Below are 274,706 nucleotides of genomic sequence, written 5' to 3'. Positions count from 1 at the left end.
GTCATCTCTGATCTTCCACATGGATGTAATCTCTCTTCCTCCAAACTCTCCCATAGTACTTTGTTCATACTCACTCATAGTATGTTATTTTTTGTTTTATACAAAGTGTACACTGTCTCCTGTACAAGAAAATTCATAAATTCCTTGAGGGCAGAAACTACTTATAATTAACTTTTGTATTCTTCATAGAGTATAACATACATGGCACATGAAGAATTAATATTTTAAAACTAATGTCAACTTTAATTTGAAGGAAACAACTGACTTTAATTTCCAGTCTATTGCCTAACGCTCCACTAGACCATACTCTATTGGTGTTGTTTCAAAATCTTTCAGTGATGTGTAAGAACATAATTTATCTTAATTCTCATCTAGGAAAATACAATGAAATGTTATACTTTAATTCACATATGTTACTATTTATAGTTCTACTCTATTTTTATTTCATGGAACCAAAGCTATTTAATGAATAATCAAGGCATAAAATTATGTTCCAGTGAAATATTCCCACAGGAAATGACTGATGGTAAAGCTGCCAGTGATGTCTATAAACACAGTTTGATCCCTATCTCAAAAATTGTTTGCATTCCAACTCTTGGTTGCAAAATCTTTTTATTTTTTGTAGTTAACAAAGTTGTTAAGAATAAGTTTCAAGCCTGTATTGAAATGAATAGAAAAATATAACCTGAAAGGTCTTGGTTGAACTTCAATTTTAATCCAATTTGTCAGCTTGTTATATTCAAGAATTATAAAGCATTGGCTAGTATAAAATGTTGTGCAATGTTCTAAGCATTACTCAGAACTAAGTCTGATGCTGGATGGTGTAAGTAAACTTGAGAGTGTTCTATCACTTAAGTTCACAATTTTTAAGAAGTATTTTGGGTCACAACAGAAATGAAGGCAGTCACAGCTATGTGACTCTAGTGACTCAGAAATGCAAATCCCACTTTTCTATATGTACGTTAACACTTCAGTAGAAAGTTTATAAAAATGTAATTCCAAAAAAATAGCACCCACAAAACTTACATTATATATAATTGATAGTGACAAGATATGACCATCAGCTATATTGTGTAAAATCTTTTTGTGTTTTAACAATTTCTACCCCATTCCCCCAGTTAGCTCAATTTTCATGTGTTTCTAATAAACATATTCTTATGAAAAGGAGGTGGGAATATGTTTTCTAGTGTTTGTACTTGTTTCTCACTGACTTCGAAATTATTTTGATGCCCCATGAATTAGCAACTATGTGTCAGCTCGATCACAAAAGATAAAAAATAACTAGGATCACAGGGCTCTAGCAAGGCAGGGAGGCAAACTAGAGATGGGGTCATACCAACTCAGTCTAGGAAAAGGTGGGGGGAGCAGGGCAGGTTGAGGCAGAGGGCTAAGTTTAACATTGGTAGAAGGGAAATATCTAGGTATCTTATGGTTATTAACAGGCAATTTAGGGTGTGTTTCTGTCCCTTTGCTCCTCTATCTTCCATTCTTGGAACCAAAGGCAAGTGTTTTTGTTTTTGTTTTTGTTTTTAATGTTTATTTATTTGGCTCTGCTGGGTCTTAGTTGTGGCACATGGGATCTGCAGTCTTCCTCGCAGCATGCAGGATCTTCAGTTGTGGTCTGCAAACTTAGTTACAGAATGTGGGATGGCATGTGGGATCTAGTTCCCTGACCAGGGATTGAACCTGGGCCCTCTGAATTGGGAGTGCGGAGCCTTAGCCCCTGGACCACCAGGGAAGTCCCCAAAGGCAAGTTTAATTTGTCATTTGCCCAGATCCCTCTCTCTAAACTGCCTTATGGAGATCCTCTGGTCTGCCATGCAGTTCCATAAATAATTGAGTAAAAAGTACTTCAGCCTAAAGCTGACCACATCATCATTGCCCTGGGAATCAAAGGTGGCATGTCATCAATAGAACAATTTTTATGTTAATGTTTTCATAACTAGCCATATCCGGCAATTGGCAATATTCCTTACCTTATCCCCTACCCCCAACCAAAGTAATTAAAAAGAGGCCTTTGCTAAGTACATATGTATTTTCTAGTATTTAGTTTATAATGTTTTAGAATATTCACTATTTCAGATTCTCTTATTATGGGATATGTAGAATAACTTGCTCAAGGTCACCATAATAAGTGAAGGAATTCAGACTCCATCTATCTGGTTCCAAAATCTCTGCACCCCTGGGATATTTCCTTGTGTAGAGAAAGAGAGTAGACATTTTCTACTTGAACTGACTTGAAACATTGTTTTCATAAATTATTTAGTTAGTCACCTTTCCGAAAAGTTTTTAATATTTTATGAGCTTTTCTGAAATTCAGCTGAACATTGAAAAACTGCTTGTTGAACAGTTGAAATACTTCTATATGCAGTCCTCTTCAAGGGTGTTAGAACCAAATCCTGTAATATATTCCCATTTAACTGTAAGTTTTAAGCCAGAGTGTAAAACTGTATCCTGTAAATGTAGTCTAATTTTAAAAGTAGGACAAGCTACAATTAAATACTTTAAAGACAAAATATATGCATCCTTAAAACCACAAGAGCTCTCAGATAAGCCCCTTGAAAAAGTCAACCGGTATAGCCTGTCTTTCCTAGCTGATTTGTGCCTCAGGGTAACCCATAGTTGAAGGAAGTTTGCTTTTTTTTTTTTTTGCAGAGTTGTCAACCTAGTAACAAGATTTGATACAATATCAACATTTTTACCTTAAAGGAATAATGGATCTACTTACTAATGGACCTATGGATGGAGGTTCATAACACTGTACAGCAGATAGTGATCAAAACCATCCCCAAGAAAAAGAAATGGAAAAAAGCAAAATGATCATCTGAGGAGACCTTACAAATAGCTAAGAGAAGCAAAAAGCAAAGGAGAAAAGGAAAGATATACCCATCTGAATGCAGAGTTCCAGAGAATAGCAAGGAGAGATAAGAAGGCCTTCCTCAGTGATCAATGCAAAGAAATATAGGAAAACAACAGAATGGGAAAGACTAGAGATCTCTTCAAGAAAATTAGAGATACCAAAGTAACATTTCATGCAACGATGGCACAATAAAGGACAGAAACTGTATGGACCTAACAGAAGCAGAAGATATTAAGAAGAGGTGTCAAGAATATATGGAATAACTACACATAAAAACGTCTTAATGACCTGGATAAACCACAATGGTGTGATCACTCACCTAGAGCCAGACATTCTGGAGTGCAAAGTCAAATGGGCCTTAGGAGGCATAACTACGAACAAAGCTAGTGGAGGTGAAGGAATTCCAGCTGAGCTATTTCAAATCCTAACGGATGATGCTATTAAAGTGCTGCACTCAGTATGGCAGCAAATTTGGAAAACTCAGCAGTGGCCATAGGACTGGAAAAGATCAGTTGTTATTCCAATCCCAAAGAAGGGCAATGCCAAAGAATGTTCAAACTCCTGCACAATTGCAGTCATTTCACATACTAGCAAGGTAATGTTCAAGATCCTGCAAGCTAGGCTTCAAAAGTATGTGAAACCAAGAACTTCCAGATGTTGAAACTGGATTTAGAAAAGGCAGAGGAACCAGAGATGAAATTGCCAACATCCGTTGGATCATGGAAAATGCAAGAGAATTCCAGAAAAACACCTACTACTGCTTCATTGACTATGCCAAAGCATTTGACTGTGTGGATCACAACAAACTATGGAAAATTCTTAAAGATATGTGAATATCAGACCACCTTGCCTACTTCCCGTGAAACCTGTATGCAGATCAAGAAGCAACAGTCAGAACCAGACATGGAACAATGCACTGGTTTCATATTGGGAAAGGAGTTCGTCAATGCAGAATACATCATGTGAAATGCCCGGCTGGATGAAGCACACACTGGAATCAAGATTGCCGGGAGAAATACCAATAACCTCAGATATGCAGATGACACCACCCTTATGGCGGAAAGTGAAGAGGAACTAAAGAGCCTCTTGATGAAGGTGAAAGAGGAGAGTGAAAAAGCTGGCTTAAAACTCAACGTTCAAAAAACGATCATGGCATCCAGTCCTATCAATTTATGGCAAATTAATGGAGAAGCAATGGAAACAGTGAAAGACTTTATTTTCTTGGTGACTGCAGCCATGAAATTAAAAGATGGAAGAAAAGATGGAAGCTCCTTGGAAGAAAAGCTATGACAAACTTAGTGTATTAAAAAGCAAGGACATTACTTTGCTGACAAAGGTCCATATAGTCAAAGCTATGGTTTTTCCAGTAGTCATGCATGAATGTGAGAGCTGGACAATAAAAAAGACAGAGCGCTGAAGAATTGATGCCTTTGAACTGTGGTGCTGGAGAAGACTCTTGAGAGTCCCTTGGACTGCAAGGAGATCCAACCAGTCGATCCTAAAGGAAATCAGTCCTGAATATTCATTGGAAGGACTGATGGTGAAGCGGAAACTCCAATGCTTTGGCCACCTGTAGCAAAGAGCTGACTTATTAGAAAAGACCCTGATGCTGGGAAAGACTGAGGTTGGGAGGAGAAGGGATGACAGAGGATGAGATGGTTGGATGGTATCACCAACTCAATGCACATGAGTTAGAGCAAACTCCAGGAAATAGTGAAGGACAGGGAAGCCTGGCATGCTGCAGTCCATGGGGGTTGCAAAAAGTCGGACACCCTGAGCGACTGGACAACAACTAATTGAGAGGGAGAAAGAGACAACCTGACATTACATGGCCTCTGATCAAGTACACAACACCACCTGTAATGCATTCTTATCAAAAGTGAAATTGAGGCTGATCAACCTCAAGATCTGATTACTAATTTCCAGGAATTACAGAGGACTGAGGAATATGTAGATATTAATAACACCATGGGAATGCAATCACAAAATCCAGACTATGGAAAACTATAGGTCAAAGGATCCAGCTTTCTCACCATACTAGCCAATTGAACATGCATGAACTTCCAAAATTTTAATTGGAATCCAACTTTTCAAATAAATCCTGGCAACTGTTTAAAGCAATACAACTTTGAGACCAGCCAAATAGTTTACACTACAGGGGTAGCAAGAGAATGTTGATATTTAGGTTCAAAAACTGTAATTCCAAACCCTGAGGTGGTATAATGGAAATGATCTGAAATCAGATAGAACTACTTCAAAGCGTAACTTGATCAATCAGATACCCCAAAACCACTGATCATGGTGAACTTTTGCTTATTTTTGCCATTCTAGATCAGTATTTCCCCATCGTTTTAATATTTCACATCTCTTTTGAAATACCACCTGTTGCCTGTGCTTTCGCAGTTATCTATCAGCTTGCCCTTTGTTCATGCTAACATCTACTATTTCTTTGTTTCTATATAATTTTATTTATTTATTTTGGCTATGCTGAGTCTTTGCTGCACAGGCTTTTCTCTAGTTGCAGCAAGTGGGGTTTATTGCCTAGTTGAGGTGCACAGGTTTCTCATTGTACTGACTTCTCTTGTAGCAGGGGCCTTTAGGGTACAGGCTTCAGTCGTTGCAGCTCCCAGGCTCTAGAGCGCAGGCTCAATAGTTGTGGCTCACAGGCTTAGTTGCTCTGCAGCATGTGGGAGCTTCCCAGATTAGGGATCGAACCCCTGCCTCCTGTGTTGGCCAGTGGATTCTTTACCACTGAGCCACCAGGGAAGCCCTACCTCACTATTTCTTTCTCTGCACTATTTTTCTTGTCATCATTCTTGGTAATTTCAATATTCACAAAAAGGACCCACCTAATACCCTGTCCTGTTGTTTTTGTGAACTTCTCCAGTAATCTTGCCCTCCACCCATCTCAGCCCCCCAGTCCCACAGTCATACATTAGACTTTGTCATAACCATTAACTGCAAACTCTGTAGATACCACTTCCTGTTTTCCACCTCACTCCCTCCAGCACTGCCTGGAACAACACTTCGATCCCATTGTCCCTCCAGTCTGTCGCTCCCCTTCATGCTTTCCCAGTCTTTGTATACATCCCTTGCATACATCCTCAACGTTTTTGTCCCTCTTTCTCATTGTCCTACACATCTGACAAAACCTCAACTCTGGTTAAAACTAACATCCCCACATATTTTGTGTTGACACTTGAATGGCTTAAGGTCCCTGGAGAAAAACACATGAACTTCAAGTGGTTTCTGGATGCTGCCAGAAAGCTACTAAATAGCCCAGTCTTTTCATTCTCTTCTTGTTAAATTAATTTTGACATCAACCACCCACCTCCTCACTCTCAATTATTACCTTTCTTCTTTGTTACAACTAAGATAATGGAAATATCCAGGAGAACCACCTAATTTTCCACCACCAAATCTACCAGCTGGCATTACCTGCCACTCCACTGCTCCTAATCCCTTATATTAGATGGGCTGCCCTGCACGTACCTGAGGCTAGCTGTCTGACTTCTTCCACCTCACTCCTCTCCTTGCCCTCCACCCACACTGACTTCCTTGCACCTCCTACACCCCAAGCACACTCTTGCCTTTGCATTTGTTTTTCCCTCTGTCTGAAATGATTTCAGTGTGACTTAGTCCCTCCTTCCATTGAGGTCTCACCTTAGATGTAACATCTCCTTGGAGAGCCCTTCCTTCACCACTTTGCCTAAAATAACACCCCTGACACTTCCTATCCATTCATTTGCTTTATTTATCTTCCTTGTAGTTATTACTATTTAATATTACATTAGATGTCGGTTTGTTTATGTGACACCAGCAACATACCTAAATGCCATAATCTCATCAGGTAAAATTGTGCTCCATACATATTTGTTTAATGAATATGTGATTTTCACGCCCAAGAGCAAGTTAATATATGTTTCCATTTCCTCTGTGGTAAAATAAGTTGGCTACTATTTAACAGGGTATGCTGCTGCTGCTGCTAAGTCGCTTCAGTTGTGTCCAACTCTGTGCGACCCCATAGACGGCAGCCCACCAGGCTCCCCCGTCCCTGGGATACTCCAGGCAAGAATACTGGAGTGAGTTGCCATTTCCTTCTCCAATGCCTGAAAGTAAAAGTGAAAGTGAAGTTGCTCAGTCATGTCCGACTCTTTGCGACCCCATGGACTGCAGCCTACCAGGCTCCTCTCCCCATGTAGCTGAACCTTAAAAAACATTATGCTTGGGAGTTCCCTGGCAGTCCAGTGGTTGGGACTCAGGCTTTCACTAGAAGGGTTCCAGGGAGTTCAATCCGTTTTTAGGAAACTAATAAGATCCTACAAGCTGCATGGTACAGCCAGAAAACAAACAGACAAACAAAACAAAACCCATTATGGTGAGTGAAAGAAAGTGAAAGTCGCTTAGTCAGGTCCAATTCTTTGTGACCCCATGGAATTCTCCAGGCCAGAATACTGGAATGGGTAGCCTTTCCCTTCTCCAGGGGATCTTCCCAACCCAGGGATCAAACCCAGGTCTTCCACATTGCAGGCACATTCTTTATCAGCTGAGCCACAAGGGAAGCCCAAGTCAGACACAAACAGTCACATATTTTATTACTTCATTTATGTGAACTATCTAAAATAAGCAAATCCACAGAGACAGAAAATACATTAGTAATGCCAGCAACTGGGGGAAGGGAGGAAAGAGGATTGATTGCCAAAGAGCATGGGATATCTTTTTACAATGATGAGAATATTCTAGAGTTAGATTGTGGTGATGATTGCACAACCTTGTAAATATACTAGAAATCACTGAATTGTACACTTTAAAATGGTGAATTTTATGGCAAACAAATTGCATCTTATTTTTTAAAAGAAGTTCTGTTTTCCTGTCCCTTTATCTTTATACTCCCAGCTAATATTCATGGAAAATCTCAATGAAAGAAAATGTTTTAAAGAAACCTTTAAGGGAAGATTGGAGATGCAAATAAGAAGAGTCTGAACTATGTTTCATTGGGGAAAAGCTGTCAGAAATGCTTTCACATGCTAAATCCTAGGTTTTCAATAGAGTTTGTACATATTCAACAAATAAGTACCAATGGCTTCTTACTTACAGTTTACTTTTCTCTATCAGTTACCGACTGAATTCAAATCTAGACATATAAAATTAAACAGTAAGACTTTTCTGACCCCCTCAAACTCTCCCTACCACGAAAACAAAAACATTTAGAAATAACCTCCTTTCACTTCTTACTTGGAAATTCATGGTTCTTTCATGTAAACACAACCAAAGAATATTACTAACACTTATAAGCAAGAAACAACTGAAAAAAGCCATAATTACACTGAGAGGTAAGAAAGTAAACACATTTTTAGCCTTTTGTGTTCTTCTACTGGAGGATTTTCTCTAAAGCACAGAATAAGGAATTATTTATTTTTGGAATAGCAGGGAACCAGTTGAGGGGAAAAACAAGCCAAAAACTGCCTGATAACTTTTCTTGATTAAAATCATCTTCTGATTATTCAATTATATGTAAAGAGGGAACTTTGGATAAGCACTAACTTATTAACTATTTCAGGTAATCCAGAAAGAATGCTAGGCTTTTCTTTACTATATAAAACCTGTTATTTTCTTCTCAGTCTCATTTTTGTAAAAGCACTTATAACTTATTAATGCCCCCATGGTTTGAGTTTAGCAAAAACTCAATTTATTTCAGGTGCTATTTTAAATTGTGTTACATGCACCAGTTATAACACATACCAGAAAGGGGAATATAACATATGCAAGGGAGGAAATGTCTAGTCAATATGGAAGTGGTAGATTTCAAGAAACACATTTCAAGTGGTGCTATGGGCTGAATATTTCTGTCTTCCCACATTTCATATGTTGAAGCCCCGGGGTAATAATATCTGGAGATGGCACCTTTGGGAAGTAATTAGGTCAGGAGAGTGGGGCTCTAGTTTAATAGGAATTACTGTCCTTGTAAGAAGAGACACCAGACAGCTTTTTTCTTTTTCTCCAAATACAAAGAAAAGTTCCTGTGAGCTTGTCTTATATCCATTTGGGCTGCTATCACAAAAATACCAAAGAGTGGGTGGTTTATCAACATCAAACATTGATTTCTCACTGAACTGTAGATAGAGATGTCCAAGATCAAGGCAGCAACAGATTCCGTATCTGGTGAGAACCCCCTTCCTGGTTCATATAGAGCCTTTTTTTTTTTTCTCTGTGTTCTCACGTAAAATGGGCAAGGGAGCTCTTTGGAATCTCTCTTTACAAGGACATTAAACACATTCATCTTGGTTCTACATTCATGACCTAATCACCTTCCAAAGACCTCAGTTCCAAATACCATCTAATCACACTGGGCATTAAGATTCAAAATATGAGTTGGGGGCACACGAACATTGAATATATAGCATGAGCTCCTTCCACAATCCAAAGAGAGAAACCCTCACCAGAAACCAGCCATGTTAGCACCCTGATGTTGGACTTCCAGCCTCCAGAACTGTAAGAAAATTTCTATTGTTTGAGCCAGTCTATTGTATTTTGTTACAGCAGCCTGAACAGGCTGAGACAAGAGTGTTCTTTTAAATAAGAGAGCTTTTAAATTAACATGTTTTAGATAAGCAAACTGAAGTGGTGAAAGATTTAAATTTATGCATATTTCTGATAATAATACTGATGAACACATCAGAAAGTTATGACAATTTCTTTGCTCTGAAAAATTCTGCCTTCAGTTATTAATTACAATAAGATAGTAATTGCCAAAGAGATTCTTTCTTGCATTATACTTTGCTTGATGGATAGGATCATGTGTTATTATTCTTTGAGTCCACAGGATCCAATGTTGCATACTACCCATTTTTTGAAATCTGGACACTAGTCTCATGTCATGAGACTGTTCACAAAACACTTATCATTATTACTAAACATCTCATGCAAGAGTTAATGAAGTTCTTTCGCACACTAATAATGAATTCAAGATGGAGAATAGGGCCATCTGTTTTGTCATCAGAGTAAACAAAGTTACCATCTCTATTGACTCATTCAAGATGAAGCATGATGACAGTTTTCCTAGATGCTCCTAGAGATGCAAATAATCAGCTTGAAAGCATGTTCCTTTGAGCAATCACTCTCAGAAAGGCCTTCACACACGGTATCCTAGTTTTTCAATAGAGCCCTCAACTCTTCACATTCAACTAATACATATAAGTGACTTCTTCACTACACCTTCCCTGGTGGCTTAGATGGTAAAGTGTCTGCCTACAATGCGGGAGACCCGGGTTGGATCCCTGGGTCAGGAAGATCCCCTGGAGAAGGAAATGGCACCCCACTCCAGTATTCTTGCCTGGAAAATTCCATGGACAGAGGAGCCTGGTAGGCTACAGTCCATAGGGTTGCAAAGAGTCGGACACAACTGAGCAACTTCACTTTCACTTTCTTCACTAAGAGATTAGAGCCTACAAAGTCATCAGCAGTGTAATGGTCAACAGAGGTACCAGCACCCTATGAAAACTTGGTAATTATGCTGAAAAACACTACAGGTGAGTTTCATGCAAAGATATGAACTTGATCTCAAACATCTACAACAGGGTCCAAGTTCAGTGCCCACTAGCATCTGGTAGGTCCTGCCAATGAGTGTATAGTCCAGGGATAGAACCAGAGGGCCATGCTTGCCTGTTGGAAGGAACAACTGCTTTTCCAGCTCAAGGAATGAAGAATTTTATGACTAGTGTTTTTACTTTCACCTTTCACCTCTTAGTCTGATTCTCACCAAAAGTCTTTGGGAGTAGATAGAACAGAAACTGTCGTAACCACATTCAGACCAAACAGCTGACACCAGAAGGAAGACATTTAATGATAGATATTTAGGCCTGAGGAGTATCTAAGCCCAGTTTTCTAAACTTCTAACACAAATCCCTTCATTTTTAAAAAGCATATTTTAACTTGATAAAAAACAATTCCTTCTTTAAAATGATAGATAACTTGGAAAACATAGAAAAGATAAAGTGAAAAAAACCCTCATGAAACCACCCCTGCCCCATGCATACACGTGTGTGCCAAGTCACCTCAGTCATGTCCAATTCTTTGTGACTCCATGGACTGTAGTCTGCTGAGCTCCTCTGACCATGGGATTCTTCAGGTAAGAATACTGGAGTGGGTTGCCATGCCTTCCTCCAGAGGATCTTCCTGACCCAAGGAACGAACCTGCATCTCCTGTGGCTCCTGCATTGCAGACAGGTTCTTTACTGCTAAGCCACCAGGGAAGCCCATACACACACGCACAGCTGCTGAAGTGGAATTTAACTTCTCGTGGAGGGTAGTTGCTGTTGGGAAATCATGTTTCTCAATATTTCAACATCAATAGTACTACTGAAATACTATTCTGGTAATACAGAATAATTATCTTGGAGTGTGATGTTTTATTATAAACAGCAACATGGTGTATAGTATACTGATATTTGATCTAATATGTCTGAGGAAAGAAAAGGTAAAAACTTACTTCACAACAAGAATTTCAAGTCCCCCAATAGAGAATATAATTTTTGCCAGGATCTCTGTGAAACTATATTGGAAAAAGTTTTTCTTTAAGGGCAGAAGCTCGCTAACCTGAAAACTTTTTTTAAACTACGTACACCAGTCAGCAACCTCATAATTACATACCCAAAGATTGTTCAAATAAAAAGAGAACAAAGCTCTGAACCAAAGTTCAATGCATAAGTTAAGACTGCCTGGAGGTATGAGAAGTTTTATGTCTCTGTTTACCCTAGGAGCAAATTAAATAAATGCATATTTAATATATGAATCACAGTTATATTTGCTCCACATATTACACATAGGGAGAAAAAAAGAGTTCTTTCTCAGGTAGAATTTATTAACGAAAACTGAATGTATACCCACAGGTCCAGATGGATCCCCCTAGTAGGCAATCATAACAAGTACAATAAAATATCTGTGAAGCAAAAAAGCAAACTAGGGTTTTGGGTAGAATGTACACTCTTTATCTCTTAATTATAAAACAAGGACAAAAAGCATTCAGCACCTGTTTGAAAACTCTGGAGAATAAATGGTAGCGGGCGGATTGGGGAAGACCAGAGTTCAAAGGACACCAAACTGGTGGTGAGTTTATCTTTTTTTTAAATTCCAGAATCCCTTGACCTGAATGCAATGCAACCTCACTCCTGGAAGTGGGCACTGGGGCCCAAAAAGGGAGAGCTCTAGGAGAAGTCCTCTAGTGTTTCTCCTGGAGGTGGAAGGCAACGCCTAAGGCTCAGAACAAGTGCAGAAACCCCTGAGGTTTTCTCTTCTCCCTATTCTCCTGTACTCCAGAAATCAAGCTGTCCCCCATGGTGGTGATGGGGAGGCCACAATGGCAGCTAAAGAAGTCAACGCTGTAAGGAAGGGAAACCTTTCTGAGTGGTGGAGTTGTGATCCCAAGAAGGTGGGACAAACCCCTATTGCCTTTTTCTCTGTCTGCATCCTTCTGCTGCTTGCCCTAGATATCAGGCACAGTCAGAGAAGTAGCAGCAGAGAGAGATAACTAATGCTTCAGCTTGGTGTCCCACAGACCAAAAGGTAGAGCACCAAGGAACTGAGAAAGGTCTGAGAGACTGTGCCAGAGAGTGGATATCTGTGATTCCCCAAAATTCATGTGCTGAAATCTACTGCCCCAAATGATGCTATTAGGAATGAGGCCTCTGGGAGGTGATTAGGCCATGAGGGCAACGCTTTCAAGAAAAGGATTAGTGCTTTTAAAAAAAACAGACTTCAGAGAGCTCCCTCCTCCCTTCCACCATGTAAGACAGCCACCTATGAACCAGCAGTGGGCCCCCATCTAACACGAAATCTATTGGTACCTTAATCTTGGACTTCCCACCCTCTGGAATTGTAATAAAGAAACTATGAAACATAAATGTTTATTGTTTGAGTCACCTAGTCTGGTTATTTTTCTTGTAGCAGCCCTACCGAGGCAGATTATTTTTGAACTCCTGGGTTCACCATGAGCTACACCTGTGTGGATCTGGTCCTAATCAGCATATCAAAGACCTGGAGAATTGAATTAACAGAATACCTCACCACCCATGTCCCAAACTAACTACCAGGTGACCTACACGTGGGACAGAAATAAGCAGTGCCACAAAGTTTTGAAAAACTAACCTTATATTGGAAGCAGAACCTACGGAAAATGGGTTGAAACTTGTAGTCTTAACCTAGCCAGATTGACTGTCTCTTTAAACAAAAAAAATCTCTATAAGATTTTAACAAGATCCAGAGTTTCAGAATATAAAATTTAATATCTCCAGGCTATAAGCCAAAATTGCTCAGGGTACATATAACCAAGAAAATCTTATCTTACATAGGAAAAGACAATTAATAGATAATTCCAACATGACACAGATGTTGGTATTATCTGACAAAGACTTTAAAACGGCTATTATATAACTTCTTCAACAAACAATTGGAAACATTCTTAAATAGAAAAATAGAAAGTTTCAGTGAAAAAGTAGAACATATAAAGAAGAACCAAGCGGAAATTTTAGAACTGAAAAATGCAGTGATCAAAATTTAAAACTTCACTGGACAGGCTCAAAAGTATAGAGATGACAGAGAAAGAATCAATGAACTTAAAGATATTTCAATAAAAAACTTCCCATCTGAACAACAGAGAAGAAAGATTTTTAGAAAAATGAACAGACTCAAAGACCCAGGGGTTAATAGAAAAATATCTAACATCCACATCGTCAGAGCCCCAGAAGGAAAGGAGACCGTGAATCTGAAAAAAATATTTGGGGATGTAATGACCGAAAACTTCACAAGTTTCACAAAAGACATAACATCCCTGTAGCTACCCCTGGCATGTCTTACTGCCTAGGCTTGGAGATGACATGTTATTTCTGCCCACATTCCATTGATCAAAGAAAATCACTAAACCTAGCCCAAGGGTCCACATCTTCAATTTTTCTAATCTCTGTACTTTGAATTTCTAACCGGTTCCTAAGGGCTGTCCTGATTTTGGCCTTCCTCAGACCCTGCTATTACACTTGATACCATCGCGTATTTCATTCCCTGGGATAGCTGCTGACTCACTTCCCTCCATAATCTGCAACTGGCAAATCCTCTCGCCCTTCTTCTATTTGCTTATCTACTTTGTTACCACCTTTGTACACACTGGAACCTCACCTGAGTTTCTATATGCTGGTAGGAATTCTAGATCAATCCCTTGCTTCTCTTCTAATGTACTGACAGAACTTACTGGAGGAAAACTACAATTTACGGAGATCCTACTCTGGCCAAGCACTTAATTATAAATCATCTTATTTATTTCCTTCATGACTCTGAGAAATAGAACTCACCACCCACACTGCACAGACGAGAAGCCTAAATCTCAGGGAGGGAAAGTTACTTGTCCAAGTCACAGAACTGGTAAGTGACTGTTAGAATCCACCTAAAAAAAAAAAAAATTACATCTGATTCCAAAGCCGAAGCTCTTCCTCTATACTCTGCTTCTTTCCCAAACACCTGGCTGTTTTTCTCTGCATTCTAGCCACAGGCTTAACCCTTTGTTTATCAAATTATTTCTTGGGTTCTAACTGTTGTCCTTAGGAAATCTGTCCAGGTCATTGTATTGTAGCCACAGGTTCTGGGAAACAAACTTACTCAGAAGGACAATGCAGGTAGTTCAGTTCAGTCGCTCAGTCGTGTCCGACTGTTTGCGACCCCATGAATTGCAGCACGCCAGGCCTCCCTGTCCATCACCATCTCCCGGAGTTCACTCAAACTCACGTCCATCAAGTCGGTGATGCCATCCAGCCATCTCATCCTCTGTCGTCCCCTTTTCTTCCTGCCCCCAATCCCACCCAGCATCAGAGTCTTTTCCAATGAGTCAACTCTTCTCATGAGGTGGCCAAAGTACTGGAGTTTCAGCTTTAGCATCATTCCTTCCAATGAACACCCAGGACTGATCTGCTTTATTTATTTATTTATTTATTTTACTTTACAATTCTGTATTGGTTTTGCCATACATTGACATGTTGAACTGGTTGATCTCCTTGCAGTCCATGGGACTCTCAAGAGTCTTCTCCAACACCATGGTTCAAAACCATCAATTCTTTGGTGCTCAGCTTTCTTCACAGTCCAACTCTCACATCCATACATGACCACAGGAAAAACCTTAGCCTTGACTAGACGGACCTTTCTTGGCAAAGTAATGTCTCTGCTTTTGAATATGCTATCTAGGTTGGTCATAACTTTTCTTCCAAGGAGTAAGCATCTTTTAATTTCATGGCTGCAATCACCATCTGCAGTGATTTTGGAGCCCCCCAAAATAAAGTCTGACACTGTTTCCACTGTTTCCCCATCTATTTCCCATGAAGTGATGGGACCAGATGCCATGATCTTTGTTTTCTGAATGTTGAGCTTTAAGCCAACTTTTTCACTCTCCTCTTTCACTTTCATCAAGAGGCTTTTGAGTTCCTCTTCATTTTCTGCCATAAGGGTGGTGTCATCTGCATATCTGAGGTGATTGATATTTTTCCTGGCAATCTTGATTCCAGCTTGTGCTTCTTCCAGTCCAGCGTTTCTCATGATGTACCCTGCTTATAAGTTAAATAAGCAGGATGACAATATACAGCCTTGACGTACTCCTTTTCCTCTTTGGAACCAGTCTATTTTCCATATCCAGTTCTAACTGTTGCTTCCAGACCTGCATATAGGTTTCTCAAGAGGCAGGTCAGGTGGTCTGGTATTCCCATCTCTCTCAGAATTTTCCACAGTTTATTGTGATCCACACAGTCAAAGGCTTTGGCATAGTCAATAAAGCAGAAATAGATGTTTTTTTGGAACTCTCTTGCTTTTTCGATGATCCAGTGGATGTTGGTAATTTGATCTCTGGTTTCTCTGCCTTTTCTAAAACCAGCTTGAACATCTGGAAGTTTATGGTTCACGTATTGCTGAAGCCTGGCTTGGAGAATTTTGAGCATTACTTTACTAGCGTGTGAGATGAGTGCAATTGTGTGGTAGTTTGAGCATTCTTTGGCATTGCCTTTCTTTGGGAGTGCAGTTTATACACCGGCGGGCCCAAGGCAGAATCTCCTCTTAGCCAAGGACCTGACCAGTTTTTGTAAAAACCTTATATACCCTAAGTATACGTGCTCAAACCCACCCCCCCACCAAATTCTCTGAAATTAGTCTGAACAAAGGAAAAGAAAGATACAATCAAAGTTAACCCATGATTTGTATGCCTCAAGCCTAGGTAGTTAACAGTGGACAATTATCAATAGGCCTGTGGTCATAAGCATAATAGAATTTATGATTCTATTCAGCTACACAGATAATTAGGGTATTCTTTTAGGCGATGGAGAGTCTAGGTACAAGCCCTGGGCCTCTTCCATGGTGGGGGAAGGCCTGGTTTTCCAGTTGTTATGTCGTTTCCATAGATACTGGGCATATAGCTCAAAGTCCACAGTCCGGCCCAAGATGGAGTTCTGCTTTCAAGATGGAGCCTGTTCTGTCCTGTTTCCTCCTTCAGTTGCATGGTCTTGGGAAAAATGCCCAATTAGAAGTCAAACAAAGACTTCTGATTAAAAGATTCTGAAAAGACTTGGCGAAGGAGGCAGTCACCAAATGTTGGCTGGCTAGAAATGAGTTGGGAGGGCACCCTTGCTAGAACGAGCCCCCCGACCCCCCGCCCTTTTTTTTTTTTTTTTGCTCAGGGAACAGTGTGGGCAAAGGATGGAAAAGTACAGCATTAGCTTGGGAAATGGCACCCCACTCCAGTACTCTTGCCTGGAAAATCCCATGGACAGAGGAGCCTGGTGGGCTGCAGTCCATGGGGTCGATAAGAGTTGGACACGACTGAGCGACTTCACTTTCACTTTTCACTTTCATGCATTGGAGAAGGAAATGGCAACCCACTCCAGTGTTCTTGCCTGGAGAATCCCAGGGACGGGGGAGCCTGGTGGGCTGCCATCTATGGGGTCGCACAGAGTTGGACACGACTGAAGCGACTTAGCAGCAGCAGCAGCAGCTTGGGAAAAGCAGCCAGGGGTCTGCTTCAGCAAGAATGTGTGGTCAGCTGATGGGTAAAAGGAAGAGGGAGAAAAGGGCTATCAGGACAAATGTCTGAGGCAGGGCATTGTCTGTATATGAAAAGAGAAGTGAGTGCTTTTTACCTAGATGAAAATCACAACGAAATAACTAGTAGTTACTGCCAAGTCTTGTCAAGGCTGAAGGGGAGCAAAGATTTCATTCCATAGCATTATGTTAACAAGAGAATGAGCCAATCTATAAATGAATCAAATTCTCTGTGTAAACATTCCAAAACTGCTCTGGGGAAAACAGAGAATGTGGCTTGCTAAAGGACCCAAGAAAATGCATGGATTAGGTCAATTACAGGTTAAGACAGAAAGGTAAAGGGGAATAAGGAGGATGAGTTGGTTCAGGTTGCTACAAAATAAATTGTTTCAAAGTTGTTCACTTAATACTAAAATTGTGGCCACTGTTTAAAAATCTAAAAACCTGACAATACTTGCCTCCTTCCCTCCATCGCAGAGCTAATGATGAGAGCAAATAATTGTAAAGTTCTGACTTAAATACAAACCTCTAAATAATCTCTTCAAAAAGGCTGTTTTTTTAAAAAAAGAAAAGGTAAATAAGTCATTATTTAACACTGAATAGTTAACTATTTTCCACCACAAGGGAGCCAGTTCTATAAAAAGTAGATCTCTTAAGAGGGGGGTGACTTGCCATCTGTATTAAATACTAAATTTTAAAAAATAACTTGTTAATATAACTTCTGTTTCCTTTATAGAGTATTAACATTAATAATCAGTGAAATGCATATTAGAGAAGATAATGTTTTAATAGTTTATTTCATTCATGATAATGAGCTAAGACTTTATATGGCAGAACAGAATGGCCTAGTTACTCTGCCCACTTCAAAAGAAGAAGGCTATTCTGATAAGGGTTTTTGTTATTAGAAAGTGCTAATAGCTGGAGATATTAAAAATATTTATATTATTTGTTGAATGGAAGTCTTAATCTCTCTTCTAATTGCTTTCCCCAAAAATAACCTGCCAGGGGCTTTCATAATAATGGCTAATATTTTCACAAGACTTAATTTGTTACTCAATTTGTCTCCATTTTAGGAATAAAAGAGCAAATCTTAGCTAGGAATTTACTTCCCAACTGTAAATATCAAAGATTACTCCAATTTTAGCGTGTTTTTTCACAAAATTGAAAATAGTTCCTTGAACTATCAAGAAAACATTAAAAAATTAAAATATGTATTAGTGGAAGCATTAAAATCACAAATCAGGGTGGGTAGAGATAAATGTCGTCCCAAATGAATAAAATGCAATCTCCAAAAACAGAACTCTTGAGCTCAGTTTAAAGGGTATCCAAGGAGTGCATGTGTTGGTTTTTGTTTTAGTGCTGCTCTTGAGAGCTGGGGTCATAGGAAGGGATTTATTTTCATTGGATGCTATAAATACATTTGAATCATTATATCATCTCTTAAGAGAGTTTTGTAGAAATACCAGGCATAGTTTCAAGTATAGCAATTTATACAAGTACCTCTCTAAATATATGTCTTGGGATTGTTGCTAAGCCAGGTAATAAGGGGCATTACCACTTCGGCTAAGGCATATTTGTGTGACAGATTAGACCCTGTGTGTAGGCACCTATTTACAGGTCAAAGCCTGCAGGCCTTGAAAGGAGAAAGCTGGGAGCTCACCCAGGCTGGCCTCCAGCTCCAGGCAGCTGTGTAATCCCACTGAACCTGTTTGGCAGCTCCATCAGCTACTGCTGCAGCTTGCAGATAAGACCCTCTTGGAAACCCTGATAGCCTTGTCAATAAGGAAACTGCAGAAAGCGACTGGAAATTTCCAAAGCATCAAAACAGATTCTCCAATTTGAAAAAGCATTGACATCCACTCATTACAGAGAGCCCTTTGAATAAGATTTTTGTTTTGGAAGGATAGATGACAATTCTTTATTTCTTTGGGTCACATGCAAATCTCAAGCTTATCTTGATTGTAAGCAACCATTGTTTTTTTTTTTAACCTGTTGCATCACTGAAGCAAAATGAGTCACAGTAGCCATGGAAACAAGACTAAGGTTGAATTTCCTCAGCTATGCTTCAAAAACATCATTTAAGTTTTACAACTTCCAGATTAGATAAGTATTGCAGATCCCATTTTTTGACATTTTTAAACAGTTTTTTGGCTTCTAGAAAGGTGGAATGAGCCTAGATCAGGGAGTAAAGGAGTGCCCCACCCACAACCCATAAAAAAGTGAGGCTTCCAGCCAGCTACGTGTGGAACTACTTAGCGCTGATCTGATCCATGATTTCATAATAACATGTCCCTCTGCGGACCAGAGAACATTTGAGAAATTCAGCTGGGCTTACATTTTTTGCTTTTCAAAGCAATGGTCACTAAAGAGAGAATACTTTTATTAAAATAATACACCAATTTATTAAAATAAGACACCAATAAGTCTCTTATTGTGAAAGAAAAGTTACTGGGACATAATACTCAAGAAAATCATGATGTTTTAGAAAGAAAGAGACTGAGTGGGTAGACAATGGGGAGAGGGCTGGAATGTAGAAACCCAAGGGAGCCAGAAAAGAGAAAAATGTAGTGTACGTGTCTAGTTAAGCTGTTTGAAACACTGCTTTATCTTGCTCAGTCTAATCGCTTGCTGGGTTATTCTGATAGTGCTTTCATTGCCAACTGTTCTTTCCCTATAATACTATTTTTTTCCTTTAAGAAATGATTTAAGTTTTATTGAAGTATAGTCGATGTACAAAATTATAAAAGTTACTATAATACCACTTTTTAACATAAGGGGTAGAGTTCCTTTCAGGATTATAATTTAGTTTTTCTTTTATAAACAGCTTTTCACCTGTTTAAGAGAAGTGACATGCACTCACAAGATAAGAACTGAAAACACTATAAATCTTTTGTCTTGAGACCATGAAGAGACAAAGTGCGCCAATAACAAGCCTGTTGTGGTCATTTGATTTCTGCAAAATACAAGTGAATTTAAGGAAACAGAGTGAAGGAATAAAACCATTAAATTAGCAGGTGTCCAAAAATGAGGGAAGCCCCAGGATACAAGGAAGTGAGCCATTAAAGAAAGAAAATTAAAGCATTAAATGTGTGAGAAGAAATCTTTTAACAAAAGTTCTTTTGAATCACAGTGAAAAAATTTCGTTCTCAATAACAAAAACTTGGGTCAAATGAAATGAGGTTTTTCCTACATCTTATTATCTAAGGGGGAAAACTAGATCAAAATATTTAAAGCATTATTTTTTTCTTATTTTAATTATTTTTTAGTTTTAAATCAAGTTTAAATAAATTAGGAGATTATTCATTATTATTTAAGGTGTTTCTAGGACAACATTTCAAGTTTCACCCTACATTCATATCTAGAATTCTAACTAGAAATTTGTTGAGAATTTTCATTCCTTTATTTCCCAAATAACGAAAAGAACTGTTTTTCTGTTCTATAAGTAATATATCTTAAAAATCCAAAATCGCTATGCAAACATGTAAGGAAGAATGTAAAAATGACTTGAAATCGCCTGAGATAACCACAGTTAATATTTTTGTTTTCATCTTTTTATGCATCTCACTTATCTACATACAAATTTCTGTAAATAGAATCCCATACATGCTATTTTTACTATGCACTTACAATTTTTTAAGCAATATTGTGTCTTGGACTTCCCTGGTGGTACATTGGATAGGACTCCACTTGCCAATGCAGGGGACAGGGTTAGATCCCTGGTCTGGGAAGATTCCACATGCCATGGAGTAACTAAGCCTGTGCACCCCAACTGCTGTATCCCATGCTGCAGCTACAGAAACCCGTGTGCCTAGTGCCTGCGCTCTGCAACAAGAGAAGCCACTGTAATGAGAAGCTCTCACACGGCATCTGGAGAATAGCTCCTACTCTCCACAACCAGAGAAAGCCCATGCACAGCAACAAAGACCTAGCATAACCAAAATAAATGAATAAATAAAAGTTATACTGAAAAAAACTGTGCAAAAATATATATCATTTCTTTGGTTGTATTCTCATCCCAGAGAATCAATACAAAACTATGGTATGGATGTGTCCTTTTCTTTCCCTGCATTCATATAATCAAATACATCTGTGTTGTATGTGTGTTTTGTTGTCGTTCTTGTTTAGTCGCTCAGTCACGTCCAACTCCTTGCAGCCCCATGGACTGCAGCACCACAGGCCTCCCTGTCCTTCACCATCTCTTAGGGTTTGCTCAAACTCATACCATTGAGTCGGTGATGCCATCCAACCATCTCATCCTCTGTCATCCCCTTATGTATGTGTATAACAGGCATTTCTCTGCATTTCATCTGTCTTAATCTAAACGATACCATGGAGATTCCACTGAAAAAACTGGTGTAGCCCTAAACATATTCTTTTTAATGACTGCATTATTTTTCCACTGAATGTATGAACCTAATGCCAAATTTTTACATTTTTTTCCTAGTGGCAAACAAGGGTGCAATCAGTATCCTTGTCCATATACCCTCTCAGTTCAGTTCAGTTCAGTTCAGTCACTTAGTCGTGTCCGACTCTTTGCGACACCACGGACTGCAGCACACCAGGCCTCCCTGTCCATCACCAACTCCCAGAGTCAACCCAAACTCATGTCCATTGAGTCGGTGATGCCATCCAACCAACTCATCCTCTGTCATCCTCTTCTCCTCCCACCTTCAATCTTTCTCAGCATCAGGGTCTTTTCAAATGACTCAGCTTTTCACATCAGGTGGCCAAAGTATTGGAGTTTCAGCTTCAACATCAGTCCTTCCAATGAACACCCAGGACTGATCTCCTTTAGGAGGGACTAGTTGGATCTCCTTGCAGTCCAAGGGACTCTCAAGAGTGTTCTCCAACACCACAGTTCAAAAGCATCAATTCTTCTGCACTCAGCTTTCTTTATGGTCCAACTCTCACATCCATACATGACTACTGGAAAATCCATAGCCTTGACTAGATGGACTTTGTTGGCAAAGTAATATCTCTGCTTTTTAATATGCTGTCTAGGTTGGCCATAGCTTTCCTTCCAAGGAGCAAGTATTTTTTAATTTCATGGCTGCAATCACTATCTGCAGTGATTTTGGAGCCCCAAAATATAAAGTCTGCCACTGTTTCCCCATCTATTTCCCATGAAGTGATGGGACCGGATGCCATGATCTTAGTTTTCTGAATGTTGAGTTTTAAGCCAACTTATTCACTCTCCATATTGGTACTTTTATTTAAATGGAATATTCTTCGTATGAGTAGGATTGCTAGGAAAAAGATATGCATTTTTAATGCTAATTTTACTTTTCAAAATAGTCTAACAATTCACATTTTCACTAGTAATGTGTGAGCATGCCCCTTTCCACATTTTCCTGAAAGCAGTAGCTGTTATCTCTCTCTCTTTTTGTTGCCAATCTGATATCTACAAAGGGATACTTTGATTTGCAATCTCCTGACTTCTTATGAGGAAGGCATCTTGGATTCTTTTTCTGTATTTAGTGGCTATCTTGGTTTTGCTCTTCTTGAACTGGCCTTTTTACATTTTTTTCAATTTCTATTATGTTATTTTTATTTTTTTAACTTTTGTATAGTAAAACTCTTAACCTTCATTTTTCACATGCTTTGGAAATATTTTTCTAACTTATCATTTGTCTATTGAATTTGTTTGGGGTATTTTTCCATACCATATATAAATATATATTAATATTTGAGCAGTCATCGGCTATTACTTCTATAGGTTCTGGGTTTCCTACTAAAGGACTCTACAACCAATGTTAAGAGCTAAATTTCCATTGTTATATTTTTATACTTAAATCTCAAATCTGACTGAAATGTACATGTGATAATGGTTGTACTTTTTATTCTACCATATATATAGTGAGGTGTTTGTCAACAATATATGTGAAATAAATCATTCTCAACCACTGAACTGAAGTAAAACATTTTGCATGTACTAAATTTCTGTATATCTTATAGGACTGAAAGTATTCAATGCTGCTAAGTCACTTCAGTCGTGTCCGACTCTGTGCGACCCCATAGACAGCAACCCCACCAGGCTCCTCCATCCCTGGGATTCTCCAAGCAAGAACACTGGACTGGGTTGCCATTTCCTTTTCCAATGCAGGAAAGTGCAAAGTGAAATTGAGTTGCTCAGTCGTGTCCGACCCTTAGCGACCCCATGGACTGCAGCCTACCAGGCTCCTCTGTCCATGGGATTTTCCAGGCAAGAGTACTGCAGTGGGGTGCCATTGCCTTCTCCAAGTGTATTCAATAAAAACTATCAAAACAGTGTGAGCACAAGCCAGTTGGAATAGATGCTGTCTGCGAATCACTGCTATAGGGACACCATGCAAACATAGTAGATAGCAGTCCTGCCTTGAATCTATTTCTGGGTTCTCTATTGTGCTTCAATGACTTATCAGTCTGTGCTTATGCCAGGATAATACGGCATAATTTCTAATTTCAGAACTCATTAGAATTATTAGAAATGATCATCAGAATAATAGTAGCTGAATGGCACCCCACTTCAGTACTCTTGCCTGGAAACTCCCATGGACAGAGGAGCCTGGTAGGCTGCAGTCCATGGGGTTGCTGAGAGTTGGACACGACTGAGCAACTTCACTTTCACTTTTCACCTTCCTGCATTGGAGAAGGAAATGGCAACCCACTCCAGTGTTCTTGGCTGGAGAATCCTAGGGATGGCAGAGCCTGGTGGACTGCCGTCTGTGGGGTCGCACAGAGTCGGACACGACTGAAGCGACTTAGCAGCAGCAGCAGCAACACTTGCATAGGACTGTGTATGATGTATAATCTAAGAACTTTATGTGAACTGCTTAATCCTTGCAATAACCCTACAAATGAGGTGCATCAAACCATTTTCTAAATTAAGAAACTGAGGGTCAGAGAAGTTGTTACCCAAAATGAGAAATAAAGTGAAAATTCAAACACAGGCATTCTGATTCTAGAGTATTCTTAACCACTAGGCAGTAAAAAGTATAAAAAAATAAAATCATCTCAGTAAATTAGTTACAAACTATAACTGCTATTCCGTGTACTAGTTCAGTTCAGTTCAGTTGCTCAGTCATGTCCGACTCTTTGAGACCCCATGAACCACAGCCTGCCAGGCCTCCCTGTCCATCACCAACACCTGGAGTCCACCCAAACCCATGCCCATTGAGTCAGTGATGCCATCTAACCATCTCATCCTCTGTTGTCCCCTTCTCCTCCTGCCTTCAATCTTTCCCAGCATCAGGGTCTTTTCCAATGAGTCAGGTCTTCGCATCAGGTGGGCAAAGTATTGGAGTTTCAGCTTCAACATCAGTCCTTCCAATGAACACCCAGGACCGATCTCCTTTAGGATGGACCGGTTGGATCTCCTTACAGTCCAAGGGACTCTCAAGAGTCTTCTCCAACACCACAGTTCAAAAGCATCAATTCTTCTGCACTCAGCTTTCTTTATAGTCCAACTCTCACATCCATACATGACCACTGGAAAAACCATAGCCTTGACTAGATGAACTGTTGTTGACAAAGTAACGTATCTGCTTTTTAATATGCTGTCTAGGTTGGTCATAACTTTCCTCCAAGGAGTAAGTGTCTTTTAATCTCATGGCTGCAGTCACCATCTGCAGTGATTTTGGAGCCCCCCAAAATAAAGTTAGCCACTGTTTCCACTGTTTCCCCATCTATTTCCCATGAAGTGATGGGGTCAGATGCCATGATCTTCGTTTTCTGAATGCTGAGCTTTAAGCCAACTTTTTCACTCTCCTCTTTCACTTTCATCAAGAGGCTCTTTAGTTCTTCTTCACTTTCTGCCATAAGGGTGGTGTCATCTGCATATCTGAGGTGATTGATATTTCTCCCGGCAATCTTGATTCCTCCTTGTGCTTCCTCCAGCCCAGTGTTTCTCATGATGTATTCTGCGTATAGGTTAAATAAGCAAGGTGACAATATATAGCCTTGACGTACTCCTTTTCCTCTTTGGAACCAGTCTGTTGTTCCATGTCCAGTTCTAACTGTTGCTTCCTGACCTGCATGCAGGTTTCTCAAGAGGCAGGTCAGCTAGTATTTCCATCTCTTTCAGAATTTTCCACAGTTTATTGTGATCCACACAGTCAAAGGCTTTGGCATAGTCAATAAAGCAGAAATAGATATTTTTCTGGAACTCTCTTGCTTTTTCGATGATCCAGCAGATGTTGGCAATTTGATATCTGGTTTCTCTGCCTTTTCTAAAACCAGCTTGAACATCTGGAAGTTCACGGTTCACATCTTGCTGAAGCCTGGCTTGGAGAATTTTAAGCATTACTTTACTAGCGTGTGAGATGAGTACAATTGTGTGGCAGTTTGAGCATTCTTTGGCTTTGCCTTTCTTGGGGTTGGAATGAAAGCTGACTTTTTCCAGTCCTGTGGCCACTGCTGAGTTTTCCAAATTTGCTGGTATTGAGTGCAGCACTTTCATAGCATCATCTTTCAGGATTTGAAATAGCTCAGCTGGAATTCCATCACCTCCACTAGCTTTGTTTGTAGTGTTGCTTCCTAAGGCCCACTTGACTTCACATTCCAGGATGTGTGGCTCTAGGTGAGTGATCACACCATCATGATTATCTAGTTCATGAAGATCTTTTTTGTGTAGTTCTTCTGTGTATTCTTGCCAGCTTTTCTTAATATCTTCTGCTTCTGTTAGGTCCCTACCATTTCTATCCTTTATTGTGCCATCTTTGCATGAAATGTTCCGTTGGTATCTCTAATTTGAAGAGATCTCTAGTCTTTCCCATTCTGTTGTTTTCCTCTATTTCTTTGCATTGATCACTGAGGAAGGCTTTCTTATCTCTCCTTACTATTCTTTGGAATTCTGCATTCAAATGGGTATATCTTTCCTTTTCTCCTTTGCTTTTCACTTCTCTTCTTTTCACAGCTATTTGTAAGACCTCCTCAGACAGCCATTTTGCTTTTTTGCATTTCTTCTTTGGGGATGGTCTTGATTTCTGTCTCCTGTACAATGTCATGAACCTCCGTCCATAGTTCATCAGGCGCCCTATCAGATTAGTCCCTTAAATCTATTTCTCACTTCCATTGTATAATGATAAGGGATTTGATTTAGGTCATACCTGAATGGTCTAGTGGTTTTCTCCACTTTCTTCACTTTCAGTCTGAATTTGGTAATAAGGAGTTCATGATCTGAGCCACAGTCAGCTCTCAGTCTTGTTTTTGCTGACTGTATAGAGCTTCTCCATCTTTGGCTGCAGAGAATATAATCAATCTGATTTCAGTGTTGACCATCTTGTGATATCCATGTGTAGTCTTCTCTTGTGTTTTTGGAAGAGGGTGTTTGCTATGACCAGTGCGTTCTCTTAGCAGAACTCTATTAGCCTTTGCTGTGCTTCCCTGTACTATCAGGAGCTTTAACCATAGAATCTCCATATTAATCAGTCCTAGAAACATTTTATCTGTATGTGTTTGTTAATGAAATAATTAAAATTTCTATGTTTTAAATCATCTTTAGGAATTTTTGTTATGGGCATTTCAAGCAACAGCCTATTGCAGTAGACAGATGGCAGGCACTCTGATCTTCAGTTCTGTTCAAAGTATTAAGCATTTTGGATATTACATCATTACTTGGTCATTACTCTTAATTCAGTTCAAAATCTTTAGTATTTTGAATATTATGGCAACTTTCTCATTATATGAGAAAAAGATAGGTAATATGATAGCGTATTCAATGTCAGGACAAGAAGGTTTATTCTCATTCCTGTGTCCAGTGTGAGCAGTGGAAGGTTGAGGGTGAAAAGTGGCCTTAGGCTACATAATTACTCAGAGATCTAGGTCAGTGTGGGGTTTCATCATTGTATATACTGTCAGATCAATCAGGGCCTTTAGGGGAAGAGAGACCAGAGAGAGTTTGCATTGACTCCAAAATATGTTGCACCAGATGTCATATATTTTTCTTTGACTCACTGTCCCTTGATAAGAGGTAGTCATAAAGCCCTAATTGCAAGAAGGCTAGGAAGTACAGCCCTCCAGGATTCCCGGGAAAGAGGAGACCTACACAGGACAAAGAGTAGATGTTTCTCTCACATCCAATCCCTCACCCTTCACAAGGATTTCAATCTATTGTGATATTTTTGTCTGTTCATTCTTTAAAGTGATGACATAAAGCATATAATCAGAATGTGGATAAAATCTGTTCCTGCAAATAGTGTTACAGTTGTGGGTTATATTCTTTACAAAGGTCATAATAACAATAACAATGATTAAAACCTATCATTCATTGAGCATTTGTTGTTAGTCAAGAACTGCTCCTAGATTATCTGACTTTGTAAAAGAGTTCCTAGTATTATCAGAATTTTATAGACAAGGAAGTAAAGCTCAGACAGCTTAAGCAATTCACCCAAGGTCACAGGTGGTGAGCAGCAGGGCCAGGAACTGAAGCTATGGGGCCTGAACCCAAAGTCCAGGTCTTATCCGTTAGGCCACAGAGTAGCACATGTACCATAGCTGTGCCAGCTGTATGCTCTGTAAATGCAGCTGCACTTCAAAGTTGCTATAACTCTTAAAGCAGCAAAATCAGGCTTTGACTCACATCAGTTAGCACTGGGAAGCTTCTTACAGATTATTGAATACAACACTTTGATTTTCTTGAAAAGAAACTGTGTTCATTAGGATAAGGTTAAGCCATACAGTGGCTTAAGAAAGAAGTTTCTTTTTCTCTGATGGAACAGTTCCAGTGTGAATGTGCAGGCCTTCAGGGCAGCTTTGCTCCTCACCGTCACTCAGGGACCCAGGTTCCTTCCTACTCCTGTGCTCACTTCCAGGGCTTGTTAGTGAAGCCAGGCACCGCTTCCCAGCTCCAGCCAGCAGAGATGGGGGAGTGGGCATGCGTGAGGTACAGGGAGGCTCAGGCCTCCAACACATTAATGACAACTGTCAGGGAAAGCTAAGAGCCAGATCCAGGGCAGGGACACGTGGAGGGAGAGAAGAGAGAATAACATTCCATTGTTTCACAGTGGGAGGAGAGTATGGGCTCAAAGTAGGGAATTTCATTAGCCAGGCATTAAAGAATATACTTTGGAGGACAAAACTGCTTCCTGCTTTTTACTGCTTTCTCCTTTCTACTGCTTTCTCCTTTCTCTCTACTACCATCATTACAAGTGTACTTATGAGGGAGGAAAAGGTCTTCGAGCTAGCACTTCATCCCGGCAGTAGAAAAGATTCAAAAGTGGAACATGCTTCTGTCCTGAAGTAATTAACTGGGATGCTGGGACTGAGATAGTCTGGTTAATGGAACTCTCAAACAAGCCATTGAGAATAGAAATTGAGAAAAGAAATATCTTTTTCTTGTTTTGTATTTTAAATTAAATTTAAATTTAAAAGTAGATGATGCAGTCACATTGAAAATTTAAATGATGAAAAAAGATTTACCCAGAGAACTTTCCCACCTCTGTCTTCTTGCTTTTTGTGAAAATGCAGCAGATAAGTAGGAGATTTTATTCTGGCTACTATAATAGAGAGAATGTTCATTAATAAGGAATGTCTCAAAGAACAGGAAGATGGCAGGTAAGCAAGGAGTCGTCCATAAGAGTCTTATGGGTGTTCCAAGGAAGGATGAAGATAGTCTCAGACAGCAGGGCACTCCTTTGCTGGAGATGTCTTAACCTTCATTTTCACTGGAGCACGGGGCTCAGGTAAAGTTCAACATTGTCACTGTCTACCCTTGGCTTTTCCTGCCCTCTCATAGGTGACTACTTTACAGGATTGGTATTAGTATTACATTATACTAACACAGGTAAATTTGAATATGTATTCTGTTTTAAGACTTTTTTTTTTAACAGAAGTCTTAGATTCACAATAAAATCGAGAAAAAGGTATATAGATTTCTCTTGAATCCCCTGCCCCTCTATATGCATAGCCTCCCCCATTATCAACATCCCCCACCAGAGGGGTGCATTAGTAACAACCAAAGCACCTATGCTGACATATCATAATTACTGTTCATAGTTACAGTTCACTCTTGCTGTTGTACATACTATGGGTTTAGACAAATGTGAAATGACATGTATCCAACATTACAGTATCATAAAAAGTCTTTTCACTTCCCTAAAAATCCTGTGTGCTCTATTCATCCCTTCCATTCACCCCAACTCCTGTCAACCTCTGATCTTTTTATTCTAAGTTCCCATAGTTTTGCCTTTTCCAGAATGTCATATAGTTGGAATCATATACCATACAGTGTTTTCAGATTCGCTTCTTTCATCTAGTAATATGCACATGTCTTTTCATGGCTCATTTCTTTTTAGCACCAAATAATATTCCATTGTTTGGTGAATATATATTTTTATCCTTTCCTTTCTTACACAAAAAGTAAAAAGTAGCATAGGATATATACGTTATGCAACTTCCTTTTCTCAAAATTTAGAGTATATCCTGGATATCTGTCCATTTCTATACAGCTTCTTTACCTTACTTATTTTTCCCCACTGCATGCTATTCCACTGAGTGGATAAACCGTAATTATTTAACCAGTTCCGTGTGATATTGATTTACTTCAATATTTTGCTATTATAAACAATGTTTCAATAAATATCAGGTATATCCTCAGTCGTGTCCAATTCTTTGCAACCCTGTAGCCCATCAAGTTCCTCTGTCCATGAACTTCTCCAGGCAAGAATACTGGAGTGGGTTGCCATTTCCTTCTCCAGTACATACAGGATCATTTCCAGAAGTGCAATTGTAGGGTTAATCTGTAATATATTTGTAATTTCTATAGAGTTTGCAAATTTTCTCTTGATGGCTTTTGTATTACTTCACCCTATTGCCTGTGTTGTATGAGCATGCTATGCCTCTGTAGCCTTACTAACAGAGTGTGTTGTCAAGTGGAATTTTTCTAATCCAGTTGGTGAGAAATAGTATCTTCTAATAGTATTAATTTGCATTTACTTTAAAACTATCTTTTTGACTCAACAAATGTTTTGAAAATTAATTTAGAAATAGACTCTATTGAAGCAGCTGACCCCATGAATAATCAATGATCAACCCTCCTTCCCCCGGCCCCTGTTGGACCCCCACGAGTGTAAACTTGAAAGAGTATTGTCATTCCACACGGTGGAGAGCAGCACCTCTTCAAGTCCATTCCACAAGATTTACCAACTGTCCTCAAAAGAGATCTGTGCTAAGTCTGAGACACTCAGACCAAGAAGGTGAAGCGCTTTCTTCACTGGCTGGCTCCTCAGAGGCTTTGTAACTGTGAGGTTCAGTGTCAGTTTCAATGGAGATCTTTTTTTTTTTTTCCAGAGCACAGGCAAGTACTTTTCTCAGAATACATTTCTTGAATGGAGAAGGTTTAGGAGGTTGGGTTGTATTTATTATACGCTGTTAATGGCCAACTCTGAAAAGCAGTTTTAGTCGTTTTTTAAAATAAAAATTTTCTATTGTTTTCTTACCATCTTTTATTCTAAAAATTGAGGAAGTGAGGGTGAGGATCTCTGTTAATTGAAAGTTGCTAATACTTGGATTAACTGAGGTACCGGAATCAGAATGCAGACTTGGCGAACTTCAGGGCCAGTCCAAGGAAATGAGAACCTTAGTAAACTGCTCCTTGCCAGTCCTCTCTTCCCTGGGCTGCTTTGCTCAGTCCCCCCAAAGAAAATAGGCTGGCAGGAAAAGCCCTGCAAAGTTATTTGCGCAGACATGCTAAGATGCTAAGAGTTACCATGGCCCAGGTGGCTCAGGGGTAAAGAATTCGTTGGGGACAATGCAGGAGACAGGAATTCGATCCCTAGGTGGGGAAGCTCCTCTGCAGGTGGGAATGGCAACCCACTCCAGTATTCCTGCCTGGAGAATCCTATGGACAGAGAAGCCTATTGGGCTATAGTCCAAGGGGCCACAAAGAGTCTGACACGACTGAATGAGCACGAACATGCACACTAAGAATTTGTTTTTCATTCAATTTGGACAAGTTCTAACTTTATTGCTTTGTGTTGGGTCTCTGAATTTGTCCCACAAGAAATTTAAGGCCCTTCTGGCTCTGCCTTCATCCTTAGTTGCTCAGTGGTGTGCGACTCTTGCGACCCCATGGACTGCAGCCGATGGGGCTCCTCTGTCCAGGGCTCTGCAGCAACTCCTAATCCAGTTAGGAAGATAAAACGCCCAGCAGTGAGGGAACAATGTAAGTGTGATTAAGTGACAAGGTGAGCGGTAGTATAATGTTACTTCTCCCAGGGAGCTCCTCTCTAGGGAGGCTGCTGTTTAACCCTCTGGTAAAACTGTACTGGGAGATCCCATTGTAGAATTTCCCCAGTTCCACAAGTCACGATAAGAAGGCATTTTCCTTCTGTCCTGTTTTCAGGAGAAGGTGTTCCTTGGCACTCTCTCTAAGTTGGCTGCCTGCTGCAGTGGTGCAAGCCCGCTGCTGTGGGGAAGCCAACCGGCTTGGCCTGCCTGAAAGCAGACGGTAGCTTCAGTAGCTTTTGGCTCCACCTAAGGTTTTCCTCTGTTAATTGCATTCAGTTCAGTTCAGTTCAGTTCTGTCGTTCAGTCGTGTCTTACTCTTTGCGACCCCATGAACCGCAGCACACCCCGCCTCCCTGTCCATCACAAACTCCCGGAGTTTACCCAAATCCATGTTCATTGAGTCGGTGATGCCATCTAACCATCTCAACCTCTGTTGTCCCTTTCTCCTCCTGCCTTCAATCTTTCCCAACAGCAGGGTCTTTTCAAATGAGTCAGGTCTTCGCATCAAGTGGCCTGGAGTTTCAGCTTCAACATCAGTCCTGAACACCTAGGACCGATCTCCTTTAGGATGGACTGGTTGGATCTCCTTGCAGTCCAAGGGACTCTCAAGAGTCTTCTCCAACACCACAGTTCAAAAGCATCAATTCTTCTGCACTCAGCTTTCTTTATAGTCCAACTCCACATCCATACATGACTACTGGAAAAACCATAGCCTTGACTAGACGAACCTTTGTTGAAAAATAATGTCTCTGCTTTTTAATATGCTGTCTAGGTTGGTCATCAGGAATTTTATGGTTCACGTATTGCTGAAGCCTGGTTTGGAGAATTTTGAGCATTACTTTACTAGCATGTGAGATGAGTGCAATTGTGCGGTAGTTTGAGCATTCTTTGGCATTGCCTTTTTTGGGATTGGAATGAAAACTGAACTTTTCCAGTCCTGTGGCCACTGCTGAGTTTTCCAAATTTGCTGGCATATTGAGTGCAACACTTTCACAGCATCATCTTTCAGGATTTGAAATAGTTCAACTGGAATTCCATCACTTCCACTAGCTTTGTTCGTAGTGATGCTTTCTAAGGCCCACCTGACTTCACATTCCAGGATGTCTGGCTCTACATGAGTGATCACACCATTGTGATTATCCGGGTCATGAAGATGTTTTTTGTACAGTTCTTCTGTGTATTCTTGCCACCTCTTCTTAATATCTTTTGTTTCTGTTAGGTCCATACCATTTCTGTCCTTTATTGAGCCCATCTTTGCATGAAATGTTCCCTTGGTATCTCTAATTTTCTTGAAGAGATCTCTAGTCTTTCCCATTCTGTTGTTTTCCTCTATTTCTTTGCATTGATCACTGAAGAAGGCTTTCTTATCTCTCCTTGCTATTCTTTGGAACTCTGCATTCAGATGCTTATATCTTTCCTTTTCTCCTTTGCTTTTCACTTCTCTTCTTTTCACAGCTATTTGTAAGGCCTCCGCAGACAGCCATTTTGCTTTTTTGGCATTTCTTTTCCATGGGGATGGTCTTGATCCCTGTCTCCTGTACAACGTCACGAACCTCATTCCATAGTTCATCAGGCACTCTATCTATCAGATCTAGGCCCTTAAATCTATTTCTCACTTCCACTGTATAATCATAAAGGATTTGATTTAGGTCATACCTGAATGGTCTAGTGGTTTTCCCTACTTTTTTCAATTTGAGTCTGAATTTGGTAATAAGGAGTTCATGATCTGAGCCACAGTCAGCTCCTGGTCTTGTTTTTGTTGACTGTATAGAGCTTCTCCATCTTTGGCTGCAAAGAATATAATCAATCTGATTTCGGTGTTGACCATCTGGTGATGTCCATGCGTAGAGTCTTCTCTTGTGTTTTTGGAAGAGGGTGTTTGCTATGACCAGTGCATTTTCTTGGCAAAACTCTATTAGTCTTTGCCCTGCTTCATTCCGCATTCCAAGGCTAAATTTGCCTGTTACCGTAAACTTCCTGATGTTCAAGCAGGTTTTAGAAAAGGCAGAGGAACCAGAGATCAAATTGCCAACATCTGCTAGATCATCGAAAAAGCAAGAGAGTTCCAGAAAAACATCTATTTCTGCTTTATTGACTAGCCAAAGCCTTTGACTGTGTGGATCACAATAAACTGTGGAAAATTCTGAGAGAGACGGAAATACCAGACCACCTGATCTGCCTCTTGAGAAATCTGTATGCAGGTCAGGAAGCAACAGTTAGAACTGGACATGGAACAACAGACTGGTTCCAAATAGGAAAAGGAGTATGTCAAGGCTGTATATTGTCACCCTGCTTATTTAACTTATATGCAGAGTACATCATGAGAAATGCTGGACTGGAAGAAACACAAGCTGGAATCAAGATTGCCAGGAGAAATATCAATCACCTCAGATATGCAGATGACACCACCCTTATGGCAGAAAGTGAAGAGGAACTAAAAAGCCTCTTGATGAAAGTGAAAGAGAAGAGTGAAAAAGTTGGCTTCAAGCTCAACATTCAGAAAATGAAGATCATGGCATCTGGTCCCATCACTTCATGGGAAATAGATGGGGAAACAGTAGAAACAGTGTCAGAGTTTATTTTTTTGGGCTCCAAAATCACTGCAGATGTTGACTGCAGCCATGAAATTAAAAGACGCTTACTCCTTGGAAGGAAAGTTATGACCAACCTAGATAGCATATTCAAAAGCAAAGACATAGGCTATGGTTTTTCCTGTGGTCATGTATGGATGTGAGAGTTGGACTGTGAAGAAGGCTAAGCGCCAAAGAATTGATGGTTTTGAACTGTGGTGTTGAAGAAGACTCTTGAGAGTCCCTTGGACTGCAAGGAGATCCAACCAGTCCATTCTGAAGGAGATCAGTCCTGGGATTTCTTTGGAAGGAATGATTCTAAAGCTGAAACTCCAGTCCTTTGGCCACCTCATGTGAAGAGTTGACTCATTAGAAAAGACTTTGATGCTGGGAGGGATTGGGGGCAGGAGGAGAAGGGGATGACAGAGGATGAGATGGCTGGATGGCATCACTGACTCAATGGACGTGAGTCTGAGTGAACTCCGGGAGTTGGTGATGGACAGGGAGGCCTGGCCGTGCTGCGATTCATGGGGTCGCAGAGTCGGACACGACTGAGTGACTGAACTGAACTAGGTTGGTCATAACTTTCCTTCCAAGGAGTAAGCGTCTTTTAATTTCATGGCTGCAGTCAACATCTGCAGTGATTTTGGACCCCCCTCCCCCCAAATAAAGTCAGCCACTGTTTCCACTGTTTCCCCATCTATTTGCCATGAAGTAATGGGACCGGATGCCATGATCTTCGTTTTCCAAATATTGAGCTTTAAGCCAACTTTTTCACTCTCCACTTTCACTTTCATCAAGAGGCTTTTTAGTTCCTCTTCACTTTCTGCCATAAGGGTGGTGTCATCTGCATATCTGAGGTGATTGATATTTCTCCCGGCAATCTTGATTCCACCTTGTGCGTCCTCCAGCCCAGCGTTTCTCATGATGTACTCTGATGGTAAGTTAAAAAAGCAGGGGGACAATATACAGCCTTGACGCACTCCTTTTCCTATTTGGAACCAGTCTGTTGTTCCATGTCCAGTTCTAACTGTTGCTTCCCTACCTGCATTAATATTGTCAATAATATAGAAGTCGGGGAGAAAAGGTGGATCTGCTTTATCTTTTCCCCTCAGTCCTCTTTTCACCTTCAAATTTGTCTTTAGTTCATGTGGCCACAGATTCCTTTTGCTGGAGGCAAAATAACCAGGTTCTCAGTCTGAGCACTGGTGAGTAGCTTTTTGGGCCAGCCTAAAAAGAAACATGGTTTTTCAGCACACCTAAAAAGAGGATATATTAGAAATGCCAAATTGCTACTATAAAAAGCTGGTTTCTCATCTAACATTTAGGTGATTTAACATCTAGGACTGTCAAGGAGTTGTACAAAAATTTGTAAAATACTTGTTTAAATATGGTCTCAAGAGGTTAGGAGCATTAATTGAAACTGGATGAACTTACATATGACTCTGTATTGAGTTCTTACTCACAAAAGTGATTCTGTAATCAAATACTACAACCAAATACTTAATTACAAAGATCTTCATCTTAGGGTCATTTATAGTGGTGAAAAATATGGAAATATTTATAACAAAATAAATAAAAATAAATAACATTTTAAAAATTAGGTCTTTGAAGAATTCTTAATGGAATTGATAATGTTTAATGTTAAGTAAAATATGGGATATCTATATTGTTAAGATCATACATACATATGGATAGGAAAAAAACTCTAAGAAAATACTATATATTAAAATGTTAAGTGTATTTCTCTGCCAAAAGTGTTTTTTTCCAGATTTCTATAATACGTATGTACCATTTTAACAATCAGAAAAATTTTTAATAAATATTACTGTTATAAAAAATTGTATCTAACATGAATGTTATGACAATGAATTAAAACAATATGACAAATTAATTATTGCTATATTTTTGGTGTAAATATTGTTCCTGTTCTTTAAAAGACTAAAAAATAACTACTATTCCTTCATAGTAAAAAAAAGTTTAAAAAGTTTTGTTTTTTGTTCTTCTGAAACACATGGACTTTTTTCTTACTTTTGGCATCTGAGTGAAGAAATTGAAAATCTGTTCTCCAATTTACTCTTTTACATGGACAACACAGTCTCAAAAGTTAGCGCAATAAAGTAATTTCTCTTAGAACACTAACAGCAACAACAAAAAAATCTGTTCTCCATCATTATCACATTTTCACAAATCCCAGTTGGAAAAATTAGTTGAAATCATGGTAAATGCTAAGAAAATCTAGTCCTCCTTCAACAAATTCTCCTGGGCTTAAAAAGAAAAAAAGTTAACATTAGGCTATGTGATTTTAAAAAACCTCCAGGGCAAAAGATTAAATTAGGAACTCCCACTGGCAATCCTATTTCTTTAAAAAAGCTCCAGAATCTTTTTTGTATAGTTGAAGCAGCCAGGTTTGGGGGAACCTCCTTCATGCTGTAGTGGTGACTTCCAAGTGCTTCAGTTCCCAATTAAGTCACTTACATCCAGACAGTCTGCAACCTCCAGAGCAAGCTCTTATCCCAGGTGGCAGCTTGGTGTTAGAGAAAAAAGACCTTGCAAATTCACAACCACCTTACAAATATAAGGGCTTATTATCTTTCTTCACCAACTATGGTGCAGTCTAGAGAAATTAACCCTCTCATTTGTTAGCCTCAATAACAGGCTTTAACAGATCTGCAGCCTTGGATGGCTCATATAATTGCTCTAATTAGTTTGGTATGGAGGGAGGCAGGGCTTCAAATAATTAAGCCTAAATTAAAAGAAAAAAAAAATGAAAAGTTTATGCCTTGACGGATTTGACATATGGATTCCAGATGTTATGGAAGAAATTTTACTGTTCAGAGTTTTAGGCTACTTTTTGTACTTAACAGAGGACTGGAGGGGGAGGCCTGAAGGCAGAATATGGGAAAAAGAAAACATGTACGTATGAAATCTAGAAAAATGGTACAGATGAACCTATTTGCAGAGCAGAAATAGAGACACAGATGTAAAGAATGGACGTGTGGACATAGAAGGGGGAAGAGGGGACGAATTGGGAGAGTAGCATTGACATGCATACACACTACCACGTGTGAAATAGATGACTGGTGGGGAGCTGCTGTATAGCGCAGCAAGCTCAGCCTGGTGCTCTGTGATGACCTAGAGGGCTGGCATGGGTGGGGAGAGGGGATGGCAGGGAGGCTTAAGAGGAAGGGGATATATGTATACCTACAGCTGATTCACTTTGTCGTAAGGCAGAAACTAATACAACATTGTAAAGCAATCATATTCCAATTAAAAAAAGAGAGGTTTCATTGATTCTGTGTGTGTGTGTGGCTGTTTCTCCAGATTGAAAACTAGCAAAAACCAGCAACAGGGTCTTAAAGTCTTCCTGGTGTGTGCGCGAGTAATTTCTGAGTTGGCTTGCCTACAGCTTTGCTGGCAGACAAGTCACCTCCTTAGTGGAAGTGAGTGTTATTTCAATGCAGTTTTTCTTAGGAATTCTAAATTTAAACTCCACAGTCAACTGGCAAAGGTTGCTAGAATTTTGGTCCTATTTAGAAATGGAGACAGGTAATTATGCCAAGAATAGAGGTGCACTTTTACTTCAATGATATGCACCAAATCCTCCATTTCTTCTTCTTTTTCTGAAAATGGTAAACACAGGGAAAGGAACAGGAGTTCCAGATCCTGGGTACCAAAATATTACAGACGCACAGGAAATGACTTTTCAAATCCAGCCTATAAACCTCTCATTTCGTGGGCTTGCTTGTGAGCCGAGAAAAGAGTGGTAAGATCACAGAGGAGACATTCCTAGGTTCTGGGAAGGCTGCAGCAGGGATGCCTTCCCATGCCCTGGTGCTTTGACTCTAAACTCAAGCCATAATTTGAAATGCTAGAGAAAAGCCATTGAAATTTCAAGCAAAATTTGTGGTTTAAAGCTATGTATCTGACTTTGCTAAAAAAAAAAAAAAAAAAGATAAAGAAAAAAAGTAGACTTTGAAAAACAAGTGAAAAGCTAAAATATATTTTTGGAGGAAGAGGTGTTTATTCTCAGACCTATTACTTTAAGACTGTCAATTAAAAATACCCCAACTATGTGATAAGTGAGTGACTGTAGCTCAGATGGTAAAGAATCTGCCTGCAATACAGGAGACCAGGTTTGATCCCAGGGTCGGGAAGATCCCCTGGAGAAGGGAATGGCCACCCACTTCAGTATTCATGTCTGGAGAATTCCATGGAGAGACCATGGGGTTGCAAAGAGTCAGACATGCTGAGCAACTTTTATTCATTCATGTGATAAATAAGCTACCAAATTATTGAATTATGCATCAATCTTCCTAAAACATTCATGCATTGACTTTCCTTTTCCATTTATCTGATCCATCTGAAAGATGTTTCTGGTGTATTAAACAAATGCTGGGCTTCTGGTTAGTGAACTAGTTTCATTAATTTTCCAAGTATTTGTATTCTGAATGCCTCCTAGGGCTAAGCCATTCTTTGACTCAAACACACACCACTCACTCTATTGACGCCAGTGCATGAGGAAAGGGCCTGGAGCCAGACTGCCTGCCTTTTGCAGCTCTCCCACCTTGAGCAAATCACCTAACCTGTCTGTCAGTCAGTTCTCTCCCCTGAAAAGTAGGGCTAGTAATGGCACCTACCTCATCAAATTAAATGAGTTACTAATACATGGAAAACACTGGGAATAAAACCTGGCACATAATAAATAGTAAATGTTGGCTATTTGTTTGGTACTGAGCATGGGGAAAAACAACATAAAAGTCCAGATACAGGGATAAATAGAACAAGGTGAATAAAGGAGGGAATAATTGAACTGCTTCTTGAAGGGAAAGAGAGGGGTTTGCTAAGTAGATAGCAAAGGGCCAGGCCAAGCAGATGGTACAAGTGAAGGTACAGAATGATGAAACTGAAGAGGGTATCTGGGGGACTGTAAATGATTTAGCAGAGCTGGATTAAGAGAATGAGGGGAAAGAACCCTCAGTATTTGCTGACCAAACTCATGTGATGGGAAGTAAGGCAGAGGACAGATTTCCGGGTTGATGGTGATGCCATTAACCAGAAATGAATTATAGGAGATGGTGTGGGTTTTGACTCAATGCGTTGGGTTTTGGACGTACAGTATATGAGGGGCCTTTGAGACCCAAGCAGAAGTGAACAGTTGCATGCATGAAACTGTGCAGGAAACCATTAGAGTATTACTAATTTTGGGTAGCCATGAACTTGGCTGACATTGTTAAGAACCAGTGTAAAGAAGAGAACAATGTAAGGTACACTGGCATCTGAGGGCAGCTGGAAGAGAGGGAGCCAGAGAGAAGAAACAAAGAGAACCAGGAGAACATGGGCCCTTAGGAGAAATCACAGGAGTAAGAAGTTTCACATCAATTAGGACGTTCTTGACTGAAAATGACACAAAACTTAAACTGGTTTAAATTCTCAAGTTTTTTTGGCTCATATGACTGAAAACACAAGCCTCAAGATCACCCCTAAAATTTGCTGTGTGATGTAGGGAGCTCAAGCATGGTGCTCTGTGACAACCTAGAGGGGTAGGATGGGATGGGAGGAGGGAGGAAGGTTCAGGAGGGAGGGGACATATGTATCCCTATGGCTGATTTATGTTGATATATGGCAGAAACCAACACAATACTGTAAAGCAATTGTCCTCCAATTAAAAATAAATTTAAAAAAGAAAGGGTGCAGTTTCATCAAAAAAAAAAAAAAAGAGGATCACCCTTAAGCTTGGGTGAGGAATTCCTCTTACCTTCTTATCATCAACACTTTGAAGATATATTGATATATTGAGTGCCTACTATGTGCTGGTACAGTTCTAGTTAATGAACAAAACAGACAAAATTCCTCCTCTGCACATACAAATGCTTTTTGGTATCTCTCTTTTTTTTTTCTCTCATTAAAATGAAAATACAATGCCTTAAATTGGGAAATCTGTGTGGACGGAGATGAAGAGAAAAAATTTTAGAATATAATGCAAAGTTCAAAATGCTTGCTGGGAACCTAACACCTTTTTGTAGGAATGTCTGAACTTCTGTACTAAGTGATAATGGAGGGGTGAATGCAGTTCACTATGGATATAAAACTCTAAAATCCAAAATATCACAAATGATACATTTTAAAGCCCAGTGTGGATTTATCATTTAAATTATTATTTAAATTAAGTTAAATTAAGCTCTTATCATAGTTGCTGAGTTAAATTCAGGTACCTATGAAAATAATTACATTTTTCCAATATCTCAGTGGGGCTCTGTTTCTCACTGAATTGTATGGCAACATGTTTTATATGTAGGTCACATCTAAACCTGCCCTGCTACATTTACATTTAAATTAAAAGTATATAGTTTGCAATAAAAGGGGACCTCAGTCTTTATATCCAACTAAGCACTGTAAGTTTCTCAAATTTCTCCAATGCCTTAGTTCACTCAGACACTTGTCACTATTTGGACTACAGCAACCAGCTTTTCTGACTTGACTTGCATCCTACATATCCGTCCTCTCCATGGCTGAGAAGAGATTTCATCCAAAATGAAGATGAGTCCTTTATTCTTATAATGCCTTGCACTATAGTTACTCCATAAATTTTGCATGAAATGGGCTGCAGCTTCTAGCCTGAGCTCTGAAGCTAAGTTCTGGTGCATTTATGGGTATATTGTTTCATCTTACTGGGCCTTTCATTCTCTAATTTGGAATTTATAAAACCTACTCCATTAGGTTTTTGGCAAATAAAATACTACTATATGATTGAACTTTGTGAATTCAAAAGCACTACAGAGCATTAAGGGTTAAGATTAGAAGCAAGTCCAAGTTATGTTAGTATTTTAATGGCTAAAAAGAAGGGTCATTTTCCTCAGTAATGATCTTTGATCCCAGTTAGAACGTTTTTCATAAAACTCTGTAAAGTTTTTTTTACTTTGAGTTTTAAAATATGGCCTACAAAAGCTTACATAGTTCTTTTCTCAAAATTCCTTCTTTGCCCAAAAGAAGTCCATGCCTGATGTAACTTAATTTACTCATCTTAAGATGAGGAAACAATCAGAAACATTAAGTGACTTGATTTCTAAAAAGAAGCAACTTGAATAAAGGATTTTCCTAATCTTCATGGATTTTTAGATCCTTCTCCACTGGGTGTTCACTACCTGAACCAAACAGCTCATTTACATTGTCCACATGGACTCTTAAACATGTTCCCAGGGCATTTCTGAAGGGGGAAAAAAAGAAATCTACTCTGATGTGGTGGTAGATTTAGAGAGGGAAGTGAAAAGTCAATTTTCCAACCAGGAATATTTCTACAGGTGAAGCAATCCATAAACAAGTTCCTTTCCCCTTCAGTTACTTGGCCGTATTTTGAAAAGAAACCCGATATACCATAAATGGCTGTCAGACTGCTCTAAAATATCAGTAGTTAGCCTCCTTCCTCTTAAATTCTTTCTCCTTCCTAAAACTGGTTTGTTTTTATGGTTGATATTCCACTATATATACGTACTACTTCATCCATTCATCTGTTGAAGGACGTCTAGGTTGCTTCCATGTCCTGGCTATTGTAAATAGTGCTGCGATGAACACTGAGGGTCATGTGTCTTTTTGAACTATGGTTTTCTCAGGATATATGCCCAGTAGTGGGATTGCTAGGTCATATGGTAGTTTAATTCCTAGCTTTTTTTAAAAGGTATCTCCATAATATATACATTACCATGTGTAAAATAACTAGTGGGAAGCTGCTGAGTAACACAAGGAGCTCAGCCTGGTGCTCTATGACGCCTTAGAGGGTGAGATGGGGGATGGGTGGGAGGGAGGCTAGAGGAGGAGATATATGCATACTTACAGCTGATTCATGTTGTACACAGCTGATTCATGCACCGCAGAACCAACAAAACATTGCAAAGCAATTATCCTCCAATTTAAAAAATACTAAAAAAACCTTTTTATTAAAAAAACAAAACCAAAAACTGGTCTGACCTGTACTCACATAGGTGCACCCTAGTGGCTCAAATGGTAAGGCCTGCACTGCAGGAGACCCAGATTCTATCTCTGGGTCGGGAAGATGGCCTGGAGAAGGGAATGGCTACCCACTCCAGTATTCTTGCCTGGAGAACTCTATGGACAGAGGAGCCTGGTGAGTTACAGTCCCTGGGGCTGCAAACAGTCGGACTCGACAGAGCAACTACCACTCATTTTTTTCACTTTCACATAGGTGCACATCTGCCATCAGTTGCTTAATAATCTCACAAGTGTAATAACTACTTGTCCTATAGACAAAATATTAGAACATTCACCTGCCCCAAGAAAAAGTTGTGTTTGTTGTTTCTCACCTCCCTCATTCTGCTACCTTCTAGAAAGAAAGCGCAAAGAACCACTAGGGACTGATCTAGTGATCCTTTGTTCTCCATCACAAACTGATTGATGGAAGTTAGGAGCTGAAACAATAAATGATAAAAAGAAGTTAAAAAGATTTTCAGACACTGGCTTGGTGGGCATTTTTCTGTGGTTTGTTTTCACGCTAGTTTTTTAAACCTTATATTTCAGTATCTTCTGAGATATCTGTTCCATCGATACGTGAATCTTGACTATAGACTTTTCCAGACTTGGGAATCACCACCTTAGAATTCCCATTTGTCACATGGGACTCATGTTTTACCAGCTGATGTCACTCCCTGGTACATGATACCATCGCCCTCCTAATTATTGACGTACAGACTTCAATTTTAAGCAAAAGGTTTCATGCTCTATCAATTACTTCAACCTTGGAATTCAGACAGTTATCAACCTAGAGAATAAGCAGCTGTAGAATTGGATTTTTAAGATACTGTGGAAGCTATCACACTCATGTCCCTTCCTCAATTCACAAAACACTGTGACTAGCATCCTTTTAACGACTTTTACAAACTTTAACCTACTTGATCTATGCTCTCAACAAATTTTATAGCTTTTTGAATGTTGGTTTTCAGTATAGGGGAAAATATTCAGATTGGGGATTTTTAAAAACTCAATAAAGTCCTATAACTCCTATCTCTTAAAGGCGTAAGAATCATGGAAAGACTGATGTTTCAAAAGGTTATAAACAACTGCACTGCATTTTGGCCTGTGTAAGTCAAATCTAAGGTTATCATCTCCCTAAATATCCCTTGTTGATTTTATTATCATATGCAAAGCATTAAAATAGGAGCTGCATAAAGAAAACACATAGAAGTAGGGTTACCAGATAAAATAGAAGAGGCTGTTATATTTGAATTTCAGATAAACAAATTTTTAGTATAATTATGTCCCAAATATCACATATACTAGAACATTAATTGTTGTTTATTTAAAATTCAAATTTAACTGGTTGTCCTATAATTTCATTTGCTACATCTAGCAACTTGTAGAAGATCCTTATCTCTGGCAAGCTTACTATTCAAGAGGCAAATTAACAAAAGATCATAACATAAGGTGTATGTGATAAGTGCAGTAATATAACCAGGAGAGATCTCCCCTGATTAACACAGAAGAGTATCTGGAAAATATGGCAACTGCAGTTCCTACAAGATGACTAAATGCAGATTGCCAGATATGTGGTTTAGTGTGATTTCCAGAATTCAAGTGTCCTGAGTTAAATCCCAAATCCACTGCTCACTAGCTGTGTAACCTTGGATAAATTAATCTCTATTATAAAACGAGGCTAATAATACCTGCTTTATTAGGCTACAGATCAGAGATAACACATGCACAAAGCACCTAGAACATGGAGGCACTTCCAAAATGGAAATATCCACTATTAGAAGGTCACATGGCAAAAAGGGTACTTGTCACAGATATTCAAATGTTAATGTTATGCAGTAATATCGGTAAATTTATTTCCATGATCTATTTACACTGTACAAACACTGTTGAAAAGCACCCTACAAGTTCACAGTACATTACAATGTATTTACTTTAAAAATATACTCCTTTATAAAAGGTTCACAGAATATTGGCATGTCAACTTGGGATGAAACTCAAAGCATGTCACCAATTCTGCGGTAGCAAGAATGCTTCCAAGCATTGTCAATTACACAATCACAAGTCACCATTTCAGTTTTAAATACATATTTTTAAATAAAAAATGAATTCTACAGTAGAAAGTTCCAGCAGGAATACTCATTAGTTAATTAACATATATTTTCAGGGAGATGTTTCATAATAATTTACAGTATCAACTTAATTTGCCAAAAAGACCCACAAGTTTTGCAGTCCAAAGATTCTTGTTATTCTTGTCTATTTTTTCTTCTTTGTTGGTTCTCCCAGTTCTATTTTGCGCTTTTTAGAAGTGTGCTCATCTTTTTCATCATCTTTAAATAGGAAAGGAAGAGTTTCAATCAGTAACTTAAAAAAAATATTAAACATTAAAATTTCATTGACTCTGTACCAAAATCATCATCCTCAACTAATGTTTCTTTCAAAGTTTTCCAATAAGAAATAAAAACTTAAAGGCAGCTGACAATAAGAAAATCAAATTTGTTCTGATAAAGCTATTCTCAAATATTCTACAGTATATACATGGTGAATATTTAAATACATAATCTACATGTTAAGAATGGTATATTTTCTGTTGTTTTTTACAAAAGAAGATGTCAATTTAACCATGACATTATTTAAGTGACTATCTGGTAGTCTTTCCCTTCTAATCTGCCTTCTCTCTCCCACAAACAACTTCCCTCCCTATTTCATCTCCCCATCCCCACCCCCACATTTACTTTTTGAAGTTAAAAAAGCACTCACAGGTAGATGTTTCACTGAAACTGTATTTTCAATTTTGTCCTATGTAGGTAGTTCTACTTTCTCCCCCATTCCCAGGAGGGTCAGAATATTCCAATGGTAAGACAAAAACAGGCTTCTTCCCCCCCTTCATATTATGGAGAATTGGGAGAGGGGAGGGGAGAAGAACCTCAAATTAAAACCATGTCCTTTACACTTTTCGAAAACGTTATTAGTGTCTGCAATCACAGAAAATTTTTAATAAATAAAAATATTGTAAAATCTGAAACAGTGGACCCTTTAATTCAATTACAACAATCCAGCTACACATTTCAACAAAATACAGGGTAGCACAGAGCAGCTGTTAGTTCCCATCCTTGAACAAACGTGTGGCATTATTTTAAGAACTCCACACAGATGGAATAAATTATACGTAGGAGATGTTATGATTTATAAAGTACAAATTTATTTTAAGCACATCACTGAATTCTTTGTACTTTATTTCTCAATCAAGAGATACTCAAAGTTCAATAACTACCCATGTGGTAGCCTATAAAAAGATGTTTTGATGCTGAAAGGGGACTTCATATTAAAAAATCTGGGAAGCCAACTGATATAGAACATGGACTTTTTTTTTCCCAACCTCCCTTTTATTATTAACTGTCAAGAGAACAATGCCAATGTCACTGTTATTACTCAACACTTCACATTTACAAAATGACTTCACAGTCATTTTTACATGTTATTTTTTGATATTCTTCTGATAAAGACTGAGGAGTTCTGTCACTACTCTTTTTTTAAAAATTGGATTATAATTGACACTAACATTAGTTTCAGGTGTACAACATAGTGATTTGATATTTTTATATATTATGAAATGATCACCATAATAAGTCTAGTTATCACCTGTCATTGTACAGAGTTATTACAGTATTATTGACTATATTCCCTATACTGTACATTACATCCCTGTGCTTTAACTTATTCTATAGCTGGAAGTTTGTACGTCTTAATCCCACTCACATAGTTCACCTGTCCCCTTAACTCCTTCCCTTCTGGCAACTACCAGTTTGTTCTCTTTATCAAGGATTCTGCTTCTGTTTTGTTTGTTCATTTGTTTTTCGGATTACAAACTCATTATGGGAAAAATAAACTTAAAACCTTAAGCCGGGACTTTCCTGGTGGTCTAGTGGTTAAGAATCTGCCTTGCAATGCAAGGGATGTGGATCAGGGAACTAAGATCCCACCTGCCTTAGAGCAACTAAGCCCTCGCATGGCAACTACTGAGCCCATGTGCCCCAACTAGAGAGTCCAAGTGCCACACAAAAAAAGATTTTGCATGAGGCAACTAAGACCCAACTCAGCCAAACATAAATAAGTTTTAAAAAACAAACAAAAGAAACCCCCTAAGCCTTCAATTCCCTTCTGATAACTACCATATTCAGAATATTTCTTTTGTTGATATGGACAATAATTAGTATCAAAGCAGGTAATGCATCTTCAAAACCAGCCAAGGTCTTTGTTTTTTAATTGGATTTTAATTATCACCATGCGCCTGGTGGGCTGCCGTCTATGGGGTCACACAGAGTCGGACACGACTGAAGTGACTTTAGCAGCAGCAGCATGCCTGACTTTTGAGATTCCTTTCACTAGTAATATAAAAATTGAAATTACTTTTAAACTCTTCTAGAAAATGCACTGCTAACATATACTAAAAAGATGATCCTGAGACACTTCTGCTTTTAGTCTGTTACTTACTACAAGAACACTTACTGAATAACAAGGAAAACAAACTACTGAGGCTAGAAAAATAACTTCCTACTAGTCGCTGAACAGAAGAGCTAATGCCATCTAGTGATATAACAAGGCATTGCCTTAGGGAAAAAAAAAAGAAATGAAGTGTTTAATCAACTTTACTGAGTTTCTTATTTTTACTCTGTGCTATCTACTACAGATGCACTAAGGAAGCAGTTGTTTTATATGGAATTCACATCACCTGAAGCAAACAAGTTTAAATTATTAACAGAAACTAACTTTATAAATTCTTTAAACATGTGCTGGTAAGTAGTAAGGCTCTGTAGTGAGTTTTGAATTTTTCCCAGCTTCTTCTATCTAGAAGGAGTTAACTGGTAAAAAGAGGCCAAAGGGCAGAAAATGAGAAGAAAAGTAAAATCAAAGTTATCTGATAATCTAAAAAATGAGATAATTTAAGAGTGTGGAACTTCTAATACAAGATATTTTATGAATTTTAAAAAAAGCTAAAAAAAGATGATGGGAAATCGATTTGTTAACATGGCATAGGAGACTGAAATGGCAAAAATCACTTCTAAGAAGGAAGGTATTTATTACAAAAAAAAGGACAGTTATACTCAACAACCAACATTAAAGTCAGAATTGAACTGACCAACAAATAGTAATAAATGTGCCTTTTACATAAAAAATAAAATAAAATAAAGTCAGAATTGAACATTTCAGTATTATCTTTCAATCTCATAATCCAGCTTTAAGCTGGCTGAGCACTGGGATCCTTTTGTTTTTTAACATTGCCAATATCCACTTCCTAGTGGAGGGCCATTGTATGGCCAGAAATTAGCATGGGACTAGCAGCATTATCTGACACATATTTTCTTCTATCTGAATTTAAAAGGCAAGCTGGGAAAAAAGATAATTCTTTCTACTTGTTTGTCCTGGTATGTAAACCTAGGCTTTTACACACAGGAACAAAGAGATGAGCACCAGCCTATTAACACCCTGGATTGAATATCAACTCTAATGGCCTTACTGCCAATTCTTCCCACAGGACAGATACTTCTCAAGCACCCTGGCTTGGAAAACATCAAGAGACTAAACCCCAGTTTAATAAAGCATCATTTCCATTTAAAAATCTGATTCCTATTCTGTCTCTTCCTACTTTTGTGAAGTTAGGCAAATTCTTTAAGCTGCAACTGTCTTCTTGTCTACAAACAGTAATAACAAACACACTAACTCTGTACTAGGTTGCTAAGAGTAATAAACTAGAAAACTTATGTAAAAATATTATTTTAGAGCTTGGCATTGTCTAGTTTTGTGACCTTGGACAAGTCACATAAGCTCTCCTTTTGACATTTCCCTAATGGCTTCACAAGAGTGTAAGGATTAAAGGTAATTTATGCAAAAGTGCTTTTTATTAACTATATAATACTACTATAAAATATGAGGCATTTTAAATGTCCACTTCATTTGGCATCTCTGAAGAGATGCCATTTACTGAAAATATGCCTTCACTAGTGATTTCTAATTCACACCAGAAGTCATGGAAAAAATGGAAAAACCAGGCAGAATCAAAACTGGAGAGTAATATCCTTTATAGTGGAAAAAAAAAAAATGAGAGTATACACTTCAGAGTGTATACTGCATTTAACTGTCCCATCTCTTTAGGGTCCTTTAGTCAAAAATGTTTCTTTAATCTTTCTTTGACTTGCATGATCTTGATACTTTTGAAGACTCAGCTCATTATTTTGTGGAATATCCTTCAATTTGGATATGTTTGTGTTTGACAGGAATATCACCAATGTGATGCTGTGTTCAAGTGACAGTTTTGATTTGTCCTATTACTTATGATGTTCAGTTTAATCACTTGATTAAAATCGTGTCTTCCAGGCTTCTCTACAATGAAGTCACTCCAAAATGAAGTTACTATTTTTTTCCATTTGGAATTAACAAGTATTAATTTTCTGAAAAGATATTTTAGATCTGAATAAATATCCTATTCCTTAAAAAATGCAAACAAAAACTGGAGTAAGACCTTCTACCAGTTTGTTACCCTTTCTCTCACAAGAAAATTCTCTACAGTTGTAAAAGGAGCTACGTAGCACTTGTATTATAGGAAGATCAGAAATTTGTTTAAGAAAAATAGCACACTCTTCCATAAAAATGACAGTCAAAAATATTTAGTTCAATAATCCATTAAACACTTAAAATGTACTACAAATGGCAATACAAACATAAATAACCCCTGGATCCTGGTATTTAAGAAACTCATTTTTATAAAGGAGACAGACTTATGAACAAACAGCACATAAAAAGTGGTAAGTTCCATCCATGGGAAGCCCAGGTGGCTCAGTGGGTAAAGAATCAGACACAGGAGACTCGGGTTGGTTCCCTGGGTGGGGAAGGTTCCCTGGAGAAGGGAACAGCAACTCACTCCAGGATTCTTGCCCGAGAAATCCCGTGGACAGAGCAGCCTGGCAGGCTACAGCCTATGAGGTCACCAAGAGTCGGACGTGACGGAGTGACTGAGCATGCACATCCATGTGGTATAGAGGAACCAATCTTTGACCACAGACTATGGAACCACTAAAGGTATGGAACCATTAAATAGCTTGGTCTATTCAGTGATGAATTTTGAGATCTTAGGAGATGGCAACCCGCTGTAGTAACTTTGCCTGGAAAATGCCATAGACAGAGGGGCCTGGCAGGCTACAGTGCCTGGGGCTGCCAAGAGTCAGACGCAACTGAGCACATAAACTACTACAAGGGGGCCATGTGAAATGAGGGCAGAGAAAAAGGCAGCCTATCACAGAGGGCTGACTCTGCTGCTGGTGAAGGGTTTCAAGTAAGGGAGGCCAGAAGGTGGAGTGGGTAAAAGTATGGAAGCAGATATTACTGTGATTACTTATGACTCCTTTTTCCTACTCTAACTACCCAACACTTAAAATCCAAGCAAGAGATGGAATTACAATATTAGGAACAAGGCAAGACAACTAAGTCATTATGTTACTACTATTTTTAATCATTATGTATTAAGGGTAAGAAATTCATTTTGTGATGCTAATTTTAGCTCTAAAGCACAACTGCTTTAATATAAAGTAAAACCTTCACCACTTCACAACTGTGATTACAACAAAGAGTTTATGAAGTAACTCATGTTGCTCTAACAATAAGACATCATATATCACACATAATACTGGTTGAGATATCAAAGATTTCACTTTAAATCCTGAATATTTTATGCTCTTTCTCAAAAACAGAGCAAAAGATATCCAAAGACCATCATAATCAGTTTAACTCAATAGATTTAAATTTCATTCATTAAATATCTCATTCTTTTAAAACTCATCACAGGGATCAAAAGGTGTTACCACTGGAGTCTGACTTTCCTCACCTGATTCCACTGTCTCCTCCCCTTCTGGTAGAAGCCTAGCTTTCTTAGCGTTCTGTGGGGCATCATCACCATTGTCCTCATATATGTTAGACCATTTTATTGCCATATCCAGTTCTGGAGGGGGAGGTTTCTTCTCTGTAGAGTACGTCTCCGGAGGTGGTACATAGTTTGACTTCCATATTTTGAATTCCTTTGGAGGCTGTTAAGCAAACACATTAAGAAGCACTGTGAGGAACCGAGGTTTCTATAATCGAGGTGGGCACATGCAACTCCCTGCCGTTCGCTTACTGTTCAGGCTGACTTTTTTTTTTTTTTAAGGTTTAAAGACACATTTTTCCATCAAAATCACAATACTGTTAAGTGAAAAGCCAAAGGGTTCCCTGTACGAATAAAGCTAATAACTTTTAGTTACCAAAGAAGAATCCAGTCTCAGACACTACGCCAAGGCTGACCCCTTCAGGAGGCTGCAGCAGACACTGTCTTGGAGGCAGCACCGCAGGCACTTCGGCGTCAAAGGGAAGGGGTCTCAGGGAGAAGCTGCAGCGGGGGGCGGGGGAGTCACCACCGTTAGTCCTCGCCGCGCGGGGTCAGGGCACCGAGTGTGGAGGTTTGGGTCTCCTCACAAGGGGGCGGGGGCTGCGGGTCCAGTATGACACCCACCAGGCTGGGGCAAAGGGGCCCGGGCTCCCCAGGGCTGGAAGTGGGAGAGGGTGGTGCGGCATCCCGCAGGGCGTGACTGCGTGTGAGGGGCGGACAGCTGGTCCCCAAGACGGGGCTCAGGAGGAAGGGGGCGGAGGCTGGGACCAAGATCGAGAAACGGGGTCGGGGACCTCACCTCCTCTGGAGCTCTGACGACGTGCCTCTCCCAGTCTATCTGTTTGTTGAGCGGATTGTAAAGAAAGGCCGGGCGACTCACGCTCCGGAACAGCTCGTCTGGTCCAGGCAGCCGCTTCTCCGTCTTGTTCCCACTGCCGCCGGCCGACTTCGCTGGATCTTGGGCCTTACGACTTGTCTCCTCTGGCTCGCTGTTATCCTCCTCGTCCGAGGAGCCTGAGCTGCTGCTCCCGTAAGCCGCGAAATAGCTCAGAGGATCCTTTTCTTCCGCTGCCATGACTGCTGCACCGGTCCGCCCAGGGCTCCGCCGGAAACCGGAAGTCACTCCAGGGCCCGCCCCGCAGTTGACCCCGCCCCAAGTCTCGCTGATGGGCCGGAGGCCTGCGCCCCCTGGCGGTTGCGTTGCGGTTTTGCGCCCGGGTTTGTCTTTCCTGGTGGCTCAGAGGTTAAAGCGTGCGCCTGCAATGCATGAGTCCCGGGTTCGATTCCTGAGTCGGGAAGATCCCCTGGAGTCGGAAATGGCAACTCATTCCAGTATTCTTGCCTGGAGAATCCCATAGACGGAGGAGCCTGGTAGGCTACAGTCCATGGGGTTGCAAAGAGTCGGACACGACTGAGCTACTTCACTTCTGGGGGACTGAGGCTGAAGGCTGGCCGCGCACGTCCCTAAACAGGGAGTTCTAATGCTCAATACTGAGAGGCCTTGAAAAGAGACAGATCCCGAGACGGTAGCCTCAACCAAACTTTCAGATACAGTAAGACTTTATTAAAGGCAGAGAAGAGCTGAAAAAATTTCTTTTCACTGCCACCTGAGACCGGGATTTCTTCCTGTTTGCGCAGCATCTCTTCTTCAAAATAAAATTACTCGTCCCCTCTGTCGTCATGGAAGACCTCTGCGGGTAAGTGGTCAAGCAGAATTCTCTCCTGCTTCACCTCATTCCAGCGCACTCTGAACAACCTTCTTTGTTGGATCTTCTCTTGTATTGCATCACACCACTCTGAGGGATCCTCCAAACTCTATGGCTTCTTATTGTCAGCCTCCTTCCGTGCTGGCTTTGCTCTGTATGGCCCTTAAGTGTTGATGGTTCCCAACGTACACCATCGTTCAGCAACACTTACTAACCAGGTGTTACAGAGTTGCAAGTCAGACCATCCCTTTCCAGAGTGTTAACCACCTTAATGCTTGTGACTTCAACAGCCGGGTCTCCAAATCCAGTCTCTGCAAGGCAAGCTCTGAACCGCACCTCTACTTGGCTCTTAAACTATCCCTATGGCCAGGTCTCAAACACCCACTTAAAGATCAGTCAATTGTTTTTCCATATAACTTGCTTCTACATTTGTGTCCCTCCCTTTTAGTAAATGATATAGCCACCTGCTTAGCCACCAGGGAAACTAGAAATCTGTGACTTTTGGGGAACTCAGAAGAATGATACACACACGAAGGCAATAAAGTAGCTATCAGTGGTATGCATTCACAGACCGCTTCTAAGGATGCCTATGTCAGACATGACTGAGCAGCTAAACAACAATGGTTTTTGTAGCCAAAGAATACAGAGTAAAGTTAACCGAGGGAAGAGATGTAGGGGGCAGAATGCTGGAGCCTTCCACCTGCAGAGCTTCTGGTTGTCTTCTCCCAGTGGAGGTGTAGACAGTGCTCACTTGTGCAGCAAAGATATGTGACACCCTGTATGGAGCCATCCGGGAGCCTCAACAGAGCTGAGTCTCCAGAGGTTTTACTGGGGATTGGTCATTCGGACACAGCCGCCAGCCCCACCAGAAAAGTGAAAAGTGAGAGTTGCTCAGCGTCCGACTCTTTGTGACCCCATGGATTATACAGTCCATGGAATTCTCTAGGCCAGAATACTGGAGTGGGTAGCCTTTCCCTTCTCCAGGGGATCTTCCCAACGCAGGGATCAAACCCAGGTCCCCTGCATTGCAAACAGATTCTTTACTAGCTGAGCCACAAGGGAAGCCCAAGAATACTGGAGTGGGTTGCCATGCCCTCCTTCAGGGCATCTTCCCAACCCAGGGATCGAACCCAAATCTCCCACATTGCAGGCGGATTCTTTACCGGCTGAGCCACCAGGGAAACCCAAGGATTCTGGAGTGGGTAGCCTATCCCTTCTCCAGGGGATCTTCCTGTAGGGTAAGGGAGTTAGACAAGGTGAGGTTCAGAAAAAGAACAAGACTGGCACTTTACAGGAACTGCTGCTGCTGCTAAGTCACTTCAGTCGTATCCGACTCTGTGCGACCCCATAGACGGCAGCCCACCAGGCTCACCCGTCCCTGGGATTCTCCAGGCAAGAACACTGGAGTGGGGTGCCATTTCCTTCTTCAATGCATGAAAGTGAAAAGTGAAAGTGAAGTCGCTCAGTCGTGTCCAACTCTTAGCGACCCCATGGACTGCAGCCCACCAGGCTCCTCCATCCATGGGATTTTCCAGGCAAGAGTACTGGAGTGGGGTGCCATTGCCTTTTCTGTTTTACAGGAACAGATCACCTTTAATGAGGCGAGAAGGGGCAGCAGTCAGATTAGTGAGCTGCAGCACTAACCCAAGAAAAGAGTAAGTATATAGAGGCATATATATGTGGAAATCTACTGTCTTAAGGGGGCCTGTTCTTCAAGGTTGTTCGTAGTAGTTATCTCTTAAATGGCTGGGGCAAGGAATTCTGGAGATTGGCCAGAGGCTGCAATCGACTGGGAGCTGGGCGTAATCAACCTTAAGGTCCATTTTTTTTTCTTCGGGTGAGAGAGTACTTTATTGTGCATGGGATGGTGGGAAGGACCCAGAGGGGAGTTTTAACTCTAGGCTATTTTGAGCCGTGTAACTTTCCTTCACTTCCCAACCCAGGAATCGAACAGGGGTTTCCTGCATTGCAGGCAGATTCTTTACCAGCTAAGCTACCTGGGAAGCCTAAACTAGTCTCTAATACACCTTTTATTTCAGTATACTAAAAAACAGAAGAAAATTCAAACTTCTCACAATGGTTTATAAATCCTTCCATATCTGATCCTATCTTACTTGATAGTGAAATCTTACTTTTCAATCCAGGCTCCGGAATTCCCTAGTCATCCCTCTTACGATCCTGCCTGTATTGTCCTCACTAGCTTATTCTTGCCTCAGGCCTTCTGCACTTGATGTTCAGTCCAGTTCAGTTGCTCAGTCGTGTCCGACTCTTTGTGACCCCATGAACCGCAGCACACCACACCTCCCTGTGCATCACCAACTCCCGGAGTTTACCCAAACTCATGTCCATTGAGTTAGTGATGCCATCCAACCATCTCATCCTCTGTTGTCCCCTTCTCCTCCTGCCCTCGATCTTTCCCAGCATCAGGGTCTTTTCAAATGAGTCAGCGCTTCGCATCAGGTGGCCAAAGTATTGGAGTTTCAGCTTCAACATCAGTCCTTCCAATGAACACCCAGGACTGATCTCCTTTAGGATGGACTGGTTGGATCTCCTTGCACCAAGGGACTCTCAAGAGTCTTCTCCAACACCACAGTTCAAAAGCATCAATTCTTCTGCGCTAAGCTTTCTTTATAGTTCAACTCTCACATCCATACATGACTACGGGCAAAACCATAGCCTTGACCTTTGTTGACAAAGTAATATCTCTGCTTTTTAATATTCTGTTTAGGTTGGTCATCGGAGAAGGCAATGGCAACCTACTCCAGTACTCTTGCCTGGAAAATCCCATGGATGGAGGAGCCTGGTAGGCTGCAGTCCATGGGGTCACTAAGAGTCGGACACGACTGAGTGACTTCACTTTCACTTTTCACTTTTATGCATTGGAGAAGGACATGGCAACCCACTCCAGTGTTCTTGCCTTGAGAATCCCAGGGAGGGGGGAGCCTGGTGGGCTGCCGTCTATGGGGTCGCACAGAGTCGGACACGACTGGTGACTTAGCAGCAGCAGCAGCAGCAGCAGGTTGGTCATAACTTTCCTTCCAAGGAGTAAGCATCTTTTAATTTCATGGCTGCAGTCACCATCTGCAGTGATTTTGGAGCCCCCCAAAATAAAGTCAGCCAGTTTCCCCATCTATTTGCCATGAAGTGATGGGACCGGACACCATGATCTTAGTTTTCTGAATGTTGAGCTTTAAGCCAACTTTTTCACTCTCTTTTACTTTAATCAGGATGCCCTTTAGTTCTTCTTCACTTTCTGCCATAAGGTTGGTGTCATCTGCATATGTGAAGTTATTGATACTTCTCCCGGCAATCTTGATTCCAGCTTGTGCTTCTTCCAGCCCAGCATTTCTCATGATATACTCTGCATATAAATTAAATAAGCAGGGTGACAATATACAGCCTTGACATACTCCTTTTCCTATTTGGAACCAGTCTGTTGTTCCATGTCCAGTTCTAACTGTTGCTTTCTGACCTGCATACAGATTTCTCAAGAGGCAGGTCAGGTGGTCTGGTATTCCCATCTCTTTCAGAATTTTCCACAGTTTATTGTGATCCACACAGTTTGCCTAAACTTCTCCCTAGAATTTCACACAGCTGGCCCCTTCCTTCTTATGATTTAGGCTCAGCTCAAATGTTGCCTGCTTTGAGAGGAGTTCCCTCATGCTGTTATACTCTGGTCCAAGTTACTTTTTAGCTCATACATGCCCTATTTTGTACCTGTGGCAGCTAGAATTATCTGGGTTTGCCTCTTTATTTTCTGTTCTCCAACTAGAATTCGAGTTCTCTACGAGAACACAGACTTGGTCTGTTTTGCTTATTGCTGTTATGTGCAGTACCTAGAATGATAGGTACCAGTAAATACTGAATTAATGAGGGAAAAAATACAGTCTCCACTCTCACCTGCCATCTGAGAAATGTTAACAAGAGAGCTACAGCAAAAACTAACAAACTAACAAAATTATGCAAAGCGATTATATTCCAATGAAAAAATAGCAAATAAATAAAAATAGCAAAAAAATTTTTTTAAAAGAGCATGGAGTTATAGAAAGAACACTGACCTTAAATATCAAACAGTCCTAGATTTCAAAAGAGATTGTTTCTCTGTTCAAAAAAAAGTAACAATAAAACCTTCCTTGCAGGGTTGGTATTAGCATTGAAAACAGTAACACACATGTGGAAACACCAAGCCACCAGTATTTGGCACCCAGTAAGACTGTGGTTTCCAAACATTGTTGCACATTGGAATCACCTAGAAATTTTGACACACTTCTGATGGCTGTCTTTCACAATCCAAACATTCTGACATTCTCATTTAATTGGCAATGGGGTGTAGCATGGCACTGGGATCTTTAAAAGCTCTTTAGGTGATTCTAAAATAGGCAGCAAAGTTTGAGAACCACCACAGGACAACTGTCTGATAATTAAGTAGAATGTCAAGTTTGGAGTGAGGACTTTAGGAGCAATGCTAAAATTACTCACAAATTGTGCTTAAATTTAGCTCTCTTTTCAGAAAACCCTCCTAAGAGTACATTTGCTCCTCGGTTAGCTATTTTTTTCCCAAGTCAATAATCATTGTATAATAAATATTGATCATACTACTATATGATTCAAACAATCTTTTATGCAATTGTTAGGTATATATATTTTAAAACATTTTTAATATTGAAAGGAAAGCTATGACAAGCCTAGAGAGTGTATTAAAAAGTAGAGACATAAGTTTGCTTACAAAGGTCCGTATAGTCAAAGCTGGGGTTTTTCCAGTAGTCATGTATGGATGTGAGAGTTGGACAGTAAAGAAAGCTGAGCACCAAAGAATTGATGTTTTCAAATTGTGGTGCTGGAGAAGACTCTTTTTAAGAGTCCCTTGGACAGCAGGGAGATAAAACCAGTCAAAGCTAAAGGAAATCAACCCTGAATATCCACTGGAAGGACTGATGATAAAGCTGAAGCTCCAATACTTTGGCCACCTGATGTGAAGAGCCAATTCACTGGAAAAATTCCTGATGCTGGAAAAGACTGAAGGCAAAAGAAGGGGGCAGCAGAGGATGAGATGGTTAGATATCATCACTGACTCAATGGGCATTAATGTGAGGAAACCCCAGGACATAGTAAAAGACAGAGGAGCCTGGTGTGGGTCTCAAAGAGTCAGACATGACTTAGCAACTGAACATAACAACAATATAGGAAACAGGGGACAGGGGCGGGCATATGGGAACTCAGTTGGTAAAGAATCTGCCTGCAATGAGGAAGACCTGGGTTCGATCTCTGGGTTGGGAAGATCCCCTGGAGAAGGGAAAGGCTATCCACTCCAGTATTCTGGCCTGGAGAATTCCATGGACTAAGTCCATGGGGTCACAAAGAGTCGGACACGACTGAGTGACTTTCACTTTCTGCTCAAGTTTTCCATAAACCTAAGACTGCTCTAGAAAATAAATTCTCAATTTTTAAAACAATTTTAAAAAGTGACTCAAAGGTGTATTTTTTTAATATTAAGTGATAGTGTATCTGTAAACTTTTTCACTGCTGCATTAATCAACCCAATAACCAGTTGCACTCTATCATGTCAGACTACCATTCAAATTTACATTTTTGGCAACGGCTGGTTTTCAGTGTTTAAAGGAAAAAAACTGACTTCATTGGATTTAGAAAACCCAAAAGCCTCAATTTGAAAACCCAAAAACCTTAAATTTTATTACCTACATAGTTAGTCAACAGTCTGAAAGAAAAGTATTAATATAAATATAGGTGCTACAGCATATCTAAATTACGATCTTTGATTGCAAGTAAATCTTAAAAAAGTAACTGTGTATCAAATTTTATTTTAATAAATGAAAAGCCTGCTTCTGCTTTTTAAAAAGATTTCTTCAAACATAATGTCATTATTTTTTTTTTTCAACTGCCAATATCTTATTATGCTATCCTGGAGGTGAAACATGTTCTCTAAAATCCTTGGAAAATGTTTATACTATAAAAATCACCCAGTCTTTAAAAAAATTAAAAAGCCAATATGCCAGTCTTCTTCATGATTGATAATTTCATCAGTCCATTCAGAAATGAACTTCATCTCACAACTTGAAGTAATATTTCCTATAAAAATTGGTACATATAAAAATTGTTCTAGGTATTTCCTATTGAAAAAATTGAAACTTCCAAAACACAGCACTACAACTTAAAAATGTTTATTTTGAATAGCATATTTCCATCTCTGCTTTTTGCAAGTAATGGAAATATATATGAGACAGGTATAGATAATAGATAATTATAATTTAATGAAAACAATGAAAGCAGAAGATTTATAAATTTGTAAAATAAGTCATACTTTGTCATAGAAAAAATGATCTGCTTGTTCCAGATAGTATTAAAAATAGAATGTAATATACACACACACAAACCATTTTGTCCTAATTATTTCAATTGTACAGTGGTCTTCATTAAAAGGGAACAAAAAATACAGAAAAAAGTATTTTTAAAAATCTCATCAAATTATATGAAATAACTGAAGTTTATGCCAAGATTTTTCTTTAGGAATAAAAATGATGAAGCAAAGAATGTCACAATTTTAAGGAAGTAGTACTTATTAGTAAAATTAGTAAGACATGTATTTTGGCAAATTGATACCTTAGCTGGCTCAAACTCCATTAGATATCCCTCTGAATCAAAGGGGACTTTGCAAGTGTCTGGAAGCCAACTAAGTGGGGAAAAGATTTTTTTCTGTCTGCTGGCAGTTTTCCCAGTAGTGATAGGCTTTATTACCAAATGGAAACAGCTTAATTCTGAAAATTTACTGCTGAATGGTTAGAAAGGACTATTAGACTGTGAAACTTATTAACGCAAACTCACAAGGAAGAAACATTATTCACAGTCTAACATTCTATTCTCAAATAGAGAAATGTTGTCTATTAAAGTTAGTCTAAACACACAAAGAGAGAGAAAACACTAAATCTCAAACTTTTGAAATTTGAAAATACTGAAAAGTACATGATCAACATTGAATATGATCAACACTTACTTTAGCTCTCTAAAAATATGCTTCTTTTATTCTAGAAAATTCTATTTACAAAGTATGTTTATGTCGCATTTTCTAAAACATGTATCAATATTAGTAAGTCACTGTGGCAATTTTATGATTCATATCCTTTCCAATATTCTTTGTCATCATTAAAAAAAAGTAAAAGGCAGTAAACTGTCATTGCCGCAAAACAGCACGTGATCGTAAGGGAAGAAACATCTCACTAGAGTTTCCTTCTTCTTCTAACTGCAGCTCTGGAGGCAAAGGAGGAGCCCCAGGGTCCCCAGGTCTCGGAAGTGTAGTTGAAGAGAAGGTGGGATTTTCAGTTCTGCCTACTTCTAGAACAGGCAAATTCAGAGAAGAATCGGTAGAAAAAAAGGGGGCCGTGCTGGATTCTCCTTCTGGGTGATACATGATGGTGGATGCTCTCAGTTTCTCAGAGAAATTACTCTCATCCGAATTTGATCTAGAGAGGTTATTCGTGGCTCCATCAGGAAAAGGCTCACAGCTGCTACATTTTAGTCCTACAATACAATTATTCAGAGGTAAATAAGAAGTAACTAGGGAATGTGAATCCATACCCATCTTGGAACTTTTTAAAGATTATACAAATTTAAACATAATCCATAATCCATTTCACATTTTATCTGCTCTTGACAATCATGAAGTATACTGCTTTTTACATTTTTGAGACAGTGAATAATCTCAAGGAAGCTACATGACATGCTAAAATTCACATTTAATTTCTGTACTTGTACTTAACCTTTGAAGGACCTGAAAAAATAAAGTAGCCCCTAAAATTATTCATAGAATAAGAAATAGCTTTTATAACAAAAAAATATTTTTAGGCATTCTAGTATACACAACACACATACAACATTACCCAATAAAAACAAAATTAAAACTGGATATATCCTAAAATTCTGCAAGTTAAGTACTTTCAATTCCTGAATCATGCAGTATTAGAAGTGGAAGGGATTCTGGAGGGCATCTGGGATAGCCTCTCACTACGAGAAGACTGAGGCCCAGAACACTGAAGTCATGCCCAACATTCCAGGATTATTTCCTGCTAAGGTGACACCTAGAACCCAAGTCTCCTCTTCACATTACACAAAAAATGTTCTGATGCTCAACCTACCATTTTACTTAAAGAGCAGTGGTTGTTCTGAACAAAAAAATTCTGTCATATCCAAAGGATATAGTCAACAATTAGCCTCATGGTGGAAATAAATAATGCATTTATCTTTCTGTTAGGCTTAGCAAATATTCAACCCAACTGTGTACAGGCACAGAAAGTTTCTGAGTTGACAGATTTTGTATAACACCTGCAAAGTCGGTAAAGCACATCTGTATGTCATTTTTTTTTCCCATTAGTTTTCCAACTTCACAATAGAGTCAGCATTTCTGTCCCATGGAAGAGAAACTATTTTCTTAAATATGTTTCACGGGGAAACTTCACGTGTGTTCCAGCCTCAGACTTATAGACTGAGTTCTGTAAGGTAAAGTTAAATTACCCGTTTCTGTTTTCCTAGTGCTTAAAAGAGCTGTAATAGAGCTGTTATCACACTCGCATCTATCTTAAGTGCTATGTAGAGAGAGACAGGGGGAAAAAATGGGGGATTTGGAGGAGAGGGGAATTTAAATTGTGCAGACAATTCTATACAGCATTCCAATCAGTGAGTGTGTGCCCTAGGGCGAGGGTGAAACAGAAGGGGTAAACGTGCTCCTCCCTTAATCAGTATCAGTTTCATACCTCTCTCATCTCACCAGACTGAGTGTGATTCTAGTGTTTAAAGTCACATATAATTTATACAACATGATTCTTATCAACATAGGCCAACTATTTTATTGTATGATCAACTGGTGGAAGAAAAACCACCAGAGTTTATCAAAGGTAAAATTTACCTATACACTGTTCTTTATTTATGATCTGCATTTTCAGGGGTTACTTTTTAACAGATTAATCTTGCATTCTACTAACTTTAGAAACAAACTCCTGTGTTTCTATGAAATACTGCAATTTCATTATGGTTGTTTTCTATAAATACAGGGTTGCTGCTGCTGCTAAGTCACTTCAGTTGTGTCTGACTCTGTGTGACCTCATAGACGGCAGCCCATCAGGCTTCCCCATCCCTGGGATTCTCCAGGCAAGAACACTGGAGTGGGTTGCCATTGCATTCTCCGAAATGTAGTGTTAATGAACAGAAATACAGAATACTGAGTGATACTTCACTTTTCCAATGTAATGAAATCAAATAAGTTTAAAAAGATACAAATCAAATGTAATGCTGAAGCTTGAACTTTTTAAATAAAAGCAAAAATGGTCATTTCTGGGTTTTCTGTTCTTCACTCTACTTACAAAAGCATTGTTAAATTTAAATGAACTTTTGGATACCTAAGATAGCTTACCTTTCAGATGCTCTAGTTTTATATTCCTAAGTTTCAGCACTTCATCTGTAATCTTCTGTATAAGGAAGTTCTGTGTTTTTTCTCGTCGAATAGATTCGACCAGGGTATCCAGTCCTTTGGGGTTTTCTTGTAAGTAGTCTAACAGTTTTCCAGCCCTTTTTCTACTTGACGTTCGGCAAGAAATTTCTTCAGTGTCTTCTCTACTGAGTATTTTTTTTGCTCGTAGATGATCAAAATGTCTCTCAGCTATGATTTTTTCACACAGGTATACACGCAAATTTTCTAAAGCCTGAAAGAAATAAAATATGGCTTAATGAACACCTAAGTCATACAGGTGACTGATGGTAAGTTAGGAAGCTGACTGGTAAGAGAAAACACCCTAAAGTCAGGAAGCTCAGCCCTACTAAAGGCATGCTATTAAGACGAGTGAACAGGGTTTCTCTGGTGGCTCAGTGGTAAAGAGTCTGCCTGCTAATGCAGGAGACACAGGTTCGATCTCTGGTCCGGGAGGATTCCACATTCTGTGGAGCAACTAAGCCCGTGCATCACAACTCTTGAGCCTGTGCTCCAGAGCCTGGGAGCTACAACTACTGAGCCCACGTGCCACAACTCCAGAGCCCATGCTCCCTAACAAGAGAAGCTACCACAATGAGAAGTCTGTGCACCACAACTAGACAGTAGCCCTCCACTTGGGGCAACATGAAAAAAGCCTGTGCAACAAAGAAGACCCAGCACAAAAATAAATAAATAAAAAATTATATACATTAAAAAAAAGATGAAGGAGAAAAGAGAAGTTCTCCGACTAGATATTCCTCACTGCTTCCGTCCTGCTCTGATCTCATCTCCACAACTATAAGTCAAGATCAAACTATTGTGAGGAGGGGGCCAGTCTCTTCTAGGGATCTTGGGTCTGTGGAAATGAGAGGTATGCTGAGGGCATTCAGAGGTAAAGATGAGAGCAGAGGTTACTGGACATTTTAGTTTCCATTTAGTAAGGAATCTATGATTAGTCAGGACCAGAGAGGATAACTTAGGGAGGTCTCATGGTTTATAACTTTCTCATTATTAATTTTGCATCTTTCTAGAGTAAAACCCCAAAAGAGAGAGAGAGAAAGAAAAACAAAGAGCCTAAACTAAAGGGGACCATAATGTGTCTGTCTTTGGAGTCAGTTGGCAAGACAATAATCTAACTCAGTCTTGGGAGGTAGAAAGGTATGGGAGGAAAGAAACAGTGGATGTTGAAAAAAAAAAACTAAAGAAATAAAGAAAAAGAAATCACATAAACAGGCCTACACCTGACAAGGGCTTCCCAGCTGGTGCTTGTGGTAGAGAACTCACCTGCCAATGCAGACCCAAGAGACATGGGTGTGATCCCTGGGTTTGGAAAGATCCCCTGGAGGAGGGCATGGCAACTCACTCCAGTATTCTTGCCTGGAGAATCCCATGGACAGAGGAGCCTGGAGGGCTACAGTCCATAGGGTCTCAAAGAGTCAGAAAAGACTAAAGCAACTTAGCATGCATGCACACCTGACAAGTGCCTGCTGCTGCTAAGTCGCTTCAGTCGTGGCCAACTCTGTGCGACCCCATAGATGGCAGCCCACCGGACTCCCGCATCCCTGGGATTCTCCAGCAAGAACACTGGAGTGGGTTGCCATTTCCTTCTCTATGACAAGTGCCTAGTGAGGCTTAATTAGCCAAAAATCGATCTGGGTCTCCATAAATGGTATTAATAATTTGAAGTGAGCAGCTGTATTACATAGCTCCTTCATTAACTAGATATGTGATCTTGGTAACTTCACTCCTTTGGACCTCAGTTTCCTCATCTGAGTGTAATGACATATGTAATACTTAACATATGTAAAGTACTTGGAAAAGAGCTTGGTACATATAAGTGATAAGTAAATGTTAGTGATGATGCCAATCATGACTAATTCGATTCGCACTGACAAAGATGAACTAAAGGCAATGGAAAATCTTCAAAATACTCCAATATATGGTGGCAGAAAAGTAGCTTAGGAGAAGGGGTTCCTAGAGTTCTCAGTCCACTAAATTCTCACATTTATTTATTCACACAAGACACATTTCACATATCTAAATGCCTAATATGCCAAGTGCTGACAGTGGATATGCAAAGATGAACAAGACTTAAATTCTGCATCAAAGGGCACACAGTCCAGTTGAAGAATACATTACTAACTCAAGTTAGTAATTGTGAGATAATGGAATATGACCCAGAAAAAAAAAAAAAAGATATAGGTCAAGTAGTGGAGAAGCATAGAAGAGGCAATTTATTCTGCCTCTAGGACCTGGGAAATTTACAGAAGCCACACCTGAGCGAGAGGCATGAAAGGTATGTAGTAGGGGAAATTACATTTCCCTGTAGCCAAAACCTCATCAAAGGCTTATAAATAAGAAGCCATAAGAAAAGTTTTACAGAGGGCTGGGGGAAGCAAAAATTGGGGTCACAGTGGACTAGACAACTGCTGCCATATCTTACATATATTATGCTGAGTGCATGAATTTCAGCTGACAGGATGAGGAGAGAAAAATATAGATTTAAAAGATGAACTTCTTGGAAAACCTCATGTGTTTCATTTCTATCATATGTTGTTGATCCCTAAATTTTGCTGTGTGATCGAGACTCTCTCCCTAGAGATCCCAATGGTACTTGAAATTCAACATGTCCAAAACCAAATTTATCTTCTCCTATCCTTTTCCTCTTGACATTGTAAACTCACTTGGGAGTACCACCATCTATTCAACAAGCTATAAACCTTCAACCCACCCTTGACTTTTCCGTTTCCACCCACCTACCCAATCTTGCTGTATTTATCTTCCTCAGCGCATACATTCAAATCATCACCAAGTCTTATCACTACTATTTTAAAAAATGTCTGGAATTCTCCTGTTCCATCCATCTCCACTACCTGTACCCTGATCCAAATCACCATCATCTCTCACCTCTATAAAGTTCAAGAATCTCCTCATTAGCTGCCTTCTTCCAGCTCCTCACCCCAGTCCATACATTAGGCAGAGGAAATTCTTCAATAGGTCTCTATTACACTTGGGAAGAAAATTCCACTTTACTACCATCTATAAGACTCTTTATAATCTGGCCCTAGCCTACCATCCTAACTTCACCTCAAGGCACTCAACAGCTTGCCTGCATTAGATCCTCTGCAAATTCTATTCTGTCTAGAATGTTCTTCCCCAGTTCGGTCATATCCTTCAGGAATCAGTTTAAATATAACCTTCCCTGAACATCCTATCTCAAGTAATTTTTCCTCATATCCTGTTGTTGTCTCAGCACCTGTTCATCTCCTTCACAGTACTTACCATAATTTGAAATTATACATTTGTTTTCAACCCTAAGAACTCACATGTTAAAAGCACGCAAGAACCAGGTACATTTTGTTCAACTTTGTATATCCTACACTTAGCAGAGTGCCAAGTAGATAATGTTTTGGATGAATGTAAAAATTCATCGTTATTTTGTGATTTGCAATCATCATTTTACATGTCTCCTCCTGCCCCAAGAAGTTGAGCTGTTCTCAAACTAGAATTTTGTCTTCGTTTTTAATTTTTAAACTGTTAGAATCAATCGCAGGATCAGCCTCACAGTAGTGTGTAGTCCATATTTATGAAACTGAACTAAATTCAAAGATGAGAGAAATAACTAGATGAGGTACACAGGGAGAAGCGATATAGTAAAGAAGTGGTAGCCTGGAAAAAAAGAAAAAGAAAGAAATGGGAGTTTCCATGTGGATAAGTCTTCTATATCTGCAGATTCTGCACCCTCAGATTCAACCAAGAATGGATCAAAAATATTTGGGGAAAAAAAAATTTCCAGAAGTTTCAAAAAGCAAAACTTGAATTTGCTGTGTGGGTCAACTGTTTACATAGCATTTACATTATACTAGGTATTATAAGTAATCTAGAGATGATTCAGAGTATATGGGCAGATGTATGTACGTGACATGCAAATATTACACCATTTTATAAAAGGGACTTGAGTATCCATGAATTTGGTATCAGCAGTCAATCCCCCATGGATACAGAAGGAGAACTGCACACTAGTCACCAAGACAGAGAACACAGTAGAAACAGCAAGTGACTTTGGGGGAGGGATGATAAAAAATTCAATTTTAGACAAAGTGAGGAGTCTGAAGGATATAAAAGTGGATTTCCAGTAGATATTTGGAAATAAGCACTTAGAGATGAGAAGGAAGGAAGTCCAAATATGTGAATGATAATTTTAAAACCTCTAAGGTCACAAACCATTTTGAAAATATCATGAACACAATTTCTAAGAAAAAAATGTGCACATATTGCTTTTCATAGATGTCCTGAAACCTGTTCATGATTCCCCAAGCTTATAAATTTCTGATACAGCTGTAAATTGAAGTCATGGAGATGGAAAGTCAATGAACAGATGGGAAAAAATAAAGGCCTGGAAGCCTCCCTTCACATCTGTACAGGTTTTATATGTATAGGTTTTTTATGTACGTTTTATATCTTTTCACTTGAACCTCTCACTACCTGTCTTATCAACTATAAAATGGGAAAGACAATTATCTGCCTTAGAGGTTGTCGGGGATATTGTCAACTGTGAGACACAGCAGGCCTAGCTCTTGAAGTTCATGTTTTTACTGGCACAAATCTTGAATAACACAACACTCTTTTGTTCTTTAGTAGTTATCAATATCCCAGTCTTAACTAGAATATAAAGCAGGGATGACTTTTTTTTTTTGGTATCTTCCCAGGCCTAAGAACAGTACTTTCCATAAAATAAGTGCTCCACAACTATCTGTTGAAGGAGGAAACTAAGGCACACGTCCCAGTCATAACCAGTTTCCTTCTGCTAATTCATTATCAGAATTGCTCACAGTAATTCTGTAATTACTCACTGTAATTATGAGTACAGCGTAATAAACCTTACAGGTGAGGGAAAAGCAAACAAACATTTAAAACGCTGTTGTTCTGTCTAGTTCCCAAAGATGATTTTGTGTAAGTATTACAGCGGTAAGCCAGAACACAGTTCATGTTCATGTTGTTTTTAATTTGAATATAAAGCATTTTGATGGTTGTCAGAGAAGTTTCATGTGGCAAAACAAGTTACAAAAAGCAAAGGAAGAGAAACAGGTCAGACCTCAATAAACTCATTCTCTACGAATAAATACTAAGATCTGTGCACTTCACCATCCAAGCAGAAGAGCATAATTTAGCTACTGAGTATCTCCAACGTTTACCTGTACATTAATTCTCGACTTCTTTTATTCTCCCCCCCACCCCCACCCCACCCCTTCAATTTAAATACGTGGGTGTTTCCTTAGTAGGGGAATTCCAGGTAGTGCTTTCAGCTGTCGAGCTTCCCTCAACCCCTTTTGCAAAAGTTTCTCGTATTTGCTCCGCTGCTTGGGATGCTTTATCTGGTCCAGCTTTTGCTCCAGGTCGAGCAGCAGCCAAGGCGGTCTGACTCAAGGATGAACTTGAGTCGTCGATCCCTAGCAACGCTGCACCAAAGCGCACCTGGGGTGAAATCACCAGGGGATGAGTGAAGAGTGGGCAAGAAGCTGACTGTGAAGAAACGCTCCACTGAACAAGGTTTCAAAAACCCAAGCCCTGCTTTTATTGATTTAAAACGTGGATTAACAGGTCAGCTGGGGGCGGGTCACTTCCACCAAGGTTCCTCGCATGCAGGGCTCGTCGCGGTCCTGCGGTTCTCGGACGTTCCGCTTCTCCGACCCCGGGCTCCTCCTCCAATTCCGACTCGGACTAGGACCCTGAGTTTCCGCTTTCCTCGCCCGCAGAACTGCAGCCCGCCCCCGCCCGCCCCTAGCCCGCGACGGCACCTGGGCAAGGTTGTGCTACTCACGTCCTTCTTCACTTCAGTCAGGTCCTCCTCGGTGAGGGACGGCGCGGTGGGCTCCATGGCGGAGGCGGGAGATGGCGCTTCTTCCGGGTCCAGGAGCTCCGGCTGCGCCGCCCCGCCCAGGCTGCGGGCTTCGGCCTTCGAATGAAGGGGCAGAAGGGAGGCGGAGAGGGTCGGGAGGGAGAAGGCTGCCCCGTCGAGGACCGATGGACTAGTAAGTCAAACTGTGCCGCTTCCGGCAGAGCCGAGGGCGAATCAGACCTACTTCTCCACAAGCGGAGCTCGGAGCCCCGGATTCTTCTCTCTCCCGGAGGCCCAGGAGCAGGCACCGCCCCTCGGGGGGCCACCGGGAGAGCCCGCCCAGCCTCTACAGCACCCAATCAGAGCCAGCCTGCGGGACGCCCTTGTCCCCGCCCCCTGCCGGAGCCTTTCAGGAGTGGCTCCACCCACAGCCTCCTGAGCGTCAGCGTGTGGCAGCGGGGTGGCCTCCCCGAAGGGAATCGTTTCCGTGGGTGGGGTGCGTAGCTTCTCTGCCTGCCTGCGGTCGCCGCCTGCGCAGACAGTTCACAGGTGGAGTCGGGTCTCTGCTTATCTGTACTTTATGGTTCCTTCCTTTTTCCCAGACCCTATCCAACGATTTCTGTTGCTGCTTGCTCACTCGTTTTAAAACTATTTGGTCAGACACTGACATGCGTGCGTACACATACATACATGAGACGCATGTACACAGCCTATCAACAATATTACATTTACGAAAGAGAAAATCGCCTACAGCCCCAACACTTAACGTCTGCATTCTTTTTGGTCACTTTATTATCAGCATGTTTCCTTATTTATTCATCCGTATAATGAAGATTTTTCTACTTCATACCTCTCACAGGGCCTCTGTGAAAATTAAATGATGTGGTATCTGTAAGGTTCTTACAGGTACTGGGCACACAGTCACACCCAATTTATCATTATCTTACACTACGAAAACATTTATTGAGTCCTTACTGTTGGGGAACCAGACCGGAGCCATGGCAGGCTCGACAGGTTGCACTAGGCCTAGGTTTTGAATTCTTGTAAACCTGGGTCATGCTTCCAGGAGACTACCCCCTAGGAGGGTCCCACTCACCCTAGGATGAAGGGCCTGAGCTACTCCATCTTGTAAAAGAATTCCATCCTGCAAGGTCCCGGGCAAAAGAACTTTGGACATTACCCAACCGAAGCCCACTACCAATAGCCAATCAACCCTCAGATTACCTAACCTAGCCCCACTGTACACGAGCCAATTGGCCACTAGGCTAAACCTTCTGACTTTACCTTCAGGAGCTTGTGATTGACCTTGGAAGTAAAAACCAATCAAGAATCTACATGCAAATCCTATGGATGGAAGTAACCAGATATCTGTCAACTTAAACACCCCCTAAAGTGGCCAAACAGCTGTCCTCCTGCTTGAACACCCCCTTTTGTACCCTTTTACCTGATTAAATTCCCTATAAAAGCAGTGCAGCCCAAGACTCAGGGCTCCCTCCCTATAGCCGCTGTGTTGGTGCCAGTGGGGGCCCTAGCTCAAGCTAGCAATAAACCCCTTTATGCTTTTGCATTGCCGTGGACGTCTTATTTCTCTCAGTTTTGGGGACTCGGACTTCCGGCATAACATTACTAATTTGTTCTAGGTATCTTATTTTGTAACCATTCTACCGTTATACTGGGGAGCCTGATGAACAAATCACTATTCTCAGAATGGTATTCCAGCTACTGACAGAGGTGTATATACCCAGTAAAAATCTGGGTGGATGAAAAGCTCACAACAGAGTCCTGCGCACAAGAGGGTTGTTTGGACAACATGCTAAGTAAACTGGAAATAAAGTAGATGGTACTTGAAGCTAGAGGGTAGATAAAAATGATAAGAGGACCAAAACCAAATTTTGGACCCCAACAATTAAGGGAAGAGGCAGGAAAGGAATCAGAAAAGAACAACATTGCCAAAGCCACACCAAGCTATATTTGATCACAACACAGGGGTTCTATTTTTAACATTAACATTATGTCACATGTCTTTTTCCATATTGATACATAGTATTTTTTTCTGATTGCTTAATCTTCCGTCTGCTTGATATAATCCAATTTACTAAACCATTTGTTCTTTCATTTCTCAAACATTTACTGAATGTCAGCTATGTGCCAAAGACTGACTGCTCTAGGTGCTGGGGAAACAGCTGTGAACGAAATAGATAACAATTCCTTTCCTCCTGGAGTTTTAAATTCTAGCATATGTGTGTTTGGGGCAAGGCAAACAGACATTCAAAAAACATTGTGTAAGTTATTTATTATGTTAGAAGATAATGAATACTAAGAGTAATTGTAAGACAGGGCAATAGGATGAGGGTGTCTGGAGCAGTAAAATTTTAAATCGGCTGGTTAATGAAGACCTTATTGAGAAAGGAAGATTGGAATTACTCTTCATGGAATTGAGGGAATGAGCCATGTAGACATATGGAGAAAGAATACAATAAGAGAAACAGTCGATGAAGAGGATCCAGTGTGACTGGGGAGGGGATAAGGTCCTTGTGTGCCACTGTAAAAGTTTACTTTGACTTTGTTCTGAGTCATATGGGCATACTCTGAGTCAGACAGGAAGCCACTGGAGGGTTCTGCACAGAGGAGTGGTATGATCCGATTTACAATTTGAAAAGGATCACTTTCACTGTTGCCTTGAGGGGCAGGAAGATGGGAGAGGGGAGACCAGATAGGGAGCTATCACCATCATCTGGCCCGGAAGGTGGTGGCTCTGAATGGGGCTGGTAGTAGCAAAGGTGGTGAGAACATTTTGAAGTGGGGAAGTGATTTCATTTCCTTTTCAAAGAATCATTCTGGTGGCTGAGTAGAGAATAAATTATAGATATATAGGGTGGAAGCAGAGAGATCAGCTGGAATCTACCAGAGTAATCCCAGCAAAGATGAGAGTGGTGTCACCAGGCTGGGAGCAGTGGTAAGTTCTTCCCCATGGTGACCTCAAGTGAGTGAAGTTGCTCAGTTGTGTCTGACTCTTTGCAACCCCATGGACTGTAGCCTACCAGCCTCCTCCATCCATGGGATTTTCCAGGCAAGAGTACTGGAGTGGGTTGCCATTTCCTTCTCCAGGGGATCTTCCCAACCCAGGGATTGAACCTGGGTCTCCCACATTGTAGGCAGGCGCTTTTACCATCTGAGCCCCCAGGGAAGTCCTAATACGTGAACAATACGTGAACCGTGAACTTTCAGATGTTCAAGCTGGTTTTAGAAAAGGCAGAGGAACCAGAGATCAAATTGCCAACATCTGCTGGATCATCGAAAAAGCAAGAGAATTCCAGAAAAACATTTATTTCTGCTTTATTGGCTATGCCAAAGCCTTTAACTGTGTGGATCATAATAAACTGTGGAAAATTCTGAAAGAGATGGGAATACCAGACCACCTGACCTGCCTCTTGAGAAATCTGTATGCAGGTCCTCAAGTTATTCCTAATTTTTCATTGTTATAACAAATTTGTCCCTAAATTTTTTATCCACATATTCCCCAGGCCTTTTTTCTTTTGAATTATCATTTCTTTTGGATAAGTTCTCAGGAGCAGGAGTGCAGAGCCTAGTGAAATGACTATTTTCTGTCTTTTCATGGATATTTCCACAGGTTCTCTCCAAGGGATTGATCCATCTGTGTATGGCAATAAACCATAACTGCTCTGCTGATGAAAGAGGGGACTCAGAACCTATCAAAGCGAAGGGATTTGAATGAGGCTGATTTGCTACATGCATTTTGATAGGGTATTATCATTATGAGGTTGCTGTTCTTTTAAGATTTGTTTATTTATTTAGGATTTTTGGCTGTGGACTTTTTTTTTTTTTTTGACTGTGTCTTTGTTGCTGCTCACAGGCTTTCTCTAGTTGTGGTGCCCGGGCTCCTTAGTGCAGTGGCTTCTCTTGTTGTGGAGCATGGGCTTCAGTACTTTTGGAATACAGACTTAGTTGCCCTGTGGTATGTGGAATCTTCCAGGACCAGGGATTGAACTCGTGTCCCCTGCCTTGACAAGTGGATTCTTAACCACTGAACCACCAGGGAAATCTGAGATTGCTGTTCTTTTGTTCTTTTTTAAACAAAATACTTCAAACACACCAAATTATAAAAAATAGCATTACAAACACCCTACATTCATTACCAAGATTTAACAAGTAGGATATTTTGCTGCATTTGCTTCTGCTATGATTTTTTTATTGCCAAATATTAGTGGCAGACTAATATTTGATTAGTTGCTGATTCTTGAAGCTTCTTTATGACCCTTGCTATGCATCTGACTCTTTCCTTGTTGTTGACTACCATTTCACTTCTGACACCTCCAGCCTTCTTCCTTATTTATTCCCTTTTTCATTTATTCAATTAAAATGTTGTCAGAATGGAAGTTATAAAATGAAGATAAGGGGTTGGGTGGGATGAGGAAGCCAAAAGGTTGATATTTTGTTTTTAAGGCCATATTGCAATGTTCCCAAGTCACATAGTCTATGTCAGAGCAGCCACATCTGAATGTCATGTGCCTGGTCACAGAGCTAGTTCACATCAGGCCTTGCAATTCCCATGCCTGCTTGCATTCAAGTGCATCATCCTTTCATAAGCAAATTACTTCCCCTTTCTCTGCTCTATGATAGGAAGAGACATAATGAGGATAGGGCACAGATTCAAGAAAATCATCCTGCCCATTCTCTACTTTGCAATACTTCTACCTTTTCCCCACCCCCTCCATCCTCACTTTGACCTCTAGACTCATCATCTGCCTCTTTCTATGAAATACAAGGTATCTGATAAACGGACTATGAAGGATACAGTTAGGGCATGACAAACATGAGACAGTATATCAGAATGGTTAAAAATGAAGATGTTTGGTGTCTGACGGACTTAGGGTATTAGTTTCTTACGGCTGCCTTGATAAATTACCATACATGGGGTATAAAACAACAAAAATATATTCTCTTGCAGTTAGAGGTTAGAAATGTAAAACTGGCAGAACCATCACAGCTCCCTCTGAAGGCTCTGCTGCTGCTGCTGCTAAGTTACGTCAGTTGTGTCTGACTCTGTGCGACCCCACAGACAGAAGCCCACCAGATTCCCCTGTCCCTGGGATTCTCCAGAAAAGAACACTGGAGTGGGGTGCCATTTTCTTCTCCAATACATGAAAGTGAAAAGTGAAAGGGAAGTTGCTCAGTCGTGTCCGACTCTTCGCGACCCCATGGACCGCAGCCTACCAGGCTCCTCTGTCCATGGAATTTTCCAGGCAAGAGTACTGGAGTCGGGTGCCATTGCCTTCTCCATATGAAGGCCCTAGGGAAGATTAACTTTGTACCTCTCCCTAGTGTTTGGCGGCTGCTGTGGCAATCCTTGGCCTTTCTTGGCTCTGGCTGCACGACTTCAGTCTCTGCCTCCATCTTGACATGGCCTTCCCTGTTTTCTACCTATGTCTGCTTCCAAATGTCCTTTTTTTAAAGGACACTAATCATTGGGTTTTAGAAAAGGGAGAAGAACCAGAGATCAAATTGCCAACATCTGCTGGATCATGGAAAAAGCAAGAGAGTTCCAGAAAAACATCTATTTCTGCTTTACTGACTATGCCAAAGCCTTTGACTGTGTGGATCACAATAAACTGTGGAAAATTCTGAAAGAGATGGGAATACCAGACCACCTGACCTGCCTCTTGAGAAACCTGTATGCAGGTCAGGAAGCAACAGTTAGAACTGGACATGGAACAACAGACTGGTTCCAAAGAGGAAAAGGAGTACGTCAAGGCTGTATATTGTCACCCTGCTTATTTAACTTCTCTGCAGAGTACATCATGAGAAACGCTGGGCTGGAAGAAACACCAGCTGGAATCAAGATTGCTGGGAGAAATATCAATAACCTCAGATATGCAGATGACACCACCCTTATGGCAGAAAGTGAAGAGGAGCTAAAAAGCCTCTTCATGAAAGTGAAAGAGGAGAGTGAAAAAGTTGGCTTAAAGCTCAACATTCAGAAAACGAAGATCATGGCATCTGGTCCCATCACTTCATGGGAAATAGATGGGGAAACAGTAGAAACAGTGTCAGACTATTTTTTTGGGCTCCGAAATCACGGCAGATGTTGATTGCAGCCATGAAATTAAAAGACGCTTACTCCTTAGAAGAAAAGTTATGACCAACCTAGATAGTATATTCAAAAGCAGATACATTACTTTGCTGACTAAGGTCCGCCTAGTCAAGGCTATGGTTTTTCCTGTGGTCATGTATGGATGTGAGAGTTGGACTGTGAAGAAGGCTGAGCGCCGAAGAATTGATGCGTTTGAACTGTGGTGTTGGAGAAGACTCTTGAGGGTCCCTTGGACTGCAAGGAGATCCAACCAGTCCATTCTGAAGGAGATCAACCCTGGGATTTCTTTGGAAGGAATGATGCTAAAGCTGAAGCTCCAGTACTTTGGCCACCTCATGTGAAGAGTTGACTCATTAGAAAAGACTCTGATGCTGGGAGAGACTGGGGGCAGGAGGAGAAGGGGACGACAGAGGATGAGATGGCTGGATGGTATCACGGACTCGATGGACGTGAATCTGAGTGAACTCCGGGAGATGGTGATGGACAGGGAGGCCTGGCGTGCTGCGATTCATGGGGTCGCAGAGTCGGACACGACTGAGCGACTGAACTGAACTGAACTGAATCATTGGGTTTAGGGCCCACTTTAACCCAGGATGAAATTAACTTAGTTACATCTGGAAAGACACTTTTCAAATAAGGTCACATGCTGAGTTTCCAATGAACGCTGGAGGAGACGCCATTCAACTCTGTACAGCTGAATTCTAAATTTGCCAGTTATTAGCTGTATGACCTGGGAACAATCAACAAGCATTCCATAAACATAGCTGTTATAAGAAGGCAGAGGGAGGGAAGAGGAGACCATTTCTCCCTGAAAAGACAACATGAAAAAGATGCATTTAAACTGGTCCGGTGAAGCTTTAACTGCTGTTTAATGATTTATTCCAACACTTCCTGCCAGATACCAGGTGCCGTGAATTCTATTTCACGGTGACTCGAATTCTATTTCAAGTAATCTGTATTATAAATTTCCTGGAAATCACTGGAGGAGAAAAGTGGCCACTTCTGAGCCAGACACTCCTGAATGGCAAGGCAATATGTGGGAGAGTTTAGATGTCTTAGCACAGGGACACTGGGAAGATTCCAGGTGGTCCTGCCCCCAGGAGTGGCTTGCAGCCTAGGAAGGAAGGACCAGGAGGGTATGGAGTGGAGAGCATGGGCCTGAGCAGATCCTCTGAAGACAGTTACAAGTGCATTCCAAGATGGAGATATTCTCGGGGCTGATGAGGAAATCAGAGAAAAGGGATCATTCGCTTTGCCTTCCCCCTAGAAGACAGGTTGGTTTGGAGGATAAAGACAGGCATTTGGTACTAGAGGCCTGCATGTTTATGGGATAGGCTGCCTTGGATCTAGTTGAGGGGAGGCAATGTCCCGTAAACCAGCAGGGAGATCTTGAGAAAAGGGCTAGATCTCCTAGGAATACAACTGCCTGGGAAGAACCAATTACTAGCAATTTATTTCATATCCATTCTGAGGCAAGCACACCACTTCTGCTGTTATAATTTTTTTTAATTAATTAATTTTTTTTCTTGAAGGATAATTGCTTTACAGAATTTTGTTGTTTTCTGTCAAACTTCAACATGAATCAGCCATAGGTATTGAACCTCCCTCCCACCTGCCTCCCCATCCAACCCCTCTAGGTTGATACAGAGCCCCTGTTTGAGTTTCCTGAGCCATACAGCAAATTCCCATTGGCTCTCTATTTTACATATGGCTTCTATTACAATTTAATCTCTATGACAGTCCTTCCAGGTGGGCTTTATTACCCTCAATTTATAGGTGAGGACTCTGAGGCTTAGAAAATGTTTTGCCCAAGGCCATTCCTCTAACAAGTAGCAGAATCAGGATTACAACTCAGCTCTATCTGATAATAAGACCAGTGTTCTCAATTACTAGCTATCAGTTCAGTTCAGTCTCTCAGTCATGTCCGACTCTTTGCGACCCCGTAGATTGTAGCCTGCCAGGCATCCCTGTCCGTCACCAACTCCCGGAGTTTATTCAAACTCATGTCCATTGAGTTGGTGATGCCATCCAACCATTCATCCTCTGTCATCCCCTTCTCCTCCCACCTTCAATCTTTCCCAGCATCAGGGTCTTTTCAAATGAGTCAGTTCTTCACATCAGGTGTCCAAAGTATTGGAGTTTCAGCTTTAGCATCAGTCCTTCCAATGAATATTTAGGACTGATTTTCTTTAGGATGGACTGGTTGGATCTCCTTGAAGTCCAAGGAACTCTCAAGAGTCTTCTCCAACACCATACTCAAAAGCATCAGTTCTGTGATGCTCAGCTTTCTTTATAGACCATCTCTCACATCCATACATGACCACTGGAAAACCATAGATTTGACTAGACAGACCTTTGTTGGCAAAGTTATGTCTCTGCTTTTTAATATGCTGTCTAGGTTGGTCATAACTTTCCTTCCAAGGAGTAAGCGTCTTTTAATTTCATGGCTGCAGTCACCATCTGCAGTAATTTTGGAGCCCCCCCAAAATAAAGTCACCCACTGTTTCCCCATCTATTTGCCATGAAATGATGGGACCAGATGCCATGATTTGTTTTCTGAATGTTGAGCTTTAAGCCAACTTTTTCACTTTCCTCTGTCATTTTCATCAAGAAGCTCTTTAGTTCTTTACTTTCTGCCGCCATAAGGGTGATGTCATCTGCATATCTAAGGTTATTGATATTTCTCCCGGCAATCTTGATTCCATTTTGTGCTTCATCTCACCCAGCGTTTCTCATGATGTACTCTGCATGTAAGTTAAATAAGCAGGGTGACAATATACAGCCTTGATGTATTCCTTTCTCTATTTGGAACCAGTCTGTTGTTCCATGTCCAGTTCTAACTGTTGTTTCCTGACCTGCATACGGGTTTCTCAAGAGGCAGGTCAGGTGGTCTGGTATTCCCATCTCTTTCAGAATTTTCCACAGTTTATTGTGATACACACAGTCAAAGGCTTTGGCATAGTCAATAAACCAGAAATAGATATTTTTCTGGAACTCTCTTGCTTTTTTGATGATCCATCGGATGTTGGTAATTTGATCTCTGGTTCCTCTGCCTTTTCTAAAACCAGCTTGAACATCTGGAAGTTCACGGTTCATGTACTGCTGAAGCCTAACTTGGAGAATTTTGAGCATTACTTTACTAGCATATGAGATGAGTGCAATTGTGTGGTAGTTTGAGCATTCTTTGGCATTGCCTTTCTTTGCGACTGGGATGAAAACTGACCTTTTCCAGTCCTGTGGCCACTGCTGAGTTTTCCAAATTTGTTAACATATTGAGTGCAGCACTTTCATAGCATCACCTTTTAGGATTTGAAATAGCTCAACTGGAATTCCATCACCTCCACTAGCTTTGTTCGTAGTGCTGTTTCCTAAGGCCCACTTGACTTCACATTCCAGGATGTGTGGCTGTAGGTGAGTGATCAAACCATCGTGATTATCTGGATCATGAAGATCATTTTTGTACAGCTCTTATTAGCTATAGACTGAACTAATTGCTTTAGGATATGGTGATTCTGTGGAGCTGTAAGATATTCAAACGTTTGCTGGGGCAAGAGGAGAGATATAGCACATTCAGGTCTGTTCTCTGTTTCTGAGGTAGAAAAAAGAAAAGCCAGGAAACTTATCACGGGATTTTTAAGCTCCCTAAATGCAGAGGAGAACACCCAAAGATTGGCTGGAAGAAAGCTCGTAGGTTCTTGATGGACCCTGACTGCAGCCTTATAAGAACATCCTGCCATTATGAAAGCCAAGGAATGCACCCAGTGTTCCAGGCCTAGGGATGTTAACTGATGGATCAGGATTCTGAAAGCCAGCATTAATATAACTAAGGGTGGCCAAAGCTCAGAAATGCAGCAAGAGGACTTTACAGTCTATGGTGAGTTTCTGCAAATGTACCATCCTCTGGTGAATGAAGAGATGGTAACTAAACAGCTTCATTTGCGTTCAGAGGTTCATAGTTCTGTCAGTTGGTACCTCAAGGTATAGAAGGAAACTTGAGAATGAGCATTCCTGGTCCTGCTGAAGATGCATGAAGCATTGTGTAAATGGTGGCGATGCTGGAGACCAGGCATGGGTCAGTAATACGAGTTGCAGAAGAAGAAAAAAGGTGGTATTCGCAAACTGTGGGTTGGATTCAAATGCAGGCAGAATTCTGAGAAGGAACATTAAAGGAGTAGCTGATGTGTGTCTAGAGTGAAGGTTGGGGTGACCACTGAGAGGTAGCATGGCCTCCCTCAAAATCAGTCAGTTCCTCCTGAGCCATGGTTAGAATCAGTGGCTTTTGGTCTGGGATCATGTGGGAGCTAAAGCCCCACTGCAGACCACTTTTAAAGCCTGAGTAGTGGAAGGACTTTTTTTCCTCTTCTAACAGTTTCACTAATATGTAATTCACATACTACATAATTAACCTAATGTATAAAATTCAGAGGTTTTTTGTATAGTCACAGAATTGTGTTACCATCACTCAATCAATTTTAGAATATTTCTTCACTCTTAAAAAGAAATCTATGGTCTTTAGCCTTCATCCCTACTCCTCCCATCATTCCTAGCCCTAGGCTTCTATTCACTGATTCTCTGTCTCTATAGATTTGCCTATTCTGGACATTTAATAGGAATGGAATGATATAATATAGGACCTTTTGTGTCTGGCTTCTTTCACTTTGTATAACGTTTCCAAGGTTCATCTATGTTGCAGCAGGAATTGGTGGCTCGTTCCTTTTTATGGCTGGATAAATATTCTACTGTATGAATATGCCACATTTTATTTATGCATTCATAAATGGGTGAACATTTGGATTATTTCCACTTTTTGGCTACTCTGAATAACGCTATTATTTTGAACATTTTTGTACAAGGTATTTTGCGAATGTATGCTTTCATTTCTCCTGGGTATAGATCTAGGAGTGAAATTGCTGGGTTACATGATAACACTGTATTTTATCTTTTGGAGGAGGAGTGGCAGTTTTGAAAATTTCCTAGTTGATTGTAATGAGACCATTAGGCTCACAGGCGGGATGAGAACCAGTGGTGCTGACAGAATGGTAAATCACAGAATGCAGGCTGACAGTTTCAGGGAGACACTTGCAGCTTTAGGGAGACATTTCCTAATTCCTGGGGATCTTGTAGAACACTGATGTTGGTTCATAGGGGGCTTCCAGCTCTACCCAAGATGTTAGTGATTGCTGCTGACATTCAGGGATGTATGTCTTAGCACCCTGTTCTCAGCTCTATTCAATTCTACATTTATACTAATGCCTTCAGTGGACGAATATCTGGAGCAGGAGTTTTCAAACTTTTTTCTAACTGTACAACCCTTTCTTCCAATGAAATCCGCTGTAGAAACTTAAGAGAAAAAAACCTAAACAGGTAAAAGGAGCTCTTCTTGGGACCACCAGGCGTGAACAGATTGTTAGGGGGCTGTCTAGTGACTTGTAGTAGCCTCCACTCTCACCTGCTTATCCAGGGCTTTGTAGAACATAGTTTGAACACCAGTGATTCAGAAGGTAGTTTTCATTAAATGTGGGTAACCCCAAACTGAGATCATAAAATACTTTTAATAACAAATCCAGGATCAAGATGAACTCTTACAGAGAGCAATATAAAGGGTAAACAAAACTAAAACGAATCTTCTCTGAAGTGGGTTGTATTGAGAAGTAAAAAGTTTTGTTTCCTGCAGGATATTCAAACATATCCCAGACAACCTTTTTACAAGGGGATCCAAAAACCAGAAGGTGAGGAGGTTGGCCTAAGTGACTTTGACAGTGCTCCCACTCTAAGCTTCTGGAAGACTCTATTCATGCTGGCAGAGTTAGTTGTACCAGGTCTCTGGTAGGCAGGGGAAGGGGCTTGGCCTGCAGGATAAAAAGTTGTTGTTTTTCCCTTTTATCTTTCTCCGAATTTTCCTAATCTGGCTCCACTGGCGTTTTGCCTTGAAAACAGCTGACTGTGATAGCAGGGCATATTAGATCTACTGTTTTTATTGTATAATATTTAATATATTATTATTCCATTAGCTTGTAACTTCAATAAAGCCAGCACATTAGTTACATTTTCAATGCTGCTCCTGGAACAGTGACTGGTCCATAGTAGGTGCTATGGATCGATGTGTCTCCTCCAAAATTCATATGTGGCAATCCCAACACTCAGTGTGATGGTATTAGGTGGGGCCTTTGGGAGGTGATTAGGTCATGAGGGTGGAGCCCTATGAATGGGATGAGAGCCTTTATAAAACAGATTGCAGAGAGCTCTTGCTTTTTCAGCCAGGGGAAGATATAGTGAAGAGTCAACTGTCTGCCACCTGGAAGGGGGCTCTCTCCATAGATCTAGACCATGCCAGCACCCTTAGAGATCACAGACTTACAGCTGTGGAACCATGAGAAATAAAACTTTGTTGTTTACAAGCCACCCAGTGTGTGGTAATTTGTTGTATCAGCCCAAATGGACTAAGATGCTAAATGTACAATAAACACATATTGAATGACTGAGAGATAAAAAGCTATTCAACAGGTATAAAGGTTTGGTTATACAAAATGAATATGTTCTAGAGATCTGCCGTACAACATCGGGCTTATGGTTAACAGTACTGTATTTTACACTAAAACATTTATTAAGAGGGTAGATTTCATGTTAAGCATTCTTACCACAATAAAGTAAAAATCACAATATTCTTAACATCTTTATATCAGCATACTTTTTCCTTTACACCCCTCAGTTCTGCACCCACCCCTCAGCAGCCAGTCTCCCTTCTGTAATACTCCAGGATGCAGCTTAAGGAGACATCAGTGCTCTGTAACTCTTCTCGGCCTTAGCACCACCCACTTGCCTCAACCTATCCCTTTCCCTCCTCCATCCTGACCTCCATCCTTGTACTTTTTGGCTGACACCTCATTCTCTGGGTTTCAGCCTTACTTTCCTTTCGCTTGCATCATTTCTTTACCACTTACTTTTCAAGTTCAGGCAAATTTCCTAATCGCTCTGTCCCCCAAGTTTCTCATCCACTCAGGGAAAAAAAAAGCTTAAATATGTGAAGGGAAGAGAAATAAAGATGGAATGTTGGGAATTACTACCAGAAAAAGAGTAAGAAATGGTGACATCTGATCTTAGATTGAATGCACATAAAGTGCTGTTTCTTGTGTACGCTATATAGGCAGTAAATATTAGCATCCTCATTTTATTATTCTGGACATGTGCTATTGTTATTAGCTCATCCTTCAGATCTGATGCTTGTCAGCACCTTCTTCTTGATGATGACCTTGAATCCCCTGGGGCACAGTAGGCTTCTCCTAACCACTGTGCTGCCCAGAGGAAACTCAGGCCCAGGGCTACCACCTCAGGTGCTGGTTCCCTCTGAGCTGCACCCACATATTGTTGGCCTATGTTTCAAGCAGAAACAAACCTTGCTATTGCTAAAGACTAGTCATTGATTCTATGTTTCTGATCGGGGCATTGCCAGGCATGTCAAACTGCTGAATTGAAGATTCAACATCACAGCAGTGCTGCACTTTAAACTTGAAAATTCCCAGACCCACCACTTGTCTGTCAAACTCCGTTTAGCTCTGTCAGCCACCTGAAATTTCTTAGAATTGCTGCTGTTTATTTCAACTCTGGGTAGCTCCTACAGTAGTGAAAAGCATGTCAAACCTTTCAAAATAGGAAGATCATTTTGCTCTTCTTTCAAGAGAAAAAAAATAATTCCATTGTGTTTTTTCTAAGTATGATTCTGTTGACAAACAAACCTGCATCTCTCAGTGTATATATTTTCACAGTAATATAATGCTTTGGTAAGCTTATGATCAATTTCAATGCTTTGGTAAGCATATGATCAATTTCAGGTCTATTTTAGGAAAAAGACAGTGGCAGTTGTATTTTAGGGAGTGACCCTTTGGGCAGCAGGGATTCCCACGTACCGCTAGTGGTAAAGAATCCGCCTGTAATGCAGGGGATACAGGAGACAAGAGTTCGACACCTGGGTTGGGAGGCTCCCCTGGAGAAGGAAATGGCAGCTTACTCCAGTATTCTTGCCTGGGAAATCCCATGGACCAAGGAGCTTGGCGGGTTACAGTCCATAGGGTTGCAAAAGAGTCAGACACCACTGAGCGACTAACACACACACCCTTGGGCCCTAGTCTGGGGAGTGGGATAGAGAAGTCTTAGACTGAAGCTTGAGAGAAGAGCTGCCTGAAGGCTGAGGCCCTGAGCTCATGAGGAAGGGTGGGTTTGAGAGAATTGGTGGACCTTCTCAGACCCGGATGTGGAGCAACACCCCAACTCTATTTTCCATAAGAATCCCGATTGTATTTGGCAGCTTGTGATACTTAGGAATTTATTGACTGCGGTTACATTAGGTGAAAATCACACACCACCACAGTCTCCAGCCTCCAAACCCCAAGTCTTTTTCTTCTTTTCTTGCTGCTCTGAAAGGGCAGTTTGTTCTCCATTGTTCTAACATACTCTGTGATTTACTGAGGTGAATGAGTTATGACATCTCCTCTGTTCTAATGTGAGCTCCAAAGGGCAAAGGTCTTTGTTTTATTTCCTGATGCATTCAAGGTGCTTATACTAGTGCTTGGTTTAGAGTAGATACTGAGTAAATAATTATTGAACTGGAATGAACAAAGAAAATGCTGTTCAATATATTAAATGCTGTGGAAATTTCAGGTAGAATGATAATACACAGGATAGCCCTGGTTTTAGAACAGGAGGTTACTGGGACTCTAGAGTAATTTCAGTAGAATGTGTTGTGGAAGCTAAGGTGAAATGTTGCTATTGTTATTCATAGATTCACTTTTTAGAAAAACATGGTTTGGGGAGGTAAGAAAATAAGGCCACATGGCTACTCTTCTGGTATGATATTTTGTTCATTTATTATGTTTGGCTCAAAAGTTAAAATATATTGGCCTACATTTGGTGAGGATGATTTGGGGGAAAAATACACCTGGAAATACACCGCTAGTTTCTCAAAGGATTGTTTCATTTGGTTTAGAGAATTGCAGACGAAGTACAAATAAGCAGAAAGGAATGTTTTGTTTTCATTTGATAAATAAACAACAGAAGTTTATTGTTAATCTACGTGGACATTTTAGGGTCAGATTTCTCCTAGGGATATTTTAGTGCTCGCTGACATAAAATTTCTCTCTGGCCTTTGCTCCAGCCCCTGACAGAGCTGTGTTATGTGCTGTGTTGTTTGACAACGTTTTAAGTCATGCTCTGATTCCTAGAAGGAAGCACGTCTTCTAGGGGACTTTATGAACACTGTCAGAGCTGATCTGTAGCTTAACAGTCCATTGTTTTTGTTAGTTGCTCTCAGAGACATATGGAGGATTCTGCGGAGTCATCCTGACTGAGACAGCTGATGGAGACTTAATTCATGTGCCACTCATCTGTCATGACGTTACCACCAATGCCTACACAAATTCAAATTTCCTTTTAAATACAGATTTATGGGTATCTGTACCTCCGCCCTTAGTTTGGTGGCAGAAAGTGTCCTCTGGCCTGTCCGAAGGTTCCCAGAGTCATCTTGTGGGAAAGTAGGTAGGTCCCTCGTGTTCCTCTGCCCTCGCCCCCTGGTCCCTCAGCCACACTGCTTCTGGTGGCCCTGGGAAATTGCTGCTCCACTGGGCACAGCTATCTCCATGGGTGCTGCTACTGCCAACACCACTTTGACCTCAGGGGAGGGGACACTCTTCTGTCCTCTGATATTCAGGCTCAAAAATGAACAGCCCCCTTCCCCGAGGTTGTCACAGCATAGAACACACCTTGCTGGAACTTTCAGTATGGGTTTACTCCATGCAAAGATAACAGGAGGAAAGGTAAAAATTGAGAATAACTTAAGAAATATGAGATGTGGCTACCCTTAGAGCTTTCTACCCTTGGATGTTCCCCAGAAGCTGACTCAGAGGCACGCATCTGAGTGTAAATAGTTCACTTGGCAGATGGTTTGTGCGTAGGAAGTGTTGGTGAAAGTAGAGAAGTCATTCAGGCGAGGGAAGGAAGTCTAGATCGGGGGTATCGGTAAGAAGATTGCTTCTGTGGGCAGCTGGGGCGCCATACCCTAACGGGCCTTTGAAAGACTGTATGGAACTGCCTGCTCAACATTGTAGTCTCTAGGTGCACGAAACTGCTGAGCATCTGAAATGTGGCTAATCACGATCGAGACTGACTCTGAATGTGAAAACACCATTGAGTTTCTCACACTTAGTACAAAAAAAATGTAAAACATCTCATTGATGACTTTTATATTGATTACACTTGGGCATGATAAATTTTAGATATATGATTTCAACAAAATATATTATTAGAATTAATTTCACCTGTTTACTTTGAAAAGTGTAGCTACTAGGAAATGTAAAATTCCACCTGTCATTTGCATTATATTTCAATTGAACAGTACTGGTGTAGGTCATGCCTTAGAATTCTCCGACCTGAAAATTGAAGAAACTGGATATATTTATCTGCTTGCTCCAAATCATCACTGGCCGAATACTGCCCTGGAGGGAAGTTAATTCCCTGGGACTTTTGCTGCCACCTGCAGAGCATTGTCCTTCTGAGCTGGAGAGAATCCCAGGGAGGTAGTCAGTAAAATGCAGTGGGTGCCAAGGCATTTGGGAGGGCACCAACTGTGCCTGGCACACTCTCTCCTTCCTGTCTCCCAAAGCAAAGCCCATCTTAACCAACAAATTCTATCTTCCCAAACAGGAGGGCTCCACTCATTTTCATCCTCAGAGGCCAGAGCTGACTCACTCCAGGGAAAAGAAGAAAGTATTTGGTCATTTTTTTCTTCTTCACTCTGCTCTAGGTCAGCTCATCCAAGAAATGATTGACGGGGGAGCTGTCATTATTGGTAGTGAGGTCTGGTATTAAGGTCTTCCAAAGACAAAGAATGCATGGCCTAATATCAGAATGTTTCTCAAGATCTGGGTTCCTCAGCCAACTCTGCAGCAGGACATCTACAGGTAAGCCCCAGTTGTGATGGACAAAGCTACTTTTCCTGCTTTGTCCTCTGTGGAAGGTCCACATGTCTGTCCTGCAGCCTTCAAGAAGCATGGGAACAAGAACACACAACTTGACAATAACAAGTCTCATATTCTAGAACAATGCCTGATTCATTCAGAGTGGGATAATATTTTAAAGAATTATTTCTGTGTTCTCACACCTGTTTCCCAGTTGTCACAACCTTCCCAATTCTGGGCTCTCTGATTTTCTTCACTTGCACCCTGAGGATCTTCCTCCTAGCCCAGAAAACTAAATATGTCATCCACTGCTTTAGGAAGGTTGTCATTCTTAAACCAGAGAATGCATGTGTGTGTGCTCGGTTACATCCAACTCTTTGTGACCCTATGGACTGTAGCTCACCAGGCTCCTCTGTGCATGAGATTCTCCAGGTGAGAATACTGGAGTGGGTTGCCATGCCCTAAACCAGAAAATAAAGGAGGCAAGTTTGTGGTGTTAAGTTCAGAAGTCACTGGTGCAGGTGTTAAGAAAGAGCCAGATGAGTAACTGCATAATTACAAAGAGAGGTCTATCCCCTCAGACTCAAGATTGCACAGACTGGGGGATGGGGAGGGAAGAAGGACTCAAGGAGAGAGAGAGAGAGAGTGCTACCTGTGCTCCGCTGGAACATGGCCCATGGCTCACATCCTAAGGACCTAGATCAGATGTCCTGTTCATCTGGCTTGCAGTCACAGTGGTGATTAATTAGATCTAAAGACAGGTACCTGTGCCCCGAGATTTTGTCCAGCAGCCTAGGACACTTAAAAGTCCTGAGATCAAAGTCTTGGTCACCTAGAGGTCTTCCTAGAGTAGTACCTGGGCAAGTAGTACCATGGGACCAGGTAGAACTGGCCCCAAACCTCTCAGCAAGCCAGGACAATGGTAGACACACACTTGCACTACATTTCTTAGAGTAGGAATATTTATCCAAAGGAAACATCATCTTGGGAACTATGTCTCTGTCCACAGTTATGGCAACTACTTACATTAATGTGCAGAGCGACTTCTCTTCTTGAAGTCACCGTGTTATTGACTACATTTCGTTCCCCAGAGTACTGAATAGGCTTCCCACAACAGAGGAGGAGTTTGCTCAAAGGTCAATCAATTGAAAAATACGAGGCGTTCAAAAAAACCCAAGGTAAGATCTCACCTGGTGTCATTTTTATCATACACGCCTGGTCTAAAGAGCCAGAAAACTTTCTGGATGAGTCAGAAGTAGTCAGTGAGAAAAGCAGAAAGTTGTGTAAGCTGCCTTATAATTACTCATGGAAAGGTGTGTCTTGGGTACGTCTAGGATACACTGTCTTCTTTGGTTGAGGTGGTTGGATTCAGTGGGTACATTCCAGGAATTGTTTCCAGGCTTCAAGATCAAAAAAGAGGTAAGTGGAAATTTGCCCAAAGGACTTTTGTAGCATCTGGCTTCTTTAGGCCAGTTTAGGGCAGTAAACCTTTGTCACTGGCTCTTGATTACTGCTTTAGATCCACTAACATTAGAAACAAGTGTTTAATGCCCTGCTGCTGCTGCTGCTGCTGCTGCTAAGTCGCTTCAGTCGTGTCTGACTCTGTGCGATCCCATAGACGGCAGCCCACCAAGCTCCCCCGTCCCTGGGATTCTCCAGGCAAGAACACTGGAGTGGGTTGCCATTTCCTTCTCCAATGCATGAAAGTGAAAAGTGAAAGTGAAGTCGCTCAGTCGTGTCCCACTCTTAGCCACCCCATGGAATGCAGCCCACCAGGCTCCTCCATCCATGGGATTTTCCAGGCAAGAGTACTGGAGTGGGGTGCCATTGCCTTCTCCGGTTTAATGTCCTAGTGACCCAGCAAATATTTCCAAGAGCAGCCTCTTCTATTTTATGCTTCCAGGGCTAGGTGGTTGTGTGTTAGTGATGGAGAAGACAAATGGAAAGTATCTGGACAATTGAAAGGAAATGACAATAAACTGCTCTGCAGATATTGCTGGAGCCTGGAGCATGTTGTTTGTTGCCTAAGGTAATGTCTGTTAGGGCCATGGTCCCCAACCTTTTTGGCACTGGGGACCAGTTTTGTGGAACACAGTTTTTCCTCGTGGAACACAGAGAGGAGAGTGGTTTCACAATGATTGAAGCACACTACATTTATTGTGCACTTTATTTCCATCATTATTACATCTCCACCTCCGATCATCAGGTATTAGATCCTGGAGGTTGGGACCCCCATCTTAGGGTGATCCCCAGCCACAAACCCCCTCCTCTGAACCCTGAACCCACTGCCACCTCTGTACACTGTTACCCCTTCACCCTTAGCTGACTGGAAAGGGTTTGCAAACTTGATTCAAGTGGTACCCCTCAGACTCTTTGTCGTGCAAACTGGGAAATGGGCCTGCGAGCCTCCCGAGCAGCAGTATTTGGCGGCTGTGCACAGGCTGTGGTGCCAGAGGAAAAGGAAGCAGATGTACACAGTGAAGAGGGGAGGAGGACAGTTCAGACAGCAGAGCAGCATTCCTGCAGCCCTGGGGCCCTTCCCTGCCAGGGCTGGCTCCAGGCTTCATTATGCTGCCCACTCGTGGACACCATGATGCATCTAAAGTAATCCTCACTTGGGAGGGGAGCTTGGGGGAGAAAGGGTACATGTATATGTACGGTTGAGTTGCTCTGCTGTGCACCTGAAATTATCACAACATTGTTAAATGGCTATATTCCAATATAAAAGAAAAAGTTTAAAAAGATACATCAAAAAGATCAGACAACATAAGGAAATAAAACGATAAAATAAAATAACCCCCACCTCTGCTTAAATGCTTGTGAAATCCATTTTCGAGTTCCCCCATGGGAAGTGCAGTCTGTCCGTTCCTGAGCACAGACAGTGTGGCTGGAACAGTCTCAGCAGCCACAGTCCTCACAGCAGTCTTCTGTATGAGACATTGCCCACTTCCCTCACCTGTTTTTCCCACTCAAGATGCCTTCTGGACCCTGCAGTCTACAATGAAGTGCGAGGGGCAGGTCAGCAAAGGGCAGAAGAACAGTATCCCTTTTCTCTGAGGAGGTTCCCACCAAACCACACTTTAAAGTTTATTAAACAGGGAAAAAGGTCAGGGAAGACACTCCCTTCCTTCCTGTCTCTCCTCTGTTTATTCATTCCATGGGAACATTTTAGGCACTTACGCCAGGCACTATATAAGAAACTAAAGCTATAGTAGCTCATGGAGCTCTGCATTATAGTGCAGGGAGGCAGACAATAAATAAACATGCAGCTAAATAATTTCAGAGAGCAAAGAGCCATGAAGTAGATAAAATAGAGTGGCTGTGCCCATGTACTGGCTCCTTTAAGAAGGATGTCAGGGCAGAGCACACTGAGCGGGGTATTTAGATGGACATGGGAATCACAGACAGGGAAGGAGCTGGCCACAGGAATTGTATGGGAACAGATTTCTAGACAGGAGTTCAGCATATTCAAGGGTACAGGGCCCTCTCCGTCCCTTCCTGAACTTCCACGATCCTTTCCTCTGTTTTCCTTTTCTTTCCTCTCCTTTCCTTTCCCTTCCTTCAAATATTAACTGAGCTCCCACTAGGAGAGAGGAGTTAGCTGGAACAGATCAAAAGACTAGGACAGAATACTTGCCCTGGGGAAATCCACAGGACAGGTAATGAGAAAGAGAGAGAAGCAAGTCATTAAAGCTCTGGAGGCATGTACACTGTGGAAGTATAGAGTGTTATTGGGAAGATGATGGATGTGCAGAGGAGGCTGCAAATATCAGCCAGGAGGTTCTCTTAAACATTTGCTCAACAGCTGGTTCTTTCAAGGAGGAGGCTGAGCTTCTGAAGGATCAGAAAGTTCAGTTTCTTTCCAATGTAATGCTCTTTATCTTGGATGCCTTCAAAACAAATTGGGAAGCTTATTGGAAAAGTCCAGCAAAGTACACATACCGAACAATAACAGGGAAACCCAGTAGAAAGTTGGAATTGATCCAAGTTGTTGGAAAAACAGGAAAGGTGACTTTTATTTGTAGGACTAGGATGCTGACATTAACACACACACACGTACACACACACACACACGTACACACACACACACACATGCACACACACACAATGCTCAGAGAACTAAAGGCAAAGTGATGGATTGGCAGCTGTCCCTGAAAATGCGTAATCCAAGAACAACAATTTTACAGAACAAGGGAGAAATCTTAACATCACACAGGGTCAGGGTGAACTCTCTGGTGCTTATGTAACTGATGAAAGGTTTAAAGAAAGCTGTGTATTTACTTAATGGAATGACTCATCTAAATGGAACAAACCTAAAATAACACACACACACACAATGACTGGATTTTCCATTTATTGTTGTTGTGGGTCCATGTGACAAGGACATTGCAGTCCAAAAATATGGAAACCACCAACAGAACATGTCTATGTAAGGATGAAAGAGGAACAGGCCGTATCATGTAAAGCAGTTTAAGAGGAAATGTGCCCTCCAGCCACTGTGTCCTGCGCGCCCTCAGACGACAGCTGGGGTGAGTAGGTGTCGGGTGTAAGCTAAACGGAAGAAGTGACTGTGGTGGTGGGGGGTGTGAATGCCAGCCTGCAACTTGGGTTTGCGGTAAACACCAGAAAGAGCATGGAATGGCGGGGTTTTAATCACTACGTCAAAGATGACTTTGAAGGAAAAGAATAGTCCTTAGTCAGGGCAGGTCTATGGCAATATTTCTTCTACTTGGTGAATTTGGGAAGGAACACTGGGAGTTTGGCTCAGTGCCTGACTTTTTACTCTCAGGAGCAGGCCCATCAGCTGGGAGCATGTGCTTCTTTTCACTCAGCATCCCCAGGGCAGGCTCTGCCCCTGCATCAGGAGGCTTGCTCTGGCCCAGCGCTGCCTTGAAATGGTGGTTCCTAAGGCTGTTTCCAATGGCCCATAGATACAAATGAGACCATAGATAGAGGGAAGCTTGGCATGCTGCAGTCCATGGGGTGGCAAAGAATCAGACACGACTTAGCGGCTGAACAATAGCAACAAATGAGCTCAGGCTTCCCAGGTGGCGCTGGTGGTAAAGAACCCGCCTGCCAGTGCAGGAGACATAAGAGACGGTGGTTCCCTGCTGGGGTTGGGAAGATCCCCTGGAGGAGTGCCCATCAACTCACTCCTGGAGAACGCCATGGACAGAGGAACCTGGCGGGCTACAGTCCATGGGGTTGCAAAGAGTTGGACATGACTGAAACGACTTAGCATGCTTGCACAAATGAGCTCTTCTAGTCTCATCTTTCTCAGTAATAAATGTGATATTTGGGTATCTAATGAAATACTTGGTATTTTCTCTTATTTCTCAATACAATCAGAACTCAGGCTGGGAAACAAAACATCATTACTGAGACTCTTATAGGGTCCTGAGGGGAAATACCTCAAAGAGCCTCCAGAGTTCTTGAATTTGAGATCAGTCAGAGGCCCCCACACCTGCCAATCTAGAGAGGCAAGTATTACACATTCAGACAAAGGAAACACACTGTGATTTCTAAGGTGGCCCACAAATCAAAAGTCACAAGAACAGACACTCTGAGTGCCAAGTGTGAACTTGTAATTGAGCCACTTTTCACAGAGGCAAGTCTACGTAACATGCTTCAGGGTGAGAATTCTCTGAGAATCATGTTTCTATTTCAGCCATGCCAGGAGGTCTCCTAGATTTTAAAAATTCCACTAATTCCCTTATGGACCAGAAATCAGAATAACAACCAAAACAACAAAAAGCCCCTCAAAACCAAAAATGGGCTTCCCAGGCAGCTCAGTGGTAAAGAATCTGCCTGCCAAGCAGGAGAAGCGAGTTTGATCCCTGGGTCAGGAAGATCCCCTGGAGAAGGAAATGGTAACACTCTAGTACGCTTGCCTAGATAATTCCATGGACAGAGGAGCCTGCTGGGCTACAGTCCATGGGGTTGTAAAAGAGTCAGACACAAGTTAGTGACTAAACAACAAGAAAACTAAAAAAAAAAAATCCACTCCAAATGAATAAAACAGCACTTCAACAAATGGTATGTGACACATATAGGGTAGTTACTATACAAAAACAGAACAATAAAATCTAAGTTCTACGAAGCACTTTTAAACACATCTACTTTGATCTACTTAAACATCTCATGGTATTACTGTGGCTTCCACTTTCACAAAAGGATAAAAGGAGGAATGGAAAGGAATAGAGGGGGCCAGAGAGTGAGAAGCAGGCATCCAGATTGACTGGGCCATTTGAGGGAGATGCTGAGGGCCTCCAAGTGCAGCTCTGCTGGGCTGTGCCTTGTACAGTCATATATGATGCCCTCGGAGCTATCTGCCATCTTAGAAACATCACAGAAGTGTGGGATTATGGTGTTCTATATCTCTAACCACATCAGATTTCAAATATAATTTACGCTACAGAGTGAGGCATCGATTCTCCTTCTCAGCAAGTTGCATTGCCTAGGTCTCATGTACGGCGCCCTGAAGTCCTGCTGTGCCAGCATCAAGGCTTTTCCTCTTAGCTGCACCTGCTCACCACAGTTAGAGGTTGTCCATGTAGGTCCACATGGGCCTCTCTGGGGCCAGTCTGGCCAGGGTGGAAACCTTCCATTAACTGAGCATCTCTAGTGTCCCACAATGCACAGAAGACGAACATGCGTATCATTCTCTGCAATTCTCTTCATGACCTATGTGGTAGATGGCTGCTGTCCTCATCCTATAAATGAAATCTTTAAACCTCAAAGATTCCCCTACCCAACTCAGTGTTGGCATCCGATGGCATATGAACTCTCCATGAGGAACTGGACAAGCATAAAAATTAATGAAAGCAGTTGGCAAATGGAAAGGAGAATTTGTGCTGAAGACAAGGAAGAAATAGCTACAGAGAAAGGCGCAGACACACAGAGGATGATGTTATACTTTGATATTCCAGGCACAAAATTATGTGAATACCTGTCAATGATGGAACGAGTTTGCAGCAATTCAGTGAAGCGCCCACCTGAGAAGAAAGCTGGCCAAGAGGGGGAAAAAAAAGTCTGTCTGAGAAAAAGCTGTTGAGAGGGGCACATCACCCGGATTGGGGAACAAGGTCAGTGGCCACCCAGGAACTGGGCACGGGATAAGTTTGCTCTTGATGTCATGGTTTGGAAGGGACCAGTTTTCACAGAATGCAGATGAAATTATAGAACTATGGGCATGCGCTATTTTTAGGAGGCTGACTGAGAAAACTAAGTAGCTTTTAAAAAGAAACTTTTATTTTTTATTTGGGAAATAGAAAACATAGAATTAGAAAAGTATCATGGAACTCTATGTGCCCATTGCCTGCTTCAATAATGATAACATTTGCCATTCTAGTGCCATCTATCTTGCCAGACTTTTTTTTCTGCAGTATTTTAAATGCATTCTTGCCATCATATTACTTTACATATAAATACTTCAGAATGAATTTCTATGAGAAAATATATTTTTAATATAATCATAATGCCATTATCACATCTAACAAGAAAATAATTTATTGTCATTCAGTAGTCAGCCTATGTTAAATTTAAATGAATTGCCTTAAAACTCTCCTTTTATAATTGATTTGTTTGAATAAAGATCCAAACAAGATTCACATGTTCCATTTCATAGTCATGTATCATTGTGGAACTTTTCTCCTATATCCATTGATTACTTTTTGAGCACCACTAAAATCAGTAATGCCGAGGCAATCTGAGGTCAGGGTGCTTAACCTACTCAAGTTAACAATAATACTACACTAGGAAATCAAACACATAAAGAGGCTAAGGACTGTAATCAGTTTAGGATGATAGACATTTAAAAAAAATGTCTAAATATTGCACCCAAACTACTTAACTACAAATAAAGACAGCAGTGTTGCAAAAGAGAAACTCAGCAGACAGCAACTTAACCAAGGGATCACTACAAACCTCTCCAGTGATAAGACATATCAACGTTCGTGGTGCTGGTTTAGTCTCTAAGTCATGTCTGACTCTAGAGACCCCATGGCCTGTAGCCCGCCAGGCTCCTCTGTCCAGGGGATTCTCCAGGCAAGAATACTGGAGTGGGTTGCCATTTCCTTCTCCAGGGGATCTTCCTGACCCAGGGATCGAACCCACATCTCCTGCATTGGCAGGTGGATTCTCTTCCACAGGGCCACCAGGGAAGCCATATCAACATTATTAACCCCTTGATATGATGAGAAGACAGTATCCATTTTGTGGTATTTTGCTAAAAGCACATTACATTATTCCAGTCCTGAGAAAACTTTAGACAAACTCAAATTTTACAAAATAACTGAAAGTGTCAAGTCCACCGAAGACTGAGAAATTTCCTCCTCCAGATTGAAAGAGATAAGACCTGACTAAAGAAAAGACCCTGATGCTGGGAGGGATGGGGGCAGGAGGAGAAGGGGATGACCTAGGATAGGACGGCTGGATGGCATCACTGACTCAATGGACATGAGTCTGAGTGAACTCCGGGAGATGGTGATGGACAGGGAGGCCTGGCGTGCTGCGATTCATAGGGTCGCAAAGAGTTGGACACGACTGAGCTACTGAACTGAACTGAAAGTAAATACAATATAGGATCCTGGATTCCTGGAATGGAAAGAGAACATTCATGGGAAAAATGATGAAATTTAAATAAGGTCTGTAGTTTAGTTAATAAGATTGTACCAAAGTTAATTTTCTATTCTTGATAATTATATTGTGTTCATGTAAGATGTGAACATTAGGGGAGTGGGGTAAGGGATATAAAAACATTTTTGTGCCCTTTTGGCAACTTTTCTTCAAGTTTAAAACTAGTTCAAAATGAAAAGTTAAAAAAAGTTTGATGCATCTATTTTTTGGCGGGGGGCTTGAGGAAAATTTATGTAAATACTACTTTTTAGAAACTTGAATATAAAAGAGTTTCAAAAGTGGCATATATGTCATAAATATATATCACTCTAAAAGTAATGTTGAAAGCACAAAGCATTTGTCTTTGGGATAAGCAATATTTAATAAAAATAAGAAACATTTACAAAGTATCTTGATTGCTAAGTGTTTACATCAGCTACAACTGTTTCACTAAAAAAATGAACATAGCTATTTAAGTGGAGAGGAAAAGTAATGTATGATTTTTCTTCAACATATCTTAAGAATTTGATATTTCAAAGATAGAAATCATTTTAAGAGGTTAAAAATAAGACCTACAAAGTTGAATGATAGAGTATATTTCTAAGACATTTATAGCCACAGTTTCTTTTCACTAGCTCTGCAATTGATCTTAGTTTTGCAATTGTGGGCTCAATGTCTTACAACACAGAGAACAGAAACTATGGACAGAAGCATGTTTTTTCGACCATGCAGTCTTAGGGAATTGCATACCCGCTAATGTTTGACATAAATCAAATCCCTTATGACTATACAGTGGAAGTGAGAAATAGATTTAAGGGACTAGATCTGATAGACAGAATGCCTGATGAACTATGGATGGAGGTTTGTGACATTGTACAGGAGACAGGGATCAAGACCATCCCTAACAAAAAGAAATGCAAAAAAGCAAAGTGCTGTCTGAGGAGGCCTTACAAATAGCTGTGAAAAGAAGAGAAGCAAAAAGCAAAGGAGAAAAGGAAAGATATACCCATTTGAATGCAGTTCCAAAGAATAACAATGAGAGATAAGAAAGCCTTCCTCAGCCATCAATGCAAAGAAATAGAGGAAAACAATAGAATGGGAAAGACGAGATCTCTTCAAGAAAATTAGAGATACCAAGGGAACATTTCCTGCAAAGATGGGCTCAATAAAGGACAGAAATGGTAGGGACCTAACAGAAGCAGAATATATTAAGAAGAGGTGGCAAGAATACACAAAATAACTGTACAAAATAGATCTTCATGACGCAGATAATCATGATGGTGTGATCACTAACCTAGAGCCAGACATTCTGGAATGTGAAGTCAAGTGGGTCTTAGAAAGCATCACTACAAACATAATAAGTGAAGGTGATGAAATTCCAGTTGAACTATTTTAAATCCTGAAAGATGATGCTATGAAAGTACTGCACTCAATATGTCAGCAAATTTGGAAAAGGTAAGTTTTCATTCCAATCCCAAAGAAAGGGAATCCCAAAGAATGCTCAAACTACCACACAATTGCACTCATCTCACATGCTAGTAAAGTAATGCTCAAAATTCTCCAAGCCAGGCTTCAGCAATACGTGAACCGTGAACTTCCAGATGTTCAAGCTGGTTTTAGAAAAGACAGAGGAACCAGAGATCAAATTGCCAACATCCACTGGATCATCAAAAAAGCAAGAGAATTCCAGAAAAACCTCTATTTCTGCTTTATTGACTATCCCAAAGCCTTTGATTGTATGGATCACAGTAAATTGTGGAAAATTCTGAAAGAGATGGGAATACCAGACCACCTGACCTGCCTCTTGAGAAACCTGTATGCAGGTCAGGAAGCAACAGTTAGAACTGGACATGGAACAACAGACTGGTTCCAAATAGCAAAAGGAGTATGTCAAGGCTGTATATTGTCCCCCTGCTTATTTAACTTATATGCAGAGTACATCATGAGAAACGCTGGGCTGGAGGAAGCACAAGGTGGAATAAAGATTGCCGGGAGAAATATCAATAACCTCAGATAGGCAGATGACACCACTCTTATGGCAGAAAGTGAAGAAGAACTAAAGAGCCTCTTGATGAAAGTGAAAGAGGAGAGTGAAAAAGTTGCCTTAAAGCTCAACATTCAGAAAACGAAGATCATGGCATCCGGTCCCATCACTTCATGGCAAATAATAATAGATGGGGAAACAGTGGAAACAGTGGCTGACTTTATTTTTGGGGGCTCCAAGATTGCTGCAGATGTTGACTGCAGCCATGAAATTCAAAGATGCTTACTCCTTGGAAGAAAAGTTATGACCAACCTAGATAGCATATTGAAAAGCAGAGATATTACTTTGCCAACAAAGGTTCATCTAGTCAAGGCTATGGTTTTTCCAGTGGTCATGTATGGATGTGAGAGTTGGACTATAAAGAAAGCTGAGCACAGAAGAATGGATGTTTTTGGAACTGTGGTATTGGAGAAGACTCTTGAGAGTTCCTTGGACTGCAAGGAGATCCAATCAGTTCATCCTAAAGGAGATCAGTCCTGGGTGTTCATTGGAAGGACTGATGTTGAAGCTGAAACTTCAATACTTTGGCCACCTGATGTGAAGACCTGATTCATTTGAAAAGACCCTGATGCTGGGAAAGATTGAGGGCAGGAGGAGAAGGGGACAACAGAAGATGAGATGGTTGGATGGCATCACTGACTCAATGGACATGGGTTTGGGTGAAGTCAGGGAGTTGGTGATGGACAGGGAGGCCTGGTGTGCTGCTGTTCATGGGGTCGCAGAGTCGGACATGACTGAGTGACCGAACTGAGCTGAACTGAATGCTAAGAACTTGAGATCCACTTCATAAAAATAAATAGTTAATATTGTGAGTGTTTACTACATGCCAAGTATTGTGAAATATGGTTTCATTTATTCAAAAAATTTAATTCTTCCAAAACCCTATGAGAGTTACAATTTTTACCCTCATGTTACAGGTGAAGAAACAAAGATATAGCATGATGGATGTTAACCTACCCAAGGTTGAGCAACTAGAAAAATGGCTGAACAAGATGAAACTTAGAAAGCTACACCTTTAGGGACTTGCCTGGCATCCCAGTGGTTAAGACTCTGTGCTTCTAATGTAGGGGGCACAAGTTTGATCTCTGGTCATGGACCTGGGATCCCACAAGCCATGTGGCATGGCCAGAGAGGGGGAAAAGTGATAAAGCTATGCCTTTAACCACTGCTCTGAATGGTCAACCGTATCAAACCCGACTATAACTGATTTTCTCTCTCAAAGTCAGAGAACCATAAATTAACCTGCCCAAAGTTATTTTACAGATTAAGTGACACTTTCTTTTTAATGTACATGTTGGCTTCCGCAACTGTGAAGTCAGCGATAAGCGGTCAGCAGTTCCTCCAGGGGGAAGTCAGTGTTTTGTTTAAATGGGCCAGTGTGTGCTTCCTCCGTGCTGGCTCTCCTGATGTGTAGGCAGCGTGGTCACTTTCTCTGGACATCATGTACTTTCCTGATATCACAGTGCTCATGCTCACCATCACTACCACATAGGCTTCCGATAAAAAGCTTTCTGACCCAGTTGTCTAACAATGTCCTGTGTATTCTGCTTCTCCTCCTACCCATTCTATGCCTCCTTCCCCAGCCCCCAGGCCCAGGGCTGGTACCTTCCAGTCCTCCTCCTTTCAAGTTAGCCAGGGCACTCCCCACTTCCAACCTGGTCAAGGTCAGGGAGGCTCTGGGAGAGATGACCATCCCCCTTTAAACGTCAGTGGGCAGTGTGAGCACCCCTGTCTGGGCTGCGACAAGAAAAACCTAGCCATCTGATTTGGGTATCCACTTCCTAGCCGCAGTGTGTGCAGGGTGTCCCAGCTAGAAAAACTGCAGTGCATTACGGTGCAGTGATGGGAGCCCTGCCGCTCTGAGCAGATGAGAAGGAGGGGAATGGAGGTGAGAAAGGCAAGGCTGGCTTATGGACAGAACAGTTCTGGCGATGCCGTTCTTCTCTTGAACCGTAGTTTTGCTGATTCTCTGCTTCCATCCTCAAGTCTCTCATAAGCAGGGTGGCTGTGCTCCCCACAGTCTGCTCTCTGAGCTGGGATCTGGGGGCAAACAGGGACTGAGATCATGAGAAGGGCGTGGGGCGGTACATAAGTTTATCGAGGGCACAGACTGTGTTGACATCTCTAATCTCTATAACACCCACACTAAGTTGAGTGCTTGGGGTGTGTGTGTGTGTGTGTGTTAAGTTGCTTCAGTTGTGTCTGACTCTGTGATGCTATGGACCATAGCCTGGCAGGCTCCTCTGTCCATGGTAGATCGTCTTGGCCCGGGGAGTGAATCAGGGTCTCCTGTACTGCAGGCAAATTTTTACTTTCTGAGCCACCAGGGAAGCTTGGCATATAGTGAGCCTCAGTGCAGTTTTGCTGAATGAGTGAATAGTGAAGGAAGGCAATTTTATTTAGTGTTGTTTCTTTAGCAATATCTTTCAGTTCAGCTTTTCGGGACACCCAGTGTCAGTCTCCCCAAATCCTCCAACTTCCTGTCTCCTAAAGTTTGGGAAGTAGCCCACAGATGCCTAAAGAGGGGCATGCTGTAAAGAGACTTTGAGGTCCTTTGATTTTCAGAAGGGCAGCCAATGAAGAAATTGGTAGAGCACAGATAACCCTTGCCTTTCCCTTAGGGTGCCCAAATTTTGGTCTTTGTTGCCAGAACTGTTCCTAGTTTGGAGAGGAAATCTATCAGTTGGAAATCTATCAGTCTTACTTTTCATTCAATCAATATTCAAGTCAATATTTATTGAGCTCCTTCCATATGCCAGGCAAAGGACCAGGGTTACAGTGTGAGCAAAGCCAGGTCCTGTTTCCCCAGGAATGAGCTATGCTCTGGATCATAGCTGCTCTATGACCTTTGGGAAACATCATCTGTGTCAGCTTCAGCTTGGTTCTAGATGTCTTTCTTTCAGCTCTGTGTGGATTCAGCTTACACGAGTAAAACATATAAACAACGGGGGACATGTTTCAGGGCTGGTACTCAGGAGAGAAAGCAATTGAAATGCATACTTGAGGAAGGGTTGAAGTACAAGCTAGGCGCCTCTGCCCATCAGAAGCCATGATTTCATCTTCCTCTTCCCCTCCCCCTCCTCCTCTCTAGCATCGTTGTAACCATTATGACCTTCATTTATTGATACCATCAGTGCCACATATTCCGCACACATCATCTCCTTCTGGGTCTACTCCAAGAGATAGGCTTTATTATCTCTATCTTCCAGCTTTAGAAACTGAGGCTCAGAGGGATAAGGATGGTTGTTAAAAGGGTTAAATGAGATAATTCACATAAAAACATCTAGCTCAGTGCCTGGAAAACAGGATATACTCAATAACTATATCAGCTTTCATTATTTTCATGGAGGAGGAAACAGGCTTACAGAAGACAAGCGATTTGCCAGTGTTGACTCCAGAGTTTACATATTGTAGGTGCTGAGGGTGGTGATTTGGTTTGGCTGTTGGGGAGACTGTTCTGGTTAAAGTTGTGCTTGCACCAAAAGTATACTGGGTTCACTTAGCTTGTGAATAACAACAACAAAAAACACAAATTTTCAAATAAGGCTCTATTCATGTTTTCCATAAGATCAAGAATATTTCCACTTTTTTTTTTTTTTTTACAATGATGATTATGATCATCGTTTGGAACAGCTTGAGGGCTGAGAGAATCATGGATGGCTAAATCCTTTCTAAGTTACCTTTTGGCTCTGCCACTGTGGTGCTGGTGAAGACTCTTGAGAGTCCCTTGGAATTCAAGGAGATCAAACCAGTCAATCCTAAAGGAAATCAACCCTGAATATTCATTAGAAGGACTGATGCTAAAGCTGAAGCTCCAAAACTTTGGCCATCTGATGTGAAGAGCTGACTTATTGGAAAATAAGCCAGACCCTGATGCTGGGAAAGATTTAGGGCAGGAGAAGTGGGCAACAAAGGATGAAATGGTTGGCAAGCATCACCGACTCAATGAACATGAGTTTGAGCAAGCTCTGGGAGACAGTGAAGGACAGGGAAGACTGGTGTGCTGCAGTCAGTGGGGTCTCAAAGAGTTGGATACGACTGAGTGAAAAACTGTAATGGCCCAAGCTAAAATCTGGAATCCGTTCCGATTCTAGCGCCCATGTCTCCACCGCTACCCTGTACCTTCTGTAAGCTGCAAAAGGCGTGACTCATGGAGGACTTGATTTTCCCTGAACAGGGCCTCCTGCCAGGGGAGTTGGGGACTGGTGAGCTCGTGTGACTCTCTTCTGGGACCACCACCCCTGCTTTTCACCAATAAAGCCAAAAAGGTAGATTTCCCTTCCTCTCATTTCCTGAACAGCAGAGACTTCTAGCACTTAAGATGAACCTGGACTGGGGCTTTCACCCTTCTCCAGATTGTTCTGGAAGCCTGTCTCACAGCATTAGAGCACATCTCCCGCCAGCTCAGCAGGCTTGCTGGCTGTGACAATCTCCATTTGATCAGAGTTTTCATTCTCCACCGAAAATGCCCAAGGTGCTGTCATGGGCTCCTCACAGATAGCAGTAATTGTAGAGATTTCCTGGCTTTACTTCTGAAGGGGTCCAGTAGGATTTTGAGAGTTTCTTGGTAACCATGATGATAATACAGTGATAACAAGCAAGGCTGGAATTTTACAAGCAAAGGCTTCTCAGCTCTGAAGAGAATGTCAAAGATACCAGTTTGTAAAGACTTGTTTCAGATTCTGACCAGAGGTTAAGAGTGGTGTTTGGTCAGCTCCGGCTGAAAAGCAAAGTCAGTCCTGCAGCTCGGGAGATGGACGGCTGGCTCCATTCTTTCACTGCCTGATGGATCCATTCCTGCCTGGGTCACCACCCATTTACTGAGCTCCCACTGTGTGTCAAGGGGCTTCCCAGGTGGCTCAGTGGTAAAGAATCTACCCGCCAGTGGAGGAGATGCAGGTTTGATCCCTGGGGTGGGAAGATCCCCTGGAGGAAGAAATGGTCACCCACTCTAGTATTCTTGCCTGGGAAATGCCATGGATAGAAAACTGGTGGCTACAGTCCATGGGGTCACAAAAGTTGGACACAACTGAACAATTGAGCACGCTCATACTATGTATCAAACGCCATACTAAGTATTGGAAATGTGATGACCTGCACGGCCCCTGCCTCAGTGATCACTGTCCTCTCAGAAGACACAGCTGTGTAATCTGACAAATATTATATTTTCGTTATATTGGACCCGAATCTGTGAGCTTGTCTATTTCTATATTTTCAAACATCCTGAGGACTGACTGTATTGGATGCTGGGTGTATGAGGTTGAGTAAGGCTGTTTCAGGCTTCAGTGTCTACTAAGGTAAGAATAACCTGGGCACAAACAACCAAAAAGCAGAGTGCTGACCGACTGGAGCTGTGGCCAAGAGACACGGTTAGTTTCAGGTGCCAACTTGACTGGGCCACAGGGTGCCCAGATAATTGGTTGAACATCTTTTCTGGGTGTGTCTGTGGGAGGATTTCTGGATGAGGTTCCCATTTGAATTGGTGGAAGAGTTAGTGGTTTGCCCTCCCCGACGTGGATGGGCCTCATCCAGTCTGCTGAGGGCCTGCATAGAGTAAAAGGCCAAGTAAGAATGGCACTGAAACATGTATAATATCATATAAGAAATGAATCGCCAGTCTAGGTTCGATGCAGGATACAGGATGCTTGGGGCTGGTGTGCTGGGATGACCCAGAGGGATGGAATGGGGAGGGAAGAGGGAGGGGGTTTCAGGATTGGGAACACGTGTACACCCGTGGCGGGTTCATGATGATGTATGGCAAAACCAATACAATATTGTAAACTAATTAGCGCCCCCCCCCTAAAAAAAAAAGTTAAAAAAAAAAAAAAGAATTCTCTCCCTCTGCCTGTTGTCTCTGAGCTGGGACATTGGTCTTCTCCTGCCTTCAGACTTGGACATCATCAGTTCTCCTGGTTCTGACGCCCTTGGACAGACTGGAATGGCACCATTGGCTTCCCTGAGCCTCTAGCTTGTCAACTGCAGATCATGGACTTATCAGCCTCCACGATTGTATGAGACAATTCCTTATAGTAAATCTACCTATCTAGTATCCATCTGTCTGTATATCTATTTTCTATCTAGTATCTCCCTGTCTATCTAGATAGCTATCTTCTTTCTATCTATAGCAATAATGAGAGTACAGCCATTGAAACATCTGTTACATTGAGCAAAAATGCCCTTGTGGGTTTTCCACACTTCTGAAGGCTGAGGCAGTGAGGGCTGAGTCAGACTGCACATGGGTCTGGACCGACTGCCTTCCTGCCATCCCTTCCATGTTCTCTGCTGCCAGCCTATCCTCTTCTCCTCCTCCCCTGTTCCTTCTCTCTTTGATTTTCCTGCCATTCTCAATTTCTTGCCATCCCCACCTACTACTGGATCTCATTATCTTAAGGTTCTTTCCTTTCCCTTAAAACACCTGTTACCAGGTAGGTGTCGGATGGACATATTTCACATGCGGATGTGAATAATTAATAAGAAGTAAAGTATTGCCACTTTCACCTCTACCCCAGAGTTGATGATTTTATTTTTCAGCAAACGAACAGATCATTAGCTGAAGAGCTGGTGCTCCATGTCAGGAAATGTGGAAATGCAGACACAGTCGTGGGTCAAGGGATGGTTGGAGGCTGGGGTGGGAGCAGAGTTAGTTTCCTGGTCGGAATGTCTCAGACCCTCCCAGATTCCAGTGTGTAAGGATCTAAAACACCTCTGCAGGGACTCTGACTCCATTTCTGGTTTCAGCCAAGGTGGGAGAGTCCAGGCCACCGAATCTGCCCAGGCCAGGTCCACGGCCAGGTCCTAAGAAGGCTCAGCTTCCCGGGGGTCACGGCTATCACGGAGGCCGACAGGTCAGAAGCCCCATATTCTTAGCCTGACTTTCTGCAGTTCATGGGGTCGCAAAGAATCCAACACGACTTAGTGACTGAACAACCGCCTAAAGGTCTCATGAGAAAATTCAAATGACCACCTGAGGGCGCTGTGGCTCTACAATTTTCCTGCAAAAACTGCTGGCCACAAACAGGGATGTCCTCTGTTTTTGAGACTCAGCCAGGGGATGCCTCTGGGAAAGAGGATAGCACACACTTAGTGACTTAGCAGCAGCAGCAGCAGCAGCAGCAGGGGTCTACATTAATATGGAAAGGCAGAAGTAAGAACACTTTCTCCGTTCTGAAAATGCCTAATATGTGATCACTTTGAAATGTTAATAGGGCACCTGTTTTCATTCATCAGTGAAGAATAGTGTTAAAGAGCTAGGACTGGGCTTGATGGTGTGAGTCCCAGAGCCACACCCACTAGCCCAGTGATTGATCCACTCCGGGCTTCAGTTTTGTCACCTGCCTCTTCAGGTACTTCTTTAGGGAAAGTTTAGGGGAAGAAGAACATAACGCTTCCTGGCACTGTGCCAGGTATATACAACTTTAGGAAAGAAGAGAAGCTATTCCCATTAAACACTAGTTAAACGTTTTTAAAAAGATATCATGAGGGCATCAGCTGCTTGCCAGACAAACAGGATGGGCTGGAGTCCGAGGCTGTACAGTTGGATTTTAAAAAGGAATGCGTATTTAGACAGCAAGATGGGACAGGCCAGGCGAAGCAAAGCAAATGCCACCAGATAGGGGAACTTGATCTCTCCCTCTTTTTCTCATATAAAAATGCTGTGTTGGTGCAATGCTTGTAAACTCACCTGGCCAAGAACTGGCTTCTTTCAGTATTACTTTCAAACTTGCCACTTGGAGCAAATTTCATCTCATTGCCTTTTGCTTATTCAGACTGCTGTTTATTCCAGCTCAAAGAGCACAATGGTGGCCAAAATGTGATGTGGGGTTTGGGAACTTGTGAGGAGGGGAAGCCTTGCCAGTTAGCCAAACTATTATACAACTTATGTGGACTCCTGGGTTGACTAACGAGGACCTTGGTATGTGTGGTAACTGCACACACTTGAGTTGAGTTTTGTGAAAATATATAAAAGAAACATGATTTCCTCTTTTGAAAAGGCTGTGATGGTAAGAAGCATTTCATAAGCAATCATTATGTGGCACTCTTTCAAGCACTGGGCTCTGTCAATGAATTTTAACCATGAAAGAAAAGGAAATCTAATTGGGGGTGAAGGTAGTTTCAGGAATGGCAGCTTATGAGTTTTGTACTGACAGGTGCTAGTGAAAAGCTGATTAATCCCATTCAGGAATATAATACGCTACATTTGTACAGCATTGCATAGGATACCAAGTACTTTTATATAAATTCTCTCATTCAATAATCCCAACCACCCTTTGAGATACAAAGATGACAGTATTATTACTGTCATTAAAAGAACAGCTTTATTGGGACTTAATTCATATACAAGCAATCCAGCCATTTAAATTGTACAGTTCAGTGGTTTTAAGCCTTTTCACAGATATACACAGCCACCACCACAAATGATTTTAGAACATTTTCATTATGTCAAAAAGAAACCTCCTGTCTTTTAGTATCAGTCCCTCTTCCTCTCCCTCCCTGCCTTCCCCATCTTCCCAGCCCTAAGCAGCCACTAATCTACTTTCTGAGTCTGCAGATTTGCTCTTCTGGAATTTCATATACATGAACTCATACTACATGGTCTTTTGTGACTGACTTCTTTCACTTAGCATGTTTTCAAGGTTCCTTCACGTTGCAACATGTATCTGTGCTCCATTCTTTTTTGTGGTTGAATGATATTCTGTTGTGTGGAGATGACACATTTTCTTTATCCAATTGTCAGTTGGTGTACATTTGGGTTGTTGCTACCCTTTGGTTACTTTGAATAACTCTGCTATAAACATTCATGTACAAGTTTTTGTATGGACATATGCTTTCATTTCTCTTAGGTATGTATTCCTAGGAGTGGAATTACTGGTTCAAATGGTAGTTCAATGTTTAAGCCCTGAAGAACTGTCTGATTATTTTCCAAAGTGGCTGCATTTTATATTCCCATCAGCAATATATGAAGGTTCTGATTCTCCACATCCTTGTTAATATTTGTGATTATATGACTTCTTGCTTCTTGCCATTCTAATGGGTGTGAAGTGGTGTCTCATTGTGGTTGGATTTGCACATCCCTGATGACAAATGATGTCAAACATTTTTTTAATGTGTTTATCAGCCATTTGTATATCTTCTCTGGAGATATGTCTTTTTAGATCCTTTGCTTATTTTAAAATTGGGTTATTTGTAATTTTTATCATTGAATTATAAGAGTTCTTTAGACAGTCTAGATAAAGTACCTTATCAGATAGATGATACATTGTCTCTCATTTGGTTGGCTGACTTTTAATTTCCTGATAGTGTCCTTTGAAGTGCAAGTTTTCAATTTTGATGAGTCTGTTTTTTTCTTCTGCTGCTTGTGTTTTTGGTGTCATGGCTAAGAAACCATTGTCAAAGCCAACGTCTTGAAGATTTACGTCCATGTTTTCTTCCAAAAGTTATATATTTTTGTTCTTATACTTAGGTGTTTGAGCCATTTGGAATTAATTTTTATATATGGTGTAAGGGAAGGGTCTAACTTTATTCTTTTGTGTGTGGATATATAGTTGTTTCAGGAGTATTTGTTGAGAAATCTATCCCCCAACTGAACAGCTTCGACCTGTTGAAAAAGTTGACCATAGACACACGGGTTTATTTCTTGACTTTTAGTTCTATCTCATTGATCTATGTGTCTGTCTTTATTCTATTGTTGTCTTTATTCATTGTTTTGATTACTCTTAGTTTTGAACAAATTTCTTTTTCTTTTTCAGTATTGTTTTCTTCAGTTGTTTGGAGTTCCTTGAAATTCCATATGAATTTTAGAATCAGCTTGCCAATTTCTACAAAGAAGTCAGTTAGGATTCTGATAGATATTTCATTGAATCTGTAGATAAGGGATTGACATCTTAACAATATTGTGAGTGAGTGAAAGTTGTTCAGTTGTGTCCAACTCTGCTACCCCATGGACTGTAGCCCCCCAAGTTCCTTTGTCCATGGAATTCTCCAGGCAAGAATACTGGAGTGGGTTGTCATTCCTTTCTCTAGGGGATCTTCCAGACCCAGGACTCAAACTCTGGTCTCCTACATTGCAGGCATAGTCTTTACCACTTGAGCCACCAAGGAAGCTCTTAACAATATTAAGTAGTCTAACAAATAAACATGAGAGGGTTTTCCATTTACTTAGCTCTTATTTGATTTCTTTTAACAATGTTTTTTAAGTTTCAGAGTATAAGGTCTGCACTTTATTCCTAAGTAATTTATTCTTTCTGATGCTGTTATGAATTTAATTATTTTTCTTTGTTTTATTTTTGGATTGTTTATCACATGTATATAAATGCAATTGACTTTTAAAATATTGATTTTGTGTCCTAACACCTTGATGAACTCATGTATTAGTTCTAACATTTTTTTTAGTGGGTCCCTTAGGATTTTCTCTGTATAAAATCACGTCATCATGTCAATCTCTCTGAATAGAGAGAGTTTTCCTTCTTCCTTTCCAGTCTGGATGCCTACAGTTTAGCCTACACCTCCAAGGAATCTACCAATTACTTTTCACTATAACTTCCACTGTTTTTGAACACATCTTTAGACAATTTCTTCATACTCTGTTGCAAAAGAAGTCAGTTTTTTGATGAGAATTTGGGAACTCTGTTCTACAGTGTGCTTCTTTTCCTGGGCAAAGACTCTGAGGCAATGTTCTGCAGCTGGAGTGAAGACAATGGTATGCTCCTCTCTGGGTGACCTCTTTGCTTTAGTTGCTATGTGCTAGGTGGAGGGGGACAGTAGCCTAGAGTCTTTTTGACTTGCCTCCCCTTGCTGGCACCCCCACTCTGGAAGCAGAGGCAAGGGTTTTTAGGGCCCCAGTATTCTCCCTGGTGCAAGGCTCAGGGTAGAGCCTCTGTCTCATGAGTGGGGCTAGGAGAAAGAGAGGAGCCCCCACCTTCTGGCCACACTTCTCTAGTGTCAACAACAGGTAGTTGAGGGCAAGATGAGCAATGCTAACCTTTCACCTTTCTGAGTGCTGCAGCTCCAGAGGGCCCCATGTTTTTGGCTCCCAGTCTGGAGTGGAGGACTATCCCGCTGAGCTGGGAAGGGAGAAAGAGGGGTGCAGGTTCAAATACCACAGAGTCTCCTTGATCTTACAAAGTTTCCTAGATTTTCTTGACTAAAAGTCTTCATTTGATGTATACACTTATAACCATTTCCAGAGACTTTAAATATTTCTTTAAAAACTTTTTTTTTTTCAGTTTTGGAGGGGAGCCAGCCATATATATTCTGATGCTGTCATACTGGAAGTGGAACCCTTCTTACTATTATTTAATAGATGAGGACAGTGTTCATAGATAGTGAGACTGGGGAAGTGAGGGTTAGAGGGGAAAGGAAAGTCACTGAGGATCAAAACAGTACAAATACCTAATCATAGACTTTCAGAGTGGAGAAGGAAATGGCAACCCACTCCAGTGTTCTTGCCTGGAGAACCCCAGGGATGGGGGAACCTGGTGGGCTGCCGTCTATGGGGTCGCACAGAGTTGGACATGACTGAAGTGACTTAGCAGCAGCAGCAGCAGCAGACTTCCAGGGTGGTGAAGGATGTTGGATGCTACCTACATCAGATTTTACTGGATAGAGCAGTCCCTGCAACCACTCTTGGATGTGGTCCTTTAGTTTCTACCTGAATACCCCCCAAGAATGGGGAACTCACTACTATTAGGTTAGACTGAATATTATCCGCACGAGCAACATAACCATGTAAAATCAAAACAGCTCATGCCTAGCAAGGCTGACTATATATAGAAACAAAAGGGGAAAATGCAGAAAATAGGTTCTTTGGAATTCTAAGCAACTTTATGTCACCAGCGGGTCATGGGCACACAGTGAAAAGGCAACTAGCTGTTTCTGGACACCAGGTGCCCAAGTGACTGCACTAATTTTAGAACTAACATAGTGTTCACTAAAGAGGCCCAGGAATCATGGGTCTGGAATGTGCCATTCTCTCACCCTCAGGCTGTGCAGACTCTTGTTCTACTGTTGATTCTGCTCCAACCATTTTCTGATACTGAGAGAGAGAACCACAGCACTGGCATGTGCCTAAGGAATTTGCTAAGAAATAGGATTCAAATGCCGACCTTGAGAGACAGAGATGGTGATGACTACTCTCTGAAGGGTCGAGAGCTCATTTTCATCATGTCATTGTGCTGATCATCTTCTACTCTCCCTGGATCCTTTCTCTACCCTTCTCTGCCAGTTCTGTGCTGGCCCCTGCAAGGGGTATCACCTTGGACCCCCGCTAGCCATCTTGACATTGTGTCTAGTCGACAGGGAGCACCAGCAGGTCAGAAAGCGAGAAAGGAGAAACCTGGTCTCTGGCTGAGCTGTGGCCCTTCATTCTCTCTTCTGGATTCAGCGGCATCATTTCCTGTCCTCGTCCTGCTGGGTTTAGGGTTGCTGGTCACAACTCGTTTCTGGGCATCTCACCCACTCTCCCTTGTTTGTATGTTGAACATTCACATCTTTGAAACAGAGCTTTGTTAAAAATCTCTTCATCTGATACAAATGAGAGTGAATTCTATTTCCTATCAGATAGATTCCTTGTTACCACCTTTGTTGCTGTTTGTTGTTCAGTCACTAAGTCATGTCTAACTCCTTGCAGCCCCATGGACTGCAGCACGCCAGGCTTCCCTGTCCTTCACCATCTCCCGGAGATGTGCTCAACATGTTCTCAAACTCATGTTCCTTGAGTCAGTGATGCCATCCAACCATCTCATCCTCTGTCATCCCTTGCCATGGTAATAATGTTCCATCTGTCTCCCTTAATTATTATTAAGCCTAGAAAGAAAGCAAGCCCCGTATTGCTGTCCTAACATTAACTCCAGGGGAATCTCATATGCTCATCTGAGTCCCATGTAAACAAAGTAGATGACTTTGTTCATATCCTGTCCTGGAATTTTAAGCCTCTGTTGGATCCATGGCCGTGACTCTGTTTATTCCAAAGCTCTTTCCAGAGGTAGAAGAGCTAACATTTTTACACAGCTCAACTGTTGCTTGGAATCAGAACTTGTTTGGTTCCTGAACTTTTCCTGCAGTGGTGTGAAATATGCAGAGTTTGAAATATGCACTCTTGTACCTTGATGGGAGAGTGGGAAATTTCAACACATAGCACATGGTTTCTTTGTTTAATTTTGAGCAGTTGTCCTCTGAGTTCTGGCCCAAAGCCCTGTCTAATCAATAGGCATCCTTGTCTGTGGGCAGGAACTTAAAAAAAATAAATAAATAAAAGTTTAAGCATAGGAAAAGCAAACCACCTTCAGAAGTCTGTGCTAATTCACCCAAACTCTTTCTTTGTATTCATAGCCAAATGACTAAACTTTCTATTTATAAATAGAGAGGGCTTCCTAAGACCTAGGGACCCATCGCCGCTTGTAGGCATTCATGTCACAAGCCAGCCCAAGCTATATTTTACCAAGTGGTTAAGGGGCAAACTGGTTTGAATCTTTTATTTATTTATAGTGACTAACATACTTGGCACTTACATGTTCTCCCAAAAGCCTGATAAACCCCCTTATCTTGTGCTTTAAATGGTTCAGCTTTCACTGAGTTGGAAATGAGTGTTTGGAGAGGGAAGGGAGATGAGGACCATTCCGATTTGCCAGAAGTTCCCTAAGGTAGATATATCTTTGGAGCAGCCTTGTCGGGGACCAAGGAAACCTGTAAATTCACCACAGAAGCCGTCAGGCCAGCTTACAGGCATCAATGATGAAAATTCTGAGTTATTTCTGGAGTAGGTGATTGATGTGTCAAATAGAAGATGACATTTTGATGGGCTCCAGACTTGTGATAGGAGTTAATGAGGATAATGATGATGATAATGATATTTACATTATACCTTTCTTCCAAAGAACCCTGTAGTCCTTTTATCTCATTTGCCTTGAAAATATCCCCTTGGAGTTGGGAGAGGAAGGTGTTATTAATCTGTTTTTCAGGAGAGAAAATAGAAAGTTAATTGCCCAGCTCTCATTTTCATGATGAGAAGAGATATTTCAATGATGAATTATATTTGAGGAGATTAAGTTTAGAAGAACAGCAGACTCAATTCCCGGTCATTGCATACAATGCTGCCATATCATATTCCATTTGTACAACTCCTTGTCCCCAGAGTCTTCAGGGGACACTCCCAGACTGCCAGAGTGAGTGAAAGTGAAAATCGTTCAGTCGTGTCTGACTCTTTGTGACTCCACGGACTAGACAGTCCATGGAATTCTCCAGGCCAGACTACTGGAGTAGGTAGCTGTTTCCTTCTCCAGGGGCTCTTCCCAACCCATGGATCGAACCCAGGTTTCTCACATTGCAGGTGGATTCTTTACCAGCTGAGCCACAAGAAAAGCCCAAGAATATAGGAGTGGGTAGCCTATCCCTTCTCCAGCAGATCTTTCTGACCCAGGAATCAAACTGGGGTCTCCTGCATTGCAGGTGGATTCTTTACCAACTGAGCTATCAGGGAAGCCCCAATTCTGCCCCAATATCCAAAGCCCTTGACATTCCAACATCCATTGTCTCCCTGTGCTCTTGTATTTGTTATCTCATGTTTCAGCCAAACAAATCCATTTGCTGGGCTCTACCATGTGACCTGATAACCCCATTCTCCTTTCATAATGTTTACTACACTTTCTGTAACTTGTTTAACGTCTGTCTTCCTACGTGGATGTGAATTCTAGGAAAGCAGTGGTAGTTACCACTGTATTGCCAGGGCCCAGCAGAGTTAATGGGCACACAGTAGGTGCCTCTGAAGTGCACACCGTGCTCTCCTACCTCCCAGCTTTTGCTCTTGCTATTTATTTCCCAGGCCTCCATCCTGGCTTATTGAAGCCAGAGCTGACTTTTCAAGGCCAGATTAAGCCCTCCATCTGTTCGCCCCTACTCAGGAACCGCCATGGCACCCTTCTTTTTGGTGGTTCCCTTACCTTCTGTTGTGTCACCATCATCTGGGTACTTGTGTGGTCTTCCTTTCCTGCCCCTCTCAGATTGTCAGCTCTTGAAAGACAGAAGCTGCACCCAGGAGCTTGGCATAGTGTGTGTGCGTGCATGTCCAGTCGCTTAGTCATGTCCGACTCTGTGATCCCATGGACTGTAGCCCACCAGGCTCCTCTGTCCATAGGATTCTCCAGGCAAGAATACTGGTGTGGGCTGGCAGAATGTGGGCACTTGCTAAACTGCTCACGTGTTTGTTGTTGTTGTTCATTCACTAAGTTGCGTGTGACTCTTTGAGACCCCATGGACTGCAGCATGCCAGGCCACCCTGTCCCTCACTCTCTCCCAGAGTTTGCCCAAGAACGTGTCCTTTGAATCGGTGATGCCATCCAACTGTCTCATCCTCTGCCACCCTCTCCTCCTTTGGCTCATGTGTCTAAAATGATTGTTGATCAGAATTCTTCATCCAGCAAATTCTCATTTTTCAGAATCTGAAGCTTGTCACGAGAGGGGATTTTTATCTTCGTTCTTCTGGAAGGCTGGGAGGAAGACCAGTTAGGGAAGCCCTGCTAATTCTTGCCTTAAAATAGTGCCTCCCTAGGACTTCCCTGGTGGTCCAGTGGTTAGGTCTCTAAGCTTTCAATGCGGGGGGCACGGGTGTACCCCCTGGTTGGGGAACTAAGATCCCGCATACTGCACAGTACAGCCCCAAATCAAAAGAAAATAAAATAAAAAACTATCTCCCTTTCTCCTCTGAGAGTAGCACTGAACCCTGGCACTTGGGTGGAGGGTTCCATTTCCTGTGGGGGCCCAAAGCAGTTTTGCAGGGGGTGGCAGTTGGCAGTTTTTAGCTTCATCACCTATATTAATACTCGCCTAAATAATGGAGAACTAACCAATGCATCATCAGCTGAGAGGTGTGACTAAATCAATGAACTCTCCAAGGGATTTTAGTATTGGTCTGTGCTTTCAGTGGGCTTTTGCATTCACCCTTCAGTTACCGTAAGAGGACTACAGATTGAGCTCACCCTGCGGGTGTGTGAAAGCTTGTATGCAGAACATTTTTGATAGCCTGAAGACCCCGGCTACTAGAAATATGGGCATGCTGACCATCTGTGATATAACATTCCATATAAATTAGAAAGAGCTGCTGTACAACTGTATCATGAAATATTCAGGGCTGTTAAAATTGCTGATGTAAATCTATATTTATTGACATGGAGAGATGGCCACAATATATTGCCAAGTGAAGGAAGCAGGTTATGAAACAGTGTAATTATGTAAAATTATCTCATATTTACATCTGTATCTGTGCGGATATTCTCCAAAATTAAAAAAAAAGTGTATGTATTTGGCTGTGCCAGTTCTTAGCTGCAGCATGCAGGATCTTCATTGTGACATGCAGACTCTTAGTTAGAGCATATGGGATCTAGTTCCCTGACCAGGGTTCAAACCTGAGCACCCTGCATTCAGAACTCGAATCTTAGCCCCTGGACCACTAGGGAACTCCTCTCCAAAATTTTAATAGTAGCTATCTGTAGATGATAAAATTTAGGGTATTTTTTCCTATGTTTTATGTTTTTTGGAGGGTATGGTGTGATTTTTATTTTTGTGATGAGCAGTTATTATCTTTATAATGAGAACAATGAAGCTACTTTCAGTTTGCAAAAAATTGTTGCAAATAAAAAGCTTCATTAAAAAAAACCTTCAAATTTCCTTAAAAAAATGCTTACTGTAAAATAAACAAAACAAAAAACCAAACTCTTGCATAAGCATAACAAAAAAAACTGTTCAACTGTCTCTATAACTAAGCCATATTATAATGTGCTGATGACAGTCAGGAGTAAAAGAAACCAGGGAAGCTGTTTCAAGGAGGAACACATGTGAAATCAAGGTCTCCTGACCAGGCATGGATAATATGCATACTTTTTAAGCACCAGAAGGATTAAGTATCCTTCAATTATCATTTTAATCCAAGCTTTGGATGGCAGCTGATTTACAGATATAGTATGTCTAATCCCATATCTTACAGGAAAAGAGAAAAAAACCTTCCCATCTCTGATAGCAAGGAAATGGTGATTTCATTCATCATAGAAGTTTCTGTTGCAAAAAAGAGACACAGGCTGTCAAGCACAGTACAACTCACACTTTATTCCATCGTGATCGGTATACCTGTAGGATCAGGACAGCAAGAGACTAAAATCAGTGCAGAACTTCTCTGGACTAAAGGGCCGTGAAAGGCATTACTGGTTTTGGCACACAGAGTGGATAACCATACATGGCCTGCAACAGGATGGTCAGCAAGATAAAATGCACGATAAATCTAACACCATGTGGAAATCATTTCTGAGTTTTGTAGGATGTTAAAGAGTAAATAATTACAAAGATTAACATGCAACTCTAAATAAGTCACATTGTTCATCTGCAGACTATTTCCCCGGTTCGGGATGAAGAGATAGCCTTAGGAATCTGTTCACAGTAGCTTGAAAGAGCAATCAATACACAGGAGAGAGATCTGCCTGCTGATTTCTATAGCAATCCGTCACAGTTGAGAAATAATGCCGCTTCATGTACTTTCTCTGTATTGTCCTTAGTAAGCTGAATCTTATTGACCACGAGATTCCGACTCAACTGTTATTTACTTACATACAATTTCTAATGTCCTTATAATGTCAAAAAGCAGTTTCTGTTAGTTTATCCTTGTAAATCACATGGGACAAAAGAGGAACCTATATAATGGGGCAATGGGTTGTCTTTCCTCTTCAAAGATACTATTATGCTGATGAGTACACCAAAGAAAGAATATTAGTATTCTGCAAGTATTTTAGGTTTTCACATCATCATATCACAGAGCGGGTCCAAAGAAGCCAGTCTTGTAGGTGATGGAACAGTGCAGAATAAGATTCTGTAGAAGAGGCACATAGATTCTAAGTGATTTCTTGAGACAAAGAGAATGAAAGATGGAAAGACGCAAAGAAAAAGAAAAGTGAAAACAGCCTTCTGTTAGAACAAACTGTTCAAAAGAAAAATTGATCCACTTTCAATTTACTAAACATAATAGAGAACAGTTCTTTAATTTGGAATGAGAGAAATAAAGATATTGAAAATCATAAGCCAATTAGCTTTACTAGTAAGCCTGAAGTGGCTCATTGCATTCATTTTCCTGTGGCTGTTTTTGAGATGTTGAACTCTCCTGGGGAGGATTTCTGTTTTTGCCAGCATAGGGACAGATTTAATCCAAAAGGGCAGCTATAACTGCTGAGGACAATTTTATTTATTAACTTGGCATGTGGATGACATTCATTCTCTCTGTGGCAAAAATATATTGTTCACCCATGATGAGACGGTTGGAAATATGACAGTGATCAAGATATGTTTTAGTCATAGGATGCATGAAATTAGATATTTGTATGATATGAATATTAAATTTAAGCAAAAAGAAAAAGGAGGAGGAGGAATTTCTTCAAAGTCTGACGTAAAATCATCAAATAAAAAACATAGTGGTTAAGGATGTCTTGTATGCTCAGAGGTTTCTTACTTCCATTCGCTCAGGGGGAGAGAGAATGAATGAAGGTATTCTCTCTTGGTCACCAAACATAAAGAATGTCTGATTACAAACCTGTAGGTGAGCAGAGCAAGACTTAAAGTAGCATTTCTTAAACTCCCCGAATCTTAAGAAGCCAAAGGCAATATAGGAAAGGTGGAGATGACTGGGAAGTTTGATAACATGCCTGGATCAGTCACCATTCCTTGGAAAGTACCATTTCCCCAGGGTTGCCAAAAGGCTGATTCTTTCAGGTTTAAGTAAAAGACAGCTATCTCTCCCTTCGCTGCAGCATTGTTATTTGTTAGGAGATCTGTGTCAGTTTAAGCTTGTGTAACGGGAAGGCTAGACAGGAAATAAATTTCAATTGAATTCCACAGTAAATGTTGGATATGTCAACGTAGAATTGTCCATTGTCTGTAGTTGGTTTCAAGCACCAAGCCTATCATTTCCTGAACATGCTCCAAATGGCTTGCACTAGCCCATCTACAATCATTGTTAAATGTAATGACTCTTTTGAAAGGAATAACTCTGTAGATCAGGAAGAGTGTAGGGGTAGAAGGGTGGAAGCAGGGTGAGTTACAACCGGGGGGAATGAAAATGAGTTAAACGAAAAAAATTCAGTCTATTCCTCAAGGTCTGTAAATGGCCAGTAATGAAGCAAAAATTCATGGAATGTGACTTAAAGACTTCCTGAAGTGTTGTACCCATGGAGTGTTTCCAAGCTTCTTGATCTGCAGTCCCCTAGCAACCATCTGACGCTGAATTCACCTTCTTAGGTGCGGTGCCCTACTTCTTCTGGAATTTAGATCTCTGGGGCAAACTCCATTGGGAATTGCCTCTGTGTAGTTAAGTCTCCCCTCAGCAGCTGCTCTGATTTTCGTCACACTTCTGCTAAGGTGGACCCTTCTGGGGGTCAGTGGTGTGATGGCAGAAGACGCAGCCGTGAGGCGGAGAAGACTGAGAGACAGCGTCCGCTTGCAGGAAGGTGTGGCGAAGGCGAGACCCCGGACTCTACCTAAGGTCAAGGTGATGGTGAAGTAGGAAAAAAAGAAAAAAGAGAGAAGAGGAGAGGATCCCTGGACAGGGAATTTCACAGGAGCCAGAGATGATTAATGACAAACAGAAAGAAAACCCAGTTTATCTGATTGATCAAGAAGACATTCGTCGGCATATATTGGCAACTAAATGATTTTCACACAGATAATACAAACACTAAAACAAATGTTTCCTTACTAGTATTAATCACATTTCAATAATTCATTAGCTCTATATTTTCTAGATTGCTTAACTCGTTGAGCAAATCCACAGTTTAGGTACCACTGTGAGGGGAGGGGGTGGGCGAGGTGCAGAACCAAGGAATGAAACTTAGAATTGTAAACCAGGGTTAGTGGCGCAGTGGCACAGGAGATTGTCAATGAAAACGACAGGAGTGGGTACAGTTACCGGCTTTAGGAGTGCAGTACTGCCGGATACAAGGGAGGGACTGCGACTCAGGAGTCTACTTTCTTGTTAATTAAAACCGAGCAGCAGGTCAGCAGCCCGTCCACCTTTTCCAGTTCAGAAATGCTCACGGGGATCAGCATATGGTCCTTCAGCTTTTCATAAACCTGTAGGAGGAATCAAGGAAAAGTAGAGAAGGTTCAGTTTCTGCCTCTGTTTTCCCTGGCCCTCCAGCCCCAGCCCCAGCCCCACCCCACCCCACCCTCTGCCTGGGATAGATAATGCATTTAGCTTGTGAGTTCAGGCTTTTCATACATGGAACCCCAAGGTATGCATGTCACTGAGACCACACCCATGCCCACAGCGAAACCCATAAAGCGAGCAGCACTGGTTAACCACCAGCTCGCTGCTCTAACCTCAAAGCCAAAGATGTGTCAGAAATGTGGTTGTTACTAGAAAGGCCTTTATTCTGCCCTTGTCAGTGCTGGATTAAGTGATATATGAAAGTCTGTGGCCTTGATTTCAGTCTGAGTATGACTCTCTCTCCAGACTTTAAAACCCTCTCAACTATGTTTCTTTCCTTAACAAGCTAACTAGAAACACTTGCCAAAATATGATTTAAGTGAAGGGTTTCAGGTCAAAGTGCTTTTAAATGACAGGTGTGAATTTTAGAGCATCTTTTGACATGAATAGAAAGAAAGCGTGTGTCAAACCTTCAAATAAACAGTAAACAGATTTTTCTCTGATGATAAATCAAAGCATATTGTTTTTAAAAAAATCACTTGAAAATATACTGTCTAAAACCAATCCACCATGCTTCTGTAGAGTGTACTTGGTTCCTTAAAATTTGGTACCATGGTTAATTAAGAGTGGTGGAATTAGAGCTGCGTTCCAGCCCCAATTCTGTCAACTCATGGTTTCAAGTGTGATTTCAGTCAATTAGCATCCCCACGGGATTATTTCTCTGTAAGACTGGAATAATATTAGTGCCTGCACGGGCTGCTGTAATGGATGGATAGGGTAATGCATACAGCACGCCAGGCACAGTGCCTGGCACAGAGAAAGCCCTCTATAAACATGAATAGTGTTACTGTTTTTGGTGACAGACCCAGGGCTGAATTCAGAAGCAGTTAATGATAATCCCACTATCACATGGTTGATGTGGCTGAAGAGGTAGGTATGAATGATCCAGAGCCCCATCTCCCCAAGTAAGTTCAGTGACCAGGGTGCTTACTGATACTGCAGATTCCAGGGTGGAAGTCCAGGAACCTGTATTTTTAACTACTTTGATGCACATTAAGATATGAGATCCAGTATTCATTTGAGAGCTGGTTAAGACACAGTCTGGGGGGTCAGGGGTCCTCTATTTTCCTCAGATTCACACTTTTGGCCATGACAATAGAAAAAAAAAATCAGCTTATCCTCCTCCCCTTCTTCCTTTTTAATCTGCTTTGGGAGATCCTGATTATGAGAATCAGCCTAGTAATTATACAGTACTGAGTTTTTAAAAGGTAGCAAAACTGTTTTATAAAAATGTTAAACCTAAGATACATGCATATAAAAAAAGAGAGATCAATGGTTATTAAGGCTCTTCTGTAATGCTTCGTATAGATATCTTGTTCCTTTGGGCAGAGATGATGCTGAAATGCCTGAAAAGGATATGAACCCTTGAAGGATCTATGGATGAGCACGCTTGGATCTGTTTGGTATGATTAAAATGAAATTACTAAAGTATACAGGTAAGACTGGCAGAGTGCTCTGAAAACCTGGGAAGACCAGTCTTTCTTTCAGACCAGGAAAGAATTCCATACCAAGGAGGCAATTCCCTGTTTAGAACACAAATGAAGAGATACTTGTAGGGCCCAGCTGGCTGGTTCTGAATGTGCAATATTTTATATTTCTTCCTGTTCTCTCCTTTCAAGACTTTGCTGCCTAGGATATGTAGCCCTTGCTTTTCTGCAGCCCTGACAACGAGCACTCTTCTCTTTGGGTCATTCCTACTTCTCTGCCTTAAGGAATAAACGGCCCTCTGTTGAGGGGCAGCTTAGATTTGTCAGAAATAATGACACAGTTGACCTGTGTAGGTCTCTATGCTTGATGAGCATGTGAGTGTCAGGAAGTACATTTAATCAGAGCTGGAGCACAGACTCGGGAGATCCAATACTCATTTGAAAGGCTATGAATACCAGGCATGATCATCTCAATTACTCTGCATGCATTACTGACCAACGACACTAATGAGAAGAGCGAGCTAAATAAACTTTCCTTTGGCCCTAAATTATGTTATCCTTTTGGGCTTTCCTAATGATGTGTTTAGGGGGAAAGGAAGCCCCTGTTATTTGTCACTCGATCGTGAAAAAAATCCTTAGGCAGGAAGGTTTTGAGGAGGTCTCCCCAGCTACTGTGGCAGGAAGGACGTTTTTATTACCTTAGCACTTTCTGGGTACTCTTCTGGGGTTCGGTGCAGCAAGACGTGGCCTTTGCTGGGGATATTCAGGTATAGGCAGTTTGCGGCCGTGTCATCAGGCACCGTGAGCTTGTCGTAGCGATGATCACTCATCTGTTGCATGATCTATAGAGAGACACAAAGCAGGCCTGAGCAGAGCATCTCCCACATCGGCCAACAGGCGGGCAATGTGGCAGGATAAAAGCTTGCAACCTCCACCTAAGCATGCTCCTCTGTGTTGAAGTTTGTCCGTTACCTCCAGTCACTTAAAACCAGAAAAGGAAAACCAGATGTAACTATTGTTCTTTGGAAGAATTGTAAGGGTTCTTTTAAAAGTGTTTTTAAGGGTTTTAAAATGTTTAATTTTTAAGTTTTTGTTCATAAGATCTATCAGAAAGACACACAGACAAAAGGCCCCGCTGGGGTTTTGACGATATCCTTGGCTGAGTTAGCAGGACTGCTCTGGTCTATAGGGAAAAGAACTATAGCAGCAATCAGAATGGTCAGTTAACTGATTAGCAATAACTGCACATGTATGTGCACAAACATAATTTCTTCTTCTAGGGGCATTTATTAATAAATTGAATTCACTTGTCTGTTAGCAGGTGCTATCCTGAATACAATGAGCATAAAAATCCCCTGGGGGAGGTGAATGTTAAAATCATATTCCAAGGTCTCACCCCTAGGGATTCTAGTTTGACAGATTTGAGGTGAGGAACAGAAATTTGTATTCTGAGGTCCCTCTGGGTAATTCTGAGGGAGATGGTCCCTGGACCACACTTGAAGAAAAACCAACTTAGCAAGTCTATTCATCAAGTAATGAGTTTATTAGAACCCTAGTATAAAACAACTTAAAAATAAGACAGATGAATTCTACAAAGAATTCATCTCATCTTTAGCCCCTCAACAAATTAAAACAAAAATGCAAATAACAACCTCCCCCACCTCCTTACCCCCACCCCATAACACCAAAAATATCCAAACATCAAAAGTGAAAACAAGTATTATTTTGGGCTTACTCATGTAGCTCCTTTCCAAACATCAAAAATGAAAACAAGTATTATTTTGGGCTTACTCATGTAGCTTCTTTCCATTCTTTATCGTTATCTATACGTTTGAAAGAATCTGCCAAAATGTCATGCCATGAAGATATAACAAGATCTTTTCATTGTCTGGTTCTAATCTACATTTCCAGCTAGGTCTTCCTTTACCCCTCGATATCTGTGTGGAAATGGGCCTTATATTCCTAGAACCCAGAGTTAGGTCTCTTGCGCATTCAGTCACAGAGCCACTGGAAAGTAAGATTAATGTTGGGAAAGAGTGGATGAGATACCAAGCTCCCTGCAGAAACTTCGTTCTCAAGAGGATGTGAAGAGTACAGATGGTAAGGTCTTCTTGACTCACCATCAGGTAAATCATTCTCTTTTCCTAGTGGGGACTATGTCAAGGGCAGACAGAAACCAGAAGTAATATGGAATATCCTTCACAGAGAAGGAAACATCGGGAGTGGGGATGAGCTTAAGCACTATATCAAAGGTGCAGAGACGCAAAGATAAACAGGGAAATGTCCAGTTTTTGAAGAGGTCACAGCCTACTGGAGTAGACTGTCAGACAAAGAGACAATTGTATTACAATAAGAACAAGCAGAGCACCATGCTAATAATTTTATATGTATTATTGAATCCCCAAATTCCCATTTTACAGATCAAGAAAATGGACTGAGAGAGGTCAAAAAACTTGACCAGGCTCATGCAGGTAGATTTAAATCCAGATTTGTGCAACTCAAAACTTAATTTATTAATCATCTCACTTTGCTCTCTTTCTTAATCTTCAGAGCTGCAGCAAAATCTTTGTCCTACAAAGTACCATATCATTTATTTTTCACTTATTTGGTACTTTTAATTTATGGTAAAAACTGACCATGGTACCATTTATCATGGTACTATTTCTTCTCTTTTCATGTGTAATCTTATTAAGGCATGGTACAGTTTGGATTTGACTGGACATCTCTCTTGGACTTTTAAATTTAAATTGTTCCCTGAGGGGAAAGACCCATAGGATGAATCACCCACCAGTAGGGTGGGCGTTTCTTTAACACCTAGACTGAGAAAGCTCAGACCTATTCCATACATATGGGCTTCCCAGGTGGCTCAGTGGTAAAGAATTTGCCTGCCAACGCAGGAGATGAAAAAGAGTCAGGTTCGATCCCTGGGTTGGGAAGATTCCCTGAAGGAGGAAATGGCCGCCCACTTCAGTGTTCTTGCCTGGAAAATCTTGTGGACAGAGGATTCTGGCAGGTTACAGTCCATGGGGTTGCAAAGAGTCAGACATGAGTGAGAACAGCACAGCAGCAGCAGCCATTCAATACATGGACAATTAAGAACTATTCTAAGCAAATTATCAATATATTCAACTTAGCTCTCTTTTTGAAATGGATATGCTGCAAAATAATATGAAGAGGCTTGTTTAAGAGAAAAAAATCCAGACCCAACTAACTCTGATCTCTTATGAATTGCTATTTAATTATATCTTATGCAGACTTTCTTTTGGCTGCTTTCAAAACACAGTAATAGTAGCTTCCCTTTATCATTGTGTGGGAAGGGACACATTAAGACCATGAACTCTGGACTAAGACCTGGGTTTGAGTCTCAGTTTTCTCCTCTGTGAGCTATAGAAATTCAAGCTCTTTTTTTTTCTCACTTCTTAGCTTCCTCATCTGTTGTTGTTCAGTTGTTCAGTTGTGTCCGACTCTTTGTGACCCCGTGCACTGCAGACTCCTCATCTATAAAGTTGGGATAATAATGGTCTTTCACACATTTATTATGAAAGATAAATGAAGATAATGACTATACTTAGGCACTGTATTAATCCCTTAATTAGCTACTAGTATTTTACCACAGCATGATCAGACAAACAGGGTTCACGTGTCCAGTCTGCAGTCCCAACTACCATTCTCGCAGACTTTGCCCTTTAACCTCACACTTAAGATAGTCTGTTTTGAGGTGAAGAAATCACCTATGGCTCTTAGTACAAGATGAGCTGAAAGGGAAAGAAGCATAGCAAGGCCATACCTCACAGGCCTGAGTATAGCTTCAACGGTCCCATGAGCAGCCTGGCAAATTCCCCACCTCTCAGTCTGACTCATGTTTGTCCGGGGCTGACTATGAAGCAGAAACGTGGAATGTAGTACATTCCAAAGGAAGTGTTATCAAGGATGTTATCAGTGCTGACGTCTTGTTTAACCATGAAGGAACAAACTAGAATCTCCAGGGTTATGCCTACCTCAGAAGGGCCCAGTTTCTCTGGAGTAACGGAGACAGAATACTTCCTTTCTCGGCGTGCTTTGTTTACCCGGCCTTCAGCTCGCACCATGCTCCCTCCTATCCACCCCCCCTCAGCCTTCTAGTTTGAACAATACCACCCCCGCTTCCTATGCGCTTGATTTATTGTTCTCCAGTTAACGGTGTTTATGTGAAACTCTAATAGCTGTTTTCCCTTACTCTTTAATGTTTCTCTCTCTTCCGGGTCTTATATGTATGATTTATAACTTCTGGTGGGAACATTCCTAAAATTACTGACATAAGGGTCAGTACCCAATCTAACACTGTTTGAGGATAGTTTCACTTTTTTTCAGCACTATGAGGAAAGGAATTATAATATTCTTAGTGGGGAAATACTTTAATGCTGGGAATACATAAAGCAATTCCCTGATAAATTCTACTGAGAGATACTCTTAAAATAAATGTCTAAATGAAACTACTGAAGCCACCTTAGGAGAAGCTTTGCAATTAATTTATCAAGGCCCCTTAGTTATCATTTTAAGACAGGTTTAAAAATATGCCCAAAGAAATGACTTTTAATAATAGAACAGACCCCATTTGGAGCAGTGAGTAGTTCTGCTTAACTATGGAAGAAAAATTACAAAAGCTCTGTCAGGCATAGTCTTTCTAAATTAAAAGGATTTAGGAAGTGGTAACTATAGATAATAAAAAAAATTACATTTTTTCCATGAAAAAGCTAAAGGTACTTATTCTAAACACAGAGGGTTTCCATCATTTGGGACAGGTTTTTCTCTTCCTGTTAGTGATTATTTTCTTTTTTCTTATGTGTTGTTATTGTCTGAATAAGACAGCTTGCATTTATTTACAGCTGAGTTCGGGAGATGGCAAGCGCCCTGTACAGAACGCAGGGCGCTTGCCATCCAGAGGGGAATACACAGCAAAAGATTCAGGAGATTGTGTGTTTCTCTAGCATCTTTCCCCTGTTGTGCTGGAATGGCCCTGTGAGGATGTGAGGATGTGCTCGCAGCCCTGCTGGTAGGGCATCACCGCTATGAGCTCAATGATGGAGCCCCCATGAGGTGGAGAAACAGGTTTTGCTTCTGCTTTGTGGATGCACGGCAGCCTTTGTTAAAAGATGAGCATCATTTCAAATATCCCGAGAATGTGGCTGTTGGGCTCTTTAGCTCTATGTCCCAACATTTTTTCCTAAAAAGGGGTAGAGGAGGTGTATTGCTCCAAAGCTGTGTGTAAAGTGTTCCTTTAACCCCAGGGACTATACTTCCTGCTTCTCACTGCCCTGGGAGCCAGAATGAAAAGGAGAAAGCCCCTAAACTGTATACATGCTGCAAGGTCCCCAGAGGCCCCTGGTTCCGGGCAACACACAGGATTTCTACAGGGCTTCGGGGGAAGATCTGAGAGGCTAAATCGCTGTTCTAGACTTCTTTTCTGACTTTTGCCACTTCCCAAAGGAGTTATTCCATTCACTATGTGTGCTGTGCTGTGCTTCGTTGCTCAGTCATGTCTGATTCTTTGCCACCTCATGGACTGGAGCCCACCAAGTTCTTCTGTCCATGAGGATTCTCCAGGCAAGAATACTGGAGTGGGTTGCCATGCCCTCCTCTAGGGGATCTTCCTGACCCAGGAATCAAACCCAGATCTCCCGCATTGCAGGCAGCTGCTTTACCAGCTGAGCCACCAGGGAAGGCCAGGAATACTGGAGTGGGTAGCCTACTGCTTCTCCAGGGGATCGTCCCGGCCCAGGAATCAGAACCGGGTCTCCTGCATTGCAGGCATAGTTTTTACCAACTGAGCTACTCAGGACAGGATACAACTGGCATTCCGTCCAATTCCACTGTCTTCCTAGAGCTCTCCCTTCAGGCCTGGCATGATGGCAGTGGAAGGTGGGAACCTAGACAAGATGCCAAGCTAACCTGGCCATGGATTCTGCCTTCAGAAGATGATAATCTATAATTTAAGCTAGGTCAAGGGTAAACTAGCAGTGAAATGAAAGTCAGTGTCCCTTGTGACACAGGCATCTCCTTAATGAAGAAGGCACGCAGCCCTGAGAGGAAATTGGCCACGTCCTGGTGGTCTGTTACACAGCTGCTCATCCAAAGGAACCCACATTGCTCCCCAGAGGGGAGCTGTCACAAAACCGAGTGGGAAACGTCTGGCTTCCAGCCCAAGATAATTTGCATGGCTAGTTGCATTAACAACCAGGCATTTCCGGCAGTTCCCAACATTTCTGGGAATTTTCTCATCCACGGGTCTGGAAGGCAATTTCATTCTCTCACTTGTTACTTACTCATGCTTTCTTTGTACTACATCACTTATTTTGAAAAAATTCCCAGGCTATGTTGTTTCACAGAACAATGTAGGCCGCATTGGTCAAATACCGAAGCAAAGTTGTACAGAAGGTGTTTAAAGATGTTTAGGAAACAGAGCACATTCTTGGCTTGCTCATACCGGATCTTCCTATGAAGCATACATATGTATTTGTCTTAACATATCAAAGTGGAACCAACTCATTAAAACAACTCATTATAGATTCTATTGAGATATACAGTATATGATGTCAAGCACACTTTTCATTGCTCCTGGATATCTAAAATCATTCATACATTTATTTATCCTCCCATCCATCAAGAGTTTATTGAGAATTTGACAATATACCAGGCATCAAGTCTTGGCAGTCCTTTTAAGGCTCAGTCAAATAGCTATGAATGACATTCTAGAATTGATATCATGTTTTCATTTTTTAATAGTGTTTCCATGGATCAGCTCAAAATGAACACAACCCAAGTGAGGCTGCCTTTTAAACAACCTCTCTGAATTGATGGGTTGTATAGATCCTAAGAATGAATTTACATGGTTCTTTTTAGTTAAATCTGGGCAAACTTTCAATGCCAAATATTTCCTTCCAAGCTAGCTGACATTTCCTCCATAAATTATCTCATGTTTGGAGCTGCTGCTTTTACTCAGATCATATGGGCCACATGAAAATATGGAGGAAAGATTTCTTCTGTTATTCAAACTATAACCACAAGTCACAAAAACTATTTCTGGAAGGAATCCTTAAACACAATGGTTTCTGTGGAAGGCTGGGACCCGCACCCCATCCCCCGCCCCTCCCAACTCTTATAAGGCCACTCTGAACTGTGGAGGGCTGAGGAGCAGAGTAGGGGCAGAAGGAACATGTAGCAATTCTCTGGGTGAGTTACAGCCCTGATTTAAATTTTTGACTTAAGGCGTGGAGAGGAAAAAAAATCAGACCAAAGCACCTCTCCCCAAATGCAAAGTCTGGCATTCTTCCCTCCCTTCTCCCCCCTGCCATGCTTCTCTGTGACTAGCTATGTAGCAGATGCAACCCCCCCATGGTCTTATCCTTATGTCTTGAATAAGTACAGTAGACAGCTGCCTACTTGACTACTGAGGTCATGCCCTGGCTTTGCTTCTCCAGATACCTACACCCTAAATTCAGCTCCTAAAATCTCATCATCAAAAGTTAACTTCCCTGGGTACTGAGAACTGGATGATCTTTCAGTTTCCCTTGGGTCATTCAATAACAAGAAAGAATTGAAGTGCTTACTGAGCGATCTTCTAATTATTGATGGTTCCTCTATTTTCACTCCTTTCTTCAACAATTCATTTTACAGATGAGAAAGCCAAGGTTCAGACAAATTCAGTAATTTGTCCAAGGTCACATATGAAGACAGAAATCCAGGATTCAGGTCCAGGCGAGTCAGCTTCCATACGCCCACCATTTTGTGGTCACATCAACCTGCCGCCTTTGCAAATAGCCCTTGAAAGATTAGACTCAGAGCTCACTAACTGACAGTCTGTGGGCGAATTTTTCCTGTAGATACAGTTTATTTGACATGCACCTATTTTTAAAAGTTTGCATTTAAGTGCATTTTGGACAGAGAAGGTCTGACCCCTGAAGTTGTCTGAATTTGTTATTAGACTACAAAGATTGGTTTCCTCAGAGATAGCTACTCTATTTTTTAAGTAGATGAAGGAAGAGAAAAGCCTTCAGGAACAGAAAAGGACAGTGGGTGAAGAGGCATTGTCACCTCTAGAGCAGCAGAGGGGCAAGCTCGAAGGTGAGAGATGAGAAACGGCCAAACATGCACACTTTGTAATGATGCCCATGTCCAGCTCTGCTGACTCGGACCCCACCACTGGTGGATTAATGCTTAGCCTATGTGTGAGCAAATGATTCCTTGGTTATCTCATCAGGTACCCATTTAAACATTTCTTTTTTTGCAATAATTGTGATTGTTTTGCTTTGAGACATTCAAAATCCTCAACCTGGCGTGCTTGGCCATTTGTGAAAGAGTTGCTTGGGGTTAGAGGAGAGTCTGTGCACACGAAAGAGCATTCTTTTTTGTTTCTTTTCTGGAACAGTGTGAAGAAAATCACCATTAGGACTTTTAATTGCTCTACAAAACTGTACTCATAACCTGGGTACAGGCTAAAGAAAAAAGTCTTTAGCATATGTTCAATGCCCTGAGATCTTCAGCTCCAGGTGGTAGTATGCTGGTAACTGTGGGGGAAAATATATGCCTAGTATACCCATGGAAGTTTATTATAAATATTGCTGTATTTTAAAGGATGGGTAGCATATAATCTTTAAATAATAATAAAGACGCGCACTCCTGACTGTAATTTTCATATTGCCAATTGATCCTCACAGAATGCTTCTGTTGATTTTTGCAGTTTGTGCATTTCAGTCCAAACCAATAGTTGCAACAGACAAATCAGTATAACAATTCCAAAATGGCTGCTGGGTGATATTTTGTTAACAATAGTAAGACGGATGAGACAATGTTTGGCAATGATGTAAGTGACTTCATTGCTAAAGTGCATAGTAGCTTTTGAATACTGGAAGACTATTTCCTCATTTTCCCTCAGTGTAATGGTTACACACATAATACACTTCTAGTTTAATCTGCATAATTAAAATTTTTCCCATCAGAATTTGGGATGGACATGTACACACTACTATATTTAAACTGGATAACCAACAAGGACCTACTGTATAGCACATGGAACTCTGCTCAGTGTTATGTGGCAGCCTGGATGGGAGGGGGCTTTAGGGGAGAAAGGATACATGTATATGTACGGCTGAGTCCCTTCCCTGTTCTCTTGAAACTATCATGTTGTTATTTGGCTATACCCCAGTACCAGAGAAGGAAACAGCAGCCTGCTCCAGTATTCTTGCTTGGGAATTCCATGGGCAGAGGAGCCTGGAGGGCTATAGGCCATGGGGTAACCAAGAGTTGGACTTGACTTAGTGACTGAGCATATATACCCCAATACAAAATTAAAAGTTTAAAAAATGTCTCCAAAACTAATAATAAAAAAACAAACAAACAAACAAAAATGTCTCCATCACTTTCTTATGTCTAGAAAATCAGTAAAATGATAAATTAAGTCCTGTTTTGTAGCTTTGCTGATTTCTGTGGTGCAAACATTCTCACCATAGCCAATTTCAAGTTACCACTGTGATATTATTGAATATGGCATCGGGAAGGCATGTGCACGGCCACAGTGTTCTATAACACTGCCATATACACAAACAGATGTAAACAACTGTAAGAGCATGGCTAAGGTAAAATGTAATAATTAGGAAGTTACCTTTTTAGAACAAAATTTATTTAATCATGTTTATACAATTTGATTTTTAATAGTAGATGTGTTTAATAAGCACCGGTCAAAATTCCCAAAAATGTAACAGTTGGCCTGGGTAAGCTGGCTGTAGCAAACCACTGCCCTATACAGGGGGCTTCATGGTTTTATAAGACTTGGTTTTTGAATTTCAGCATAAGTTGGCCTTTCATAGAAAGTTACTTTAAGTCACCCTCCACCTTCTTTGTTAGTATCACGAATAACTTTAGTTTTAAAATTTGGCTCATGTAGCTCTTGTTTTCTCATGGCAGACAATATTTGAGGATTAGCTTTCAATGAGCTTTTGAAATACACTGATGGTATAAGGTATCATGAATACTTAAAAGGAAGGATAGCAAATTGGATTTGCTAAATAGGAGCCTAAACTCAATGAAGCTTTCAAACATACAAGAGAAGATGACTGATGGGAAACTTAAAGTCTAATTGTCCTACGTGTAAAGAGGAAATGAGAATTCACAGTTTATGTTATTAAACTTGGATCCAATTTAAATTATTGTTCCCCTTTTAACCATCTTTCCCTTTCATTTCCACTTAGGTTATTTTGCTATACTCCTTCCATCTTTGTAAGCTACTTAAGAAATGAGGTGATGTATGATTACATAATTTCAAACAGTTCTTCTAAAAACATGTTTTATATAAATTATAAATGAAATTATAATGAAGTTATAAATGAAAATACAAGTTATAAAAATACATAATACAAGTTTCTTGTATAAGAGTCAAATATGAAAAAAGTTCTATTGGACTTAATGCAACTGTACACATTTTTCAAAGCCCACTGAACTGTACATTTAAAGCTTGTGAATTTTACTGTATAGAAATTATATTTCATAAAAGTGGACTTTAAAAAGTTGAAGCCCTCTTTCTCCCCCTCTATTCCATTGTTGTCTTTTCTCTTCTCCCTCTCCTTATGGGAAATTACTATTAAGTTTGACGGAGGTCCTTCAGACTATTATTAACACATGTACATACTCAAAACAGAACCTGTTTATCTCCAACTGAATTTGTCAGTGAAGGAGCCTGAACATCTCAGTTTCTAGGGGCCCCAAAGTCCACTTCTCTCAAAGGCTGGTAACAAAAACCTCTTCAGATTTCATACTTGTGAAAGCAATTTCTGTGATTGTCTTACAATTACTAACTTTTGCCCATAAATAGTTCCAATGTCTGTAAATAATGTTACACAAAAATTGAATAAATATTGGGGTTGTATGCATGCGTGTGTGCTGGGTTGCTTCAGTTGTGTCCAACTTTTTGTGACCCCATGGACTGTAGCCACCAGGCTCCTCTGTCCATGGGATTTCCCAGGCAAAAATACCAGAGTGGTTGCCATGCCCTCCTCCAGGAGATCTTCCCCACCCAGGTGCTGAACCCTCATCTCTTATGTCTCCTGCTTTGGCAGGCAGGTTCTTTACCACTACTACCACCTGGGAAGCCCACTGGGATTGTATACTGCTGCTGCTGCTGCTGCTAAGTCACTTCAGTCGTGTCTGACTCTGTGCGACCTCACAGATGGCAGCCCACCAGGCTCCATCATCCCTGGGATTCTCCAGGCAAGAACACTGGAGTGGGTTGCCATTTCCTTCTCCAATTCATGAAAGTGAAAAGTGAAAGTGAAGTCCCTCAGTCATGTCTGACTCATAGTGACCCCATGGACTGTAGCCTACCAGGCTCCTCCATCCATGGGATTTTCCAGGCAAGAGTACTGGAGTGGCTTGCCATTGCCTTCTCTGCTGGGATTGTATATAGCTATTTAATTCCCTGCTTCTGAAGGACTCTCTTGTTGTCATGAACTACTTGATCTTCAGGACTCATTGCAGTTGCTAAACGCATCAGTAATAAAAGCCCCTCAACTATGATATGCTCAGAAATGGAAATTTCTGTGAAACAAGGTTCACAGATTTCACTCATGTTTTAGGATGGGTTTTTTTAACCTCAGCACTGTTGACATTTTGGGCTGGATAACTGTTTGGTTTGGGGGCTGTCCTATGTATTATAGGAGGTTGAGCATCCTTGGCCTCTATGCACTATATATCAGTAGCATCCACCCCCTTCACCTCCCACATAATAACAAAAATATCTCCAGATATTGTTGGATGTTTCCTTGAGGGAAAGGGAGAACAAAGTTGCCTCTGGCTGAAAACCAGTGTTTTAAGAAGAAAGCTATCAAATCTATTCATATTTTAAAAGAAAAGCAGATACTTATGGGAGATAGGAGGAAAAATAACCAGAAAAAGAGAAATCAAACTTCCAAAGACGTATACCTTTGCTCTTCTATTCTTCCTCTGAATTAATAGGATCCCTGAAAATAAATGGATTGGTATTTAAGAAAACAGCTGTTATCCACACATATCTTGTACAAGAAACCCAAATCCCCTGTAAATGACAACCAAACCATGGTGGATGAAGAAAGCAGCCACCCTATCTCACCTACTTATGTGGGCTCTCTGTTTTACATTTCTGAAATGGGGAGGAGAAATTGTAGTTTCCTCCTGGATTTGGCCTTTGCTAGTGTCAGACAGTGAATGTTGAGAAGGTACTTTGAACGCTTGGGAAAGTGATGTCATTTCATCAAGCTCACTTCTCTTTATGGAGGTTCAGAGAGATAAAAATTAAGTGACCTACCTAAAATCATACAAAGGTAGTGAACTGAACTGCAAAGCTAGGACTACACCCTAGTTCTCATGACTCCGTCCAGGCCTTTTCTAGTGGTCTTGGTTTGGTGGAGAGAATTTTAAGTGGGACGAAGAGGAACGATATCAACCCCTCCCCAGCCTCCTCCTCCACTCCCAAGTTAAGGAGTCTCTCTTCCTTTCAAGATCTAAAGTAGGTTGTCTAGTACAACCTAATTGCATTCCATGATTTGTGGAATGTCCTAGGCCAGCGGTTCTCAACTTGGGCCACACATTAGAATCATCTGGGGAACTTTAAAAAAATATATAGGTTTCTGGGCCCCAATCATAGAGATTCTTTTTTGACTTGGTCTAAAGAGAGTTCCAGAAAAACATCTATTTCTGCTTTATTGACTATGCCGAAGCCTTCGACTGTGTGGATCACAATAAACTGTGGAAAATTCTGAAAGAGATGGGAATACCAGACCCCCTGACCTGCTTCTTGAGAAACCTATATGCATGTCAGGAAGCAACAGTTAGAACTGGACATGAAACAACAGACTGGTTCCAAATAGGAAAAGGAGTACATCAAGGCTGTATATTGTCACCCTGCTTATTTAACTTATGTGCAGAGTCCATCATGAGAAACGCTGGGCTGGAAGAAGCACAAGCTGGAATCAAGATTGCCGGGAGAAATATCAATAACCTCAGATATGCAGATGACACCATCCTTATGGCAGAAAGTGAAGAGAAACTAAAAAGCCTCTTGATGAAAGTGAAAGTGGAGAGTGAAAAAGCGGCTTAAAGCTCAACATTCAGAAAACGAAGATCATGGCATCTGGTCCCATCACTTAGTGGGAAATAGATGGAGAAACAGTGGACACAGTGTCAGACTTTATTTTTTGGGGCTCCAAAATCACTGGAGATGGTGATTGCAGCCATGAAATTAAAAGATGCTTACTCCTTGGAAGGAAAGTTATGACCAACCTAGATAACATATTGAAAAGCAGAGACATTACTTTGCCAACAAAGATCCGTCTAATCAAGGCTATGGTTTTTCCAGTGGTCATGTATAGATGTGAGAGTTGGACTGTGAGGAAGGCTGAGCACTGAAGAATTGATGCTTTTGAACTGCGGTGTTGGAGAAGACTCTTGAGAGTCTTCTCTGCAAGGAGAATCCAACCAGTCCATTCTGAAGGAGATCAGTCCTGGGTGTTCATTGGAAGGAATGATGCTAAAGCTGAAACTCCAGTACTTTGGCCACCTCATGCGAAGAGTTGACTCATTGGAAAAAACTCTGATACTGGGAGGGATTGGGGGCAGGAGGAGAAGGGGACAACAGAGGATGAGATGGCTGGATGGCATCACTGACTCGATGAACATGAGTCTGAGTGAACTCCAGGAGTTGGTGATGGACAGGGAGGCCTGGTGTTCTGAGATTCATGGGGTCACAAAGAGTCGGACACGACTGAGCGACTGAACTGAACTGAACTGAAAGTAGGGAAAAATGTCACTGTTTCTTTTCAAATACTCCCTCCAGATGACTATAATATGGGGACACGATAGAGAACCACTAGTCTGTACCCTCTCTATAACTTTGACTAATTTGGGGAGAGGGGTTGAGAAGGGAAAGGAGGTAGCTGATATTCACATGTTACCTCTGGCCCCACTGAATTAGCTCCTTTTAGAAATACAATTTTTTTTTACAGGTGCTGTCCCTCTTTTAAACGATGTCAACATAAGCTGGGACCCCAGTCTCTGTTTGACTGCCTGGAAAAAAAGCCCTATTCACCTACAGTAATAGATTGTTCTCAATTTTGGCAGATTGGAGTACTGCAGTAACAGAGACACTTAAAACAGAATATGAAATGCTGGTGTTCTTCAGAGATGCGGCAACTCTGCTTTGTAGTTCAGGTCTCTCCCCATTCCCTTTTCTCGGCTCTTTCCCTATCTCCACATTCCTGTTGTTTCTAGCAAAGGACATTTTTGCTTTCTCTTTTGCTGTGTTGTCTCCTGCTGATTCCAAGCCTTCAAGGGTCTCACCTTTTACCACAAAGGCCTTACTGTATTTTCCTAGACAAAGGCAGTTCTCTAAGAATGCAGGGTTTAGCTCTTCCAAGGGCCTATGGACATTGTGGTTGCTTCCCACACATCCATTCTCTGCTTTCTTAGTAGTTACCTAGGTTTTCACTTGTATATCCACACCTCCCTGTGAAGCCCACATTATCTGGGGGAAGCTAATTCCGCCTCCGACTGCGTGACTGAGACTCTAGGCCAAAGGTTCCGCTCTTGGCTCATAGTACCCATAAGTATCCCAGTAATATTTTCATGGGGCCTTCAGGCCAAGAAAAAAGAGTGAAACACAAACCAAAAGAAACAAAAAAATAAGCTCTATCAAATCTAACGCTTTTATTTATTAAGTAGTTAGGTCCAAACAACTTAGTAGTAGAAGGGTGGATGATACAACTCAATAGTAGAAGGGTGGATGATGTCTGACAGGTATATCTGTATTCCTTTTGAACATTTTATATTTCTACCATTGTACCCCTGTGAATCTGTTTGTGGTGCTCCACTGTGCCTGGATGCAGTCAGGAAACTGTAGCGCCAGAGAAATTCACCCCCAATTCCATTAGTGGTTCAGGGATGAACAGATGACCATTTTGAACCAGTAAAAACGGATAAGATCGAAAGAAACTTCCTTATTTTTCTGAGAGAACTGATGTCCCTCTCCCTGAATGGGGGTGAGGAGGCAAGTAGCCAGGAGCTGCTGGCAGCCACTGTGCTCCCCTGAAGAGGAGCCAGCTTATAGTGAAGTTCATCTGTAGAAGGGAAGACAGAGTCTGGTTCTTTGTCAGCATCACTGAGCAGACCTATCAAATCTACCCTAAAGTCTACATTACTTCAGAACCACAGGGACCAATGATTCTCCTTTACAGTTTTAGCCAGTTTGACCTGGCTTTTCTGCTCATGGCTAGTGAAGACAAACAGCTTTTATCATTCAGAACTAAATTTGGCTATGACAGAAAGTACCTGCCCCTCTAAAGAACTTTTAAAAGTTTCTTTCTCTGACATGTGAAAGGAGTTTTGAGGTTGCTGTGCCGTGTATGGATTTGACAGTCATCACAGGCTGAGGTTCTTCTTGCTTTTTGCTCTGATATGTAGCTCTTATCCTAGTGGTATGAAATAGCTGTTTGTGCTCCAGCCTTCACATATTTTTTTCAAGCTTCGGGGTAGGGAGAAGGGCACAACTCCTCTCTTTCAAACCCAGGCTTCCTGGATTTCATACCCAGCACCACTAATTTCATATCATTAGACAATACTTAGTCTCATTGTTATACCTAGGACAAAGAAAGCTGAGAGGTGTGGACTTTGTTCCAAGTGGCAATATGTTCATTTAAAACTCAAGATTCAATTAATAAGAAGGAAGGGTGGCATAGAAGTTGGAGAGGTTGACTGTCATCAATTGGTTCAGAGAACAATACATTTTTGTATCCCTACTGCATATATTTTGACCTCTGCCCCTTTAGGCAATCGACATACTGCTTGGATTGAATTGAGTTAAGGTAACCAAGTCATCACAGGAGAGTGGATGAAGCTTCCAGAGAGGCACAGACACATCACTGGCTCTCTGTGCAGGGCCTGGCATGGGGTAGGCGCTCAACACATTTGATAAATGTTGAACAAATGGATGAACAATCTTTCAGCAGTGCATTTTACCATTTCAGTAACTCTTCAAAGCTTCCTAAAATCTCCTGATGCAATTTCCCTTAAGACACACTCACTCAGAGCCCAACCTTCTGGAAGCAAAGAAGAGCTTCTAGCCAGTGTTGTGCTGCTTCCTTCTGTGCAATTGATACTTGTCACTGGATCTCCAGCTTTAATCAGCATGGGTGCTCTCTCCAGGGGCACCTTTTCAGATTCTTCCTAACAAGTTCAGGGATGGGAGCACACAATACTTCCCACCCAAGTTTCCTTCCTCTTTCCACTATTCCTACTTGAAGAATTTAGTATCCTGTTTATTTTCAAGCCACACGACTTCAGACCTTCAGACTTTTCTATTCAAGTCTAAGAGCATTATGTAGCCAAAGAGAATTAGAGCAATAAGCACTTATTGCAGATATGTTGTATTTTAATATGCAAGCCTTATCAACAGAGAGAAAGGAACTAAATGGAATACATGATGTTGTTTATTCTGTAAGCATCTCCCCTAAAAAGACACAGTATTTTAAAGAATTAGCTTTTCATAGGTATTTGTATTTCAACAATCTAGTGAAGCTCTGCATTTTTTTGTTCTTAAAATGGAGACATAAACTTTATGTTTTGAAATTTGCTACCACGATTTTTTTTAACTTTTTAAAAATTTACTTGATTTATTTTCATTGGAGGCTAATTACTTTACAATGTTGTGGTGGTTTTTGCCATACATTGACATGAGCCAGTCATGGGTGCATGTGTTCCCCCATCCTGAACCCCCCTCCCACTTCTCTCCCCACTCCATCCCTCCGAGTTGTCCCAGAGCACCAGCTTTGAGTGCCCTGCTTCATGCATTGAACTTGCACCGGTCATCTACTTTAAAAATGGTAATACACTTTTCAATGCTTTTCTCTCAAATCATCCCACCCTTGCCTTGTCCCACAGAGTCCAAAAGTCTGTTCTTTATATCTGTGTCTCTTTTATTGTCTTGCATATAGGGTCATCAGTACCATTTCTAAGTTCCATATATATGCATTAATATCCTGTATTGGTGTTTCTCTTTCTGACTTACTGTATAATAGGCTCCAGTTTCATCCACCTCATTAGAACTCAAATACATTCATTTTTATAGCTGAGTAATATTCCACTGTGTATATGTACCACAGCTTTCTTATCCATTCATTTGCTGATGGACATCTAGGTTGCTTCCTTGTCCTGGCTATTATAAACAGAGCTGCAATGAACATTGGGGTACATGTGTCTCTTTCAATTCTGGTTCCCTCGGTGTGTATGTCCAGCAGTGGGATTGCTGGGTCATATAGCAGTTCTATTTCCAGTTTTAAAGGAATCTCCACACTGTTCTCCATAGTGGCTGTACTAGTTTCTGCATGCTTTTTTTTTTTTAATCACATCAGTGTTACTTCTCTGAAGTGCTATGCCAGTTGTTTTACTTTATAAGATACTATTCTGAATGATATTAAGGGGCATTTTCTGCCCAACAACACAATGATTTACTTTTGGCATGAATCGTCTCCCCCTGCCCTCAAATGCTGATATAGGATGTCTGGTGAACTCCAGACAGAGGCATGCTTTATTTTAATTGGAGGATAATTGCTTTACAATGTTGTGTTGGTTTCTACTGTACATCAGTGTGGATCAGCTATTAGTATATATAGATTCCTTCCCTCTTGAACCTCCCTCCCCCCTATCCCACCCCCTAGCTTGTCACCGAGCACCGAGCTGGGCTCCCTGTGTTATACAGCGTTTCCCACCAGCTATCTATTGAACACATGGTTGTGTATATATGTCCATGCTACTCTCCCAATTTGTCCCACCTTCTCCTTCCTCCACTGTGTCTACAAGTCTGTTCTCTATGTCTGTGTCTCTATTCCTGCCCTACAAATAGGTTCAACAGGACCATTTTTCTGGATTCTGTATATATGCGTTAGTTTTTCTTTTTGGCCACACCATGCAGGATCTTAGTTTCCCAACCAGGGATCAAACCCGGGCCCACAGCAATGAAGGCCCAAGTGGTAATACTAGACTGACAGGGAATTCCTGTGATACACATTTCGAATGTGCGCTCTGTGTCATTCTTGGGTATGTTAAAGTTGAAAGGTCACTAACTTAGGCTTTTCAAATTAAATTAACATGAACATCACACCTAAAATGTATTATCACCGCTATTAATATTACAACTACTGGTAGCTAATCTGTATTGAACTCATCACTTTCCAGGGTGTAGATGTTTTGTTTTTGAAACTCTGTACCAAGAGTCACCTCTGGATATGTGGTTACAGCTTTGAATTTGGTCCCACTCCAGAAAAAGATAAAAGGGAATGGCTTTGTTGTAAGCTATCTCCAAAGTTTTATACGTCTGTAGGCAGATAGTATTTGAGAAATACCGGGTCCCCCAGTGACAATAAATGAAAAACAGATTAAAATGGGAGAAATAGTAACTGATTATTAAGGATAGAATACTACTGGAGTGGTTTGTTACTCAGTAGGTCCTTGTCGGTTATCTGTTTTACATATAGTAGTGTGTATATTTTAATCCCCAACTCTTAATTTATCCCTCTTCCCCAGAATATTTACTTTTAATTTGCTTCTCTTGTATGTCACTGTTTCTAAGGATGGGCTAAATCCCAGTATTGTATCCATCTGTGTGCATGTTTTCTCTAGAAGTTGGAGAATGATTTAGGGTTAAAATGTCATTTCTAATTTAGTACCTAGGTTTTACCATATGCCTTATTAACCTTCAGCCAAGCAATAGGATACTCATCAACACCTAAGGCATTTAATACATGTGATGTTCAAGGAGAAACAGTAACCCAAAACTCAACCATTCTTCCTCCAGCTCAACTGACACGTTTCCTAATCTGTTCCACATCAAGGGTACTGGTCTTGGCTTGGTGAGAGTGTCACACAGGCCATTCTGTGATGTACGATTTCAGCCCATGAGGCACAAATCATCCTGGGTAAATTTTTTTTTTTTGGTGCTCTTTTGCCAACTCAATTCAGCCAAGAAACAATGAGACCCTGCTGGAGACAGAGGGCACACAAATGTTAAAGTGATTTTTTTCCATGTGCTTTGAGAGTGAGTAGATAAAGATAATAAAAAATAAATGGAAAAGGGTAAAGGACAGAGACTCTAAATTCAGATGAGCCACTGACTGCTGCCAATGGAAACTGAAATGAGAGCCAGCTCCGTTAGTGTCTTACGAGCTTAGACGTCGGCCATCTACCAGAGCTGCTGTCAGTTGGATGTGTCTGAAGCACAGCTCAGCTCTCAAAATGTGAATCTAGGTCAGAGGAATCCAGCAACACATTCTGTCCACCAATTTTCTATGGTTTGTTCTTGTGTTGATGGAGAGAACTGAATTTACCATGCCAGGGAGAGTTTGAACTCTCTTCTGAGAATTCCACCAAAGGCGCCCCATTTGGTAGTCTTTTCTGATGTGATTTCGTTGATCATTGTCCCCTAGGGCCTAGTACAGGGCCTGGTACAGAACAGGAGTTCTCTAAGTGTCTGTCCAAGTGCTGACCTGGCCCTTTTCCTCCCCTGCCCTTTCAGCTCCCTCAGTTATGATGTTCTGCTACTTCTGTAAATGGAACTCACCCCCCGCAGGGTCCTCTCTGTTGTCATGGCTGCTTCTCCAGTCCAGACCTTCCTTTCCTTTATTTCTGGACTGTGTGATGCTTCCTAACCAGCTTTATTGCTCCTGAGCTTCCTGTTAAATCTTTCTAGGCATAACATCAGACAGATCTTTCTGAAATACCACCTTTTACACCTTTGCTGAAAAATCGAGCGGCTTCCCACAGCCTGCAGATAAGAAGATTCCAATTCCTTTACTTTTGGACTAGCCCCAACTTATTTCTTAGACCTTAATTCTCCTCCTGTCCCTGCACACCATCTGTTGATATAAAATAGATATTCCCCCTGTTGTCCATCTACAGCAAACACGCATCCTCTGTGTCTGTGTCTTGCTGTTTGTTTAGGTCCACTCGGACTTTGGTTCCCTCCTCCTGTGATCACTCTATCCTTGGAACTCCCACTGCCTCTACTGGGACCCTGCACCATTTAGTAGGCATTTGCCTTATCTTACACTGACATTGTCCTGTTTCTCCAGTTCAGCTGGAGAGGCCTTGAGGGCATCCTCCTCCATGTTCCCTGTGTGTGAGACTCTATCTTGCATACAGTTGCTGCTCAATAAATTACTGTATGATGCTCAAGAAGCCCTAACTTCGAACTCAGCTGTAATCTCTTTTTTAGGGGCTTCCCAGGGGACTGAAGCAACTTAGCAGCAGCAGCAGCAGGGGACACTAGTGGTAAAGAACCCGCCTGCCAATGCAGAAGACAAGAGACGCGGGTGTGATCCCTGGGTTGAAAGATACCCTGGAGGAGGGCTTGGCAACCCACTGCAGTATTCTCACCTCCAGAATCCCATGGACAGAGGAGCCTGGTAGGCTATAGCCTATAGGGTTGTGCAGAGTTGGACACGACTGAAGCGACTCAGCACACACGCAACCTCTTTTTTCAATTGCTTTTTCTTTCATCTGCTTTTTGAAAAGTTTTTTTGCAGAAGAGACAACAATAAAAGGTTGTGGAAACCTCACCTTCTTTTCTATCAGATTTTTATGAATGAATTAGGAAATAATGATGTTTGTTAGATATCCAGTTTAATAGTTACATACTCAGTTGAAGCCTCCTCAAAGAGAGATGGAACTAGGATGGATTCTTCTGCAGTTTTCTATCCTCAAGCCAGCATCAACACGTTCAGCTAAGAATAAGTCTTCTATCACTTACTGCCACTGAAAGGATGATGTCACAATGGTCAAGAGTCTATAGTGAACCCACTTTGGAACTATCTGTATCACTGAGTGCTTTCTAATTAGATGGTCGCTACTTTTTGCCAAGCTTGAGACATAGTCCTTCACCTTGCCTGCCTGTCATGAAATTTCCAGTGGGGAGGAATGAAGCTCTCATTCCTTGGAGAGGCTGATTGAACTTTGTTTTTTCAGGATGAGATTGCCTACTGGAGACGGGGTCACACAGGGAGAGCTGGAGGCAGAGCCAGAAGGACAACCTGTGAATTTGGACTCTAAAGTTCTCTGCTTTGCCCTCAAATCCATTTTGGCCCTTTAGACAACTATGCTTCTTCAGTCGAATCAACATATGATTTTGTTTGTAAAGTAAGTTTTTTTCTCTAATATCGGTAATAATATGAAGTTTAGTCTTTTTTTCTCTTTGGCATAAATCTCTGTACATCAAGATAAGGTACTGTTGTTAGATTTTTCTTTGTGTGTGTGTGTGTGTGTGTGTTGGGGGAGAGGTTTAGGAAGCATGAGTCAAATGCAAATTTTCTATTCTCAGAAAATGATAACATTAGTGATTTTTGATAACTCAGAATATTTTAATAAAGAAGTTTAACATGTCAAATGGATTGAATGATGGCATTCAAGTTATTACCTAGTTAGGTATTATATTAATATTTTAAGTTGTACAATGTTGAGCTCTTGGCATGAAAAGAGTAAGGAGTTTCTGACTTTTGACGGTTTTTGATTTGGATACTTTCTCTAACTTTCAATGCTACTTGGAGGATGTTCTTTTGTACCTCTATTATAGACATAGTGATTGGCTTCTTCAGGTGCATATTATTCAGGATCATAAGTTAAGTGATTTTGTAAGTTGTAGAAATTCTTGAAGGCAGTGGCTTTCAATGTAGTCTGTGTACCAGAATCACCTGTGGAAATTTTGAAAATACAGATGCCTGGCAGAGGGCAGACTTGTGGTTGCCAAAACAGAGGGCTGCGTGGGGAAGTTTGAGAGTTGGAGATTAGCAGATGCAAACTATTGTATATTGAATGGATAAATAATAAGGTACTACTGTATGGCATAGGGAACTATATTCAATATCCTGTGATAAACCATAATGGAAAATAATATAAAAAGGAATGTATTTATACATATACATATATATATAGTACATATGTATATATAACTGAATCATTTTGCTATATAGCACCAATTAGCACAACACTGTAAATCAACTATACCTCAATAATACATTTTAAAAAATGCAGAGGGCCAGACTGGATCCCAGACCTAGAACGTCAAAATTTTCTGAGATAGGGCCAGGACAGTGTGTTTTCAGAAAATTTTAAACCACACCTTTTATCAGGAACCACCAATTCAAGGTCACTCAGAGGCTTTTTCTTTCATGAGCAGGAGTCTTGGATTGAAAGAACCCATAAAAGGCCATTTGCTCAACCTCCAAACAAGATACTTGAGTTTCCCCCAATGACATCCCATAGAGTCTGCTAAGTACTTTTTGATGTCCATTATATAATGGATAGAATGAACAGCCTTTTAAATATTATTTCTTCCTTTTTTCCCTCTTTGACATTTTCTTGAACGCTCAAGAGAAAAAAACACATTATTGTTCCCTTTCTCCTACTTGGCCAATTTTGCTTTCTTCCTGCCTTGCTTGGGATTAGTGCTGGTATACACCAAGGTTGTTTTGGTCTCCGAGCTTCAGATTATTTATTGCCCTCTCATGCCAAAGCATTTTATTTGGCCACCCCAGCCTTGTTGGCATACAGCTCTGGGAATACTGTCAGATAAGCCAACTGCTGCCAGGAAAAGGAGCATAAACAGTTGTTACAAACTCAGAGTCTATTTGGTTTTGTGTTTTAATTTCTTAATTCAGGCACGGTTGATTATTTTTTATAAGATCATTGTCTTGTGAATCTGGTGAATACAATTGGAAGAGAAAACCCCAAAATGAGACTAAATTAAACCTACGATGGATTGTCAATTGTCCTTCAAAGTAGACACACAAAGTGGGAAATCTTGTGGTTATAGACTGTAATTCCCTGTGACAGCAACTGAAAATGCAAAGTCTTTATTTTTCCATTTCAATCATGCTGGTGATACTGGTTAGCTCTCCTTCTGTCTTTTGGTTTCGCTATTGCTGTTCCAGTTGTCATTAAAGGAAATTCCAGGGGATTAAAAAAACATACAAAATCCAAAAACATTAAGGACTTTTTCCATTTTCATTTTTTAAATGACCACCTATAAAATAACATGGACATTTTTGGACATAAAATCAATGCTGAAGCTGAGTCAAAACGAGAGGAAATACTGAGTGACCTCTATTATATAGTTAGTCATGCAAAAGAGAAACACAGTGTATCCTATGCAATTTAAATTAGCTCAGAGCAAGCAGCCCGTGTCCTCATTCAAGGAATCTTACAAGTGTAATTTGTTATTTCAGGAAACATAAAAAACTTAAAGACATTCCCATCTAGATACATTATGATCTTTTTTAATTTAAAATTACAAGTCTACTGGAATTCCATGTACTATATTTCAGCTCCATTTAAATGACAAAGGCACAAAAAATGGAGTGGTGATCTCATAATTTTTTTCTTACCACATCCTTTTAGTATTTCTATTAAAAATCTTAAACAGTAATTCACTGCGATACAAAAGAATAAAACTAGTAATAAAAGAAAGGTCACTAAACAAAACTGCAGATGCCGAAAGGAGAAGAATACCTGGTCTCCTGTGTGGAGTTAAGTTAGGAAGGTGGGGATATGCCTCTTGCCTCCTGGCCAGCTCATGGCACACCCCTCAGCATGTCAGTACCACAAGTCCCTGGAGCTCTGAACTTGGGGAGGGCAACAGCTTTCTCATCTGATTGTTTTAGCCAAGTGTCACTCTTCCCCACCTCCTTTCCCTATCTTCTTCATTCCCTCTCTTTGTGCTTCCTTCCTTCCTTTCTCTTACTCCCAGGTGGCTGGAAGACTAAATGCTACCAAGAAGATTGGGTTAAAAATTATTACTGAGAGCCCCTCCCGATGGCGAGAATTACGATCTGTCCTCCTGTGACAGAGAGCATGTAATTAATCCAGGTTCCTGGAAAGCAAGTCGATTTTGGCACTGATATAGAAAAAGAACGGGTGAGATGTAGTGCAAATCTACTCTTTATTATGTTTTTTCCCTCCCCAGCTTTACTGACATATAAAGGACTATATATATTTAAGTTTTACAAAGACTGGCAGGCAAGAAGAAATGGGGAGATATTGGTCAAGAGGTATATAAGGTTTGCTTTTTTTTTTCCTTATTAAAAGATATCACATGGAAGGTAAAGCAAGGATTTGAGATTTAGACTCAGCTACTGAAGAATTATTTCTGTAAGTTAATCACAGCCCACTTCCAACAATATATGTATTTTTACTAATCTTTAAAAATTAAAATATAACATACAAAATGGCCCTGCACACCATGACTCCCTCCCTCTTGAATTCACTACTAATAATACAGAGTTGGACACGACTGAAGCGACTTAGCAGCAGCAGCAGCAGCATAGACTGCTAATAGCATAGAGAGGTTTGATCTCTGGGCTTCCCTGGTGGCTCAGAAAGTAAAGAATCTGCCCGCAATGTGAGAGACCCAGGTTTAACTCCCTGGGTTGGAAAGCTCCCCTGGAGAAGGGAATGGCTACCCACTCCAGTTTTATCTCTTGTTTAACTTTAAATGAATGAGATAAGAGAATATGTGTTATCCGGAGGTTGGCTTCTGTTGTTCAAATTACGTTTGTGACCGAAGCTCCAGCTGGGCAGCACCTGGAGCTCTCATCGTCTTTGAGAAGACAAACATTCCTCGTGGGAGAGTACTAGTGGATCCACTGCCTGAACATAAGTTAATTACTCTTATATTATTTTCTTTTATAACTAGAGGAGCAGGATGAAGGTAGTGATTGCCCAGGGGCATGAAGGGAATGATGAAAAGTGTAGGAGAAAAAGTATAGCAAGGACAGGTTGCTCTAAAGGCTAATTTTGCTTAGATAATAGTATTTCTAGAGTAAGACCTGGTATCTAATATCTTTAGTAATTTCAAATCAACCTAATCGCCAGTACTTTGGCCACATCAATGGTAAAATATGGTAATGATAGGTCCTCCTTTTTTTTCTTTCCTATATTAAACTGTATTAAAAGTGTATTAAATATACCCTGTGTTAAATACATTCTGGGCTTTTTAGCAGAGAGTTGCTAAAGTCATCTTAGATGGATTATTTCATTTAAATAGACAATGCTTACCCTATTAAATCTCCTACAGCCTAGACAGGTATGATGACTATCTCCATAAGAACCCACTTCATTAACCAAGAATAGGCTGCAACCCATTACACAGTGTTTCAAATGCAGTAAGACTGCCGGGAAGCCCTTGGGCTCTCAGCTTTGCATGAATATGCAAGAAGTAGTTTTAAAGACTCTGAAGGAAGCAAGTACTCAAAGAGCAGTGACAGATGTGGGAAGCAATCAGGTTTTCTGTGTGTAGCACAGAAAGGCACAATTCATCCCTGTTTAAATGCTACACCCTTCAAAGTGATGCCCAAGTGGCCAGGGGCTTCTCCATGGAGACAAGACTGAGACATCATGATTGACAAAGGAAAAACAGCTATCTGGGACCAAACTCACATCTTCCCTGACACAGATCAGATACTGATAACCAGCAATAAATGGGAAGAGAGGAATAGTTGGAGAGAGGGGAGGAGAAAGAGCGAGCTTAGCTAGAACCAATCCATGGCAAAATAATTAGAAAAGGCTTTCCAATAGAAAAAGAATGGCTATGGAGTGGGCTGGGCAACTGGGGCCAGCAGAAGCTGGGTCCAAGAAATCTGATTCTGAAACCATGAGATCCTATTCAAAATGCCTTATTTCATCTGTTCTCAGTATTTTCACTTGTGAAGTGGGAAAAAAAACCCCACAATTTCATTACTTGTAAATGACATATTTGTCTCTGACCATTTGTCTTCCTGCCTGTCTATATCAGTATTTATATGTCCAAATCAGCAGTGGGACTTACCCACCATCAACTTTATTCATTGATTTAATACAGGCGCCTAAACTGTTCTCAAACAACCAGTTCAATTCACTAAATCTGAATTTTTCACCAACCCACTTATTTCTGACCCTCATGGAGATCTCATTAGTTTTCAGTTTACTTTATACTCCTACCTTGGCTACCAGGGAAGAGGACCTTTCTGATGCTAGGAACACGGCAGGTGGGCATTGGCCAACTCCACAGGCCCATGGTTTATGAAGCACATTTTCTGATGGAAAATTCAGTCTCCAAAGAATGTTTTTCTAGTCAGAATTATTTATAGTTTCTGACACAGAAGGTTTCAAGTATAGAGTGAACATCATTATTAACACTGACTCAAATGAACTCTAAAGGAAGGACTATAAAACCCTCACACGATGCTCTTAAAAGATGTGGTCTTAGAGGACTTGACAATGGAAAAGAAATGATTAATGGAGAAACGTGAGTGAGTGGCCAAGGCATAGAATGGAACTTGAGGCTTGGCTTTCTTTTTCCAGGTCATCAGTTGCCATTTTTTGACCACAGGGCCTTCCTTCTCCATTTAGTTTTTTGCAAAAGGAGGGATGGTCCAACAGCTTTGCAGCAATACAGCCTCTTCTGCTCAGAGCCTATGGATAACCAGACTTCTACTTCATGGAGATAAACTCATTGTTTTGCTCACTTTTATGTCCCTACCCCTTCAGACATCATCTGCCCCATCCATCTGTGTCCCCTGGAACCCACAAGGAAACTCTTTATTAGTTGGGCTAGTTTGGTTACATCTCATGAATACACTGTGCTTAGTCTTTGCTTATTTCCTGTCGCCACCTGGAACTCTCTCTCACTGAATCCCACTCTGACAAACCCTTCAAGACCCACATCAAGCCACATTTTCTTGATGAGGTTTTCTCTGAATATCTAGACCTCAAGGAGTTTCTTCTCTTCTGAATAACAATTAGGGCTATTTCATATAACTGAGTGCTAGTTAACCATATTGTGTTAGCTCTTAGTTTATTACATGTTAGTTTCTCTAAACTAAGTTAGGGACCAATTTGCGTTAGAGACCTACTGAGTTAGAGACCAATTTATTTGAGTTAGGGACCTAGTTTACCCAGAATGGCAGATGAAACTACTTTGTTAGTCTACTCAGAGGAGGTTCTTTCTGCTAATTTACACAAAGGCACCGTATGGACAACTTCAGCCTTCTCCTTCCCTTGTAATCAATTTCAGACACGTGCAGGCCAACCCAGCTGCCATGGAAGACATCATAGTTAGTCCCTGAGGAGAGAAATAATCTTCCTAGATCCTCTGAATTACATCATTCATCAACTATTTTCTTTCAAGGCATCATTTCTTTTTTTTTTATATGCAGAAAGTTGACACAGGCTTCCAGATGAAACAGAACAAAAGACATTCTCTAAAGGAAACATAGAAAAAGCCACTAAATTCAAAACCCAAAGTAGATTATTCAACAACAATTGTTAAAGGTCCGAGAAATATAATTAGAGATACAGTCTGGGAAAGGGAAGAAAGAAAGGCCAAGTGCACTGACTGAAAGAAGTTACAGATAATGCAAAGTAGAAAGTCAGAAATTGGGAGGCAGAGGTTGCTTCCCAGACAAAGCATACCAAGCCCAGCCCTGAGGTAGAAGAGTCAAGACCAGATAGGGCAAACAAATAAACTGTGTACCTTGGAGCACACAGATTTCCTCTCTTTGCCTAAGAGAAATTTCTGTCTTGGTTCTTTGCTTTTATTTTTTTTGGCCAAGCTGTGCTGCATGAAGTATCTTAGTTTTCTGCATGTGTGAGTGCTAAATTTCTTCAACCATGTTCCTCGTAACCCCATGGAATGTAGTCCGCCAGGCTCCTCTGTCCATGGGATTATCCCAGCAAGAATACTGGAATGGGTTGCCATTTCCATCTCCAGGGGATCTTCCTGACCCAGGGATTGAACCCTCATCTCCTGTGGCTCCTGCATTGGGAGGCAGATTCTTTTACCACTGAGTCAACTGGGAAGCCCATCTTAGTTCCCTGAACAGGAATCAAACTTGTGCCCTCTGCATTGGGAACACAGAGGTCTTAACCACTAGACTGTCAGGGAAATCCCTGTCTTGGTCCTTTAATAAGTCACATGTCATGCAGCACCACTTGAGAGGAAGGGGGACAAAAAGTAGTCCCAGCCCACCTTTTAGTATAAGCTTTGTGATCTGGGGTGAGCCACTCAATCTAGTTCTTAACTGCAAAATGGAGATAAAGTCACTTCCCTCATTCATTTATTCACTGTGCACCAGATATTTATTTAGGGACCACCTTGGGCCGAATATAAAGGGGCACAATAGTGACCAAAACGGACAAGGTCTTTGCCCTTATGAAGTGTCCAGATCATCTCCCAGGGTTATTAGTTACAGAGAAGGAAGGTGCCTTTGAACTGTAAAGCACTATAATGATAGAAAATCTTCACTATCAATGACGTCTACTCTCCATCTAGCTGTGTGACCCAAAGCAAGTAGTAATTTTTCTGGACTTTCTGATTCCTATCTGTGAAATGAGAAAAATGACTTTCCTAAAATTTAAGTATTCCACTGCAAATGGGAAAGTTAAAAATTTTAGGTACTTCTGAATCACGGCTTTCTAAAAGATTATTATGAAATAGTTCAGAAGTACAAAAGGATAAGAATAACGTAATGACTCTGTATGTACCAGTTACCTGCGTTAAAAGATAAAACGTTATAAAGAGCTCTGCTGGTGGAATGCCTGCCTTTTCCTCAGAAGAAATAACTGTGATGAGTTATTCCTTTCCAGGAAACCTGGTGTGTGAGGAAGAATGGTTCATTAGTGAAGAATTCTTCTAATAGGTGTATTTTCCAGGAAGAGTACTTACTAAGTACTTACTTGGAGAAGGAAATGGCAACCCACTCTAGTATTCTTGCCTGGAAATCCCCATGGACAGAGGAGCCTGGTGGGTTACAGCCTACGGGGTCGCAAAGAGTCAGAAATCACTTAGCGACTGAACAACAAGTACTTACTTACTCAGAGTAACAGTACGTACTAAGTGCTCCTGGTTCCTAATAAATATGAGATCATGACAGTGTAAATCAGAGAAAGCTCAAGTTCTTTCCCTGCTACCCTTGGTTGCTGTCTGTCCAGTAGACAGTATTAGAAAAACCATGCGACAGGCAGTGCCTACTGCATTTCGAAAGAGCAAAGTTTTACATTTACCTTGAGGGCCTTCTGTGCAGATTCACTGGATCCAATAGCGATTAGGTTAGGTCCAGCCATGCTGCAGAAACTCTTCAAGTGCAAAGCATCCACCACAGGGACCGTGGAGACTGCGTAGTCCTACGCATATGAGAGAAAGTAGTTTGTCATGGCAGAATAACTCTAAAACCTGTTCAAACCTGCTCAAAACATTCTTGCTCGTCAGGAGTCTGCTGGGGTCCCTGAACATCTGGAAGGAAAACTGGGCCTCATAGGTTTGGGTATTGCCAATTAAATGAAGACTGCTTCTAAGAAGGAAGTGCAGAGCCTCTTACCTGACCTGTGACTGCCTTAACAGCTTCGCTGGCTGACCTGCAGAGGGGGCTACTCCAGAAGGATGTGTCTGAATATCCTGTGCAAACAAGAGCCTCACATCGTCCTGGGGAACAGGTTCTTGGGGATTACATCTCTTCCTTAGCAGCCTGGTGAGCCAATCTGCTCAAAACCAGTAGAGTAAAGGCACCTTGGGAGGATGTATGTGTAAGGCCCAGCACAGAGTAGGCAGCCAAGTGTGCGTGATCTTTAATTCCACTTTTCATTTTAGAGACAACTGGGACTCCAGATATATATTTTTTAAGTCATCAATTGTGCCAGGAATATCTGCCAAGTGGTTGTATGATTGATTATACACTGGGAGAAAGCAGAATGTCCATGATAACTTTATCTGTTGATGCTGTGGGAGTCCCATGAAGCCTATTTATTAAGTCTTAGCTTCTAAAACTTCTAGCAAACATACAAATATTAGGAGTTATTTTGCAAAGCCCATGACATAAAAATATCATTATTCATGAGATATTGATTCAATGGGTCTATGACTTTTTATTAGGTAGTTACTCTTTGCCAGGCATAAATTATCCTTTACCTACCTTAAAAGTATCAGCCAAGATTTCCGCACCTCGTTGATTGGTCCTTTTGGAAAGGCCCACAAAAAATTCTCTGCCTAGAATAAATGTCATGGAACACAGTGAGTGGGTAGCATCAGTGATGGCATGCTATTTTTTTAATCTATAAATAAAGACTTTAAAGCCTCACACAGTTCTTTCCTACCTTAGAGATCAGCTCCACTTGTTCTCTTGACTCCTGCTCTCTTTACATAAATGATTTCAGATTATTGCCATTAGAAATAAACTCTTTCAAACTGATAGAGGCAGAAAGTATCAATAGAATGGTGGTTGTCATGGGCTGATGATGGGGAGGGGACAGAGCAGGAGCTAGTGAGTCAGTGCTTAATGGGTATGATGTTTTATTTGGGGAAGGCAAAACAGTGCTGGAGATGGATGGTGGCGATGGTTGCAAAACATGAATGCAGTTAACACCCCTGAACTGTGCATTTTAAAATAGTTAAATGGTAAACTTTATGTTATGTATATTTTACCACAATAAGGTAATATGGTTTTTATTTAGAAAATAACAGAATTAAACATATTAATAACCTGTAATCAGAAATTAAGTAATAGCAACAAGTTAGCAGAACTTCCTTATTTTCGTCCAAAAGAACAATACTATACAGTCTTGATGAGTCAGATCCCCCTTTTTTTTTTTTTTTAAATAGTGCTGATGTAAGGGCTGACAAAACCATCTCAGTAAAATGAGCTTAGTGCTGACTGGTCTTCAGCTCTAAGAGCTGTCTTTAAAACAACACACCTATTTATTTCAATTTAACCCTCAAATACATCTATCTACAAAGCACTAAAGTTTTGGAGAAAGAAATTTTCTAATTATTTGGCTTTTCTAAAATTCTACAATTTTTTTTTCTCAGAAAGCAAAGCATCAAGTAAAAATGCTCTTCTAGTTATAGGCAAAAAACCAATGATAGTAGATAGAGTCAGGCAATACATAAATGCAGGTGTTCTTATCCTTCCTTAATTCTTTGGAAAATAATTCTACATGAAATGTGGAAAATATATTCCAGGAGAAATCAGTATATATTTTGCCCCAGAACAAGCATAAACAGTATAGTCATGTACACTTGTAGCCATGTAGAAAGAATTGCTTGATAGACTTCACACCTGTTACAACTTTAATCTTCATGGTGTCCTTATAACAGGGGTAAAAGACATAGGTCAAATAATGTTAAGATAAATTCCAGTGGCTTATGCTGTTGGCAGACACAAGAATCGTTGGTGGCAAACTGACAGTATTTTGGGTAATGGCCTGATTGTGTTGTCCCTTAAGAAAACTCACTGCTGCTGCTGCTAAGTCACTTCAGTCGTGTCCGACTCTGTGCGACTCCACAGACGGCAGCCCACCAGGCTCCACTGTCCCTGGGATTCTCCAGGCAAGAACACTGGAGTGGGTTGCCATCTCTTTCTCCAATGAGTGAAAGTGAAGTCGTTCAGTTGTGTCTGACTCTTCACGACCCCATGGACTACAGCCTACCAAGCTCCTCCATCCATGGGATTTTCCAGGCCAGAGTACTGGAGTGGGTTGCCATTGCCTTCTCCATACACAACAAAACTTAAGTAAGGGAAAGGTCCCTTACTTGACAAAAAGTATTAATCTCTTTATTTAAAAAGTCAGTTGAAATAAAAAAGACAAATTTCCCTAATTCTCTTCTGATAAATGTAGATTTATAAATTAGATTTACACACAATTGAAAAAAAAAAAAAACAAAACACTTAGGGACTTTCCTGGCAATTCAGTGATTAAGACTCCATGCTCCCAATGCAGCGAACATGGGTTTGATCACTGGTTGAGGAACTAAGATCCTGATGCTGTATGGCACAGCTAAAACAAACAAACACAAACAAAAGTTACTTAAAACAAGAAGTGAAGCAACTTAAAATTTTTAAAAAATTACTTCATTACGCAAATTGAAACACACTATATGCAAATATAAACACCTTACACACTTTTTCCATTTAAAAATACAAAGAAAAGCAAACTGCTATGTCTTTAAAAAGTAAGCCAGGCTTCTGTTTCTAGCAGTATGGTAGACTATACCCCTTAAATAGCCTTTCTGATAAAAAACAACTGAAGTTCTGGAATCAAAATAGTAAAAAGTATTTGGGTTGTTATATGTCTCATGTCATTTTCTTCTATAACCACTCACCCTCTTTTTCTTTTCCTTCCTTACCTTATTCTTTCATAGAAGAAATCAGGTCATTTATCCTACTGACTTTCCTACATTCTGGATTTGGTTGATTTTTCCCTTGTGTGTGTGTGTGTGTGCGTGCACCAGTGCATGTGTGAAGTTGCTTCAGGCTTGCCCCCCTCTTTGCAACCCCATGGACTGTAGCCCACCAGGGTTGTCTGTCTATGGGATTTTCCAGGCAAGAACACTGGAGTGAGTTGCCATGCCCTCCTCCAGAGGATCTTCCCAACCCAGGGACTGAACCAACCTCTTTGCATCTCCTGCATGGAAGGCGGATTCTTTACTGTCTGAACCTCTAGGGAAGCCCCTTCTTGCATACTAACTTTAAATTGTTCCTTTATCCTTTGTATTTTTGGCAAATTGATAGTCTATGTAGATACTTCATTAGATTCTTGCTCAATTTTTTTTTTTTTGGATAGGACTACTTCAGTGGTGGGGCTATCAGTTCAGTTGCTCAGCTGTGTCCGATTCTTTGTGAGCCATGGACTGCAGCACACCAGGCTTCCCTGTCCATCACTAACTCCCAGAGCTTGCTCAAACTCATGTCCGTCTAGTTGGTGATGCCATCCAACCATCTCATCCTCTGTTGTCCCCTTCTCCTCCTGCCTTCAATCTTTCCCAGCATCAGGGTCTTTTCCAGTGAGTCAGTTCTTCACATCAGGTGGCCAAAGTATTGGGGCTTCAGTTTCAGCATCAGTCCCTCCATTGAATATTCAGGACTGATTTCCTTTAGGATTGAGTGGTTTGATCTTGCAGTTCAAGGGACCCTCAAGAGTCTTCTCCAACACCACAGTTCAAAAGCATCAGAGGTGGGGTTACACATCTATTGTATCACATCCCGAAGCACATCATATCCTGACTGTCACATTTTCAGTGATACTAGAATCATAAGAGTGTTCATGTAGTATCAGCCTGATTCCTCCATCATAAAGCTCCCCATCAAGCTTTCATGTAAAGTTTTTTTTTGTTGTTGTTGGTTCATTCCTTTATCTGTTTTTTTTCCCCCTGCCTTGAAGCTTGTGGGAACTTAGTTTTCCAACCAGGGGTCAAATCCATACCCTTTGCATTGGAAGCTTGGAGTCCTAACCACTGGACCGCCAGGAAAGTCCCTCATATAAAAGTTTTACATGCTTTGATGATCATTGCACAGGTCCTTTGTTTTATTAGGATCTACATTTCCTGGGTAGAATTCTAAAAACTTTTCTCAGTCAAGTATTTGGTCTACTTGAAGCAGAGTTCACAAAGAAAAGATAGGCTAAATGCTTTATATTTATCAATGATCACAGTAATGAGTTGTTATCCCATCAACTTATACTAATGATCAATATGTTTTTTTTTAAATCATTATCCACTAATAAGCCAAAGAATAAATCATAATGGAAATGGGAAAACATTTTGAGTTAATAACAAAAATATTCATATCAAAACACAAAGGATTCAGTTAAAGCACTACTTAGAAGGTAGTACTTAAATGCTTACATTAAGAAGAGGACAGTTTCAAAATAAAGAGACAAGATTTCACTTTGCAACTAAAGGAAAAAAGAACAATAAAAACAAAGAAATTTGAAGGAAGGAAATAAAAGTAGAAACAGGAAGAGAAAAGGAAACATACAAGAGCGAGGGTTCAAAAAGCCAAAAGGTAGTTCTTCAAAAAGGTTAATGAAATTGACAGATCTCTGGCAAGAAAATGAAGGCCCCAAAAACATTATGAATGAAAGGGGACATAGCTGTAATTGTTGTAGAACTTAAAACAGATATTAAGAAAATATGAATAACTTTATACCCAACATTTAAAAAACTTAGATGAAATAAATAAAATCTCAGAAAACAGAACTCACCAAAATTGGCTCAGAAAAAAATCTCAATAGTCATATAATTATTACAAAAACAAAATCAGTTGAAAATCTTCCCACAAAGAAATTAAGGCCCACAAGGCCTGAATAGGTAAATTCTTCCAAAATTCAAGTAATGCACAATTAAACTTTTACTGATTTTAGAGAATAGAAACAGGAAAATATTCTCTAATACATTTTATATGAGGTTAACATAATTTCAACCAAAGCTAGACAAGGATAACAAGAAAGAAAAGTTGCAGGCCACAGAAACAAATCTTAAACAATTATCAGCAAAGTAAATACAGTGAAGTGAAATGAAAGTTGCTCAGTCATGTGACTCTTTGTGACCCCACGGACTATACAGTCTATGGAATTCTCCAGGCAAGAATATTGGAGTGAGTAGCCTTTCCCTTCTCCGGGGGATATTCTCAACCCAGGGATTGAGCCCAGGTCTCCCGCATTGCAGGCAGATTCTTTACCAGCTGAACCACCAGGGAAGCCCAAGAATACTGGAGTGGGTAGCCTGTCCCTTCTCCAGGGGATCTTCCCAACCCATGAACTGAACCAGGGTCTCCTGCCTCACAGGTGGATTCTTTATCAACTGAGCTACCAGGGAAGCCCTAAAAAAGAACACTGTAATAAAAAGAGGATATATCTTGATTAAGTTTGATTTCATCCCAGGGATATAAACTTTGATCATTGATATCAGGAAATCAGTTAATATAATTAACCACATAAATAGATTAAAGAAGAAAATCATGTAACCATTGACGTAGGATGAGAGTTTATCACCTGAAATTCTATTTCTAGCTCTTTACTTTAAAGAAACTTATATATGTACTCAGACACAACAAGACTGTACATAGCAGCATTGAAGTCAGTAGAGAAAAACTGAAAAGTACTCAAATATATATCAGCAGTAAAATGAATAAATACATCATGGTGCATTTTTACTATGAAATTCCACACAGCTGTGAAAATGAATGAACTCCAGCTACATGGATCAAGTTAGATCAAAGGCAGAAAAATCACACAAGAGTTCAGATAATATAACCTTAATTATATAAAGTCATAAGAAAAGCAAAACTAAACAACATATAATTTAGGAGTGCACATATTGAGTCAAAACTAAAAAAAGACAAGGCAGTGATTAACACAAAATTCAGGACAGGGTACACACCTCAAGCTGGGAGGAGAGAAAGTTTGGGACTGGGCCTTCTATGGTCCTGGCGATGTTCTCTTTCATAATCAGGTGTTAGGTACTCAGGTGTTCATTACATTATTGGTCTTGAAACTGTACATAAACATTTTATAACTTTTCTTTATATGCCCCATATTTCACAAAAATAAATAAATGAAAGTAGAAGTAAATTGCTGTTGTCTATCTAAGAGAAAAAGGATTGAAACACTTTCTACCAGCAGCTGCTTGCCTGACTTCCCAGTGGAACTAGAGTTGGAAGTCGCTTTCCTTCTGTCCATTTCCTGATCAATTATTAATGAAGGTGTGAGTCACAGAAGGAAGGGGACACAGAGCACATGGGAAGTGCTCCAGATTTTGTCTCTTACTCAACTCTGCATAATCTAAAACCTGAGTGGTGATGGCTGTACAATGTTGTGAATGTAATTAATGCCACTGGAATTATACACTGAAAAATGGTCAGAATAGCACATTTTAGGTTAAATATATTTTACTACAATTTTAAGGAAGCAAAAAAGTTGAAAAGTAGGAATAGAAGGTAGGACCACACATTAGGTATAAATGAGAGGCCAAGCAGATAAAGATCTTAATGTTACAACACTATCTCTGTTTTCAATAACATAAGTTTGAAGATATTAAGCACTGAATATTATCAAAACAAAGCTTACAGATGGTGTCCAAGGCAAGCCTCATTGTTCAGGACTTAATTAGAAGTTATGGGAAAAACAACAGGCTTGAGATGCTATGGAAAGACCTTTGACAAGTGGAAGAGGTTCCTAAGCCTTGCTGTAACAATGAGAAGATTTTAGGGAATCTGTTCAGCTCAGCTGTTGAGGTAACTAAATGGCTGTGAACACAGCTTGTTTTAAATCATTCTTCAAATAGTATCTGTACCTGCTTACAACAAGTTATTTATTCTATGGTTATGTTCTGGTAAAAAAAGTTTTATTGTAACGAAGTGTGGTTTACACATCTAGCTTATCACAAAAGCCCATTTTCTAAGAGAAATAGGCTGTTGTTCTGTGCTGCTAAAAAGAATGAAAAGTGCGATCAATGGGAGACACAAAGAATATTCTAAGTGGAACTTACTAGGCAGATTCAAAGAATGCCTGAGTCGGCTTGGATACAAATGGAGCTGAGAATGCAACGCAGGCCTCTCTGACCCCTTGCTCTATGTTCTTAGGGCTCAATGGGTGTGCACAACAAACCCCAGAGACAGGGCCATTGCCCATAACAGTGGTAGGGCAGGTCATGCAGAGCACAACTCCAGGGGAGAGCTCTTTACAAACCTATGAGAAAAAGGGCATCCCCTGAGGCTCAGTGGGTAGGAGGAGAAGGGGACGACAGAGGATGAGATGGCTGGATGGCATCACGGACTCGATGGACGTGAGTCTGAGTGGACTCCAGGAGTTGGTGATGGACAGGGAGGCCTGGCGTGCTGCGATTCATGGGGTCGCAAAGAGTCGGACACGACTGAGCGACTGAACTGAACTGAACTGAGGCTCAGTGACAGTGCCCCCACCCATAGGTATGTGACACCAAGTAAGGAACTAAGCAAAGTTTCCAGAAAAAACTTCCTCCTCCAGGAACATTAACTATATCAAAATGTAAGTTATATGAAACATTATTTTTTATATTAAAATGAAAATGACTATATTTTTTCTATACACATGGAATTCGATATAAAATTCACATCAGCTAAAATATTAAACTTCCAAGAATCTCCAGGCTTCCAGTGGGGCACATGGGACACATCCCCAGATCTCTGCGGACCAGCCTCTGCTGTTAGGGCTACATCTGTGAAACAGATATTTATTCTTTGACAAGTAGGGGAAAACAAACTCTCATTATCAATTAAAAATTATTATTGATGTCTTGTTGATCAATATAGCTAGTATGACTCTGGAGACCCAGATTTTAGCATATGACTTTACAAAAACAATAATAATATGATCACAAAGAGCTGGAAAAGTTAAATGCTGAAATTACCATTTCTGTAGTAGCTATATTACACCCATTATAAAAACTGATTCCAGTTAGATCAATAATATCAGCTATTTATATTTTGTTGAGTTCTGCTATTATTCATCTGGCATTAAGTCAAGCCAATTTACACTGAAAATTATTTAAATTTATCTTGCCATCTAGGAAGAAAATTATTTTTAAATGACAGATCTTAAATTAAGAATCTTTCAAATACAGACTGGATATACTGTCACACAATGCAAAACTATGCAACTCTTAAGCTAAAGTTGTGGAAGAACACAGTAGACACAACCTATAAAATTATATATATATATATATATATATACTGATAACATGTAAAATAAGCAACTGTGCACACAAAAGTACTACAAGTACTTTAATATTCAATAAAAAAGTATTCAATAATCCAGATATTGAAATGATTATCTTTGAATGAAAGGTCATTTTTTCTTTTCTTTCTTTTGTGCTTCTATTTTCCAAATTACTCTTACTTTGGTAATTAATAAAAACCTATAATTAAGCAAGGGGATATAGAAAAAGTATTAGAATTATTTTTAGATAGGAAAAAGTAAATACAGCTCTACCTGTGAATAAGACATCTCCACCATCTAGAGTTGCATTTTCATCTTTCATCTCTACTATGTTGAGCTGAAGTTTTTCTAGTGCTTCTTTCATCATGTCAGCCTATTGAAAATAAAATGATTCAGATTAATATTCTTACCATTTTCTAACAAGAAAACCAGTCATCTAAAACTTCAGATCACTGAATTATGCTCCCATGTGCACACGAACACACACAAGCATACTCTCGTGAAAATATAAAGTGAAAGTGAAGTCGCTCAGTCGTGTCCGACTCTTTGCGACCCCATGGACTGTAGCCTACCAGGCTCCTCCATCCATGGAATTTTCCAGGCAACAGTATTGGAGTGGGTTGCCATTTCCTTCTCCAGGGGATCTTCCTGATCCAGGGATTGAACCCGGGTCTCCCACATTGCAGCCAGACGCTTTACCATCTGAGCCACCAGAGAAGCTCATGAATATATAAGTGCAGTATATATTGAACCAGCCATGATCATTTGCAAGAGAAGAAATTATTTGTTAGAAATCGTCTATTTTGTCCCCTTCTAGTCTAAAATCAAGTTAATATTAAGATCTCTCTCTTTTTTGTCTATTGGAATTGACTACTTGGAGGACATTGTTGTAAGTGTGACTACTTAGGGTACAGGAGTTGAGGAATGTGGGAGACAGAATACTTAACCCAGCTACACTTGCCAGAAAAATACAATATTTAATTTTAAGTCTTCAGTCAGTCAGGAAGAATTGCACACACAGAGTAATATGTGGAAGGAATATCAATGACAATAACCAATGACTTGAAATCTCAGCTCACTGGACTGTTACTGTTTTCTATTCAAATAGTTGCTAAAATATCAGAACATCTAAGGCTTCTCTGTAAATCTGAACTGTTATTTAAATTTTAACCTAGGTCTCTACAGGGGATTAATAAATACAATAATTGTAATCAAACCAAAGAATACCAGAAAATGAATTTCAGAGACTTTCTATGAGTTCAGGGATCAGTCTAAAGCACAGAGATAACTCCGAGGTGGACCAGGGAGCACTTAGAGGAAGGTTTACTTTAATACAAGAGTCAAATATGAGGCATAACAAATGCCCTTTGAAGCTCAAAATTTAAGTCCTTCCAACAGTTCAACAGAACAATTTAAATATTTCTGAAGGTCTGTATAACTTTTAACATGGTAAAGACATACGAGAAGACATGAATAGGGACTAAGGGAAAAACAAGAGGTCGCATGACACTGGGAAGAGCAAAAGTTCTTCTGGCAAAAGTTCTCCCAAAATACAGCATGCCCAGTACACATAGCGAATCGTCAATGAAGGGCTTAGGAGACATAAACACCACAGAGTAACTTCCAAAGTAATATAAACATGGACATACTTTGACAGCAAGCCTGGCATTCATGCAGGCAAAAAAAAAAAGTAAAGAAAATAGAAACCAAAATAAATATATCATCTCATCTTTGTCCTGGAACTCATGTAAAAATTCCACAAACTAGAGTGACTCAGAACAATAAATAATTATTTCCATGGATGAAATGGTCTTCATGTAACAAATACATCTAGTAATTTCTTTTAACAGTAGGTTTTCCTACGTACCAGGAAGTGGAATTGTTGCTATAGCCTAAGAAAGAAGCAAGCTAATATTTACCATGACTTGTTGGGCTACAGTGAACCCAGGAAAAATCACAACTGTTTTCTTCTGGTATCTGCCTCTGTGTCCATGGAAAATTCACTGAGTTTGGAGAAATAAGAGAACTGAGCTAGGTACCTTTGGTTTCTATTACGAATGTCACTATTTCCCTTATAAATTAACCTTTCAAAGATTACTAGGAATTCAGCACTAACAAGTATTTTTGATCTGAAAAGTTTACATGTAATATTTCAACTCAGGAACTTTATTCAATTCTTAATTAAGAGTTTAAAGAGACAGAAGTAGGGAGGCTAATAGATACCAGTTTCAGGAATACTGCACTTTAAAGTCCTATATCTTTGCAATTAAAGTTTTTAGAGGATAAAATGCATTTGGTTTCTTAAAAGTTAAACAGCTGCACCAACAAGAAAAAAACTGGCTTTTGTGTAAGGACTTAAAAAAAAAAAATTCAGTCATATCTACACACACAAAGTCATTAGGATAGGCCCATACCATAAACACAGCTGATACTATTACTTTCAGAGTTAAGGGTGTGGACAAGTTTAAAAATGTTTTAAACATTAAGTAAACAGTTTTGAGAATTGCAGGATGATACAGCATCAGATGGGCAATGCTAACCCCAGTGAAATTTCTGGAGTAGACAACCAGAGGATGAATTCCATTCAGGACCACACACTCTTGGCACAATGGTTCCATGAGGCAGACAAACTTGACTGCAAACAAAACCCAGAGTTGCCCTGACACACGGCCCATAGCAAGCCAGTTATTCAGGTAGTTAGAACACTAAATATAATTATAGAAGTGGGAATTTTTGTGGAAAAGGTCCAAACCATGAGCCTTCAAGAAACTGCCCAGTCTATGGTTTCATGGCTGTGTTTAATGTTGACATAATTAAATTTCAAAAGGAAAAAAAAAAAAAAAAAAAAGACCAAGCAACACCCGCCTTTCACTGAGACAGTAAACTTGCAGAGTGGAAATTAGCATTACTCAGGGTGGAGAGAAACTGTCAGAACAAACAGTATTAATTCCAAAGGTTGAGCTGAATGGATCACTTTAGCCCATGAAATCAGGAATAAAAAATGGCAAATTAGAGAAACAACCTTAATTTTTTAAAAAATATTTTATGTTTACTTTATTTTACTTTACAATACTGTATTGGTTTTGCCATACATTGACATGAATCCACCACGGGTGTATACAAGCTCCCAATCCTGAGTCCCCCTCCCACCTCCCACCCCATATCATCTTTCTGGATCATCCCCATGCACCAGCCCCAAGCATCCTGTATCCTGTATCGAACATAGACTGGCACTTCATTTCTTACATGATAGTATACATGTTTCAAAGCCATTCTCCAAAATCATCCCACCCTCTCCCTCTCCCTCAGAGTCCAAAAGTCCATTCTATACATTTGTGTCTCTTTTGTTGTCTTGCATAAAGGGTCATCATTACCATCTTTCTAAATTCCGTATATATGTGTCAGTATACTGTATTGGTGTTTTTCTTTCTGGCTTACTTCACTCTGTATATTCGGCTCCAGTTTCATCCATCTCATTAGAACTGATTCAAATGTATTCTTTTTAATGGCTGAGTAATACTCCATTGTGTATATGTACCACAGCTTTCTTATCCATTCATCTGCTGATGGACATCTAGGTTGTTTCCATGTCCTGGCTATTAGAAACAGTGCTGCGATGAACATTGGGGTACATATGTCTCTTTCAATTCTGGTTTCCTTGGTGTGTATGCCCAGCAGTGGGATTGCTGGGTCATAAGGCAGCTCTATTTGCAATTTTTTAAGGAATCTCCACACTGTTTTCCATAGTGGCTGTACTAGTTTGCATTCCCACCAACAGTGTAAGAGGGTTCCCTTTTCTCCACATCGTCTCCAGCATTTATTGCTTGCAGACTTTTGGATCGCAGCCATTCTGACTGGTGTGAAATGGTACCTCATTGTGGTCTTGATTTGCATTTCTCTGATAATGAGTGATGTTGAGCATCTTTTCATGTGTTTGTTAGCCATCTGCATGTCTTCTTTGGAGAAATGCCTATTTAGTTCTTTGGCCCATTTTTTGATTGGGTCGTTTATTTTTCTGGAATTGAGCTGCATAAGTTGCTTGTATATTTTTGAGATTAGTTGTTTGTCAGTTGCTTCATTTGCTATCGTTTTCTCCCATTCAGAAGGCTGTCTTTTCACCTTACTTATAGTTTCCTTTGTTGTGCAGAAGCTTTTAATTTTAATTAGATCCCATTTGTTTGTTTTTGCTTTTATTTCCAGAATTCTGGGAGGTGGATCATAGAGGATCCTGCTGTGATTTATGTCGGAGAGTGTTTTGCCTATGTTCTCCTCTAGGAGTTTTATAGTTTCTGGTCTTACGTTTAGATCTTTAATCTATTTTGAGTTTATTTTTGTGTGTGGTGTTAGAAAGTGATCTAGTTTCATTCTTTTACAAGTGGTTGACCAGTTTTCCCAGCACCACTTGTTAAGGGGGGGTGGGAGGGGGGTTCAGGTTTGGGAATGCATGTACACCCGTGGTGGATTCATGTCAATGTATGGCAAAACCAATACAGAATTGTAAAGTAAAATAAAAAATAAATTAATTAAAAAAAAATAAAGAGATTGTCTTTACCCCATTGTATATTCTTGCCTTCTTTGTCGAAGATAAGGTGTCCATAGGTGTGTGGATTTATCTCTGGGCTTTCTATTTTGTTCCATTGATCTATATTTCTGTCTTTGTGCCAGTACCATACTGTCTTAATGACTGTGGCTTTGTAGTAGAGCCTGAAGTCAGGCAAGTTGATTCCTCCAGTTCCATTCTTCTTTCTCAAGATTGCTTTGCTATTTGAGGTTTTTTGTATTTCCATACAAATCTTGAAATTATTTGTTCTAGTTCTGGGAAAAATACTGCTGTTAGCTTGATAGGGATTGCATTGAATCTGTAGATTGCTTTGGGTAGTATACTCATTTTGACTATATTGATTCTTCCAATCCATGAACATGGTAAACTTGCAAAGTGGAAATTAGCATTACTCAGGGTGGAGAGAAACTCTCAGAACAAACAGTATTAATTCCAAAGGTTGAGTTGAATGGGTTACTTTAGCCCATGAAATCAGGAATAAAAATAGCAAATTAGAGAAACAACCTTAATTTTTGATCCTAAAAAATTTATAAGAACTTCTTCCCTTTTCATTGTACATGCATTCTACATACAATGTTGTGTTGGTCTCTGCCATACAACACAAACCAGCCACCAGTTCAGTTCAGTTCATTCGCTCAGTCATGTCCGACTCTTTGCGACCCCATGAACTGCAGCATGCCAGGCCTCCCTGTCTATCACCAACTCCTGGAGTTCACTCAGACCCATGTCCATTGAGTCGGTGATACCATCCAACCATCTCATCCTCTGTTGTCCCCTTATCCTCCTGCCCTCAATCTTTCCCACCATCAGGGTCTTTTCCAATGAGTCAGCTCTTCTCATCAGGTGGCCAAAGTATTGGAGTTTCAGCTTCAGCATCAGTCCTTCCAATGAATATTTAGGACTGATTTCCTTTAGGATGGACTGGTTGGATCTCCTTGCAGTCCAAGGGACTCTCAAGAGTCTTCTCCAACACCACAGTTCAAAAGCATCAATTCTTCGGTGCACAGCTTTCTTTATAGTCCAAATCTCACATCCATACACGACCACTGGAAAAACCATAGCCTTGACTAGACGGACCTTTGTTGACAAAGTAATGTCTCTGCTTTTCAATATTATCTCTAGGTTGGTCATAACTTTCCTTCCAAGGAGTAAGCGTCTTTTAATACATATATCAACTCCCTCTTGAGTCACCCCCAACTCCTCCCATCTTTTTTTTTAAGTTTATATTCTTGTTTCTTTTTGCCCCGCCTTTTCTCCTCCCACCCTTTGTGACAGATTTCTTTCCTGGCCACAGGGGGTTTGGGCCACACTTGCTGCTTCCGATCATAAAAACCACATGTCTTTCAAGAGCTGGTACTATTTGAGGTGGGGCTTCCCAGGTGGCTCAGTGGTAAACAATCTGCCTACCAGTGCAGAAGACACAGGAGACACGGATTTGGTCCCTGGGTGGGGAAGACCCCCTGGAAGAGGAGATGGCAACTCACTCCAGTACTATTGCCTAGGAGATCCCATGGACAGAGGAGCCTGGTGTGCTACAGTCCATGGGGTCACCAAGAGTCAGACACGACTGAGCACGCACTAGTTGAGGTAACTGCCTTTTTCTTTTCTTCTTCCCTCACTCCCTTTCTTCTCTGGAGTATAAATGTTAAAAAATGTAGAGTTCTTGGGTTACACATTCACAGTCATTCCTCACTCCTGGATTATGATCCAGGGCATAGGGTTGAAATCCCAGTTCTGCAATTTACTAGCCAGGTGACTTAAGTTGTTTAACTTTTGAGCCTTAGTTTTCTCATCTAAAATGGGTGGCTAGTCATAATAGTGGCAACTTCCTAGGCTCTTCCTCAACATTAAATACATGAAAAAGCATGTGATAATTGCTCAATAATACTAAATATGACTTTCACTATTTTGATGAAAACCAGCCTGTGTGGACTCAGTGACAAATACTTGTATTATGAAACTGACCTCCAAGAGAAAAGCTGTTGCTTTCTCTTACATTTGGATGAGTTTCTTATGTTTTACCACCTTATGACAAATCCCATCTGCTTTCTGGAGAATTAAAATTAGTCTTTTCTGCAAAGCCAATGTAAAGTCAGGGCAAAAACATTGAGGACACATTTAAATTTAAATCAATCCAATTTGATTTCATTCCAGCTCCTGGAAGTTGCCCGGCTATGTGGTAGATTTCTTGTATAATCTCTGCTTTGAAATAGCCCTCTGGAGGTAATACACGAGGCAGGAAGTGGGCTTGTCCTGTAAGATGTCCACAGCACTCAAAAGAGTGTCAGCCAAGATGGTACAGAATGATTACAGTTATTGAAGACATTACACTTCAAAAGGCTCGTCTAAAGAATTTCTGCTCCTTCCTAATGCCTGGCCTCCTTTTCTTACCTTTTCTGTTCTACTCTCTTCTGACTTTCTTTTATGGCTCTCATTTCTGTTCCCTCATTTGTCCTGTCACGTTCACATCATCATCCTGCCTTCTCCTTTCATTCCTTTTGGATTCTCATGGTGATGGCAAGAAGTGAGGATTTGAATACGGGCTGTATCATTTACTGAGCAAACCTGATGGCTCCGTGGGTAAAGAATCCACCTGTAATGCAGGAGACACAGGAGATGTGGGTTCAATTCCTGGGTCAGGAATATCTCCTGGAGAAGAAATGGCAACCCACTCCAGTATTCTCGCCTGGAATATCCCATGGACAGAGGAGCCTTGTGGGCTACAACCCAAAGGGTTGAAAAGAGTTGGCCACGACTAGGGACAAAGCACAGCACTCTGTCACTTATTAGCAGTATGACTTGGGATGAATTAACGTCTCTGAGCCCAAGTTTTCTAATTGGCTAGTGGGATAATGTGTTCTCTTTAATGGTGATTATGTAAGTAACAAATTAATATACAGAAGGCGCCTAGTTCAGCACCTGACACATTGTGCGCGAAACCAATAGTTGGCATCGTTATTATTTTGCCCCAAATTAACTTAGTGCTTTGGATTCTGGCTCTCTTTCAAAAAAATAAAAATGAAACATACAATTTTCATTATGAAATAAAACACTTTGATCCTAACTCTCCTTTTCTTCTTGCAAAATTCCCCCAAACACAAAATACCAAAACAAAAAAAGCTTTACACATTTTTATTGGCAAGTTGTATTCTAGAATAGTTGGCAACACACCATAATTAGTTGCAATACTCTTTATTTAGAGGCCAACGTTTTCCAGTTAGCCCTATCCAAAGTTGTCTTTGATGCATATTTTCAACAAAGTTCACTGTGAATATTTCCCACCTTCCTTTCGGATGCTGTGACTGTGCTCATGAGGCCTGATGAACCATTCTGTGCTGCGCTCCATTAAGAACTGCACCTCTGTTTGCCAAGCCACTTTCCTTTAGCTGCCTCTGCTCAGTGGGCTGCCAGATGTTCTGACTACAAACGAGGCCCTTGGCATTGGCCTTTCTGCAGCTGACAGGCCTCAGTCACCTGTAGTTTTGCCCTGTGATGGGAGCAGTGCTGTCAACACTGTTAATACTAGGTTTTCAGTGCCCATCCATTTAAATGTTCTGAATCCCTTTGAACTCATCATATTATGGGAACTTTAAAATTATCTTGTCATCCTGGTCTAGCTCTGAAGAACTGAATAGCAGCAACATAGTTTTGTTAGTAGTGAAATGGTTTCATTTTCTCAACTTGTCACTGACTTTGTTTTGCTGTTCAGTGTTAAGTGTGACTGCTGAGGAAGTCACTCAAGAAGCAGATGTGATGTCTTCAGCTCATCATGACACAGCTGGCTTGGAGCTTGCATCAAAGCTGTACTGTGTTGTCCCTCATCACACAAAAACCTTCATGGGTTTATGCCACCTTCATGTTCTTTGTTAATCAGTACATCTTCAGCCACTGTGGCCACCTGAACTAGCATATTTGGGTGATTTTGTAACAATACTTAACATCCGTATCATGCTTCACATGTATTTTCTCATTTGATCAACATTTCAAGTTCAATAAACACTTAGTGGATGTCAACTTCAAAAAACAAAACAAAACAAAACAGGTTGCAAAGATTGAAAAAAAAACTCACAAAACTATAGTCCTTGTCCCCGGGAAGTTAGCTATCCAGTGGGGAAGATGTACCTTATGAATGTATAATGACAGTAAGATGGAATATTTGTTGTGATGCTCAGAATGACTCCAAAAGGTAGGAAGGGTACACAATGATATACCCATTTTACATACAAGTAAACCGAGGCTAAGGGAAGCTGACTGACTTGAGTCAAGCTTCCTGAGCCCATGCCCATGTTCATGTTCATCTGCACTGCACTGCATGATCATGATTCTACTGAGGTCTTATCATAGAGTGCAGCTCACATTGGAACTGGAGCTCATGTCTTCTCTTTTCCAACTCTGTACATTTAAGTCTACTCTGGATTCCATGATCTCTTCACATCAGAGATAGATGACATTTCTGTATGTTAGGGCCCTAGGATGCTAAGGTGTGATGTAATAAACAATATGAACAGGATTATAAACCATGGCAGGAATGTTCGCCAAGGATGCAAGGATGGCTAGCATTTTAATTGCCACCTTTCAACTTTGGGATGCCTTAGGCTTATTCAGTGGTTTATCCCTTAACTTTTCCACATGTACTAATGAAATTACTAAAGTTAGACAAAATCACCACCACACACACACAAAATAAGATAAAAAAAGAGTTTAATATACTAAATGATTCAAACTTAAAAATTTCTAAATGAAAACATATTGAGATTCTCTTCTACATTCTAATTTTAGGGCAAAGCTCTTAGGAAGAATTTAGTTAGCAATGATAATAGCAAACATCCATATAGTCTTCTCATGTGCCAGACACTCTACTAAGAACTCATATTGAATTTACCTAACCTTCCTAATCCAATGAAATAAAGAGTAACAGTGTTTCTGTTTTACAGATGAGAAAGCCAAGGCAAGGTTGTGACTTGCCCAGGGTCTTGAGAGCAGCAGAGCTGAAATCTGACCTTAGGGAGCTTTACTCTAAAGTTTGTATTCTTCTTTCCTATATAATTTGTCACTAACAAAAAGACAATTTAGCTAACCACTGTGCATTTAAATGAAAACTAATGTTAGAAGTGACTGTGAGACTCTATAATATTCATAAAAAACATATTGTGCTGTGTGTGCTTATTTACTCAGTAATGTCCAGCTGTTTGTGACACCATGGACTGAACTGTAGCCCGATAGGCTTCTCTGTCCATGGGAATTCTTCAGGCAGGAATACCGGAGTGGGTTGTCATTCCCTCCTCCAGGGGATCTTCCCAACCCAGAGATCAAACCTAGGTCTCCTGCATTGCAGGCAGAACATATATTCATTTAAATCTATTTGTTTAAAAAAAAAAAAACATGGACTAAGATATTCTGGAGGAGGGCAGGGACAGAGGTACAACTTTCTAGCAATGTGAACTTTGGTTTTGATTTCTAAAGATCCTAAATTTTGCTTTCCTAAGTGTATACCAACTAAGGCTAATGAATTTGAGGAGTCATTATTTCACCCTTCCAATTTCCAGATTAGATTATGAGAAATTAGTTGCAGAAAAATCTTTAAATAGTCAACAATATATTTTAATTACAGTGAGATTACAATAGCATATGGACATGTGGATACACTTCAAACCAATTTAATCAATCTGGAGAGCTTCTGAGAAGGGTTTCTGCCACATTGGGAAGTATGGTAGGCTTCCCATAAGGAATTCCAAGATGATACCCAAGACAGCCACCCTCTGATGGGTATGCCATGTGTAAACCTCTCCCTTTGAGTTTCAAAAGGACTTGCAAATATGATGAGTTATCACTCCTGTGATTAAGTTACATTTCACAGCACAGGTAAAGATATTTTGCAGATGTAGTTCAGGTCCTTAATCAGTTGACTTGAGTTACTCAAAACAGAGATTATCTTAGATGGGCCAGGTCTAATCAGTTGAACCCCTAATAGAGGGTTTAAAGGTCAGAGATGGAGGAAGTCAGAAATATGTTCTCTTACTGTTCTGAAAGAAAACAAACAGCCATGTTGGGAACTGCCTGGTAGGGAGGGGCCTACCAGGTGGCCTCTAGGAACTGAGAGCAACTCCTAGTTGCTAGCCAGCAAAAACTTAGCGACCTTAGTCCTACAATCCTGAGGAACTGAATTCTGTCAACAACAGAATTCTGAATTAGCCTAGAAGAAGACCTAAGCTCCAGGTGAGAATACAGTCCAGCTGACAACCTGGTGCACTGTGCCCAGACCTCCAACTTATAAACACTGTGAGGTAATAAATGGGTGTTCTTTTAATGCTATGTTTATGATAGCAATAGAAAACTATAGGAAGAACCCCAAATTTAAAAAAAAAAGTATTTAAAAAGGCTTTGATCTGAAGCAAAATGTTGAACTAAATGTTCATCTCCAAGTTGTTTAGAATATGGTGTACTAGTTCTTAAAATGTTCGTAAGAAATTCCCAAGAAAATAATGATTTAAATAAATTTAGGATTCCAGACCCACTAGTTTCCTTAATCCATTATTTTAAAAAAAGATTTACTTATTTATTCTTGGTTGCACTTGGTCTTCACTGCTGTGTGGGTTTTCTCTAGTAGTGGTGAGTGGGTGCTGTTCTCTGGTTGTGGGGCACAGGCTTCTCATTGTGGTGGCTTCTCTTGTTGTGGAGCTTGGACACAGGCTTCAGTAGTTGCAGCTTGTGGGCTCAGTAGTTGGTGCTCCCCGGCTCTGGAGCACAGGCTCAGCAGTTGTGGCGCATGGATTTAATTCCTCTGTGATTTGTGGGATCTTCCCGGATCAGGGATTGAACCTGTGTCTCCTTGCATTGGCAGGTAAATTCTTTACCACTGTGCCATCAAGGAAGCTCTCCATTATCTATTATTTACTGAAATCTTATACAATTAAATTTTTAAATGAAGAAAACAAGTTGCAATTCCATTAGAAATCTAATACATGCTCATAAAAATTAAAATGATAAAAGTAAATATGTAAATAGCAGTACAAAGCAAAACTGTGCCTTGGGCCATTCCAATCTTATTTTGTTTCATTTGTTCAGTAAATATTGAGTGTGTGTTGTGAGCTAGACACCATGATAGACAGTGGTCAGTGGCCATCAAAAACAGGACATGATCCCTGCTATATAGTGCCCTTAGGGTAATACACATTAAAGAGTTATACATTATGACAAGGGATATTGGAGGAAACAATAGTGTGCTTTGAGAGATAAGGGGGGTACATGATTCAGTAGGTCCAGGAAGGTCACTCTGAGGAAGTAACATTTAAGCTAAGAAATCAAAATCATAACAGCAATCTGTTACTGCTGGAGGGTCATCTGGAATTCTTTAGAAACAGAAAGGTTTCTGGAGGATCCTCAGATTATAAACAGCTCAACTTCGTCTATGAAAAATTAAGGAAAGGCTTACTGTGTTAGGAAAATGGTCAGTAGAACTGAAAATTACTGAATACATTAAAATCTTCAAAACTTATCAGTCAAATGAATGTCATTAGTCCTGTGATTATTCCAGGAACTCATAATATTTATAGGATGCATGTGTGTGAAAGTTTTACACTAGTTTATGTCTCTCTTACTGAACCTTTGTAATAATATTATTAAATATCCATTGCATTTTTTCCATTGATTTCTTAGATTTCTAAACTTACTGGTTTATTTCCAGTGACAAATTCTAAAAATTAACCAGGATATTTAACATCTTGATTTCCATATTTGTAAGATGAGAGGGCAGAGTTAAGAATGAGATCATTTCCAGCTTGAGATTTCTAACAGTTGTAGTCTCAAAACAATTTTTGGCATTCATAAATGTGACTCTAACTGTAATTCCATTTACCCCCTAGAGAGTTTACTGAAAACACCCCAGATGGTTGTTTATGAGTAAAGTATTCTAGTATTTAACCAAATTCAATCAGATGCAAGAGTCTGGGGACTTCCCTGGCAGTCCAGTATTCAGGAGTCCAAGTTCCCACTGCAGGGGCAAGGTTCCATCCTGGTCGGGGAACTAAGAGCTCACAAGCTGAGAAGCCAAGAAGAAGAAAGGCACGAAGCTGGGTATATGGATGCAGGGGAAAGATAAGACTGACCCAAAAGTGAATTAAAAGATCCTAGGATAGGAATCTCAAAATCATAACAGCAATCTTTTATGGTGAATGGAAGGATTCTGCTGCAGTGGGAAAAACTGTACCTAGAAAATAAGGTATATAACGTGTGTCTTAATGATAATTTTTGATAATTATATTTTATTATTATTTTTTTTAGTAACCCAAAGTACTGTTTTTTACCTGTCAACAGGGAGAATAATTATACTATGTAGAATAATGCCTTTCCGGTATAAAGACAGATGTCAGGCCTTGCTTTGCTGCTAACTTCTGTGTGCTTATAAAGTATAGGAGATTTCATCACCTTTGGGTTCATTCCTACCCAATCCCCAGGATCAATCATGACCTGAAAAAGGAGGATTTAACAAGCTCCAGGTCAATGCTCTGGGATGTAGTATTAACTCTTTCTTTATGCTTTGTCCCATTTAAGACTATATACCTAGGTACTGCTTTTTGATTCTTTTCCCTGGAGTCTTGTTCTAGTAACTTACCCAAGTCTCTTCCTATGAGTACAGTCTTTCTATATGTTCTTTCTAAAAATCTGAGGTTTGGTCCTACAAGCCAGCACTGTAGATGGGCTTTCCAGGTGCTCACTACACGCAAGCGATCCTTGTCATCCCTCTCCTAAACACAGAATGAGTATCATCAAGGTCTCAGAAATTGCTCTCTTAACTACTCATAACTCTGGCACTCTTATGATTTAAATGCCACAGACTTAACTTTCATCATTGAGTAAAATTTATTAAGCTCTTTCTAAGTCCCAGGCATTGTGGTAGGTGGTTTTACATGGATTATCACAGTTAATTATGCCACATCCCTTCAGGTATCTCCTAGTCTAAGTCAGTCATGGCAGTTCCATCCCTCTTAGCAGGGACTGGTGCAAATGACCTACTTTTAGCCATGGAGGAGAAGTTTGTTGAGTTTCTGGAGACATAGAAAGAAACATAATCCCATTTCTTTCTGTATGGTACATTGTCCTGTATGGTATCTGGAACTGGACTGGTGTGACAACATGATATCACCTAGCATGACAGGACAGAGTGACAGAAAGAGCCTGGATCCTTGATGACATTGTAAGCTGATGAATGGACCAGTCCTGGAACCCTGGAGTTCTGATACATTAGATTCTTCATTTCCTTAATTTGATTTAAGTTTTCTCTTAGCTGCAGCTAAAAGAAACTCATTTGCTTATATAACAAAATTGATAAGCAGTAGCTAAAGAGTCCATAACAAGACAAAACTACTAAAACTCACTAAATTCTGATGTAGAAACAACTACTAATAGAAGATTTCTCTCTCTCTAGGACTACACCACGACTTGTTATTCAACAAATGACACAATATGTAAGATGCTGTTTTAACTGATAGTACCCACTATCTTGGCTGATAAGCGTGTTGATCAAATGTCACTTATCACATGACCACTCTGCTCATAGAAACAGAAGATTATAAATAATTTGTAAAGTGAAAAGCACCCCAGGAAGTATTACATTGCCTTAATCTATAGATAAAGCACAATTGTTATAGCTCCATATATCAGAGTTGGAAGTCAATGTTCAGCACTCTCATCTCTGAACCAGGACTTAGAACTGGAGGAATGTGAATAGGAAGGTTAGATAGAAAAACAGAAAGAAACCCAGTGAGGTCAGAGTACACAGGATAAACAAAAATAGCTCTGAAGAAAACTGGGCCAAGACCCCTGTCATTATCTGGAGAGAACATGAAGACATAACAGCAAAGTTCTAGATTTTCAAAGGCCCATGCATTAAGATATCACAGCAAGACACTTTTGGGGAAGAAGGCCGGAAACATGTAGCTTTTAAATGAAAAGCAAAGCAGGAGCTCTTGCTGGTCTTGTCACTCTCTTGATATAATGTACTTATTCAAGTGGTCCATTTCCTTGTTGATGATAATGACACAGTACGTGTATTGAGTTTCTAAGAGCCACTGATACTCTGTTTGCAGAGAACAAATAAAAATATGATTTATCACCAAATACCAAAGGGAAATAAGTGTCAGCTGCCAAAGGGCCTGCAAGATTTAGTATGTTAAAAACTAGAGAACTGACAAGTTTCTAAAATTTTAAACTAATTTTCCCGAAAGTTGAGAAGCATAAAATTTTGCTGGGCACACCATCCAAAATAAGCACCAGACATCAAGCTTGAAGTGCCCATAATTTTCTATGAATTCAGAGAAGTTGCATGTTGCCATTTATAAAGTATGAGAAATATTTTGTATGTCCAGTACACAATTCATACATTGTAGGTACTAAGCTGCCTGAGAAGCCTGCCAGCAGACCCCTGCTCCCGCCCCAGCTGCAAGCCCTGGCTGCATTAGATATGCCTTCTGTATGCGCCCATGTTCCTTGGGGCATTCTACTAACGAAAGATCTGGCCCCAATAGACCCTCTATGTGTTCAATGAAAGAACAGCTGAACAACTTTGATAGTTATAGTAGACATGGCTTCTAGAAATGTTATAACAAATTTACGCATAAGTTTAAAATATCCACTTTGTTTAACCAAGGCACAGTCGCAAGGTGGGGTAACTTCTTCTAGACAACCTTTACTGTTAAAGGTAAGCAGATTCATCTTTATTTCTAAAGAGCCCCAAGTGAAGACACTACCCCTTGGTCTATTTGTCACAGTAATCATTAACTCTTCTCTTTACCTTCTCCAGTAAATTGATTCATTTATTGGTTCATTCAACAAGTACCTAGTCAACATTTTTAAACACATCTGGAACTATTCTAGGCCCTGGAAATAATTCAGTGAAAAGATAAAATCCTTGTCTGTATTCTGGCAGGGATATGGAGGGATCAACAAGAAATAACAAACAAAAATATTAGGTAGAGGTAGATACTATGCAGAGATTTAATTCTCTGGATATGATGTATAAAATAAGTGGTAGTGACTGTAGATTGGGAGGCTAAAAACACCTTTCTGAAAATGTGACATGCATACTGACATCTAAATGACCTAAAGGACCAACAAGGAGAAGAATGTTCCAACAAAAAGCAATGCAAAGGCCCTTAGGTAGGAGCAAGTGTGACTGGTTCAAGAAACAGAACAGAACTGAAAGATAGTCAGTGTGGGACTATGAATAGGGCAAGTATTATGAGCTGAAGTGGCTCCCTCCCAAATTCTTGTGTTGAAGTCCTAACATCAGAATATGACTCTTTGAATACAGGGCCTAATTAAGTTAAACTGATTGGGGCTTACTAGGGTGAGCCATAATCCAATATGACTGGCGTCCTTACACGAAGAGGAAATTATTATTATTATTATTATTTGTTATGAAGAGGAAATTAGAGCACAGACAGATATAGAAGGAGGATGCGATGAAGACACAGGGAAAAGGTGGCCACTTGCTTGTCAGGGAAAAGTCAGCCCTGCTCATACCATAATTTCAGACTTCTAGCCTGCAAGTTTGTGAGAAAATGTGGTGGTGGTGGTTTAGTCACTAAGTCATGTCTGACTCTTGTGACCCCATGGACTGTAGCCACCAGGCTCCTCTGTCCATGGGATTTCCCAGGCAAGAATACTGGAGTGGGTTGCCATTTCTTTCTGCAGGGGATCTTCCTGACCCAGGGATTGATCCTGTGTCTCCTGTATTGCAAGCAGATTCTTTACCAATAAATTTCTGTTATTTATACCACCTGGTCTATGGTACTTTGCTATGGTATCTCTGGAAAATGAATGCAGGAAGGTATTAGATATGCAGCAAGGGGATTTAGGATGGGGACAGATCATATAGAACTTAGTAAACCAGCAAAAAGGATAGGAATTTTAAGTGTTATCAGAAGCCACTGGAAATTTGAGGGAAGGAGTGACATAATTTCATTTACAAAGGTAATTCTGGCTAGCTGCTTTGTGGAAAATGGACTGCAAGGCAAGATGATACAGGGAAATTAGTTAAGAGACCATTGCAGTAGACCAAGTGAAAGATAATGGTGGTTTGAACAAGGGTGATGATAGTGAAGAAAAAGAATAGTGGCTGGATTGGAGATGTGTTTTTAAGGAGATCTGACAAGATTTGCTGGTGGATTAGATGTGGGGGTGAAGGAAAGAGTCAAGAATGATTCAGATTTTGGTCTTGATCAACTGGGTAAATGGTGGTAGCAATTTTTATATAAAGGAAACTAGAGACCAAAGGCAAGTTTGGGAGAAAATTCAAGCTTTGTTTTGGCCATGTTGAAATTAAAATGCCTTTTAGATATTCAAATAGAGAGGACAGCACATTTGAATATATTAATCTAGACTTCTGCAGAGTAGTTTGAACTGGAAATAAGACTTGAAGTCAATGACATAAAATCTAAAACTAAGGAACATGAGAACTATATCTCAAATTCCATCCTGCAGGAAATGAGGTGACAATTCCTCCTAACAACAGTATTCTAAGAAAGAGATTCCAAGAGATATTTAAATCCATTGCTGTTACAAGGTATGGTAGCTATTTGCAGCAATAGTTAGGAAAACCTCCCTCTGGCAGCAAAGCCCTGCTTTATGCATATTCATTATGATTACACAGTACCAGGATTAAAGGTCTGGAAACACATAAATGGATTGCAATGAACTTTCCAGATGTAGTATGTATATAAAGTCTTCAAGTGCTACTTCTTCTCAATTGCCTGCCCATTTTCTTGTTAAATTCAATTTTGTGGAAGCTACACAACATAGTAGTAATATATGACTTTATTCATTCAGAAACCTTCAATTTTGAAATTATGATCACTTGAACAGACAAGGCAAAGTTCATTAAGCAAATAAATAGAGTATACAAGGCTATAAGAACAACTTTCAAACATGGTTTAGATGAGTCAGTCTACACTATATTTGCACTATAGCACCATGGGCTGAATAAATGCTACTGTGCCAATTAAAATACATTTTTATTCCCTTATTCAAGTAGGTTTACTAAAATTCTTTCTTGATTGAGAGAAACCCTTCATTAGTAGGTATGCAATGATTGCTGTATGTGCTAAAAATCAGTAAGGCTGCATTTTTTAAAAAAAATACTGTACTTACTAATTGTTTTAACCAATTGAAACAAGCTTTCTTCACAATTGGTGCAAATTGGTGCTTTTTTGACTGCAGCACATTGCCCAGTGTTTGAACACAATATTCAGGATGGTTTTTGAAATGCTGGTTTTTTTTCCCTTCTGACTCTTGATTTTGTGTGTGTGTGTTTGTGTTGTGATTTCAGCCTTCATTAAAGATGGCTGTGACAGGCTCTAGCAGGGATAACAGAGGAGATACTAATTCACTCTAAGAAGAGGCCTTTGGATTCTGGGCTATAGTGTGGCAAATATTCACCCTTTATCATATGTTCAAACATTTGCTTCTTTTGGAACCTATTTAAAGCATATAAGTGAAAAGCCATCAGCTGAGTATTTGTATGCTTATGGATATCGAGTAAAGGCTTATTTCCAACAGTAGTTGTATGAAATGGCTAGCTTCAAGAAATTGTTCTTGTTTTTGATGATTGTCCACATTCTAACATGATGGTAATAAAAATAGTGAGTAATTTCTCTTCTCTGTTATCAAATCTGGGCATCCTTAGCTGGACTGAGACTGGAACAGTCTGATAATATTTTCCTAACAGAAACATTCCAGTCAATGTTTTACCAAGGAAAACTAATTATTGTCTAGCTAATGAGTTTTGCCTTTTCTAAATTGCTTTAGAAAAATATGGTAATCTTCTTGCCCTCACAGTTTTTCTCCCTTTCCCTCTCAACGGTTTATTTCTGCTTCTAATTTGTCATTAAGTATTAACTAAAATAAAACATTCATTTGAGGAATAGCTACTAGTTCCTTCTGTAACAGAAGAGACTTGGTTTTGAGTAATTCTCAAAGTACAATAACCTTAATACCATCTAAATTCTCTTCTTATGAGGCAAAGCATGATGAAATTATATTCTCAGAAATGTCATTGCCCCTATTTATTGTTTTTTTCCTTGAACTGGAGCTGAGCTGGCAAGGTTCCATTGTCTCTCAACTAGATTTATTATGGATCAGATGCATTCCATTTCACAACAGGAATGTGCTCATTATAAGATGTACAAAGCTTATAGTCTAACAAAGCATACACTTTGTTAGCCAAAAACCACTCTAACAGTGGGAATAGTTTGTAAAGTGTTCAGATATATCTGAACTAAATTTAATATCAGAAGCTGATGCTCAAATCTTGAAATAAATTTCTGTAAACACAGTAATGTTTATGCTTTCAAAACTAAACTGAATGCATTTTAGAACTATGCAAATATACTCCCTTAGTATTTATTACTGACATTATATAGTTAGCCAGGTTTTCTTGTTGCTTTTGTTTCTTTCCGACAGTACCTCAGAGCCTTGAAAAGTAGATTAACTCTTTTAGGTCTTCAGAGCACAGTTTAACTTATCGCCTCATCAGTGATCAATGTTATTGAGTATTTGTGCAATGAACTGAAGAGCATCCTTATAAATAACCAGGGAAAAATTAAAAGATTCTTTAAGAACAAGAAGAATGTGGATAAATTTAGCAGTTAAAAGACTAGGTGAAAACTAGATTAAAACAATATTTAGAAGTATGATTGTCAATAAAGACTTAAAAATGTGCAAAAATGAAAGAGCTATGATTAGTGAATAATGGTTGTCGTGTCACTAGTAGAAGAAGCTGAGGAATACTTAAACATTTAAAACTTCATCTACTACCAACAACTACAGTAACCATTGCCCATTCTGGCTCCCAAAGCAAATAGATTCAGATGCACTTTTTCTATTATTCTAAACACCTCAAATTAATGTGACTCTAGGTAAGGAAGTAGCTATCTTGCAGGAGTCTTTTTGGCTTGGGATATCAGCCCCTGGTTCATCTGTGGCTCACTCCATCCAGGCTCTCACTTTTAGGGTCTTCTTGCTTCTCTGGGATATCCCTCCACACAGAACTTGAAGAAGACCCAGCACAGCTTTTACTCCTGCATGACCCATTTCTAGCCCATGCAAACACTTCCACAAACTCTGGCAGTGCAATTATGACCAACACAGTAGCACTCTTTGGGTTCCACATCTAAACAATTTGTTGCCCAGTTTCTGGCTCTCAAGATCACCTAGACTTTGGTCCATGGCATTTTCCTACCTGTAGGGAATATATACCAACTCTCTGAGGGGTCTCTTTAAAGCCTAATCTCTATAGACAAAGTGAAAAAGTTAGTACATCCTATTCCACACATTCAATGTACAAAAATTAGAAAGTACAGATTCAGTTCAGTTCAAATTCAGTCACTCAGTTGTGTCTGACTCTTAGCGACCCCATGAACTGAAGCATGCCAGGCCTCCCTGTCCATCACCAACTCCCAGACTTCACCCAAACCCATGTCCACTGAGTCAGTGATGCCATCCAACCATCTCATCCTCTGTCGTCCCCTTCTCCTCCTGCCCTCAATCTTTCCCAGCATCAGGGTCTTTTCCAATGAGTCAGCTCTTCGTATCAGGTGGCCAATGTATTGGAGTTTCAGCTTCAACATCAGTCCTTCCAATGAACACCCAGGACTGATCTTTAGGATGGACCGGTTGGATCTCCTTGCAGTCCAAGGGACTCTCAAGAGTCTTCTCCAACACCATAGTTCAAAAGCATCAATTCTTCGGCATGCAGCTTTCTTCACAGTCCAACTCTCACATCCATACATGACTACTGGAAAAACCATAGCCTTGACTAGATGGACCTTTGTTGGCAAAGTAATGTCTCTGCTTTTGAACATGCTGTCTTTGTTGGCCATAACTTTTCTTCAGAAAGTACAGATAAGTAAAAATTAAACCATTAAAAATCTTTTTAACCCTAAAACCGTGCATTGACATCACTGTTAATAATTTGGCACACAAACTCCCAGAATTTCCTATTAGATATGTTTATGAGAAGAAATTTTTGCTCATCTATAAAATTATACTATAAGCGCACACATCCCATATTTAAATAAAACATGGGGCATTATTATAAGGTGATTAAAAAATACATTCACACTTTAAATTGAGATTGCTTTAAAGTGGACTTACTGAAAAGCTTTCTTCTGAAAACAGTCTTTTGTTCTTAGGTAATTCCAAATATAATAAATAAAGCTCCTTGTATTGAATTTCAGACTACTTCAAAACTTAACCCTAAGCAAAGATTAAGATTATTATGGTGGTAAGAAAATTTGCCTTTTTATACAGTTCATGGGATTCTCACGGCAACAGTCGACTCATTGGAAAAGACCCCGAGACTGGGAAATATACAAGGCAGAAGGAGAAGAGGGTGACAGAGGATGAGATGGTAGGATGACATCACCAAGTCAATGGATATGAACTTGGGTAAACTCCGGGAGATGGTGAGGGACAGGGAGGCCTGCCGTACGTACTGCAGTCCATGGGGTTGTAGAGAGTCAGACACAACTTGGTGACTAAACAACACCAACAAAAGATAATTTGAGAGCAACTTTATAAAACATTTAAAGAAATGCTTCAGGATCAATTAGGATATGTGCTAAAATTAGAGGATAAGTTATGTCACAATTGGCAGTGTAGTTCTTTGAATTAATCAGATTAATCAGATAAGAGAAATAAAAAAATAGAAATATTTATCTGCCCCAAAATAATTTGTTCTGAGACATCAGTAAAGATTTTCTTCTGTGATGATACAAAGCTTAAGTTTTTGAATCACATGCTGATTCAAGAATTCTAGACTCAAAATGATTGATTATTAAATGTTGGACAAAGAGAGGTCCTCTGTTCCTCGTGGGTACATAGAACAGACCCAGAATGCCATTGGTGAATCCAATTCCTCATTATCTTGAAGACACCTGATAGCCTATGATATCTGATGAAGCTGCCAACTCCTTGTCTGCTCCGACTACATGCCGTGTACCCCATTTTATGACTAAACAGGATTTAAAATTCATGAAGGTTGTTGAAAGCTCAACTGTCACATTCAACTCATTCCAAAGTGTATGGGAAAAAGAGCAGAGCAGACATTTTAACTGAAGCCTTTATTGTGCCTGAATAAACATATTCCATTAAATTGCTAATAAACCTACTAGATGTTGATCACATCAGCCATACAGTTGCATTCTTTTCCTTTATACCAACTCACCCAATTTCTTCTGTGCAGCATTACTCTTTCTGTGTCCTTTATTCCAAGGTTGCTGTGCATTCAAAGCACTTATTCAGTAAGTTTGTAATCCAGTTTAGTATGCTGTTAACAGAATTCTTTAAAGAAGATCATGGAAAAGGAAAATCAAACTTATTTTTGGATCAGTGACCAATTTTAAAGGAAACACATACTAAACCAGTTTAAAGGAAAAGGTCAGGATCCATGAGGTATTAAGGAAAAAGAAAAGAAAAAACATTCATTTCCACAATTTTCCGACATTCCTTAAAAATAAAAACAAGCTTAAGTATGGAATGGCAGGGTCCTACTTCCCCTATGCTAATGGTGGTGAACAGTACTGCCTTTCATAGGAAACTAGAAAGCAAAGGTTTTCCCTCAACACCAGGGAAGTTTTGGCTTCTCTTCCCTTCATTTATTCTGGGGTGCAAATTAAACCCTATAAATCTTGAGTTAGTCTCTCAAAACAAATAATAATACACAATGGATTAAATGCTCTAAAGTTTGCTTTTTATTAGCATAACTAATTAACTGTCTTTCAATTACAAATGGGATATTAAGCCACTGCTGTATTAGTGTTAAATACTGAAAATATGTGAGGCTGAATATATATCCTATAGAATTAGGCATTTTTAAAAGAACTAATACACTACCTATACTGTCTACCTGATGACTGACTTAGTTATATAATTTATATTCTATTTAAAGATCAATTGAAAATGTATGATGGTAAAAACTAATGTTAAGGGAACAAATGCTTTAATTTTAAAATTCTTTAATTGGATAGGAAGCAACTGTTTTGTGTATTATTTTTTATTTGGTATATCCAAGTAAAAGCCTTAGAAGAAAGTACAGGTCTCCCCACACTTTGGTACCAAAATGTTGTCTCTAACGAGTCAGTTTTTCAATGGGTAGAGTTGAGGTAGCATTTCTTTCCATAGAGCAACTAGTTTAAAATAACCTGCCAATGTAATCAAAATGCATTTTTTTCCCCTACCAGCAAAGTCAAGGTGAATAAAAGTAAAATCCACTTTCTGGATTGTTTTATGATCATCAAAATATTTGTGTCTGTCTTTTTAGAGTGACTAAGATTAGGTGTAGTGAAAGAGTTTTTTCTGCAGCTTCCCTGTGACACACCTTAGAACAGATAAAAATCAATTCTAAATCATGCACAAGCCATAGTAGAGAAGAAATAAATGTTAAAACAACAATAATATCATTCAACAAAAATAAAAATGAATAATAGTCCAATATAAAAAGCTGTGAAATCACAGTAATTTCACAACCCATCAGAAATAGCAAAACACAGTTACCTCTAACAAATATTTTTTGATCATCTTATAGATGTCAAAGCTAGGTGCAGATATACATGTTGGCAAATTTCTAGACTGGAGCATTTAATGAAAAGAAGCTAGAAAGGATATATAACTCACAGAATCAAAGAATATTAAGATCAGAAGAGATCTTAGCAGTCATATGGATCAAGGGACCAAGTCCTACTAGGTTTAGGTAACTTTATCCATTCACAGGGTTAAAAGCAGGACTAGGACCCAAGGTCCCTTATTTATAGCATAATGAAATGCCTGACTCAGTAGAAATGTTTTCAAGACAAAAACTCAATGATAAGGCTACTAATAAAAATTGTTTCTTAGTTTGAGAATTAATAAATACCCTATTGATTACATATATATAGACATTTAAATTGTCTTAGACTCAAGTACAGATAACCAGATTTTATCTAAAGTTTTCACATTGCCTAGGATTTCACTTTTCATGGTATCAAATGAGGAAGTATTTGCTATCTGATGAAACCAAAGGCCACAGAATAAATGCGGCTTGGTGCTGGAAGACAAGGGTGAGGACTACGGTCCTATGTGACATTATGCAGGCAGTAACATTTTTTGAGGTTTTCACATAATGTAGAGTTAATGGCCCAGGTGTTTTTCAATTTTTTGAACTGATAAAAAATTGAAAATCAAAGGTATTCATAGTGTCTGGCAAATTTCCCTAAAAGGTTCTTTAATAAAGTAGAATCTCTCTCTCTCTGCCCCTGTCTGCCTCTCTCTTTCATGCACACACACACACACACATACACGTGTGCATATATTTAAGCAGGATTTTTGAGTAATCTGTTTGAAGACTGGAGATTTGGCTTCCAGAGTTGATAACTTCTCTTCCTCTTCATTAATATATTTGAAGACTGCATACATAAAAAAAAAAACTGGAAAATACAAAATATAAACTGACACAGTTTTTGTATTTGATTTCTAACTTCTGATAGCTGAATATTTTGAAAATATATCTAAAGCAATAAAAATCACGTGGCATAAGCAGAAGGCTTTCAGCATGAATACGAGGTAGTAAAGTAGTTAGACTGATTTTTACAGGTAACTTATTGGACTCCATCCTATCATTTCAAAAACAGTCTGCATATGGCAATTTATAAAAAACGTAAGTTAAAAATGATTTTGCTCAGTACATATGGGTGGGTGTCAGATGCTGGAAACCAGAAAGGGGTAAAAGACGTTAATGAGGGTGAATGAACTCTCCCTTGTTAAAGGCAAAGTGTTAGAACAAGTGTAAGCTTTTAAGGAGTACTTTGGTATCCTCTCTTCTCCTTAAAGGCTGCTTTCTCATAACCTTTTCTCCAAATATGACCAATGCAAATCTTAGCTTTATGTATTTAGCATGTCCACTTTAATAAAACTTTCTAGTAAGCTAATGGGAAGAGAATTGTACCTGTTCTAGATGGATTATCAAAAAACAATAAATTAGTACCCTGTCTATAGAGCCTGTGATTTTTAACAAGTAAAAACTCTGGCAAATCAAACACCCTATTCTTGTAAATGAAGTAAACATTCAGACAGGTATTCTGTGACTTCACTAAGCCAAACATAACAGGAAAAGACTCCAAACAGTTATCTGAGACCGAAGAAAATTTATAGTGACAAGTAAACAGAAAAAAGCCGCTAGAATAATCCACAGTTAAAATTCTAAATCAAAAAGATTTTTTTTCCTTTAACATATTTAAATTTCCTAATGTACTTTAAATACAAAACCTGCCTTAGGCTGGACACACAGGTATGTGTTAAATGTCACTGACTGCTCCATTGCCTGTAAATAAATTATTTCCATTATGGTTTTTCTGGGGTAAATTTTGCTTTCTGCCTCAACACAATCATACAATGGTATTAATAACGGCTATAATGAAACTTATAAAGAATTATCCAATCCCTGGTTTTCACAGATGGACAGACTGAGGTCCAATTGAATTCCCGTTCAAAGTCACAAACTGGTAATAGTTCAGAGCTATACCTTCTGTCTCACAGAGCAGTGGTCAGGGCATCATGCTCTTGACACTGTATGCCCATCAACAACAATGGCTGCAATAGCACCATTCAATGATTGTGCCCTTCTAAGCACTCCTCCTAGATGTTTATACTCAAACATCATAAAAATCCATGAAGTATATGCTATTTTCACCACCATTCTACAGAAAAGGAAATGGAGGCACTGAGAGCTTAAGTAACTTGCAAGAGTCTTCCTCCAGAGTCACAGCAGACTCTTGCTCTTAACTATTACACTACTATTGACTCTTGTTTTATCTCGTTCCCTTTATTCAGCACACTATAATGGAACTTATCTTTCCTCTAACTGCTGCTGCTGCTAAGTTGCTTCAGTCGTGTCCAACTCTGTGAGATCCCATAGATGGCAGCCCACCAGGCTCCCTCATCCCTGGGATTCTCCAGGCAAGAACACTGGAGTGGGTTGCCATTTCCTTCTCCAATGCATGAAAGTGAAAAGTGAAAGTGAAGACGCTCAGTCGTGTCCAACTCTTAGTGACCCCATGGACCACAGCCTACCAGGCTCCTCCGTCCATGGGATTGTCCAGGCAAGAGTACTGGAGTGGCCTAGAGGAGAACATAGGCAAAACACTCTCTGACATAAATCACAGCAGGATCCTCTATGATCCACCTCCCAGAATTCTGGAAATAAAAGCAAAAATAAACAAATGGGTCTAATTAAAATTAAAAGCTTCTGCACAACAAAGGAAAATATAAGCAAGGTGAAAAGACAGCCTTCTGAATGGGAGAAAATAATAGCAAACTGACAAACAACTAATCTCAAAAATATACAAGCAACTTATGCAGCTCAACTCCGGAAAAATAAATGACCCAATCAAAAAATAGGCCAAAGAACTAAATAGACATTTCTCCAAAGAAGACATGCAGATGGCTAACAAACACATGAAAAGATGCTCAACATCACTCATTATCAGAGAAATGCAAATCAAGACCACAATGAGGTACCAGTCAGAATGGCTGCGATCCAAAAGTCTGCAAGCAATAAATGCTGGAGAGGGTGTGGAGAAAAGGGAACCCTCTTGCACTGTTGGTGGGAATGCAAACTGGTACAGCCATTATGGAGAACAGTGTGGAGATTCCTTAAAAAATTGCAAATAGAACTGCCTTATGACCCAGTAATCCCACTGCTGGGCATACACACCGAGGAAACCAGAATAGAAAGAGACACATGTACCCCCATGTTCATCGCAGCACTGTTTACAATAGCCAGGACATGGAAACAACCTAGATGTCCATCAGCAGATGAATGGATAAGAAAGCTGTGGTACATATACACTATGGAGTATTACTCAGCCATTAAAAAGAATACATTTGAATCAGTTCTAATGAGATGGATGAAACTGGAGCCAATTATACAGAGTGAAGTAAGCCAGAAAGAAAAACACCAATACAGTATACTAACACATATTTATGGAATTTAGAAAGATGGTAATGATAACCCTGTATGCGAGACAGCAAAAGAGACACAGATGTGTAGAGCGGACTTTTGGACTCTGAGGGAGAGGGTGGGATGATTTGGGAGAATGGCATTAAAACATGTATACTATCATGTAAGAAACAAATTGCCAGTCTATGTTTGATGCAGGATACAGGATGCTTGGGGCTGGTGCACGGGGATGATCCAGAGAGATGATATGGGGTGGGAGGTGGGAGGGGGGTTCATGTTTGGGAACTCATGTACACCCGTGGTGGATTCATATCAATGTATGGCAAAACGAATACAGTATTGTAAAGTAAAATAAAGTAAAAAAAAAAAAAAAAAAAGAGTACTGGAGTGGGGTGCCATTGCCTTCTCTGTCTTTTCCCTAAACTTGCTGACATTCTTTCTCTCCAAGTCAGTGTCATCACTGTCCTCTTAGTCACCAAGCTTGGAACCTTAAGAGTCATCTTTGACTCCCCCCAATTCCTCACCCTTCTCCACATTTTTGTCACTGGAAAGGCTCTTGAATCCATGTGCACTGAAATATGGCCTCATTCTTCGTGTTCCATGGCCTGAACAATCACTCAGTCTCCTAACTGATCTCCTCATCATGGCCTTCTCATCTCCAGTTCATCACACACACTCTAACCAGAGCAATTTTCCTAAAACAATGGAAATCTCATCAATTAAAAAACCTATGCTTACCTAACATTCACATTTGAAACTTTCTTTTAAATGTTTAAAGCTTTTTTTTTTTTTAATTACTCTTCGAAATCTTACACAATTGTGTGAAGTTAGTATCATTTTCCTCGGTTTTGACCAAACATGATGAACCAGGTCCCAAGAGTAATACGGAGTGCATAATTTAAAAATGACAGTTAGTTCAGTTCAGTTCAGTCGCTCAGTTGTGTCCGACTCTTTGCGACCCCATGAATCGCAGCACGCCAGGCCTCCCTGTTCATCACCATCTCCTGGAGTTCACTCAGACTCATGTCCATCGAGTCCGTGATGCCATCCAGCCATCTTATCCTCGGTCATCCCTTTCTCCTCCTGCCCCCAATCCCTCCCAGCATCAGAGTCTTTTCCAATGAGTCAACTCTTCGCACGAGGTGGCCAAAGTACTGGAGTTTCAGCTTCAGCATCATTCCTTCCAAAGAACACCCAGGGCTGATCTCCTTCAGAATGGACTGGTTGGATCTCCTTGCAGTCCAAGGGACTCTCAAGAGTCTTCTCCAACACCACAGTTCAAAAGAATCAATTCTTTGGTGCTCAGCCTTCTTCACAGTCTAACTCTCACATCCATATATGACCACAGGAAAAACCATAGCCTTGACTAGACGGACCTTAGTCGGCACAGTAATGTCTCTGCTTTTGAATATGCTATCTAGGTTAGTCATAACTTTTCTTCCAAGGAGTAAGCAAGCTCTGTTATATAAAAATGTCACTTTTTTTCTTATAATTGCACACATTTTCTAGAGACAGAAAATCCAAGTAAATACAGTCAAATCCCAGTAATTTCTGAATCGTTTCAAATTTAAACTCAGTTAAATTCATATCCTTCCCTTTCTTCTCCACCTCTTTTTTTCTCGGTAATATTCACACAGAGGATTTACACAGAACCCTGTGCTGGCTCTTTCAGGATTCACAATCATCCCACCACAGTCCTAGATTTTTGGTCACTGGCATAATTGTAGCTGAAATGGTCATACTTGCTCTGGTCTCTAGTTATATTGTTCATGCTCTCTTCTGCAACCATATAATCTGATCCCAAATGTAAGATACCTTTCACTAGTGGCTTCCTCCTTTATCTCTCTTTCTCTGCCTCTCTCCTTCTGTGTCTCTCTTTTGGACTCTGTCTCACACACACATACACACACACACACACACATCTTTCTTCTCTGCTATTCATGGTGAAGGGACAGTAAACTAGGGATAACTGTATGAAAATCAAGGCCACAAGAGTACATGGGTCACACCACTGTAACCCAGAATCCAGGATAAGATGTTAGCTATTTCTATTCTACTCAAGATTTTCCATATTAACCCTTGGATTCCATGAAGTTTGAAGTATTTCTGGGGTTTGTCAAATGGAGTCTTTAGTTTGCAGTGGCAGTGGATGGTATCTTTGATAGAACCTAGAGGATTGCTCCTCTCGAGTTCCTGAATCACATCCAAGAGTGGACATGCATTCTTCTTGCTTGGGAGTAACTCCATCACTTACTTAATCTCAGTCTCCACTGAGTAAAACTCAGACAATAATATGTTTTATAAAGATCAGAGGTTATGAAGATATAACATCTAGAAAAGTGACTAGCACAAAATCTCTTAACTATAATTCTGAAATGCCAAATTTGAAAACAAAGAATCTTTTCAATTACTGGTCAGGAACTAAGATCCCACATGCCTGCTGTGTGCTGTGGCCAAAAAAACATGTTTTTTGGTGGCAAAATCTAATCTGAGTCAATGTGAAGGTATATACAGACATACTTTATCTCTACCTAGAACGAATATAATATATAGTCATTCTATAAACATATTTAGTTTATGAATAAATAATAATATATGTATTGCTGTATATGTATTTAATGTGTTTAGTTATAGGCACTATTTCAGACTTGTCTGGATATATTTTGAAATACAGAGTTTACATACCCTATTTTTTAAATCTGAAAAAATATGAATTTTTAAACACTTATGGCCTCATGAGTTTCTGAAAAGGAAATTATTAGAAAGATATTTTTTCTTTGGATATAGAATTCTAGGTTGAATTTTTTTTCGCACTTTAACAAATGTCATTACATTGTTTTATGGCCTGCAATGTTTCTAATGAAAATTCTGCTGTCATTCTTTTCTTTGTTCTTCTATATGAGATGCATGTTTTCCTCTGATTGCTTCTAAGATTTTCTCTTCATCACTGGTTTTCAGCAATTTGATTATAATATATCTTGGTTTGGCTTTATTTCTTCTGCTTTGTATTTATTCAGCATTTTAAGTCTGTGGGCTAATAGTTTTTATCCAACTTGAAAAATGTTCAGCTATTATTCCTTCAAGTATTTTTTCTGTCCTCTCCTCACCTCCAAATATTCTTTATTTTTTTAAAGTATTTTTTTCTCTCTGTGCTTCATTTTGGCAAGTTTCTACTGCAATATATTCAAGTTCACTGTTAATTCCCATCCACTGTGTTTTCCATTTAAGATTTTTTTTTTCCTTTCTTGAAATTTCATTCAAGTCTTTAAAAAATATACATGTCTTTCATGTCTTGCTGAGTTTTTCTTTACATCCTTAACCATTTTTATGAGATTTTTTTTAATGATAATTGTTTTAAAGTCCCTTCCTACTATTTCTACTATATCATTTACATTCTCTTTCTATTAATTGACTTTTCTACTAAATATGGGTCATATTTTCCTGCTTCTTTGCATGACTGTTAATTTTTTATTAAATTCTTGGCACTGTAGACTTTTACATTTTTGGGTGCTAGATTTTACTGTATTTCTTTAAAGAATGTTGGACTATACAGTCCATGGAATTCTCCAGGCCAGAATACTGGAGTGGGTAGCCTTTCCCTTCTCAAGGGGATCTTCCCAACCCAGGGACCAAACCCAGGTCTCCCTCGTTGCAGGCAGGTTCTTTACCAGCTGAGCCACAAGGGAAGCCCTATACATGTAGTTAAAAAACTTTGAGATCATTTTAATCTTTCTGAGTATAAGTTTTAGGCTTTGTTATGGTGATTTCAGGGCAGTGTTTATTCTGGGATTGATCTCTTCTCACTATAAGTTATGGCACTTCTGAGGTTTTACCCAATTTTGATATCTCTCCATTCTGACTGGTGGCAATATGAACTTTCTCCATTTATGTGTGCATTCTGGGAATTGTTTGGCCTACTTTCTGCTGGTTCTTTCTCCGGCTTTACATATATCCTGTTATGTACGCACAGACAAACTCTTCGCCAAAGACTAAAGGAACAATTCTGCAGATCTCCGGAATGCTCTATGAAGCTCTGCAGATCTCCGGAATGCTCTGTGAAGCTCCCTCATCTCCAGTACTTTGTCCTGCAAATTCTACTAACCTGGCCTCCCAAACTCTGATCTTTGTCCTCTCAACTTAGTGAGATCTCTGAGCTCCGTTCCATTCCCCCTCCCTCTTCTGCGGTCTGGAAACTGCCTCCAGACAGTAAGCTGGGGCAACTGTAGCTCTTACTTCATCTGTTTCCCTTCCCTCAAGGATCACAGTCCTACACTTCCTGTTGTGCACTGTTTAAAAGCCATTGTTTCATATAATCGGTCATTTTCTAGTTGTTTATAAAAAAAAGGAAATTCTTGTAGGTTTTCCTGGATAGATGTAGAAAGCTCAAGCCTGTAAACTTAAACATTGTTACTCTGCTTCCCTGACAACCTCCATAACAACATTATATAATATCTTGTAACTGAAGGAACTCTTTTTTCTCATTAAAACAATGAAGACCCACTTTTCCCCTTTTAACAAATACATGTATGATTTAGAAATTACTTCTCTAAAAGAATAAGTATAGTGATTATTGATGATTTTAGTGATGTTGGTGTGAGAGGCAGTAGACAGTGACTGTGATAAAACTCATTTAGTGTTTATTTAAATTTTATTTAAAATGCCATGCTCTAATATAGCTGTTAACTTTAACAGAGGTTGGAAGTTAATTAAGGAGGCCATTTGGAACTATACAGCAGTCTGTGTCTAGACTGTGTTTGGGAAATGGATCTGTAGCAAAGTGATTAATATGCAAATTTAATCATTATATTAAAATTAACAGAGACTAGGTAACATAATTAATAATTGCTGCTGGTTCCTTTTTTCTTCTCTGCAATATCTATTTAAGCCCCTGAAAAGACAGATTTAGCATGCCAGAATACTGTTGAGCCATTCACACAGAGCAAAGCAGCTGGAAACAGAGAACCATAGCTACACCCAGGGAACTTTTCTAACTTGAAGCAAAAACAAATTCAGAATGGCTTCAGAAAAAAACATTCCATTTAGGTCTGGTGAAGAAAACCAGGAATGTCTTAGAAGAAAATAAGGAAGTCATAAAATAGGTACTAAATTTTATCTTATAATGACCCTGTTCTTTACTAACTTGTTTTTAGGAGAGCTGTCTCATTTAAAAACACACTTCAAAAGAATATTATCAAGTTGGAAAATGTACCAGCCTCCCCCTCAAATCATTTGTTACTGGGAATATTTGTTTCAGCTGCAAGGAAGGCCTAACCTAAAGTCAGTTTTCTCAGCCTTGCAAGGAGGCTGTCTACAAGAATAACTGAATTCATAGACAGTGGAATCAGCCAGACCTCATTTTGAACAGAAGATCAACTAGTTACCGGTTGTGTGACCCTGAAATATCACTCAACCTCTCCAACTTTTGGGTTCTTATTGTTAAAGTGGAGATTACAAGAATAACTGTCCCATAGGGTTGCTGTGATGATTATGTGAGATAATGCATGTAAGAGCCTTAATACAATGCCTGGTACGCAGAAAACTCTCAGTTTTAGCTATTGCTACTGTTAATACTATTGTTATTTAAAAAAAAACCTGTCTCTGGAACTCTAGCTTTTTAAGTATGAGTTATATATAGAGAGACGGTAAATGTTACAAACTATGAGATTATAGAAATAATCACTGATTTGTTTTGTTGTTAGGCAGAATCAACACAACATTGTAATGCAATTTTCTTCCAATTAAAAAATAAAATGAAATAATCTGAATGACCAAATGAAAGGTAATTATATAAAAACAATTTTAACCATGTTTATTGTTTTTCCTTAAAACTGGAAACTGGAAGCATGAGGGAAAACATTTCCCCTCAACCTTGTTCTATTCCTGAGTGTGTTGTCCAGAATCATTAGGTCCCTTAATAAAGCATAAAATTACACTTTACCTTAAAAAATCCTGACAATTAAAAAAAAAGGCAAACAATATGTAAGTATCTCCTCTTTATCTGAAAGGAACACTCAGGAAAATCCTTGGATCTATTATTTTAGGACAATCAGCGGCTCTTTGAAAAATGACAAGAAAAAAGTATTATCTTCACAGTGCTCTTGATGAAGCTATTTGAATCTACTTTCAATATAAAATATTTGGTTTCCTAACTGATGGATGGCTTCTTTGTTAAGGTCCCACTGGCCCAGGATTCACAAAAAGGAATTCAAACAATCCCTGAGAGACTGAACAGTGAATTGCTTAAGTTCACAAGATTGGAGATTGAACAACTTGGTTCCAGTTCTTGTTCTGATAGTTGCAAGTTGATTACTTATACTTACTTATACTCTGAGCCTCAGTTTCCTCAGTTATAAATGATTTTATCTTGTGATGAATAAAATTATGTGTATATATGTGTGTGTATACATATATATATATATATATGCTTCCCAGGTGGTTCTAGTGGTAAAGAACCCACCTGCCAAAGCAGGAGACATAAGAGACTTGGGTTTGATCCCTGGGTTGGGAAGATCCCCTGGAGCAGGGAATGGCAACCCACTCTAGTATTCTTGCCTGGAGAATTCCTGTGAACAGAGGAGCCTGGTAGGCTACAGTCCATGAGGACACGACTGAAGCAACTTAGCACACACACACACACACACACACACACATATATAGCACTCAGCATGGAACTCTATCCACAGTAAATAGTTAATGTGTATTATTTACTTACAATCTATTAAATTCTAATATGAGTCCAGATAATCCATACAAAAAACTTAAAACACCAGCTGTGCCACTTTCATCAGTACAGACTCATTGTCCACTGAACAGACATGTGTAGAATGGCTGAAGCTGTGTCAGGTCTGTGACCAATGCTTTAGCTACTTAGCTGAAGCCCTGTAGTCCTGAGGATTTGCACCAGAGACTGAGTTCTCGGGAGGGCAGTAGCTCTATTGTCATGTCAGTGGCTACGTCACTACCATGGTGCCTAGCAATAAAAGATGTTGATGAGGTTTTTATGTTTTTGACCAATGAGTAAGGAATGAATTAATGGTTATGATACATGGATAATTAAGATGAACTCCTTGACCTCAAGAAACTTATATTCTAGCTGGAGTTGGAATTAAATCCCAGAAGGGGGAATGGATGCCTGGAGGATTAGGGAGGGAATCTCAGGCAGTGGGAGAACCATGATTAATATACCAAAGATTTCTGTAACAGTTGTGTTAACACAGTTTACTGATATTGGCCAAAAAAAAAAAAATCAAATGACATTTTTAGAAGACTTCTCAATTTCTAACAAAAACTGAAGGATCTTTATCACTTATGATAGAAAAAAGAAATTAGTCCATTTAATATCTGAAGCCAAAGGAGAGAAAGGAACATACTGTTTCATAGTCTTTTTTGTGAGGTCAAACCCAATCCTGCCCGTGTCCTTGCCCTATTTGCCAGTGATTAAGGAGTGTTAACCACTACCCGCTCCTCTCTCCCATCCTGTAACTACTCAGGAAGAGACATGGGATAAATGGGGATCAGACAGCAGCTTCATCCAATGGCCAAACTGAAGAACTGGCAAGGTTCCCTACCTTCCAGTCAGAACTGAACACAGCCTGCAAGCAGAGTGAATCTAGTTAAAAACCCACTCCACCCACCTGTCTCAAGACATTCCACACAAAAAAATAGCAAACAGAGGGGAGGGTGTGCTCTGCTGAGCAAAGAGAAAAAGGTGGAACCTGTTCCGTAATTTTGAAGCAAAGTGATCTGCCAATCCACTCAAAAATGTGGCTGACCAACAGGATTAGCTATTTCCTGTTATGGATCAAAGGACCAAAATGGTTCACTGCAATGGTTTCCTTTAAGGAAACATCAGGAAAAGAAATAAAGGGCCCCTGCCTACCATATTCCAAGTGTAACTTTTAATTTAGGAGAGAGAGGATGCTATATTGTTTTTAGATAAAATAGATGCTTGTTCTTCTGCTATAGATAGCAGAAAGCCAAGTGTTCTGATTTATTTCTAACTAAGAATGGCCCAATAAGATAAACTTACTAGCTGATAAAAACCAAAACAAGGGACTACAATTCAAATATCCTACAACCAAAGTTATTTTACTGTTTATTTGTCTTTTATATAATAATCTGGAGGAAATTAAATCATTTAGTTGCCTGGGTGTGCAGTTCTCAAATAGTTCATCTTGGAGACAAAACAAGGAAACAGTATTGCCCAAATTTAATACATGTTTTATTGAGATTTTATTTTGGCCAAGAGGAGTCCAGATTTAGGACCTTACATATTTTTTAGATTGTGTTTATGTCAGACTTTTTAAAGGAACAGAACTGTGGGGTTTATAAAAGCGTTTTTTTTTTTTCTTGGTCTATATGCCTGAGTAGACCCAAAGATTTTTTTTTTCCTTTGGAAAAACTTGGCCTTGTTTTGCTGTATCTGAGCCACTTTTTCATAATAAAATCTTGGGCTCATTGGCACTGTTCATCAAAAACAATCAAGAAGGGCTGCCAGCAGCACAGTCTACTCTTCTAGAAAATTCTAAAATGCACATCTGAATTAAGAGATTCCCCCACCCCCCGTATTACTGAATCCAATGAGATATGTCTACTCTAGAAATGTAGTAGAAGATGCTATTCACATCATTACACATGGCATACATGGAGTCTGTGAGAGGAAACTCGTCTTTGAGCTTAGTAAGAACACTTTTACTTATTTTCAGATCACTAACTGATTTGCCTGCATCTTCCATCCTCAGGGTTGAAACACCTGCAAGGTTCACGTCTTAACCCTAATAGTTAGAAAGCTTGGACTGCAATTCATGACCTGGACCAGTGGGTAGATCAGGCATATCATTAACTGTGCTCCCTGCTCTACCCAATGGTAACTACTCATTTTCTCCCTTTATCCATATTTCCATTGATTTTAACTTGTATTTTATATATCCTGCTAGGCTATCTTATATCCCTTCTGCAGAAAAAATGAAAAACATAACAAGCAGAGATATAATCCATGCCCACAAGGTGATTAGAGCAAATGGGACTTGGGACAGTGTAGGTAAATGTCCGAAGTTTCTAAAGTTTTATTTATACAATGCCAGAACATTGGGCTGCAAAGCAAACACTGCAAGTACGCTAGACTGACACTCTCTTTTATCAGAAAAGTTTGGTGCTGTGTAGAAAATGCCTTCCAGTACTTAAAAGCAGCTATGATAATATACTATGTTGACAGAGTCTAACAATAGAATGACAGAAACGTTCTAGTTTTCCAAGAGTCTAGAGCTCTGAAGAGAGAAGGGAGACTACTATGAAAAGTAGAAATTCATTAAAAGTGAAATCTGCCATTATTGAACTTTTTAATCCAGATTCATTCACTTTCTGGGAACACAAGAAAAGGACTGAAAAATTCAGAACTACTAAAGATAGTTCTAACAGCATATATAGAATAGCACAGTTAATATTTACCTTAATGAAAAAAGGTTGCAATAAGGGTGAAATATAATTTTATTTTGAATTTTAAGATAAGCATTGTTTGAAATATTTTAAAATTTCTCATGCAACCATAGAATCAGATATTACTCTGTATGCATTAAAAAAAAAGAAGCACTATTACTATCTTAGTTGAAACAAGACATTTTCGTAAACTGTTTTGGATCTAGTTCTTTTTTAATATGTTCTGAAAGTGTAGTCTTAAAAATTCACTTATTTCTCTCTTCCAGCCAGAGTCTAGGTGTGAAATGTTTTCCTCAATCAATCTTTCACTTAATACCAAATAAGATTACTTTCTAAATTTTTATAGACAAAATATTTTTAAAAGATGATATGTGTGAATTTCCCATACTGTTTTAGACTTGGATTTATTTGATAATTTCTTCTGAACTTCATACTTTCAGTTACAAATACTAAAGATATAAAAGTGTTTTCTGGATTTGCTGGTAAATAAAGCTGACTTTAAGTTTCATTTCTAGAAAACACAATTAACTAATGAAATTCTTCTCAAAATTCTTGTTTCTGCTCCAAAAATACTAGTTTAGCCTCAACAGATACCTGGTCTCTTAAAGAAACTGTGTACGTGCCCACAGAGGAGCGTCTGTTCCGAGTGATAAGAAGGAATCTGTGTCTTTTGGCAGAGGGCTGGGACCTTCCCTCACGGCCTTCTAGAGTTTGAACTGGAGACTAATGATAGCAAATTTGAGGGAATTTTTTCCTTGGACATGTAAACTCTCAGATTTATCTCAGAATTATAGAAGAGAAGCAAAACAAAATAGAACAGTTACATCCAAGAAAAACCTGAGAGCAACCATTCAAAATGTGCAATACATACTGTCCTTAAAATGTACTTGAAGGTCCACTTCTACAAGGGCTGCCTAAACATCCCCAAGCTCTACCGTTCAGGAATCTTATTTCCAGGCAGTGTCCCAGAGCATTTGCAATTTTCAATCGGAACTCTCAGCTCTTTACTTTAAAGATAGTCTAAAGTCAGAAACCAAAAGTACTGATCTATTTTTTCAACCCCCAAGTTGCTCCTCATCAATATAACATTGACCATTTCTGAACAAACATTCTCAAGGCTGGCTGTGGTTCAAGCAAGTCCTAAACCTATTAAGGGGAAAATAAGGTCTTCAGAAAAGAAAAAAAGTATGACTACATTCAGCTGGAAAAAGATCTATTTTCCCCCTGATGCTCAATTGTGTACTAAATCAGTTCCGATTTTATTTCAGACCATTAATCTGTAATTTAACACAGTTCTTAAAATAAATGGATGTTTCGGTCTATTTTATGTCAAATTGTTTACTAGAAAAATCATTCAATGGGTAGAACCACAAAATATAGTTTCCCTTGTGTGATTGCTTACAAACAGATTTAAGTTGTAGTCTTGGCAACATTACATTTTAACAATGTAATTGCTGACAATAAAACACTAGTATACAAAAACAATTTTTATACCTTAAATCATAACAATATTTCTCTAGTTGCTTTTAACAGGATAAGAAATCTTTCCGCAATTAGTTTTTAACAGTAAATTTCCTAAATATCTTAAATCCCACACAAAAGAATAAAAGGTTTATGGAATTTTCCTTTAAGAACTGTATTACTGCATTTCACAAATAAAGCTAATCAGAAAAATTCAGAGCAATGTTACAATTCACAAGTATTTAAATTCAATGGCCTTCCTTTCTAGGATCCACTCCTTAGAGGATGCCACCAGGCCACAATGACCCATCACACCTGAAACTTCTCCCTATAGGACTGCAAGTGACAAACCCTTCGAGACCACATTCTGGAAGACACTGCTGAGCTTCATCTGTCCTTACCAGAGCTGACTGCCATCAAACTGCCATCCAAAACTGCTTTAGGGAAGCAGTTCCTCCGCAATCTTTTCAACAGATTCTCTGTTTTAACATCCACCTGTGTTCCTGCAGAACAGTCTGACCCGGATTGAGCCATGGAGCAAATAATAACACTAACTGCAACTCCAGACAGAAAAAAATAGAAGTTAATTTTCCAGACTCTTGTGGGAATACAGAGCATGTCTGTTGAAACTCAATCCAAGAGTTCAATGATATTGTAGACTCAAGTATTTCTTTATATTCCACGTAATGGCTTTTCCGTTCTTGGTGTTTTATAACACATGACTGAGACATGATTTAGAAAGTGAGGGACATTCTCTCTGTCTCTCCCACCCTTCCTCTCAAGTTAAAATATACAAAAACTATAATTGCAAAGTGAAACAGTAACAGAAAGCCCCAAGAGTTGTTCCATTTGGACCTCTTATTGAATGTCATCACAGTAATTCAAGTTAATCTATGCCGATTTTCTTTATTTGGGAGGAACATCATTTCTTAAGGCATGAGGCCTAAACTTCTTTCCTTTGAGTTTTGTTTTGCTTCATTTTTGCCAGGGAATGACTGACTCTACAGTCTGCCCTTGCAGAGACTGCATATTACATCCTCGGTCACTTTCAGCTCTGTTTTATCTTCTCTTGGCAAGGACAGACATGTATTTTTGCTGATACCACTGTGAAGCTACATGAGGCCTTCTATTTTTTAGGCAGGGGACACTAGATTCTCTATCAATTCTACACAGCTGCCACTTCGTGTTATTCTGAGAGCAGAGATGCTAGCAGTTCTCTTCAGCTTAATTCAACAGATAGGCCAAGTGGATTCGATTCCATTTGATCAACGCTCTAGCATAACAAAGATTACCTAAAAGAAATAGGGCTTAAGCCATATCTAAGATTACAGAGGGAAATACTCAAACACCTAAGGAAAAAATATTGCTTTTCCCTGACATTAAAAAACTTACTGTAAAAATAATACACTTGGTTCTATAAAGGGTGGGTGTCATCAAATGTTAGTACAGACATGGAGATATTTCCTCCAAACAAACACAGGTGTTAGGAAACTTAAGCATATAAATAGGTCATTCCTTATTTTTCTGTAAGTTTGTTTTAAAGTATTAAAAAGTAATGTTCTGAATCAACAGAATAAGGCTGTACTAAGGTGTGGCTTATCCCCTGCTCTACACTGGGCTGGAGAAATAGTTGGTTGTCTAAAATTAAAGTGCCCTCAATGAAATCCTGCTTTACAGCAGTGAATAGTTAACTGAAGATGGCATATTGAACAGAGGTTTTAAAAGAAGTTAGGGTCCACAAGGAGAAGGAGAGGACCTCATTGAACAAGGGGATGCAAGAAGCCAAGAATCACGAATGTTTTGCTTCTCTGCAAGATGTGAGAGTTGGACTATGAAGAAGGCTGAGTGCCGAAGAATTGATGCTTTTGAACTATGGTGTTGGAGAAGACTCTTGAGAGTCCCTTGGACTGCAAGGAGATCCAACCAGTCCATTCTGAAGGAGATCAGCCCTGGGTGTTCTTTGGAAGGAATGATGCTGAAACTGAAACTCCAGTACTTTGGCCACTTCATGCGAAGAGTTGACTCATTGGAAAAGACTCTGATGCTGGGAGGGATTGGGGGCAGGAGGAGAAGGGGACGACCGAGGATGAGATGGCTGGATGGCATCACTGACTCGTTGGACGTGAGTCTGAGGGAACTCCGGGAGTTGGTGATGGACTGGGAGGCCTGGCGTGCTGCGATTTATGGGGTCGCAAAGAGTCGGACACGACTGAGCCACTGAACTGAACTGAAGTAAGAAGGCTGAGGTACAAGACTCTTCTATGTGCTCTTATCCCAAACTCCCTAATGTGAGATGATCTCCCCAACTCATCTGAAGACAGGTCTGTTGAAATCAGAAGTAAAACAAGCACTAATGTTGCCAGCTTAAAACAAACATGGATTGGTTCTGAGCATTAAGAGCATATTATTATCAACCTCCAAGAATTTTAAAGAAGCTGAGGATGGATATTTATCTAGACCCACTCTGTGCCAGGGCCAGGATGTTTCTTCATTTGAATCCAACAGGAACCTGGTGTGACATGCATTATTACATTAGAGACGTGGGAAGTTGAGGCCCAAACAACTTGCTCAAGGTCACACCATTTAGAACCTGGGGCAGCCAGGAATAGAACTGAGGCCTGTTTAACTTCAAAGCCCACATTCTGTCTCAAAAGTGTCATACTTAGGAGAAATTTATGGAATAGAATTTTATCCTGAGAAACTAAGGAACACACTCAAATCCAATAACTTTTTAAAAATCTTGTTTTTAGGTTAAGATTCATTATGCTCTCTTCTTTAAAAATTTTTGCTCAAATTATCTCTTTCAACTCTCATCAAAATGAAACGTTAACCTCTGTGACAAATTATGGGATTCCTTATTTTACAACTTGAAATATTCAGGAAGGAAACATAGAGAACCTGACATACTTTACACATTCATAAATAGCAAGCTGAAAAAAATGACATTCTATTTTTATGGTAGTTTTTAAATTTTACATTAAAAGCCTTTATATCAAAGCTTTAAAATAACACGCTAAATTACAAAGACAGTCTTTATGACTCACAGAGAAGCGATAAAAATTAGAGTACATTTAATAAAAATGAAAGACAACCTTCTTCTTGAAAAACATAAGGACAAGTGTGTATTTCTTTAAAAGAGTTTAGACTTTTTTAGTTGAGTTTTTGTTTTTGGTGTCTGTGTCCACTTTTTCACTGTTTCCATTTCCTCCATACACATATTTCTGAAGAGCTATGAACAGGAAGTTTTCTCTCGTATTTTCCCAAGTAGAAACTCCTCCAGCTGCACGTTGACTTTCCCACTGCCCCAATATTACAGTTCTGGGCAAAGTTTTAATTACTAATTTAGGAACAATGACACATTTTAAAATTTAATACATTTTGCCTTTTTTATAGACCATGTAGAATGAAACCTCAATGTGCTTGAAAAATCTCTTAGCAACTGCGAGCTGAGCTAGCCAACAATGGATGATTCATTGATTTAGCTTGAGTGTGCAAGAATGACTGCCAAAAGGTCTGAATAAACTCACATTGCTAGACACTATGGTAAAACGTACTCTGACCTCTTTTAAAACTCTATCAGAGCGGAAAGTTAAACCTGTAGCTTTCCAGCAATTTACTGGCTCTGAAAATATGCTTGAATTATTATATCTTGTTTTTATAATGAATGATAGACTTTCTGAGATGATCAATTTCACTTAATTAGACAATAGCTGCTACTAATTGGAGATTTCCAAGGGGACGGTACTGTGTTTTTAAGCACTAAAAATGATGGTTGCCCATTCAATTTAAATCTGAAAGGAAGTTTTTTGAAATCTGAAACTGAAAGAACTAATTGTTAGCTTTTTTTTTGGTAATATTGACCCAAGGATTATGTAAGATTACCCTAAACAATAACTTGCACATTCAAACTTGGTTATGAAACAGATATTGGTATCTGTCAGAATATGCATACATATAGAGATCATACTAGAACATCTTATCTGATGTTTACATAAAATTCAAAAAGAGCTCAGTTGTTTTGTTCACATCTCCTTTTTAGGGGTAAGAATTATTTTCTTGCTTTAGAACTGGGAGACGATGGACATGGAATTTAAATTGCCTTGCTTGAGGTCTAGCTATTCAAAGGCAGGTCCAGGTTTACAGTACAGATTTGATAGTTTAAAGTTAGGTATTAGATCCATTGCACTACTTCACCAACTACAAATTTGTCAGCAGTAATAAAAATAATTCATGAAACTATATCTCTTTCATTTTCTTTTTGAACAAAGACGTACTTCCCAATTTCTTTTGCTCTTGACAAATAGAAACAATGAACAGGAAACTTTCTGCCTGGAAAGAGCTCTGCTCTTGGCTCTTTACTTCCTTCTCTTTCTCCTTTTTTTTCCTTCTTCCTCTCTCTTTTTCTCTTGCATCTTTTTTTTTGGCGGGGGGTAAAAGATTCAAACAATAAAGATCAATTGAAAGATCCTCCCTCTACTTCTGGTCTTTCTCTCAGAAGGAACCACTGTTATCAATTTGGAGTATTTTTTTTTTCATACTGCTTTTTGGATATTTACATAATTATATCAAAGCATATGAAACATATTAATAATTTTTATTTTTTTCTCCATTTCATACATTGTCATATATTGTTATACAAATTACTTTTTCACAAAAGCACTTCTTGGAAATCTTTTCATATCTGTACATAGACATCAATTCAAGTGATTGCTAAAAATCATTTCAGGCATCTCTGGTCGCTCAGTGGTAAAGAATATATCTGCCAAGGCGGGAGACTTAGGTTTGATCCTTGGGTTGGGAAGATCCCCTGGAGAAGGAAATGGCAACCCACTCCAGTATTCTTTCTTAGGAAGTCCCATGGACAGAAGAGCCCAGTGGGCTATGTCTGTAGGGATACAAAGAGTCTGACATGACTTAGCAACTAAATAACAACAACAAAAATCATTTCATAACATGTACTTCACTTTTTGAAATGGGGCAACTTATATACATCCGCTAAAAATGTTGCTGTTCTTCCAGCATAAGTTAGATGAACAAATGAAATGAAATAAAATGTACAAAAAAGTATAGATGAATGAAGATTTTTAGTGTAATCTTTACTCAATTTCATGGATGAGAGTTCTATGTATCTGATAGTGGCAGGAGCAATGAACAGGTTTGTTATACTGGAAAATGTAGACCAATTAGTAAAATCGGGTAGTAAAGTGGAAAAGATGGGAATTTTGCAAGAAAGGGGCCATACCAACTTAGGGATCACAACAAGTGTGGAGAACTTTATGGGGGCAAAACTGAATAAAAGACACATAGTCCCTGATCTCACAGAGCTAAGAGCCTAATTCTAAATAACCTCCAATTTTATCTCCTCCTCTCTATTTCTATAGTCACTATTACTACAGACTCAATTTCTGGCATAAACTGTTGCAGGAGGCCCTAAGCAATTTCTCTGAGTTCAGTGTTTTGATCTTCTATTCTGCAGCAGTGTTGAGTTGTGTTGTGTTAGTCGCTTTAGTCGTGTCTGACTCTTTGTGACCCCATGGACTGTAGCCCACCAGGCTTCTCTGTCCATGGGATTTCCCAGTCAAGAATACTAGCGTGAGTTGCCGTTTACTTCTCCAGGGGATCTTCCTAACCCAGGGATTGAATCTGGGTTGCCTGCATTGCAGGCAGATTCTTTACCATCTAAGCCACCAGGGAAGCCCTATTCTACAGCAGAGGCATCCCCAAATACCGAGGTCTAAACACATCACTGCCTTGTTGTTGTTTAGTCACTAAGTTGTGTCCAACTCTTTTGTGACTCATGGACTGTAGTCCGCCAGGCTCCCCTGTCCATGGGATTTCCCAGGCAAGAATACTGGAGTGGATTGCCATTTACTTCTCTAGGGGATCTTCCTAACCTGGGGAATGTACCCTTGTCTCCTGCATTGGCAGGCGGATTCTTTACAACTGAGCCACCTGGGAAGTCCCACATTACTGCCTAGTGAAACACCTTCATCATTTTTACTAAACTACAATATGGGACAAAGCATAATCATCTGATCTTGGCATTCACAGTCCTTTCCCATTTTTTCCTGTTACTTTAAGTTCTAGTCGCATTAAACTTTCTTCTGTTCTTTAGAGATTCTCTGTCAGATGTCTATGCTGTTTCACATACAGTCTATCATATTGTTCACCTTTCCCCATCTGGAACTTCTACTTAACATTCTAGACTTAGGTCAAACATTGCCTCTTTTGTGAAGGGCTACTTGATTCCTACACAGCAGGTATGTACTTCTGTGCTCCCAAAGCAGTTTGCATTCACCTCTAAAATGGCATTTCATGCTGTTTCAGCATTATTTGTAATGCATATATGAGCTTTTCCAATTCTTTTTATAGGAAATGCTATTTATCAGCTAAAAACCAATTTTGAGGGTATGATGCTAAAGTATCAAATTTACGCTATCAGCCATGACTCACTGCTTCACTAGTCTTCATCCCTACTTCAGTTGTTGAGGTAAAAGTTAACTAGGCAGATCCAATGTCTATTATTGTTGTTGTTCAGTTGCTCAGTCGTTTTGGACTCTCTGTGACCCCATGGACTGCAGCACACCAGGGCTTCCCTGTCCTTCACTACCTTCCATGGTTTGCTCAAACTTGTGTCCACTGAGTTGATGATGCCATCCAAACATCTCATTCTCTGTTGCCCCCTTCTGCTCCTGTCCTCAATCTTTTCCAGCATCAGGGTCTTTTCCAATGAGTCAGCTCTGCATCAGGTGGTCAAAGTATTGGAACTTCAGCTTTAGCATCAGTCCCTCCAATGAATATTCAGGGTTGATTTCCTTTAGGATTGATTGGTTTGATTTCTGTGCTGTCCAAGGGACTTTTGATTATAATGTCTATTATAATCATAACAATCTGCTTTATATTCACACCAACATAGATTATAGAAAGATATATCTAAGGAAATCTCCATCAAATTGAACGTTTATCTCCTTTAGAGAAAAGAAAAAATGAAATTAATATTTGAATATTTTTAGGTTTGGATACTGTGATTTAGTTTAGAATGCACAATCTGAATATATTCTTAAAGATAATATTACAGTGGTTGACATGACCTAGTCTCAAGAATATTTTGATTCTCAATTTCACTTACCTTTATTTCATAAATAATTAAACCTTTGCTTCTTTGGTGGATCATCAAAGCAAATAAAGAAGTGAAAAGATAACCTTTTGCTTCAGGTGCAACAGTCTTGGGGAATATGGACCAATAAGGAGAAGCATTCTGATGAAGCAGGAAGATGCCATAAAAGCATAGAGTGAGTGTAGACAGTACTGTTCATCCATGGGTCTGAGATAATGCATTGAGATCCAACTCTATCCAATTATATTCTTCATAGGTTCTCCTACTGAATGCCTGGCAGGGACCCAGACCAGCCAGTATTGGTCTAGCCCACAAGTTAACACACGGTCCCCCAAACCACTGCAGGGCATGTCAAAATATTCAGGCATTATCCATGAAACAGACCAACAACAGTCTGACAGAGAAGGAGGAGTCCAAGAAATAGTAATAAATTGTTATGAATTGTTTGAATTAAATATTCACACAGTTTTATGGAATTATTGCCTAAAGAAAGGTAGGCTTGAGTTTTTTGTCTTTTGGTTTTTTAGGGCATGGTTTTTAGAACAGTTATCTTCTCAACATTGGTAGAGGAGCTAGAAGAATTTGAAATTAAACATCTGGAACAATTCCAATAAGTAGCTTAGAATAAGATTAAAAAAAAAACCCTACAAGTATTAAGGTTAAGTAGGATAAAGAAAAGACTTCATATATGGAGAAACAACTAGAACAAGAACAGATCTGCAGAAAGTAAGAGGCTCCCTCTCCTGACATATTAAATGCTGACCCCGATGGGGGACTCATGCTGTGTTGCTTATCACCTTGTGCTGTCACTGTGTCTTTCAATTCTGGATTCCAGCCGTTAGCAAAATGGCTGCTCAGTACATCTGTCTAGATCCAGATGCCAGGACAGCAGACAATTAATTCTACTGAGTCCAAATAAAAAGACTGTGAAAGAGACATCTGCAGTTCTGAGAGTTGCCATGATGACAACTACTAAGCCATTTGAGGGTAGATGTTATATTTCACCATTATTCTGAGGCTCCCCGTGGAGACTGCTGCTGAGGATTTCTTGGAAGTATTTTGATCATGCTGGCTTCTGCCCTTAAAGAAGAAATCTTAAGAAACCGAGAAAGATTAGCTGAGACCTCTGCCTCAGCGCCATAGAGGGCAATCAACAGCTAGAAAAGAAATTAGAGATGGATAAAAGCAGGACTTCTACCCCACCTAGGCCTGGAGGAATTTTTGCACTGATATCATCATGGCTTCTTCTAAATGACCCTGCCAGTGTAGGATGTACTTGTAGATTTTAAGTGGGAGAGGCACTAGACTGATTTTAAATTCCTACATGTACCTGTATGCAGAATGCATGTACACCCGTGGTGGATTCATGTCAATGTATGGCAAAACCAGTACAGAATTGTAAAGTAAAATAAAAAATAAATAAAAATAAATAAATAAATAAATAAAGTAAAAAAAGAAACACCAGTTAGAACTGGACATGGAACAACAGACTGGTTCCAAATAGGAAAAGGAGTACATCAAGGCTGTATATTGTCACCCTGCTTATTTAACTTATATGCAGAGTACATCATGAGAAATGCTGAACTGGGTGAAGCACAACCTGGAATCAAGATTGCCAGGAGAAATATCAATAATCTCAGATATGCAGATGACACCACCCTTAGGGCAGAAAGTGAAGAAGGACTAAAGAGCTCTTGATGAAAGTGAAAGAGGAGAGTGAAAAAGTTGGCTTAAAGCTCAACATTCAGAAAACTAAGATCATTGCATCCGGTCCCACCACTTCATGGCAAATAGATGGGGAAGCAGTGGAAACAGTGACAGACTTTATTTTTGGGGGCTCCAAAAACTCTGCAGTTGGTGACTACAGCCATGAAATTAAAATAGACGCTTGCTCCTTGGAAGGAAAGTTATGATCAACCTAGACAGCATATTAAAAAGCAGAGACATTACTTTGCCAACAAAGGTCTGTCTAGTCAAAGCTATGGTTTTTCCAGTAGTCATGTATGGATGTGAGAGTTGGACTATAAAGAAAGCTGAGCACCAAAGAATTGATGCTTTTGAACTGTGGTGTTGGAGAAGACTCTTGAGAGTCCCTTGGACTGCAAGGAGATCCAACCAGTCCATCCTAAAGGAAATCAGTGCTGAGTATTCATTGGAAGGACTGATGCTGAAGCTGAAATTCCAATATTTTTGCCACTTGATGTGAAGAACTGACTCATTTGAAAAGACCCTGATGCTGGGAAAGATTGAAGGCAGGAGGAGAAGGGGATGACAGAGGATGAAATGGTTGGATGGCATTCCTGACTCAATGGACATGAGTTTGAGTAAACTCTGTGAGTTGGTGATGAACAGGGAAGCCTGAAGTGCTGCAGTCCATGGAGTCGCAAAGAGTCGGACACAACTGAGTGACTGAACTGAACTGAACTGAACATGTACCAAATTCCAGGCATAATGCCAGTGGTAGGAAATAGAATATACTTTTAAAAAATTAATTTTAAACATTTTGTTTTAAGGCCTGGGATAGTCTCTCATTTACCATAAATTGTCTTTATAATTCAACTCTATCTGACATCAAGTAATTATTGAGTGTAGAGTCTCCTATACCATGATAGATGCTTTCATGCTGTTTGTCAAATAATAGAGTAAAAATAACCAATAAATAACCAGTAAAAATAACCAAAAAATAACCAATCAGTTTTCAGAACACACTGAATTTTTACCTTTTAAGATCTTCTACTAATTTGTTTCTCCCCTTAACAAACCATAATATCCCCTTCATTCAAGGCATGACTGCTCTACTGTGACTACAGTCTCTTGGTCATTATGACCTCTGTGTATTTGCTTAGTCATTTCTCCCATCTAAAAAGTCTTCCCTTCTTCTTCACTATCAATTGGTGGGTTATAGCTCAAAAGAAGAAAAGAAGGAAATGGCAACCCACGTCAGCGTTCTTGCCTGGAGAATCCCAGAGACAGAGGAGCCTAGTGGGCTGCCGTCTATGGGGTTGCACAGAGTTGGACACGACTGAAGCGACTTAGCAGCAGTAGCAGCATAGCTCAAAAGTACCTCTTTGGTTCTTTCCTAATCCCACATCTTCCTGCCCTCATTTGTCTAGGAAATCTGTTGATGAGCCCTGTGCCATCAGTGAGAAGGAGATGAGGTAGATTGAAAGCAGGAAGTTGGTTCCATAGGGAATGATGAAGCCTCTCAAGAAGAAAACCAAATAGTGACTATGTATAAAATAATTTGAGGAAAATTTACTTTGTTAATGGATTCTGGAAGGTACAGTTTGAGTAAAATGTAAAATAAGTTCATTATTGTGAATACTTTGGTAGAAGAATTAATAGCTATTTTAAAAAATATAATGTTATATAATAAAACCTACAGGTCATCTTGCTACATGATTATTACCATTACCAAGCTACAAATTTTTGTTGGACCCAAGGAAATTCAGCGCCCTTTAAGAAACTGGTCTGAATCTCTGATAACCAGGAAATAAAGGAAATTTACTTATAGTCTGACCATATAAGGACGCTGGATCCAAGTCCTGTGAACCTGTGCTTTTGCACATATTTTTTGCAGCTGCTGTTACAGTTTAGAGCCAACACTGAGCTTTGAAAGTTTGGATTCCTGTGTGTTGTGATAATCAGCTGGAGGTTGGAAATGCCTTAAAAAATCTAATGCTCTGGCACTTTAACAAGGCTTCTGAAAAAACAATTTAACATCTGGAATCAAGTATTCTGTGGAAGTCCAAGACCAACAGAGTAAAGAACATTTCTTTCAGTAACAGTTAAAATGTAGCACTTTCCTCTCCTTCATCAAATGAATGGGTTTATTTTATAATGATTGTGAGATGGTTTATAATAAATGTGGAATAGAAGCAAGGTGTAGAAAACTAGATGTTATGTTCTAGATATTTACAGGTGAAAATCTCTCCCAAATGTGTTTCTTTACTCTTTCTTATCATTTTCTCTTTTAAAATTCTTTTCTGGAAAAGAAATAAGTATCCAAATCAAGCCTCCTTCGTTTAGCCCTTCTGAGTGACTGCTGAATGAGGATGAGTGAAGAGTCTATAGACTTCATCTTTCACATTTCCCACGTGTTTTAGAAGAAGGCAAAGGCAACGATAGTGCGTGTGCATGTCATAAGTCTCTGCACAGCCAGGTAACTCAGATCAAATGCAAACAGAAGTGGCTATGTCTACTGAATGTTTACCAATTCTCTACAATGTTTAGACATTGTTTAAAACAACATATTACAATGTGTTCTCTACTAAAATGATAATAGATGGCATCTAGTGATGGCATGTGTTAGGCACTGTGCATTTAACTTCCAAAATAATTTTTATCCTTCTGTTTTTTATGATGAGTGGTACAGTGGAACTGACACAGAAAGAGACAACTAGAACAATGAAACAGAAGGGAGAACCCAGAAACAGACCCACACATATACCCAGGATCATGAATCATGACCAAGAGGGCACTGTAGGTTAGCAGGTAAAGGAGACACCATTCAATAATGGTGCCAGAAGAGTTAGTTCTCCTTATGGGGAATGAAATAAAAAGAAAGAAATTGGATCTTTTCCTCTTACAGTATATAAGAATATATTTCAAATAGAAGTAAAATCTTAATTAGAAACATTAAAGCTTTAAAAAGACAATACAAAAAGGAGATATGACCACATTAAAATTAAGAGGTTCCCGTCATCAAAAAATACCATAGAGTACAAGCCACAAATTTGGAAGTTATATTTGTAAAACATATAGCCAACAAAGGATATTTCTGGAACTTGTAAAGAACTCCTTTGAAAAAGGAAAATAACTCAATAGAAAAATGGCCAGTGGATAGGTACAGATATTTCAAAGACGTGGAAGAGACCCAAACAGTGCCTAGCAAATGGGAGGTACTCAAGCAGTATTCATTGAGTAAATGAAAACACAAATGGCTCATAACATATAAAAAGACATCCAACCTCACTGGTAATCAGGGAAACAAAAATCACAATGGGATAGCATTTCATATTCACTATGCTGGAAAGAACTAAAATCAAATAATATTAAGTATTGGAGGGAATGTGAGGCAATGGGCACTTTGTTCAACTGCTGTGGGAACATAAACAGGAACAACCACTTTGGGAAACATTTTGGCATTATTTGGTACAGATGAAAATATATATACCTTATGACTCAGATCTATTCTGAGGTATCTACCTTAGAGGATCTCTTGCACATGCAATCTAGAAGACATGTTTAAGACTATTAATTGCAAGATTTTCTCATAACAAGAAGAAACTAGAACTAACTTAAATGTAAATCAGCAGGAAAACGGATGAACAAATTGAATATACTTATTTTTACTCTGGAATACAACACACAGTAATGTTAAGCTAAGAAGTCACACAAAAATATAAAGTATGATTCTATTTATAAGAAGATGTGGTACATATATACAATGGAATATTACTTAGCCAAAAAAAGGAATGAAACTGGGTCATTCATAGAGATGTGGATGAACCTAGAGTCTGTCATACAGAGTGAAGAAAGTCAGAAACAGGAAAACAAATATTAACACACATATTGAAACCTGCAAAAATGGTCCTGATGAGCCTATTGGCAGGGCAGAAACAGAGAATGGACTTGTGGACATGGTGGGGTGGAAGGGGAGGGTGGGATGAATTGAGAGTAGCACTGACGTGTTGCCATACACTACCATCCGTAAAATAGCTAGCTAGTGGAAAGCTGCTGTATAGCACAGGGAGTTCAGCTTAGTGCTCTGTAATGAACTAGAGGGATGGGATGGGGGTGGGGGAGTGGGAGGGAGGTTCAAGCAGGAGGGGATATATGTATACACAGCTGATTCACTTCAACTGTATGGAAACCAATGCAACATTGTAAAGCAAGTATACTCCAGTAAAAGAGATAAAATAATGTAGTTTAAAATGAAGAAAAGATTAATTGAAAGGGGGAAAAAAAAGATGCATTTTGGCACAAAAAATAAAGCTAAAAACCAGACAAAACTACACATTGCATTATTTCGGAGGGAAAAAAAAACATAGATGATTAAATTATGGGGGGAAAAAACAAGGAAATAAGTTAACATCAAATTCAGATGAATAGTTGTCCCTATGGGAAGACTATGAGTGAGGAAGGGTATTCATGGGTCTTCTAAGTTCTGATTGCTTAATCTGTGTAATAAATACACAAGTGTTCATTTTATTATTTTTCCTTAAACTCTTTAGTTATATTTTATAACACTCTTCTGAATGTATAATAAATTTTTCAATAATTAAAAATATCATGTGAGCTACATTTTTAAATAAATCAAATTCTACCTGCATCCTACCATAGTTATTATCTACTTATATAAATTATATCATGAAAGCCTTAGTAAAGCAACTAAAATAATTCCCTAATTTATCTATGTTGATATTCATACTTTTGAGTTTGCTTATATTAGAACATATTAGCATAAAATTTCCCTCAAGGTAAGAAGAAACAATAGATCTTTTCTGAAATTTTTACTTTAACAGAGTCACTCATGGTAGTCTTTTATGACTATAATCTTGGTTTCCTTTTGCAAATAGTATCTGATTAGTTCGATTATCCACAGAGAAATGCTCATGAAGTTAATAACACATTCCCAAATGATATTTATTTCCAAAACAAGTATTTCTAGTTTCTATAAACGGAAATGTTTAGAATGGTGCGGTCGGATCTGGAGTGAATCTGACTCCTGGCCTGGGATTTTGAATCATGGTTCTCTGTGCTGCTTTTACTGGGTAGTGCTCCTGTTGCGGCGGCTGCTGCTAAGTCGCTTCAGTCGTGTCCGACTCTGTGCGACCCCATAGACGGCAGCCCACCAGGCTCCCCCGTCCCTGGGATTCTCCAGGCAAGAACACTGGAGTGGGTTGCCATTTCCTTCTCCAATGCATGAAAGTGAAAAGTGAAAGTGAAGTCCCTGGATTTTATCTTCTAGAAGACAATTTTTGTGGATGAAACCCACCAACTGCGAAGTGACAGAATTGCCAGGTGAAAAAAAAAAATCTGATTTTCGTGAAGGGACTCTTGGCACTTGGAGATGAAATCCGAGGCCTCAAAGCCAAGCTGGCTGGGCTGGATGGCGATGTGGAGCACAGAGAGTCTGCAGCCAGGAGCTGGCTCCAGCCAAGGACAGCTGTCTCCTGGCGGGGCTGGGTCAGTCCTCTGCTGGGTGAGTGAGAGGGAGGAGAGGGAGGCCAGACCGTGGGTCGAGCCCCATTCACAGAGAGGCAAGTGGGCTCAACATGCTTGCATTCTAGGAATTTGGGTCCCCACCCCTACCATCCTAGGAGTTTCATTTCCAGCATCACCTCCCCCAGAACTTCCAAACATTGGCAGGTTTCCTTCTCAGCACTGGGCTCCTGTACACTGCCATAACTTGGTTGACCAAAGACTCCGATCATATTTTCTGGGAATTTAAGCAAACAGGGTCCTCTTAAGAAAAACAAACTTAGACTGTGAATCCCACCCATTTCATTCCAGGAAAATCTTAAAGCCTTAAAATATTCCCCTTTACCAACCTTCATATACATAACTTCCTTATGATCAGCATGTTATTCCTGTAGAATTATTCAACACAAAAAGAGTGAAACCATCTCAGACTGTCATCTATACCTGTAAATGGCATCGATTCAACTTATTTGCACTATGAAAGCCTTATCCCTCACGAACTGAAGAACAAATTTAGGAAATCAACTGCAATGTGTGCAAAATAATTGCAGAAGACTCCAATTTGAAAACTAAAACCCCAAATTCATTAGATTCTTTAAAAGATGGTCTTAAACAATGTCTTAGAAATTTGCCTATTAAGTATATTTACACACCACATACCATTCTACTAATAATTACTAATAATGGCTGCTTCGCGGAAAGACTGTAGGAAATGGTGGCAGAAGATAAGCTTTCAAAGTGTTTGATTAGGATGGGCATAATGACCAAATCTACTGAGCTCTTTGAAAACACTAGCAGAAGAGGCTGAAACAGCAGCTTCATCTGTTTGAACCTCCTTTGTTATTAAACTTACTGCTGCTGCAGACAGATAAGATCCAAGACCAAACACAAAAACATACATTTGATTCAGCAAGAGGCTTATCTCAGCAACTGGACAGTCTGTTCAAGAAATTGGCCCAAGTTAAGCATTTTCCCTTGTTGCCCTAACAATTCAGAGTCTCCCTTCTTATGGAAAAAAAAGTACAAACATGAAAGGTTAATTTCTCTTCTGTTCCATTAAAACAAGACCAATAAACCTCAGTAAAACAAGAAATTTATGAAGTTCCTAAAAAATTTCTTTTATATGGTTTTCATAACATAATTTGACATCTGGGGGTTATAACTTTTAGGAACAGAAAGAGATCACTAATTTGGTCTGAAATGGAGAAACTTTATGATCTCAAATCTGGTGGAATACAATTTATGGACTAAATCCCAGAAAAGATCTCACATTTCATGGAGATTTAATATTTCATTTACATATTTCAGTTAAATATGTTTCAGAGCAGTCAACGAAAGTTTTCACCTTTCACATTCTCATTTGAGCAAGCTGAAAAAAGGTAGAATTTCTTCAGCTGGTGGAAAAACTCTTCTTGATGTTCAGAAATGTGTCACTGAAACTTTCAACACAATTCCCACTTTCTCTAGCTTTCCTGGCCCATTTGGGGAGGTTGAAACGCTAAGACCGCCATTTGGGCCAGGCTGTGGTTCCTATCCAACAACCGAGGTCAAAGGTGGTCAAGTGTGGAGTGTGGACCAGCCAGGACAGGAGAAGTAGTCAGGTCTCCCCAGCTTGGCTCCACATCCCTTTCCACTCGTATGTGGTTGGGTTGATGCCTGCTTAACAAGAAAGTGTCTTTCATATGTCTGTCTAAAAAAGGTTTGTTATTGATTCAGCCCAACTTGGGCTGCCGTCTATGGGGTTGCACAGAGTCAGACAAGACTGAAGCGACTTAGCAGCAGCAGAATCTGTAATAACCTGGTGGCAAATTTCGCAAGGAAAACATAAGTTGATGTGTGGCCAATCATTTTTTCTTAGGAAAAAGCCACTAAAGTTGGAGAAGTATTGCAACCTTGCACAACTCCTGGGGAGGTCATCCACACTGAATTTTATACCAGTGCTGTTTTCTGGAGTTGTGCAATGTACTGACCCTTAGGACAGCAGCGGTGAGAAAGTCTGGGTAATCTTTTTAAAAAATAAACTTTGTTTTTAGATCAATTTTAGGTTTACAGAAAAATTGTAAACCTAATCCAGGCATCCCTCATAGAGCCCCACAACCAGTTTCCTGTATAATTGACATACCTTAGTATGGTACCTTTGCTCCCATACTTTGGTACCTTTTTAAGGAACCAATACTGGTATAGGTTTATCAACTAAAGTCCATACTTTATTCAGACTGCCTTAGTTTTAGCCTAATGTCCTTTTTCTGTTCAGGATATTACACTGCATTTAGTTATCACATCATCCTAGGCTTCTCTTGGCTGTAGCAAGTTTTCAGATTTTCCTTGTTTGTGATGACTTTGAGAGTTTTGAGGACTCTTGGTCAGGTATTTCATAGAATGTCCCCTGGTTTGAATTTGCCCAATATTTTCCTCATGATTAGACTGGGGGAGGATGATTTGCGGGGCGGGGGGGGGTGGGGAAGACCACAGAGGTAAAGCACCTTTTTCGTCACGTTGTATCAAGAGCACATACTGTCAACATGACTTCTCACTCTTGACTGTGATCTTGATCACCTGGCTGAGACAGTTTTTAGCAGGTTTTTTTTAGCAGGTTTCTCCCATGTAAAGTTACTTTTTTCTTCCCTTTTCTACCTTTGGGATGATGTCACCATGTGTGGTCCACACTTAAGATGTAGGGAGTTTTCCTCCATATCCTAGAGGGCAGAGTATCTACATACATTATTTGGAATTCTTCTGCACAGAAGATTTGCTTTTTCTCCCATAAGTATTCATTTATTCAATAATTTATTTGTATCAGTATGAACTCAAGTATACTTATTTTATACTTTGGATTATAAGCCAATATTTTATTCACTTTGTTGTTTCATCTTTAGCTCAGATTGGCTCATATATCCCTTTGCCATGCTCCACCATTGTATATGTGTTTTTATCATTATATTTTTGTTGCACTGGGGCTTCACTGCAGCGTGTGGACCTCTCTAGTTGTGGCACATGGGACCTTAGTTTTCTGACTGGGGATTGAACCCCGTGTCCCCTGCATTGGAAGGCAGATTCTTAACCACTGGACCACCAGGGAAGTCTGGTATGTGTGTTTTTAAGTATTTCCTAACTTTCTGGCACTACAAGATGATCCAGATTCACTGTGCAGATTTCTTGATCTAGTCCTAAAATCAGCTATTTCTATAAGGAGTTCTGGGTCTTTTTATTGGAGGATGATATTAGAAACCAAGATCTGGGTGCTAGGAAGGATCACTGATGCTGGGGTGTTGCTACTGCAGGCCCTCTCAGTTGACAGAGCAAGAACTATATTTCCATATATCAAACCATACACACATATCTACAAACATTTCTGTATGTAACCATCTGTATTTATATTAAGTTAAACATGGATTCATACCAGTGTCTCCAACTCTAATCTATTACTGTAGGGATCATTCTAGCTTTTCTTATCTGCAAACTCTGCTCCAACAGTGAAAAACTTAGCTTCTACCATCTGCCATCCATTTACTTAATCGTTCGATTCCAGCGTATGTATACAGCAATAATCCTGGTATCTCCAAAGGAAAAACATGTCAACTGTTGTACAGTGCTTATATACTTTTCTTTTGCTTTTAATCTTAGAGATGCCACTCATCCGCAAAGTTATTTATTAGGTCAGCAGCTCTTTCCCCACCCACTTCGGTGAGGTGGTTTCATACCTTATGATATGGATAAATTGGTTTTAAAAATCATATTGAATACACTGAATACATCAGAATACACTGAAGTTTAGGCTTCCCAGGTGGCACAGTGGTAAAGAATCCACCTGCCAATGCAGGAGATGCAAGAGACATGGGTTCAATCCCTGGGTCAGGAAGGTCCCCTGGAGTGGGAAATGGCAATCCACGCTAGTATTCTTGCCTGGAAAATTCCATGAACAGAGGAGCCTGGTGGGCTACAGTCTGTGGGGTTCCAGAGAGTTAGGCACAGCTGAGCACACGAGCATGCATGCATGCACACTGAAGTTCACTCTTTGTGTTGTAATGTTCTATGGGTTTTGACAAATGTATAGTGTCACATATTCAAAATAACTATCAAACAGAATAGATTCATTGCCCCACAAAATCCCCTGTGCTTTATATATTTAACTCTCCTCCTTTTCCCTTGAATCCCTGGCAATCACTTATCTTTTCATCGTCACTATGGTTTTGCCTTTTCCAGAACATCATATAATTGGAATAATACAGGATGTAGCTTTTTAGTCTGGCTTCTTTCACTTACCAGTATGCATTAAGATTTATCCACGTCTTAATACAGCAATGTAAAGCAACTATACTCCAACAACAAAAAAAGACTCATCCATGTCTTTTCATGGCTTTATTCCTCATTTCTTATTGATGATTAACGTTCCTTTATATGGATGTACCACACACAGATCCATTAACCTATATTTGCTTCCAGTTTGCTTCCTTCTTTCCTTTTTTTTTCTCTCCTTTTTTGGTGCTGTTGTAAATGATATATATTTTTTTAATTTCAAATTGTTTGTTATTGGTATATAGGCAAGCAATTAACTTTTGTGTATTAACATTGTGTCCTGAGAACTTTCATGCTCTTCTAATTCCCAGAAGTTTTTTGTTTTTTTTCTTGGTCAATTCTTTTGATTTGTGTGTGTGTGTGTGTGTGTGTGTGTGTGTGTGTGTATGTTTAGACAATTATGTCACCTGCAACTAAAGGGCACTTTCGTTTTATTCTTCCAAATCTTTATATATTTATTTCATTTTCTTGTCTTACTGCACTATCCAGGACTTTCAGTACAACGTTGAGAGCAATGGTTAGAGAGAACGTCTTTGTTATCAAGTGTTCCTGATCTTAGTGGGAAACTATTCAGCTTGTTCCTATCAAGAATATGTTAGTTGAGGGCTTTTTATTTTGTTTGCTTTTTCGTAGATGTTCTTTATTAAATTGAGGAAGTTCTTCTCTATTCCTAATTTTTGTCGACTTTTTAAAAAATCATGAATGAGTGTTGGATTTTGTCAAATGTTTATCTTCATTATTAATATTTTCTTCTTTAGCCTTTACATGTGGTAGATTACGCTGAACAACTTTCAAATGTTGAATCAGCCTTGCAAACCTGACATAGTGCCATTCAGTCATGGTATATAATTATTTTTATACACAGTTGGATTCAGTTTGTTAATATTTTATTGAGAATGTTTATATCTATATTAATAAAAGATATTGGCCATATGTAGTTTTCCTTTCTTGTAATGTCTTTGTCTGATTTGGTATTAGGGTAAGAGTAGCCTCAGAGAATGCGTTAGGAAGTACTTCAACTTCTATTTTCTGTAAGAGCTTATGGAGAATGTGTCATTTTTTCCTTAAATGTTGAAGAGAATTCACCAAGGGAACCAATCAAGCTTGGTGTTTTGAGGGGATTTGTTTTGGAAGGTTGTTAATTACTTTGGGACAAGATGGGAAAGAGATGGGGGGACTAGAGAGACTAGGGAATAATGTGGATGGTGCAACCTGACATACTTATGTTTTTCTGTACAAATATGAACTAGGAAGATAGCTGTCAATGCGTGATATAAGAACAGATTGAAGCAGGAAAAAGAGGACCTCTGTAGATGCAGATACAGTCTAGAGAGCATGACTTTTAAAAAAATCCACGTCTTTTTTTTCCTTTCCTTATCCAGTATCTCTGCTTTCTCAAATGTGAAAATGGGTACCCTGATCTCCCTCCTCTTTAATTCACATGGGTATAAAAAACAAAACACCAACATTTTGAGTTCCTAAAGGGCTTAACATAGGCATATATATATATATCACCTCTTTAAAGGAAGATTTTAAACTCTGACATGCTAAATTTAAATTATTTTTCTATATTTTCCCAATTTTCTCCAGTGAATATGTATTAATTAGATTTATAATAGAAAAAATTTGCAAAGAGGAATCCACCTTTGGCTTTCCTTTTTAGTTTATCAGTGTAAAAGAAGCAAGTGTAAACACACAGCATATAGGTAAGAATTGCATTAGCTATGTACACAATAATGAAAACTATCACAGTCATCCATCCAGTCTATTGTCATAAGCTACTTGTAGGAGAGAGTGTACTTTGCACTGAAACATTTACTTCTGCTCTGCTAAGCAGCTTTTAACATTTCACTTACTGAGATCATACAATATTGTTTTTAGATTAAACATTGCTTTACAGTTCATTTCCAGGTGAGCTGTCATGTCATATTAACTGCTGGATGAAGTCAGGCTTTACAGTTCACACGGCAATTCTTTCATGTTGAAACCAAAAATCTCACTTCAAGACTGTATGGTTTAGATCTTTTACTTTTCAAAGGCAAGCCATTGTTTCTTTTCTTATCTTACTTTTCTTTCTAGATTTTCACTGGTTCATCTTCACAAGCCAACAAATTTCTGATAACCCAATTTTTCTTAAATATTTTATTTTGACTGACATGAATTTTCATCCCTCCCCACTGAACCCCCTACATCAAGTTTCTATGGGTATTCACTCCATCTCTCAGACAGCTGTATTTCTGTGATGAATAAATTAAAGCTAGGGCTCCCGTCTATGGGTTGCACAGTCGGACGACTGAAGCGACTTAGCAGCAGCAGCAGCAGACTTCTCTAGTTTGTAACGAGTGCCTCGGTCAACACAAACATAGAACACTACACATGTGACTGGAGAATGCATTCTCAAGAAGAAGTACCAGAATGCTCAGTTAAACAACTGGTTTTCGATCTTGATCATCTCAATACATAAGGCTTACATATTAATATCAATTCTGGGATTCTATATCAATAAATGCTCCTTTGCAAGAATTTAAATCCAAGGACAAGAAAAGTTACTTTGTTTTTCCAAAGTAGTTTAAAACTTCCCTTCAAAGCATAAGCATACTTTGGTTGGTGGACTGTTTTAATAGAAGGATAGCTTGTAGTCTTAAAGAATTCTGGATTAGGCTATCTAAATTTAAATCCTGCATCCATCTTGAATTACCTGACTGATCTTGTTTAAGGGAAGTTACTTAATTATCCTGTCCCTCAGTTTTTCTATCTGAAATACAGAGATTCATTCATTTAAAACATTTAGAAACTTTCATTCATTCAAAAAAAAAATTTATTATGTGAGACTCTATTCTAACTGTTGGGATATGTATGTGTGTGCTCAGTTGCTCAGTCGAGTCCAACTCTTTGTGACCACATGGACTATAGCCTGCTAGGCTGGGGATATAGCAGTGAACGAAAGAGATAAAAATCCTGTCCTAGTGGATCTTACATTATATTAAACACTAGTAGGAATAACTTTACTACCTCCTTCATTGGATTGTTATGTGAATTAAATTATTTACACATGAGACAGTGTCAGACACACAGTGAGAACTCATTAAATGTTAGCCACATCACTATCCAACATTTAATTTTCATAAAAAGCTTTTCTTTTATATTTTCTCCATTCTTTGGAACCCAGAAACAATAGATTTAAATTTAGCATTCTATGTGACATCATTGAGCCTCAATTTCCTTATCTGTAAAATGGTGATATTTGCCCTCTCCAGTCCATGTAGTGTTGGTAGAAAAATGAAATAATTCATATGAAAGTGATTTTTAAACCACATGCTACAGGATTAAAAATGTCATTATGTGGCATCTGGCGTAAATCCTTGCACTCGTCCCTTAAGCCATGTTTACTGAATTAAATATTAATTTACTACATAAGCAATTGTGTAGCCGCTGTTCAAAGCAGTCTTGAAAATGCTTGAGACTCAAGACACAAGCTTTATAAGTAAGGTAACCAGCTACTAGCTTACCCAAACAACTAATTTGTTACTGACATTCAGTAAATTATCTGAACTCTCAAAGGTGTCAAGAAACACTACATTTTCTTTGCATACCCACTTGAATTAGAATTTCTAAATATCCTTATTATCTTGGGGGTGATCTTAATTCAAGTTGTTTATTTTATAGGTGAAGCATGTAAGGCTCAGAGAAGTTAAGTAAATTCCTCAAGATCAAAGCCAGTTAGCATTAGCTCCACTTTCCATTTCATAATTTAACCAAAGACAGTGTTGGTGCTGACATGTAAAATATAACACAGGTCTCCGATTCTCACTTAAACCCTGCTCGATTCTGCAGTCAAAGGGGTTCATCATTCTAGTAGTTCTGTTTTTGCTTCTTGGTTTTGTTTTTTCCAATGTAAGAGACAATGAAGAACAAGTTTAGAGAAGACAGCATCCTGTATTATGGCATGTCAGCAAATCTGTTTGTTTTCTGGAACTTTTTATGTGAAGTTTCAGATTTCTAGCCATCAAGGAGCCTGCTCAGAAGAAACAAGCTAGTTTTGGAACTTTTATTTGGGGTTTTATTCCAGCTGGTTTGTATGGTAACTTGGATTTAAGCAAGGCTTTTACAGCTGTGAGATCTCTATATAGAAATGGCATGTATAAAATGCTTGCGTCTTGCCAGTCCCTGCAGGGCCAGCTCAGAGGACAGGCCAGAATAGTCATCTATCTTCTTACATGATCGTTAAAGTGGGTGTGTTCACATGACTGTTGTAAACTGCTCTTGAAAAACAAATAAACATAGTGAAAATATCTTGTTTCTCTCTAAGGATGTGACACTTGGAAGCGTAGAAAAAGCGGAAGAGTTAGAAGAGGTCACAACAGGAGTTAACGATATTTGAGCATATTTTTTTTCTTTTGGCATCCTTCCCACCTCATAGACATTAATGTGTTTCCTAATGAACTGTCCTCCCAAATATCCTAGGCAAAGGAGTGAGTAGAAAGACTCTGGTCTTTCAGGTGTCAAATATCTCTTCCAACACTGAGAACTGAACAGGAGGGAGAGAATAATCCAAGCTACTGAGCCCAACCCTTACGTTCGTGGCACCATTCCACATCATGGTTTCACTAGTTTTGGAAAGTAATAGATTGCTGTGGCAGTCAGGTGTTAACCAGCTGGGTCTCAGTTAACTGCCACTAAACTGTCTATCCATATTCAGAACCCAAGCGGTGTCACCCAAGATCCTTTAAATTAGCCATTTGCCTTTCCAGACTTCTTAAGAATCAGGGCTCGGGAGAAGGATATGATTGCATGTGCCAAGGCTTACCTGGAGACAAATGCTACTCAAGAAGGGGAAGGTTGTTGCCAGGTTAGTGAACAGATATCTGAGAAGGCAGTGGGAATGGCCTGTTCCTCACTGACTTCCTGCAGTAGACTCAAGACAAGTTAACTCCAGACAACATCAACATCCAGCAGCTTGCTGTTTAATCCTGCCTGCCTGGATAGCAAAGAAAGCAGTGCTTTATGCAGGATGATTAAGCATTTTAGCTCTGCTGGGCTACAATTTTCTAGTAAAGGCTTCTTCTATTGAGTATGTATGATAAAATCCAAGAATTTGTGGCCATGTGGCTAGAGAGAGCAACACAGGAAAGTGAAACGGGCAAAGAGGGCTACCACGGAAGTCCAAAGCTATAGACAAGAAGACTGGGAACCTGGGGAGGGCTGAGGGGACAGGAGACTTTTGAGTCCCGATGCAAATGGCTAGGATCGGTCTCTAGGGCCTGGGGAAATGCCTTACTTTCCCTGTCAGATAGCAATAAGATGCAAGTTCCAGGGCCTGAAGTGACCTACATAACACTGTTCCTTAACTAGAATCCTCCTCGTGTGTCTGTCAGCCAGGAAACATTTTCTCTCCCTCCTTCTCTTTTTATTTTTCTTTTAAAGATGAAACTTTATGATAGTGTTTAAAAACACTTAAGACATATCCTCCCCTATGCTGTAGCACATTCGATCCTCTTGGGCACCTCTTGATCTGATAATTGGTGAGCAGCATTGGAAAAGACTCTGATGCTGGGAGGGATTGGGGGCAGAAGGAGAAGGGGACGACAGAGGATGAGATGGCTGGATGGCATCATTGACTCAATGGACGTGAGTCTGAGTGAACTCCGGGAGTTGGTGATAGATAGGGAGGCCTGGCGTGCTGTAATTCATGGGGTTGCGAAGAGTCAGACACGACTGAGTGAGCTGAACTGAACTGAGCAGCACCTACAACCTGACAAAGCTGAAGCTTGGAGGCATAAGCAACCTTCCTTACATACACTTATTTACAGCCTCATAAATCGAGTAGAGTCCAGCTAGGTGAGGTGGGTGGTCTCAAGGTGCCTCTCCATTTCTCACACGAGGTTGGCTCTCAGCATCAATCCAAGAGGCAGGATCCTCAAAGGATGATATACTTTCCCCCAACCTCAGGCACTGAACCTACGCTAACATCCCCAGCGGGTGCTACTTACGTTAATTAAAACATGATAAGCTTTATAGTTAAAAATGTTGCTCATCCCTAGGCATAATAAATAGCATTATGAAAGATCCTCAGGAAATGAGTGGTAACTTTGCAGTTAGTTTTAAAAGGACTGTGTGAGCTATTTCTCCATTTTTAAAAGTTCATCTCCTTCTACATCCTTTCCTAGACTGTGAACTCCTTGAGGGCAGTGGTCTTACCCTGTTTGGTGGTCCTGGATCATGAATGGGTGAACAAAGGTTCGAGATGGCAGGTTGGAGCATCACCACCCAGGAAACTTTTTGAGGGTATTGCCTCTTTATCTCCCATTTTTCGATCTACATGGACTAACACAGTGCATGTTATAAAGAAGGCTCTCAGCTAAACCTTTGCTAAATTAACAAGAAGACTCCCCCATATCTCTCCAAAGTTATGAAACTGAGATATCTAATCAACATTAGAACTCAGAGATAACGCAAAATCTGATGTTATATATGCTTCTAAATATAGTCATTTCTGTGGATTATTCATGGCCAATTTTTATTCTCAGTGGATTCCACACTGCCTGGAATGATGAAAGAATACTACATCCCTTAATGGCACAATTGAATTGTACTCAGGAAATGTGGTTATTTTAATATTATTGTAAACCAAACATAATTAAGAATGTGAATCTTCCCAGGAAAATATCACATGACATACTCCAGAAACAAATATAAATGAATTTCAGTTTACTTGATGATTTGGTTTTTCTATTCCACCTTCCATTAGTTAATTCAAATGTTTAGTAACTAAGGCCTTCTAAAAAACCAAGAGAATTTTTCCCTTTTTGCTTTGGTATTTTAGCATCTTGAAGGCATAGTACAGTGAAAACAAATTAGGGGCATGAACTGATCAGGACTTGGACTGACTCCCCAAAACCAAAACCAGTAAAACAAAACAACACTCCAGACCTTATAATTCTCCATTTAGATTTGGCTTAAGCTTATAGGATCGGAGAAGATCACTTCAAACCATGGAATCCACTCGATGACATTCTATATTTCATGATACCAATCCATGTGAAAAACTTGTTTGGAGCCAAGCTGTGTGAAAGTCGCTCAGTTGTGTCAGACTCTTTGTGTTCTCATGGACTGCAGCTCGCCAAGCTCCCTGTCCATAGAATTCTCCAGGCCAGAATACTGGAGTGGGTAGACGTTCCTTCCTCCAGGGTATCTTCCCAACTCAGGGATCGAACCCAGGTCACCTGCATTGCAGGCAGATTTTTTACTGTCTGAGCCATCAGGGACCAGGCTGTGTATATATATATATATATATATATATATATATATATATATATATGTATGTAGGTAGGTAGGTAGGTAGGTATGTATATATATATATACACCCACATACACAAATATACAGTACTCAGTTTTTTCATATTTTTGTTTTTAAGGTCCTTTATGTTCCTGGAGAATCTCCTGGACAGAGGAACCTGGCAGGCTACAATTTATAGGGTTTCAAAAGTCGGACACAACTGAAAGCACCTTAGCATGCACGCTAAGTTATGAGGATTTTTGTGGAAAGTCTGAGATGCCAAGAAGAATTGTAATTAGGAGGTAAAACATCAAGGACCTGGCAAGGGACCTAAGCTGAAAGACTCAGAAGGGAGTGGCAGGACAGCAGTGTAGGATTTGAGCTTGTCCTGTAGGATTTGGGCAGGAGGGAGCGGGTTTTCCTATTCACCTCTGCATGTGAAATCTATCTCCCCTCAATGATTTCTGGAAAACACATCAAGTATTGGATTGACATGTATAGAGGTTTCCATCCTCAACACTAAACAAAAACGAAAACTGTAACAATGCAAAAAATCTAGCATGCAATCTGAGAACATCATTAGAATTTTCTAAAGAAGGCTAGTTAATACACAAAATTGTAAGGAATTTCACAGGTATTATTGTTAATTCAATGACAGTACTGAATAATATATGTAACAACAAGAAATATACATATACAAATATTCAACAATATACATAAAACTTGTATCAAATTATTTTTATTTAGAAATAATTGATATACTAGTTTCAGGATTTCAACATAATGATTTGATATTTGTATATTGTGAAATGATCACCACAATAAGTTTAATTAACCAAACATTGTTATAAAAATTTTTCTTGTGATGATAACTTTTAAGATTCACTTTCTTTGTACTAAAATCTTAAGCTGGAAAAAAATGAGCATATTGAAAAAAAACCCCAAAGCTTCCATATTTGTACCATTCTTTCATAAGAAAATCTTTAAAATCATCCATATTCTTTCATAAAAACAATGTCAACAAGCTAATAACTATGTAATGCAACATAGATGTATTATTTATAACCCAAGCTGTGTTAATTATAAAGAGAAATGCTAGGAAAGCTTTAAATTTGAGGGAAAGATAAATATTTTGTGATTTCTGATTTATTTAATTTAAAATCCATGTATAATATGTTCAATGCTTTTGATATTTGATTTAAAAAGCACATATAAACCTCAGATAATTATTTATTTCACTTATTTAGCCCAAATGTAGGATTCAAAGAAAACAATTCAGCATTTTTGTATACCATATTTTTTATTAATTAAAAATCAATGGATGATATTAAGGTGTAAAAAGCAGTGAAAGTGATTTATTTTTCCCATTGTTATTCCTTCCCCTGTTTTACAGTTACACTACTCCCCATGTCCCCATCCTAAAAACACAAAAATCACTTGTTTCTCTTTTTCTTTATGGTTCATTACTTTTTAGTTTTTATACTTCACATTTTGATCTGCCTATCACTTATTTTGATATGTCACATGAGACTTTAATTTTTTTTTTTTTTTGCTATTTTTTACTGAAATATGGACTTTCCTCACAACTCAGTCAGTAAAGAATCTGCCTGCAATGCAGGAGACCTGGGTTTGATATTAGGGTTGGGAAGATCCCCTGGAGAAGGAAATGGCAATCCACTCCAGTATTCTTGCCTGGAAAATCCCATGGACAGAGGAGCCTGGTGGGCTACAGTTCATGGGGTCGCAAGAGTTGGACACGACTTAGCGACTAAACCACCACCACCACTGAAATATAGGGGTTTCCCTGGTGGTTCAGTGGTAAAGAATCTGCTTGCAGTGCAGGAGATGCAGGAGAGGTGTGTTTGAACCGTGGGTCAGGAAGATCCCCTGGAGGAGGGCATGGCAACCCACTCCAGTATTCTTGCCTGGAGAATCCCATGGACAGAGAAGCCTGGTGGGCTACAGTCCATGGGGTTGCAAAGAGTAGGACATGACTGAAGTGACTGACCACACATGCACTCACTGAAACATAATTGCTTTAGTGTTGTGTTAGTTTCTGCTGTACAGTGTTGTGAACCAGTCATATGTATACATATATCCCCTCCCTCTTGAGCTTCTTCCCCACCCCCCATCCCACCCCACTAGGTCATCACAGAACACCAAGCTGACTTCCTGTGCTATACAGCAGTTTCCCACTAGCTATCTATCTGAACCTATTTGCAGAGCAGGAATGGAGGTGGAGACATAGAGAACAGGCTTGTGGACAGAGAACAGGCTTGTGGACCCAATGGGAGAAGAGAGGGGCATGAATTGAGACAGTGGCATTGATACCTTAATTCTTAAAAATGATTAATCAATTGCCCAGCTCCACTGCTTTGTGATGCCTCCTATCACATTTGCTAATTCTTACATATAATCAAATCTAGATCCTAGACTACCTATGTTTCATTAATTTTTATGTCTACTCTTTGCAACAATACCATTTGCATTATTGTTGTATAATGCTGTTTCAACACCTTATAATGAAGGAAATTTTCCAAACAAATATAAGCCCCACTTCTTCAAAAGTATTCTTGGTTACTTTTGCTCACATTCTTGGATCTATATGAGCTTTCACTCATTTGTCAAAGCAAAAAAATCCTGCTGGCATTTGATTGGATATATAATATTTTAAAAAACTCATAATATATTGTGATATTTAGTAATTATTCAGAAACACATCATTTTACTTTTTGTTATTATTTTATATCTCAGTAAAGTTTTATAATTTTCCCTATATGGGTCCTGAGATTTTTTTAATAAAAGTTTTTCTCAGGAATTTTAGGTTTGCATAAGATTTTTAAAATATTTACTAACAGGTTATTGACATTATATGAAATAACAATTGATCTTTCTTCCTGATTTGCCTATTAGTTCTAATAGTTCTCTGTTTGATTGCCTTGGGATTTCTAATCAGACAGTTTAAGAAGGCAAACAATCATGATTTTAGTCTCTTCCTTTCCAATAATTATTAATTCATTCAGTGCATATCTAAAGAGTATCTCCTGAGATACTCCTGAGATACTCAAGGAACAATACTAGACAATAGGAAAACAAATATAAATAATACACACAAAAATTCCCACTTTGGTGGAGCTTACATTCTAGTGGGGGATAAAAACAACAAATAAACATAAGAAATATAGCATGTGAAAAGGTGATAAATCCAAAGGAAAAGCAGAGTAGAATAAGGGAGACAAGGAAGGCAAGAAGTAGAAGGTTTCACAATTTTAAATAAGGTGGTCTGTGTAGACCTCTCTGAGGAAAGGCTTGATGAAAGTGAGGAAATGAGCCATGCATATAGAGAGAGGAGTGTTCAAGGCAAACATAACATGCAGTGCAAAGCCTTAAGGAGGAGTGTTTTGGGCCATGGTTAGATGGAAGTGAGCATAGCACATATGATGGTGCTAGGCCACTTATTTATGTTTCATATTTTATTGCATCGGCCAGGAATTGAAGAACAATATTAAATAAAGGTGAAAATGGGCCTCCTTAATTTGTGACAGTTTTTAATAAGAATACCTTTATGCTTTAATTTAATCATATTTTAAAAATTATGTCAATTCACCATTCACAGAATAGAAAATCATATGATTATCTCAAAGCTGAAGAAAAGTCATATGAAAATATGTAATACCCTTCATGAAATTCAGAAAAACTTTCAGGAAACTAGGAGTAGAAAGAAACTTTCTCAATCTAAGCATCTATTAAAAACTTACAACTAACATCACATTTAATGGCAAAACACTAAATGTTTTTCCCCTAAAGATTAAAGATTCCCCTAAAGGTTAAAGATTAGAAATAGGCTAGGATGTTAACTCTCATAACCTCTTTCAATGTTGCATTAAAGGTTTTAGAGCAATAAGTCCAAATAGAAAAACAAAGGAAGGAAGGAAGAGACATATTGTTCAGAGAAGAAGTAAAACTACGGGTTTTTTTTTTTTTCAGATGACTTGAGCATGTGCATAAAAAATCTAATAAAATCCACAAAATATTAATAGGATTAATGAGAAAATTTAGCAAGGTTGCAGATATACACTCACTATATACAATTTAAAAATTGTTTTTCTATATACTAGCAATAATAATTGGAAAATAAATTTTAAGAAACAATACCATTTATAATAGCACCAAAAAGATCAACTAGTTAAGGAAACTATAAATTTACAAAACATTGCAGGAGGACAGTAAAGAAGACTAAATACATATTGGGTCTTTTTCGTATAATTCAATACTGTTAAGATATCATTTCTCCAAAAATTGATCTACAGATCCAACATAATAGATAAACACAATGGGTAACACAAGGTTATACTGAACAAAAGAGGTCAAATATATGTACTGAAGCAATGCTGTCCTCTTTCCCTTGCCAGAGCAGTGTCAGAGGAAGCTAGTTAAAAGGTTTAAATAAAATCCACAGTCTGTAACACTTAAAATGTTCAGATTTCAATTGAAAAGTCATACATTATCTCAAAGACAAGGAAAACCACAATTAGAATCTTAAAAAGAATCAACAGATACCAATACTAATTGACAGAGATATTAGAATTATATGACAAAAATTTTAAAGCAGTCATCATAAATATTTTGATGAGCAATTACAAAATGCTGGAAACAAATGGAAAAAGAGAAGTTTGTAGCAAAGAAATAAAGGTATGAAGAAGAACCAAATGAACCTATGAGATTACAACAAAATTCTAACATTCATGTCATCAGAATCCAGATAGAGAGGAGAAAGAGGGTAAGGCTGATAATGTACTCCAAGAAATAATGGCTGAAACTTCCCCAAGGTGGCAAAAGATGTAAACCTACAGATTCAAGAAGCCAAACAGATTCTGAAAATAAACTCAAAGAAATACAAACCAAGGCACATGATGGTCAAACTTCTGAAAACCAAAAACAAACAAAAATCACAGAAGCAGCAAGAAAACAACTTGTATATAGAAGGAAAACAATTCAAAGAGGAGTGGATTTTCACCAGACACTATGAAGGCTAGACCATGGGGTCACAAAGAGTCGGACATGACTGAGCAACTGAACTGAACTGATGAAGGCTAGAAGGATGTAGCACAGTTTTCAAATAACACTCCCCCTCCAAAAAAAAAAAAAAAGAATCGTCAATCCAACATTCTATATCAATGTAAATATTCTTCATAAATGATGGGAAATTCAAGACATTCTCAGATTAATGAAAACTATGAGAATTTGACATTGGTAGGCTTACCCTTAAAAATGGCTAAAGAAAGTTCTCTTAACAGACAGGAAAAATAAAAGAAGAAAGCTTAGAACATTAGGAAAGAAGAGCAACAGGCAGTAAAAATATAAATAATTCAATGCCAGTTTCCTCTTGAGTTTTCTAAATAATGCTTCACATTTGAAACAAGAATTATAAGACTGTCTGATGTGATTCCAAATGTAGGTGTAGGAAATATTCAAGACAATTAGAAATGAAAGAAGGTAAAGGGAAGTAAAGGAAGGTAAGGTTTTGATACTTCACTCAAACTGATAAAATGTCTCAAACTGATAAGTTATGTATATGCAATATACCTAGTAAGTAAGTAAGTAAGTAAGTAAGTGAAGTCGCTCAGTTGTGTCCGACTCTTTGCGACCCCGTGGACTGTAGCCTGGCTTCTCTGTCCATAGGATTCTCCAGGCAAGAATACTGAAGTGGGTTACCATTTCCTTCACTAAATAAGTTGTACAAAGAGATATACTCTTAAAATTCTAAAAATTGTTCAAATAATCCACAGGAAGGTTAGAAGAATAAAGCAGAGATATGAAAATAGAACATACAGAAAACAAAAATGGCTGACTTAGCTCTTTGCTGTTCAGTTACTCAGTCGTGTCCGACTCTTTGTGACCCCATGGACTGCAGCACACCAGGCTTCCCTGTCCTTCATCATCTCCCAGAACTTGCTCAAACTCATGTCCATCGATTTGGTGATGTCATCCAACCATCTCATCCTCTGTCATCCCCTTCTCCTGCCTTCAATCTTTCTCAGCATCAAGGTGTTTTCCAATGAGTCAGTTCTTCACATCAGGTGGCCAAAGTATTGGAGTTTCAGCTTCAGCATCAGTCCTTCCAATGAATATTCAGGACTGATTTCTTTTAGGATGGACTGGTTTGATCTCCTTGCGGTTCAAGGGACTCTCAAGAGTCTTCTCCAACACCACAGTTCAAAAGCATCAGTTCTTTGGGGCTCAGCCTTCTTTATGGTCCAACTGTCACATCCACACATGACTACTGGAAAAACCACAGCTTTGACTATATGGATCTTTGTTGGCAAAGTAATGTCTCTGCTTTTTAATATGCTGTCTAGGTTTATCATAGCTTTTCTCCCAAGGAGCAAGCATGTTTTAATTTCATGGCTACAGTCACCATCTGATTTTGGACTTAGCTCTAAAATATCAATAATTACATTAACCCCAAGTGATCTAAATACATTAGTTAAAATTCAGAGATTGAAGTGGTTAAAAAAATCTAACAGAATTTTATGTTTTCAACAAAAAGCTCATGTCAAACATAATGACATAGGTAGATTGGAAATAAGATGATAGAAAATGTAGCATGGAAACCTTAGTCAAAACAAAACAGGAGTAGTTATATTAATGTCAGATAGACTTCAGAGCAATGATAGCTACCAGAGAGAGCACAAGAGACATTACAAAATGTTAAAAGGGACAATCCACTCAGAAGACCCAGCAATCCTAAATAATTAAGCACCAACCCATAGAGCTGTAAAATACTTGAAGAAAAATTATTAAGGGAAAGCGACCTTGGGGGAAATTAACAAGATGGCGCCATTCAGGGTCCTGCCCCAAGCTCTCGCCGCCCTCTTGCCCCATGTTCTGTAAACAATGACTTCGCATATTTATGTAACAGCTGAAATCACTTATAGCACTGCACATGCGGGTCTGGAGGTACTTGCTTGGTCACGGGCTACTTTGTGAGGTACCCCTGTAAGAGCTTCACCATGAAAGCCCGTGCTGCTGCTGCGTTGGGGCTACACTGGCGCGGCCTCATGATTGTGTTATATGAGGTTATGTTATGGCTCTATTATGGTTATGTTACGCTACTGCTATGGCTGCTGCATCGACCAGGAGAGAGGCTCTACTACGGCTGCTGTGCCAGCCAGGAGAGAAGAACTGTGTCTGCAGTTCCTACGGCTCCTCCCATCTTCTCCTCTTAGCTTGCACCTTGTCTGTCCCGGATTTGGTGAACAGTGTGAACAAGAAGGTAATCAGCGCTGTGAGCAGGATCAGCAATACAACGGGCATAGTCAGCAGGATGAACAGCAATACGCTGACAAATCAACAAATATGACTGGAGATTTAAACTCCCTTCTTTTCAGGGACTGGTAGAACAAGTACATATAAAACCAGGATGGACACAGAAGAACTCAAAAATACCATCAACCAACAGCATTTGATTGGTATTTATAGAACATCCAACAACAGAAAAATACACATTCTTTTCAAGTGCCCACATAACATACTAAAACACGTTTAACTCAGTATATCCTGGGCCATATGTATAGAACGGACTTTTGGACTCTGAGGGAAAAAGAGAGGGTGGGATTATTTGGGAGAATGGTACTGAAACATGTATACTATCATGTAAGAAACGAATCGCCAGTCTGTGTTCCATACAAGATACAGGATGCTTGGGGCTGGTGCCCAGGGATGATCCAGAGAGATGATATGCGGTGGGAGGTGGGAGGGTGGTTCAGGATTGGGAACTCATGTACACCCGTGGCGGATTCATGTCAATGTATGGCAAAATCAATACAGTATTGTAAAGTAAAATAAAGTAAAAATAAAAATTAAGAAAAAACCTCATCAATTGAAAAGAAACCTTGAAATTATGCAGTGTTCTCTGACCACAATGGAATAAAACCTGAAATTAATAATTGAACAGTAACAGGAAAAGCTTCAAATACCTGGACACCAAACAACATACTTCTGAGTAGTCACTGAGTTAAAGGGAAGTCTCAGGGAAATGGAAAAATACAGAGCTGCTGCTGCTGCTGCTAAGTCACTGCAGTCGTGTCCAACTCTGTGCGACCCCATAGACGGCAGCCCACCAGGCTCCCCTGTCCCCGGGATTCTCCAGGCAAGAACACTGGAGTGGGTTGCCATTTCCTTCTCCAATGCATGAAAGTGAAAAGTGAAAGTGAAGTCGCTCAGTCGTGTTGGACACTTAGCAACCCCATGGACTGCAGCCTACCAGGCTCCTCCATCCATGGGATCCTCCAGGCAAGAGTACTGGAGTGGGGTGCCATTACAGAGAAATGAATGAAAATAAAAATATGAAAAAATTTAGAACACAGCTAAAGTAGTGCTAAGAAGGAAAATTATAGCATTAAAAAGCTTAGATTGAAAAAGAGGAAAAGTCACAAATAAATAATCTAAGCTTTCACTTCAAGAACACAGAGTAAGAGCAAAAACCCCATGAGATCAAAGCAAATAGAAGGAAGAAAATAATAAAGATTAAAACAGAAATCAATGACATTGAAACAGAAAAAGCAATAGAGAAAATTAATGTTACAAGAAACTGGTTCTTTGAAAAGATCAATAAAATTGACAACCCTCTAGTTAGACTAATCAAAAAAGAGAAAAGACACAGATTACCAGTATCAAGAATGAAACGGGGGATATTACTACAGACCCTGAAGACATATAAGGAATAATAAGGGAATGCTACAAACAACTGTACACTCATAAATTTAACAACTTAGATTGAAACAGTCAATCCCTTGGAGAACACAGACTACCACAACTCACCCAAGATGAAACTGATTATCTGAGTAGTCCTATAACTAAGAAAATTCAACTGATAATTTTAAAACTTCAAAACAAAACAAAACTCTCCTGACTCAGATGGTTTCCCTGGAAAGTTCTGCCAAAAATTAGAAGAATATTTAACACCAATTTTATACAATTTCTTCCAGAAAAAGAAGATGGAACATTTTTCAATTCATTTAATTTTTTTTCAATTTATTTTATTAAGCTAGGATTATCCTAGTATCAAAATCAGACAAAGACAGCATACATACACATGCGCACACACACATACACACAGAAAACTACAGACCTATATCCCTCATAAATAGAGACACAAACATCCACAACTGATATTACCAAATAGAATTCAGAAATGGATGAAAAGAATTGTATACTATAATTAAGTTGGTTTGTTCAATATGTTAAGAATAAACACAATCTACCATATAACAGGTTTAAAAAGAAAAATCATACTACCATATCAATAGATTCAGAGAAGCATTAAAAAATCAACACTCATGATAATATGGGGTCGCACAGAGTCGGACATGACTGAAGCGACGCAGCAGCAGCCGCAGCATGATAAAAAACACTCAAAAACAAAAGAATAGAGGAGAACTTTTTCAACTTGGTAAACATTATCTATAAAAATCTTACAGATAATGTTAAACTTGGTGACAGACTAAACTCTCTTAGATCAGGAACAAAGCAAGGATATTTACTGTCACCACTCACTCTTATTCACCATAGTATTATATAAGTTTTCAAAGTTTTCATTTTTCTGGGACAAATGTATATAAGCATGTACATATCTGAAAGTAATAAAAATATCTTTAAAAATAAATGAATGCTCATCTCAGATGACACCATTTATGGTAAGTCTTCCTAGACCTGCCTACTTTAGACAAGTGTGCTCAGTGTTTCTCTCAGTTACTTGTTATAGTTGTCTGTTTATTCTTCTTCCCACCTTCAGCCTAACAGACTATGGTGCAATGCCCAGCATGTTGACCTCATATAGAACTTTTATCATAAGAGTTGGCTAGGTGACAACACAAACTGAAGTTAAAAAGGGAATTGTCATCAGACCCTCACTATCATGAACTTTGTAGGACAAACTCATCTCATTGCCACTGACTTTAGAATCAGTTGATGAGGCTCTGAATCCTGATTTTCTTTCAATGTGGGTACCAATCTGGGAGTCTCTGCTCCATCATTTCTTTCTTCAGCCACTTCTGTGAGAGTTGGAAGAAGCACACTGTACCCTCCAGATTCCCCATTTTTAAAGGTACTTCTTGCTTAGCATTATTCCTTTTACTAGAGTTACTTTCGATTTCACATAGCTTATCATCTCATTAACATCTGCACAGGTCTCCTCCAGGCTCGCTCATCTAATAGTCCAATTAACACAGTGCAGTGGGAAGCAGACCGGGTCCTTCCTTGCTTCACAGTCTGAATCCAAGGCTGACTATCAATTCCAATGCTTCCCGTGAGTTCAATTCAATTATAAAAAGATATACATTATGTGGCAACACAATGTCACTGAGTCCTACGAGGCTTATTTGTCTCTCATGCAAATAGAAACTCTGCAAACTCTCAGAATTTTATTTGGATTCTCTTCTTACTATACATGTTATCTCAGTACATGAGAAAAAAGGATTTATTTATAGCAATATCACTGGAAAGAAAGAGCATCTTTTAGCAATTGGGAGCTGTCTGCATCATGATTAGGTAGTGGGAGGTGGTAAAAGAATGGAGAATTAGTAATTATTAATAATTGTAGTAGAGTATACTAGGCTAACAGCAAGGGTTGGGGAGTCAGAAAGTCTAGTTTAGAATCAAGTTTTCAACATGTATTAGTAGGTAATCTTGGGCAAATTATTAATTTCTTGGGGGCTTAGTTTTGCTGCTTGTCAAACGTGGATATTTAACATCTACCTCAGAGGATTTCATGAGATTAAAAAAACTCAAGATCCTGTCACACAGTAAATACTCACTAAATGGCCATAGAGATAATGACAGTCACTTGTTTCTGAACTCAGCCTTATAGTAATTGGGCATTGCAGTAACATACCAGGATCCCTGGAACAAGGTATTGCATCCTCCTGAACAGCAAAGATTGGAGACAGCCACCTTTGGAAATAGAATTCAATAGCCTAAGATCTACTGCTCATATATGATGAAGTGATTAAGAGTTAAGTCAAAGCCCAAAGGGCCATGTCACCCCTCCTTAAATTAAGTGCCATATTTTAAAATCAGAAAATGGACTTGAGTAGTGCCTTCATAGACCACTATATAATTCATAAGATGATTAAAAACAAGGTACAGAGTCACTGGCCCTCACAACATAAATCCCACAGGTCATTTCAGCTTTGAGAACACAATGAAAATATGTTTGGGAAATACAACAGAAGAAATTTCTGACAACGATAGTTGTCCCTCTGTATCAGTGGGTTCTGCAGTTGCAGATTCAATTAACTGTGAACCAAAAAAATTTTTTTTCAATTCCAGAAAGTTTCAAGAAGCAAACCCTGAATTTGCTGAGAACCAGCAATTATTTATATACCAGAGTGGGTAGCCATTCCCCTCTCCAGGATATCTTCCTGAACTAGGGATCAAACCTGGGTCACCTGCATTGCAGGCAGTTTCTTTACCATCTGAGTCACTAGGGAAGCCCATTTATATAACACTTACATTGTATTTACAACTATTTTCATAGCATTGTATTAGGCATTATAAGTAATCTAGAAATGATGTGAGGTACAAGGGAGGATGCACATAAGTAGGTTATATACAAATTCGATTCCATTTTATATAAGGAACTTAGAGCACCCATGGATTTTAGTATCTCGAGGGATCCCTCAAGGATACCAAGGGACAACTGTACAATAATTTCTTTTACTAGTAAAAAAAAAAAAAAGGTAATTCCTATTATTCCCCAAAGCTCTAAGAAGTTTTTAGTACTTTTATTTCCTAAAAATGAATTTTCACAAACTTGAAAAAAATATGCAGCAAGATTTGTGAAAATCCTGAGGTACCATATTTTATTTTCTAGCATACCAAAATCATCAAAGGAGCCAAGGAAGAAAAATCCTGCTCTGTCCCTGTCACCACTGTTTTCTTCCTAGAAAGGCAAACCCACCTCTTTTCTGTGCCATCAAAGAAATGGCTTGCCATATTAAAAGATGCTTACTCCTTGGAAGAAAAGTTATGACCAACGTAGACAGTATATTCAAAAGCAGAGACATTACTATGCCGACTAAGGTCCGTCTAGTCAAGGCTATGGTTTTTTCTGTGGTCATGTATGGATGTGAGAGTTGGACTGTGAAGAAGGCTGAGCACCGAAGAATTGATGCGTTTGAACTGTGGTGTTGGAGAAGACTCTTGTGAGTCCCTTGGACTGCAAGGAGATCCAACCAGTCCATTCTGAAGGAGATCAGCCCTGGGTGTTCTTTGGAAGGAATGATGCTAAAGCTGAAGCTCCAGTACTTTGGCCACCTCATGAGAAGAGTTGACTCATTGGAAAAGACTCTGATGCTGGGAGGGATTGGGGGCAGGAGGAGAAGGGGACGACAGAGGCTGAGATGGCTGGATGGCATCACGGACTCGATCGACGTGAGTCTGAGTGAACTCCGGGAGTTGGTGATGGACAGGGAGGCCTGGCGTGCTGCGATTCATGGGGTCGCAAAGAGTCGGACACGACTGAGCGACTGAACTGAACTGAACTGAACTGATGAAAGCTAATAGCTTCCATTTATGCCCCTCATCTTGATTTAATATTTCAGAGAACACAAGAGTGTGATATACTAAAGTGGACAATGAAGGTTTTGGTAGAAATATCCTGGGAAAGCTGTGGGTTCTCATTAATACAAAAGATGAGAAAGCAATAACGCGTATGTCATGAAAATGCGTGCTACGGCAGCACTGGCGCACTGCGAGCCTCGGTCAGAGTCGGCTCGGGTACTAGGTGTGCTGAAGCTGCAAGAGCTCTGCTGGCTGCACTGGTGATGGCGCCTAGCATCTCTAGGCTTCACTGTCCTGGGTGAATTAATCACCTAGATGAGTATTAATGGTGGAGGTAAGAAGGGGTATAGAGCAGGGGAGCTGGAAATTTCTGAGTTTGGGAAAGCAGAGAAGTTCCTCAGAGACACATGGCCATTACCAGTGAGAAGAGAGGCCCTGGAAGAGGTGAGGGCCAGCCACAACTGGGAAGTCATGGATATTGCTGATAACTCATACTTCTTTCACATTTCTGCCCAGGGCCAGCCCTATTGCCTCAAGTTGAGACAGCAGAAGAGCAACTCATGGTAAAGTCATGGTACCATGGTGTTTTAAAACAAATTCACATAATCTTTGACATTCTTCCAACAAATGGTAGGAACTAATTCCTCTTCCTTTGAATATGCGTATGCTTTATTGGCTTGCTTCTAGTAAAAAAAACCTGTGATGATGCAAGATTTCTGAGACTGGGTCAAAAAGGCAATGGAATATCCACTTGGTATGTATATGCTCTCTTGCTCCCTCGCTCTCTCCTGACCCCCTCTCCCTCTCTTACTATGCCTCTATCTCCTGAGTACTCTGAGCTAACATGTAGGAAGCCTGACAACTCTGATGCTGCCATGCTGGAGAAAAGTGAAAGTGAAAGTCGTTCAGTCGTGTCGGACTTTTTGCAACCCCATGGACTGTATAGTCCATGGAATTCTCCAGGCCAGGATACTGGAGTGGGTAGAGTGTTCCCTTTCCCAGGAGACTTTCCCAACTCAGGGACTGAAGCCAGGTCTCTCACATTCCATGGAATTCTCCAGGCCAGAATACTAGAGCACGTAGATGTTCCCTTTTCCAGGGGATCTTCCCAACCCAGGGACTGAAGCCAGGTCTCCCACATTGCGGGTGGATTCTTTACCAGCTGAGCCACCAGGGAAGTCCACCATACTGGAAAGACCACTGGCAAATCCACATAAAGTGGGCGAGAGAGGCCTGTGAAGCCTTAGCTGTAACAGCCCCCAGTTGTTTCCCACATCACTTACCAGAAATGTAAATATTCTGTTCCTCTTTGAGTCACCCTAGCTGACACTAAGCAAAGCAGAGATGAACTAACTCCACTAAGTCCTGCCCAAACTGCAAATTCATAAGCAAATTAAATTCTGTCATTGCTTTGAGCCACTAAGTTTTGGCATCATTTGCTAGGCAGCATTAAATAACTAGAAGAAAAATCACAATGATAATGGGGAAGATCTATTTTCAAAGGGTCCTTAGTTTTCAAGGTATGATATGGATACCCAGAGAGCTCTGTTTAGCAGAGTAGGGTATGTCAAAATAAAGCTTCTTAGGAGAAACTAGTGGTGAAGGTGTAATAAAAATTCTATAACATGTTGATAATTAATACAATGTGCTTTGCTGTCCCCCATCCCCAGGGCCTTGCCAACAGCCATATGAGGATCCAGGCTCAAGCCTTCTTGGCCCATGCAGACAGGCATGCAGGGACTCAGCCCCACTCACCAGCACACCAACAGCAGCCCCATGCACCCATGGGTCACACAGCTAACCTCACAGGAAGGCTACATTGTCCTGCAATGGGCCTGCCACCACCATATGAGGCGTGGCTTCACAGCCGACCCAGCCAGGACCAGCCCCACCTACCAGTGCACCCCTCAGTAGTCCACCCTACCACAACAGAAGGCTGCACACAGTGCAAATAGGGAGCACTCCTAGAGCATATAGCTCTGGTGATCAGAGGGAAGTGTGCTGCTGGGATCCACAAGATGTTTCCTATGTAAGGTTACTTCTCCAAGATTGGAAAACCCAACTGACCCATCTAATACATAGAAATAAACAGAATTCAGCAAAAATGTTCCATATGAAGGAACAAGATAAAAACCTCAGAAGAAGAATCAAACAAAGTGGAGACAGCAATCTAACTGATAAAGAGTTCAAAGTAATGATCACAAGGATGCTCAGCAAACCTGAGAGAAGAATGGGTGAACACAGTAAGAATTTGAATAAAGAGTTAGAAATTATAAACAATAAATGCTGGAGAGGGTGTGGAGAAAAGGGAACTCTCTGTATTGTTGGTGGAATTGTGAATTGATATAGCCACTATGGAGAACAGTATGGAGATTCCTTAAAAAACTAGGACTAAAACTATCATATGACCCAACAATCACACTACTGGGCATATACCCTGAGGAAACCATAACTGAAAAAGATACATATACCCCAATGTTAGGCTTCCCTGATAGCTCAGTTGGTAAAGAATCCACCTGCAATGCAGGAGACCCCAGGTGGATTCCTGGGTTGGGAAGATCCACTGGAGAAGGGATAGGCTACCAACTCCAGTATTCTTGGGCTTCCCTTGTGGCTCAGCTGGTGAAGAATCTGCCTGCAATGAGGGAGACTTGGGTTCAGTCCCTGGTTTGGGAAGATCCCCTGGAGAAGGGAAAGGCTACCCACTTTAGTATTCTGTCCTGGAGAATTCCATGAACTGTATAATCCATGGGGTCACAAAAAGTCGAATACAACTGAGTGACTTTCACCCCAGTGTTCACTGCAGCACTATTTACATCTTTCTTTTACTCCACTAACAGAAACTTTGTTTTTTAAAGAGTTCCATTAGAAAATTAATAGAGAATCTCTGATCCTGCTTATAGAATGGGTTAGTCCATCCTACTGAACCCTTTCTGGGTCTGGACTTGGTGTTAAGCACAGTGTATATTATAAATAATGTAGACCTTCCTACAAACCTTGAAGTTCACCATTAACCCTAGCATAGAGCCTGTAGACCCAAGGGCTGCCTCAGGCCAAACAACTACCAGGGAGGAAGTGCAACCCCACCCACCAGCAGATAATTGTATTAAAGCTTTACTGAGTAAGGCCTTGCCCACCAGAGTAAGACCCAGTTTCTCCCATGGCCAGTCCCTCCCATTAAAAAGCTTACACAAGCCTCTTAGCCTCAGCCATCAGAGGGCAGACAGAAGAAGCAAAAAGAAGCAGTCTCAGAGAGGCTAAAACAAAAACCATGTTACAGAAAGTTAATGACCATGGAAAAGCAGAAAGTTATGTCCCAGATGAAGGGACAAGATAAAACCCCAGAAATACAACTAAATGGAGATACACAACCTTCCAGAAAAAGAATTCAGAATAACGATAGTGAAGATGACACTGGATCTTAGGAAAAGAATGGAGGTAAAGATTGAGAAGATGTAAGAAATGTTTGCCAAAGACCTAGGAGGACTAAAGAACAAACACACAGAGATGAATAATACACTAGGAGGAATCCATAGCAAAGTTACTGAGGCAACTATTAACAAACATAAAGGGAGAAATTTGCAGTAACACAGTAATAGAAGGGGACTTTAACAACCCAGCCACATTAAAAGCTTTTACACAGTGAAGGAGACTATCAACTAAATGAAAACAGCCTCCTGAATGGGAGAAGATGATATATTGCAATTGATATATCTAATAAAGGGTTAATATCCACAATATACAAAGAACCCCTACAATTCAACATCAAAACAATTTGATTTAAAAAAACAGGCAGAAGACCTGAACAGACATTTTTCCAAAAAAGAAACAGCCAGCAGGCCCATGAAAAGATGCTCAACATTACTCACTAACCATCAAGAAAATGAAAATCAAAACCACAATGAGATACTAACTCACACCTGTCAGAATGGCTATCATCAAAAGACAAAAAAGTAACAAGTGTTGTTGACAGTGTGGAAACAGGGAACTCTTGGGCACTGTTAGTGGGATTGCTAGTGGTACTGTAGAAAACTATAGATTTTCCTCAAAAAATTAAAAATAGAACTGTCATGTGACCAGCAATTTCACTTCTATTTACCTGAATAAAACAAAAATACTAATAAAAAAGTAATATGCACACCAATATTCAGTGAAATATTATTTATAATAGCCAATATATAGAAGCAACTTAAGTGTCCATTGATAGATGAATGTATATAGAAGATATGATACATATACATATATATATAATCATAATGGATTAGACATATAAGAAAGAAATCTTGCCATATGTAATAACATGGATAGATTTAGAAAGTATTATACTAAGTGAAATAAATCAGATAGAGAAAGACAAATACCATATGATCTTGCTTGTATGGGGAATCTAAAAATAAACAAAACAAAATGAATACCAGTTCATAGATACAGAGAGCAAATGGATGCTTGCCAGAGGGGAGGAGTATGTGTGGTACGGCTGAAATAGGTGAATGAGATTAAAAGGTACAAACATTTAGTTTAAAATAAGTCACAAGGATATAACATGTAGTATAAGGAACATGGTCAATAGTATTGCAATAACTTTGTGTAGAGACAGATGGTTACTAGACTTATTGCTGTGATCATTTCATAATGTCTGCACATGTCAAATCACGACGCTAACCTGATACTGTATGTCAACTATATTTCAATTAAAAGTGAGGATGGTTTTGGACTCAGGATATCTAAATATGAATCTTAAAACTCTAGTATTTACTAAGTCTGTGATCCTAGTCCAATTACTTCACTTATCTGAATTTAAATTTGTCCATCTGGAAGACTGTGATAATACTATCACTGTGACAAGATTGTGATACTTCATATAGCTATTGGAAAAAGTAAGTGAGCTGATAGTGAATGCTTAATGGTGATTATGATTATCATTAATTAACGATGACCATTATTATTGTTATGTTTTCAGTTTTCCCATTATTGCATTCTACCATAACTAGCAGTGGAGAAATACTAATGTTTCAGCTTATGTTAGTTACCAAAGCATTCTTCCATACAGACAACTTGCCAATTAATTAAGAATTTCTCAGTGTATCCTTTACATTCCCAGCATTGTGCTAAACCTGTGGCAGCTATAGAGGGATGGAGACTATCATCCTGGGAAATCAACAATCTAAACATCCCCAACTGGGATGACATGTTGAACAAGTTATCTTCAGCTTCCCAGGCATGTGATGAAATTCTGATCCCCAAGTCTTTCTGTGAAAGGGCTATGGTGATGTGGAAAAGGCTTTTTCACTATCTCTGGCTGCTATAAAAGAGTTCTGCATGTTATACACATCATGAGTATATAGCAGTCAATAGTCCTCTGTCCATGGAATTCTCCAGGCAAGAACACTGGAGTGGGTAGTCATTCCCTTCTCCAGGAAATTTCCTGACCCAGGGATGGAACCTGGGTCTCCTGCATTGCAAGCAGATTCTTTACCATCTGAGCCTCCAGGGAAGCCCCTCCATGTTCACTGGCTGCTACAAAGAATTCTGAATGTTATACATATCATGAATATTTATCAATCAATGCATTACATTTGGTTGGCCAAAAAGTTCATTCAGGTTCTCCTATACCATCTTCCAGAAAAACCCAGATGAACATTTTGGCCAATCAGGCAAGAGTACTGGAGTGAGGTGCCACTGACTTCTCCATCTAATACATTAACTCTTCTCTATTTTCTAATATCTAATATTAATATCCTATAATGAGTGTTTCTGAAACTATCTTCCTTTTAAAGTCATTTTAATTGTTTAGCTACTATATACTAAAAAGTGCTTTCCATGTAATATTTAGAAACGGCTCAACATACAGTTCAACCAAATTTGCTGAGTGCCTTATTAGGACATAGGTACAATCTAATGAAAACTATTAAACTGAAATTAAACCTAGTAGAGCATCCTAGAATCTGAAGAGGATATAAAATAATTCCTTGGTAATGAATGAAGTTTGATGACTAATTTTCCTATTTTAAGAGCTATTAATAACTTTTCAAAGAATGATTAGAAACAGTTCGCCATAAACTAACGACTACAGCATTTGTAAATGCATGTATTCTAAAACAGTTCAGAGAGCAGTCTTTGATATAATGTCTCATAGCTCTCCACAGAGGCATTTACACTTCTTTGAATGAAATGTAGAGTGTTAATTGAAGCCCTGGGTGATTATCCAAGTCAAAGTAAGCCAAAGGTTATAGATTTGCGTAGCTTATTAAGATTCTGTCTTTCTAGTATTTTCCACAGTAATGAATACTGAATATCTGATGTTTATGAGCATTGGTGAAAGTGAAAGCCGCTCAGTTGTGTCCGACTCTTTGTGACCCATGGACTCGTCCATGGAATTCTCCAGGCCAGAATACAGGAGTGGGTAGCCCTTCCCTTCTCCAGGGGATCTTTCCAATCCAGGGGTTGAGCCCAGGTCTCCCACATTGCAGGTGGATTCTTTACCAACTGAGCTATCTGGGAAGCCCAAGCAACCTAAAAAGAAACACAAAATACTGGGGTATGACTGAGGCATTTAAAAATTTTTACTATAACTTTTTCATAACTAAGAGAAGGCGTTTTCTTTAAGGCAAAGTCCAATTTTTTTTTTTTTTTTGGATTCCTGAGTCAGACTATCAACCCTCTTTATAGTTCCAAACAACTCTATCCTCTTTTGCTATTAGACATACTCCTCTCCAACTTCCCAATATCCCTCTGAAACTTGTGTGCAATTATCAAACTACATTGTAAGCTTACAGGGGTCTAGCCAGAGGTGAGTAGCTGGAAATATCACTATATATGATTCTATGAATTGTGCCCTGAAACTTGGAAGTCTATTCTCATGTAACACTCTCAATAATTCTTGTCTTTAAACGAGTTGGAGAATGTTATGAAAAACTATGCAAGCTGTAACTTTTCATAGGTCAGAAATACCCAGAAGCTTTGGTCTTTAATGTAACTTCCTTAGATAAAAACCAGTTTTCCTTTTCCAATCCGGGAAGTGAATGTCTGTAATACAACATAAATTACACAGTTTCTGATTTTACTGTCTAGACACCATCAGCCCCCTTAACACTACCTTCTCTGTCAAAAGTCTGGGCAGGGCCCAAAAACAACTGATGTCCAGCTAAGCTTGGAAATATATATTCCTTCCAACTAAAGCTGGCAGGACTCTTGTGAGCATATTTGAAGCCGACAAAAAGCAGGATTGGAAAATAAAGAACGGTTAAAAAGGTGGAGGGGAGGTGGTGAATACAAAACCCTTTCACAAATTAACAAGGCTCAATGGCATCAACTTGAATGGTTTGTCCCCACCTTAACTTCCAAATAAGGTAGTGTATCAGCCTTGCAGATAAATGCAGATATTTTTATAGCCTCATCATCTTTAGAGGCTCCACTATCTGACAGATACAGATAATAAGAGAATTAAGTACGTGCTCAAGAGGACAGCAACACTCACCTGGGTTTTTACAGCTCCTCTTCTCTGAGCTCAGAGTAATCCTTCAGCACAAGATGAGAGTACAGAGAAAAGAGACAAGCAATCAGTGGCTTGTTAAGGATGGAGGGTTACAGAACCATATGAAGACTGGAGATTCACTACCTTTCTCAGATCACTCAACTGCTTTCCTCTGAGCCAGCTGAGGAAATGCTACATTAACCTAATAACAGTAGTAGAAATGAAAGTAACGGCAGCTTTCATTCTTTGAATGACTACTGTATGCTAGGCATTATATTAGATGTTTCCTGTTTATCACTCTCATAACAGCATAGCTTTCAATTCTATGATACGTTTGCTGCAGAGCCACAGAAGAAAGATCTATCTTGGAGCATGCACATCTAAGGAAGATTATTTAATGAATTTCCAAAAATGGTGATTTTGAGGAAATCTTGCTTATATATAGCACTTTAACATTACAAAGACTTTCCACATTTGTTTTTCATCTTCACAAAAGCCTTGAGTAGCAAGAAACCTTTTTTCTATTTTCAATAGGAGGAAAGCACAGCTCAGGGAGACTGTGACCAGATATGTGACTTGAACAGAAGTGTCCTGACTCCAACTCTTCCTGCTTCACCAAGATTGCCCCCTACAAGAGTGGGCCCTGATAATATTGTGAATGCTAAACCATATTACACACAGTTGACTCCATTCAATTAACATTCACTAGTTCCAGAAAAACATCTATTTCTGCTTTATTGACTATGCCAAAGCCTTTGACTGTGTGGATCACAATAAACTGTGGAAAATTCTGAAACAGATGGCAATACCAGACCACTGGACCTGCCTCTTGAGAAACCTATATGCACGTCAGGAAGCAACAGTTAGAACTGGACATGGAATAACAGACTGGTTCCAAAAAGGAAAAGGAGTACGTCAAGGCTGTATATTGTCACCCTGCTTATTTAACTTATATGCAGGGTATATCATGAGAAACGCTGGACTGGAGGAAGCACAGCTGGAATCAAGATTGCTGGGAGAAATATCAATAACCTCAGATATGCAGATGACACCACCCTTATGGCAGAAAGTGAAGAAGAACTAAAGAGCCTCTTGTTGAAAATGAAAGAGGAGAGTGAAAAAGTTGGCTTAAAGCTCAACATTCAGAAAACTAAGATCATTGCATCCGGTCCCATCACTTCATGGGAAATAGATGGGGAAACAGTGGACACAGTGGCTGACTTTATTTTTCTGGGCTCCAAAATCACTGCAGATGGTGACTGCAACCATGAAATTAAAAGACGCTTACTCCTTGGAAGGAAAGTTATGACCAACCTAGACAGCATATTAAAAAGCAGAGACATTACTTTGCCGACTAAGGTCTGTCTACTCAAGGCTATGGTTTTTCCAGTGGTCATGTATGGATGTGAGAGTTGGACTATAAGAAAGCTGTGCGCTGAAGAATTGATGCGTTTGAACTGTGGTGTTGGAGAAGACTCTTGAGAGTCCCTTGGACTGCAAGGAGATCCAACCAGTCCATTCTAAAGGAGATCAGTCCTGGGTGTTCATTGAAAGGACTGATGTTAAAGCTGAAACTCCAATACTTTGGGCACCTGATGTGGAGGGCTGACTCATTGGAAAAGACCCAGATGCTGGGAAAGATTGAGGGCAGGAGGAGAAGGGGACGACAGAGGATGAGGTGGCTGGATGGCATCCCTGACTCAATGGACATGGGTTTGGGTGGACTCCAAGAGTTGGTGATGGATAGGGAGGCCTTGTGTGCTGCGGTTCATGGGGTTGCAAAGAGTCAGACACGACTGAGCGACTGAACTGAACTGAACACCTACAGTGCATCACTCACTGTGCTCAGTACTGGAAGCTCAGAAGTGAAACAGCCACAGGTGATACAGGAAAGGAGTTCACAGATTAGTAAGGGAGACCTTCAGGTAATTAAGTAATTGCAATACAGAGCAGTTTGTACTAACCACACAGGGGACATATAACTCTAGCATCGCTTCAAGGAGGAGGGGCATCTGAGATAGGGTTAATAGGATGAATTCAAGAGTTCAACAGGCAGGCCCTTCTTTAACTTTCAATGAAGACGGGTAAAAGACTAACTTATGCAATGGAAGAACTGTGCCCGAGACCAAATATTGAGTAAGACTGACATAGGTTGCTTTTGCAGGCCAGATCATAGGACAACAAATTAGGAGGGATGGTTAACGTTAGAAGCAAATGAAGATACATAAAAAATAAAGAGGTCCTTCTCTTTTCCCTAAAGGTTATGTACTCAATGAAAATGACACATTATGTTTTAAAGCCAGATGAATTTATCCCAACAGTTAAATGTCATCTGCAACTCTGACCATTTGCTAGAGTGGTAAAAAATATTTCAGCCCAATAAAAATATCTGCAACATGCTTCTGTTTGCTTTCTGGAGCATCTCTAATTGGGGCTGGTTAGAAGTTGAAATACTCCTGGTGAGCTGTACTGCCCAGGAGATTGCTCATGAACTTTTCTACTGGAGTGCTTTCGGGAAGACAGGAGCTAAATGTCAGCCTGACTCAGCACTTCATCTCCATCCCAGGCTCACTTTTGACCTACCCTTTGGCAATATCACCTCAAAGACATCAAGGTGGAATTCCCATCTTCTGAGGCCCAATATCCCCAATCTTCTCTTTCATGCTCTTGTGTCCCTTATTGTAACCCCAACTCCCTCTCTCTTCCTCCTCCTCAAACCTCCCCTCACCACCCCTAGTCATCTGGAGAGGTAGAACATTTCTAGGTGGAAACTGAGGATCTCATTTCCAGCCAGTATTTCCCCCATTCTTCTTGTCTCTTCCCATTTGCCCATTTTCTTCTCAGAATCCATTCTCTTCTAGGTTTTTATGCCAATTTTTATGTGTGGGCAGGAGAGAAGCATTCTCACTGAATGGACGTAGTAGGGGGCCACCTTCAACAGAAGAGAAAAGAAGGTCATCATCATAGAATTTAAAAACTCAAACAGAAAAAAGGCCAAGATGGTGGTGTCGCCCAGAATTTTTTTTTCCCTCAACAGTTCAGTGTTCATATTCACCTCTTAGCAGGAGGAAACTAGCTCTACATGAGACACCATCACTACCCATCTATATGCAGGACTCTGCCCTGTCCACAGACTCTGCGGCTTTGTAGAAACCTACTCTGGCTTTTGACCCTGAAGCACAGCTGACAGAACCAACATTAGGCACCCGACATAAACCCAGTCTATCCTTAGGCTGGAGAAGGAACTGGCAACCCAGTCTAGTATTCTTGCCTGGAGAATCCAATGGAGAAAGAAGCCTGGCAGGCTATAGTCATGGGGTCGCAAAGACTCGGATGTAACTGAGCATTCCTAGGCTAGCCAACCACCTATGACTTGGCTGCCTGGCTCACAAAATTAGTATGAGAATCCCCTTGTGGGAATTTGAAATTGAGAAACTGCTCAGTCCGATTGATAGCAGGTAAACGCTGAACCACAGAGAAATGAAGTTGTGAGAAAATAACAGAATGAAGTAGATCCACAGAGACAAGAGTGAGCTTGAGGGAGAAGAGTGACTCCCTGTTCTGAGTGATTTTGTGGTTTCAATTTGAGTAAGTACAACACACCGATTTTCCTCCTCCTGTTTCTTGCAGTAGCCATGGATAGGTCTCTGTTGTTTGCAAAAGCCCTAAAACAACCTGAATACAATGCGAAAATCATTGACCCAGTAACTGATTGCTAGTTTTAGCCTGGAGACAGATTTGATAACCCCCCGCCCCCCATCAAGTTCTAAAACCTGCCAAAGATTCAAATTGAGTTACCAGAAACTGTAAGATTAGTCAGTCTGAATTATGCAAAATGTTAACCAAAAGTTACAGTGGCCTTTACTCTCTGAATTTCCTCATCCACAGGCTAATCCTCAATGAAAACACAGGAAAGATCTCTCCTCTGTGAAACTATCCTCTTCCTTCACATTCATTTATCCAAACAAGCCAGATGTGCCTCTGTGTTCATCACTTATTCTGATTAACCCAAGAAAGCCATGGAGGCCTGGTACAGGGCTGTGTGTTCAAACAGTAAATATCAGCCAATTATGATCAGGAGTCGGCATCTTCATCATCATTTCTGGTGAGAACATCAAGGTCTATTAGTTTCGAGTTGTGATTCTGGATCACCAGTCAGAATTCATGTTTTTTATCACTGCTAATTCTCTTCTTTAATTCTCTCAATCACTTCTGATCTAAAAGAAAAAGAATGGCAGGAACTTTTTTTTTTTCGCCATCTTAGCTCTAAACCGCAAAGCTAGCCCTTGGCAGGAACTTTTAAGAGTGCAAGATCCTGAGAAGCTGGTTTATTTTCTACAAAGATTCCCTTCCCTTTTTCCCATCACCCATCTTTGTTTACAAGTAAATGCCTCTCTATTGCTTTCCTTCAGCACAAATATTCACAGGAAAAACATCTACATAAATAAGTGAGTGGTGTCAGAATCTGAAGAAATGTGCTGTGTATCAATAGCAGCTTTAAGTTCCTGCTATGGTTCAGGACACTCCAGTGACTCAAATGACCTTTCTGTTCAAGGATTTGCATCACTTCCTTTGTTCTAGCTTTGCACTATATGGAATTACAATAATGTGAGTAATTTTTCTTCTCCAAAAAAGAAACAACACTACAAAACACAGGAAATCTATCAAAACATTTTTGACAGTTGAGAAAATCACATTTTCATCTGTTCAATGAAATACAGTTACATTACTTTTCTACCAGAAAATGCCTGTTAACTAAATTGTACTAAAGCTACTTTAGCGATAATTCAAAAAATAAATTTACTTATTAAACTGAGCCAGAAAAGCGGCATTTAATTGATAACTAATTACTATAGGAGGTGAGGAGGGAAAAGAAAAATTAAATATATGCTAACTTAGAGAAGTTTGGAGAAGGAAATGGCAATCCACTCCAGCACTCTTGCCTGGAAAATCCCATGGACGGAGGAGCCTGATAGACTACAGTCCATGGGGTCGCAAAGAGTCGGACACGACTGAGCAACTTTACTTACTTACTTACTTAGGGAAGTTATCTTACTCCAAAATTCTCCATGAGTCCTTAGTCACTTCAGTCGTGTCTGACTCTTTGCAACCCTAAGAACTGTAGCCCACCAGGCTCTTCTGTCCATGGGATTCTCCAGGCAAGAATACTGGAGGGTTGCCATGCCCTCCTCCAGGGGATATTTCTAACCCAGGAATCGAATCTGTGCCTCTTATGTATCCTGCATTGGCAGGTGATTCTTTACCAATAGCATCATCTGGAAAGCCCAAACTTCTTAAAATGCACCTAATAAATACTTTAAGACATACAAGCATGTATTGGATCTGATGTCCAGTCAGCAAAATGGTCCACCAGGGCAAGACTAGTGACCAGGAATAGTTTCAATTCCAGGCAGAAGGAAGAAGAATCATAGTGGGACCAGAGGCTCCAGCAAAAGGGATCAGGTTAATGGGTTCACCCCAGCAGAAGGCAGGCTGGTGTTTGCCCTGAAGGCTGGAACAATGTGGTACCTAAGGTCTTGGCATGTTTCAAGGATTCTCTCACACAAGAGCTAGACTTCAGTCTTGCAGTCTTTAGTGCGGGATCCAGGCAGAAAATTAGAAAAAGGGGTCAAGATATAAATCAGTTAATGAAACCAGGGCACAACCTCAGCATATGAAATGAGCAAAGGTCATGACAGAGAAGGCCAACAGCAGAAATGATGAGGCTGACCCACTAACCTACTGACCAAAGGGTCCTTAAATCTCCTCTGCTAATAGCCAGACTGCTCCAAGAGCTTGGAATAGGACCAAGATAGCTGGTGAGAATGATAGACTTAAATTTCTGACTCATAATAAATACATGATAAACCATATTATTGCTGTTGTTTATTGTGAAAGGATTAACTGAGAGAAGGTGGGTCACACTGGAAGGAGTCTATGAACCTGAAAATTAGACCTGTCACATGGAGAGACATGTTTGGTCGTGAAAGTTCAGGCAGGTGGGTGGAATCTCTGCAAAGATGGTGGCAGGAACCACTGGGAGATAAGGTTGAGAGGTATGAGGATGTGTGATGGGGTAGAGATAGACAGACCACAGAGTCCACAAGTCAGAAATGGTCAGAGGCAGGTCCCTAGGGGGCTGGATTACAGGGGCAGGACTCTAGTCCTCTACAGAAGGGAGAGAGGATATCCAGAAGAATAAAATCAAGAGCTGTACAAATAGGAGCATTGGTGTGGGTAGCAGTGGTCCCAAGAGCAAGACTGAAGGGGGGGGGGTAAGGAGCCAAGAGTTTATTCAAGCCATCACCAAAGTTCAGCATCTTAGTTATGGGGTTAAGGGATGCTGAGACCCAAGGCCAAGGATGTAATCCTATCCTCCCTCCTCTAAAATACAGGGAGAACAGTGTCTGGGCATAATTCTATGTGCATCCCAGCTCCCTCAATCAAAACGTAGGTGCATAGGAATTCACCAAGTTGCAGTTCACTTGTACTGAAGCTTGCATTATTGTATTGTTGACCTGGGGTCTGTGTTACCAAGTGAGACACACAGAGTTAAGGTAACAACTATTTCCAGAATAATGATAATCTGTGTCCCTATCTTTCCCTATATTTTTCACATATTCTACCCTTCGAATTAGCTCTGGGAGGACTGAAAAAGTCTGTGGGTGAACAGATGGAATTAACCCTTGTTTGTTATTCCAAAGAGCCAGGGGGTTTCCTTCCTTGAGCTAGGCCATTCCCAGGATCCCTGTTCAGATTCTTACTAAGCATGCCTCTTGCACATACAAGTTACGGGCAAAGTTCTCTAAGGGCTGCTTAATTATTTGGTGAGGAACTCTGCCAACAAATATCAAGCCCAGACTAAATGTGTGGCTGGAGACAGTGGCCAGCTCATCTGTGATTCTGCTAGGTGGGGGGAAAGTTTCAGGGCTAGTCTCATAGATGAAGGATAGAGGGATGGGCAGCTGCTGAGTTGAAACTTGTCTTCAGAAAGGAAGCCTCTGTCTCTCATTCTTCTTGATGTCCTCACTAATGGATGGGGTACCAGTCCCCGGTAGCATCAAACCTGTGGCTGTGCTAGTTGTATCAACAGAGTCTCACTAAGTTATATCTCTTTGTGACCCCATGGACTATAGCACGCCAGGCCTATCTGTCCGTCACCATCTCCTGGAGTTTGCCCAAGTTCATGTCCATTGAATCAGTGATGCTACCCAACCATCTCATCCTCTGCTGCCCTCTTCTCCTTTTTGCCTTTGACCTTTCCCAGCATCAGGGTCTTTTCCAATGAGTTGTCAGCTCTTTGCATCAGATAGCCAAAATATTAGAGCTTCAGCTTCAGCATCAGTCCTTCCAATGAGTATTCAGGGTTGATTTTCTTTAGGATTGACTGGTTTGATCTCCTTGCTGTCCAAGGGACTCTGGAGAGTCTTCTCCAGCATCACAATTTGAAAACATCAGTTCTTCAGCGTTCAGCCTTTTTTATGATCTGGCTCTCACATCCATACATGACTACTGGAAAAACCATAGCTTTGACTATATGGACTTTTGTCAGCAAAGAGATGTCTCTGCTTTTTAATATGCTGTCTAGGTTTGTCACAGCCTTCCTTCCAAGAAGTAACCATCTTCTAATACGGGGCAAAAAGCCAGATACACTCCATGCCACTACTGTAGATTCTGCTGTCTCATGACTGTAGCAGTTGTCCTCTAGCCCCCAGCTATACAGCTTTTAAGCAGACAGGTTTGAAGACTTCTAGTCTAGGTCCTGCTTAATACCAACCTACCACTTTACTGCCTGGGGAAGGGTCTCTGGTAATACCATATTTGGCCAGTTATTTATCATTTGATCAACAAACATTTATTGCCTACCATTTAATAAGAGGTTTTCTAAGAAATAATATTCAGGCCCTTTTCAGCTGAGGTCTCCTATGAACTTTTTATAACCTTATGAGGAAAGTCATCCTTTACATTTGCACCTGTTTCCAGTTTTTGGAAAACATTTTAATTTAAAATTTACTTTTTATTATCTTGATTGCAGTATAGTTGATTTACAATGTTTCATGTGTACAGCAAAGTGATTCAGTTATACATATATATATGCATACATATGTAAGTTCTTTTTCAGATTCTTTTCCATTATAGGCTATTACAAGATATTAAATATAGTTTCCCATGCTATACAGTAGGTGCTTACCACTGTTTATAGGTACACATATATTTGTGATTATTTATTTTATGTTTTTCTCCCCAATTAGACTGTAGGTTCCATCAGGGTAGGTTTCATATTTGTTCACTTTATCTGTTTTATATATGGCAGGCACTTAATAGTAATTGCTTGTTGAACAAACAAAAGCCATGTTACACTTTACAGATGACAAACTATACCCAAACTATATATACTTTACTTATATATATAACTATATATATATATATAAAACTGTATTTATGTGCCCAAGTTTACCTTGCTAACGAGGAGTAGATCTTTAAGTTCCCTGGAGCTTTCTAAGGGTAGCCTCTTTTTATCAAGGCTTCTCCCAAAGGGTTGTCAGAGCATCGTGGTCACAGTGACATAGGTCAAATCTATTCAGAGACATCATCAAGAATAAGCTAGTCATCTCTAGTTCCTAAATAATAATGTTACTACTACCATTCCCTGATAGTTCAGTTGGTAAAGAATCCACCTGCAACGCAGGAGACCCTGGTTTGATTCCTGGGTTGGAAAGATCCTCTGGAGAAAGGATAGGTTACCCACTCCAGTATTCTTGGGCTTCCCTTGTGGCTCAGCTGGTAAAAAAATCTGCCTGCAGTGCGGGAGACCTGGGTTCGATCCCTGGGTTGGGAAGATCGCCTGGAGAAGGGAAAGGCTACCCATTCCAGTACTCTGGCTGGGAGAATTCCATGGACTGTATAGTCCATGGGGTTGCAAAGAGTCAGACAGGACTGAGCGACTTTCACTTTCACTACCATTATGTACACTCTATCCCTCATCATAACAATGTTACCAGTGGAATCACATATGTCAAGGCCATCACAATGTTCAGTACACTTCAATCTTCAACAACCTTGGGCAGCAGCAAAGAGATATTTTCCTGGAAATTGAAACTTGTGAACTACCCAAGATGATGTAACTGCAAAAAGGAACAAAAACTCAACTCCAGGTAGAATTTCACCTTGCAATGTAAGAATTTTAGAAGTTCTTAAAAATGGAAAAGATATTAAATGTATAAAGATGTTAGAAATGTGAATTCAGGAACTTCCCTGGCAGTCCAGTGGTTAAGACTTCATCTTCCCGTGGAGGGGGTGTGGGTTTGATCCCTGGTTGGGAAGCTAAGATCTCACATGCCTCAATGCAAAAATAAAAACATATAATAGAAGGAATATTGCAAACAAGTTGAAAAAGGCTTTAAAAACAGTCTACTTCCATGGGTTTCCCAAGTGGTTCAGTGGAAGAATCCAATGCAAGAGACACAGATTCAATCCCTGATCTGGGAGGATCTCACATGCTTCAGAGCAACAAAGCCCACGTGCCACAGCTATTGAGCCTGTGCTCTAGAGCCTGTGAGCCACAGCTACTGAAACCTTCCTGTCCCAGAGCCCCGTGCTCCACAACAAGAGAAGCCACTGCAATGAGAAGCCCATTTACCACAACTAGGGAGTAAGCCCCGCGTGCCACAACTAAGGAAAGCCCCAGCAGCAACGAAGACCCAACAACCAAAATCAAAAATAAATAAACAAAAATGTAAAAAAAAAGGACAATGCTACGAAAAGGAAAAATAAAGAGATGGGACTGCTTTAAAAGAAAAAAAAGGAAAAGCCCACATCCAAAAAAAGATAAGGAAATGTGAATTCAAATCTAAACACCCATATGCAACCAGTTCAAATGGCAAGCTTAATGGTAGAGATTCTTGAAAGACTCATTCAGAAGATCAGAAGGATGAAGAGGACTTATACAAAGAATATTATTTTTTGTTTCAATTGAATATGATGACTCACTCCAAAGTGAGGTAGAAAAAAGGCTGGGGCCCATACTGTTGTTTAGTCACTAAGTTGTGCCCAACTTTTTGCGACCCCATGGACAGGAGTCCACCAGCCTCTTCTGTCCATGGCATTTTCAGGCAAGAATACTGGAGTGGGTTGCCATCATACCTGCCTTTTTGGTAGCACAAGCTTTAGTGGACTGGCCCAGCCACAACTGAGGTTCAAACTCAAGAGATGTTTCTAATATCACTTTCCCAACCTCCTGGCAGATTTCAGGCAGAGTCAGCACAGGGGACCAAAATACAAGAGCCCTGAATCCCAACTCCAGGCACAGTCTCCATGTCTGGGTAGGCCCCAGGTAGCAAGGCCGCAGTCAAAGGGACAGAGGTCTCCAGTTTCCAGGGAGAGAAAGTAGCAAGACAAAAGTGCAGCCTCAGTCCTTAGGGGCGTGAATGACTGCTCTCTAGAAAGATGGAAAGCAGACAACCACAGAAAGGAAAGGGACTGACCAATCACTGATGGAAGAGCTCCTCCTGCATGGTACTGCTAGGCACTTTAACATGTAAATAGATCAAATCAACACGACAAACTTATAGTGTGATCAAAACTACTCCAGTTTTTATAGATGATGAAACTGAAGGCTCAACTTGCTCAAGGCCACACAGCTAATAAGCTGTGGAACCACAATTTGAATCTATAGCTGTCCTCTTCCACCCCTCAGGGCGCTGGGAAAGGAGAAGGCACAGCTCAAGGAATGTCACAGGAGGCGGTCTGCCTCTTGAGTCAGTTTTAACGCATGTGTCTCCACATGCCAGGCTCTGTGTGCCAGGTGATCATGCTGGGATGAAGATGACTGATATACCTAAAACAAGTAGGCATCTCAAGTGATAATGGATTTGGAGAGTGGAGCAAGCTAAAGGTGCAGTCGGGCAGATCAGTGGGGAGCAAGGGGCAGTAGGATCAGCAGAAATGAGTGGGTGTCAAGAAAACATGAGAATGCACAGGGCTCTACTGTGGCCCCTTTAATAAGATATTGGTGTTTTCTGAATACCTGCCATCCTAGGCTATAATAGCATACCATCATACTTTGGTTTACAAATGAACATATCACGTCTAAATGTATAGAAACACTCTATACATTTATGTGAGGGAGTCCTTGATATCTGAAAATGCTTATTCACTGACAGAAGCCCAAGACTTTCCAACTATTTTTTCACTCTATTTCTGATGTTGCTTTTCTCCTCTTCCTCTCCATCTCATGCACTCTGCTACATTTAGATGAGTGGCCTTACCTTCCGATTAGGCAATGAAAGGAGTGCCTGAGACCAAGCTGCCCATTTGCTCAACGAGTCAAGTGCCTCTGACACAGGCCAAAACTCTATAGTTGCTGCAAACAGTGAAGAATGTCAATAAAAACTAGAATGATAGTATTTTTTTCATGTTGGTGTCCTAGATAAGTAGATTTCAATGACAATGATCCACAGTAAGAAACACACTTTACACTGGGATCCACAACACACAAAGGAACATGTATACGTGCATGTGTGAGAAAAGAAGACGAAAGTTACATGAAACAATACCTGCCTGTGTTATGTGCACACTCTCATATTTCTATCAGAAATATTAACTCTGGTTTATTGCAAAAAAACAAACAAAAAAGGTAATGACACACTAAGTTGACTTTATGACCCGCTTATGAGTTGAGACTTGTAATTTGACATCACTATCAAGGTCCACGAAATGAGGACAAATCCATGGTGTTACAGAGACACCCCAACTAGAGAAGGGTAGGAACTGCACAAACTCTTTCTTTTCTGTTGACAGTTCCAGAAAACAGTAAAACCGAGAGGAAAGAAGGTGATCATAGACTTGGAAAAGCCCAGTGAAAAAGTAGAATTAAAAAAATATTTCTCCTGGCTAGTGGTCCACCAAAATAAAGTGACTCAAGATTCCCTCTAATCATTTTTTTCTAAAGGGAATTGAATGGTCTTTTTTCTAAAAAAAAAAAAAGAAAGTATTATTTATTTATATGTTTACTTATTTGTTTTTGGCTGCACTGGGTCTTCGCTGCTATGCATGGGCTTTCTCTAGTAGCGGCGAACCGGGGGACTCTCTAGTTGTGGCGGGCAGTGTGTGGGCTTCTCATTGAGGTGCTTTTCTTGTTGCAGAGCATGGGCTCAGGAGCATGGGCTCAGTAGCTGTGACCCACCGGTTTAGTTGCCTTTTGGCATGTGGGATCCTCCCGGATCCCAGGGATCAAACCCATGTCCCCTGCATTGGCAGGCGGATTCTCAACCATTGGTCCACCACAGAAGTCCTTTCCTCTAATCATTTTTGATGCCCCACATTACTACAAAGTATTATTTACAGATAAGGCATTGTTAGAAAACCGATTTTATCCAAACCTGACTCAGAATGTGTTAATTTATCCAAACCTGATTCAGAATGAGTGTGGGGCTGTGTGTGTGTGTGTGTGTGTGTGTGTGTTTTAAACAGTCCAAGGGACAGTAGCTGTTACATTTTTGGAATTTCCAGTCATTAGGCTGACTTCAGGGCAGGCGAGGGAACGTGTTTCATTCAGGGAACGTGTATCGAATCATAATTGAGCCCTTAGCCAGCTGAGGCCAGTAGGCTGTATCTTGTATATTTTTCTGCCTTTACTTTCCAGACCAGAAAATGTTGTAACTTAAATCCCTATCATTTCTCCCCCTCACCAAGAAGCTTCTCTCTGGGGTCCAGTTTAGCAGCAATATTAATCCTCAGTTTCTTTCAAACCACTCAGAGGCTTCAGTTATCCAGTTGAGTGCTCACAAAGAAAAATGCAGGCGCGAACATGACAATCATACTCTCCATTTTTCTTCATGTAATTATAGTTCCAAGATGCACATTTCTAAGCCCTTTCCCTACAAACACACAATTTCTCCAGTCACAGCCACAAACTGTTTGCCTCTACCATTAATGTCTCTTAGCAAAATATTCAAAGCACTCCTTTTTTGGGGGGTGGAGGGGACAAAAGAGCATGTGTGAGGGAGCACACTTCACTCTGAGCACTAGGCTGCTCAGCTGTGAAAAGGGGGTTACCACGGAAAAAAAAAAAAAACCGACACATTTTTCCCTGTAGTTACAAACTAACTCATTACTTACCAGTCAAATGCACTTTCTCAGAATGAACCACAACCTATACATCGGTCAAAGCATCTCCTATTTAGTCGACACCATCAACAACAAATACTGCTAAAATGAATTACTTGGGGAAGAAAACTAAGTTTCCTTTGGGCATTCTTTCACAAAAGCTGGATTTCTACCTATTTAGTATGGCAGAAGTGGGAAAAAAGGATGAAAGCAGTGATTTTCAAGGTCCCTGTAGGCCTTTCAGCAGTGGTCTGAGAATGACTTAAACAAAAACATTATGACTGTTTTAGCACATTCTGGGGCTCTTTGAACAACAACAACAAAATGTTGTTCTGAGTTTCAGTTTTCTTTCCAAGAGTACCCACAGCCAAATCCTGACCCTGGACCCTGAGGTCTCCTGGGGTCCATGAAGATCTCAGCTTCCACCTGGGTGCTGCAGGTGGGAAGACGCAGGAGCACAACCTCTCCTAACGCGAGAGGCTAGTGATGCTGCTTGCTAATCAACTCTCCAAAAAGTGAAAAAGGTGCAAGTTCAGATGGAAACTATTCTTTCTCGTCTTAGTCATTGTAACTATCCCTGGTTTAGAATGTCATCAAAGAAGGGGAGGTAGAATCAGCTCCCAGCAGAGTCAAGTAAACAGTCTTCTTCCTCCTTATGTTCCCCGATTATGATTTCTGTTGTTGATGTTGGATGGACAGGAATACAAACAGCCAGGACACCGCCCTGGTAAGGATTCAACCCAAACAAGTGGAAATCAGTGTGCTTTGATATGTACAGAGAAGCATTTGGGATTCTGGCCATGATTTCCAGAATCCAGAGACCAAAAGACATGACCCTCTAGAATTTCTATAAAAGGCTGAGTGGTACAATCTGGTTGAAAGGCGATATAGTGGGTTTTTATACTTTTTTCTTAGCATGACTCAGAGTAAAAAACATATTTTATGTTCCTAATTAATATACACATGAACACGAATGTATAAAGTGAAAGGTTTCATGGAAAAATATTAACCCTAGGTTGCTATGTACTCTGACATTTTCTACTGATTCTATTATAAGTAAAATAAAACAGCTGGACATGATCCACTAAATTGATTTCATGACCCCCTGATAGTAGACGGATAGCAGCAATTTGAAGACACACACACACACACACACACACACACTGTACTAAGAGCCTTGTCTTGAAGCTGTGCTCTGTTCAGAGTTAAACTGCTTATATATTTGGAGAAGCTTGCGGAAGCTTGGAGACTAAAGGAAGCCTCCAGCTTTAGAGATGCTTAGTAACATAGTAACAGAGAAAAGTGAAGAATTCGGTGCCTTTTTAATTGTGGTCATTCCCTCTCCTAACAGTGCATGTTTTAGAGAAAGGGGGGCCACCCTTGATAAAGGACTAAGATGGCACACAGGAGAATATGAAAGCAAGAGCAAAAATGGTTCGAGTGCCTCAAAATAAAGAACTAGATTTAAACTTCTCCACATAAAACTCTTGAATTGGAAAATACATCTATACGACAAATATGAGTGAAGCCAAGCTTTAATTATTCTCTTTCCCTGTAAAATGGAATTTCCCTTTTGATTAAAAAAATTAAGATTAAAACAGATGTATTTTTCTTCTATTTTTACCTTGTAACTGCACCAAGATTATTTAACTAACTTCAATTTTTTGGAATCATTTCAGGCTAAAAATGTCTAAATTTATCACAAGCATATTTCTAAGTTAAAAAAAAATTATGTCAATATCTTACTTGTCAACAGTCTTAATTTTTACACAGCTTATTATAGAAGGGCTACATCTAAATGAGTATCTTGATTTTTTGGTGTTTACTTAGAAACATAACTGTATTTTTTTGAAGATAAAAGGTAAAATCTGGAAAATTAAACTCAAATTTCATCACCAAATGGAAATTAGTACATATGCATGGGGGGTTTATAAGAAAGAAGTGCTATGGGCAAATCAAGACTTTTAGTTGTAAGAGATTCCATTTTTTTTGGCCACTGATTCACATTCACCACAGAAACATCAGTTGGTAGACACAGATGACAGTGATGCACGATGAGAGAAATCATGTGGAATGATTTCTAGGAATCTTATGGTCTTATTTGAAGTTTTCTGTGGGAAACATTTCTTATCAAATGTGCTATAAAAAAGGTTGAATAAGCAGAGATTTTGACATAGAGTTAGAAAATTCAACTTCATCTCTTAATGGGTTATCATTAGCAAGGCATGAGTTTAAATGATTGGTTAATTAAGTAGAACAAGTTTAATGTTTTCAGTTGAAAGAAATCCAGTATGTTTATTCATCAAACCTCAATCCCTTCTCACAAATATAAATTATTATAATCTCCCCATCCCCCATCCCTTCTCCACCCTCTACTTTCCACCCTAATACACCTTGTAGCATCTCCAAGCTGGAAAGAATATTAGATCTTATTATCACTACAAAAATCAAAACCATCATGCCCCAACACCTAGGACAGTGTTGTATTCTGACTCTGCTGTTTGTAGCTTTTACAAAATTCAACCTATGATTATAAATGCATGCTCAGTTTTGGGTACACTTGATTTATATTAGTCTGAGATTCAATGGTGTCTACTGCCAAGATGGAAAGATTTGTGAATAAAAACACATTTCAACAGCAAAGAGGAAAGAGTTCTCTCTTACCTGCCATTGACATGGGTAATATTATATACCTATATGTGGCAGATGCCAGATTTGCTTTACACATCCTAATGTGCAAATTTTGGGCCGAAGGGGGAAAAGAACAACTTAGCCAAATGACATTCTAGCAACCTCAAGAAATGAATCTCAGATTTGGAGTGGACTTTAGTCCATTCCAGAGTAAGACTATATAGTTCCCAAGCTGTGCTATTCAGGAATCCTGGAAGGAATGCCAGACCCTGATGGAGAACAAGGCAGAAAAAAAGATGGGAGTACAAGTTAGAAATGCAGTATGTCAGACAGCCAAATCTCTCTGCGCCCCAAATAGGAAACATGATTAAGAGTAGTTCTCCTGGTGAACTTAGAACTGAGAATCAAAATTTTAGATCTGAGGGGATTTTCTCAATCCTGCATCCTTTTCAACATTAGTGAAACTAATTTTCACGGTGCCATCCCCTTCATCATATCCCATAGTGCTCTCTGCCTCTGAAGACTGCCTCTCTCTGCCTTCCTCTGGTTGCTGCTAACTCAATAATCATGTCTGAAAAGCCCTGGTATGGGTCAGACCCACCTCCTGGACGTTCCTTAGCACCAGACGGAGCTCTGCCATAAAACCCTATTCTCCAAGTGTCTGCCACTGGTCTGCCTCCCTAGCTGGACTGTGAGGTCCTTATAGGCAACAATGGTATCTAATTCACCTACATCTCCACAGCATCAAACACTGAGTCTGGTGTGTAGTAGACAGTTGTTGAATGTACAAACATGCACAAGTGATCCAACTATTATGCCCTCAGCTTCAAAATCACAGTCATTTTTAACACAATCATGGCACTCATCATTACTGCTATAAATAAATAATAAAATTTCAATTTTTTAAACTTTTTTTTTTAATTGGAGTATAGCCACTTAACAATGTTGAGATAGCTTCAGATGCTCAGTGGAGTGACTCATACATATAGTATCCATTTTCCCCAGTCTTCCCTTCCATCCAGGCTGCCAGATAACATTGAACAGAGTTCTCTGTGTCATTTAGAAGCATTTTATCCATTTAAATACAGCAAGCAGTTGTCTGTGTTCATCTCAAACTCCCTAACTATCCCTTCCCCTGACTCTTCCTGGTAAACATAAGTTTGTTCTTTAAGTCTGTGAGTCTGTTTTTGAAGAAAACTTTTGAAAGTTTTCCATGGAAAACTTCAATATTTTTTAAACAAAATAAGGACAGAGAACTCAAGGCTAACACATTTTTAATGAAGTCAAAGATTTACTTACACATATTCAAGTCAAGCAAAATACTGATGTAATTACTCATCTCTATCAGAATGACAACTTATACCGTAAGCCCATCTAGCTATGAAAGCAGGCTAAAAGTTGTATTCTCTTTAAATTGCTATGTTAAACTAATTCAGGTTTGTCCCCGTTGATTTGTTGGGCAAAATTAAACCCACCCTATACTAATTCGTACTTCTGTCTTCATAGTCTGCCGTGCTCATTTCTCTGGTCATATACACACAATGAATCTAAAGTCCAGTGATCTATTCTTTCTATGTGATTCTACTCCTCCATCAGTGCTGTTTTAGGAAGACAATGTACATTATTACATTGTTTGATGATGACAAAGTAAACTAGGATGGTGTTACATGCACACATTTTTAAATGGGATTTGTTGTTTGAGATTACTCTGTCCATTTGGATGAGAAGTGCCTGTTTATGAAATGTGCCTGAGGACTCTGACAGATTTAATGCCTAATATCAGTTTAGGGAAAGCAGTGAAAGCCAACTTCAAAGGTCAGGGGAACATTCTGATGGAACATCAGGGATTTCGCTACAGTAAATAAAGATTCATCTACTAAATGGGGTGAACAATGAACTGCAGTCCATATAAGGTATAAATAAAACCTTTTCTCATTAAGATTTCAGTTATTTTACCTTCAATTATGGTACCTCTTGATTAGGAGAATGAACTCTACCATGTGTCCAGATCTCCAGTCAGGAAGCTGGGCTTTCTGAAGTGGTTACAGATTTTAACAGCAAATGCTGTCAAGTAAACAATAACCATCACTCATTTTCTAAACACACATCTCCAAATTTAGATTGAGTTTCATGAATCATTTATTTTTGATGCAAAGATAGTAGAAGGTAAATCTGTTCAAAAGTCTTCAGTAGATTTTTCTGTGTTGTGGATTACGTTAATGGACTAGATACCTAATTTTGAAGAAATCTGAGCTCAGTAAGAATTCAAAAACATGCAAAAGCAATTTCACAGCATATCTGAATTATGGATCCATCCCTGCCTTCCTAATTTTATGATTGTAAGGATCTCTGCAAAAAGCTCATTTTCAGCTAACAGTATCTAATAGAAGTCACTCCCTACTCATCATTATGTTCTTTCTTTTCAAGGCTTTTAAGATCAACTGCATGGGAGTAGATTACATTATTAGATGCATCCAAGTTTCCAAGAAACAGTTGAATTTCCAAAAGCTTATTGCTGAGAGTCTGAAAAGAAACACCCTGAAAGGGAGCAGTTGTTCTAACCAGTTTGAGGTGACAATTTATCAAGAACCATTAATCTGCTGCCAGGTGAGGCACCTCTAGCTCATTCACTTTCCAGCTTAATAAGAGTCTGGGTAATTTCTAATTATGGCTTAGGGCAGTTTTCTCACCTGAAGTTAAACAGAAGTTTGAGGAAATGTGTGCATTTTAAAAAGCAATCAACCAGCCCGCTGGTAAATAAGGCACAATTATTCATGAACTGTGCCCAGGCAATTTGGGGGTTTCATGTAAATGAATTATTTTTTTAACTAAAATGAAAAAAAATTAGTTTTTTAGGAGGGAGGGAGGTAAAATGATTCACTTAGTTAATGTCCAAGTTATACTGTATATTGTTAGTGTATAAAATGAAACTCAGGTAGCAGTTTTATATTGATTTAATGATCCGTTAAACTCAACAACTGGCAACAAGCCCTTCAAGCAAAAATGATCATACTTTCATAAGAAGTTCAATTCTGCCACTAATTAGCTGTGTGTGACTTTGGATCAGTTACTTAACCTTGGTTGCCCAAGACTCAGTCCCCTTATCTTTTAAATAGAGCTAATATTAAAAATAATGCTGAGGCTTCCCTATTGGCTCAGTGGTAAAGAATCTGCCTGCCACTGCAGGAGACACAGGTTCAATCCTTGGGTCGGGGAGAACCCCTGGAGAAGGAAATAGCAACCCACTCCAGTACTCTGTCCTGGGAAATCCCACAGACAGAGGAGCCTGGTGAGCTACAGACTATGAGGTTACAAAGAGTCGGACATGACTTAGCAACTAAACAACAAAAATAATAACATTATCCTTTTGTTATTCACACACACACACACAAACACACACAACTTGGTTGGTTATTAGACATGATCTTAATGCTCACCTTGCCTTTGGAAATAATATAATTATGGTTTTTCCTAACAAAATAAGAAGCCGGGACCAATATGCTGCTGCTGCTAAGTTGCTTCAGTCGTGTCCAACTCTGTGGGACCCCATAGATGGCAGCCCACCAGGCTCCCCTGTCCCTGGGATTCTCCAGGCAAGAATACTGGAGTGGGTTGCCATTTCCTTCTCCAATGCATCAAAGTGAAAAGTGAAAGTGAAATCACTCAGTTGTGTCCGACTCCTAGCGACTCCACGGACTGCAGCCTACCAGGCTCCTCTGTCCATGGGATTTTTCAGGCAAGAGTACTGGATTGGATTGCCATTGCCTTCTCCCAGGACCAAAATATGTAGATGCAAATAGCTAACTGCCCTAATACAACAGAAATTACTATGCAAATATGTATTCTTACCTTTTCCATTTACACCTTTCTGTCCGCCACCCCCCGACCCCCCACCTCCCACCCCTGGCCTTCATGTCTATTTCTCCATTGGAGATTTATTACCTTGTGCCAAATAGATGGGGAAACAGTGGAAACAGTGTCAGACTTTATTTTGGGGGGCTCCAATTCACTGCAGATGGTGATTGCAGCTGTAAAATTAAAAGATGCTTACTCCTTGGAAGGAAAGTTATGACCAACCTAGATAGCATATTCAAAAGCAGAGACATTACTTTGCCAACAAAGGTCTGTCTAGTCAAGGCTATGGTTTTTCCAGTGGTCATGTATGGATGTGAGAGTTGGATGGTGAAGAAAGCTGAGAGCCGAAGAACTGATGCTTTTGAACTGTGGTGTTGGAGAAGACACTTGAGAGTCTCTTGGACTGCAAGGAGATCCAACCAGTCCATTCTAAAGGAGATCAGTCCTGGGTGTTCATTGGCAGGACTGATGCTAAAGCTGAAACTCCAGTACTTTGGCCACCTCATGCCAAGAGTTGACTCATTGGAAAAGACTCTGTTTTGGAGAGGGATTGGGGGCAGGAGGAGAAGGGGATGACAGAGGATGAGATGGCTGGATGGCATCACTGACTCAATGGACGTGAGTCTGAGTGAACTCCGGGAGTTGGTGATGGACAGGGAGGCCTGGCGTGCTGGGATTCATGGGGTTGCAAAGAGTCGGACACGACTAAGCAACTGAACTGAACTGAAGCATTACCTTTTTCCTAAAGAGGTCCCCAACAATGCAAAGGCTCTAGGTAGGGTAACTAAAGCCATTATCACTTTGTGAGAATGAGTTTGTGTGGCTTTTCTCCTAGACAGGATACTTTATATATTAATACTTAGTACCTAGGAAAATATAAAATGGCTCTGAGAGAGGGGTGAAAGGGTACAGGCTATATTTCACAATTTTGCTTGAATAAATTTTGTAAGTTAATCATTTATTAAGTACTAAAAACCTTCTGGAAAAAAAATTACAGAAAATGGCACTAGTGTTTGCCTTAGGAAGAGAAGTGTATAGTAAGGTACAAGGGTCAGGTGAGGTGGAAAGACTTACCTTTACTGTGTTTCCTTTCATACCTTTTGAATTTGGTACTACAGGCAAGTATAATAGAAATTTTTATTTTTCAAAAAATCCAGTCATCACACCCTGTCACTTGCCTTATTTCAGCTTTTAGATATTTGTTTACTCAACTTTCAATATTTATAATTGACCTTTTCCCCCTCTAAAATGTAATCTGGATTCATTTAAAATATGACTGGCTTTTCAAGGCTAATTTATTTGTCTTCAAAGTATTCAACATATGAAGGCATTCATATTCCTGAAGACATGGAGTTATAAGACAAGTAATATTATTTGCTGATTTTTTCTATATACAGTTTTCTTCACTACAACTTATGCTTGCTGCAGACATGGTCTGTGTTTTACAAATCTTTGGAGGCCCCTTTAGGGCAAATGGACTTCCCTGGTGGCTCAGATGGTAAAGCGTCTGCCTGCAATACGGGAGACCCGGGTTCGATCCCTGGGTTGGGAAGATCTCCTGGAGAAGGAAATGGCAACCCACTCCAGTATCCCTGCCTGGAGAATCCCAGGGATGGAGGAGCCTGGTAGGCTACAGTCCATGGGGTTGCAAAGAGTCAGACATGACTGAGCCATCTCTCTCTCTCTTAGGGCAAATACTGAGCGTGCACAGAAGGGTTACTTTCTTGAGTTTGGTTCTCAGTCCTTTCTTCTAAGGAAGAAAAGTCATTAAATATAACATGATGTTTTGATTAAGAAGAAACTTGTCAGCATTTTAATAAAAAAACAAGAGACAAAGGCATTAAAAGAGAGAGGAAGAGAAAAACATTTACAAATCACCTAGAGTTGCAATGAAACTCTACTGATTGGAAATGCTTCAAAAACACCAAATATGCCATAATGAGCGAGAACAAAGGTTGACTTAAAATCATAGACACATTTTTTTTTTCAACAAAATATTTACCACATGACTACTGTGTACAAGGTCCAGGGGATAAAATGTTGAACAATGCAGATATGATCCTTGCCTTCACAGCTTTCATAACAGTGGGGGAGCTACAGAAAGATACACAGACAATTATCACATGTTATGATAAATATAACAGGGCATACAGAGGCGTTCATAAAAGAAGAACCAATCCCATGCTTGAGAAAGTGAGATCTAACATCACAACACTTGGAACTAGAGCTTTAGAGTCTGGCAAACCTGAGTTCAAATCCTGGTTTCAATGGTTCTACTTGGGTTCCAAAATAACTGCAGATGGAGACTGCAGTCATGGAATTAAAAGATGCTTGCACCTTGGAAGAAAAGCTATGACAAACCTAGACAGCATATTAAAAAGTAGAGACATTACTTTGCCAACAAAGATCCATATAGTCAAAGCTATCGTTTTTCCAGTAGTCATGTATGGATGTGAGAGTTGGACTGTGAAGAAAGCTGAGTGCCGAAGAATTGATGCTTTTGAACTGTGGTGTTGGAGAACACTCTTGAGAGTCCCTTGGGCTGAAGGGAGATCAAACCAGTCAATTCTAAAGGAGATCAATTCTGAATATTCATTGGAAAGACTGACGCTAAAGCCTGAAGCTCCAATACTTTGGCCACCTGATGCAAAAGCCAACTCATTGGATAAGATCCTGATGCTAGGAAAGATTGAAGGCAGGAGGAGAAGAGGGTGACAGGATGAGATAGTTGGATGGCATCACTGACTCAATGGACATGAGTTTGAGCAAACCCAGGAGATGGTGAAGGACAGGGAAGCCTGGTGTGCTGCAGTCCATGGGGTCACAAAGAGTCAGACATGACTGAGAAACTGAACAACAATAAGTCTATCAGTTCAGTTCAGTTGCTCAGTCATGTCTGACTCTTCACGACCCCATGAACCGCAGCATGCCAGGCCTCCCTGTCCATCACCAATTCCCGTAGTCCACCCAAATCCATGTCCATTGAGTCGGTGATGCCATTCAAGCATCTCATCCTCTGTCGTCCCCTTCTCCTGCCCTCAATCTTGCCCAGCATCAGGGTCTTTTCAAATGAGTCAGATTTTCACATCAGGTGGCCAAAGTATTGGAGTTTCAGCTTCAACATCAATCCTTCCAATGAACACCCAGGACTGATCTCCTTTAGGATGGACTGGTTGGATCTCCTTGCAGTCCAAGGGACTCTCAAGAGGCTTCTCCAACACCACAGTTCAAAAGCATCAATTCTTCTGTGCTCAGCTTTCTTTATAGTCCAACTCTCACATCCATACATGACCACTGGAAAAACCATAGCCTTGACTAGATGGACCTTTGTTGACAAATTAATGTCTCTGCTTTTTAATATGCTGTCTAGGTTGGTCATAACTTTCCTTCCAAGGAGTGTCTTTTAATTTCATGGCTGCAATCACCATCTGCAGCAATCTTGGAGTCCAGAAAAATAAAGTCAGCCACTGTTTCCACTGTTTCCCCACCTATTTGCCATGAAGTGATAGGATTGGATGCCATGATCTTCATTTTCTGAATGTTGAGCTTTAAGCCAACTTTTTCACTCTCCTCTTTCACTTTCATCAAGAGGCTCTTTAGTTCTTCATTTTCTGCTATAAGGGTGGTGTCATGTGCATATCTGAGGTTATTGATATTTCTCATGGCAATCTTGATTCCAGCTTGTGCTTCTTCCAGCCCAGCATTTCTCATGATTCACTCTGCATATAAGTTAAATAAGCAGGGTGACAATATACAGCCTTGATGTACTCCTTTCCTATTTGGAACCAGTCTGTTGTTCCATGTCCAGTTCTAACTGTTGCTTCCTGGCCTGCATACAGATTTCTCAAGAGGCAGGTCGGGTGGCCTGGTATTCCCATCTCTTTCAGAATTTTCCACAGTTTATTGTGATCCACACAGTCAAAGGCTTTGGCATAGTCAATAAAGCAGAAATAGATGTTTTTCTGGAACTCTCTTGCTTTTTTGATGATCCAGCGGATGTTGGCAATTTGATCTCTGGTTCCTCTGTCTTTTCTAAAACCAGCTTGAACGTCTGGAAGTTCACGGTTCATGTATTGCTAAAGCCTGGCTTGGAGAATTTTAAGCATCACTTTACTGGCATGTGAGATGAGTGCAATTGTGTGGTAGTTTGAGCATTCTTTGGCATTGCCTTTCTTTGGGATTGGAATGAAAACTGAACTTTTCCAGTCCTGTGGCCACTGCTGAGTTTTCCAAATTTGCTGGCATATTGAGTGTGGCACTTTCACAGCATCATATTTCAGGATTTGAAATAACTCAGCTGGAATTCCATCACCTCCACTAGCTTTGTTTGTAGTGATGCTTTCTAAGGCCCACTTGACTACACATTCTAGGATGTCTGGCTCTAGGTGAGTGATCACATCATCGTGAATATCTGAGTCATGAAGATCTTTTCTGTACAGTCCTTCTGTGTATTCTTGCCACCTCTTCTTAATATCTTCTGCTTCTGTTAGGTCCACACCATTTCTGTCCTTTATTGAGCCCATCTTTGCATGAAATGTTCCCTTGGTGTCTCTAATTTTCTTGAAGAGATCTCTAGTCTTTCCCATTCTATTGTTTTCCTCTATTTCTTTGAATTGATTGCTGAGGAAGGCTTTCTTATCTCTCCTTGCTATTCTTTGGAACTCTGCATTCAAATGGGTATATCTTTCCTTTTCTCCTTTGGTTTTCACTTCTCTTCTTTTCCCAACTATTTGTAAGGCCTCCTCAGATAGCCATTTTCCTTTTTTTGCATTTCTTTTCAATGGGGATAGTCTTGATCCCTGTCTCCTGTACAATGTCACTAACCTCCATCCATAGTTCATCAGGCACTCTATCTATCAGATCTAGTCCCTTAAATCTATTTCTCACTTCCACTGTATAATCATAAGGGATTTGATTTAGGTCATACCTGAAATGGTGTAGTGGTTTTCCCTACTTTCTTCAATTTGAGTCTGAAATTGGCAATAAGGAGTTCATGATCTGAGCCACAGTCAGCTCCTGGTCTTGTTTTTGCTGACTGTATAGAGCTTCTCCATCTTTGGCTGCAAATAATATAATCAATCTGATTTTGGTGTCGACCATCTGGTGATGTCCATGTGTAGAGTTTTCTCTTGTGTTGTTGGAAGAGGGTGTTTGCTATGACCAGTGCATTCTCTTGGCAGAACTCTGTTAGTCTTTGCCCCGTTTCATTCTGTACTCCAAGGCCAAATTTGCCTGTTACTCCAGGTGTTTCTTGACTTCCTACTTTTGCATTCCAGTCCCTTATAATGAAAAGGACATCTTTTTTGGATGGTAGTTCTATAAGGTCTTGCAGGTCTTCATAGAACCGTTCAACTTCAGCTTCTTCAGTGTTACTGGTTGGGGCATAGACTTGAATTACCGTGATTTTGAATGGTTTGCCTTCAAAACGAACAGAAATCATTCTGTCGTTTTTGAGATTGTATTCAAGTACTGCATTTTGGACTCTTTTGTTGTCTATGATGGCTACTCCATTTCTGCTAAGCCTCCTGCCCACAGTAATAGATATAATGGTCATCTGAGTTAAATTCACCCATTCCAGTCCATTTTAGTTCGCTGATTCCTAGAATGTCGATGTTCACTCTTGCCATCTCCTGTTTGATCACTTCTAATTTGCCTTGATTCATGGACCTAACATTCCAGGTTCCTATGCAATATTGCTTTTTACAGCATCAGATCTTGCTTCTATTACCAGTCCCATCCACAACCGGGTGTTGTTTTGGCTTTGGCTCAATCCTTTCATTCTTTCTGGAGTTATTTCTCCACTGATCTCCAGTAACATATTGTGCACCTACTGATCTGGGAAGTTAATCTTTCAGTGTTCTATCTTTTTGTCTTTTCATACTGTTCATGGGGTTCTCAAGGCAAGAATACTGAAGTGGTTTGCCTTGGGCAATTTATTTAATCTCACCCAGACTGAGTGTCATCAACTTTTAAACACAAATAATGATAACAATGAACTCAAAGAGTTGATGTGAACATTCAATGAAATGCATGTCATAAATCCAGCACAATGTCTGGCAAATGGCAAGCACCCAGTAACAATTAGCTAATAATATTAATGGTAACAGTAAGCTGAGAACTGACGCATGAGTAGGAATAGCCAGATAAAATGCAGGAGAGGAAGGAGGAAGAGTGTCCTGGGTGAAGGAGGAATGTATGTCCGTAAAAGCAATAGTATGGTGAGTCAGAAAAAGAACGTGGCTTGAGCCAAGGGTTGAGAGGCACGTGGGGTGGGGTCAGAGATGCAGCTAAAGCTGAAAAGGCAAGCGGAGCCCAGCTCAATGGGTTTATCAAGCTCAATGGAGGCCCTTCTAGAATTTTAATCAGAAGAGGAACAGGATCAGATTTGAGTCTTAGAAAGACCAACTTGGCTACAGTGCGGGAAATGGAATGAGTAGTAAGAGACAGGAAACGAGATCAGTGTTAATAATTTTAAAATAATGCATTGGCGGTTGTGTAATTTCAGTTAGGGAGATTAGTGCTACATGAAATATTTATATATAATAATTCAAGAGGGCCTTAAAGTAATTATTATCAGCTTACTGATAGTAGCTAATTGTTGAGCTGTTAGCTGTTTAGTCGCCAAGTCATGTCCAACTCTTTTGTGACACCATGGACTGTAGCCTCCTGAAGGTTCCTCTGTCCATGGAATTTTCCAGGCGTGATAATACTGGAGTGGGTTGCATGTTCCTTCTCAAGGGGATCTTCCTGACCCAGGGATAAAACCACGTCTCTTGCTTGGCAGGTGGATTCTTTAACACTGAGCCACCTGGGAAGCTAACTAGTATTTTATTAATTCATTTGTTCATTCACTCAGCAAGCATGTATTAACTTCAATGTAGGCAGCAAACTATGAGAGATTTCAAAGAAATATCCAAAGCACCCCACCCAACATGACTGCCTGAATTCCTTTCTCTGGTTGTAAGGTCTGTTACCCTGGGGATCTGATCAGAGGCAATGGTAAAGGTGATGTGGGGAGGGACGACACACCAGCAGAAAACTCAACCTGGGAGGCAGTGCTACAGAGCAGATTAGGATGGAACCTAATTAGGATGGAAGACAACTCCCCTTCACCCTGGGATGGGGAAATGTTGCTATAACCGCATCAGTGTGCAGCAGACTTCTTACTGCTCAAGGAGCAAATCTTCCATGACCCACTGGGAAGTGAATAAAAACACTTCATGAAATGTCCTGCCCTCTATATTTCAGATGGATTTATAAATTTATTACCACAATTCTATGAAATAGGTATGATTATGTCCACTTTACAGGTGAGAAAACTGAGGCAAGAGATAGTCTCCAAGGTCACAGGATTACATTTAGTCTGATGTTCTTATCTATTGCACTATGCGGCCTCTGGCAGTAGGCCACCAGCCTGATACGAGAGAGGTCTTTTTTTTAATGTATGCCTCAAAATCTGATGGGGAGACAGATCACTGCCCACTTTAGCATCAGGGAGGCAAAAATTTGAAAGGTTTTATTATAGGAATAAAATAAAATAGATGATTAAATATATTCACTGTCTCTTAACAGGAAATTGGACCAGCCTCAACAAATGAGTACTATTTTGAAAGAGTTTTTAAAATCTACCTTACTCTTTTAAATAAACCAGTTTTGCCATATGGCCTAGGACACATCAGAAAGTATTCAAATGTGGTTACGTGCTTATCAGTTTAAGACGGAGCAGGTCATCTCACAGACTCAAAGATGGAGAGGCATGGCAAAGGAGATAAAAGAGCTGAGAGAATGTGACCTGTTACTCTTGGTTTTCTGCTAAGGCAGGGTGAGGAAGGAAAAAAGAAAAGCTGATAATCTCAGTGAGTAATAAACCAAATATGCTTTTTCTTGCAGATCAAGCAAAGTTCTATCATCCACTCGTGTAGTGAAGCAGGTGGAGAATAAGCACATTTTAAACTACGAGCTCTGTGATACATTTCCAATGTGAATCGAATAAAGACAAAATGGGGGGGGGGGAAATCCCTAACCCTCCATATAAGAAAGAAACCAGCAGCTTCTTGCAACGCCACTTGATGCCAATAGCAACCGAGAGTCTTGAGCCCCGGCTCTTAGCAGGCAATAAGAAGAATCCCAGGCCAGATGGCATTTTAAAATCCAAGCTCACTCTATTTGTCTCTCCCCACTAACCTACCTTGTATTTAAAGCAATCACTGCCATTTTCACAAACTGCAATATTTTAAAGTAGTCACCATCCTTTGAGAACACAAAAAGCTGTAATTACTGTGAGTTTTAAAGTAGAGAGAATAAAAATTATGGAATTTGTGAAACCATTTCCAATTAAACATACACACACCCAACACCCTACGCTGAATACAGCTTTTCCAACCCAGACACCACGGCTCAGCAAGCCAGTCTTACATTCATTCACTTGTTAGTCCCTTTCTGCGCGACTCTCTTCACCACTGAAGTAACTTGGGACGCCGTAGATCTATGGGAACCGACGCCCCATTCCTTCGTCTGGACAGCCCTGATCCCAGCTCCTGGCAGGACTTGTGGGTTCAGGGTCACCAACCCGCCCTCAGAGCCCTTCGCCCAGCCTCCACCCGCCTGCCTGGAAGGGCACCTCTCCCTGCCCCCAGCTCCCTGGGAAACGGGCAGAGTTGCACTGTCTTTACTGCTTTTTAATCTTTACAAATAAAAATGCTCTGAGATGGATTCCCCACCCCACCCACCTGCCCGAGTCTGCAAGACCACACTCAGTCGGGTCTTCTCCAAGGCATTCAAGCTGCGCCGGCAGCCGGGAGGCGTGAACAATGAACTTCTCTCTTTCGCACACACACCCTCTCCCCTAAATGGGAAGTTCTGAACTAGCCCGGGGGCCAGTTCCGCGATTTCCCCTGCAAGTCGGTCGCGCTCGGTAGGTGAGGGCCCGGCGAGCATCCCGGGCCGCACCCTTCGCTTCTCCGGGCGGGCAGTTACCTCCTTCCTCCGGCTCGGCGCCCCGGGGCGGGTGATCAGGGCCGTCTCCTCGCACACCACGGCCACGTCCTCCACGAACACGCAGTCTGGGAGGCTCTCGTCGGCGGGCAGCTGCACCACCTGCAGCCCCAGCTTACTGCCCAGCACGCCCACGTAGAGCTGGTGCTGCCGCTCAGCGCGGGCGAAATCCACCTCGTCGCCCTTGGTGCGCCTCAGCGCCTGTTGGACGAGGGACTCGGGCAGCGCCCGTACCACGACATGGGTGGCCCGGCCAAAGGTGGCTGGGTGGCCGAGAGAAGCCATGGCTCGGGGTGGCGGCGGGGGGCGCGGCGGTACGGTCTTGTGCGGGCAGCGCTCGCCGACTCTGCGAGCGCCTGGCGGCTCCCCTTGGCAGCCGGCGAATGTGGTGCAGCGGGAGCCCAGCTCGCGCCCGGAGCCCTGCCCGCGCGACTGAGCATGCCCAGAGCTCCGGGCTCCTGCCCGCGCGCAGCCCGCGCGCCCACTCGGCACTCTCGGGTTTGCAGGCGGCCCGTCGCGCGAAGTCGGGGTGAAGGCGGCGGCCGAGGAAGCGGGGAGTTCGAGAGGTGTGCGCTGGTGGGTGGCTGGTTGGGCGAGCCTCGGCCAAAAGGCGCGGGACCTGAACCTGACGTTACCTGTATTTCGCGCAGGTGCACCCTTCATATTTGGAGAGCGGCTGTGGTCCGTGCAGAGCGACTGGAAGGGGTTGCTTGGTGGTCGGGAAGCCAAGAATGGGATGATTCCTTTCTGGATAGACTCTTTGACCTCTCTCCCTACTCTGCTGTTCCTAGGTTCCCCAGGATGTGGTACTGACCCAACCCCAACCTTCCCCTCCAGTTCCCAGGATGAGAATCTGTCTTTGTACCCAAGTCCATGTTACCTTGAGTCTTCTCAGATGGTGGTAAAGAATCCACCTGCCAATGCAGCAGACACGGGTTCAGTCTCGAGGTCTGGAAGATCCCCTGGATAATGGCAACCCACTCAAGTATTCTACACACTCCAGTATTCTTGTCCTGATAATCCCATGGAGAGGAGCCTGGTAGACTGCAGTCCATGGGGTCCCAAAGAGTTAGACACTACTGAGCACGCGTGCATGCCATGTTACCTTGACTTTCTCTGCAAATGACCCCCTCACCCCTCGCCAGACTCTAGATTGTGAAAAGGATCTTATTTCTTCCTGTCTGTAAGGACAAGAAACACAGAGGGAAATAGACATACAGAAACTCATAGTGTTTCAAGGACAATCGGTTCTTATGAACAGAGTGGGTGCGTGCCTGCTCAGTTCCATCAGTCCTGTCCAACTCTTTGGACCCCAAGAACTGTAGCCCACCAAACTCCTCTGTCCATGGGATTCTCCAGGCAAGAATACTGGAGTGGGTTGCCATGATCTCCTCCAGGCGATCTTCCCAACCCAGAGATCAAACCAGCGTCTCCTGAGTCTCCTGCATTACAGGCGGATTCGTTACAGAGTCATGGGGAAAGTGCTATGAACACTGTGATTATGTGTGATTCTGGAGTTTTTGCCTCCAGAATAGGGAGGAAAAGACCAAGTATGTTTTCATCAGCCATAGATGAGTGCTCACCTTGAGCAGTTTCAGATGTGGAGCGTCACAAATCTTTTGTCTTTGGGAAAGAACATTTCCAAATTCCTCCCTTGCCTTCCCCTCAGGCCTGTTCAGACTGTGAAATTCTCATATTTATTAAACGTTTCTTTTCTCATGCCCCTCGGGAGTTCCTTTTCCTTCCTAATGGTACTAGGCTTCTATTTTCCCATCTCACACATTACAGAAAAAATAATCCATGGGTTCTGCTCTTTTTGAGGGGAAGATCCACTTCAGCTTGTAACTCCAAAATCATCTCAGCTAATAACCTTCTTTCCTCAAATTCTGTAGCACATTTCTCATTTAAAGATTAATTAGATCATAGAACATTAGATTTGAATGGGATCTTAGAAGCACTTTTATTTAACTCCCTACCCAATGTTCTGGAATTCCAGCTAAAACATCTATGACAGTCACCAGTTCTTTACTTGAACATTCTAAACTCACTTACAAAGTATATTCTACTTCCAGAGTTATCACAAGTAAAACATTTTCATTTGGGGCTTATATACCCCTGGTCCCAGTTCTGCCTTCTGCCATTAGCTAACATGCTAGTGTTCTTTCATAACGCAGCATTCACACATCTGAAGACAGTTCTGCTCTCCTTGCTACCTGACACCCCCTCCCACTCGCTGTCCTAACCCACTCCGGGCCTTGAGGCTAACCCACCAAAAAAGAACTAGTGATTGGTTTCTAAATCTCTTCAATATTCTGGTCATATTCCTTTTGGTTCATACGAGTTTGCCAGTATCCCTTTTAAATCATAGTATCTAGAATAGAAACAATTCTTCCTGTGTGGCCTGACTCTCACAAACTAAGTAGGACCCTTATTCCAGGTGCTAGGCTTCTATTAACACTGCCTAAGCCCCTGGAGGAAGAAACAGCAACCCACTCCAGTATTCTTGCCTGGGAAATCCCATGGACAGAGGACCTGGTGGGCCAGGGTCCATGAGGTTGCAGAGTTGGACACAACTTAGCACTAAGCATGCAAACAAGCAGTGTAGGTTTCAAGGAGAGATCTGGCTAAGGATCCTGGAACAGTCTTCTCAGTTAAGCACAGAGGAGATGTGATCTGCCTTCTCTCCTCTCTCTCTCAAGGATGACTTGAATTTACCCGGATGACATGGCATTTCTCAGCTCTAAAAGTGACTGGTTTTAAGTGAAGCACAGCTCTGACCCTCATGCTGGGAAGTGGGACCAAAAGTAACATAACAAACCTTTGAGAACTACTGGGTTCTACTTCTGAGGCAAAACTCTCAGGGGACCCATGCTGTTGGCATCAAATTAGTGTCCAGAAATTACATGATGGTGTCCTCAGCAGGGGATTCCCACCAGTGCTACCTGTGAAAGTTACCTCATGTGCTGAGGTTGCCAGGCTAAAATATGGGACTTTGTTCCCCTCTTTACTTAACATTGAGGTTTCATGTACCTCCATCTGTCCCCACCTAGCAAGCTTAATTCATGCCCATGCCTTGTTAAAGCCTGAATACTTTGCCACCAAGTACCCTGAGCCTAATTGTAAACAAAGTCCCATGTGTCCATTCTGGGCCCATGTCAACCCAGCAGCCAATTAAAATCTAAAAGTTTTTCCCTATAAATTGACATTAGCCACATGTTCCATACTGAAATTGGGCCACTTTTTTTTAAATCTAATTTTGCAGATACCCCTAGTAAATGTTATCTGCTTCATTCCAACTTGCCTCATTTTGATTCTGTCATCCTGTGCATTATTTATTACCTCTAGTATTGTGTCATCTGAAATTTGATAAGGATGCCTTCTGTCTTTTCTAAGCAGTTGTCAAAAAGTGTTAGAATGTGTATGTTGGTGAAAAGAATAATAAAGACAAACTCCAGTAAATTACATTCACATGCCTTCCTGCTTGAGTGATGAAGGACTGTTTTTGGGAACATGGACTTTACTGAGTGTAATATATATATAAATTCATTTTCCTCACAGATATTTATTGAGAATTCCCAAGGCACACTACCATGTTATGTACTTCAGGGACATACAGGCAGCTTTAAAACATGATCCTTGACCTTGAAGAGCTTACTGGGAAAATAAGACATTCAAAATTAGAGCTATGCTAAGAGCACATGAGAGAGAAAATCAGCAAAGTGGTATAGGAAGTTAAGCAAAAAAGAAAGCACTGTGGCCAGTAGGAGTGAAAGAGAGCTGCCTGAAGATGAGCGGACTTGGTTTAGGCCTTGAATAATTTTGAGGATGTGAAGATTTGGAAGAATAGAATAAGAATCCCAAGGAAAAGTATGTGCAAAAGCCAAATGCATGTTCAAGGAACAACAGATCAGCTCAAATCATGTATGCATTGGTTAAGATAACTCCAGCTGCTGTAACAAAATGACCCCAACACATATGGTGGAACCAAATTGATAGTGTATCTCTTGTTCACTTAAAAGCTAACACAGATGTTCTTGATTGGTTCCTGACTCTTCTCCAAACAACATACAGGGTCTGGCCTTCTTCCATTTTGTGGCTCTAACACTTTCAAATATAGCATCCAGGTTCACCATGCTCACCTTCCTCAAGCTGAAAGAAAATTATGAGATGCAGTATCAGATGTAAGAGGCTTGATGGGCCAGGCCAGGAAGTGATATACATCACCTCTGCTCTCTTTCCTCTGACTGGAATGCAGTCATACAGCTACAGTGACCAAAGGGAAGAGCTGGGGAATAGTCTTCCATGAGCCCAGAAAGGAGAGGAAATAGGTTGGGGAAACAGCTAGCTGGTTTGTGCCCCAGAGTACAATGGAGAAAATGGAGAATAAAGGTAGAAAGGTTTAAGCTTTCATTGCTTGAGCAGTGGAGAGACATATGGTGTGGAGACTGAGCGTAGCTTCCGAAGCCAAACTTTGTGGGCGGAAGCTTGGCTCTGCTATTTTCTTATTGTATGCTCTTAGTTGTGTTACTGAAAAACTCTTTGCCTCCTTTTCGTCCTCATTTATGAAACTGGAAACAATGAATCCATTATCAGGATTGTTAGGAAGGTTAAAATTAATAATACAAATGTCTCAGTAAAGTGCCGGAAATGGTATCTAGCACCTAGTAGGTATCCCTTAAATATTATCCATTAACAGGTTTGGGGGAGTTTGTTATTGCTTTGGGTTTTTAAAATTTTATTAGATTATACTTGATTTACAATGTTGTGTTAGTTTTAGGAGTATAGCAAAGTGATTCAGCTATACATATACATATATTCATCCTTTTTCAGAATCTTTTCTCATATACATTATCATGGAATATTGAGTAGAGTTCTCTGTGCTATACAGTAACACTGACAAGCTTTGAACAGACGGCTTTGAACATGATTTCCTACCAATGGCCAAATCACATACTCACATCCCTTGAATTATCAGAGTCATATAGCTATCCTAATGCTTTCCAGCATAACCCTTGACCTTCCTAGATTGATAGACCAAATCTCACTCACAAGTGTAATCATAGATTCAATACACATTTTTGAATCTTTGCTACATACCAGGTACAGGAGATGTAATTGTGAATTACATTATGGAGCTTATGGTCAAATTGTTCCTTTTTCTCTTCCACAGATTTCAAGATCTTTGTAACTAATTCCCTGTTTAAATTCTATTTGGAATACCTAGAACTGTTTATATGCTCCTGGCTGGACACTGACTGATACAGAGGCAATTTTTCTTTTCCGTTTTTAATATATCAATCAATCAACATCTACATTTGAAGTCAAATTTAGATAGCAATTATTTCAGGATTAAAATAGACATTCACGCCTTACTCCTTTATTACCCCATTTTCAGCAGATATAATATTTGCTTTCATTGGGGAATGGGTGTTTGAGGGTAAGGGTTGGAATCCTTAAAGAGAATGAAGGCTCAGTGGTGTCCTCATCCATCCCAAATACTGGAAGTACTAGATCAAGTAAATACCATAAATCTGCATTCTGACACTAAGTCCTGAGTGTTTCCAGATAAGAATCATTAAGTTTGACGCAAAGAGTTTTACTGTGGAGGAAACTGACTGCTGCAGATTTCCTTTGACGTACAGTCAGTAAGTTCTGTTTGGTCGAACGGCCAGGCAGCATTTTATAGACAAGGAGATGGTTCCAGGGTTCTGGTTCTTAAAGTCAAGATTTGTAGCCCCTAATCTTGGCTTCTTCAACTTTCACCTGGGAATTCATTCTTTAAACAAATATTTACCAAACACCTACAATGTGTATGGAAGAGAAATAAACGCAGTGAATAAGGCATAATAAATCTGACTTTGACTACTGCCCCTCCTGCGTCTTAGCTGTGTAATCTTGGTGTGCCCAAGACTCAGGCTTCACTATTTTCTGTCTTGCTCTAAACCAAGGGGACTGCCCTTCATGGACCATTATCATCTGGTATCCCATTATTGTTGGCTTTGGCCAATGAGAAGCTCTTACAGGAGACGGGAGGACAAAAGGAAACAGAAATCAACATATTTATTCCTCTTACTCCCTGCCTGCTTTTCATGGTTCTAACAACAACCCTTTTATAACCATAGTTTCTGTCTGGTGGTCCCTCCTTTTGGTGATTCTAGCTCCTGGCTGGGTTCTTATAACCTCATGTAACTACAACATGAAAGTAGTAAACAGCACATTTTAAAGTTCTCTTGTAAGTACACAACATTATGAATATTAAAGAAAAAGAGGATGCGAAGAAAAGGCAATTCAGCATTTTCATAAAGAGCATTTGGCAATATTCAATGCATGAGGCTGTGCTTGGGGCTATCCACCCTCTCCGACTTCTCAAAGTATTTTTTGGCACTGTGAATGTTGATCAGTGTAGTTGCAGAAGGGATCAAGGGACCAACATAGCCATGACATAATGTTTGATGTAACGATATTGATGAAAGCAGCGAAGGGAGAATTCCTAACTTCTATGCTCTGGAAAGAAGTAGCCAGTTGACTCCAACTCAGCTTGAATTGGAGAAGGCAATGGAACCCCACTCCATTGTTCTTGCCTGAAAAATCCCAGGGACAGAGGAGCCTGGTAGGCTGCCGTCTGTGGGGTCGCACAGAGTCGGACACGACTGAATCGACTTAGCACCAGCAGCAGCAGCAGCAGCAGCTTGAACCATTTTGTGATGCTCTTTGAATTATCTATATCTAAGGGTGGTAATGGCTTCCTGTTTCTGCTAGCCTCTAGGTGCCTCAACATTCCTTATTCATTCTCTTTTACTCTGCCTATACCTCTAAAAACATTTCCTTTTTTAAAAGAAATCCTACTAAACATTCTCTTCAAAAATTGTCAGCTGAGCATGCTGTTTGTTTTTGACCAGGGATCTCATTTGGGTGAGTCACTTAAGTTTATGTGTAAAGTGGCTGCTCTGAAGCTGAAATATGACAGCATGTACAAAAGGGTCTTAGCATTGTCCCTGGCACCAAGAATTAATGAATGATAACCACTAGTATTAGTAGCTATTGCAGTCTTGTGCCAGACACAAATGAATACCAAAGTTTCCATCTACCTCTGTGTAAAATGCCCATTTCTACCACTCAACATATCCAAGTTCTCCAAACGAGTTAATACAGTGCCTATCTCAGTAACAGGGCCCACTGTAAGCACTAAGTACTCTTGGCTCTTCAAAGCTCACCCCCTTCCACACAAGCAACATTTCCCTTTTCTGAACTTCCATAACTCTTTCTACATTCTTCTTTTTATGTTGCTTATTACTTTCTCTTAGCAGTGTAACAACCCACTGATTCCAGAATCATCTACTTCACTATAACTATACCAAAGGCTAAGGAGATCAGCAAAGTATCCTGAAATGTGCAAAGTACTACATAAATGTACTGAGTGTGAATAACAAGTTTCTCATGTGTTATGATGATATGTAGAGATTAGTGTGACCCTGCCACTTAATAATTTTTTCAGTTTATCAGAGTTTTTTTCAATATTATCTTTCCAGAAATATTTTTCATAATTATTCCATACATAGATTTGTGGGGAAGAAATAGATTTGGGGTTTCTCTGATGGCTCAGACCATAAAGAATCTGCCCGCAATGCAAGAGACCCGGGTTTGATCCCTGGGTTGGCAAGATCCCCTAGAGAGGGGAATGGCAACCTACTTCGTTATTTTTGCCTGGAGAGTTCCATGGACAGAGAAACATGGTGGGCTACAGTCTATGGGGTTGCAAAGAGTCAGACATGACTGAATGACTAACACTTTCCCTTCATTTCTAAATACAAGTTTGTGGGAAAGAAATAGATTAGGCTCTGATAAGCCCCCTTCATATTTCCTTATGAAATCAAATTGCCTCATTTCCTTATGAAGAGAAATGTCCTGTGTGCTCTCTCTGTATCAACCTACAATTGTCTGAATGTAGGATTAGATCACGTATGTCCTGGGAATTCTCCTTCCGTTTTCTTCTTTTGCATCAGTGATACTGCTCTCTGCTGGCTTCTTTTCCCTAGTGCTCTGTCTCTCTAGAGCTGTCTCCCTCTGCTTCTGTTTCATTGCTTTTAGATGTTGATTAAGTCTCTAGTTTCAGTCTCCTTTCCTCTTCTGCCAGCTTGAAATGCTCTGTCTTCTGCGTAGACTTATCCAGGCCCATGACTTCAAATGTCACCTCAATTTCATCAGTGCCTAAACTGTCATTGCTGGTTCCCCACTCTCTTCTGAGCTTCAGGGCTGCCTGGAATTCATCCCTGCTTTTCAGTTCAGTTCAGTACAGTTGCTCAGTCCTGTCTGACTATTTGTAACCTAATGGATTGCAACATGCCAGGCCTCCCTATCCATCACCAACTCCTGGAGTTTACTCAAACTCATGTCCATTGAGTCAGTGATGCCATTCAACCATCTCATCCTCTCTCGTTCCCTTCTCCTCCCACCTTCAATCTTTCCCAGCATCAAGGTCTTTTCTAATGAGTCAGTTCTTTGCATCAGGTGGCCAAAGTATTGGAGTTTCAGCTTCAGCATCAGTCCTTCCAATGAATATTCAGGACTGATTTCCTTTAGGATGGACTGGTTAGATCTCCTTGCTGTCCAAAGGACTCTCAAGAGTCTTCTCCAACATCACAGTTCAAAAGCATCAATACTTTGGTGGTCAGCTTTCTTTATAGTCCAACTCTCATATCCATACATGACTACTGGAAAAACCATAGCTTTGACTTTATACTTTGTTGGCAAGTAATGTCTCTGCTTTTTAATATGCTGTCTAGGTGGTCATAACTTTTCTTGAAAGGAGCAAGTGTCTTTTAATCTCGTGGCTGCAGTCACCAACTGCAGAGATTTTGGAGCCCCCCAAAATAAAGTCTCTCACTGTTTCCATTGTTTCCTCATCTATTTGCCATGAAGTGATGGGACCAGATCTTAGGTTTCTATGATCTTAGGTTTCTGAATGTTGAGTTTTAAGCCAACTTTTTCACTCTCCTCTTTCACTTGCATCAAGAGGCTCTTTAGTTCTTCTTCACTTTCTGCCATAAGGATGGTATCGTCTATGTATCTGAGGTTATTGATATTTCTCCTGGCAATCTTGATTCCAGCTTGTGCTTCATCCAGTCCAGCATTTTTCAGGATGTATTCTGCATATAAGTTAAATAAGCAGGGTGACAATAGACAGCCTTGATGTACTCCTTTCCAATTTGCAATCAG

General features: G+C 40.1%; 3 protein-coding genes and 1 long non-coding RNA gene across 6 annotated transcripts; all 4 read right to left on the bottom strand.

Moving 5' to 3' along the window:
• Window positions 1-42,894: 42,894 nt before the first annotated feature.
• Window positions 42,895-50,702, bottom strand: CUNH1orf52 (chromosome unknown C1orf52 homolog). 3 transcript variants are annotated; one of them, XR_005719521.1, is made up of 4 exons: window positions 50,391-50,700; window positions 49,968-50,092; window positions 49,556-49,754; window positions 42,895-44,006 (listed from the first exon to the last, which is right to left on the bottom strand). XR_005719521.1 is itself a non-coding variant. In XM_040232423.1 (3 exons), the coding sequence occupies exons 1-3, from the start codon at window positions 50,664-50,666 to the stop codon at window positions 43,933-43,935; spliced, it is 549 nt and encodes a 182-aa protein (XP_040088357.1). In that variant the 5' UTR covers window positions 50,667-50,702; the 3' UTR covers window positions 42,895-43,932. The 3 variants fall into 3 exon arrangements, 1 of the variants encoding a protein (XP_040088357.1); XR_005719520.1 differs by lacking the exon at window positions 49,968-50,092 and adding an exon at window positions 44,437-44,560 and having other exon boundaries at window positions 42,903-44,006; window positions 50,391-50,695; XM_040232423.1 differs by lacking the exon at window positions 49,968-50,092 and having other exon boundaries at window positions 50,391-50,702.
• Window positions 44,932-48,521, bottom strand: LOC120856930. The gene is made up of 2 exons (XR_005719522.1): window positions 46,881-48,521; window positions 44,932-46,811 (listed from the first exon to the last, which is right to left on the bottom strand). It is a non-coding gene; the product is annotated as an uncharacterized LOC120856930 (long non-coding RNA).
• A 6,758-nt stretch (window positions 50,703-57,460) lies between the features above and the next one.
• Window positions 57,461-66,940, bottom strand: BCL10 (BCL10 immune signaling adaptor). The gene is made up of 3 exons (XM_040232422.1): window positions 66,591-66,940; window positions 60,716-61,004; window positions 57,461-58,830 (listed from the first exon to the last, which is right to left on the bottom strand). Exons 1-3 carry the CDS (start codon window positions 66,645-66,647, stop codon window positions 58,484-58,486), a joined length of 693 nt encoding a protein of 230 aa, XP_040088356.1. The 5' UTR covers window positions 66,648-66,940; the 3' UTR covers window positions 57,461-58,483.
• Window positions 66,941-111,397: 44,457 nt separating this feature from the next.
• On the bottom strand, window positions 111,398-266,021 carry DDAH1 (dimethylarginine dimethylaminohydrolase 1). The gene is made up of 6 exons (XM_040232421.1): window positions 265,473-266,021; window positions 153,799-153,898; window positions 145,968-146,041; window positions 145,063-145,182; window positions 116,682-116,825; window positions 111,398-114,420 (listed from the first exon to the last, which is right to left on the bottom strand). Exons 1-6 carry the CDS (start codon window positions 265,773-265,775, stop codon window positions 114,304-114,306), a joined length of 858 nt encoding a protein of 285 aa, XP_040088355.1. The 5' UTR covers window positions 265,776-266,021; the 3' UTR covers window positions 111,398-114,303.
• Between the last annotated feature and the right edge of the window lie 8,685 nt (window positions 266,022-274,706).

This window comes from Oryx dammah, unplaced genomic scaffold (genome assembly GCF_014754425.2).
Source record: "Oryx dammah isolate SB20612 unplaced genomic scaffold, SCBI_Odam_1.1 HiC_scaffold_28, whole genome shotgun sequence".
In the NCBI taxonomy this organism is placed as follows: Eukaryota; Metazoa; Chordata; class Mammalia; order Artiodactyla; family Bovidae; genus Oryx; species Oryx dammah.
Note: the sequence above shows the minus strand (reverse complement) of the source record. Positions and strands in the feature narration are given on the sequence as shown.

Excerpts from the sequence above, each read along its gene's own strand:
- CUNH1orf52 (XM_040232423.1), bottom strand. The coding sequence starts at position 50,666 with ATGGCAGCGGAAGAAAAGGATCCTCTGAGCTATTTCGCGGCTTACGGG. Across the intron at positions 49,755-50,390 it reads TCGTCAGAGCTCCAGAGGAG|CCTCCAAAGGAATTCAAAAT; the intron begins GTGAGGTCCCCG and ends TTTGCTTAACAG. Across the intron at positions 44,007-49,555 it reads GGAGGAGACAGTGGAATCAG|ATGATGAAAAAGATGAGCAC; the intron begins GTGAGGAAAGTC and ends TCCTATTTAAAG.
- BCL10 (XM_040232422.1), bottom strand. The coding sequence starts at position 66,647 with ATGGAGCCCACCGCGCCGTCCCTCACCGAGGAGGACCTGACTGAAGTG. Across the intron at positions 61,005-66,590 it reads TGACTGAAGTGAAGAAGGAC|GCTTTAGAAAATTTGCGTGT; the intron begins GTGAGTAGCACA and ends TATTTCTTTCAG. Across the intron at positions 58,831-60,715 it reads AAAACTAGAGCATCTGAAAG|GACTAAAATGTAGCAGCTGT; the intron begins GTAAGCTATCTT and ends ATTGTATTGTAG.
- DDAH1 (XM_040232421.1), bottom strand. The coding sequence starts at position 265,775 with ATGGCTTCTCTCGGCCACCCAGCCACCTTTGGCCGGGCCACCCATGTC. Across the intron at positions 153,899-265,472 it reads CGCCGAGCCGGAGGAAGGAG|GCTGACATGATGAAAGAAGC; the intron begins GTAACTGCCCGC and ends TATTTTCAATAG. Across the intron at positions 116,826-145,062 it reads CTGCACAGAAGGCCCTCAAG|ATCATGCAACAGATGAGTGA; the intron begins GTAAATGTAAAA and ends GTCTCTCTATAG.